General features: G+C 45.2%; 3 protein-coding genes, 1 long non-coding RNA gene and 1 pseudogene across 6 annotated transcripts; 3 read left to right on the plus strand and 2 right to left on the minus strand.

Annotated features, from left to right (window-relative positions):
- Positions 1 to 11,681: 11,681 nt before the first annotated feature.
- Positions 11,682 to 33,239, minus strand: CFAP300 (cilia and flagella associated protein 300). The gene is given in 10 exon segments (XM_044257787.1): positions 11,682 to 12,430; positions 13,680 to 13,746; positions 18,457 to 18,629; positions 21,432 to 21,598; positions 22,137 to 22,178; positions 22,682 to 22,759; positions 22,762 to 22,980; positions 26,488 to 26,563; positions 32,364 to 32,445; positions 33,068 to 33,239. Coding segments are annotated over 10 exon segments (1,143 nt in total). The 5' UTR covers positions 33,178 to 33,239; the 3' UTR covers positions 11,682 to 12,301.
- A 1,094-nt stretch (positions 33,240 to 34,333) lies between these two features.
- Positions 34,334 to 44,543, plus strand: LOC122912262. Of its 3 annotated transcripts, none has more exons than XR_006385593.1 (5): positions 34,334 to 34,570; positions 41,228 to 41,345; positions 42,193 to 42,233; positions 43,932 to 44,109; positions 44,256 to 44,543. It is a non-coding gene; the product is annotated as an uncharacterized LOC122912262 (long non-coding RNA). The 3 variants fall into 3 exon arrangements; XR_006385595.1 differs by having other exon boundaries at positions 34,334 to 34,558; XR_006385594.1 differs by lacking the exon at positions 34,334 to 34,570 and adding an exon at positions 39,322 to 39,757.
- Positions 44,544 to 57,487: 12,944 nt separating this feature from the next.
- CEP126 (centrosomal protein 126) lies at positions 57,488 to 154,394 on the minus strand. The gene is made up of 11 exons (XM_044257789.1): positions 154,069 to 154,394; positions 149,311 to 149,430; positions 106,724 to 106,869; positions 94,354 to 94,465; positions 84,276 to 84,474; positions 78,903 to 80,907; positions 70,577 to 70,689; positions 67,593 to 67,668; positions 65,844 to 66,053; positions 61,675 to 61,739; positions 57,488 to 57,913 (listed from the first exon to the last, which is right to left on the minus strand). The coding sequence occupies exons 1-11, from the start codon at positions 154,194 to 154,196 to the stop codon at positions 57,851 to 57,853; spliced, it is 3,237 nt and encodes a 1,078-aa protein (XP_044113724.1). The 5' UTR covers positions 154,197 to 154,394; the 3' UTR covers positions 57,488 to 57,850.
- A 5,084-nt stretch (positions 154,395 to 159,478) lies between these two features.
- Positions 159,479 to 172,816, plus strand: ANGPTL5 (angiopoietin like 5). Its single transcript, XM_044260611.1, has 8 exons — positions 159,479 to 159,612; positions 161,190 to 161,334; positions 162,954 to 163,057; positions 163,522 to 163,615; positions 165,954 to 166,054; positions 167,692 to 167,812; positions 169,966 to 170,151; positions 172,497 to 172,816. The coding sequence occupies exons 1-8, from the start codon at positions 159,517 to 159,519 to the stop codon at positions 172,814 to 172,816; spliced, it is 1,167 nt and encodes a 388-aa protein (XP_044116546.1). The 5' UTR covers positions 159,479 to 159,516.
- A 93,150-nt stretch (positions 172,817 to 265,966) lies between these two features.
- Positions 265,967 to 268,602, plus strand: LOC122913433 (annotated as a pseudogene).
- The last annotated feature ends 19,756 nt before the right edge of the window (positions 268,603 to 288,358 follow it).

Here is a 288,358-nt window from a genome sequence, read left to right on the forward strand (position 1 = left end):
GGAAAGGGAAAACTTTCCCCCGCGGGCCCTGGAGCCCGCGGCCCGGTCCCGACCCCTCGGCGGCGGAAGGGCGGCTCTGCGGACCTCCTGCAGTCCTGCTCCTCCGCTCGCCTGACCCGGGCGGGGTGGGGGCTGCGAGCGCCTGCGCGGGGTCCCTGTCCCACCTGCAAGGAGGCCCCTGTCCGCGCGGCGGCCGCGGACGTTTGCTTTTATTCTCTTTGATTCCTCAAGATTTTGTTGGTTTGGGAGCGCGAGCGAGCAGGGGCCGGAGGAGCAGGGGCGGCGCCCACACGGGAGGCTCGGTCCCCCGGGATCATGACCTGGGCCAAAGGCAGGGGGCTTTACACACCGAGCCACCCTTGCTGCCCTGCGAGTTTTCTTACAAATTCATACAAGTTCATGCCTTCTGATCTCTTTTTAAAAGCGGCTTTACTGAGACGTAATTCGCAGACCGTCCAGCTCGGCCGCTGAGCGGTTGAGCGAGCTCAGGACCGTCGCGGGTTGCGCAACAGCACTCTTTGAAGCTCCTGGGTTAGCCCATGCTCGAGAAATCTAGCTTTTTAATGATTTTGTCTGTAATGCTAGTGAAGCAGATGTGTAAAGAGGATTGAGCAACTGAAGGGCTCCTGAGCAGAAAGATAATCTCTCCTTCCAGCCGGGACATGCCCAGGAGAATTCTGAACAGGGATCTGGGTCCCTCTGTGTGCAGGGCAGGGCCTGGAGGAGAGAGGCTCCAGAAATCTGGAGATTGTAAGGCAAGATTCTAACCAACTGGGGCGCCTGGGTGGCTCAGTGGGTTAAGACTCTGTCTTGGGCTCAGGTCATGATCTCAGGGTCCTGGGATCGAGCCCCGCATCCGGCTCTCTGCTCAGCGGGGAGCCTGCTTCTCTTCCTCTCTCTGCCTGCCTCTGCCTGCTTGTGATCTCTGTCAAATAAATAAAATGGGGGGGGGGAGGCTCTAGCCAACTGCTCTGGAACTTGCTTTCCCGGTGAAGGCTCTGCGGTTTTGTGAGCCCCTGTCTGCATCTCAGACTTCTACACAGCCCCAGCCCCAGATGGCAGGGCTGTTTAAGCACAAACTTGTAGATTCCAGAGTTGAGAGATGTGGGTTCAGATCCCATTTTGACCATTTAGTAGTTGTGAGACATTGGACTTATGACTGATTTGCTGTTCTCTAGTTTCTTTAACATTGGGGTCCGGGTAATGACACCTGCTTCATGTGTTAGGGTCTGAAATGAGTTGTTGGATGAAAAGTATGCCCTTAGCCCAGTTTGGGGGCATGCGGTGAGTTCTGTGTGGATATCAGTAGCTGTCATTGTCCCATGTTCACAGACTGCGCGTTGTGACATTGTCTCTCTGCAGAAACCCCCTGGGGGATCCTACTGGCGGTCCCTCTCACTTCCATGAGTCAGTCCACACAAACGAAGCCTGTGGGCAGAAACTGTGCATTAGAAACTTCAAATGGGGGGGAAAAAACTTTTTAAGAATGAACGTGCTTGAAAACCTAGGTCTTGCATGGAAACCTTCCCTCAGCTAGAGCACTTACTGCAGGGAACACTATAATTCAAGGGCGTAGGGCACAGCCGGCAGTGCTTTGTTCAGTATGGTTACACCTGCCATTACGTGGAGAACAAAATTACTTTGATAACTGGGTTGAAAGACTGGACTGACTTTACGTCCTGTAAGGACCTTTGCAGCACCACCCAAGATTTTGTAATTTACAACTTCTTATCTATAAAATTTCGGTCACAGGTTAGTAAGGGATAAAGACAACACGTCCCCTCTCCTCCTCAGCTTTGAAGCAATTACCACCTTAAGGCACCCAGAGTCCTCTTCATAAAAGACCCTGACTTTCACGTCCCTGTGGATCACCGTCTCAAAGTGCTAATGTTCCAGGGACGCGCACTTCCCGCTGCAGTGGGGACTCAGGCTCCTGTGTCCCTCTGCACTCTGTCCCACCCAGAAATGCCCCCACTGGGAGAGGAGTCTCTGGGTACTACTCCCTTACTAGCCCCTGGGTTTCCTGGTTTCCTTACTCACACCTCACAGGACATTCATCTCTTTTTTTTTTTTTTTTTTTTAAGATTTTTTCTTTATTTATCTGACAGAGATCACAAGTAGGCAGAGAGGCAGGCAGAGAGAGAGGAGGAAGCAGGCTCCCTGCAGAGCAGAGAGCCCGATGATGATGCGGGGCTCGATCCCAGGACCCTGGGATCATGACCTGAGCCGAAGGCAGAGGCTTAACCCACTGAGCCACCCAGGCGTCCCCATTCATCTATTTTCTACCAACCTCTCACTCCTTTTGGTTTCCACTTCTTTCCCGATTCAGCTGAGAAATCGTAGCTCAGGGCTCCTGGGGGCTCAGTGAGTGAAGCATCTGCCTTGATTCTGGCTCAGGTCATGATCTCGGGGTCACAGCTGGAGCTCTGGTGCAGCTCTGCTCTCAGCGGGGGTCCACTGGAGAGTCTCCCTCTCCCTCAGCCCCTCCCATGCTAACGCGGCACGCTCTCTCACAAATAAATAAAATCTTTAAAAAAATAGAAAGAAATCATAAGTCATGGCTTAAACCTGTCATAATTATCTCTGCCCTCCGTTCCATGCCATGTGTGTTTCCTGGAACTGGATCTGTCAAACCTGGTGAGCCTGGTCATCTCTCCATTCCAATACCAACGCTTACCAGAGGCCAGGCCCCACACTCATTAACCGTGTCACTCAAAGCTTTGACCTTGTGTGCAAGTGAGGTTATACCATCATCCCAGAGGTGTATGTACGCGATTACCAGAACGCTTTCTTTGTACGACTGTAAACCTTGTCCCATTACCAAGTGACGCTGCCTGCAGTGCTTTGTGAATTAATATTTTATATAAATTCCGTAAGCAGAATTTATACCCACGGGTATACTTGTGGGTGCAGCTGTATCAGACTGTAATCATTGCATGTTAAAAGTATTAGTTTGCTCAACGTAAACATTTGAGACGTGGCCTGCGTCTATCGTAACCCGTCTCTTGGGCAGTCCAGCATGTTTGAAGATACTGGGGGCTTAAAAAGAGGAAGTGTCCAGGCCTCTGGCAGCCTCTAGAGAGCCTGGCCACGCCCAGGTTCTCAGGGACAACTGGAGGGAATCTTGCTGGGGCGTGGACTGGTACCACCCCATGTTTATGGTCTCTAATCACATTTCCTTGTATCCGCGGGCAGCTTTTCTCTTTTTTTTAAATTCTGTGATCATGTGGCAACTTAACTTCCATTGCCACTTTAAGCTTCACAGATTTTTTTTTCTTTTTTTTTTTGAGCGAGGGAGAGACAGAGAGAGCACAAGCAGGGGGAGAGGCAGAAGGACCAGGAGAATCAGACTTCCCACGGAGCAGGGAGCCTGATGCGGGACTCTATCACAGGACCCTGGGATCATGCCCTGAGCTGAAGGCAGATGTTTCACCAATGGAGCCCCCCAGGCGCCCCTGTAACAGGCAGAGAGAAGTCAAATAACTTGCCGGAAGTTGCCGGGCTGGTGTTGATGGGGTCACCTGGGAGCCTACCTTTCGGAGTCCAGAGCTCAGACTCTCCTCCGGCAAGGTTATGCTGTTAGGCAGCCCGAAATGGTTATTGGCAAATGTATGCTCGCAGGATGATAAAGAGGTGTAGGAACCCTGTCACTTCAGGAAAATTTTATTTATTTCTATCGACCAATAAGTGGGGCGTAGGGCGATACGGTTTCAACATTAAATGTTAAGGACAAGCGTGCCTGGGTGGCTCTGTCGATGAGGCAGCTGACTTCGGCTCAGCTCACACCTGATCTTGGGGGTCCTGGGATCGAGTCCCCACACTGTGGAGTCTGCGCTCCGCGGGAGTCTGCGTGTCCCCGTGCCTCTGCCCCCACGCATACTCTCTCTCTCTCAGATAAATAAAATCTTTAAAAAATGTTAAAGACCAAGTTGGGTTGATCGTGGGGAAGTCAGAAGGAAAGTATGAAGACACAAATTCTCTCATGGCAAAAAGGGGTTGTTTAGGGAAAAATGGCCTGGTGCACTCACAGCTAGGGCTCCTTCTTTTCCATTTCTGGGTCTCGCTCCTGGTGCTTGTGGTGTGTCCGGCTTGGAGCAGGTGCAGCCCCGAGGACATGTTTGTGCATGTACTTACGGCCCCGATCTTGTGCCAGGACCAGGCGATAATCGGTATAATAAGGCCTATTTTGTGGGATGATAATGAAAAGTACCCAAAATAAGAAGAATGAATGAGGTTTATTACAGCGACATGAGGATTAAGAATCCAGAGAGGAGGGACTCCCAGCAAGCTCAGGCATGGAGCAGGTGACTCCTGATCTCAGAGTCATGAGTTTGAGCCGCACAGGGGATGCATGGAGCCTACATTAAACAAAGAAAATCATTTGAGTCAGATTTGTTTTATTCTAAAACCTAGCTGAAGTTATTCATATGGGAGAACTTAAAGTTAGTCCTGAGAGCTGGACGTGAAGAATTTTGCAGTCTAAAGCCCTCCAGGCTCAGGGCAGAACCCACGTGGGGCACATCCTGGAGGCCCTGGGGAGCCTGGGCAGGGCTGTGCCCTCTACAGAGTGCACTTTCCACATCCCGGCTTGAGGGGTGTTGAGAGCTCACCATTGCCTACACTTTACTAAACTATGCTATCAATAAAGGTGACTTCTGAAAATATGAATAATAATACATTTTCTGTCTCAACGGTTCTCAAGGTGTGACCCCCGTGAGCATCGCAGAGAATTTGATAAGACACGTATGTTCTCAGACCGTAACCAGACCTACAGACACCCCAGAGGGGACACAGCTGTCGGTCTTAACGAGCCCCTCTAGCTGGTTCTGATTCACACTAATGCTTGAGAACCACTACTTGATAGAATACTCCACATTCTGTTTTTGTTCTATAAATAATAAGTATTAAGCTTTGTACATACGCAAGGTAAAGATCTTCACAGTTTTGTAGATAATTGTCCCCTTAATCTTCTCATTTATTCTATAAATATCAGTATCTAGCATATAATATGTATTGGACAATTGAAAACTCGTGTTGTGAAGGACCTCAAACAGTGATGTCTAGAATCTTACCTGAAAGCCGATGACGACTCCGGTCTTAAAAGATCCGTTAAGTCCTGACTCCAATCTGTTTGTAGTTTTAACATTCCGTGGCTACTGTTTCAAGGTACACATATCTTCAATGTTTTAAAAATAAAATTAAAAAGTAGGGGCGCCTGGGTGGCTCAGTGGGTTAAGCCGCTGCCTTCGGCTCAGGTCATGATCTCAGGGTCCTGGGATCGAGTCCCACATTGGGCTCTCCACTCAGCAGGGAGCCTGCTTCCCTCTCTCTCTCTCTGCCTACTTGTGATCGTTCTCTGTCAAATAAATAAATAAAATATTTTTTAAAAATTAAAAAGTAAATTTCTTTTGAGGATTTAATATGCCAAACTCTCTGGAGGCGCCCCACACCCAGCCGACGTCCTTCTCGTGCTCTGTCCACGGGGCGGGGAACATCTGGACGCCGCCCCTGGGAACGGTTCCTGTGCCTGAACACAATTCGGACGTCTGCCCTCTGCCTCTTCCTCCAAATGACCCCAGCTCCTTCTGAGTACTCCGTGTCTTGTCTCTCATCAACTCAGTGACCACCGAACAGGCTTCTGTGTCCCTCCAAGGGCCCCGTGCCCTTCTGCAGGTGATGTCACAACATGACAAACATGGGGCGCTCCCCAGAACCTCACATTCGCGATTAACATTGGTGAACATCAGTATTTGCATGCTAATTTTTATACTGTTTACATATTTACATATTTATGCCTTTTCTAGGTGTAAAATTTAACATTCTTTAGAAGTGATATTTTGTTTTTGGAAGTCAAAATCTGAACTCTTAAAATGTGCACAGGATTTCTTTTGTTGGCTGGAATTACAGCATTTCCAAGTAGAAGCTAAGGGGGTCACCTAGCCCGGTCTCCCTGTTTGCAGCAGAGCCTGACATGTCGAGAGCTGCCTGCGTGGCGGGCCCGTGTGGCGGCTGTAGCCACACGGTCAAGGGAAACCCCAGTTCCGTGAGCACACGAGCCCGTTTCCTGTGCTCAGCCGCTGCAGCTGGGGTGAGTGGCTCTGGGACATAGTAGCACACATCTAGAACATCCCCCTTACCGCAGGAAGCTCTGCTGGGCAGCACCAGTTTAAACGGCCCAAAGCCACACAGGTCCTTGGTGGAAGAGCCGGACTTTCTGGTTCCGGGCCCAGACCCACCTTGCCAGACTGCTCTCTTTTACCAAAAAAGTAAAACATGGTCAGCTTACTTACCCTATCTACGACATTTATTAAGTTTTTGTACAAGCACTGTGCTAGGCATGGATCTTGACCCCAAGAAGGTTTTAAAGAAAACCACCCCAGGAGAGACTGCTGCCCATACAGGAAATGGCGGGTGCTGCGGTCGCCTGTCCTTTCGGGCTCCCGCTGCTGGATGCAGGCGCACATGCGGACGCACGCGGCTCCGAAGCGTCTGCGGCCGCTCCGACCTTCCCAGAGACGCCGCAGGCCGCTCCGCTCACACCTGCAGCCGGTTCTGGCCAGTCCCCAGGCCCCACCGGGCCCGTCTCACTCCGGCCCGTCCGTTTCCACACTCCTCCCCGCCCGCGCTCTTCTCCCCGATCCGAAGCGTCCCGCACACCACCGCCGACTTCTAGCAGCTTGACACTTGGACTTGCACGAGCGCTGTCCTGCTCCTTTCTTTCCCAGCGCGCCCTCCGGTGCGGCCCGTGCGCTCCCAGCACGAGACCGGAGGCCGCTCGGCGCTCTGCACAGCCTGGCGCCCCTACCCCATTTCGAGTAATTCCCACCTTGCTTTCCAGACTTCAGGACCTTCACTCAACTGCTGCCCTTTTATTTTGTAAGATATTTTCCTCACACATTTTTAAGTAGACGTGTTCTAAAAAGTTCTAACACCAGGACACCAAGACGCAGCCTTGACTTCTCCAATCTCCACTCCCCCCCTCCAGCTCAGTCCAACAAGTAACACTGTGGTCCAAAATCCCAAACACTGGGTCCAAAAATCCGCAGGAACACATCCACCTCCCTCATATGTTACTCGGTGACGCTTTTGCTAACTACGTATCACAGAGCGCGATAATGGAAATTAATTTTCCCACAGACTCGGGAGGCCAGAAGTCCAGCCTCCAGGTGTCAGCAAGGTTGGCTTCTCCTGAGGTTTCCCCTCAGCTTGGAGGCTGTGGCCTTCTGGTGTCCTTGCACGGCCGACCCTCGGGGCCTCTGTGTCCTAACCTCTTATCAGGACAGCAGTCCCACTGGATGAAGGCCCTCCAGGAGGACGTCACGTCACCGTGATTACCTCTTGGAAGGTCTCATCTCCTCAGACAGGCACACTCTGAGGTTCCACAACATGTGACTTTTGGGAGGACACAGTTGGGCCCATCATGCTCCACCTTCACCGAAGCCATCCGCGCCCAAACTGCCTTCACGCCTCACTAGACAGCGAGCGGTTCCCGGTCTTCTTGCTCCGTCTACCGGACAGTCGCCACAGCGCTCTCCGTATCTCTTAAAAATGTACACCACTCCCTTGCTTAAAACCTTACAGTGCTTCCCCATGGCACTACCATTAAATCCCAAACTCATTTCATTGGCTTTTAAGATGTGCGTGATTTGTCCCCCAGCTTCGACTCAGGCCACCGCTTCTCGCCCGCTATGCCCATCCACAGGGACGTCTGTCAGCGCCGGGGACACGCTAAACTCCTGTCTCGGGCCCACGCCTGTGCTGTTTTGCTGAGAACGTTCACACGCTGACATCTCAGTTCAGATGTTACCTCCTCGGAGGGGTCTTCTCAGACTAACCACTCTTTTTAAAGAAATTGTTTTTCTTTTTCTTCAAGGGAGCTCTGTGTCCAACGTGGGGTCAAACACGTAATCCCAGGATAAGAGTCCCGGGCCGCGTCCACCAAGCCAGGCTGGTGCCCCTCAGACTAATCACGTGCGATTTATTTTCTAGAAAAACTTGACTTATTTTTCTCACTAGCCTGTGTTTTCTTTAGAAGCGGCGATTTTGTGTCTTTTCGTGGTGTCCGCAGGACTAGCTGTGCCTGGCCTCCAGCAGACGTGAGCAGCCCTGCTCCACGCAAGGAAGCCCGTGATGCGCCCTCCACGCCCCAACCCTCGGAGCTTTGCTGCCCTGCCTGACCTTGTCTGATGAAGTACTTTGAAGCAGCACAACGGTTCTAGTCTATGTTAAGGGAACACAGGGTGACAGTTGATCAAGAATCTGGTTGAATAAAAGTTAACTTATGTTGTTCTAGCTGGCTTTCACTTTACCATTTCTCTCACACAGCTTTCTAGTCATGAAAAGGGCAAGAAAAATAATGTGCAGGTTCCTAGTCTTTGCTAAAGCCCAGGGATTTATTTTTTCCTCTTAAAACACACACACACACACACACACACACACACACACACACACACACAAACCCACAACAAACAAACCCAGCTCGCCGTTGCCTTGACCTTTACGCGTGGGCCAGGTCAGGAAGAGGAGGGTGTGGGGACGGCAGCGGCCGGGCTGCCGGTCCGATGCTGCTAACTGTGGTTTTTACTGTGCGACCGCAGACTTCCCCTTTGTTCTCTGCTCTTTTATCCATTCTCTCTCTCAACTGAAGACGTGGCGAGCAGAGCACGGCGGCGGCCACCAACATCCGTATCCGTGGCCAAGGAAATACACAGAGTAATGCTCCAGCTCATGGAGAGACCAAGTAAAATCATAAATATCATTTCACATCCATCAGACTGAAAAAACTGACAACTGTGAGTCATGACTCCAACAAAACTTGAGGTTTCTTGAGAGCAACTAGGTATTCTCTATAGGTATTTGTGTATCTCATTGCGCCTAACGCTGTTGTGGGCACCTGGACTGAAACTCTCCAGTGCGTGGAAGTTCTGTCCGATTTGTTCGCTGCTGTATCTGCTGCAAGTGCCTGGGAAGTGCCCAGCATGTAGCAGGCAATCCTCTGACACTTGGAGAAACACAGGTCCTGCCCGGTCCCCTGGATGAGACCCCTGCGAGCAGCTGTTAGGGCCGTCAGAGTCAGGTTTTCAAAGCTGCACTGACTGACCGAAGTTGGTCGAGCCTGAGGCCGGGACACGAATGGCCACAGGACAAGGGATTTCCCCTCCACGACCACAACTTCCTACCACAGTTCCTACTTTCCAGTCCTTGGTACCTCAAAGACTCAACATGTCACAATTCACCCCGTTGCTAACGTTTTGGGGGCCGTATTTGATTTTCTGCTGAGCAATCCATTGTCACATACTTCAGGATGCCCCGAAAGGTTTCCCTCACTAGTAGTTCAGACGGGGAGGCTCTGTGCTTTGACAACTATAATAATCTTTTTTTTTTTTTTTTTTAAGATTTTATGTATTTATTTGACAGACAGAGATCACAAGTAGGTAGAGAGGCAGGCAGAGAGAGAGAGAGAGGAGGAAGCAGGCTCCCTGCTGAGCAGAGAGCCCGATGCGGGACTCGATCCCAGGACCCTGAGATCATGACCTGAGCCGAAGGCAGCGGCTTAACCCACTGAGCCACCCAGGTGGCCCTGATAATCTTCTCTTTGATCTCTGGACTTTGGACTTTCTTCTCCCCAATTTGTCACTACCAGACTCATCTTTCCAGAAGAGCGTTTTCGTGACGCTACTGCCCTGCTCAGAAGTCTTTAACGACGGCTCTGCGTCGCCATCTCTTACTTTTGTCCTCACAGCCCCCAGTGACCGGGTCAAGCTGCCTCCTCTGGATCATTACACACAGTTCCTGCCCCCGCCTTCTCAGCCGCTGCCAGCCCCCAAACCACCTGTGATTCATACCTCTGCATGGTCTTTGCTCACGGGACCCCAGCGTCCCAAGTTCTCTGGTCTTCAGCCTAAGACACCTTAGACTGGTCCAGATTATACTCCGGTGAGCCTTTTCCCCTTGAGTAACGTCCGGAATTTCCGGAGAATGCTCTTGAGTCTCAGGAAACCGCTCTGTTGTCGCCAGGTCCCAGCTTCCTTTTCCACCTGGTGACAGCGGGTTCCGGGGCTGCTGCTGTCCCATCCTGGGCTGGGGGTCTAGTTGCGGCCAGGCTGGGGGTCTAGTCCCACCTAGTGTGGCTCTGTCAGGGTCAGAACAGTGTGTGGGATGGCCTGAGTGTGAGGATGCTCTGGGAACTTCCACCCCCACCCCTCCGCCCTCCCCAAACCTGCAGTCACCCCTCCACAGCCACCTTCTCCCTGTCCCCTGAAGAACAGACACCGAGTGTGCATTGAGCATGAGACACCGTACCAGGCACAGGGCGCCTGGGGGGCTCGGCATGAGCCACAGACAACCAAGTCCTGTTTTCATGACCCTTTTAAACAACTACAAACAGGTGAGGCGGGCAAATCATTCTGTGTGTGCAAAGTGCTGCCACAGAGGTTCTCGGACACACAAGCACGTCCTCTGCGTCCCCATGAGCTAGAGCAGGGGACTCGCCCCCCGCCCCCCACTTCCTGACCTCCCATACCCACTCGGCTCAAACCTGTAATGACAGAACCTGTGAAAAAGCAACTCTGACCTTAAGGAAAACAGTTTCGTACCTTTGTATGCAGGCAGTTTCGCTCCCGATTTTTCGTATTTCTTCCCTCGCGAGTGAAAAGAGCCCAAACGCACAGAGAGGCCACGGGGCTTGGCGCCATCCTGAGCCCAGCGAGACGACTCACGTACGTGATTCTCACAGGGACCTGTGAAGGAACTCACTTCTGTCCCCATTCTACAGATGAGGCAAGTCAGGCTCGCACGACCCGGCCCCGCCAGCCGAGACTGCGGGTTTCCCCAGAGGAAGTGGGACGCGGCCTCGCACCGCACTGATCGGCCGACTGCGCGCCTCGGAGAGGGCCCCCGGGTGCAGGGTCTGTGCGGGTCGCAGCGGGGCTGGCATGTTTAGTTCTTCACTTTATTTCTCATATGGTTTAAAAATACCTACAGATATTAGGCGCGTGTCTGGAAACCAACACTTAATGTGCCAAGCACTGCGTGGGAAGTGAGACCAGCTGTCCTGAGCGCCTACCCCAGCTGCCAACAGCTCTCCAGATCCATCCACAGGGACGAACCCCAGGTCACAACACAGGGACAGGTTCCAGACGTGCCTCCCCCAGAGACTCCGCATGGCTGGCCGCTCTTTGTCACCTCAGATGCGCACCAGTCACGTCTCTCTTCCTCCCTCACTCCCTCTCTTTCTTTCAAGATTCTATTTTTAAGGATTCTCTACCCGCAACGTGGGGCTCGAACCTGTAGCCCCGAGATCAAGAGCCTGCTCCAAGGACTGAGGCAGCCAGAACCCCTCGTCGTTCTTTCCATCCACATGCTCCTCCTACAAACCTAAGAGCGCCCAGGAGAATGCAACGTGAGGCACCTGCTCTCTACCCGCCTGCGACCCGATACCATCAGGACGCCTCTCCCCGCGCGGGCGGCTCCTCTCCGAGCCATGCGGGAGTGGTGGGGGCGGCCGAATGCAGCTTTGTTTTTTTTTTTTTTTAAAGATTTTTATTTATTTATCAGAGAGAGAGAGGGGGAGAGAGCGAGCACAGGCAGACAGAATGGCAGGCAGAGGCAGAGGGAGAAGCAGGCTCCCTGCTGAGCAAGGAACCCGATGTGGGACTCGATCCCAGGACGCTGGGATCATGACCTGAGCCGAAGGCAGCTGCTTAACCAACTGAGCCACCCAGGCGTCCCCGGATGCAGCTTTGTTATGTGGTGGCAGAGTTGGCGATGACTTTCACAACATTACTTTTTTATTGAGGATCTTAAGTGGGACAAATGAAGCAAAGGAATTGTGAGGCACTTCACAGCCCTAGAGATGTAAATCTTTATGCAATAAAGACGTGTAAGGAAATGAAACTCAGATTTAAAAAGCGAACCGTTCATATTAATGATCAATAGAGCGATCTCAGGTTTCCCGCCACAACTAACTGGCTTCTAAAACAAAACACATGGAAAATTGAGGCCTTACATGAATCTTAATGCAACAAATATGAACTAGATTTTTAGTTTTTTTTAACTTTCTGTAAAAATTCCACGATTGTACTAGCGTCGACTGTGTTCAGGACGGAATTCAGTCCTTACGTTACAGCTCCAGATACACATACAGGAAAGTACCTTGGTATTCGTTCCCTTCTGCTCCAAGCAGGTTCTCTGTATTTTACTGGAATTAACTTGCAAAGTAAATGTTTACCTATAAATGGGCATTAAAATTAAAAATTGGTTTATAAAACAGTATCAAAATAGAGACTCTGAAAGAACAGTGCTAGGACATGTCCCCCACACCGTAAGAGTGGTATAAAACATGAACATGACGCTTGATCGGATCCACAATAAAGTAAGAGAAGGTCTGCTCATGACTCTTGGTCGAAGGGTAGCACACGCCAGCGGAGTCCTGAAAGAGATAAAGCTACATTATAGATGACTTAGTCTGTGATGACATTTAAGTAACAGCCAACATATTTGACTATTCTATATTTTCTGTTAAAATGTCATGAAATATATATATCAAATCTTTGACAGTAATTTATTAAATAATTGCTATTTTAGGGGTGCCTGGGCAGCTCTGTCTGTTAAGCATCTGCCTTCTGTTTGGGTCATATGAGATCCCAAGGTCCTGGGATCAAGCCCCGCATCAGGCTCCCTGCTCAGTGGGGAGCCTGCTTCTCCCTCTCCCTGCTGCTCCCCATGCTTGTACTCTCTCTGTCAAATAAATAAAAAAAATCTTTAAAAAAAATTGGTATTTTGGGGTGCCTGGGTGGCTCAGTGGGTTAAAGCCTCTGCCTTCGGCTCAGGCCATGATCCCAGGGTCCTGGGATTGAGCCCCGCGTCAGGCTCTCTGCTCCGCAGAGAACCTACTTCCTCCTCTTTCTCTACCTGCCTCTCTGCCTACTTGTGATCTCTGTCTGTGAAATAAATAAATAAAATCTTTTTAAAAAATTGCTATTTTTAAATATCTGTTGACAGAACAGTTTACTGTACATACTTACTGTACCACACACACAATTCTTGACCTTAAGGATTTTATAGCCCAAAAGGAAATCTTATCTTTTGTAAGAGTGATTTTAAAGTGTCACTATTGCAAAAATTTCTATTTTGCAATGTTCTTCTATCTTTGCTTTCCTTCAGAATATGGTCCTTCCCTACTATGAGGGAAGCAATTACATTTCTCTTGTTTATCAACAAAAAGTGCCCTAGCCCAACACGGTAGCTGATACCCAATAGATGGTCAGTAATATTTGTTAAGTGATTGAATAAAGGAACGGAACTTAGAAACTGCTTCAAAGATGCAAATAATCTTTGTAGGGCCCTGGAGTTCAAGCACTGAGGGCCTGCTTACTTGCTTGCCGTCTGCACTGCGGCTTGGAGCCTCGAGAACGGAGTTCTACTGCATCCCACTCGCAGACACGGGTGGTGAATGCGGGAGGCAGTTATCAGCCGCAGACAACGGAAAGTGGGGGAGCAGTCCGGGTGACTCTCCGCAGAAAGCATACCTCATCAACCTTCACTTTTAACAAAGCACTAACGACCCTCATCTTCTCTCCCAGGGTAACCCTGAATGGGCTGTGCTCTTGGCAGCTGAAACAGCCCTTTGAATAACAAGCACTAAACCAATCGCCTGCGAGTTCCCCACACACACTTACATATGCCGTGACTTTAAAGACGGAAGAAGTAATTTGTATTTTCTTGGTCTGAGGATTCTTCCGAACACTGAAACAGGGGGAAAAGGGTACATTTTAAAAACAGCAAGCACTGGCACGAGACACTTAAAATACTGGTCTGCGTTAGTACTCGGGTGCTCTTATTCATACATAACAAACAGATAATGTCCACGGGGTTTGAAACAGACGGCGTCTGCGGCTTCATCCAAGGACGTGGCAAGGTCACCCAGCCGAATGGCAGCAAATGGACCTGGACGGTTGGAAGCGTTGCGCTCTGATGACGAAAGGTCTCCCAGGCCAGAGAGAGTTTCTAGAAAACGAGGAGCTGGTAGGAGCGGGATTGGAGTGTAGACAGCTGCATGGGGCAGGTGCACTCTGGCTCTAACCACCTCGGTGCACGTGGCAGTTCGGCCCCCGAGTGACCGTTGCACACTGGGCGGCACCAGCTCCTGGACATCACTGTTCTCCCATGTGGCGTTCCCGGGAGGATTCCCCAAGAACTGAGTGGGATGGAGACACTGTCAGATATGGATTATGCACCATCACGTGACAATCGTTTTCTCTCGGTCTCCCCATGAAAGACCGCCGGTGGCATGCGTGGTGGGGGCCACGCTGGGACACGGGGGATAAGCCACAGAGAGAGACTCAGACGCGTGATCTTTGTGACACTTCACAATCTGCCGAACGCCCTTCCGTGCTGGACTTCGTGGGAAGGTCACGCAGCTCGGGGGGCTGGGTTGGCTCTATTCTACCAAGTTTACAGACGACAGAACCAGAGAAGTTAAGCAAGGTATTTAAGGCATTAATTTCCGGAAGCACAGTCAGGTGACACGGCATGCGGTCTCTTCCCTGCACTCGCTGACACATGGCCTCACGTGGGTCACGTGCAGGTGACACTTAACAGAAGACATCTGTCTTTTTCACTTTAGAGGCCAAGTAAGGCTTCTCCTTCCCTACACATGAAGAGTAACGGGGGGGAGGGAGAGGTGAGGAGAAGGAAGGGGCGCGGTGTGGAGCGTGAGTGTGCATGTGAGTGTGTGTCAGCTTGTGCCCCTACTGGTGGCCAGACTCCACTCATTTCTGGGTTCAGAGTTCTTAGGCAGTTTTTATCTTGAAAACATTCCATTCCAATTTAAACCCAGGAATCACGGAATGGATTTCCTTGTGTCTCTAGGACATGGACTGAAGTCACTCTCTTTTTTAAATCAGGCTCCATGCCCAGCGCAGAGCCCGACATGGGGCTTCAACTCGTGACTGAGCCGGACACTTGAGTTGAGATGCAGAGTTCTACGCTCAAGAGACTGAGCCGTCCCAGCGCCCCAACGTCATTTTCTTTTATTTCTCAAATGCTTAACACAGACTGCTTAAAAACCGAAGATTACACTCCGGATTCTGTGCTTACACAGGGACGGCTGTAACCAGTACGTACAAAACACCGACAGTGCACACAGCTACGTAACACTTGAATCAAAATACAACACAGCTACGGTCATAACTGATTTTAAGTCTTGACCTGCAGGTGGTTATAGGGGCAGAGACATATAAAAATTCACTACACTGTAGGTACACTAGGGTTTGTCCACTTTACTGTATGTAAATCAGCCCAGTTTAAAACTATTACCCCAAAAGCCCCGAACAATCCCTTATAAAAGTTCATGCTTATCAAATAAACTTAGAAGAAAATTTAGTATTTAACAATCACTCAAACATACCAACACACACCATAACTGTGTTACTTACAAAAAAGAATCCACGATTTGAACGTTATTAGAAGTTGGTTCCTAACAGAAATAAACGGTATTATTCCATTTTATTACCTCTGATCCTGTATTACTCTTTCTTTAAAGTAGCACTAAAATAATTTCTTATTTTTTACAGCTCAAGTAGGGCATCACCTGCTGATATCGCCCTGCCAACTAGAAGAGGAAGGGGCGACACCCACCCGGGCTCCAGCACCGCCCCCACAGGCCCGCAGCAGCCCCTCCCCCGCTGTGGGCCTCAGCCCCTCCCCCGAGGCCAGCAAGCTTTCAAGGGTGCGAGAACATTATTTCCCTAGAGTTCTGTTTAAAAGTGTGTTTATACTAATGGTTTAGAAATAAAATAATGAGCGGTTTCTTAAAATCAGCGACGCTCATTTCCGAGGCGGGATCCCATGCTGACCGCACATGTTGTAGACCCGGCTCCGAGCCGCTCAGTTGGGGGAACAAGAGCTCCTCTGCGTCGTCACTGTGGGAAGCCACCGTCCAAGCCCCTCAGTTCAAACCCTGCAATGTCCCCTCTGGGGCAGATCCGCAGTTTAGAAAGCCTCTCCGAAAGCTCTGACTAGAGCATGTACTTAATACTGGAAGCCGAACAGGGAAAAGCAGCGCCAGTAACCACGCAAGTCCTTCTGCGTCGACCTTTCGGAAATGGAAGGAAACAACCGGTCATCCGCTCTCTAACGAAATGGTTCTTAGGTGCCACCCTACTATTTAGAAGAACCATAATCCTTGAAGAGAAGGCATTTCCCAGGACATTTAACAAGTGTTATTTTATAGGCCGTGTAATAACGGAGAAGGGAAAAACTATCTTGAGAATGTTTCGAGCCTCTGGGGTGAGCCAGAGACCGCTAGCGCCCAGCCCTGTGGTGCACCTGCGGCGCTACAGACGCGAGGCTGGACGGGCTTTTCCGGAGGGAACGGGTGGTGGCGTTTCTCTGCCGGGACAGGGGAGATGAGGTACAGCCACTACTGTGCCTACAGTCAGAAAGACAGCAGATAGTCTCTAAAAAATGTGAAAACCCCCAAAAGTCAAGGGAAGGAACAGGAGAAAATGAGTCTGTCTTTGGTACAAACAACCTGTTTGTACATGCGGCTCAGGATTCTGAAATTACCGGCAGCACCTGGAGTTGCCACGTCCCTCGGTACGACTGGTAGTGACCCATGTCCTTAACCAAATAACAAGGCACCTGACCCGAGTCAGCACAACGCAAGTGAGACAGGCCACAGGCGGTGTGAGGGGTAAGCCAGCTCGCAGAGCTTGGAAGGGGCTGTGACGGCCTAGTCCATCCAGCTGCCTGGCGTTGGCACTTCCACCATCTTCAGCCAATATTTATTCTAACCTAAACTTTCTACCAAAGTTTCTTTGAGAAGACAATTCCACATCTCCTCCTCATTCAGCAGCAAAACTCGTAAGCATGTTCAAACTCGGATCAAGAGAAATAGTTACAGGTTCTCTAGTAAGAGCAATGCTGTGAATGTGACTCGGGACACGATGCCCGGGAAGCCAGGGTGGGGATAGGTTGTCCTTCTCTGCACCAGCCTCGGGGGCTCCATCCCGTCCAGACTCCCCAGCTGCTCACGGCCCCCCTGACAGTCTCCCCTTTCGCACTTCTGGGGCATTTATTGCAGTATCAAGAGCTTCAAAGATCTGCCTACACAAAACTGAACACTTGATCTCATAACATTTTTACCTATAAAATATTTTAAACAATTCCTTTATGATATGTTAGTTTCTAATAATCTCCTTAAGGCCAAGGACGGTCTGATGCTCCTCGTGTCTCTCTGGAGCCTGGCTCCGTGCACAAAATTAACACCTGCCCATTGCCTGCTAAAATGATTCTGTGGACTCGATTCCTCTTCTCTCCATAAGATGCTCTGAGTTTCGACTCCTAATTTGACAAGTGCTGTCCCCCCCAGAGCCTTACGTGTTCTTAGCACCAAGGAGCGTAGGAGTGAGTCATGGGTGAGAATCCAAGGGAGGGGATGCTGGGGAAAATGTCACTTTCTCAAGGCCGTAGGTCTGCAGTTACTTCTATTTCAAACACCCCCAGCAGAATCCCCTCCACCACGGCGCAGGGCGGTGAGGAATTCCTCAGTTCGTGTGGCCAGTAAGAGCCGAGCTCGCTGCGGAGGCAGCAGGGTGCGTGCGGGAGTGTGTGCGTGGGCGTGTGTGCGCGGGCGTGTGAGCACGTGTGTAGCACGAGGCATGCTACAAGGCGGTGCCAGAAGCCAGCTTGGACGTCTTCATGAGCTGCAAATGACAAGGACAATATATTCTGGATGGAAGTATGTATGTTTTTCTGAATTCTGTTTCAAACAGCTTTTTTCGCCATCTTTATGTATGAATACAGTCACTTTTTCACAAAAATCAGAGACAAATTAAAGAAAAAAATTTTCTGCTTTTAAAATCGTATCAAAACCATGAAGCAAGACAACGAAATCATGCAGTTTGCCCCACAGTCATCAGGCACGCGGAGTACAAGTGAGAACCGGGGTGATTATAAGCAACAGTCAAGAGTCTGATGAGAAGCTAATTTTGCTGATTTCCTAGGAAAATACAATTTCGTAACTAAACCCGGGACACTTTGCGTTCACTGTTCCTATTGCTTTAGCCAGGGTCTGCATCACTGAAAACCCAACCCAATGAAAGTATAAGCAAATGATTTATAAAGTTTTTACCCCAGTCTGATCTTCAAAAAGAAAAAAGCTCCCCAGCAGGATACCTCAAACGGACTGGGATTTGGAATGACACTGTGGCCAGATGGGAATCCTCCCCCCTCCTGGGAACCACGGCAGCCCGGCCGCTGCTGAGGGAGCCCCGCACAGGCCCGGGGGCAGGCGCCATGCGGTGGCCGGTCTGCCGGGGATGCAGGGACAGGTGGGTGGGCGTGGGAGGGCCCCGAGGTGCCGCGCTCACACAATGAGGAGCTAATGGGACCCCAGCAGACGCAGGCGAGCCCGCCACCCACGATGTGCCCGCTGTGCTCTGGCCACGTTACCTCACAAGATCTTTGTAGAGGAGCTTGGTGGTCTGCAGATACGGGGGAAGCACGTCCTCATACTGGCAAAGGGCTCCGCCCAGGCAGAGATGTTTGAAAAGACAGAACAGAAACTCCTCTCTGTCGGGTTGGCTGAATATGCCATACTTCTCAGAGTCTTCCACGAGCAGCACCTACGGATGATGATAAAATTCATCTTCATGAAACATCATCTGAGGTTCTAAGTCTGGTTTTCAGAAGTCCCAATTTGCTCATTTACAGATAATCTTAGGCCTATTTTAAGCCGTGACCGGAACCACTGAAAGGAGTGACCCGTGAGACCGGCTCCCGCCCTCCCTCCGTCTCGCCGACGTCCTGAGGCTCAGTGGAAGGAGGAAAACGAGATCTGAGCGTTCTCCTCCCCCTGCAGCTTCGTACTCACTTCTGTCCCCAGTCCCTATGCTACTGCGCTGCTAGCGTGGACATGCCAGGAACTTCTGGGCAGTCAGGGAGCCTAAGCAAGCGGACAAGCCTCTCCGTCCCGTAAGCCAACAGCCTTCACTTCAATCTGGAGGCCACCCCAGTGGTGGCATCCTAATCCCCCCGGAGCGTGTGCCTGGCCTCCCGGCCCACTCACGCTTCTGCTTCCTGCAACCACCGTCTACACCCACTCCTGCTCTCTGGAGACCCTGCCAGCTCCTTCAGCAAACAGTGGGACTGGGTGAGATGGGGGTGAAGTCCTTGTACCGTGGGGTGTGACACAACTGACTCGTTTGTTGACCTCGCAGCTACAAACGAGGGATGAGTGCGCAACACACCATACGTTTCTTCGTTTCTTCCATCGAATCATCTACACCCGGGTCTCTGATGAATACGCATCACAAGGCCGCCAGGCAAGAGGCGTTTAAAAAAACAATCAAGACTGTGGTGCTGTCCATGCACAGGTGACTTACCATGAGTTTGCGGAAGCCCATCTCCACCGCGAGAAGACAGGTCCCCGCGTGGGCTCCCGGGGACCCCCACTCTCAGCTACCCAAACATCTGGCTTAACCCGAGTGACAGAGCTCTCAGGAATGACGAAGCCACACACTCCTTAGGGAGCGCTCTCCTCACTGAACCAACGGGGCCGCGCAATATGAAGATACAGGAGCGTGAGGACTCTGGGGACACAGGGGACAGCAGTGCCCGTGCTGGCTGCTCTCCCCCTCCCCATGTGCACAGCCGGCAGCTGTAGGGCCCTCAGAGGGTAGGCGGGCGGTGCTGAACGAGTCAGGCTGTGCCCCCCCAGCCCCCCCGCAGGGAAGCACGTGGTTGTCTGGCGAGGGGACACGGGCGCTGTGGCTGTCAGGCTCAGCCTAAGCTGGAAGCCTGCGTTTGGGTTCTTCAGCCAGGGCACAGCCGGGTCACACCCTCGCCCGTGGCCGCCGAGCAGCAAGGAACTGGGCAGCCGCAGAGAGAGGCGACGCGCAGGAGAGCAAAGTCTGGCGTGGCCTGCGGACGGGGCAGCTCCCGGAGAGGCCAAAAACAGATGCGTGGTGCAGGGAGAGGCTGTGGCCTCAAGGCTCCCCAGAGCCAGGGGGCAGGCGCCTGGACTCCGAGGGGCACGTGCTCTGGCAGAGCCCCAGGAGCAGACACCCGTGGGGCCCCAAGGAAGCAGAGCCAGACCAGACACGCGACCCCACCAAGAGGCAAGTCCCAGGCTGTGGTAGGAAGAGGAGAAACCAGCAGCAGAGGCTGGTTTATTAAACAAACAAACAAACAAACGAAAAAACCCTGGGGGCCTGAGGGGCTCAGTGTGTTAAGCCTCTGCCTTCAGCTCAGGTCATGATCTCGGGTTCCTGGGATCCAGCCCTGCATGGGGCTCTCTGCTCAGTGGGGAGCCTGCTCCCCGCCCCGCTGCCCCCCCCCCACCGCCTGCCTCTCTGCCTACTTCTGATCTCTGTCAAATAAACAAAATCTTAAAAAAAAAAAGAAACCCTAATTTTTAACCACTTTGTAGTCTTTCTTCAAATTAAAACAATGATGATAATAATACGTTTCATCTTAACATTTCACTTTAAAAAAGTGCATTTAAATGCTCTCTCAACTCATTATCTCAATAATTTCAGAAAGAAGATAGAATGGGCAGTTTGTTTTTTTTTTAAATTTAAGTACTCTCTATGCCCAACGTGGGGCTCAAACTCACGAGCTTGAGATCAAGAGTCACAGGCTCTTCTCACTGAGCCAGCCAGGCGCTCCAAATGGGCATTTTTTAAAAAGACTTATTCATTGAGGGGGGGAGGCAGAGGGAGAGTCTTGAGATTGCACTGAGCATGAGGCGTGACGTGGGACTCGATCTCACAGCCCTGGGACCACCACCTGAGTGGTACCAAGAGTCAGACTAACCCACTAGCCTAATCCACTGCACCGCCCAGAAGCCCTATCTCCCCTGCCTAGGCATTTTAATCACTGTGCGGTGCAGATAAGATCTTCCTGCTCTAGATACTGACTGATTTGCCTAATGTTACTACTATCTGATGAATAATAACTCAGGAATTAGGTAAGTAATCTAGGTCTTCTAATTCAAGTTCAGTACACCTCTCACTAAAACAGAAATGAGTTAGTCAAATGGCTTTTTGATCTCACCAGTGAGATCAAAGGATTTGTACTACAGGGATGTTTTTATACATTCACGTGATAGGTTAGGAGCCCCATATTGAGCAGGGGATCTCTTGACCTCAGCACCACTGACATGTCGGGTCTGAGAAGTCACCGTGGGGGCCGTCCTGCACCCTGTATGGTGTCCAGCAGCATCTCTGGCCTGTACACATAAAGGTCAGTAGTGTCTGGTTGAAACTGAAATATACAAATAATTAAGTCGATAGGAAAAGTCCCATGAATGACTTACTGATCATTATTGTTAAGAGATTATGTATTTCAGGCAGGCAAAAGTTTCTGACATTAAGCATTTCCTGAAATAAAATTCCATTACTGAAATTTTAAAAATCTATACTTACTTTTCGTAACTCATCAGAAACAGGAAAGGGATCACAAAAAGAATCCAAACATTTAACAATATGTCCATTGTCTCGTACAATATTTTCATTATACAACCGGTTAAAAAATGACATGGAAAGCTGTGTACAAGGAACATTTATAGCTTCAATTTTTTTCACTTCAGTTCCTGAAAAATATTATTTTATAGAGATATAAAAATTAGTTTAGTATTTGCAATTCTTCCCAAAATCAGTACCACCATGCAGAAATTCTAAGTAGCCAAATATGACATATATCCTGATATATTTAAAAGTTTAGGATTTTATTAAGTTCTAATTTTGCAGTTTGTTCATTTTGATTAATCATTAAAAGTCTGTAACAAAATTTCAATATTTCAGGTCTACATGTGGATATGTAAATTAGAAAACACTTGAACATGAGATACATGTTTTGAGTAGGTGTTCTTACATCACTTTTAACCCATATGTCAGAAGTGCCTATAAAAGCATAGGAACCACTTTGTGAAATGATTTTGCATTTGTATTAAGTTCAATGCCTTATAATTCACATTACAAAAACTTTAATTAATTTAAGTAATGGGTGTTTCTAAAGTCCTGAGGAGGTCTGGAAATTTTTTCTCTTCATTTAAAAATTTCTCCCTTGTGATCTCATTTCCAGCGTTTATTATGAAAAGTAGCTTTTCCCCATCAAGGTAAGCTTCAGACCAGGTCCTGATGGAGTCGCTGCAAGGCTGGAACTAGAGGAATCTGCAACCACAGTGTTGTGACTATTTTCCTCCTGTAGCTGTAGTTCTCCCCACTCCACACCTTCCCCACCCCAAGCCGATTTCCTGAATGTGTCCTTTAGGAACGAATTTTCCATTACTAGAGGTTCTTCTATATTACAGAAAGACACAGAGATTAAAATTAATATTTTTATTATCGTCTCAGTGAATCAATTTTTTTTTTGAAGATTTTATTTATTTATTTGACAGACAGAGATCGCGGGCAGAGAGGCAGGAAGGGAAGCCAGCCCCCTGCTGAGCAGAGAGCCTGATGTGGGGCTCCATCCCAGGACCTTGGGATCTTGACCCGAGCTGAAGGCAGAGGCTTTAACCCACTGAGCCACCCAGGCGCCCCAATTTTTCTGTCCTTCATGTGCGAGTGCACACTCCCTCAGCTGTAAAGGGGTGGTGGTGTTCTTTGCAGGTGCTCCCTAGAACAGCATACCCTGGTAGGGGAGCCCTCCGTCCTTCCTTTCCCTGACTCACGCGCTTCATCTCCGACGCAAGCAGGAGCCTGAGCTTGAGAAGAGTAGGGCTGCCGCGTAACCCACGTCCTCCTCGGCTGCCCCCAGGAGTCCGGCCAAGACCTGCTGCCTCGCTCCGGTCCTGAGCCGGGCTTACAGGAGGCACGATGGGAGTCTGGAGACAGGAACTGTGTCTGAGCAGGAGCGCGTGGATCCAGTCTTCAGAGACGGGCTGGTGGCCAGCGGAGGAGAGGCTGACACTGGGCAACAGGCCATGTTCATAAACATGCCCTAGCTCTGATGGGGCAAGTGGCAGGAGGGCTTGGACAGCAAGAAATGTCATTAAATTCAAACCACTTGATCAGAAGCATAGAAACAGCATTTGCTATGGACTGAATTATATCCCTCCAAAAACATATTGTAGTCCTAACCCCCGAGCGCAACAGTATTTTGAGATGGGGGCTTTGGGTGGGGTCCGAGCTTCATCAACTGAATTTTGAAGGGATACAATTCAGTCCACAGCATTCTGCCTCTCCGCCCCCCCCGCCACTCATGTGTTTCTCACATGCAAAACACACTTATCCTAACAGCCCCCAAACTCTCACCTCATCCTAGCACCAAGCCTAAACTCCAAAGTCCAAAGTCTCCCCTACAGATCCCTTCAGTCAGATATGGGCGAGACTGGACGGTCGGTCATCCCAGAGCAAAATTCCTCTGCAGCTAGGAACCTGCGAAACCAGACAAGTTACATGCTTCCAAAATATGATGGGGAGACAAGGAACAGACACGTCCATTCCATAGAAGAGAAGCAGAAAAAAAGGGGGTGATGGTCCCAAGCAAGCCTGAAACCTGGCAAGGGAAATTTCCTGACGTTTTTAAGCCCCAAGAATACTCCCCTTTGGTTCAATGCTCTGCCCTCCCAACTGCTGGGGACAGTGGCTCAGCCTCTGAGGTGTCCCCCTCCGCGTGTTCCTGACACTGGGGCTGGCCCTGAGGACCTAAGCTGTCTTTCAGTGCTCCTGTGCTCCTGAAGAACAGCCGTGTCTGCAGCCAAGTGGCTCCCTGGTCTGGTCCTGTAGGATCTATGGTCTGTCCCGTCCCTCACACTGGCAGCGTCTTTGCGGGCACCACCCCAGCCCGATCCCAGGCTTCTGCTGGAGTGGCTGGGTGAGCCCCAGTTACGTGCACTCTCTCCGCGTCACACAGTCATCCAGGTGCCTCTTTCCAGACGAAACCCTCTCTCTCGCTCTCTTTTTTAACACTATGAAAAGGCTGAGGATATTCCAAATCTTCAAGCTCTGGTTACTCCTTAACAACTCCTTCTTCAACCCATCTTTTTCCTTTCTTGCTTTATTATAAACATCCAGGAAGAACCAGGCAGCTCCCACACCACCTGGTTTAGAGATCTCAGCTAAACACACAATTTTATCACTTCCAAGTTCTACCTTCTGCAAAACACTACATCATCATCCAGCCAAGGTCTCTGCCGTTCCATGGGCTGTCTTTCCCCTGTTTCTGATGCGAGGTCCTCATTCCTGCTCGATACCTCACTGGGATCAAGCTTCCCGTCATAGATCTGGGCTGGGAGGCATTCGAAGCAGCCCAACCAATCACCACTGCACACTTTTCAAATAATCATCTTCCAAAGGCCTCATCTCCAAATACTGTAACACTGGGGGTTAGAGCTTAACACAAGAATTTGGAGGGGACGTAATTCAGTCCATAGCACATGCTATTGTCACGCAGGAATACAGTAGACTTCCGTCTGCAGCGTTTGCAAGATACGTACTGCACTGCTAGGATCACACACGAAGTGAAGAACGTATTTCCCCCTTGACACCAGCATTAACATACACACGGGGTTTCCTACTTAGTTTTTGCTTTTCGGACAGTGCTTGTCTCGAACCCGAAATGGCAGAGTCAGGAGAGCGCAGAGGTCAGGGTCTGGAAGTCTGGGACCTGGATCTGACTCTCAGCTCTGCTGAGCCCAGCCAGCTTTAAGACGGTGCCAATGACTGAGCTCCCGAATCTGACCCTTTGTTTGTGAAACAGGGATTTATAATAACAATAAGGCCTCTCGGGCTTGTTTTGGGAATTAAAGGAGGGAAGGACTGCAATGCCCTTCACTGAGCACAGAGGACGCATCCACTGTGCGTCAGCCAGCAAAGGGCTCAGTGTGTCCATGAGCAGAGGGCCAGGGCCGTGGCCGCTGGTGGAGGGGACGCAGCGGCCTCAGCAGCGGCAGGCCAGGCACCAGAGCCGGCAGGGACACTCTCCAAAGCGGTTTGCCCGCTAGAAGAATGTCTGCTGTCTCATGTTGAAAAGGTGTTTATTTTGCTTCTAAAGGCCCGCAGAGGAAAAAGAGGGAAGACAGTCAATAATTCAGACAAAGAGAAGCTGGCAGAAGGTCCAGAAGATCCCTTGCAAACGCCTGAAGACTTCTGCCTCGGACTCGGAACGCTGCGTCCCCGGCCACTTGCCGGAGGCCCTCTAATTGGTTCTGCCGTGCGCATGTGGAATTTCAGAAGCGCTCTGTCGCAGGGCCTTTGCTAAACCCCAGGACCAAAGTCGGTACTGTCTCACTGCTCTGTGAAGGGTCTACCAACACAGGGGAAGGTTGACTTTTTTCTAAACGAAGCTTATTTTATAAAGGAATTGACTGAAGTTACGCCAAACACGTTTTATAAGCACGGTGACATGTGCCTCTGATGATTTCCTTCTGAAGATTCTGAACTGGTGGGTACATCTGCTCGGATAGTTTAACTGTGTAATACTCTTAAGATCACACTGTACCAGCTTTTTCCTTTATAAATTTTGCAGTGGTCTTTAGCCAAAAGCAGTAAAATGTGACCCACGAATTCTAACATCATGAACTATTGGTCATCTTGGCCTTGACTAATACTGTAAGTAATTTTTGTGTAATACTAGAATTCCATGAACACGCAATATATGAATTTACCAAAACAACCCATCTCATTTAAAATCCACTTACATTTTTCTTGAGCACAGAGCGACATTACTAACCAGACTTTCCTCCTAAAAGGAGAACAATTTGTTCTATTGTTAAAATACCTCAATCTAAAATTGGAAATATACTGTTCATGTTTTTGTTTTTAGAACAGCCTTTTCTATTAACTCTGGTGAATTCCTTGGCCCGAGAGCTATTTAAGAGATTTGAATGTCACTAAGTGTTTGGGTAATCCGACGATGACGATGACGCAGGGCTCGATCCCTGGACCCGGAGATTGTGACCTGAGCCCAAATCTCGAGTTGGACGTTCAACCGACTCAGCCACGCAGGCACCCCTGGGTGATTTTCTTTAAAGATCTCTAGCTACGTTTCAAGGTACTATGAAATTCTTACGTATATAAAGGTCTCTTTGTGAGAATGTAAGACTCTCTTCTGTGGCTTTATGTGTTACTTTAGGAATGCTTCGTGGCAGCTGCTTCCTGGTCCCCAAAGACAGGGAGGCCCCTCCCATCAGTAGAGTCTCCCGCGACGCCCTTGTCCTCTTGCTGGTGAGCTACAGCACCGGTCTGTCCAGGTTGGCCAGTTTCCGGAGTTCCCCTTACTGTCCCCTGCATCTCTCAGAGTCCACAGAAGGCGCAAGAACTACTTCCCCAGCGAATGCAAGAGAGAATGAGACTTGTGTGTCGGGCCAGGACAGGAGCAAGGGCTCCCTGGAGACCCTGATGTGAGCAAACCAGCCGGTCATTACTTGCAGTGTGGATGCAGATAATGAAATGCAAAACTGAGCAAATGCAAAAATGAGCAAAACTGTGTCACGATAATAAGTCATCTGAAAAGATGACGGTAACTTTTATTTACCTAATGTGATCCACTGTCCAGAAGAATCTGAAAGTAACTTCAAATTGGGTATAACATCTGGGTCTTTGAAGAAAGCCTGAAAGACAAATTTGAGGGAAGCCAGTTAGAGAATTTATTATAAACAGTAGCAAGAATTAACTTCTAAAATAACTATAATAAAATCTCATTTAAGTCAAATTGGGGAGGACAATTTTAAATGGGTAAAATGTCTAATAAATCTTTTATAAAGAAATGAAGTTTTGTTAACTTCAGGTTGTTATCTTCAAGTATGAACACCACTGTATGTCCAACTACGGGTATCTTTGGGACTTAATAAATAGAAACTAACGATTTCCAGTGAAAAGCAGGAGGTTATATATATTTCTTCAATCTTCAATTTTGTTTTCCCAGGTAATTTAGGAATTACCACCCCCCCCCCCCCACTACAGCTAAATCTAAAAGTCATCAGCAACTGAATCCTACCCAAGGGACACACAGAAGCTTTGACCTTCTAACCTCATCAGACCATCCCGGCTTCTGACTCCTGGTCACAGTGAGCCTCTCTACTTTCCTCGAATGGGATGTCCCTTCCTTTCTCACAGACTTTAAACTTGCTAATTTCTCCCCTTTAAGAAAGAGTCTTTTTAGTGTCATGCTGGAACCAAGGCAGGACACCTGAGTGCTCAACTTTTAGGAGTCTTGTTTGCTGGTTTTTAAACCATTGACCTTGTAGGTCTAGTCACAAATTTCAATATTAATGTAATGCAGATTTAAATGGGTGAGTATTTTGATTTAATGCAGCAGGAAGACACTACAGAGATTTAAGCAAGGACAGCTTGATTCGTCCTGTTTTTCACAGCTCATTCTAGCAGCAGCGTGGAGAATGACCCGAAGGGCTACGAGGACAATAGTGCAGAGGGAAGGTACTGCTGAGACCCACGAAGGTCTGATGCTCCGTGAGTCAAGAGGACAGAAGGGGATAGGGAGGTGGAGAAGGGAGTGGACTCAGTGACTGTACAGGAGGGCGGGCAAAGAAAGAGAGGAGGAGGAACCACAGATGACCTGGCAATTTTTTCATGAATGTCCTTTCCAGGCAGAATGAATGTTAGTTAACGAGAAAGGGAACAGTGAAGAGGACCAAGTGTGCGGCGTGAAGATGAATGCCATCAGTGTGAACGCCGACATCGCACAAGGCAGAAATTCCTCTTTCAACGGCGTGGGCATTGCAGCGGTGGAGGGATAAAGGTAAACACTTCACAGGTATCATATATGGCTGCTTACAAAATAATAACTTTTCCCAAAACTACTTCTCAGCAAAAAAAAGCAAAATGTCTTATAACTTTATAAAACCTTACAAGCTAAAGAGCATTTGTGCAATTAACTTAATTTGTGTAATATACATTTTGAAAAGAAACATAACCTGGAATTAAGAATTAATACTGGTTTTGAATGTTTTTTAGACGTCTTCTGGAAAAATCAGTAAAAGGGAAATTTAATTCAGATTTAGTAATTATTCCTAGGGGGAAGAATATCAACTCCATCTTTTTAGTATCAACTTAAAACTGAATTTTACAGGCCATTGTAATGGAAGCAGTCTAAGGGAGCTGTAGTGAAATGACCCAAAGCAAGGCAGGTGAGTCTTTCTAAAGGCCCCTCAAATAAAGCAACATGATAGCTGTTATGTTGTTGGGGCTAATTATGCACTTAAAGAATAAAACAAAAAACACCAAAAAGCCCTGCCCTAATATATGTAAATGACATCTTGGGTTTGTTACAGAATTTCCAGGGAGGCATTAGATGGGACTACCTCAACTTTAGGGAAGCTGCTGTGCTCTGGAAATACAGTAGATGATGCCCAAACAAGTCACACTGGTAATAAAGACACTGACGGCCAAGTGCATGTAGAGATTAGAACAAACTTGTTTCGTAAGATGTGACAGTGGGAAAAGGATTTCTAAATTAATATATTCTTTCATATAACATAGATTTTTCAGTGTACATCTATCATATGCCACCCGTACAAGATGGAAGTAGAATCTTGACTCTGTTATCTGTCCCGCAGATTGCTGGCTGCTCATTCTCCAATTCTCAGTATCCATTCTGTTTGTCCTTAAGGAATCCAGTTTTATTTGGGACAGCACTGCACTCAGCTCGAAGCCTGCCCTCCTAGCCCCTGTGGCACAAGGCCATTAAGTGTGAGCAGACCTTGAGAAAGCTGTCTAACTCGCTTCCCTGCTTTATGTGGAAGAGTCCCCTCCCCACCCTTCGTCCCACGGGGAGAACACCACACCGTATACCGAGCCTGGACCTCGCTCTCGAGACTCAAAGCAGGATCTTGGATCCAACAATCCAGGGTATTGCCGCTTCCGTGCATTTCAAGATAAGAATGCCTGAAACTGAACTCAGTTTGTTTCTTCTTTTGCGTTTTCTGCGGCTTTAATGAAACGTGTTCATCCTCTGCAACCGTCCCTCCCCCACCTTATCCTCAATATCCTGAGTCCTTGAATACTGTCTTCCTCCCAAGCCTCTCTCCAGGCCATCCGCGTGCTGCTGTCATGCTCTACTTCATGTAAGTAAGCGGGAGAAGTTGCCAGGCTGGCCTCATGCTGCCAGACTCCGTCCTAACAAGCTACCCTCCACAGCTCTGCCTAGGTGACGGCAGGATGGAGTGTGACCGGCTTCCGGAAAACCTCGCGGCAACCCCGTGCCACACCCCTCCGCGCCGCATAGGTCATCTAGCATGCCCTCCTGCCCATCTCCTGTTATCCCCCACATCGTCCACCTAACAAACTCCTACCTGTCTTTCAGGGCCCAACTCGAGGAGATTGTCTTTTGTAAACCCTCCTCTGAGTGCCTCCGTGGAAACCAAACCAAACCAAAACCAAGACGGCCTTCTCTTTTGTGCCACCAGAGAGTCCGCATCCTGGCCTGGGCCACGGGCCACCTGCCTTCTCGCTGCCAGCGCCAGCCCGGACCGCTTCCCTCTCTTGCATGGGGTCTTTTTCCTCCGTAGAGCTCCAGAGACCAAGGAAATGCAAGTGGAGGGAATGATTCCTTCCTTCCAGCTCTTTACTCTCTCACAAATGAACTTTGGGAACCTAAATTTGTTTTTTTAAAGATTTTATTCATTTATTTGACAGAGATCTCAAGTAGGCAGAGAGGCAGGCAGAGGGGGAGGGGGAAGCAGGCTCCCTGCTGAGCAGAGAGCCCGATGCAGGCCTCCATCCCAGGACCCTGAGATCATGACCTGAGCCGAAGGCAGAGGCTTAACCCACTGAGCCACCCAGGTGCCCTAATAAATTTGTTTTTAAAATTGAAAGGGAACACTTTAAATCTGGAACTCTAGGTTTAAGCGATACCCTTTTTTCAGTTACGAGCGTCTGTAGTAGAAATGACGCGGAAGCTTGTGTCGCGAGGCCCCTGGGTCTTACCACTTGCCGGGCATTCCTGCACCGATTATTCAACCTCCGTTTTGAGCCTCCGTTTTCTAAGCTGAAAAATGGGGGTCAAAACCCCAAATTTACTAGACTGTTGTAAAGAGTAGTGACAAAAGTCTAAGAAGCGCTGAAACTCAACCTGGCACCCACGAGTCACTACTGCTAGTGAAACACTTTGTGGGGCAGCTGGGGGGCTCTATCGGTTAGATGTCTGCCTTCGGCTCAGGTCACGATCCTGTGGTCCTGCGATATGGTCCTGGGATGGAGTCCAGTGCTGTGGGCTCCCTGTTCAGCGGGGAGTCTGCCTCGGTTTCTCCTTCTGCCCCTCCCCTCTGCTGTGCTTATGCACTCACCCTCTCTCTCAAATAAAAGCTTAAAAAAAAAAAAGTAAAAACACTTTGTAAGGTAGTAAACAAATATTATTACTTATTATGAGCCAAGCATTTTGCTGAATATATTACTTCCTTTAATCTTTTTTTTTTTTTTTTCAGATTTGATTTTTTAAGTCCTTTCTACGCCCAGCATGGGGCTTGAACTCACAACCCTGATATCAAGCACGTCCTACCGCCTGACCCAGCCAGGTGCCCCAATCTCCTTTAATCTTCTTTATAAGCCATCAGATACTCAGCATTATTTTCATACTCAAAAGTATTTATGTGCCAAGCACTGGGATCATTTTTCAGAACAGCAAACGGAAGATCAGGAGGTGAAGGGACGTGCCTGGTGTCACAGAGCTAGGCTGTGGCAGTGGTGGGATCTGAACAGCCAGCCAGAGGCCAAATCAGGGGAGGATCTGGGTTTCCTCTGGCCCTAAGCTTTTTATACAGCTTTAGGAATTCTCAGAAAACAAAGGTGTCTATCTTAGAAAATGTTCAGAAACACAGGACTACGGGACATACTGCTAGATCCCTCTGAGTTCCTTGGAAAGGCCTTCCTGGCCAGCAAGGAGGCCCGAGGGTTCACGAGCTTCAGGGCGGATTCCGTCCTGGGCCACACAGTCTGAGCCACTATGCTCCCCCACCGCCAATTCAGTGATGTGAGTAAAAATAATGTTTCTCTAGGTACATTTCTTTGAACTGAAATATGGGGATATTTATAAATAAATGTGAAGATTTTGAAATTTAGAAAAAAATAGCCTGGTATTATGAAAATCTGTTGTACTTTACGGATAAATTTTGAATCTGTTGAAGAATTCTGTGTCTGTTGAACAACTCTAATTTATTTTATGCCTTCCTCCATGAAGTTTTTCCTGATGCCAATGCCCCTCCATTAGGTGATGCTTCTGTGTGGAAGGCACCTTGTATCCTCCACTGTAGCAAGTATTTTACTGTGTTGCAGAGAATTTTTCACATTTCCAGCTTCAGTGCCTTGCAAGTTGGGACCAGGTCTCTGTCTTCTCAACATCCTCCGGCAGGGAACTAGTTAAGCATTCGACAAACGTTTATTGAATAGATGATTCATAGGGAAATTTCTGTAGCACTTGAACTCAGTGAATTACAGTCCTGATTTTAAAAATCTCTTATCAATTTGAAAGCCAGTGCTGGTATGAATGAAAAACCTAACGATGATAACCTGAGAAATGTCACGTGGTCACAACAAAATTATGTTATCTTACTGTTAAAATAGTATCTTCAGGAAAGGGAAAGACGTTTGACCACCTTACCTTGTATCAAGGGTTGAGAAGCACCCGTCCCCAACCCCCATCTCTGCCCTTGCTGGAGCCTCAGAACAAGAATGTACTTTTTTTTTTTTTTAATTCATTTATTTGACAGACATAGCACAAGTAGGCAGAAAGGCAGGCAGAGAGAGAGTGCGCGCCGAGCAGGGAGCCCGATGTGGGCCTCGATCCCAGGACCCTGAGATCATGACCTGAGCCAAAGGTAGAGGCTTAACCCACTGAGCCACCCAGGCATCCACGAGGCTGCCCTTATTTGGAAAGAGATTACACTGGGCAGGGTGGTCCTTCCGCCCCGTGACCAATCCTGCGCAAAGAGCAGAGGGGCCCGGACACCTGGAGGGACCCCAGGGAGCAGCAGCCCCTGCCGCGGGTGGGAGGAGGACCGCCCCCACGGACACCTGGATCCCGCACCTGCCGGACAAGCACCCCGGCTTGCTCTGCGGCCCTCACCCGGCCAAGGTGGACGGCAGGCGCCCCCCCTCCTCCCCACGCGCACGCGCGAGGGAGACTACCTGCTGTCGGTGTCCGGCTGTGCGCGCACCCGCAGCCTCCCCACCGCGCACCGCAGCCCCCGCAGCCCCCAGTGCAGCGCGGACGGAGCACCCTGTCCCGTGTGCCTGCGGGTCTAACGACGGCCCCCAAACTCCTGCGGTCGGGCAGCTCCCCTTTCCCACGCGGTCGCCTCTGCCGGCCTGCCTGGGGGGCGGGGAGTACCCCCGCGGTGAGCTCCCCCGTGTCCAGCCGGGGTCCGGCCGCCCAGGGCCCCCTACCCTCACACCAACCATGACGAAGTCATCCTTGCGGTACGCCTGGAACGTCTGGTCGAAGCCGAACGCCTGCGCCGCCACTCTGCCCAGCATGGACCTGCGGGGGAGGGGGCGGTCAGCGCGGCACGGGCGGTGGGAGGGGCCAGATCGGGGCGTGGTCATAGGGGGCCGGGGACTACCAACGTGGGGCGGGGTCGGCCTGGGGGAGGGGCCAGCAAGGGCTTGGGGCAGGTCAGCGTGGGCGCGGAGCTGGAGGAGGCGGGAGGATGCGGGGGGCCAGCACGCGGCCGGGCCGGAGCCTGAGCTCAGGGATGGGGGTGGGAGGGGGTGGGGTGGGAGGGGTCAGCGCGGAGCGAGAGGGGCGGGATCCGCGTGTGGCGGTGCGAAGGGAAAGGCCGGAGCGGGAAGGGGCGGGATCAGCCTGGGGGGGTGGCCAGCGCGGACGCGGGCGCGGGGCGGGAGGGGGCGGGAGGGGGCGGGAACAGGCCGGGGCCAGCGCGCGGCCGGACCCCGAGCGGGAGCGGAGGGATGGAGGTGGAGGGGTGTCGGGGTGCAGGAGGGGTCAGAGCGGGGAGAGGAGACAGGTCAGCGCAGGCCGTGGGCGAGGCGCGCTCCCGGCACGACCCCCTGCCCCCCATCCCCGCAGAGACGGCGCTGCGCGCGGTTCGGACCCCGCCGCCGGGCACAGGGCTCGCCCAGCCCTGCCCTCGGCCTCTCACCACTGGCGGAGCCGGCTGGTGGTCTCCGGGGTGCTCAGACACTGGAAGGTTTTCTGAGGCAGGAATCTGAAGTAGTAGCCGCCCAAGTCCCCCGGCTCCCCGGCCGCCATCGCCCCCCTCGCTAGCGGAAGTGGGGCCCGTTTCCAAGGAGACGCGGAGGCCAGGCGTCCCTCGTGCGGCAGGGGGCGGGGCCACGCGGATCCTCTGGGCTGGGATGTCGAGCTCGCGGCTGGGAGTGCGTGGGGGAGGGACGGGGTGGAGGAGTGGGGGAGTGGGGGCGGGGTCACGGGACTCTTCCGGCGCAGGAGGCCAGGTTCATGGTGGGGGCGGGGCCGCACGGAGGAGGCCGGGAACGTGGTGCGGGCGGGGGGCGGGGGGCGGGGGGCGGGGAGGGAGATGGAGGTGGGGCCAGGCTGAGGAGCCGAGCCTCACGGCTGGCGCGACGCCGGGGGGGGGGGGGCACGCGGAAGAGGTACTGCTGACGGCAGGGGCGGGGCTACGCGGCGGAGGCCGGGCTCGCCGGGGGGGCGGGGCCAGGCGGAGAAGGGTTCACCCCCGCTCCCGGTTTCTCGGGGCATCCTGCACCCCCGCGCTCAGGCTCTTGCTGCTGCTCGGGGCGCAGCGGCCCTGGGAGAGAGAGGGGTGCAGGTGCCTTCTTGCTGAAATGGACTCGTAGTCGGAATTACTCAGCATAGGTTGATCTCCTAACCCGAAGCCTGCGATCCCAGTTTTCTGGTTCAGCGGCATGACTCAGACATTTCTGAAGACATTATTTTAAGTTAATTAGGTTTACTTTGGAAGACTAAGCCTGTATGACTAGTTGGAAAACTATTCTCTTTTACCATTTGGCTTTTGTTCTTTTCGAGTTACATCTGAAGGCTAGAAGACTTTTCCATATACACTCCCGTAGGGAGTGCTGGTTGAGAAAAGTACACGCTTATTTATGTTTATTTTTTAAAAAGCATTTTATTTTTAAGTAATCGTTACAGCCAGCCTACAGCTTGAACTCAGAACCGTGAGACTTTACCAGGGGAGCCACAGGCGCCTGGAACACATAACTAGTAGTTTCTACTGAAAATTAACTGTTCTCTCCGTGGGTTTTGTTGCTCGTCTAACAGCGGTGTATCTGGCCGCGACGGTTCGCCTGAACCGTTTCTCCACGTTGGGAGGGTGTGAAGGCAACACGGGCTCAGTAGGAGCTCGGCGGGTGGAATTTTCAGTGCTGGTCTATCCGGGCTAGGGCCGCCCCGTCAGCTCGGTCAGCCGCGCGATCACGAGGGCGAAGAGCCCCTAAGCTCACCGCGTGTCCGCGTGTCCTGCGCTCCGCCCTGTCGCTGTCCCGACGGTGTGTGTCCGCGCGAGATGCTCGGCGGCGCGGCGTGGACCGCAGGGCCCTGAGCTGTGACGTTCAGTAGGCCGCGTGCAGCAAATGGCGTTTCTGACTCCGGATATTTCCAGTTGCTAACGGGCTTGTTGAGACGGAATCCTGCTGTAAGTTAAGATGTGCGTTGTTTTCTGTTACTGATTACTGCCCATTGCATGACGATGCCCACCGATGACACGTTTGGGTTTACAGTGTGAAACTATTTTGAAAGCAGATATGAACATTTTGGGGCCTGGTTTTTTTTTTTTTTTTCAATGAACTCACCCTTATTCCTTTGGGAAATATATACAACATTGGAAGAGCTCGGTCATAGGGTCTAAGTAGGTCTCGCTGTACTGTATGCTGCCAAAACATTTTCTAAAGGAGATGAATTTACACTCCAAACAGCTGACATCAAATTTCCAGTTGTTCTACATTCTTGCTAACACATAGCATTAGTTTTTAAAAAATTTAGGCTCTTTGCTGAGGTTATATTTCTCATTGTGATTTTGAATTTGGGTTTCCTTGATAGTTCTTGTCGAGCAATTTTTTTAATAGACATATTGGCCGTTTGAATATTTTCTTTAATGATATACTTATTTAAGTGTTTTGTCCATGAAGCATTGTCCATATTTTTAAAATTTATCTTTAGAAAATGTTTCGTCTGGATGTAAGTCCATTGCCAACTAGATGCATTGCAAATTTTTTTTTAAAGATTTTATTTATTTATTTGACAGAGAGAGATTACAAGTAGGCAGAGAGGTAGGCAGAGAGAGAGAGGAGGAAGCAGGCTCCCTGCCGAGCAGAGAGCCCGATGCGGGACTCGATCCCAGGACCCTGAGATCATGACCTGAGCCGAAGGCAGCGGCTTAACCCACTGAGCCACCCAGGCGCCCGCAAATTTTTTTTTTTAAGCAAGCTCTAAGCCCAGTGTGGGGCTTGCATGACCTCAAGATCGAGAGTGCCATGCTCCACCAACTGAACCAGCAGGCACTCCTCACATATTTCCACTTTTGTCTATAGCTTGCTTATCACTTTGATACTCACAAATTCAAATTTTAATGAAGTACAAATAATTCTTCTTTTCGTACAATTTTTTTTTTGCCTACACAGAATTATGGCAATAGTTTCACATTTATGTCTATGATCCATCTCAAAATATTTTTTAAAGCTCATTTTTCCCCCATATGGCTACCCAGTTGACCTAGCTCTACATATATTTTTGTAAGTTTCCTTCTGTTTTTATGACTGAGTAATATTCTATTGTACATAGGTCCCAAATCTGTTGTTTCCCCCAGGATTAGGGTTCCGATTAGGACCAGAGCATGGGTTAGGGTTAGAGTTAGGGCAGGGTGAGGGTAGAGGGCTTTTGGCCTGCACTACAGAGACCTCTCCAGAGGGTAAGTTTAAGGTTAGGGTTGGGGGTTACTGGTTACGTGAGGGGTTAGTGGTACGTGAAGTTTTAGGGTCAGGGTTGAGGTTAGGGTTAGGATTAGGGTTGGCATCCTTGGCATCCTGCCCTCAGAGACGTCTCTAGAGAGTAAAGCATCAGGCTTCTCCGGGTGAGAATAAACATGGCAAGGGCCCACCGTACTTTACCACCGTGCTTGGTAAAGAGGGGCTTTGGCGCTGTGAACACTTCTTAAGTGGATCTTCAGTTGGTCCTTCTGTTCCGATCTCTTACCTTTTACATCCATTTTCGGAATTACTACAAATTCTCTTTAAAGTTTTTCTTTAAATTCTGATTAGTTAACATACGGTGTAATGTTAGTTTCACGTCCATAGATCACTCAGCACAGGTGCCCTCCTCATCCCCCACGCCCTTCCATCTGTCACCAGCAGCGTGTTCTCTGTAGTTCAGAGTCTGTTTCTTGGTTTGCCTTGCTATCTCTTCTCCCTTTGCTCATTTGTTTTGTTTCTTAAATTCCACATATGCGGGGCACCTGGGTGGCTCAGTCAGTTACATGTCCTTCGGCTCAGGTCATGATCTCAGGGTCCTGGGATTGAGCCCAGAGTCTGGCTCCCTGCTGGGCAGGAGCCTGCTTCTCCCTCTGCCCCTCCCCCTGCTCATGCTCGCTCGCTCTCTCTCAAATGAAATCTTTAAAAATCTTTAAAAAAATAAGATGGCATTCATATGCTTTCTAGACCTAGCTTTGCCCTTATTCCAGATTTGGGCCGAAACACTCCCACTTCATGGTGCCATGATCTCGCTCAACCACCTGGGAGCTGACCAGTATCCGGAGGATCGGCAGGTCGCAGGATAATAACCCTGGGATGATGTGATGACCACGGTGGTGATACTGTAGTAATAAAACGCAGCCGGCCTTTGAACAGAAGGAGGCTTAGGGGCGCCAACAGCCTGCGCCCAAAATGCATGCCACTACTAAGAGCGCACTGTTACCCAGGAGCCCTACCCGTGACGTGGTCACTGAGCACAGTGTCTGCTCTCTCTTGAGTCCTATTCTTACAGGAAAGTCAGCTAGGGAAAACAGTTATTAAGAAGAGCAAAAGGAAGAGAAATACATTCAGAGCACTTACCGTACGCTATTTATGGAGAACTATCACGTATGAGCGGACCCACACCGTTCAAATCAGAGTTGTCCAAAGGTCAGCCGTAACGCCTAGTATTTTTGAACATGTCCCGTTTCACCACGCATCGTTCTAGACATTTTCCATGGGCTGTTCATTCTGTTAGGGGAGTTAGTACTGCTGAGCCTTCTTCCAGCGCATTTGCGACGCTTTCCCAGAAACCAGCAGAGGCTGCAACAGCCGGTCTTTCCTGGCAGCCTGCCCCAGTGCCACTGCCTCCTGGAGTCAAGGGGGCCGGTGACCCTGCCCTCTGCCGCACATCACGTGCCGAGTGGAAAAGCACGAAGATTGCCTTCGATGCTGACTCAGCTCAAGGATTTGGTATATGCTCAACGGTGCTTAGAAGCTGAAAGAGGTCATGTGAGCCCCATTCACTTCCCACTCACTGGGTTAACCAGGAAAATGCTGATTCTGTCCTGCCTTGGAGGGAATTGTGTCTATCCCTACCCTGGACCTTTATGCTTGCCTGTCAGCCCAGGCTCCGCACGTTGGCCGTGTATGTAAGTGAAACCAAGAACAGCATTTGACCCAGACTTCTCTTTGGGACCCCTGGACCAGTTAACACCTGTCCCCCAGGTTTTGCAATCTTGGCTCCTTACACAGGTTTGAGTATGTTTTCAGATTATTTAATTTGTAGTTCACTCTGCCTTCTTGAAATTTAGTTTCCTGTTCTAATTTTGGCATCACGACCTTGTGGTCTGGGGAGCCATCCGTTTCTGCAGCCTGGGGAGCAGGGCGGGAATTCATACTACTGGAAAATTAACTCCATGCTAGGTGAGCTTTGGGGTTTCTTATATTAAGACGAAGTTTTGAGTCCTTGGAGTTCTTCCAAAAAGATTTCTATGGACAATATTCCGTGTTTTGACACATGTCTTCCTGAGCTGCCTGCTGTTCACGCGCTCTTGGACTATGTCTGGCCAGGCTCTGCCTTTGGCCCCCGTTAGTGTCCTGGGCATGTCGTCGAGGACTTTGAGCTACCGATGAAAGCTGCTGGGCGCAGCAGGACCGCGCGCAGAGCCATCAGGCAGAGACAGGAAGATGTATTATTGCTTACCCATAGTGTATGGGTTCTAGTTACCTCCTTTGTCGACAAGAACATTAGACATTTTGTTTGGTGATTTTCGGAGAATAAGATCTGTCAGGTCTATGGCAATCTGTCGACCTCAGTGATTCCCAGGCTGTCCTCCATGGACCCCTGAAATTTTGGGACGAGTCTGGGGTCTGTTGGGGAGGAAGGCGAGTATGGCTTTGCCTTTCCTGCTTTTGTGGAAGGGGCACCACTCTTCCCTGTTTGGGAAATCGAAGCACAGTCACACTTGCAAAAACGAGTCTTTGACTTTACAATGTTTGAAATCCTTTCTCTCCCCACGAAGAAATGACCATTGCTAAAAAGAGAGTTAAAATACTCGTTTAGTGGCCAACTCCTCTGTGTCCTTACAGTCCGGCTCCGGATGTGTCTAGTATGTGGTCTGGACACATTTCTAGGCCTTTATGGACTGGTCACAGTCACAATATGGGCTGGAAGAAATTCGCTCGGAGTTCTAAGAGGTGGAATTGCTAGCGGTTCAGAGTGTAAGTTCTGGGGCCCCATGTCTGGGCCTGCGGTTCCAGCTTTACTTACTCTGTGTGCCTTTGGGCAGCTCTAACTTCCTGGCGGTCCCTGTTCCTGGGGGGTAAAGGGAGGGTCTCTGCACCTGCACGGTAAGGCCTTGAGAACACCAAGTGAGGTTCTCATGCTGTGTGCGCATGCCCGGCACGCGGCAAGTGCTCCATAAATTATCATTACATTATCATAGCGTCAATTGATATCACTTATGAAGGTCAAGAAATTGTCATTACTGCAATTTGTTCAAAAGCTGCCCAGACGGCATGTCACTGTTTGCTTCTGGAGGATTACCCAAGTACCCTCACTGATGAAGGCTTGGGGCAAGGGTCCTCACAGAAGCTCTGGGTACTTGAATCTGTCGTCAAGTCACAGACGTTAACTTACGCTGACTGCTTTAATCCTAAAAAAGATGTATCAAAATATTTCACTAACAGGAAGTTTGAATTTTGCCTTAAAACTAAATGTATTTTGGAGATTGTGGGACATGAAAATGATCGCTCTTCTTGAAAGTGGGAAGTCCTCAAAGTAGTACAGCCAAACAAGACTACGGTGAGGTTATTTCGCAAGATGCAGACTTGAACGAGGGGCCAGCATTTCTAACGGCTGCGGGTGCAGCAGGCCGGCCGGCCGGGTGCGGTGCCCACCCCACCTTCCAAACGGCCAGAGCGAGGAGCAGAACGCCCTGCCCCTTCCTGTGGTTCTTGTTTTGTTCTGATGTTCTTTAAAAACTTGTAAAAAGTGTGTTTCATCTGCTGTTCTTGAGTTATCAAAGCCGAGAACTGAAGCGCCGGGAGCTCTTTAGGAGCCGGTGTGAGCCAGCGCATGTGCCTGAGGGGCTCAGCAGGGCTTTCAGGGGAGGGATTTCCTTTTGTTCCCATCTGACTTACAAATCTCCAACGATTAAAAGCAAACCCTGCCAGTTAAACCCCACGTCATTTCCAGCTTGTCATGGAAATAAACTGGAAGGTGAGGAGAGAGTTTTATGTAACAGGCTGATTTCATTTCCCCCATTTAACAGGCGGCTTCATGACTCATGATTCGTTTGGATGAAAGGTCCCCTTGGCTTCCTGGCCACACACACCTTCCAAGCCCCGTCTTGTAATGCTCGGATAGCCTCTCTGGGCCTTTGACGGTATTTTTGCCTCCAGATCCATTTTGTAAAATGCCATTTGAAAACCTTATTCGCTTGGGGTAGTAGTGCACATTTGGAAAGAAACCTAAATAAGTACACGGATATTTTGCAGTGAGGTACATCACCTGGATTCTCCTAGAAGCACAGTATGGGCATATTAAGCCTATATCTTTAATAGCTTTTTTTTTTTTTTAAGTTTATTTGAGAGAGAGAGAAAGGGAGTGAGCAGGAGGGAGAGGGAGAGAGAGTCTCCAGCAGCCTCTCGGTGAGCACGGAGTCCAACGTGGGGCTCGATCTCAGGACTGCGAGATTCTGATCTGAGCTGGAATCAAGAGTCAGACACTCAAATGACTGAGCCACCCGGGCGCCCCAATAGTTGTTTTTTTAAAAAATCCCATTTATTCTTTTTTTTTTTTCCTCCCTCAAACTAAAGAGAAAACAATTCTACTTCTCTATGTTGATACAATAGATTCCATGGCAGGTCTTTATTCTAATCCCTAGACCTTAAAAATGTTATCTTCAGCTATTTGAACTTTCCTCTGTGTGTTGGGGGGGTGGAGGGTAACTGGTATGTTAAACACCACATTGAGAGAAATGTGACTCAGGGCGTCTGGCGGCTCAGTTAGGAGCGCTTGTGACTCTTGATCTCGGGTTATGGGTTCGAGCCGCATGTTTGGTGTAGAGATTACTTAAAAATCTTTAAACAAAAAAGGAACGTGACTCATACTTCCTGTGTCCAAGTTCAAGACGAACTTCAGTCTGCGACACCATGAGTGAGGATGTCTGTGATGTGTCACTCGTACATTCAACCACGAAACACAGTTGTGGTTTTTGGTTTTCTTATATTTCTCTTAAGATTTTATTCATTCATTTGACAGACAGAGGTCACCAGCAGGCAGAGAGAGGAGGAAGCAGGCTCCCTGCTGAGCAGAGAGCCCGATGTGGGGCTCGATCCCAGGACCCTGGGATCATGACTTGAGCTGAAGGCAGAGGCTTTAACCCACTGAGCCACCCAGGTGCCCCTGTATTTCTTTCTCTTAATCTTACTATTTTCCTCTGCTCTACCGTTCTCATTTTTAAAAATATTTTAAATGGTTTTTTTGGTGTGGTTTTATTTTTGACAAGTTTTATTGAGATGTAGTTCACATACCATAATATAAAGTATACAATTGAGTGGTTTTTAATACAGTCACAGAATTGTGCAATCAGGGACGCCTGAGTGGCTCAGTCAGTTGAGCATCTGCCAGGAGTCCCGGGACTGAGTCCCCTCGGGATCCCTGCTCAGCGGGAAGCCTGCTTCTCCCTCTCTCTCTACCCCTCCCACAAGTTGTGCTCTCTCTCTAATAAAATCTTTAAAAAAAAAAAAGAATTGTGCAATCATCCCCACTATCTAATTTTAGAATATTTTCAGAACTGCATAAAATAACTCCACACCCACTAGCAGCAACTCCGTATTTTTCCCTCCACCAGCCTCTGGCAACTCATTCTAGCCGGCACTAAGCTCTCCTCTGCTCTTGTGGACATTTCATACAAGTGGAATCATACAATACGGGGCATTGCGTGACTGGCTTCTTTCCCTCGGCACGAGGTGGGTGTTCGAGATTCTTCTACTCCGTCATGTGTCAGAACATCATTCTTCTTTGTTGCTGAATAATATTCCATTATGGGCATGTACCACCTTTTATTCATCCATTCTTCAGTTGCCGGAGAAAGCTATTACGGAAAGCGCTGATAACGTTTGGGTACAGGTTTTTGTGTGGACATGTTTGGATTCTCCGGGAGCTAGATCTAGAAGCACTTTCGTTGCTTTTTCTATTTTAACTTTCATTTAATTAATTCTGAAATGAAATGTCTTTATATTCTTATTCACATTTTTAGTTCTCTTATGAATCACCTCTTTATTTACATGGTAGTGTTTGCTTTTGGTTGATTTGTCAAATTATGATTGCCACATATGTTTGTCATATTTTGCAATCTCATGTTTAATAATTATTTTTCATTTAAACTGTACCAAAGTTACAGGTAAAAATCTACAAGTATTATCATGAGACAGTCAGTGGCCCCAATCTCCACTCCCTCTCAGCAGACACACTTTTAATTCCTTCAGCTTTTGTATTTAATCCTGTATTTCCAACCAAAGTGCCTCTACTGTCATCCTTTTTTTCTTGACTGCTGTGTCATATGTGTATGTTGAACTCCTCCTTGACATTTCTCATCCCACTCCCCATGCTTCTCCTGCATTTCCCCTCCTCTCAGCCTATAAAATACTCACCAGTATAGTATAATTTTTATGTTAATGTTTAATAATTGCAGTCTTAGGACTAGGCAAATACATATTTTTGCTGTTGTCACGTAGTATACTATGAATATGTTTTTGTCTTGTCCAACTTCTTGTCTTGGTTACTAAAAAGTCATCCCTCTTCCATTCTTGCTAGCTCTTCCTCAGCCAGAGTACAAGGGAGAGCGCTCGAGCACGGTAGGTTTCCTCTCATTTTCATCTTCTTACAGCCGGCCCTTCCACGCTGGCCCTGACCAGTGCTTCCGAGGCCTGGTGCTCAGCTGCAGTCCTTATCAGCACCCTGGGGATTTCATCCTGACTTGGCACTGGGTCCTCTTAGAGCCAGACAAGTCAGGGTTCCATGAGCGAAGATTCTATTAGGGAAACGCCTGTGAACAAAATATGGAGTGAGAAGCCGAGGGGCCTATCAGCCCACAAGGCAAGGCTGGCTGTGAGGGAGGGACAGTGGGATGGAAGGGCCTCCAAGTGGCCCATTGGAGGCGCGTCTCTTCAGCGGGCGGCGCGCTGTGGGAACAATGGCCTGTACTGGACCCGTGCAGGGCAGGCATGGGCTCGGCGGCTGACAGAGCAGAGCGCCAAGGGCCGGGGGTCAGTCCGGCTCCTACAGTGGAGGGCAGTGGGCAGCAGGCTCGTGGCCCCCGGAGCGGCCTTGTTTCCTAGATTTCTTTCTTCATGTACATTTTTGGAGATGCTTGTCAAACCCCACAAAGAGCTTGCTAATGTTTTGGTTGGAATCGCTTCGAATAATTAAGGTCAATGAGAAGAAGTGACCTCTTTATGAGGTGGAGTGTTCACGCCCAGGGATGCCGCATGTCTTACAGAGTGCTGGATCTGCAAGACTCTTTGTTCAGAGGTCTTTCAGCACGTTATGTATATATATACATGTGTATGTATATATGTATATACACATGTATATATATAAATATATATATAATATTTTTTTTCCAGAAAAGGCTTGCATTATCTTTCAAAAGACTCATCATCGGTACTTAAAATTTTTGTCATTGATGTAACTGGTATAGTTTGTTTGTTTGTGGACCCCCATGCAGGGCATGAACTCATGACCCTGTGATCAAGACCTGGGCCGGGATCAAGAGCTTAATGGACTGAGCCACCCAGGCACCCCTTTGATATCTTTTATTTAAAAAACGGACATTTTCTGTTTCTTGCCTGTGTATGGTCATGCTTTTCAGACTTGTCCTGTCTTGAAGCAAAGGGGTCTGTCTTTTTGTTGAAGTTGTTGAAGACTGTATTTATTTACTTGAGAGAGAGAGCAAGCAAGAACAGGAGCCGGGGGAGCGGCAGGCCGATGTGGGGGGAGAAGCAGGCTCCCCGCTGAGCAGAGAACCCCAATGTGGGACTCGATCCCAGGACCCTGAGATCACGACCTGAGCCGAGGGCAGACACTTCACTGACCGAGCCGCCGGGGTGAAAGGGGCCCGTCTTTTACCTCCATGTCGACCAGACAAGGGGTGAGGCTGCCCTAAGGGACTGAGCGTGATCCCATGTGTGAGGGGGCCTGGGCCTGAGCGCAGGGTTCTCTCAGCTGCTGACGCTCCAGCCAGATGACCCACGAGCTCCCCGGCCCTGTCCTGAAGGGGCTTCTGTTAGGCGCACAGCGATCACTGAGTGCGCTTTAAAAGGTTAAAAAAAGGTTCTTTTATTCTTAGTTTTGTTAAATGTTTCTGCTTTGGTAAAAGAAGGGGCCACCCAGCTGTACGGCGGGGGACGTGGATCTGGGGTCTACTTGCTTCTTAAATAGATTTTCAGCTAATCCTGTTCTGACCTAACTTTACTGACCAGCCCCAAGCCCGCCATTTCCAGGGTTCCCTATTGTCCTTTAAACCCGAGCTTCTCTGTGGTTGTGCAAGCCAGACCAGCGTGCTTCTAGGCTTCTCCTGCGGCCGGCCTCGGTCACCTGGGTCACTGAGCACCTGACCACCTGCTCTCCAGCCTTCGCAGACTTGGTGCGGTCTTCTCTCCTGTCTGTCTGGGGACCCGATCCTTCGCATCCTTTAGTTGTCACTGAAGTTGGGTTCAGGACGGAGCAGAGGTAAAAAGTGAATGTTCCATTGCTTGCCTTGCCTGGAAGCCTGCTCTCTGGTCTGACTGGGGGATTTGTGGGGCAAAGTCGAGCAGGTGTGGCCTGAGATCCCCCTTTCTCCTTCCTAACCTTGGCTGGTGTGACCCATCCATCAGGTCTCGCTGCTGCAGCCCCGGGCTCCAGGGTGCCTGCCTACCCCCACTCCGCCCCCCGCCCAGCCTCGGTTAGAGCTGCGACCCCCTTACCATCTGGGTTACTCCTGCTGTACCGCTGACCATACTCTGCTGCAACTGCTTGTGGACGAGCCCTTGAGAGCTCAAAGGCTCTACATGTACCGACAGCTGGCCTGGATGGGGTCTTTGCTGGTCTGAAGCCCCAGGCACAGTGATGACTTAAGAGGTGTTCAGGATGGTCATGTTGCTTGAATGCACACGTCAGTCCCGCAGCTTTGAGTTGATTTCCAATAAATACAGTAACTTGCAAAGCTTTTACTTTTCTGTAATTATTTTTTTCTTCTCTTTCTATGATGCAATTTAGAAAGCAAAGAGGCAAAATACTGTTTAATTCTCATAAACATTGGAATCATAGACGTCAGTGTTTTAACCATGGTCATTTGGGAGGTGCTTGGGTCGTCTCCATGACTCCATGAGGAGTCTGGAAGAGATGATGTGTCATTTTCCTTTGTGCTTTCGAATTCTCTGCAAGTTATAGGCAGTGGCGTCCCTGCGTTGCGTGGGGACAAGTGGGGGCTCAGAGCACCGTACACACACCTGGCGCAGGTGCGACACCATGTGTCAGCTGCGCTGATGGCAAGCTCTCAGAGAGTTTACTGCACAAACTTCTCTTACTATTTGGACAGTATGGGGCACCTGGGTGCCTCAGTGGGTTAAAGCCTCTGCCTTAGGCTCAGGTCATGATCCCAGGGTCCTGGGATTGAGCCCCGCATCGGGCTCTCTGCTCAGCAGGGAGCCTGCTTCCCCCTCTCTCTGCCTGCCTCTCTGCCTACTTGTGATTTCTCTCTGTCAAATAAATGAAATCTTAAAAATATATATATCTGGACATTATAGTAATCTCAAGAGAAAGACATTAGGACGATGACCACATAAGCAATACAATGAGGGTAAAATACCACAGACGGAGACTTAGAACCATTTGAGGTGTTTCATAAATACTTGGCGGTCATAACCCGAATTTTGGACCTAAAAGTGACAGCAGCCATGAGGCCACCCTTGACTGACCCAGTCTGCCCTCCCGCGGCGCCTCCTCTGCTGAGAGCTTGGTCTGAGTTACGGGAGGAAGGAAAGCAGGGGTATGCGTTAATCACTCGTCTTCCATTCTGGAGGTGCAGGAGCCCTTTCAAAAATAGTGGTGGAAATGCCTCAGAAGGTACTCCTGTGGCGTGTGGACTCAAGCTCCTCGTGGGGCTTCTGCTCTGCGGGCTGGGCTTCGGCCTCACGGGAAACCTGCAGCCCCAGGACCTGGCTGGGCCTGCTCTCCTCTACTGCACACTTTGACCAAAGGGGACAATCTCAGACACTTTTACGGGTTGGACCTTACCTGATAAAAAATGATAATAAATGCATGAAATACACAGTGTGAAAACATATCAGGACCTGAGCTGAAGGCAGACGCTTTACCCACTGAGCCCCCAGGTGTCCCCGTTAAGTATTCTTTAAAAACGTGATTTTAATGATTATATAATGTATATAATGTATGATTGTATAAAGGCATATATGAATGTATGCAATTTAACAATGTCCTTATTGTCATGTAGAGTGTTTTATTAAATTTTCCTATTATAACCATAAGGTTTACTACATATTGTAGTATCTTGTTATCCTTACATGATGAAATTCAGTCTTTAACTCTGAAGACTAAAAGTAGAGAGGTTTGTAGGAGAGACTTGTGTAACATTATACATGTGAAATGCGTTTAAATTAGGAAATATATTTACTTGGCGTAATTATCAGTTATAGGGTACAGGGAATTTTATTTGTATTTGCAAACTTACTGTTTGAGAAAAAGTTAGATCATCTCTACTTTCAGAATGAATGATATCATGAACCATACTCTATAATGATACATTAAAATAAAAAAAATGTTTTCAGAGGCCACTGATTTTCAAACTGGGTGGCAGGCTATTAGTAAGGGAAGATACCTTATTGGCTGTAATTAGCATTTAAAAAAATTGAGATATAAGTAGAATATAACATTGTATTGTTTTAGGTGTATGACATAATGATGTCATGTATCTATGTATTATAAAATGAAGGTCACAGTAAGTTTAGTTAACATTCAATTCCCCCCAAATTAAAAACAAACTACCATGAGTTTCTGGCAATTCCACGTCCAGGAACTCATCTGAAGTAGACAGAACGAGCACTGCACGTGTGTTCACGGTAGCTTTACCTACAAAAGCCAAGACAAGAAAACAACAAGCATTGTGGGTTTTTTTTTTAAGTTTTTAAATTTTTTTTTTAAGTTTTAAAATTTTAATTCCAGTAAGTTAACATACCGTACAGTATTAGTTCTGTTGTACAATACAGTGATTCAACACTTCCCTTCCCCGCCTGGTGCGCCTCACGACAGGTGCCTTTCTCCCCCACCCCCCGGTTCCCCCTCCCAGATTCCCTCCCCGCTGGTAACCATAAGTTTGTTCTCTAGAGGGAAGAGTTTGGTGTTTTGCTTATCCCTCTTTTTTCTTTGTTTCTTTCCCTTAAGTTCCACACACGCATATCTTTCTCTGACTTATTTTGCTTAGCATAATACCCTCTAACTCTGTCTATGTCTTTGCAAATTGCGAGATTTCATTGATTTTGTTTATCTGAGAGAGAGACAGAGAACATGAGTGGGGGTAGATGGGGGCAAAGAGATGGAAAAAACATTCCATGCTCATGGATGGGACGAATATTGTTAAAATGTCCGACCTAGAGCAATCTAGACTTTCACTGCAATCCTTATCAAAATGCCATCAACATTTTTCATGGGGTTGGAACAAACAATCCTAAAATTTTTATGGAACCAGAAGACATCCTGAATACAAGGTAATGTTGAAAAAGAAAACCAAAATTGGGGGGCTGACTTCAAGCTCTATTACAAAGCAGTGATGATCAAGACAGTATGGTACTGGCACAAAAACAGACACATAGATCAATGGAACAGAATAGGGATCCCAGAAATAGACCCTTAGCTCTATGGTCAACAAATCTTTGACAAAGCAGGAAAGAATGTCCAATGGAAAAAAGACAGACTCTTCATTAAATGGTGTTGGGAAAACTGGACAGGCCACATGCAGAAGAATGAAACTGGACCATTTCCTCACACCACACACAAACATAGACTCAAAATGGATGAAATGTGAGACAGGAATTCATCAAAATCCTAAAGGAGAACACAGGCAGAAACTCCTTTGAGCTCAGCTGCAGCAACTTCTTGCTAGACATGTCACCAAAGGCAAAGGAAACAAAGGCAAAAATGAACTACTAAAAGTTCAAAACAAAGGGGAAAAAAAAAAACACTTCATCAAGATAAAATCTTCTGCACAGCAAAGGAGACAGTCAACAAAACAAAGAGGCAATCCGTGGAATGGGAGAAGATATTTGCAAGTGACACTACAGACAAAGGGCTGATATCCAAGATCTATGAAGAACTCCTCACACTCAACACGATAATCACATCAAAAAATGGCCAGAAGACATGAACAGACACTTCTCCAAATGAGATAATACAAATGGCCAACAGACACATGAATAATGCTCCATACCACTTGGCATCAGGGAAATACAAATCAAAACCACAATGAGATCCCACCTCACACCAGTCAGAATGGCTAAAATTAACAAGTCAGGAAACGACAGATGCTGGAGAAAGGGGAACCTCCTACACTGTTGGTGGGAATGCAAGCTGGTGCAGCCACTCTGGAAAACAGCATGGAGGTTCCTCAAAATGTTGAACATAGAACTGCCCTACGACCCAGCAATCGCACTACTGGGCATTTACCCCAAAGATACAGATGGAGGGAAAAGAAGGGGCACACACACTCCAGTGTTGATAGCAGCAATGGCCACAACTGCCACACTGGAAGGAGCCGAAATGCTCTTCGACAGACGAACAGGTAAAGAAGATGTGGTCCATATACACAAGGGACTATTCCTCGGCCATCAGAAAGGACGAACACCCAGCTTTTGCAGCAACGTGGATGGGACTGGACGGGATCGTGCGGAGTGAAGTCAGGCAGGCAGAGAACAAGCATCCTACGGTGCCACTCACAGGTGGAACAGAAGGAATAGAGCAGAGACTGCAGGGGAAGGAGGGAAGAGTGAAGGGGGAGAAATCAGGGAGGGAGACAACCCGTGAGAGACTCTGGACTCCGGGAACCAAACTGAGGGTCACCGAAGGGAGGGGGTGAGGGCTGGGGTCACCGGGTGACGGGCGGAAGGAGCCGCGTGAAGTGACGAGCACTGGGCGTTGCACGCGGCTGCTGTGGGGCTGCACACTCCGTCGGAAAGCAGCCATGTCCTACAGGTCGGCTAGCGGAGTTTCGGTCAAAAACATAAGCCCCACAAATGAGTGAATGAGTGTGGAGCATAACCAATAGCATGGAGGACAAGGGGCGTTAGAGAGGAGTAGGGAATTTGGGTAAATTGGAAGGGGAGGTGAACCATGAGAGACTATGGACTCTGAAAAACCGTCTGAGGGGTTTGAAGTGGCGGGGGGGTGGGAGGTTGGGGTACCAGGTGGTGGGTATTATAGAGGGCACGGCTTGCATGGAGCACTGGGTGTGGTGAAAAAATAATGAATACTGTTTTTCTGAAAATAAATAAATTGGGAAAAAAAAACAAAAAAAACCCATAAGCCCACGTTTTGTTTTTTTAATAAACATATCATGTATTTTTATCCCCAGGGTACAGGTCTGTGAATCACCAGGTTTACACACTTCCCAGCACTAAACCTGCGTTTTCATTGTAGCCGCTACTGGCTCGGCGAGGGGGCGAAGGCCGTTGATCTGGAGCCACTAGAGGGCGGCACGTCACCCAGTGACCCCAGCCCTCGGTTTCACAGAAATCGCAGAGCCAAGGGTTCAACAGTAACGACCTGGTTTTACCACGGATTAGGGCAGATAGGAAATTGCAGTTAAAGCGATTCTCTGACTGTGGATTTCCCGTTATTTAAGGGCCTGCTGGGTGGCCCAGGATGACGGAGTCGCGTGCTGAGACAGTGCAGTTAGTCCCCGCGGAGCCCCAGCGGCAGTCCCTCGGCGCTCCCTCAGGCCTCGCGGCCTCTCCCCTCTGCCCGCAGAGCAGAATCTCCTGATTCTCCCAGCAGAGCAGAGTCCACAGCCAGTCCCTTTACAGCGAGTCCCTAGGAGGCCAAGCTCCATTTTCTTCCTCCAGCCGTGGCCTGTCCCACGGACAGGGCCTCAAAGGGCACGTGTCACACCTGAGCACATGTGCATTCGGGGAAGGTGCTGGAGTGGGATCCCTTCCGACGCGGTCTCTGCGCTCACGGACACCCTGGGCTTGGCAGGGGCCGCAGGAAAACAGCCGCCCGGCCCCCAGAGCAAACCCCACACAGACTGCTGGGAGCAGCCGGGGCGAGGGACACTCATGGCCTGCCACACAGGAAAAGGCGAGGGGATTTCCAAGGGTAACCTTCGGAGAAGGTCTCCAGATCTTTCCTCTGGGAAAGCTGGGGGGATGCAGAGAACTTGAGAAACGCAGGCCGAGACCAGCTCATCCTTGTTCTTACCGAACTCGCCCAAGAGTTCAAGGAGTTTGTTTGGAATCCAGTTAGCAGGTAAGCAGCGTGACACCATTAGCACGAAGGACACAGGTTGTCTAGAACATTCCACCTGGGGTCTATGAAGCTAACTCAAGTTTCAACCTGCCCTACCCACTCATGCGGTTAATTAAACAGTTCTCCATCCAAATGGCATATGTGCTTTCTTGTAAAAGTTTTTGATCTTGTAGATAAGCCCCAAAACCATCTAGAGACTTCTGCTCTGCCACGAGGCCGGCTGCCCATGACAAGGGGTAAGTGAACACTAAGGTCAAACAGACTTTGGTTCACTCCCAGAGATGTCCTTTCCTGTGTCCTTGACCTTGGGCACATGACTCAGCTCTTCCGTGCGGAGTGTGCCCACAACTTGGTTCTGGGCTCACTGGGTTGCCGGGAGGAGAGGAGATCCTGCTCATACACAGCACTGCACAACCTCTGACAGAAGCTTCCAGAAACTACTAGCTCTCATGCCAGGGGAGGCGTCTTCATTGCAAGACAAAGTCATTTTTCCTGGCATGTAGGCTTTCCTTTCAATCCATCAGTGCACAATGGATTTTCTCCTCCTGCGAAACGGGTTGTGTTTACTTTTTGATGAGACATCTGCCAGAAGCCAATGAGTGCTAGTGACCACAGGAACCCTGTGGAGGGGAAGAGAAGCCCCCTGTGCAGAAGGCTACAGCCCAGGGGCCTCCAGGAGCCCTGAGGATCCCTTCCCAGGGCCTCCCGTCCCCGGCACTCACCTCTGCTGCCCCAGGAGAATGCACTGGCCCATCGGGCCTCTACAGGAAGCACCTGTCGCTTTTCTTTTTCTTTTTTTTAAATTTTATTTATTTGACACAGAGAGAGATCACAAGTAGGCAGAGAGGCAGGCAGAGAGGGAGGAGGAAGCAGGCTCCCTGCAGAGCAGAGAGCCCGATGTGGGGCTTGATCTCAGGACCCCGAGATCATGACCTGAGCCGAAGGCAGAAGCTTAACCCACTGAGCCACCCAGGCACCCCACCTGTCGCTTTTCTGCAATATCCCTCACCTTGACTTGGAATTTGGCTTTCAAATAGGTGACCTCAATGGTTAATTCTATATAATGCATATTAAACTGGCATATATGTACATAAGTGCTTAATACATTATTAAGAAATTATGAAGTGTATGTTTTAAGGTTTTATAGAATTATAGAGGTATTTGTTCTGAACCCCAAACTGGGACATCCAGTACAATAAAAGATTTTAAATATTTTGAAAGTTTTTAAAAACTTTTTTTTTTGAGAGACAGGGGAGAAGGAGAAAGAAAGAATTATAAGCAGACTCCACGCCTAGTGCGAAGCCTGGCTTGGGGCTCCAGCCCATGAGCCTGAGATCATGACCTGAGCCAGAATCTAGAGTTGGACACTCAATGGACTGAGCCACACAGGCGCCCCGTCACTGTTTCTTCCGAAGTGATCTGAGACCTGCGGAAGCCTCGTCGTCATCTGCAGAGGCTGTATTTCTGTCCCAGCTTTCCCTGCCGTTAACATCTCACACAACCACGGGTAGCGGCATCCAAACTAGGAAACAAACATTTTTGGAAGACTATTAACTAAAAAAGTAGCAGTTCTGTCCTTACTCTGTCATATTGTATTTGACGTCCTCTGGTCTCTTCTCATTCGCAACAGTTCTTCTCTTATTCTTTTTCTTTCATGGCCTTGACGCTTCTAGAAGGTACCGGTGGGGCATTCTGTGGAATGTCCCTTGAGTTTGTGTGATGCTTTTCCCCCGACTGAAGTGAAGTCATACCCGCTTCACTGCATGATATCAAAGGTCACAGTAGGATTTCAAAATGTTTTCTTATGGTAATCATGACCTAGACTGTTTACTTACGGGTGAGATCTGCCAGGTCCCCTTAGTGTAAAAGGACTTTTTCTCCTTGTCATTAAATATTTTGGGGGACATACTTTGAGGTGATGTAGATGTCCTGTTTCTCCTCCAAGCTAATTTTGACATCCGCTTGCAGGTCTTGTTTGCAACAACGGTCTGGCCAACAGTGATTCTTCCGTGTCCTCATCCCTTCCATATGTACTGGGTCCCTTGTGTAAAGAAGTCATTCCTTCCTCCCCTTCTACTTATGGGATCATTTATTTGTACCAGTATGGACTTCTTTCTGGTTTATTCTTTGGCCTGTAATCTGATATCACACCTGATTTTGTTTCTGCTGGGATCACTGTTGGATTGTCCCTGCAGACAGGTGGGACATCTGAAATGTCCTGCTTCTATTGATTTCATTTAGTGCATCCTTACTCCAAGCCCATGTTGTATTCTCTCTGCACAGTCCTGGAATCAGTCACTTCCCCCACAACCCGGGTTCTTTTCATTAGGGAACAAGGGCTGAGTGCCCGGTCCTCTCAGGGCACAGAATGAGGAGGCCCCTGTGTGCACAAGGTCTGTGTGTGTGTTTGGACCCGTCCCCATGCTCATGTTCATGCTGGTGGCTTAGTCCTAGCAGTGCCCCTTTCTGGAAAGGGCAGAACCGGCAGGAGACGCAGGGCGCAGGCTGCTGGGGCGGTGGACACGCAAGGCTCCAGGCCTCGACCAGGCCCACACCACGTGCACCACCGAGAGGAAATTCATCTCCCTGCAAATTTGAGAAAACTTACCACCTCAATTGGAAAGAGGTCCCTTTATCCTAATATGTATAAGTCAGCGTGGAAGGCATTTTTCTTCCTTGTTTCTATGTGAATCACATTGTCACTAGTTTTCGCTTCTATAGATATTCTCTTCCGCTTTAATTCCCAACAATTTCTGCGTACCTTTGTCATTGTCAGTGGCCCCTCCCGGCTCCGCTAAGGTCCCAGTGCCCCTCTCTGGAGGTGTTATGGCCAGTGCTGCACCGGGATTTGGGTCACCCCACAGGTTTACGAAATGATGGTGTCCTAATGTTCAAGTACTAGAAAAATAAAGACTTGTTCTGCTTTTTAAGCTCACCAGAGAGGTGTGTTTCCTCAGACTCGACCAGAGTTCAACTATTTTAAATGAAGCTTTACTTATAGAGACATTCTCGGGGACACAGATAAAAGGTAAGAGGGACTATCAGCTGTGGCGTGGGCTTGGCATGTGGTCTGATGCCGAGTACAGTGACGGTAACACCTAAGTACAAATCCTTGCTTTAAAAAAAAAAAAAGCTGAGTTGTAATCCAAGGTGCTTGGAAGGCTCCACAGAAATCATGGCATAGCCCTTTGGCCTGCTTTGCCCACTGGAATGTCATTTTATAAATAATATCCCAATTCACAAAACTGTATCTTGATGCATAAAAAATGCCCCGAATATTTACTAGTAGAGGTGCACAGCTTTCTGTTTTTTTTTTTAAAGATTTTATTTATTTATTTGACAGAGAGAAATCACAAGTAGGCAGAGAGGCAGGCAGAGAGAGAGGGAAGCAGGCTCCCTGCTGAGCAGAGAGCCCACTGCGGGACTCAATCCCAGGACCCTGAGATCATGACCTGAGCCAAAGGCAGCAGCTTAACCCACTGAGCCACCCAGGCGCCCCAGCTTTCTGTTTTTAAAAACCTGAGCTTTAACTTTTCTGTTAGCTTTAACTTTTCCTAAGTCCTATGCTTCTCCTCCCCAAATAGGAAAGTACAAAATGTTTCCTGTTGCCGTCCTTTTTTCATTTCCTTTTCCCTTCTCCCTAACTGGTCCCGTAGTTCCCAGTTCCCCCAGAGAGCATGGCAGAAAGAACACAGGGGCTGCAGCCAGACAGACCTGGGTGTGCACCGCGAGGCCGCAACTGACCGGCTACGTGACCCTGGGGGCGGGCTCATCTCTGAGCCTCTGCACTCCTCTGGCGACGACGAACACATGGCTCTTGGGCTGTCCGTTGGGGTGAAGTAACAGCACGTGCCTTATGTGGCAGGGTGTGGTCCCTCACCTCCCAGGCCAGGCTCTGCAAACCAGAAGTGAGCAGGGTCATTAAAAGGCCACAAGAATTGGCTCCCTCAAATCTTGCAATTTCTTTTTTTTTTTTTTCCCAATTTATTTATTTTCAGAAAAACAGTATTCATTATTTTTTCACCACACCCAGTGCTCCATGCAAGCTGTGCCCTCTATAATACCCACCACCTGGTACCCCAACCTCCCACCCCCCCGCCACTTCAAACCCCTCAGACGGTTTTTCAGAGTCCATAGTCTCTCATGGTTCATCTCCCCTTCCAATTTACCCAAAAGCACATACCCTCCCCAATGTCCATAACCTTCCCCCCTTCTCCCAACCCCCCTCCCCCCAGCAACCCACAGTTTGTTTCGTGAGATTAAGAGTCACTTATGGTTTGTCTCCCTCCCTATCCCATCAAATCTTGCAATTTCTAATTTTGATTCATTACCTTCTAATGTAAAAAAAAATTTTTTTTGTAGTCCCAAAGTGCCAACCGTTCGATTTGAAAGACAGTATGATCCCAGGGTCACAGGAGGGCCTCCCTCTGCCACACAGAAAGCTAACCTCGGCTCTGATGCTGCCACCAAGGGCCCTTTTGGGGGCTGTGGTAACTTTGGGACTATATATTATACCAAAATGGATAATTAAAAAAAACCCAAATACCATTTTTTTTTGTAAAATGCCCTCACAAGTTACTGTAAGAGGTTTCATAAACAGACATTTGTAGTTCACGTCTATTTCCATCACTGCAGCTGCTCCCGGCACTGGGGCTCTGGGAGGGACGAGGGTGTGCTCTACCCCTAGGGAGCCGCGCCGGGTCTCCCGCCCCTGAGCGCGGAGCTGGCTCTCCCCGGAGCCCTGCCCGGACCTCGCTGCTCTCCAAACCCAGGTTGGGACACCACTTCAGGAGCAGTCCGGTGGCTCGCTTGCTTTCCTGGGAATGGTGCTGGCAAACAGGTGCGTCCAGTCCTAGAGGGAGAGAGAGAAGTCACTTAGTCCCTGCGGCTGCTAGTCCTGTCCCCGTTCTCCTCCTGGAAATGTGAAGCAGCAGCGGACACACAGCTGCCCAAACCTTGCAGCTACACACTGGGCTGGCATGTCAGAAAATGACCTAATTTGGCGAGGCCTGCCTGAGTTCTCCCGAACCACTGGCCTCAATCCTCGTGTCACTTTCCTCAGTAGCATTCTACTCAAAAAGGTAAAATTCCCATTTTGGAAATGCCCATTTTATAATTTCATTAAAAATTCAGATGTGAGAGCGTAGTTATAAGTCCTAATTTTTTAGCATCTGTATTTCAAGTTCCTTATTTGAAATTCCTTTCTAGATAAATGGGGCACTTACCAGGACGGTGTTTCGCACCCCGCTTCCTCCCTGTCTCCTGGTTCTGTCTCATCTAGACCTGGGAGGCTCTTCTCTCCTTTTCGTTCTCTAGAGCGATATCCATTTTGCTAACTCAGAAGCTTTTTTTCCAAAATTCAGAATTGCATTCATCTCCCACGTGAGTCTCCTCCATCAGACTGTATCAGTCAGGACAACACAGCCGCTGTTAAGAATCGTAGGACTAGGGGATACAAGAATGACATCTTATCCCCTATGGGAGGAGCTGTAGAAGGAGGGTCTGGGAGGGGACAACAGAGGTGCAGACTCCAGAGCCTGCATCAGTGAGGAGGAGGGGGCTTGGGTGACAAAGTCCCCGTGGGTATCAGCCGATGCCTGCGGTGGCCGGGCAGTGGGGGTGCTGCTGAGGTCAGTGGGCTGTGGCTAGAAGATGCTGTGGAGCGAAGAAGCTGGGTGCCCTGTGTCAGTCTGTCCCCTCCTCCGTGGGCTTTTCGGTACTCAGGGCGGACTCTCAGAGTGCAGCAACCTCCCCCCACGGGATCAGTCCTGAACCCCAAACCCAGGAAGCAGGGAATGGGAAGAGCCTGCATCTGTTGCTGGTGAGGAGGGAAGCCAGAGCTGCTCCTGGAGGAGCCCCACGGAGCTCTTCCTGCACTCCTGGCCACCAGTACTGGTCAGTCACGTGTACGGCCACCTCTGCGGTGGACGGGGTTGAGGCGGGTCCAGAAAGACACTGTCCGCAGCATGGTCGCTGCCCTTGGGTCGTCCCCAAGTCCGCTGGCCGGAGAGGGCGCCCAGACTGGATTCGATCCCCGACCCCATTACTTGTTTGCATTACTGCTTCTAGACCATGTTTCTTACCCTTGGCTTCTCATTATAATTTGTCTGGGGAGCTTTAAAAAATCTCAATGCTCAAATCGCCCCCCGGGGTAACCCAGACGTCAAGATTTTTTTAAAGTTCCTCATGTGATTTCAATATGCGGCCAAGGTTATGTTCCAGACCCTTGTGGTTCCACATGGGGAACCCTGGTATGGTCTCGGTCCCAACCTGGACCTCTCAGAGTAGGAAATGCATTTTGCCACCATCCACGGGTGACAGGAAGCCCTGTTCCAATCCTCTGCTCGCTTTCTTTTCTTCCCAACACCCCTGCCAGCTCCCCAGTCCTCACTAAGAGAACAGCCTACTTTCCTGCCCTCTGGCCGCTCTGTTCCCCTGCGGCTGCCAGGGCTGGCTCCCCGCCCTTCAGTCGTCAGACACTGTCTCTGCCCACCCCAGCGGGCTCACGTCTGCCCTGGTCCTCCGCCCCGCCCACACTCTGCTTTCTGTTCACCGCGCCTTCTAACCTTCCGGTGGCTGCGGCTTATGTTGGAAATCTGTACTCCCGACTAAAATGTAAGTCCATGATAGAAGAAAATAATTACTTTTGTTTTTACTGTCTCCCTAATACACGGAGCAGCACCTAGCACATAGTTGGGGCTTGATAAATCGCACAGTTGAATATTTTCCTTTCCTTCGTTATTTTGGTCTGCCGCTGTGTCCCCCACTTTACTTCCTCATGGGACAGACACCAGTGACAACCGTTAGCTGCTAGGAGCACTTTATCTAGAAGAGGGATACATACACAGAAATAAGTGTGGTTCAGAATGCAAAGGACACAATTTATACAAAGGTGGCAGATAATTATTAGGAAACATTAGAGGACGTTCGACCTGAGTAGAATTTAAAAGAACGAGTAAACGTGATTCAGGCAGATGTCAGTGGAGGTTGATGAAGGCATTCCGAGCTAGGAGGAGAGTGTGCAGTTGGGCAGAGAGGCATGGGACAGCAGGCTGGGGGCCTTCAAGGGGTCTGGGCATTAGTGCAAGCAGGGAGGACTCAGGATACAGAGAGCCTTATACGCACGGTCCCTCTAGCAGCCAAAGGGAGAGAGCTGAAAACTTTTAAAACAGGAGCCCAATGCGGGGCATGAACTCACGACCCTGAGATCCAGACTTGAGCTGAGACCAAGAGTCAGCCACTCAGCTGACTGAGCCCCCCGGGCGCCCCTAAATGGGATTGATACGACAGATTTTACTCTGCCAGTCCACCACACTTAGAAATGCCATCTGTCAGCTTTCGCGGACTGTCTAGATGAGAGCTTGAAGTAGAAATGGGTGAGGGGAAGTAAAAAGATATATGAGATTAACATAATTCCACAAAAAAACTTCCAAAATCATAGAAGGAGTTTCATGATTATACAAGGAGTTTCTTTTGGTCTTCGTAACAGCCTTTGGTAACACCTCCAAGTACAGAGATCCTTCCAAGTCTTAGACAGATGGCTTTACTGTTTATATGGGGTATTATTAATCATGAACTTTTTACACCACTGTACCAAAATTTAATAGAATTTATTAGGAATTTCAGAAAAACAAAACTTCACAACTATAGCTAATACATAATTTGAATAACAAAATACCATTTTATTTTCAAATATAATGAATGTGTTTTCAGTAGCAGGCTCACTAAAAACAATGAAACATTTCCCTTCACTAAAAACGTATTATCAATAAAATACATAATAACCTTGTAGCATAAATGTAAACTAGTCAATTTATCTCCATTACTCATGTGATGATTTACCTTTATCTTATGGTTGTATTATTTAAATCCTTAACAAATGCGGAAATCTATGCTCTATTTACAGGCCATTGTTAATGGCCGCGAGAACAGTCATACTCGCCGCTGCGGTCCGTCAGTACTTCCTCTGCAGCCTGGATCCGACCCCCAGGGACGGGCTGCCTCTCGGCCGGCTGTTCTGCAATACAAGGGCACGGGGTCACTGCACGCCAGCACTTACAGGCTTTCCCGCGGGCCTCTCTTCACAGCTCACAGACTGTGGCCTGACACGGAAGGGTACTTCGGTCCCTGTAAGGCTCCCACGAGTCCCAGCGGTGGAAGGCAGCATCCTCACTGCAAGAACTCATGATCTCCACTCTTTCTGTCAGTGGAAATGTGCTTCGGAGCTGCCCTTGTCATCATCTGCCATGTAAGCGGTCAGAAGGGGCAGTCTTCTGTGCTAGGAGAGGCGGCGGCGGCTCACAGAACACCCCAGGATGCTGCGGGGCTAACACCGGGAACCCCGAAGCGGGACTAAGACACGCACCGCAGGAGGGAAGAGTCCTGGGTGCGACCGAGGCTCACTCAGTGGCCTTAGGGCGGTCTACTGTCGGGGATGGGGGACCACGCAAAGCCAGGATGAGACACACACTCTGACTGGGAAATCTGGAGGACGGTGGTGGCATCAACTGGAGTAAGAATTACAAAAGGGAGAAGAGATGTGGGGGGGAACAGGGGAAAGGGCCAATCCTGGCTCTGCCCTTGAACATTTCTCAGACTCGAAAGAATTACTTGATGTCCCTCACTCAGAAGATTACATAAGAGCGTGTGTGTGAAACCATTTGGCAACAATAAGGTCCACTTGCCACCAAAGAGTATTAATTAATGTGCATTAATGTACATTAACGTGTAAACTTTGCCCAGGTTGTGCACTTTCCAGAGAGATGTATGATCTTTGAGAATTAAACATAAATTCTCAAATCTTAAACCAACAACATTTGAGTTTTCTATATTGGGGCATCTGGTAGATTCTCATAATTAGTGTTGCTGAGTAATTCAGTTCCTGAGTTAACTACATAATGCTTGTAAATTATAAAGCTGGACACATATGACATACATTATCATTTGAAAAGAAATTCTTTTAAGTTCATAGGGGTATGAAAACATTGGAGTGGAAATAAAAAACAAAATAAGAAACATTAATAAAAACCTTACCTGCAACATCTCCAAACCAACAAATATTCCTGAACTGATATTTCTGCCATTATATGGGGAGAACTGGGCTATGGCACTAGTGTCCTGGTAAAAACAAGTAGCTTTGGTGGTCTCTTGCGTCATGCACACAAAGTACTGGAACATGATTACATAGTGCCTTTCTAGAACATACATATTAAATAATTTTACTTATTTGAAATTGTGACGGAGAGACAGGAACACATTTTGAAAGCTTTCCAGAGGCCAGGGGATTGGGACTAAAGACTACACTTATCGTGATGAAAACAAAAGACTGAAGACCAGCTAAGCCCATTCACTTTATTCCTGGGGGAGGCACGAAGCACATATTATACGTGTTTCACACGTAACTCTAAACACTTATGACATACATTATCATTTGAAAAGAAATTGTCTTCTGTCTTGGACATCTGTCTTCTGGACTCAAAATAAATTAAAAGAAGCTAAACAGAACACCTGAAGCCGAGATAGAGATAGAATCAAGCAGGTGATAAAAATAGCTCTGAGAACACAAACTTGGAAACTCTGCGTCCACCATAAACGTGAAGCCGCATCTACTGGGAAAACCATCGGGAGCCTCCGCGTCATGGGGCAGCCAGCGAGGCCCCGGGCTCAGCCTCTGGAGAGGCGTCCGTGCACAGGGAAGGCTGGAGAGGGAGGACAGCAGACACCCCCCACGGCCTCTAGCCCGGGCTGTGTCCAGCACTGGAGGAGTAAAGCAGCCACAGAAGACACTTTCTCTTCCGGCTGGAGAATCTGAGTCTGAGTGTGTGTCAGTGTCCGCCCCGTGGGAAGTGCTGCTGTGGTCATGCGGGAGCATCTGTTCTTAGGGGAACACGGATGCTTAAGGGTTAGTGGGGAAATAGCGTCATGTCTGCAACTGACTTCCGAACAGCTCACGGAGGGCGTGTGTGTGTGTGTGTGTGTGTGTGAGTGTGTGTGAGTCTCTCTCCTGTCCTTTCCTCTTCTATTTATTCTACTCTTCCATCCATCCATCCACCCGTCCTTCCATCTGTCGGATAAGCAAGTATGACAAAATGTCAACAATCAGCGAATCCAACTGAAAAGTAAAAATTAAAAACAGTAGAAAAAGGGCAAATAAATGTTGTGATCCCCCTGCAGAACACGCAAATGAAGCAATTCTGATGGGGGAGGGGTGGATGCTTTTCACAGCAGCTGTTCAAACAAGCAGTTAACGTCTGTGATTATAGACCATTTCTCCTGAAAAAACGGAAGGCCTCTGACCTAGGTCAGTGATGACGAAGTAAGAAGAGGGACACGTCTGGAGACTGGGACTGAAAGAAGCTCACGGTCACCAACCGTCCTAGCCTGTGTGAGAGAGCGGGAGGAACGAGTCTGGCCTGGCAGTGGTCGTCTACACTAGGAGCCCTCCAGGCACGAGCCGAGGCTTCTGGGCAACACCGCGGCGCACCGGCGCACCCGCGGATGCTCTGGGGACTCCGAGACCTCCCTCTCCTCACTCGGCAGTGTCCACGGCCGGCCGCCAGCTGTCTGGGGTCACACACCGTCTGCAGGTTGAGCGGCCGTGGAGAGAAGTGATCTCCCTCACCGCGGGCGTTCTCTCGCTCGGGTGAGGTGACAACCACTTATGCTATGAACGACAAAACTGTCACACATTCAGACACACAAAAATTGTCGCTGCAAGAATTACTGAAGTGGCTGAATCGACAGAGGTGAGAAATTGAGCAAAAAGTCAGCTGGCGTGTGAAGAGCAACCGTGTCCACAACCGTCAGGGGTCGAAGTGACAGATGCACAGGCGCTGTGTGTACCACTCAGGGCAGCAGAAGGGCCGCTTCCGAGAACCATTTGCCCAGAGGGAAAGAAAAAGTGTCAGAAGGCAGGGGCAATCTCCTTCTTATTACTTACAGCCGTATCTAGGACATAAGCAAAAATCTAAAATGTGGGAAGAAATGTATCCCTTTGTTATGTGACAGAAAATAACAGGGAAGGAAGCAGACTTGCATAATCTCACTTTTCCCTCCAGATTTCAGAACTGAGCGAGTACCCAGTTAATCCCCTAACCAACGTCTCCTTGTTGAACACCTACCTTGAGGACCCTGACATTACAGAAAGCATCGTAGTCTCAGATGCCCTTTCCAGAGACCTGTCTCTGGTCACCTCTGGCCACTACAATCTCTTCCTTCTGTGGTTTCCTGAGGCCGTGCTGCCCACACATGGTCTCAAGTCACATTACAGTGACCAGTGTACACTCTCCACGGGTTCTTTCTCCCTGTTAGCCTGAAAATTCCTTAATGCAATAAATTGCCATTTATATGTGTATGTTTACCAGAATTCAGTTGTTAAGGCAAAAAATAAACTTCCAAATAGCAATGTCTAGTTTTGAACTTCGAAGACATGAAAGGGATGGAAGCAAGGGTGGAAACCTTACCAAGGTAGAATTCTTAGTAATTTTCCAGCGAGGCTACACAACCAAAATTATCTGGAGAGTAGTACACTGATCCCTGTTGCTGTTCCCATGAGTGATGGAATATTCCAGATGTAAAAAAAAATTTGTATTTTGATCTTTGTAAATGAGAAGATATTTGCTGATTCTAACAAAACATGTCATAATTGAAAGTTAACTGAGGTGGAAAACTTGCTAAAAGCCAATCTCGAGAAAAATTAATTTCAATACAGGATGCTTACACAAGAAATCATGACATTTCCTAAAATGAGGGAAAAAAAAAGCTTCTTCAAATGCTTACCAGAAGTGGTATTATTTGTAAGGTATTTCTGATGGATGGATTCTTGCAAATGGCTTCTTGTACATCTGAAAGAATTATGCCATGACACAAAAGTAATTTAGTTATATATATTGACCAAGAAGAACCACTAAAGAATCAGATATTAAATTCTGGTATAACAAAATACTAAAACTGAATTAAGAGTCTTTTTTATTGTGTCCAGAAATGGTGTTTACACTATATTAGGTAGGAAACAGAAGTAGTTTTGTTAAAAACAAGGACATAAAACTTAAGTTGATAAAAAGGAATTCCTAGGGACGCCTGGGTGGCTCAGTGGGTTAAAGCCTCTGCCTTTGGCTCAGGTCATGAACTCAGGGTCCTGGGATGGAGCCCCACATTGGGCTCTCTGCTCAGCGGGGAGTCTGCTTCCTCCTCTCTCTGCCTACTTGTGATCTCTGTCAAATAAATAAATAAGATCTTAAAAAAAAAAAGGAATTCCTAATATTTTGACCATTCTATAACAATCTTTATACAAATACTGGGTTTTCTTTTCTTTTCCATTTGTCTTTCTTCTTCTTTTTCTTTAAACCAAAAGGAAATTCCCTTCTTAGAGCTGCCAGGAAAGCTATCTGTTCTCATCCTTGTCACATCTGTCTTATATCTCTGACAAGTTTTATGCAAGAGACTTTTGTGCCCCGACCTTCAACAGACAGTGGGAGATTTCTGAGGCTCTGGGCCCAGCCTGTTCTGCCTCCCGCCCACAGAGTAGAAGCTTTTTTCCTCCCCCTTCCCCTCCCCCCAGCAGTCTCACTGCCTCTGTCCCAGGACCCCCCAGCCTCCGTTCCGTAGAAGGTTCTGCAGCCGGCTTTAGGGCCTTCCCATGGCGGTGGCTGTTCTCTGCTCCCACACTGCTGAGCCATTTCTCTGGTCTCCTGCTCTGCGCTCTAGTTCTCTCATGAAAAACAAGGACGGTCAGAAGAATCTGTGAGTACGTATGAATTCATCTTGTCTGTGGCTCCCATTCTCAGAGCAGTTCACATTTATACTTCAACACTTCGTTAAAAATTTAAGCAGAATTCCCAATATCAGCTTGTATGGAACGTGGCATTTCTTTCTTCCATATTCTGCCACAGGTGAGCTAACGGTTGTGTCCTTTTTCTAAAATAAGTGAATGTTTTGTAATTTTCATTATGATATTTTCTCTGAACCACAGTTTATTTAGAAATATGGGGCCTGGGTGGCTCAGTGGGTTAAAGCCTCTGCCTTCAGCTCGGGTCATGATCTCAGGGTCCTGGGATCAAGCCCTGAGTCGGGCTCTCTGCTTGGCGGGGAGCCTGCTTCTCCCTCCCCCTCTGCCTGCCTCTCAGCCTACTTGTGATCTCTGTTAGATAAATAAATAAAATCTTTAAAAAGAAAAAAAAGAAATATGTTTCTTTTTTTTAAAAAAGATTTTGAGAGAGAGAGCACAAGCGGAGAGGAGGAGGAGAGGGACACACAGATTCTATGCTGAACAGAGAGCTGGACGTGGGGCTCGATTCCATGATCCTGAGATCACGACCTAAGACAAAATCAAGAGTTGGGCCCCTAACCAACTGAGACACCCAGGCACCCCTAGAAATGTGCTTCTTAATGGTTATCTTTTTGTTATTCATTTTTAGCTAAATTGCATTGTGGTCAGAGTCTGTGCGTAACTCCAATCCTTTGTAATGCTTCAGGCTTGTTTTATGATATAATATGTGGCTCATTTTAATAAATCATCCATGTATACTTGCAAAGAATGTGTCCCTTTAATCATGTTCGGAACCCTGGTTGATTCCTATATATCTATTGATTTACTTTGTCTGTTTGTTCCATCAGTTTCTAGCAGTGCAGAAAAAGGAATCTCCCACCATGGCCAAAACACATTTTATATATTTTGAGGCATGTTCCTAAATGCATATAAATGAAAATGTTTTATATATTTCTCCTAAATTAAAGTTTCAATCATCATGATCTTTTTTATGTCTACTAATGTTTTCTGTGTCATAGTCAATTTCGTCTGATAATAATACATTAAAATAAGTTTTCTTTTGGTTAGAATTTGCTTGGTACATATTTTTCAACTTTTTATTTTCGGCTCTTCTATACCTGTATGTTTTAAATACATAGTTTATAAACAAAATATGGTTGTGTCATAAAAGCATAGATTTTAAAAAGATCTTTTAGCATACAATCCACACATTCCTTGTAAGTACATTTGTACTTGGCATTTTATAGCACTGCATTTGTATCCGTTTGTGTCTTCTGTGTTCATTTTTCTCTCCATTTTTGTCTTATTTTGAATCAATTTGAGATATATATGTGTGTGTGTGTGTGTGTGTGTGTGTGTGTGTATTTGTATGCCACTTTTCTTCTTTACCAGTTTGGAAATTGTATACTTTATTCTGGTCCTTTCATTGTGACCCTTGTAACTACCAGAAGCAGACTTCCTTTACCAATATCTGAAGTTAATCTGACCCAGAGAGTATAACGCTATGTGAAACAAGTCAGTGAGAGAAGGACAAAGGGTGTACAATTTCACTCATATGAAGAATTTAAGAAACAAAGCAAATGAGCAAAGAAAAAAAAAGGCAAACCAAGAAACAGACTGAACCGTGGAAGACAAGCTGACGGTCATGGGAGGGGCGGAGGGTGGAGGGAGACGGGAACGGGGAACGTACTTCTAGTGATGAGCACTGAGCTATGCACACAGTGTGGCATCACTGTGTTGTACGCCTGCGACAAATGCAACACTGTATGTTAGTTACACCTGAATAAAAAAAGTTAAACTGTACCGAATTCCTTAAGAAGAAGCCTACTACACTCTGACACCGTTTATGTCCTCCCAGCTTACACACTACTTTTAACAGGTATTTTAAAGCTAACATTATTGTCTTTGAAACACACACTACTTTATTAATTTTTGTTTTATATAATGTTGGTTCAAATTTCCCCCCTTGAACTGTCCATCTGAGATTACTCTTGGTTTTCTGAAACGCAGTCTTTAGAATTTCCTTTGGTTAAGAATGTGGTATTAACAAAATCTCACAGAGAAAGAGCTACATCCTGCACAGACACACAGACGGAGTTGAGAAAAGCCTGTGCGTCTTCCTCCCTCGTCTGCTCAGTCCTGGAACTCAAGACGCGCAAGCCTCTTCCAGCCCTCCCTGTCCTGGTGCGCGTGTCTGTCCGCAGGCTCCAGGTCTTCGGGAGGCCCGGCTCATGTGGGCGTGAGGGGCGGATCTCCTGCGAGACCACCGGCTTGAGCAGGCCCTGGACTTTGTCACCTGTTCCTTCTTCTGTGAAGAAAGTGAAGGCCCTTTCTTTCACTGTGTGGGTTAAAGAAATCTCAAGGAACCAGCTAGATACAGGATTCTCAGCTTTCTGGGCTTTATCTATACTCAGTTCCTAGTCTTAAGTATTCCTTACATTCAGGCACCTGGGGGGCTCAGTCAGTTAAGTGTCTGACTCTTGATTTCCACTCGAGTCATGATCTCAGGGTCATGAGCTCAAGCCCCACAGCTGGCTCCATGCTAAGCGTACAGTCTACTTAAGATTATCTCTCTCCCTCTTCCTCTGTCCTTCTCCAAAAGGAATTCCTTATATTCTTAGCAGTTTATTGTTATACGTAAGATTTTTAAAAATACTTAATCTGGAATTTATGGTTGTTTTTGAAGGATGTCAGTAAAGATACCTAGCCTGTCACAATGCTGAAATAGAAGAGAATTCATACATTCCTAGAAGACAGACAAGCCTGTCAAAGAAATTAACATCATCATAAATGACCTGAGTATGGTACACTTGAGATAGTAGGGTATACCCAAATACACACACACACACACACATATGTACAGATATATTTTAGAGAGAGGGAGAGGGTGGGGAGAGGGGGAGAGACCGGGATCTCAAGCCGACTCCATGCTGAGCGTGGAGCCTGATGACGCGCTCGACTTCAGGACCCTGAGATCATAGTCTGAGCTGAAATCAAGACTTAACTGACTGAGCCACCCAGGCACCCCTGCTCAAAAATATTTTTTAACTGTTACGTATTTGATTTAAGTACCTAATAATCTGGATACATTTTGTGTTTTATTTCCAATTTTTAAATTAAATTAAAATTGTCTAAGTACAAAATATAACATTTCTTAGGAAAGATGGTATTCCGTACTCACAGTGGAACCTCTCATTGTGGTGACTGAGGGACTGGAGAAGCTTCTGTTCTGCAGCCGGGAGTGCACAGACGTTGAACGGCTGGGTCTTATTTACAGCCAGATGTGGTTTCTGTAGTTGCCTGCTGTTCATGACAGCGAGAATTTCATCCTCAGGCACTGAAGCTTTCACTAGGTTTTCAGCCATCAAAAACTGAGAAGTACTATCTGAAACTACAGAAACTTTACATTAAGTATTCTTTGATCCCTTTTTGCCTTTGCAATCTTCCCACATCCTTACTTAACTGACATGAGTCTGTGTGTATTCACTTCACAAATAGAAACCCAGTAAATCTTCTGTTACTTTGCATTTTATTTATTGGGATTATCTGAAGCTAGCATTTTCTCATCCCTGATTAAAAAAACAGAAATTCAAGATGATCACAGGGAGGCCGTGAACCCCCCTCGCATGTCATCTGAGCTAAAGGAAAAACATATCACCTTTAGATTATGTTTGTGTTGTGTTTTTGTTATCCACTGGTAATTCAAAGAGAAGTTGAAGTAGATTGTCTTTAGAGTAACAATTAAGATAAGTTATGAATAAAAGAGTAAAATAAAAGGAAAGCAAAGAAAAGTTAGAAAATGAGAGGATGGGCTGAACAGAACTGACTGCCTAGGAACAGACCCATGAATACAGGAGAATTTGGCGTATGACCCGAGAAGAATCCAAGTCTTGAGGAAAGGGAAAGATGACTTAGTAAATTAGTTTGCTGCTTATAAAAGAGTCAATTTGCAGTTTTGCTGTACATCATCGATTTAAACAAATTCAAAGGAAAGTAAAGACCTTAAGGACTGAAACCATTAGAGCAATCTAGAGGAGAAAGAAACACTTCTGAACTTCTGTATTGGGAAGGTTCTTCGATCTTAAAAGTAATGGGGAAATCACTAAGTAAAGACTAGAGAACGTGTTTATTTAAAGGGTGGTCTTCCCTAATAGATTTGAAGTTTCTGAAAGGCAAGATTTTGTGTGTTTTGTGCATTATTCTATATCCAATATGTAGCTATCGGCAGGAAATTAACTCTCAATCATTTGTTGAATAAGACAATAAAAAGGAAGTCTTCTAATTATAAACACGTAAATAGAATAAAATGCAAACAATAAAGTAATAAAAACATTTGCAACTAATATGAATAATAGAACCCTTAATATAAAGAATTTGCAAAAATCAGTAAGGAAATAACAAAACTCCAACATCTATAGAGAAAACCATATGAAGGAGTAATTCACCAAAAGTAAAGATACATGCAAAATTTCTTTGTAAGCAAATCACAGAAATAATTCTATGTCAAGTTGGCATATATCCCAGAAAAGTTTTAAATGTTATTTCTCAGAAAATACTTTTGAATCTGCATAAGGACCTGTAACAATGCTTATTTCCTCTGATCCAGTATTCATTTAATACAGAGATTCATTCAACAAATAGTTATCAGGTGCCAATGACATGTCAAATACTGTAATTGTGATCCCTGGGATCTCTGTCTTATGGAAATGACTGAAAAGTCAGGGAAAAGCTTCATGTAGAAAGATGTTCAATACATTATCACTTAGAATGCACACACCTGGCAACAGTCCACATGTGCAGGATAAGGGGCTCGAAACCCACATGGTGGCTTACCTGTCACATGGTGTGTGTGTATTTGGGAAAACACACATAACAAAAAATGAAATCATTAGGAACAAAGCTCAGACAACACCTTTAAACTGAAACATACCTTCTTCAACATCAGAAGTACACCTTGTAGTATGTTTTGGCTCACTTGAATTTGGCTGGGCACTTTGCTCCAAATTCTACAAAATGTAATATTACATCAGAATAGGTTTCCATATTTAAATACTCATGATATACATTTATTAAAAGAAACATGTGCGCTCTATATAGTTTCAGTTATCACTGCTCATGGAACCTGTGTATTTCCTTTTTCATGGAGCAGAAATCAAAAATTACTGGGATAAGGCCTTTCTAGGAGACCTGAATGTTTAAGAAAATGTTTCCTGTCAATTTTGGAAAAGTTTCAGGTTGCCCTGTTATCTTGGGTCTTTGGAAGAGGGGAAGTACGGTGCTATTTAAAGGAACAGCAACAGTTAACGTAAGGTTTATGACTGAATCGGTGTTTCATTGTAAGGGCAGAGGCTCTGACTGGGACTAGTGTCAAGGACAAGGCTTGCACAGAGCTGCGAGTGGGGAACCTCGCAGGCCAAGCCACGGGCACACTCCTCAGTGCTGGATGCGGCCGGCTGGGCTGCCGCACGCCTGTGCTCGGCTGGTGGCCTGGCTACCCCTGTCCCTGGCCTGTCCTTGGCCGGCCGGTCCGAGTCGCTGGTGCAGCTGTCTGTGAGAGCCCTGTCCTCGCACACTCGGGCACGCCTGGCCTCCCCTGGAGGCTGGAGGTCCCCCGTGTGGACACAGTCCTGGCACAAGTGGGACTTGCTTCTCCCACTTTCACCGATCGCTCTCAGATTCCCTTCCCCGTGGAAGTTTGATTTGTTTCATTTCCTGCTACAAGGCGAGGGGCCGTCGCTTCGGTAACTGCACTCCGGCAGCAGCTTTTCAGTTAAAAAGCAAAACACCAAGAATCAAAACAGAATAAGAGAGCTGAAACAAATTAAACTTCAAATCTCGATTTTGATTCAGGGACACTGACCTACTCTGAAGCTAACGAGGCTGTGGAAGATGTAGGCAGGTGTGTGAGAGGAAGGTGGACGTGGGGCTTCTGGAAAGAACACACAGGGGCTCAAAAGCAGGCCGCCAGCATGCAAAGGGGCACACATGGACAGAGTAAGACCCAGAAAGGTAAAGATGAATTTAGGGAGCGCATTCATCGGAGCACTTCAAATTTAGTCTGTTTTTTATTGTTGCTATAACAACTATATATTGCTTTAGCATTTAAAATCCATTTACACAAATAGCCCTTGTTCACTTGACAGGTTCTGAGACGTTTGATGTGAACAACACGGTGGCTAAAGGAAGATGTGGTATGTATACATACAATGGAATACTATGCAGCCATCCGAGGAAATGAAATCTTGCCATTTGCAATGATATGGATGGAACTAGAGGGTATTATGCTGAGCGAAATAAGTCAATCAGAGAGAGACAATTATCATATGATCTGATATGAGGAATTTGAGAGGCAAAGTGGGGGATCTGGGGGGTAAGGAAGGCAAAAATGAAACAAGAGGGATTGGGAGGGAGACAAACCAAGCGAGACTCTTAATCTCAGGAAACCAGTGGAGGGTTGCTGGGGGGAGGTAGGGAGAGGGCGGCGGGTGATGGACACTGGCGGGGGGGCATGTGCTACGGTGAGTGCTGTGACGTGTGTAAGCCTGAGGAATCACAGATCTGTACCCCTGGGCAAATAATACATTATATGTTAATAAAAATAATTAATAAAAAAAAAAGAACATGTCACGGTTGATTTTCCTCCATAGTAAACATCTTATTTATATATAAAACAATAGTTCCTATAATATACAAATAATCAAATCCTGAACTTGTAAGTCAGAGATAAATTCTTCCTCAGGCACTCTATTACAGGGCTATCAAACGTCAGAAGTGCTATTTAGAGTAGAAATTCTAGTGAAATGCTATTTACTTATCCATCTAGATGTTTTAATAGCTTATTTATTTACTTAAGATTTTATTTATTTGGGGGCACCTGGATGGCTCAGTAGGTTAAGCGTCTGCCTTCAGCTCAGGTCATGATCTCAGGGTCCTGGGATCGAGCCCCGCATCGGGCCCCCTGCTCAGCGTGGAGCCTGCTTCTCCCTCTCCCTCTGCCTGCTGCTCCCCCTGCTGTGTTCCCGCTCTCTCTCTGTCAAATAAATAAATAAAATCTGAAAAGATTTTAAGAGCGCAGGGACGGGGAACAAGAGAGGGGGCGGCAGTCTCGACCCCAGGATCACGACCCCAGCCGAAGGCAGACACTCAACCGACTGAGTCACCCAGGCGCCCCTGTTTTAATATTTTAAATTCAATCCTCGGTGGGGTTACATGTCCAGAAAATGTCATATTTAGGTCACATTTACTTAGCTCTCAAAGGATGACATCCACTAATTTTAAAATGACTTCTATTAAGCGTCTGCCTTTGACTGAGCCTCGGTCTCAAACAGCCCCATGAAGCTCCTGCTTCGTCCACTGCTGACCGTGAAGAGGCGTCTCCGCGGCGCCCGCAGCAGGGCCTCAGGGGCAGTGTGTCTTCCTAACAGCGCCCCAAATAGCATCGCGATCAGGGGCCCCTGAGAAGCGAACTCCCTGCCTTGCTGACCTCAGCCGCCTCAGGCAGGAAGCTCCGGTCCACAGAGCTTATTTAACACACGAACTAGTCTTCGTGATTCACACTTAACCTCCTCTGTCCGGGGCTCTCATTTGCTTTTCTGTTTTTCTTCTTTCATGTACACTTAAAAACTTGGTTGCGAATAACATGTATCAATAATGAATAAAAGAATAATGCTGGTTTGTTACGGTTGGTTGAACGACTTCGTTAGTAACTGATTGCACAGAGAGAGGAGGGCAAGCAAGTGCAGTATGCTAAGTCCCTAGGGTAGAGATCCCTGGGCTGCTTCCTACTGACCCTGGCCATAGTTACATTTATATTGTGGTCCACACTTCACAGCAAAATCACAGTCCTTCGAGAACATTGTGTTTCCAGGTGATTTTCCGCTACTGAATGGACAGCGTGGCTAACACCACACTTACATGCGTGCACTCGTCACACTTCTTTCCTGCAGATCCAGGGTTTTGTCTTTTCTGTTCCAAAAGGCTTCTCTGCTTATCTTCAACAATTCGCTTTCTTCTTACAACAGGAAAGCCTTAAACAATGCCACAAAAACTCAAAATTAACCACGTACGTTACAGGCACGAACTTACGAATCACCCTCCATTCGTTCACTCGTTTGGTCATAAAATGCTCCCTGAGTTCCCGTTACACGTGCCACACTCGGCACAGTTACAGTAATGAGTCACACAGAATCTCTGCTTCTGAAGGGTCCCTACTCTCCACCGGTGGCCTCCCACGTGTGCTGCCGCAGGGCCAGGACGGCCGAACGCGTGCTGTGGGGAAGAACAGACTACGGTCCCACTTTCTCTTCAATCTCGACCTCCCTGTGCTACTGTGGGCCTGACCCTGGTGCCTTGCACGGCCGCAAGGTCCACGGCGGTGGGCGGCATCCAGCGAGCAGCGCTGTCCCGGAGAAGAGCAGGGGCTCTCCGGGACAGAAGGGCGCTGCTACCGGTCGCCGGTGCTCCCTGCCTGCTGCACTGTGAGGGACGTGTGCCCACTGAGTGGACGCGGTCATCCCATCTGGATGAATCTTCACTAAATGCAAGAGCCTGAAGAAGACTTTCGTGGGACCTCCACTGTTTGTGCAACATTTTATTATTTAAGGTGAGTAGTGCACATATGGATATTTATTATTTTTTCTATGCTTTTTGTGTGACTAATCAGAAACCTATTCTAAGAGAGAGAGAAGCAAATCAAGAACCAGACTCTCAGCTACAGAGAACACACTGCAGGTGACCAGAGGGGAGGAGGCCGGGAGATGGGCTAGAGGGGGGATGGGCTTGGAGGAGGACGACACAGGTAGTGGTGATGAGCACTGGGGGTTGGACGCAACTGTTGAATCAATGTATTTTACACCTGAAACCAACATTACACTGCATGTTAACTGGAATTTGAATAAAAACTTAAAGAGTGAAAACTGACAATATGTATACGAATGACTGTGGCTTTGTGCCAATAAAACTTGATTTATAAAAATAGGTGATTTTTTTTCTTGCATTTTATTTTATTTTATTCTTTATTTATTTTCAGCATAACAGTATTCATTATTTTTTCACCACACCCAGTGCTCCATGCAATCCGTGCCCTCTATAATACCCACCACCTGGTACCCCAACCTCCCACCCCCCCCACCCCTTCAAACCCCTCAGATTGTTTTTCAGAGTCCGTAGTCTCTCATGGTTCACCTCCCCTTCCAATTTCCCCCAACTCCCTTCTTCTCTCTAACTCCCCTTGTCCTCCATTCTCTTTGTTATGCTCCACAAGTAAGTGAAACCATATGATAACTGACTCTCTCTGCTTGACTTATTTCACTCAGCATAAAAATAGGTGATTTATAAAAATAGGTGGATTTGGCCCAGAGACTGTAGTTTGCAGATCCCTAGACTAGATGATGTAGAAGTTTCTTCGACTGTTAATATTTTATGCTTTAACTTGTTTTAATAGCAATGCTATTTCTTTAGGAAGTTAAATTGATTATTCAATCATCTGTCAAACATGGGGGTTTGTGGGGTATGTAAGTATTTTCCTGCTCTTTGTTATTAATAATAGTTAAGATACGGAACATCCTAAATGTCCATCAGTGGATGCATGACTAAAGAAGACATGGTTTATACAAAGAGAATGTTACTCAGCCTTGAGAAGGAAGGAGGTCCTGCATTTGTGACAACATGGATGGGACCTTGAGGGCATTACGTTAAGTGAAATAAGGCACATAAAGGCAAACACTGTCCGGTATCACCACTCAGCCAGCTGAACTTCGGGCACATGACTGGCTCAGCGGTAGAACACGCAACTCTGAATCTCAGGGTGCCGAGTGCAAGCCCCACGTTGTGCACGGTGCCTACTTTAAACCAAGAAATGTAAAAAGCTGAACCAGCAGAAACCGTTGAAGAGTGGTTAGAGAGGCTAGGGAGTGTGGGAATCGAGACGCTGGTCCAAGCACAGACTTGCAGTTAGAAGATGAACGAGCTCCGGAGCCCCGACCCACGCACCGCGCTCACAGTCCGCAGCACACACTTCGGAGTCGCTGAGAGACCAGCCCTTCCATGTCCTCACCACAACGGGGAAACGACAATTATGTGACCCACCGAGGTGCTAGCGAGCTACGGCAGTAATCATATTGTGATACATAAACGTATCAAATCAATCCATAGTGCACCTTAAACTTACACACAATGTCATGTCAATGATCTCACAATAAAAACAAGTATTTTTCTGCAAAAAAACATATTCTTGCAAAACCAGAGATCAAAGATAAAATAACACAACACAGTGAATAAGACAAAAAGCTGACTTCTCTCTTATTCTCCTTATAAACTCTTTGCCACATAATGACAATGACAGTATAATTATATTTCTAACAAAGTTAGAGTCACAAATTGAAAAATTATTAAATTATAAAAATAAACGTAACCTAAATGCATGTTGTACTTTGAGATATTAGCTAATAATGGTATATGAAATGAAGTCATCATAATTGGTAACACACTGGAAACTAAACATTCAGAGCATTATTTATAATACATTAGAGAAAAAGTATTTTAGAGAATACATATAATTACTTTAAAAATTATTTAAAAATGTATTACTTATAAAATATAAAATTTTAATTATTTTAAAAGTTTATATTTCATTTTTATCTCATTCTTTAAATATTTCTATTCTGAATGAGGTTATGTATCCGTACAGTAATACATGTGAATGGTATGTATGTGTGTGCTCAAAAGTTTTACTAATAGTGGTGTACGTTCTATGTCTGACTGTACACATATATACAGTTAAATGCAGACACTGGAAGTATGCATATCTGTATGTATAGGTATGTGTCTGTATACTTACACATACATATACATACACTGTAAGAATCCATATAAAACCACAGTTGCACATCATATAAAAACACAGCTGCAACTTTCTTGGAAGTTGCCTAGTAACTGAACACCTGACCTTTGAGAGTAAGAAATAATGGCGTAATTCCAGCTAAGGTCAGTTCAACATTTGTAACTGCCCAGGCATTGTTTTAAAAGTTGTAGGCACTATTATCATCACTATTTTTACAGGTAAAGAAATTAGGCATGAGGAAGGAAGAGTAACTTTCCTGAAGTCACAGAGTCGATAAAGGGCAAAGCTGGAATTTACCTCCAACTGGCTGATCTTGAACTCTGAAATTCTAGCTCTTTCCCTCTCTGCCAGTAACTTTCCTTCGGATATGACTGTGTCTCACAGAAAGAAATCCATTTTGCACCGTGATCCAGGAAGGATGCCAGTTCTGTGGAACACGCACACCTTTACAATATATGATGCCCACTGCTAGTTTCTATCTTAGAACGTTCTGATGCTAAAATTGTATTTTATTTAAAAAATTCTGATCATCACCCATGAAGTCTATTTCATAATCCACTAAATGAGACACAACCTACAGCTTAAGAAGCTCTGCATTATTTTTTCCCACCCACGTGGGTAAGGTAGATGCTAACTATGCTAGGCTATGTATGCTAAATATTGCAGTTTTTAGCGAGATCGTTTGGGCATCAAAAGAGTCTCTACACTGTTTTCTATGCATAAGAAGATCTTGGAAAGTCCCTATCTTTCCATTTCTGAAGAGCTTTAAAAATACTTTAAGTGAACATTTTCTTGGCCACATGACTGCTGTGTCAAGAATTTTTCCCTTCCCTCAGCCTGTTTGTAAATCTTTTGGAGTCAAGAGCTGCCAACACTTTTGTACTTTCTTGATTTGTAGCATAATTATTTGTTTTTGAGCTTTATTGCTCTTTGTGTAGATTTCAGCTCTGTGGATTGTAAATTACTGATTCTGGGAACACATACAGTATATGCTTAAAACTGTGTATTGTTCCATTCGTATACATGCAGTTAAATACTATCTAATAATTAATATAGTAGCTGAGAACTTTGGTATATTTGCAAAATATAAATATATAGTTTACACTAGCATCTTTGGCCAAATTTCTCATGTAAAAATTCTACACATAATAGTTTTTCTACCAAAACTCAAAATAAAGCTATTACTCATTAATTATTACATATTTAAAATGTATTCTTAATTATAAACATCAGGACAAATTCTGGAGATGTTCCGAGAATGATAGCTTTGGAAGAGACCCTGGAAGTCGACAGGTCCCCCTTTCCCTGGAGATCCATCTTCCTCACCCACAGACATTCAGCTGCTGCTCAAACAGCTCAGCGATGGGGAGGCCCAGCCTCTCACATGGTTGGTGGTCTTAGCACAAACCCTCCCATACACTGGGCTGAAAACATCCTTGTGAGTTTTACTCTTCATGTAGTTCTGTTTTCTCTTTCTTTCATACAGTAAACCTTCAAATATTTGTACACAGCTATCACATCTCACAGGCTTGTGCTCCTTCATTGGACGTGACCTCAGTTTCCAGAGCTCTGTGTCACTCCAGTTTGTCAAATAACCACTGAAATACACAGACAATGTAAGAAATCATGTAGACTATAGCAGTACTTCCAAAGATCTGTTCATTATTGTCTAAAATTATATTAAATTTTTAAAAGCTATGGCTAACTCTTTTTTGGGGTTTAGTTTTGCATGGATTCTCTCTCTTTCTCTCTCTCTTTTAAATAAACATTGTCAAGACAGTTATCTTTTTTCTTTCCAAAATGTAAGCAAACTGAATCCAACAATACATTAAAAAAATCATTCACTTAGATGCAGTGGGATTTATTCCTAGGCTGTAAGGTGGTTCAATATTTACAAATCAATCACTGTGATATACCACATTAATAAAGGGTAAGACCCATATAAGTGTTTCAATAGATGCAGAAAAATTACATTTGACAAAGTACAAGATCCATTCAAGATAAAAACCCTCAACAAAGTAGGTTTAGAGGGACTGAACCTCAACATAATAAAGGCCTGATATGAAAAACCCACAGCTAACATCATACTCAGTGGGGAAAAACAGAGGTTTCCCCTAGGGTCAGAAATAAGACAAGGGTGTCTGTTTTCACCACTTTCATTCAACACAGTACTAAAAGTCCTTGCTGCAGCAATTAGACAACAAAAAGAAATAAAAGGCATCCAAATCAGTAAGAAAGGAGTAAAATTTCCAGTAGTTGCAGGTGACATAATACTACATAGAGAAAACTCTAAAGACCCCCCCCCCCAAGAAAACTGCTAGAACTGATAAATGAAGTCACCAAGGTTGCAGGATATAAAATCAACAGACAGAAATCCGTTACATTTCTACATACTGATAATGAAGTAGCACAAAGAGAGATGAAGAGAACACACTTACAACTGCAGGGAAGAGAATAAAATATCTAGGAATAAACTTAATAAAGGAGGTGAAAGCCCTGTACTCTGAAAACTATAAAACACTGATAGAAGAAACTGAAGATGACAGAAATGAATGGAAAGGTATTCTGTGTTCATGTGCTGGAAGAACAAATGTTACTACAATGTCCATACTCCCTAAAGCAATCTACAGATTTAATGCAATTGCTATCAAAATAAGAACAGCATTTTTCACAGAGCTAGAACAATCCCAAAATGTGCAGGGAACCACAAAAGACCCCCAATAGCCAAAGCAATCTTGAAAAAGAAAAGTAAAGCTCGAGGTATCACAATCCCAGATTTCAAGATATACTAGGAAGTCACAGTAATCAATACAGTGAGGTACGGGCACAAAACCAGCTCATTGGAACAGAACAGAAAACCCAGAAGTAAACCCACAACTATACGGTCAATGAATCTTAAACAAAATAGACAAGAATATGCAATAGAAAAAAAGTCTCATCAACAAATGGTGCTGGGAACACTGGACAGCCACATGCACAACAATGAAACTGGACCAGCTTCTCACACTGCACACAAAAATAAACTTGATATGGACTAAGGACCTAAATAAGAAACCTGAAACCACAAAAATCCTAGAAAAGAGCACAGGCACTACTTTCTTTAATACTGGCTGCAGCAACAGTTTTCTAGATATGTCTCCTGAGGTGCGGGAAACAAGAGCAAAAAGTAACTGTTGGGACAACATTAAAATAGAAAGGTTCTGCGGAGAAAGGAAAACAATCAATAAAACTAAAAGACAACAACAACAGTTATTGTCTCATAGAAGATATGAGCAAATGACATTTCCAAGAAAGGGTTAGTATCCGAAATATATAAAGAACTGATACAACTCAACACCCAAAAAACAAATAACCCAATTAAAAATGGGCAGGAGGGGGCGCCTGGCTGGCTCAGTGGGTTAAGCCTCTGCCTTCCGGCTCAGGTCATGATCCCAGGGTCCTGGGATCGAGCCCCACATGGGGCTCTCTGCTCAGCAGGGAGCCTGCTTCCTCCTCCCTCTCTCTGCCTGCCTCTCTGCCCACTTGTGATCTCTGTCTGTCAAATAAATAAATAATTTTTAAAAAATGGGCAGGAGACATGAAGAGACATTTTTCCAGAGAAGACATCCAGATGGCAACAGACACATGAAAAGACGATCATCGTCATTCATCATCAGGGAGATGCCAATCAAAACCACAACGAGATCCCACCTCACGCCTAATGGAATGACTAAACTAAACACAAGGGACAAGTGCCAGCGAGGATGTGGAGAAAAAGGCGCCCAGGTGCACCGCTGGGTGGACTGCAAACTGCTGCAGCCCCGGTGGAAAACGGTGTGGAGATGCCTCAAAAATTAAAAACAGAGTTACCATGTGATCCAATAAATTATGGAAGCAGTCCAAGTGTCCACTGATAGATGAAGGGATAAAGAGGATGTCACACACACACACACACACACACACAGAAATATTACTCTGCCATATAAAGAATGAAATCTTGCCATTTGCAACCACGGGGTGGATCTGGAGAGTTTAATGCTAAACAAAATAAGTCAGTCAGAGGAAGACAAATACCATGTGATCTCACTCGTATGTAGAATTTAAGAATCACAGCAAACAAAAAAAGGTGACAAACCAAAAAACAGACTCTTCTCCTCCAGAGAACAAACTGGTGGGACATGGGGTATATACAGACATACATACAGGTACACAAGGGTTTTTACTCAATCTATATGGTTTCTTTCTTTCTTTCTTTCTTTCTTTCTTTCTTTTTTTGGGATGTAGTGTGAAAACCAAAGTTACATTGTAAAAGTTACATTAAAAGATGATGAATTCCTTAGTGAGAAAAATAATTTTTAAAATTATTTAATTAATTATTTAAATAATTTAAAAAAATCTTGGTTTTTGCCAAGAAACAGATTCTTAACTATAAAGAATACAACTGAGGGTCCTCAGAGGGCAGGTGGGTGGGGGATGGGTGAAACAGGTGATGGGGAGAAGGAGGGCACTTGTGATGAAAAACGGGGGGGGGGGGAGAAAGGGGGGCAGTGCCTGGGTGGCTCAGTCACTTAGTGTCTGCCTTCGGCTCAGGTCATGATCCCAGGGTCCTGGGGTAGAGTCCTGCATGGGGCTCCCTGCTGGGCGGAAAGCCTGCTTCTCCCTCTCCCACTCCCCCTGCTTGTGTTCCCTCTCTCGCTGTCTTTCTTTGTCAAATAAATAAAATCTTTTAAAAAAATGAAAAAAATATTTTTGCAGACAAGTACTGTAAATTTTTAGTCTTTGCATTTAGCTTCCCATCTGCTAATATGACTTCCGTGCCCTCAATTTAAGAAAAGTGTGGGTGACTACCAACTGCCAGGACCTGGGCAGACAGCGACGAATGACAAGGAAAGCCCCCGTCCTTAAAACCTGTTTAATTAAAGAAGACTCTGAATATTAAATTTTAAACTAATTCCCTCTTCACATCACCTATTTACTCATAGCTTTGGGAAAAGAATTGCTTTTCTGTTTTTTCCCCAAGTCCTATCTGTTTTTCAAGAGGCAGGGGATTCCTCCTGGCAGGAAAACTCAGGGGCATCTAGTTCACTCCCCAGAGGACAAGGGCTTGGGGAGGAGTCTGGCAGCGACGAACGGTACCGGCGTGGACGGGGAGCTCCTCACCTGCGCGCAGGCAGACCCGCACACAAGGGCTGGGCGGAGCGCGGCCGGGGCTCGGGGCAGGAGCGGGAGGGCCGGCGCGCGGCTCACTGGCGTGTAACGAGGCAGCTGACCCCGTGTTTCCCGGAAAATGAAAGGCCCCGGCAGAGACAAGGACAGACGGTGCGGAGGCCTGTTTCTGCGCGGCCGGGTCCCCGTTCCGCGTGGGGTCCGCGGGGAGCACCGCGCCGCAGCTGCGCGCTCGGTACGGACACGCGCGCTTACCAGCATCCGGTTCCCTGCGGCCGCGCGCGTCACTCGGCGCCTTCCGTCGGGGAACGGACTCCTCCGGGACGGCCCTGAGGGGCGGCGGGCGGCGGCCGTCTCCGCAGGCAGGACGGGCCCCGGTGCCGCCCGAGCCGGCTGCTTCGGCGCGCGTCCGGCGCCGCGAACCACGGGGTGGAGAAGGCATCGCAGGCCCGGGCCCCGAAGGCATGTGTGCGAGCGGCCCGCCACCTTCCGGACCCCACGCGCCCAGCCCGCCGCGCTCCGGGGGAAGCACGGGGCTGGCGCGGAGGCAGCCTGGCGCCATCACCGGCTGCGGGTCTCCATGCGGCGTTGCGGGGCCGCCAAACGCCCACGGGCTCCTGCAGCTCGTGCTGCGGGGCGGAGGCGGAGGCACGGGCGGTGCGCCCTGAGCTGCCCAGGGGCCGTGGGCTCTGCTAGCCGAGCGCGGCCGGGGCGCGGCGTCCCTTCCAAGCGCGCACGACAGCGCGCCCTGCGCGGGGGCCGATCTCGTTCTCCTGCGGGCCCCGGCACCGCGCGGCCTAGCCGTCCCAGCTTTAGAATCCCCCCGGGGCCGCGGGGGTGGCCGTCCCCCCGTCCCTGAGGTCGGCCAGGCTTGTCCGGCCGCGTCGCAGCCGGAAGGCACGAAACAGGTGAGAGGCACCGGGGCTGCGGCAGGTGCTCCGGGGGCGGCGGCCGTCTCCGAGACGCCGTCCTCCTGCGGCCGCGCTGCCCCCCGGCCCGCAGCTCCCCTGCGCGGCTGAGGGCGGAAAGGCGGACCCCGCTGTGGACACGGCTCCGTCCTGCTCTTCAGCGCCTGGCCCGCGGGGTCTCCCGGTTCGTCAAACCACCTCAGTTTCTTAACGGTCTTTGCGGTTTCCGTAGCCTTCTCTTGCGCGAATTCAGCGCTGTCTCGGAGAGCCGCCCTCGGACCTCCGCACCTGCCGCTGTGGTTTACCACCAGCGCCTTAAAACGGCCGCGCTCGCACTTAGATTCTTTTTTCAAGATGCTCTTGAGGAAGCCCCCGCCGCCTCTCTCGTGCGCGCTGTGCTTCCCCGTCCTGTGCGTCCCTACCGAGTCACACTTAGCGGCGACGGAACCCTCCCAGGCTGGTGTTTGGGCTCTTGCGTGTGTCCCACCGTCCGAGGCAGAGCGGGGAGGGACACAGGCAACGGGGACGCCGGCTGAAAACAAGGGCGGGTCCGCCTTATCCCGGGGAACGTCCTGTAACGTGTCCTCTCTGACCTCGGGCAAGCCTCCCAACTTGTCCGAACGCTGCGCCGGGCCCAGCGGTCTTCGCGGGCTGCTCTCCGGCGAGGGCCTCGCGGCCGGCCCGCCGCAAGGCAGAGCCGTGCGGGTCGCCACCGGCACACACGAAGCGGCTGCGCTCTCTGCAGCTAACGCAGAAGCGCCGCGGCGGTCTGCAAACGTCGCCGGCTCCCGTGTGAGACGGTCCGCAGCGGTCCCCACTCTGCTGAATTTAAACGTTGGGCTCTCAGTAACGAAGGGTCTCTCCCTTTTGAATGTGCCGGAGCAGGAGTCGGCCGCTCTCCCAGCGCTCGTTTCGGAGACCTTTGTGCGTTTCCCATCGCTTCGGGATGCGGGGCGGCTGTGCCCCGAGGCTACTGAATGGTCAGCACGCTCTGTCACCCTGTCCGCGGGCGCACTTTGGTCCTCGCCGTTCAGACATTCACAAGAAGGCAGCACATTCGCTTTGCTTAAAATATCCGAGACAGATGTGACAGTCTCAGTCTTTGGGTCATTTACGTTTATGAGCCAGTTGTTTATACGCTGAGTTTTAGAGAATGACAGTTCGTCTTCACCACCGCCGCTCAGATTAGCTGCCTGCAGATTGACTGCTTTGGGAGAAATGGGGCTCTTCTGGCTCGATGTGCAGAGCTCCTCAAGTGTTAAGTATATTTCTTCATGTTCCCCAGCCTCAAGACTGTCTATACTCGAGAGGGTTTCAGAATTTGTTAGTTGATTAACTTCATCACAAAATATCTGAAAGAAGAAGAAGAAAAAAAAGAACATTGTTCTCTAGCTTAGAACTTTTTAAACAACCAAAATTAATGAGTTGATACACCACTGTACTGAGCCCTACTGCCCTTGGCATAAAACAATAAAATACTATGACTATCAACAGCGTAAGTGTCTAAATGATCTGTATTCCTGGCGTAGTCCTCAGAGGGAAAAAGAGGGAGCCAATGAAGACTTAGGATAAATTGTGTTTGCTCTAGTTTCTGTGCCTAAAGTAACTACCTCTTTATTCTAACCATGTTTATGGTTTAGAAAATAATTTTACTATTGCTAGTCCATTGGGAGTACTGAATTTCTTGAAGGTTTTATAACATCATGTGAAAAATAGTTATTTACAAAGGGTATTTTTTTCCCCTGAAAGCTTCACTGGACTTGTATGAGGCTTCTGAAAACTGTGACCCCGGTGTGAGGTTCCCGCTGATAAGGACACATCTTCTGAGAGCAGGGACTCTCGTGGCCTAAACTGTGGGGTTCTAGACTCTGACTGCAGGTTACAGTCACGGGAAGAGCTTTGTAAAAATAACTACGCTGGGTCCTAATGATTTATTACCTGGATGGGATCCATGTATTTGTATTTTTAAGTACTCCAGGCAATTCTAATTAGGATGTAGAATTGACGATTATTGACTTTAACCCACTGAGCCACCCAGGTGCCCCAACGATTATTGACTTTAAAGAGTCCTTTTTAGAGACTTAGTGCCTGGGTGGCTCAGTGGGTTAAGCTGCTGCCTTCGGCTCGGGTCATGATCTCAGGGTCCTGGGATCGAGTCCCGCATCGGGTTCTCTGCTCAGCAGGGAGCCTGCTTCCTCCTCTCTCTCTCTGCCTGCCTCTCTGCCTACTTGTGATCTCTCTCTGTCAAATAAATAAATAAAATCTTTAAAAAAAAATTAAAAAAAAATTTCTATGAATTTCATAGACATTCTCATCACTATTTCAATGAAATTTCATGGAACTTATCAATCTTTAATAAAATTTCATCATCACTTCAAAGTATGGTATGTGTTTAAAGATATTTCTAATTTCTCACATATACCTAGAATGCATTGATTAGTATCACATATAAATAAATATATTCAAGAGGATTTCCGATTGTAAATCTTGTCAAAGAGTTAAATGGACTCAAAAGAAAGGAAATGACTGTCCTTTTTATTTATTTATTTTTTTTACAAATTTTAGAATATTTAAATATTCTGATATTGAACAAAAATATCTTATTTTTCTAGCCCATTAAATAAATGAAGAAGCCCAGTAAATCAATTCCAGAATAAAACACTTTAGTCTCTATAGTTAATGCTTATTGACATATTAACACGAAATAAGTTTTGAAATGAGAGTTTGACATTACCAGCATCTATTACCTACTTATTAGCACATCCTTGGTGCTTTGGTATCTTTTGAAAGTGAAGGGCACTCAGCCTCATCGGAACAAAATAGAGCACACTCCGTGCACACCTGTTTCTGAGGCTGAGCTGCTTTAATAGACAGTCACAAGCAAATCCTCGAGAGCTTCCTTTGAGATGACATCTAATGAGATGTAGTACTCTGGGTCTGAGGGTCTTTCTAGATGTCTGTGTGATATACATGGCTGTAAGATTTTTGTTGTTATAGGTCTGTGATGGCCTCATATCCCAAAGCACCTGAGAAGAAGTTTAGCAACTTCTGATTTCACTATACTTTTCCCCCCAGATTTTGTCTCCTCACTAAGAAATGAAACATTATCAGCTTCAACATTTGCTTGTAAGTTACAGATATGTGAACTATACTGGTTTACACTTTTAGTTTGCCTTGTTTCAATTTTAAAATCAACGCCCTTGAGGTAGACTTATCTACCAAATGCACCCATTTTAAATGTATAGTTTGATGGATTTTGACAGATCAGTCACCCATACCCACCTTATCAAACAATCCAGAACCATCTGCCGGAAGTCCACACCTACCCACCACTAACCACCACTAACCTGCTATCACGACAGATCTGAGTTTTCATCTGATACCATTTTTCTTCTGCCTGAAAAACCTCCAGGGACATTTCCTATAGTGCAGATGCTGGGCGATTGCTGGGGAGTGCGGGCTGGTCGGCTCTGTTTGTTGGAAGATGCCCATTTTGCCTTCGTTCCAGAAGGATATTGTCAGCTGGATATAGAATTTTAGGCCGGGAGTTTTCGGATCTCAGAACTTCAAAAATACTTCACTGTATTCTAGCCCAACCTTAATGTGGTCTGTCTTATCTTTGTTTACTCACGTGCTATGGATCTTTCTTTTCCCCTCTAGATAAATTTTCAAATTTTTCAATTTTTTAGACTTGAGATCGGCTGACACACAATGTTCCCTGAGTTTCGGGTGTGCGACACAGGGACTTGACAAGCCCACACACCACGCTCTGCTCACCCCAAGTGTGGCTGTGTCTGTCCCTGCACCAGACCACTGACCAATCACACTCCCTGTGCTGCGTGGCTTAATTTAATGTTCATGTGCCTCTGCAGGGGGTGTGGATTTTTTTCTGAGGCTTGGCCAAAGGCTATGTCCAGGTAGAAAGCCTATGAGATTATAGGGCTTATCTCATTGGTTTTCCTTTTTTCAAGATCCTGTCCTATATTGTCTATTGCCTAATGTCTAAAACAGCTGTTTCGTATGTTTTATTCAGAATTACCGTTGTTTATGACAGGAAGGCATTTCATCGTAGCCAGAAGCAGCCTCCTGCTTTCCTTTTTTTAAAAGCCTTTTCATTATTATTTAGTTACTGGATCAATCAGTCCAAGGTTTTGAGTTTAATCTTGATATCAGCCTACTAAGAATCTCATAAATGTGTGTAATTACTCATGAAAAATAAAGTACATGAACATTTCAGGAAAATCAGGTGAAATCCAGACTTTGTGGGAAAAAAACCTAAGTGAAGGTATGAACAGAGATAGAACAGAAATGCCATTTCTAGCTAATTGTGATATATTTTCATTAAGAACCTAATGTCCACAAGTATTACAATTTTCAGGATGCTTTTTATAATCCAGTCTCATTTATTTTATAAATGATATTTATATTACATTGTAGTTTTAAATAGCTTTCATGTTTCATCAGAAAATAACATTCATAGAGCATATATTTCCAAGTATAAGAGATGGAAAAAGAATAGAGAAAGCAGAGTGAGAAAGGATCGAACAGGTAGGGAAATCTAAACAATTATTTCTGTAGTATCTATGATGAATTTGTGCTGATTCATCCACATCCTATCCTTGGTTAATGGCATACTTTTCTTTAGTGTAAATCACTGCAGAGATGGGACAGATTTATTACTAGATACTAAAATAATATTAACATATTTATAGTTTCATACTTGCAAACTGCTTAGATGCTGATCTTCTAGGAGTTTCTGAGTTTCTTCCAGTTTAAGCTGGAACGCATCTCTGTTAGTAGCCAAGTTTGCCCTGTTGTTTTCCTTCAATTCTTTACCACAATTGATTTTGGATAAGAGATGTTTCTGATGCTTGTGATCATTTTTTGACAATGATGAAGGCAAGGCATTATCTATAGCTCTGTGAACCATACATAAAAAATATTTAGTACATTTAAATAAAGTTAACCTCTCCCTATCTATACAAATGACACATTTATGTTGTATGGGTGTGGGAGGGCTCTGTGTTCAGATAATGACATCTAAGGATATTGGAAAGGGAATTTAAGGCAGTCACTAGTAGAATAAAAATGGTTGTGGGGTTATAGTGCCAGTAAAGCACCCCACCTTCATGTAAGAGTACCCAATTATTCATGGCTTCGATTACGAAGTCCTGTTTCTCTTACTGTTTGGGCCAGATGTAGAAGGAACTCCTGTAGATACGGAGAGTGGTTCCTTCGTTCTGCAAGAGCACTCCTATCTGGATAAAAATGTGCTGCGCTACCCTTAGTTCTGAGCTGACGTTATCGCTGGTAGGTATTCCCGTAACCTAAATAAAGTTGGTTGAAGAGTCAAGCAGATAGAAAATATGAAAACTGCCTGTTTGGGGCAGACAGGAATTTCCATCCTACTTTACTAGGTTCGGAAGCCTGGACCTTCCTTGCCGGAGGAGGATAATCACACTTGTTTTCAGCTGTGTCACAGAGACAAGCTGGTTTTCAGGCCACGCAAGGTGTATCTTGAGCGCAGGCTCTGCCTATAGTGTGCTGAAGGGCCACCCACTGGACATCAGTGGGCAACGCCACCTTCTATTAGAACTCTGCGTCTTCTGGAAAGGTCTAGCAAGTTCTACTTCAGCACAGGTACAGAGTGAGAGGAAAAGAGCAGAGCAGCACTGTTTTGGGGGGTGGGAAGGACGGGTGCCCGACAGCCGGCTCCTGCCGCACTGCACGGGCAGCGGGATTCCCAGGAGCACTCAGCCCCAGCTCACCTCAGGGACTCCCGTTTTAGTGAGGATAAGATGCTTGGAGGATACAGAGCCACATGTAACATATACCTATCTCCAATACACATATATATCTTTATTTGGACAAACTGGAATAGTCAAGGTCAATGGTTACTGGATTCCAGCCTATCTTTTTATGTGACCGCAGGGAGGTCATGGAGAGCAAGAAGGTATTTAACACAACTTCCTGAACGCTGAGAGTATGTTTCTCTCTCGGCCTTTCAGGTTTTCCTATTCTCACAGAGTCCTTCCCCTTCAGTCACCTTTCCCAAACAAAATATTGCTAGATCTACAAAATATCTAATCAACCCGATTTATTTACCTTTAAAGTTGACGTCTCTCAACTTTTTCTTCTCTATTTCTTTCTTCTCTACTCCACTTGCTTCTCTTCTCTTCTCTACTTTCTTCCCCCAGTGAGGAAGGTTGAGGGGATGACCAGGAATAAAAGATGGGGAAGCAGGAAGAGAGGGAGAGTAGAGCGTGGGGGGGAAGGAGGAAGACACGGGATGGGCCGGAGAGGGAGCTGAACGCAGAGGAGAAGAAAACAGACGGTCAGACGGAGGAGGTGAGGCTGAAGAGGAGGGAGAGGAAGAGGAAAGGATGGAGGAAGAGGACTGCACAGGGGACGAAGCAGCTGTGGAAGCAGAAGGTGATGAAGACAAGGAAGAGCCTGGGGAGCGGCAGGGAGGTGGGCGGCCGTGAACTGAGGCGAGACGATGGTCTACAAAGGCCTGCGGCAGGTCTGACACTGGGGGGGTTCGCGGAACAGACCGCTGGACGGACCAAAGAGGATCCATGGTGCCGGGGTGTTCAGGCACCGGGCCGAGATCAGAAAGAGTGGGGACTGGTTGAGGAGGGGTATGAGCGGAGAAGCGGGCAGGCTTCAGAACGGGGAGAGCTTCCAAAGGGGTTGGGGAAACCAGTCGAGCTGGAAGGGAACGACGAATGAGGGAAGGCATTAGAGTGGCTGGAGGAGAACGCTGTGGAGGGAAATGTTTGGGTCTGAAAGTTGTGTAAAATAACTTGCTCTGTGAGTCAGGATGAGGGGTGATTGTGGAACTTCGGGGTGGGCGGGGTAGACGGTCAGGTGGGCCGGAAGGAAACGGGGCTGGTAGATGTGGGAAACTGCTGGGGAAGCTGGGGGTCCCTGGCGCTGGAGGGTGAGGAAGATATTTGACTGAGTAGGACAGTACTGAGGCCGGTAAAGAGGTCTTTGGGAGAGCAGAGGGGACAGATGGACAGACAGGCAAGGTTTGGGGCTGGTGAGGGGCAGAGACAGTCGGACAGCTAGGAAGAACCTGGGAATGGTGAGATAGCAACAGGGCCCGTGGCGGAGAGAGCTGTTCAGTTAAGTAGGGGTAAGGTGCGGAGACAGCCGGGCAGGCAGGAATGGATCTGCACAGGTCGAAAAGCATTTGGACAGGCAGGTAGAGAGAAAGCCTTATTAAGATGTTCTTTTTGTTGTTGACACTTTTTAGGCTGCCTCTAGGCTTTTGATTCCTAGTATATTTTTGTCCTGAGGGTCCATGCATGTGTTCTTCTGATCAACCAGTGTCCTCTCACATGTCAGGGTCCTCTCACATGTGCTGAACCGTGTGTGCAGCTTACCCACGCTCCCTTTTTCTGACTCCTCTCAAGAGTATTTTCACCTTTTAGAAGTCTGGTAGTCCTATAGGTAGTGAATGTGGGCTAGAAAATCTGGTTTAAATTACTGGTACAAAGGAAAAACAGAGGTCAAATAGATCACTGCTCAGAACTCTGGCCAGATGTCTCAGGGTTGCCAGTGGCTCCGATCAGCTGTGTCGCCGCACATACATGGGTATTGGAGATAGATATCTGACAGCATCATTTCAAAGTATAAAAACTTAATATGGGGGAAAATACAGCTTCTTCTCCCTTGCATCTGTCAGAAGGGTGAAGTACATTACACAAATGTGATAAGGATTTGGCTGTGATGGAAGCTGATGACTTGCAATTTTAATGTTAGTTCTTTATTAACTAATAAATTAATCTTTATTAACATTCTTACATCTCATTATTTCCTGAGGCAGGTTCCGCCTTCATATGGATCTATTCTCTTGAGGCTTTAGCATTAAATGCCTTCTAGTTTTTCATACAATTTTTTGCCTTTAGATGATCGTATTACTGATATCTTAAATTATGTTTATCTGCCACTAGTATTTTCCATATTGGAGCAATTGTTTATGAGTACTGATAGCATCAACTACTTGGATGCTCCCTGTTTCCTGCCATTTCTTTGTTCCTTAACACATTTTAGGTTTATATTCCACATATAGTGGATTTTTAATGTGACAATAGCTTATCAATATTGTACCTTAATCGTATTTTCAATAAATAAAAAATGTATTCCTATTAACCTAACACCTGATCCTTAATATTCTAATATTTCATATTTGTATAGCATTTTATAATTTACAAGCATTTTTGTACATGTTACTGAACACTCTTAGTTATCTGTGGAGAGAAATTCAATGTTTTAATAAGTTAGTCATAGTGTTCTCTCTGTAAATTCTATACATTTGTTGTTTTCCAAATATATAACATTCATATGCGTGTGTATACATACAGAGAGGTGTAGACTGTCACAGTCAAAATAGCGCATATAATAATAAGTGAAAACTATGTACAAAACGATGAAACAAAACGATGTTATGTTACTCAGTGGCCCCAGCATAGATTTGGATAATGCTAACTGTATGTTTGGGTGCTACAGGGGAATCAGAGATGTTCTGACACTTCATCTCTTCTAAGACTTTAAGGAAGTGTACAGTGTCGAGCAAAAAATGTCTATACCTTCATTCCTAGCACTATAGAGCCTTTTTTAAAATTGAAAATATCTGGGGGCACCTGGGTAGCTCAGTGGGTTGAGCCTCTGCCTACGGCTCAGGTTATGATATCAGGGTTCTGGGATCGAGCCCCGCACTGGGCTCCCTGCTCAGTGGGGAATCTGCTTCCTCCTCTCTCTTTGCCTACTTGTGATCTCTGTCTGTCAAATAAATAAATAAAATCTTAAAGAAAGAAAATATCTGACAACACGAAGGCTGACAACTGACGCGCAGAAAAAGAAGCCTGTGAGCAAGGAAAACCCGTACACAACAATGCACAATGCTTTTATATGAAGTGATTTGGAATTTTTAATACTCTGAACTCCCCCTCTCAATGTCTGTCATCTTGCCTTCCCCACGGAGTACTCTAGAGCTAAGCGGCCTTCACCCCCAGCTTCCTCAGCCACTGCTGCCAGGCTTCTTCCCCTGCCCCGAGGTACTGCTTTTGCTGGAGATTAACTAAAAACAGACACTTCTGCAAGGCTGCTGTCTTTCTGGCTTTAATCCCCTTGGTTTGCATGTCCCCATGCTTTCCTGGTTATTTTCCTACTTTTCTAGTTGTTCCTTCTCAGGTTCTTTCTTGAGCTCCTTTCTTTGCATGTCCTTTATATGCTGGAATTTCTTTCTTTCTTTCTTTTTTTTTAAAAGATTTTATTTATTCATTTAACAGAGAGGTAGAGTACCGGCAGGGAGAGCAGCAGGCAGAGTGGGAGGGAGAAGCAGGCTTCCTGCTAAATCAGGAGCCGGATGTGGGACTAGATCACACGGGTTGATCCCTGGGATCATGACCTGAGCAGAAGGCAGCTGCTTAATGAACTAAGCCACCCAGGCATCCCTGGAATTTCTTTTTTATAGTATTTCTTTGAATGGGGGATATATACATTATTCACCAATAAATGCCTAATGCTTTAAATTTATAACTACCCTATATGGAGAAACCTGAAAATTATTCCAATTAAATAAAAAAAAACAAAAAATTTCTTTTGTTCTTACAATTCAAAATGTATTTTAAAATGACATTTTTATAGCAGCCAAAACCTTTAACCCCAAATTGAGAACTGTAGTCTCATAAGCGTGACAAAACGGCCACATTCTAACTTATTTATCTTGGTTATTGAGGGCGGGGTGGGGGGTGGAAATGCTGCAGGTCCTCTGAAAGACAAAGCGGACTGACGGGCTTTCAGAGCTCCATCACTGATTGTTACTTTTATCATAACAGATAATCGCTGCAACTTAAAAAAAAGTTTAAATGGACTCTTGGTATTTATTATTGGTGATGCGTGCTAAGATTGAAGAATCCCAAAAATGAGAATCAGAAAATGACCCACAATTGAAAAAAAAAAAAACAAAAAACCCGAAGGGACTTGACAGCTACACAGTATAATCCGGTGTTGCACATCAATAGTGTTTTTGAATAAGTGGTGTTTTTTCCCAAACAGAGCACCTCGTTAAACACCTGGTGAATATTGTGCAATATAGTAAGTGCTGGGGGACTAAGTTCCAAAGAAAATTAATGTGATTTGCTTGACCTAACATAGCAGGACAAATCTCAAGCATCATCAAGATTAGGAACTCAATCCATTGGTCCCCGCCCTTAGGGGAAGCTCATCCACATGGGCACCATCTCATGAAGACTTGGTGCTTTGTTCCCGAAATCCAGAGAGCAGCCAAACATCGAACTGGAGGCTTGCTGTATAAATGATCTATTAAATATGCTTGTAAAAAAACAAAACAAAACAAAAAAACTTCCAAAAGGTCAAAAGTTACATAATTATTTTATCTCCTTACTCCAGGTAATTCTGTTAAGAAGATACTGACTGAACTGCAGTTTAATTCTGTGAAGTTTTGGTGTCAAAGCAAATGTACTGGGGCGCCTGGTGGCTCAGTTGGTGAAGCACCTGCCTTCGGCTCATGTCGTAATCCTGGAGTCCTGGGATCGAGCCCCGCGTGGGTCTTCCTGCTCAGGTGGGAGTCTGCTTCTCTCTCCCTCTCCCTCTGCCCGTCCCACTGCTTATTCTCTCTCTCGCAAATAAACAAATAAAAAATTTTTTAAAAGCGCTAATGTATTGAAATCCAGTAAAGTTCTGAACTTTCATCTAACTTAACAAAACTACTATGCACTTTGGTGAGTTTTTACAAGGTGCACTCGATCTGTAGAATCACTTCTAATTATTATGCTGAAATTTGTGAGGGTTATGGGACCCTCCTCTTTGCTTATCCCCCTACACTCTGTGTAACCCAGAGGACTGCATCGACCACAGAGAGCTGATGTGAAGCTACAGCTTTGGTTCTCCCCAAGTGTGGGAATTCTTACGACTGGACATGTCTCTCCCGTGGACCTAGACATTATCCACATGGAGCCATCACCAGGAATACTGGTTCCTGTTTGGAACATAGGGTTTCTAGTGAAGGTGGCTACACACCCACGCCCGTGATCTTGTTGCTCGTAGTTGAGCTGTCCTGTGTGGGGAGAGGGGCACAGCAAGGACTGACTTCTCTGTGGTCTGCCGCAGGGAGTTCCTGCTTGTGTACCATTTAGCCACTGTTCCCTAGAATATCACAGTCGGGCTGGGGGGACATAACTACGTATAAAAATGAAGCAACAACACAAACAATTCATGACTTTCAACTGTATTTACATAGTCTGGGTCTCTCACTTCATTTTAGGTCCAATTGTTTTTATACATTTGTACTTGGATATGTATCCCCTCAATTCAGACACCTGCAAGGAAATTTAGCAATATCTTGCCAACTTGTACCATTTCATTTCTTTTTATTCTTAAAGTCAACAAATTCTCTCAATCATCAAGACTTAAAATTTCAGCTTCTTTGGATCATTTTTGCTTTTTTTTCATTTTCTTTATCCTATCATACACCAAACTCATCATTTAACTTCCATAATCAATTTCTTTCTTTTTTTTTTTAAGATTTTATTTATTTATTTGACAGACGAAGATCACAAGTAGGCAGAGAGGCAGGCAGAGAGAGGAGGAAGCAGGCTCCCTGCTGAACAGAGAGCCTGATGTGGGGCTCGATCCCAGGACCCTGGGATAATGACCTGAGCCGAAGGCAGAGGCTTAACCCACTGAGCCACCCAGGTGCCCCTCCATAATCTATTTCTATGAAATGTATTTTCCTTCTATCTTTCTTTCCAACTTCACTACTACTATCCTTTTAACCTAAGTCCTTTTAAATTCATGGCTGGATACCTCCTGATTTCCCTGCCATTAATCACTCCATGTTCCACACTGTATCCTTCTATCTGGTCAACATTCTTAAATCCTCTTTCTTACATCACTTCTCTGTGCTGTGAAAAGGTGTATCATTCCTTCTCTCATCCTTTCCTTCTACCCACTCATATTTTTATTCCTTTACAGACCTATCATTTTGCTGCTATATAAAATAGTACTATTCCAGTTTAAGCAGTAATGATCTCTCCTTTGGATTATCCCATTAATCTTCTCTTGTCCCCTTCGGTTTCTTTCCATCCTTTCATTTTCCAACATTCACACCAATATCTTTCTACAATGACAAAGAGGATTTTATCAGTCCCTGATTGGGGATCCTGGGGGGCTCAGTCAGTGAAGTGTCAGCCTTTGGCTCGGATCATGATCCCAGGATCCTGGGACGGAGCCTGAGTCAGACTCCCTGTTCAGCGGAGAATCTGCTTCTCCTTCTCCCTCTGCTCCTCCCCTACACTCCTCTCCTGCTCTCTCTCTCTCAAATAAATAAGTTTTAAAAAAATCAGTCCTTGATTAAAAACCTTCACTGCTTCTCTACCAGTTACAGAACAAACTTCGAACTTCCCAGCTAGCCATAAAAACATTTCACATTATATCTCAATCTCCATTTCTAGATTATCTCCTCCTACTAGCAACATACCCTAGAATCCTGCCACTCCAGACAAGCTCTACGTCCTTCAGGGTCCGTGTCTTCTACCACACTGTGGGCCTGCAGGTGCTCAACCCAACCTACGCCCCCTCATTAGACACCTGGTGCTCGTCCTTCAAGCTTCTTCCCAACTTTACACTTCATACTTGATCACTTTGCTAATATTTCTGTAACAGACCCCGTACATGTATTACATGTGTATTATACCATAGCTGCGACCTGTCCTGGGAGGAGAACCGCATCTCACTCACAGGGTCAACCATGCCGATCACTGTGACGCTCAAAAGAGGAATGTAAGACACTCAACAAGCTTTCCTCCTCTATCTTTCTGGCCTCAGTTCTGGGACTCACCAGTTTGATGTCATCCTTTCAGGCTATGGTTCTATCACTCCTTTCCTTTCATAGACAAACTTTTATCTTTACTTGCTCACTCTCCGTTTCTTTTCCACCCATGGCACTCTCTTTTCTGTCCTCATCCCCTCCCTGGCACTACTCTGACAGCAGTCCCAGGCTGACTGCTTCCTGCAACAGAGGGGACACAGTGCCTCTGCACTAGATACCCTCTCTTTTCCAGATTCACTTTCCATGCTTCTCCACTTGTCTCTGCTTGGCAGAGATGAAATGATCCTTTGTCTTTTGGTTTATGGCTTGGTTTGGCCAATGGAAGGTACTAGAAAGAGCCAGGGTGACAGGAGAAAGATGTTTTTGATCATTGGTCTTCTAGCTTCCACTGTGCTGGGCTCCTCCACCGAGGACACCAGGGTCTGTCTGGCAGCCCTCTTCTGTGGCTACACACGTCTCCAGGTCAGGTCTGTGGGGGTAATACTGATTCTGGGGCGCCTGGGTGGCTCAGTGGGTTATTCCGCTGCCTTAGGCTCAGGTCATGATCTCAAGGTTCTGGGATCAAGTCCCGCATCGGGCTCTCTGCTCAGCAGGAGCCTGCTTCCTCCTCTCTCTCTCTGCCTGTCTCTCTGCCTACTTGTGATCTCTCTCTGTCAAATAAATAAATAAAATCTTAAAAAAAAATACTGATTCTGTGGTGGCCAGTTCTTGGGGGGCTCCTCCAATCTGTTCTGGCTTTCCAGTTCCTTCATTAACCCCTCTCCCATCACCCCTCTTAAATGTGCCACCTGTTCCGGGGCAGGATAACAACTGTGTTACTGACCATCTGATCTGATCTCAAGAAACTGCTTTTTTCCCCCAAGTAGCCCTACCCTTCCTCGGTTTCCGTGATACAACCCTCTCCTAGTCCTGCATCAACCTTTCTGCTCCTATCTGGAGGCCTCTGCCTTCTGCTTCCTTAATTGTGGCTGTTCTCGGTGCTCCGTCCTAGATCTGTCGTCACAGTACACACCCTCATGGCTGTGTCCCATCCACTGTGCGGTGTTCTGTGACCAGAAGCCCACCTCTTTCTCTAGCGCTCTGAGCTCACGTAATTTCAATGACATATATTGAAATAGCCTCCTGTTTTGTCCTCTTTCAATCCATTATTCACATTTGTTTGCAGTAGACTGGAATGACATATTAAAAAAGAAAAGCTGATCTAGACTCGACCCCAGGACCCCGAGATCATGACCTGAGCTGAAGGCAGAAGCTTAACCCACTGAGCCCCCCAGGTGCCCCCGTACTCTTCTATACTTTCTGAAGCACTTCCGCTTCTTTCCTAGATTGTATACTAGGAATTGCATTTTACAGGGTTATACTCGCCACATCCCCTTTACAATGCCTGATCTAGTGCTATGCATGTTGTAGCTTCAATAAACATTTATAATAAATAAATGGAAAATATAAAATGGTCCAGAGTACTCTGGTTTGATCCATCCTACTGCTCCTTGATGATTCATTTAAGCTACTCCGGAGAGGAACCAGGAGATATTAGCTTTTTCTAGACATCCAAGAAATATTTTTCCATGAGGAATAACCCATTTCTATCATAAATTACTCCTTTTATCTAAACTTATATTACTACAATTCAACACATTTTTTCCTCTCAGTAAAGATAAATAATGAACATCAGTATTTTAAAATGGTTTTAGTGATGGCTTCCATAAAAAAATATTGAATATAGGCAGCACTATAATACCAAAGATGAGTTAGAATTTTGCCTTATTCTTGGGCAATTTATATTCTTCTCTCCCTCAAATTAATCTATGAAAATAAAATAGTAAACTCTACAACAAAGGTGAGAAGTAACTGATGAAAAGGCCTACAAACTCAGCAGTAAGCTGTATAATTGTTACATATTAATAATTATACATTGTGATAATAAATTACTTACCTCCAATTTATTGTTGGTCTGTAGGAAGGGAGGAGGTTTACTTCTGATTTTAAATTGGATTCTTGAATTTGCTTGAGGGCTTCTTCCAACAGAGGAACTCGTTTTTGAAAAACTAAAAGGATAATAGAGAAAAATCAAATAGTACAGAATCACTTCATTTTCAATGATCTCTTTCTTATATAAGATTGGTCAATAATAAAATAGTACTTTAAAGCTTTTGTAAAAAGAAAGTATCTTTTAAAATAGTGTAAATATTTTAAATTTAGGTATCTAATTCCTCACATAGAAACTGCTACATTGCCAATTTTGAGAATATTTAACTGGAAAAGACTTTGAGAAATGTCCAGGCTCTTTCATTCTGGCACGTAAATCCCACTGTATTTGATCTAGATTGAGTCTGACAAAATTTACAGATATTCTTTTTTATTTTTTAAAGATTTATTTATTGGGGCGAGGGGAGAGAACAAGAGTGCACCAGCAGAGGGAGGGGGAGGGAGAGGGAGAGACTCTCAAGTAGACTTCCTGCAGACGTCGGAGCCAGAGGCGGGCTCCATCCCTCAACCCTGAGGCCATGACCTGAGCCGAAATCAAGAGTCCGGCCACTCAACCAACTGAGCCACCCACGTGCCCCAAAGTTTATTAATATTTTTAAGAAGAAAACGGGAAGTGTAAAAAACACCAACTACTGTTCACAGAGCGCTTACTGTTACAGACATTATTTTCAAGTGTGCTGTATTAACTAATTTAACCCTCATTACGGCCCATGAAGCTGATGCTATTTCAATGTCCATTTTGCAACGTAGGAGACTGGGCCCCAGTTCAGGGTCACAGATTCTGGGACGTTTGTCTACATACATGCAGCGCATTCTCCAACCAGCCCTGCTTCCCATGAGTGCCCGCTTCCCCAAAGCCTTGGGCGGTGCACTGCACTCAGAGAGCCCTTCTTGTCCTATGTCGCCCAGTGCTCTTCCCGCCCTGCTCCAGGGGAAGCACAGCCATCTGCCAGGGGCGCCGCTTTTCCCGCCGTCTGCTTAAGCGGAGGATCCGTTTCCCTGCGGTCAGGTACCGCAGAAAACTCAAGGCATGGAGGCGGGGTAGCTGACTCTCGAGCTCTCCACTGGCACCTCCAACTGTCTCGGTTAACCTTCGCATTTGGGAGTAAACTAAACGAATAAGACAATTACGTAATAGTTGTCTTTCATAGCTGTTTCTGCTCCTCATTCACTGCACTGAATTTTCTTAAAATATTAATTTGGTATTTTGCATAATATATCCATATTAGAAGCTAAAAATATACATAATACACATTTGAAAGTCTTATTCTTGATCACTTGTACATACTATAACTGTTTCTTTATGCAAATATAAATATATATTCTAATTTCCCCCTTTCTCACCGGAAGGCAGAATATTATATCTTGTGATCTGAACTCTTTTTTATGACTAACAATATGTCCTGAAAATCAGGGATAGACACAAGTTTTATATGAGCATACGGCTTATGCAACTTGGGGGACTTCGTTAAGAAAAAATAATGCAGGGGCGCCTGGGTGGCTCAGTGGGTTAAAGCCTCTGCCTTCGGCTCAGGTCATGATCTCAGGGTCCTGGGATCCAGCCCCACATTGGGCTCTCTGCTCCTTGGGGAGCCTGCTTCCTCCTCTCTTTCTCTGCCTGCCTCTCTGCCTACTTGTGACCTCTGTCTGCCAAATAAATAAATAAAATCTTAAAAAAAAAGGAAAAAAATAATGCAAAAGTACTCATATAAAATGAGGTGTAGGGGCTGTGACAGTGAGGGCTCATGAAACTCAAGCCTCAGTAACTTCACAGTAAACCTCCTTCTGCTGGAAAACTTTCCACATCAGTCCACAAAGTTTCTCCATCACTTCTAATAACTGTATATTATTCCATTGTGTGAGTGTGTCATTTGTTTTTGCTAAAACTCCTGACTCTTTGTACCCAGACCTTTTGGTAGTTGGCGCTCTCTTTGGGGCAAGTAATTCCCATAAGTGGTAAGTAATTTTCTCAGGCATTTACAGTAACTGACCACATCCTCTTTCTTCAAAACCTTCTCCTATGCCTTCTTATACATTATTTTCTTTGTTTGCTTTTGCTATTGTGCATTCTTGAGAAGGACTTCTCAAAACCTCTTTTAGTTTCTCTCGTCTATCTCCAGTAAATAGTAGTGTACGTTAAGACTCTATTTTAGGGGGAAAAAAAAGATTCTACCCTCAATCTGTGGTCTATATCCTGTGATTTAGCGTCTCTCGCCCATGCCTTCATTTATCAAGTATATATCACTCATTAATGACTCTTTTTTTTTATTTTATTTACTTGAAAGAGAGAGAGAATGAGAGAGAGAGCGAGAAAGCGAGAGAGAGAGCATTAGAAAGGGGAGGGTCAGAAGGAGAAGCAAATTCCCCGCCAAGCAGAGAGCCTGATACAGGACTTGATCCCCGAACTCCAGGATCATGACCTGAGCCGAAGGCTTAACCAACTGGCCACCCAGGCGCCCCTCTTAGTGACTCTTAAATATACATCTCTATTCCATCTTTTTCTTAAATTTCAGACCCATATTTCTTTTTTTTTTTTTTTAAATAAGACTTTATTTACCTGACACAGAGAGAAAAGAGAGTGTGAGCGAGCACAAGCAGGAGGAGCGGCAGGCAGAGGGATGGGGAGAAGCAGGTTCCCTGCTGAGCAAGGAGCCCAATGAGGGATTTGATCCGAGGACCCTGGAATCATGACCTGAGCTGAAGGCAGATGCCCAACCGACTGAGTCCCCTAGGTTCCCCCACAGACCCATATTTCTAGTTGTTGATTTGATTTCCCCATTTAGATGAGCCACAGAAGGCTCAAAATCAATGCATTTAAAACTTAATGATCGTTCACACCTCTAATCTGATTCTCCTTTTTTATCCATAATCTTGATGAATATTATCATCATCTATCAAGATAATTAATTCCTTAAAAAAGTATAAAAATATGTGAGACTCTCCGCTAAGGGAGGGCAATGCTCTCCCTCTAGACTTTCCCCACTCTCCATCAATTAGTAACTGAAATCTACTGATTCTCTCTGGTGAATATACTACCACTTTTCCCCACGTGCAGGACAGCTTGGCTCCTGCCATAAGTACTGGAACAGTCTCGTGCTAGTCTATCTACTTCAGTATGTTTTCACTTCAGTTTACCTCTATGTTGTCACAGTGACTATCTTTCTCATAAACAGATCTAATTGTAGTAGAGACCCTCAAGTTTCCCACCTACCACTATCCGTCTTCCCTTTCTTCCTTGGCAACAGCCCGCACACTCACAGTCAGGGCAGCAACGCAGAATTACTAAACACTGTGTTCTGTCAGTCTTCCCTGCACATGGCGTTGCTGACTACACATAAGTAGACAGATGGACACTGTTCGGAAAATGATTTAAAAGGAGCTCAGAAGTACAACCTTTTGTTCTTTACAATTCTCCCTTCTTCCTGCCTACAACATTGGTATAATGCTGGAGCTTCAGCAGCTAATATGTGAGCAGGAGGGCGAAGATAAAAATCACAAACTAAGAATAGTTGAGCCGAGAGACAGAAGGCATCTGCTCTCCCAGTGACACCGCATATCCTCAAACCAGCCGTGACTGCCTACCTCAGGACTTCACATTATACAAGAGAAAAATAAACCCATATCATATTTAAGCCATTGTTATTTTTAGGGGTATTATTAGCTGTTTCATATCGTCCTAATTTAATGTTATCAGACTGCTTTTCAATTAAAGTAGGGACTCTTACTGACACAGTAATAGGTCGCTTTTTTTTTTTTAAAGATTTTATTTATTTATTTGACAGAGATCACAAGTAGGCAGAGAGGCAGGCAGAGAGAGAGGAAGACAGGCTCCCTGCTGAGCAGAGAGCCCGATGTGGGGCTTGATCACAGGACCCTGAGATCCTGACCTGGCCGAAGGTAGAGGCTTTAACCCACCGAGCCACCAGGCGCCCCAGTAATGGTTGCTTTTAAAAAAACTTTAGGTGGATTATATTTTGGATACAAGTGAAATTTCTAGCATGATATGCCAAGCGCTTTGAGCATTGGTTCTAGCTTATTTTCTAGTCTCACATTCATTCTTCTTCACCTTCTCCCATCCTATGCTTCAGGATGCATTAAAATACATAATTTATTTGTAAAAGTTTTTCCTTCTGTTGGGGATTTTATTTTATTTTTTTAAAATATTTTATTTATTTATTTGACAGAGATCACAAGTAGGCGGAGAGGCAGGCAGAGGGAGAGGAGGAAGCAGGCTCCCTGAGGAGCAGAGAGCCCGATGCCCGATGCCCGGCTGGATCCCAGGACCCTGACTGAGATCGTGACCTGAGACGGGGGCAGAGGCTTAACCCACTGAGTCACCCAGGCGCCCCCTGTTGGGGATTTTATTTTATTTTTCTCTTTGCTTGGCAAAATGCTCATTCTTCAAGATGCAAATTAAGTCATTTTTCCAGGGATGGTGTCCTTGATGTCCCTGTATAGGTTTAGTGTTCTTCCTTCTGTGTTCACACAGAAATTTACACATTCTGTTACCACAGAGATTCTCAATACATTTATTGATATTGTTTACATTACTTTCATCTCCAATATAAGCTGTGAGATCTTTACTGGTAGAGAATGATTATCTTTCTATCTCAGCCCAGGGCTAAGTATAGTATAGTACAACATACGTTTGCTGAACATAAAGGTTCTGCTTGTCCCTCTTTCCTTCCTTCCTTCTTTCCTTTCTCCTAGAGAGAGCACATGTGTGTAAGGAGGGGTTAGGAAAGGGGCAGACAGAGAGAAGAGAATCTTAGTGTGCAGAGCCCAAGATGGGTCTCAATCTCATGACCCTTAGATCATGACCTGAGCTGAAATCAAGAGTCAGATACTAAACAACTGAGCCACTCAGGTGCCCCTGTCCTTTTCTTTTTGAAGCTTTGACATTTTATACTTAATTCCATGTTACTATTTAAGGTATAAAAAATGTAGATATGGTACCAAAGAATCAACTATAATCGTATTTAAATTCTTAATTGATTCCTGGTCTTAGATTGTTAGATTATAATACTCCATACAATTTCTTTTTATTTTGTCAGTCTCCTAGGTAAGAATTTGAACCAAATGTGAATAAAAAGACAGAATGAATGTGAGCTAATTTGCCAAACCTAAACGTTAAATTTTCTGTTTACTATATCAGTTTTAAAAAAGACAAAACACTGTAAGCCGGTATGAAGTAGAATCACACTTGTGAACTTTCAAAATTTACTAATAGAGCCAACAATATATTCTCCAAATTAAACCTAAATCAAATTAAAATTTTTCATTTGGTTAAAGTCTTATTGCTCAAAAGGTATGCTTTTTAGTTTGAATTTATACTTATTTTTCTTTTTTTTTTCAATTTATTTATTTTCAGAAAAACAGTATTCATTATTTTTTCACCACACCCAGTGCTCCATGCAAGCTGTGCCCTCTATAATACCCACCACCTGGTACCCCAACCTCCCACCCCCCCGCCACTTCAAACCCCTCAGATTGTTTTTCAGAGTCCATAGTCTCTCATGGTTCTTCTCCCTTTCCAATTTACCCAAAAGCACATACCCTCCCCAATGTCCATAACCCTACCCCCCTTCTCCCAACCCCCTTCCCCCAGCAACCCACAGTTTGTTTCGTGAGATTAAGAGTCACTTATGGTTTGTCTCCCTCCCTATCCCATCTTGTTTCATGGATTCTTCTCCTACCCACTTAAGCCCCCATGTTGCATCACCACTCCCTCATATCAGGGAGATCATATGATAGTTGTCTTTCTCCGCTTGACTTATTTCGCTAAGCATGATACGCTCTAGTTCCATCCATGTTGTCGAAAATGGCAAGATTTCGTTTCTTTTGATGGCTGCATAGTATTCCATTGTGTATATATACCACATCTTCTTGATCCATTCATCTGTTGATGGACATCTAGGTTCTTTCCATAGTTTGGCTATTGTGGACATTGCTGCTATAAACATTCGGGTGCACGTGCCCCTTTGGATCACTACGTTTGTATCTTTAGGGTAAATACCCAGTAGTGCAATTGCTGGGTCATAGGGCAGTTCTATGTTCAACATTTTGAGGAACCTCCATGCTGTTTTCCAGAGTGGTTGCACCAGCTTGCATTCCCACCAACAGTGTAGGAGGGTTCCCCTTTCTCCGCATCCTCTCCAGCATCTGTCATTTCCTGACTTGTTGATTTTAGCCATTCTGACTGGTGTGAGGTGATAGCTCATTGTGGTTTTGATTTGTATTTCCCTGATGCCGAGTGATATGGAGCACTTTTTCATGTGTCTGTTGGCCATCTGGATGTCTTCTTTGCAGAAACGTCTGTTCATGTCCTCTGCCCATTTCTTGATTGGATTATTTGTTCTTTGGGTGTTGAGTTTGTTAAGTTCTTTATAGATTTTGGACACTAGTCCTTTATCTGATATGTCGTTTGCAAATATCTTCTCCCATTCTGTCAGTTGTCTTTTGGTTTTGTTAACTGTTTCCTTTGCTGTGCAAAAGCTTTTGATTTTGATGAAATCCCAAAAGTTCATTTTTGCCCTTGCTTCCCTTGCCTTTGGCGATGTTCCTAGGAAGATGTTGCTGCGGCTGAGGTCGAAGAGGTTGCTGCCTGTGTTCTCCTCAAGGATTTTGATGGATTCCTTTCTCACATTGAGGTCCTTAATCCATTTTGAATCTATTTTTGTGTGTGGTGTAAGGAAATGGTCCAATTTCATTTTTCTGCGTGTGGCTGTCCAATTTTCCCAACACCATTTATTGAAGAGGCTGTCTTTTTTCCATTGGACATTCTTTCCTGCTTTGTCGAAGATTAGTTGATCATAGAGTTGAGGGTCTATTTCTGGGCTCTCTATTCTGTTCCATTGGTCTATGTGTCTGTTTTTTGCCAGTACCATGCTGTCTTGATGATGACAGCTTTGTAATAAAGCTTGAAGTCCGGAATTGTGATGCCACCAACTTTGGCTTTGTTTTTCAATATCCCTTTGGCTATTCGAGGTCTTTTCTGGTTCCATATAAATTTTAAAATTATTTGTTCCATTTCTTTGAAAAAGATGGATGGTACTTTTATAGGAATTGCATTAAATGTGTAGATTGCTTTAGGTAGCATAGACATTTTCACAATATTTATTCTTCCAATCCAGGAGCATGGAACATTTTTCCATTTCTTTGTGTCTTCCTCAATTTCTTTCATGAGTACTTTATAGTTTTCTGAGTATAGATTCTTAGCCTCTTTGGTTAGGTTTATTCCTAGGTATCTTATGGTTTGGGGTGCAATTGTAAATGGGATGGACTCCTTAATTTCTCTTTCTTCTGTCTTGTTGTTGGTGTAGAGAAATGCAACTGATTTCTGTGCATTTATCTTATATCCTGACACTTTACTGAATTCCTGTATAAGTTCTAGCAGTTTTGGAGTGGAGTCTTTGGGTTTTCCACATAGAGTATCATATCATCTGCGAAGAGTGATACTTTGACTTCTTCTTTGCCGATTTGGATGCCTTTAATTTCCTTTTGTTGTCTGATTGCTGAGGCTAGGACTTCTAGTACTATGTTGAATAGCAGTGGTGATAATGGACATCCCTGCCGTGTTCCTGACCTTAGTGGAAAAACTTTCAGTTTTTCTCCATTGAGAACGATATTTGCAGTGGGTTTTTCATAGATGGCTTTGATGATATTGAGGTATGTGCCCTCTATCCCTACACTTTGAAGGGTTTTGATCAGGAAGGGATGCTGTACTTTGTCAAATGCTTTTTCAGCATCTATTGAGAGTATCATATGGTTCTTGTTCTTTCTTTTATTGATGTGTTGTATCACATTGACTGATTTGCGGATGTTGAACCAACCTTGCAGCCCTGGGATAAATCCCACTTGGTCGTGGTGAATAATCCTTTTAATGTACTGTTGAATCCTATTGGCTAGTATTTTGGTGAGAATTTTCGCATCTGTGTTCATCAAGGATATTGGTCTATAGCTCTCTTTTTTGATGGGATCCTTGTCTGGTTTTGGGATCAAGGTGATGCTGGCCTCATAAAATGAGTTTGGGAGTTTTCCTTCCATTTCTATTTTTTGGAACAGTTTCAGGAGAACAGGAATTAGTTCTTCTTTAAATGTTTGGTAGAATTCCCCTGGGAAGCCGTCTGGCCCTGGGCTTTTGTTTGTTTGGAGATTTTTAATGACTGTTTCAATCTCCTTACTGGTTATGGGTCTGTTCAGGCTTTCTATTTCTTCCTGGTTCAATTTTGGTAGTTTATATGTTTCTAGGAATGCATCCATTTCTTCCAGATTGTCAAATTTGTTGGCGTAGAGTTGCTCATAGTATGTTCATATAATAGTTTGTATTTCTTTGGTGTTAGTTGTGATCTCTCCTCTTTCATTCATGATTTTATTTATTTGGGTCCTTTCTCTTTTCTTTTTGATAAGTCTGGCCAAGGGTTTATCAATTTTATTAATTCTTTCAAAGAACCAGCTCCTAGTTTGGTTGATTTGTTCTATTGTTTTTTTGGTTTCTATTTCATTGATTTCTGCTCTGATCTTTATGTTTTCTCTTCTCCTGCTGGGCTTAGGGTTTCTTTCTTGTTCTTTCTCCAGCTCCTTTAGGTGTAGGGTGAGGTTGTGTACCTGAGACCTTTCTTGTTTCTTGAGAAAAGCTTGTACCGCTATATATTTTCCTCTCAGGACTGCCTTTGTTATGTCCCACAGATTTTGAACCGTTGTATTTTCATTATCATTTGTTTCCATGATTTTTTTCAATTCTTCTTTAATTTCCCGGTTGACCCATTCATTCTTTAGAAGGATGCTGTTTAGTCTCCATGTATTTGGGTTCTTTCCAAACTTCCTCTTGTGGTTGAGTTCTAGCTTCAGAGCATTGTGGTCTGAAAATATGCAGGGAATGATCCCAATCTTTTGATACCGGTTGAGTCCTGATTTAGGACCGAGGATGTGATCTATTCTGGAGAATGTTCCATGTGCACTAGAGAAGAATGTGTATTCTGTTGCTTTGGGATGAAATGTTCTGAATATATCTGTGATGTCCATCTCATCCAGTGTATCATTTAAGGCCTTTATTTCCCTGTTGATCTTTTGCTTGGATGATCTGTCCATTTCAGTGAGGGGAGTGTTAAAGTCCCCTACTATTATTGTATTATTGTTGATGTGTTTCTTTGATTTTGTTATTAATTGGTTTATATAGTTTGCTGCGCCCACGTTGGGGGCATAGATATTTAAAATTGTTAGATCTTCTTGTTGGACAGACCCTTTGAGTATGATATAGTGTCCTTCCTCATCTCTTATTATAGTCTTTGGCTTAAAATCTAATTGATCTGATATAAGGACTGCCACTCCTGCTTTTTTCTGATGTCCATTAGCATGGTAAATTCTTTTCCACCCCCTCACTTTAAGTCTGGAGGTGTCTTCGGGTTTAAAATGAGTTTCTTGGAGGCAACATATAGATGGGTTTTGTTTTTTTATCCATTCTGATACCCTGTGTCTTTTGATTGGGGCATTTAGCCCATTAACATTCAGGGTAACTATTGAGAGATATGATTTTAGTGCCATTGTATTGCCTGTAAGGTGACTGTTACTGTATATTGTTCTGTTCCTTTCTGATCTACCACTTGTAGGCTCTCTTTGCTTAGAGGACCCCTTTCAGTATGTCCTGTAGAGCTGGTTTGGTGTTTGCAAATTCTTTCAGTTTTTGTTTGTCCTGGAAGCTTTTAATCTCTCCTTCTATTTTCAATGATAGCCTAGCTGGATATAGTATTCTTGGCTGCATGTTTTTCTCGTTTAGTGCTCTGAAAATGTCATGCCAGCTCTTTCTGGCCTGCCAGGTCTCTGTGGATAAGTCAGCTGCCAATCTAATACTTTTACCATTGTATGTTACAGACTTCTTTTCCCGGGCTGCTTTCAGGATTTTCTCTTTGTCACTAAGGCTTGTAAATTTTACTATTAGGTGACGGGGTGTGGGCCTATTCTTATTGATTTTGAGGGGCGTTCTCTGAACCTCCTGAATTTTGATGCTCGTTCCCTTTGCCATATTGGGGAAATTCTCCCCAATAATTCTCTCCAGTATACTTTCTGCTCCCCTCTCTCTTTCTTCTTCTTCTGGAATGCCAATTATTCTAATGTTGTTTCGTCTTATGGTGTCACTTATCTCTCGAATTCTCCCCTCATGGTCCAGTAGCTGTTTGTCCCTCTTTTGCTCAGCTTCTTTATTCTCTGTCATTTGGTCTTCTATATTGCTAATTCTTTCTTCTGCCTCATTTATCCTAGCAGTGAGAGCCTCCATTTTTGATTGCACCTCATTAATAGCTTTTTTGATTTCAACTTGGTTAGATTTTAGTTCTTTTATTTCTCCAGAAAAGGCTTTTATATCTCTGGAGAGGGTTTCTCTAATATCTTCCATGCCTTTTTCAAGCCCGGCTATAACCTTGAGAATTGTCATTTTGAACTCTAGATCTGACATATTACCAATGTCTGTATTGATCAGGTCCCTCGCCTTCGGTACTGCCTCTTGTTCTTTTTTTTTGTGGTGAATTTTTCCGCCTTGTCATTTTGTCCAGCTAAGAGTATATGAAGGAGCTAGTAAAATACTAAAAGGGTGGCAACAATCCCAGGAAAATATGCTTTAACCAAATCAGAAGAGATCCCAAATCATGAGGGGGGATTTCTCCCCCCTCACGATTGAGTGAGGGATCTCCTCTGATTGGGATCTCCTTTGATTGGGATCTCCCAATCTCTTCTGATTGGGATCTCTTCTGATTTGGGGATAAAAAGAGGTTCAAAAAGAAAGAAAGAAAAAAAAGAAAAAAAGAATTTAAAAAAAAGAGATTGAATTAAAAATTCAATCAAGAATTTTAAAAAGAATTAAGAAAAAAAAAGATTGAAGAGATTAGGATCTCTTCTGATTTGGGGATAAAAAGAGGTTCAAAAAGAAAGAAAGAAAAAAAAAGAATTAAAAAAAAGGAAATGAATAAAGAAAGTTATAAAAAAGCAAAATATATATATATTAGATAATCTAGTTAAAAAACGTTAAAAAAGAAAAGGGTAAAAGTTATAAAAAATTTTAGCAGAAGAAGAGAAAAAAAAATGAAAAAGAAAAAAAAATAAATTAACTGCAAGACTAAAAAATCACAGGCAGAAAGCCATGAGTTCCGTGGTTTGTTTTCTCCTCCTCTGGAATTCTGCTGCTCTCTCCTTGGTATTGAAACTGCACTCCTTGGTAGGTGAACTTGGTCTTGCCTGGATTTCTTGTTGATCTTCTGGGGGAGGGGCCTGGTGTAGTGATTCTCAAGTGTCTTTGCCCCAGGCGGAATTACACCGCCCTTACCAGGGGCCGGGCTGAGTGATCTGCTCGGCTTTGCTTTCAGGAGCTTTTGTTCCCTGAGCGCTTTGCGTAGAGTTCCGGAGGACGGGAATACAAATGGCGGCCTCCTGGTCTCCGCCCGGAGGAGCCGAGAGCCCGGGGCCCCGCTCCCCTGTGCGACCTCAGCGAACAGCTCCTAGTAACTCGCGTCTGCCTAACCTCCAGCCGCGCTCCGAGCTCACCGAGCCCGCGACTGGCTCAAGGCAACACTGAGCTGCGAGCTTACTGTCGGCTCTGTCTCTGCAGCTGGCTTTCCTGTTCCAATATCTGTAAGCTCTGCGACACTCAGACACCCCCGATCCTTCTGTGACCCCGCGGGACCTGAGGTCACGCCGACCCCGTGTGGGCTTCGCCCCGGTTTAGCGTCCGGAGCGATGTCCCTCAGCGGAACAGACTTTTAAAAGTCCTGATTTTGTGCTCCGTTGCTCCGCCGCTTGCCAGGAGCCGGCCCCTCCCCCCGGGGTCTATCTTCCCGTCGCTTTGGATTCACTTCTCCGCCAGTCCTACCTTTCAGAAAGTGGTTGTTTTTCTGTTTCTAGAATTGCTGTTCTTCTTCTCTTCGATCTGCCGATGGATTTGCAGGTGTTTGCAATCTTTAGATAAGCTCTCTAGCTGATCTCCTGCTAGCTTAAGTAGTCTCAGCCTGCTACTTCTCCGCCATCTTGACTCCTCCCCTCTATACTTATTTTTCTTAATTTACCATTTTATAGTCTACTCGTTAAATATGATAACATTTTCATTTTTTTAAGATTTTTTTTTAAAAAATTTGACAGAGAGAGAGTACAAACAGGCAGACAGAGGGAGAAGGAGAAGCAGATTCCCCACTGAGCAGGGAGCCCAATGTGGGGCTTGAGCCCAGGACCCTGTTATCATGACCTGAGCTGAAAGCATATGCTAAACCAACTGAGCCACCCAGGAGCCCTTCATTTTCACTTTTATCCTCATATTGTTCTAGAAGTTCAGATACCTGCTCTCCTCCGTTGTGAAAGAGGAATATGAGCACGCTGGAATTTTTCAGTGACTTCTTCAAACTTCTCTTTTCTTTGTTGAAGTATTTGTTCTCTGATTTGTTGTTCTTTTTCTTCTTGTTCTTTTCGTTTTTCTTCAAAAGCTCTATATGTGAAACACAAAGTAGATAACTGAATGAGGGGATAAGTCTTAAAAATCTGAACACAGAAAATAGTTTCAAACTAATGATTTATTCTGTTTTCATATTTCAAAAGTCTACTTACTTAGAAACAACACATTTTAAATTAAAAAAAAAAAAGGGGGTCTCTTCACTAACAATCTTAGTATCTTTATATGTAGCAATTCCAGAACTTTATCCAGGCCTTTTGCAGCTAAGGGAAGGCTCTTATTTCTAATTTCTGGCAGGCCTGCATCCATGTTCTCACCTCTGAAAGCCTGTTGTGAAAGAATTCTTTACTAAAAAGCTACACTATTGTCTAGAATGGGAAAAATAAATTCATTGGTGAAAGAAGAAGCCTTGCAAATCATAGGGCAATTAAGATAATACAATAGATCTTTCTTCTTCTTTTAGACCAAAAGTTTAAAATTGACTGTCATATTAAGTCTGAACTATGCTAGAAATCCATACAACTTACATAAAAATCTTGACTCCACCTTCTCTTGAAAATCTGCATGATTTGTCAACCCTGAACTCCTATCCAGACATGACAACAAATACCTGCCCATAACCTTTATCAGTGCCTATTTTTCTTAACTTTCTTATTTCATTTATTTCTGATTGCCTGGGCACTTGAGTTCATGTTCTCTAGATTGAACTGTTTCAAAAAATTAATTTTGTTGGGAAACGTGTGTATGTGTGTTTCAGTAATTATTTACTGGACAATGAGAAAAATGAAGAAGGAAGCTGGTGACTCACTGGTTAAGAAACTGCCGAGTGGTTCTGCTCTTTGGAATGTATGGGATTGAGTGGCAGATGAGAACTCTCCCAAGATTTTTAGTGTCATGGGTTACCAGTAACCATCCTTCCAAAGACCTTCCCTGGCCTGAGCATTATTTTTTTTTTATTTTTTAATTAACTTTTTTTTTTATTTTTTAAAGATTTTATTTATTTATTTCTGAGAGAGAGACAGTGAGAGAGAGCATGAGTGAGGAGAAGGTCAGAGAGCGAAGCAGACTCCCCATGGAACTGGGAGCCCGATGCGGGACTCGATCCTGGTACTCCGGGATCATGACCTGAGCCGAAGGCAGTCGTGCAACCAACTGAGCCACCCAGGCGTCCCCTGAGCATTATTTTTGTCCAAGTAACTGAGATTTAGGGAACTACAATTCTGGGAAGTAGGGCTGCAAATCTTCAAACAGTCCTACCCCTGTGGCAGGTAGGAGATAGTGGAGGAATGCCACAGGTACGCACTCGCACGTAATCTCCTTCAAGAGCCTCCTCAAGGGGCGCCTGGGTGGCTCAGTGGGTTGGGCTGCTGCCTTGGGCTCAGGTCGTGATCTCAGGGTCCTGGGATCGAGTCCCTCATCGGGCTCTCTGCTCAGCAGGGAGCCTGCTTCCCTCTCTCTACCTGCCTCTCCATCTACTTGTGATTTCTCTCTGTCAAATAAATAAATAAAATCTTTAAAAAAAAAAAAAAAAGAGCCTCCTCAAGTCAAGACAAGGAAGCCTGCTTTCAAGCACTTGATTCAACATCATACTGGAAGTCCTAGTCAGAGAAAGAGGAGTAAATAAAAGGCATCCAAAATGGAGAGAAAAAGGCAAAATTATCTCTGTTCCCAAGTGGCATATTATATGCAGAAAACTTTAAAGGTTCCACAAAAACACTGTTATGATTAGTAAATAAATTCAGCAAAGTTGCAGGATATAAAATCAACACACAAGAATCAGTTGCATTTTTATATACTAACAATTAATAATCTAGATAGGAAATTAAGAAAGCAATTCCATTTACAGTAGCATCAAAAAGAATAAAATGCTTGGGAATAAACTTAGCCAAGAAAGTAAAAGACTTGGACACCAAAAATACAAAACATTGCTGAAATTTAAAAAAAAAATACACATAAATGGAAAGATATCCTATGTTCATGGATTAGTAGACTTAATTAAAAAATTCACCTTAAAATTTATATGAAATCTCAAGGGACCTCCTAATAGCCACAACATTCTGATTTAAAAACTTACTACAAATTTATGGTAATCAAGGTAGTACAGCCACAGCATAAAGACAGATATATCAGTGGAAGAGATTAGAGAGCCTAGAAATAAACCCTTGTGTGGTAAAATAATTTTCCACAAGGGTGCCAAAACCATTCAATGAAGAAGAAGCGGTCTTTTTCAACAAATGATGGTGGGAAAACTGGATATCCATATGCCAAAGAATGAAAATGGACCCTTATCTTACAGCATATGCAAAAATTAACTCAAAATAGATAAAAGACCTAAACATAAGAGCTAAAACTATGAACTCTTAGAGAAAAACATAGGGAGAAAGCTTCATTGGATTTGGAAATTAAATGAAAATTAAATTAAAAAAATTAAAATTAAAAGGTTTTATGCATCAAAGAATACTATCAAAAGTGAAAAGGCAACTGAGAGAACGGAAAAACATATTTACAAATCATATATCTGTTAAACAACTGATTTCAGGAATATATTTAAAAACTCCCACATTTGGACAACAACAAAAATAATCTGCTTTAACAACAGGCAAAGGACTGGAACACATATTTCTCCAAAGAAGATATACAAATATCAACAAGAACATGAAAAGATGCTCAACTTCACTAATCATTAGGAAAATGCAAATCAAAATTGCAATGAGATACCACTTTATGCCCATTAGGATGGCCACTGTTAAAAACAGAACAAAACAAAACCCAGAATGTTTTAAGTACTTATGAGGATGTGAAGAAAGTGGAATCCTTGTAAGCTGGTGGGAATGCAAAACAGGCAGTTGTTGTAAAAAGGGTATGGTGAGTCCTCAAAAAATTACTGAGAATTACAGTATGATCTGGCAATTCCACTCCTGGAAACATACCCCAAGGCAGTGAGAGCAGAGGCTCAAACAAATGTTTGTATACTTATGCTCATAACAGCAGTGTTCACAATACCAGAAGGTGGAAACAACTGAAGTGTCCCTTGACAGATGCATAAACAAAACGTGGCGTACACATACAACAGACTGAGAGATGAAGGAAACCCTGACATGTGCCACAACATGGCAAGGGTGAAACCTGCCATGGAACATGGAATGGATGAACCCTGAATACATTCCAATAAGTAAAATAAGCCAACTGCAGAAGGACAAATATTCTCTTACTCCACCATCATATTACCTAGACTAGTCAAATTCAAAGACAGAAAGCATTAAGGTGGCTCCCAGGGGCTGGGTGAAAGGGTATGGGGAGTTAAGTGTCTAATGGGTATATTCATTTGGGAAGATGATGGGGACAGCTGTACAGCAATGTGAATGTACTCAGTGGTACTCAGTACCACTTATGTGGCTTACTTAAAAATGGTAAATGTTGTGTTTTGTGTGTTTCATCAGAGTAAAAAATAAGAATCCCCCAGGTCTTTCAGACTGACTGTGCTTCCTCAAACTTATATAATGTACAGTGCAAGTGCAGCTTTAAGTTCCTTTATCCAACCAGACTGAACCCCTGGGCCCCACAGGAGACATAATTTATCAGCACTGCCCACTGGAAACAGCACATAAGCCAGGGGCGCCTGGGTGGCTTAGTAAGTTAAGCATCTGCCTTTGGCTCATGTCATGACCCCAGGTCGCTGCTCAGTGGGGAGCCTTCTTCTCCCTCTTCCTCTGCTGCTCCCCTTGCTTGGGCTCTCTCTGTCAAATAAATAAATAAAACCTTAAAAACAAACAAACAAACCTGTAAGCTACATAGGTAATTTAAAATTTCCTGGTAGTCACATTAAAAAATCTGGTAGAAATTAATTTCAACATTCTATTTACCTTGTATCAAAAATATTTCAAAATGTATCAATATAAAAATTATTAGAATATTTTATCTTTTTTTTTCCATAGGACAACTTTTATTTTTAATTTGTTCCCACTATATGGTCACTTTTTAAAATATAGATAATTTTTTAACCTATTTACCAGTACATCAAATTCCATAATAACCTTCTAACCTGAAATTCTTTTTTTTTTAAAATTTTTTATAAACATGTATTTTTATCCCCAGGGGTACAGGTCTGTGAATCGCCAGGTTTACACACTTCACAGCACTCACCAAAGCACATACCCTCCCCAATGTCCATAACCCCACCCTCCTTCTCCCAAGCCCCCTCCCCCCAGCAACCCTCAGTTTGTTTTGTGAGATTAAGAGTCACTTATGGTTTGTCTCCCTCCCAATCCCATCTTGTTTCATGGATTCTTCTCCTACCCACTTAAGCCCCCATGTTGCATCACCACTTCCTCATATCAGGGAGATCATATGATAGTTGTCTTTTTCCGCTTGACTTATTTCGCTGAGCATGATACGCTCTAGGTCCATCCATGTTGTTGCAAATGGCAAGATTTCATTTCTTTTGATGACTGCATAGTATTGAATTGTGTATATATACCACATCTTCTTTATCCATTCATCTGTTGATGGGGACAGCTGTACAGCAATGTGAATTGGTTCTTTCCATAGTTTGGCTATTGTGGACATTGCTGCTATAAACATTCGGGTGCACGTGCCCCTTTGGATCACTACGTTTGTATCTTTAGGGTAAATACCGAGTAGTGCAATTGCTGGGTCATAGGGCAGTTCTATGTTCAACATTTTGAGGAACCTCCATGCTGTTTTCCAGAGTGGTTGCACCAGCTTGCATTCCCACCAACAGTGTAGGAGGGTTCCCCTTTCTCCGCATCCTCGCCAGCATCTATCATTTCCTGACTTGTTGATTTTAGCCATTCTGACTGGTGTGAGGTGATATCTCATTGTGGTTTTGATTTGTATTTCCCTGATGCCGAGTGATATGGAGCACTTTTTCATGTGTCTGTTGGCCATCTGGATGTCTTCTTTGCAGAAATGTCTGTTCATGTCCTCTGCCCATTTCTTGATTGGATTATTTGTTCTTTGGGTGTTGAGTTTGTTAAGTTCTTTATAGATTTTGGACACTAGTCCTTTATCTGATATGTCGTTTGCAAATATCTTCTCCCATTCTGTCAGTTGTCTTTTGATTTTGTTAACTGTTTCCTTTGCTGTGCAAAAGCTTTTGATCTTGATGAAATCCCAATAGTTCATTTTTGCCCTTGTTTCCCTTGCCTTTGGCAATGTTCCTATGAAGATGTTGCTGCGGCTGAGGTCGAAGAGGTTGCTGCCTGTGTTCTCCTCAAGGATTTTGATGGATTCCTTTCTCACATTGAGGTCCTTCATCCATTTTGAGTCTATTTTTGTGTGTGGTGTAAGGAAATGGTCCAATTTCATTTTTCTGCACGTGGCTGTCCAATTTTCCCAACACCATTTATTGAAGAGGCTGTCTTTTTTCCATTGGACATTCTTTCCTGCTTTGTCGAAGATTAGTAGACCATAGAGTTGAGGGTCTATTTCTGGGCTCTCTATTCTGTTCCATTGATCTATGTGTCTGTTTTTGTGCCAGTACCATGCTGTCTTGATGACAGCTTTCTAATAGAGCTTGAAGTCCGGAATTGTGATGCCACCAACTTTGGCTTTCTTTTTCAATATTCCTTTGGCTATTCAAGGTCTTTTCTGGTTCCATATAAATTTTAAAATTATTTGTTCCATTTCTTTGAAAAAGATGGATGGTACTTTGATAGGAATTGCATTAAATGTGTAGATTGCTTTAGGTAGCATAGACATTTTCACAATATTTATTCTTCCAATCCAGGAGCATGGAACATTTTTCCATTTCTTTGTGTCTTCCTCAATTTCTTTCATGAGTACTTTATAGTTTTCTGAGTATAGATTCTTAGCCTCTTTGGTTAGGTTTATTCCTAGGTATCTTATGGTTTGGGGTGCAATTGTAAATGGGATTGACTCCTTAATTTCTCTTTCTTCTGTCTTGTTGTTGGTGTAGAGAAATGCAACTGATTTCTGTGCATTGATTTTATATCCTGACACTTTACTGAATTCCTGTACAAGTTCTAGAGGTTTTGGAGTGGAGTCTTTTGGGTTTTCCACATAGAGTATCATATCATCTGCGAAGAGTGATAGTTTGACTTCTTCTTTGCCGATTTGGATGCCTTTAATTTCCTTTTGTTGTCTGATTGCTGAGGCTAGGACTTCTAGTACTATGTTGAATAGCAGTGGGGATAATGGACACCCTGCTGTGTTCCTGACCTTAGCGGAAAAGCGTTCAGTTTTTCTCCATTGAGAATGATATTTGCGGTGGGTTTTTCATAGATGGTTTTGATGATATTGAGGTATGTGCCCTCTATCCCTACACTTGAGTTTTGATCAGGAAGGGATGCTGTACTTTGTCAAATGCTTTTTCAGCATCTATTGAGAGTATCATATGGTTCTTGTTCTTTCTTTTATTGATGTGTTGTATCACATTGACTGATTTGCGGATGTCGAACCAACCTTGCAGCCCTGGAATAAATCCCACTTGGTCGTGGTGAATAATCCTTTTAATGTATTGTTGAATCCTATTGGCTAGTATTCTGGTGAGAATTTTCGCATCTGTGTTCATCAAGGATATTGGTCTATAGCTCTCTTTTTTGATGGGATCCTTGTCTGGTTTTGGGATCAAGGTGATGCTGGCCTCATAAAATGAGTTTGGGAGTTTTCCTTCCATTTCTATTTTTTGGAACAGTTTCAGGAGAACAGGAATTAGTTCTTCTTTAAATGTTTGGTAGAATTCCCCCGGGAAGCCGTCTGGCCCTGGGCTTTTGTTTGTTTGGAGATTTTTAATGACTGTTTCAATCTCCTTACTGGTTATGGGTCTGTTCAGGCTTTCTATTTCTTCCTGGTTCAGTTGTGGTAGTTTATATGTTTCTAGGAATGCATCCATTTCTTCCAGATTGTCAAATTTGTTGGCGTAGAGTTGCTCATAGTATGTTCATATAATTGTTTGTATTTCTTTGGTGTTAGTTGTGATCTCTCCTCCTTCATTCATGATTTTATTTATTTGGGTCCTTTCTCTTTTCTTTTTGATAAGTCTGGCCAAGGGTTTATCAATTTTATTAATTCTTTCAAAGAGCCAGCTCCTAGTTTCGTTGATTTGTTCTATTGTTTTTTTGGTTTCTATTTCATTGATTTCTGCTCTGATCTTTATGATTTCTCTTCTCCTGCTGGGCTTAGGGTTTCTTTCTTGTTCTTTCTCCAGCTCCTTTAGGCGTAGGGCCTGAGACCTTTCTTGTTTCTTGAGAAAAGCTTGTACCGCTATATATTTTCCTCTCAGGACTGCCTTTGTTGTGTCCCACAGATTTTGAACCGTTGTGTTTTCATTATCATTTGTTTCCATGATTTTTTTCAATTCTTCTTTAATTTCCCGGTTGACCCATTCATTCTTTAGAAGGATGCTGTTTAGTCTCCATGTATTTGGGTTCTTTCCAAACTTCCTCTTGTGGTTGAGTTCTAGCTTCAGAGCATTGTGGTCTGAAAATATGCAGGGAATGATCCCAATCTTTTGATACCAGTTGAGTTCTGATTTAGGACCGAGGATGTGATCTATTCTGGAGAATGTTCCATGTGCACTAGAGAATAATGTATATTCTGTTGCTTTGGGATGAAATGTTCTGAATATATCTGTGATGTCCATCTGGTCCAGTGTGTCGTTTAAGGCCTTTATTTCCCTGTTGATCTTTTGCTTGGATGATCTGTCCATTTCAGTGAGGGGAGTGTTAAAGTCCCCTACTATTATTGTATTATTGTTGATGTGTTTCTTTGATTTTGTTATTAATTGGTTTATATAGTTGGCTGCTCCCACGTTGGGGGCATAGATATTTAAAATTGTTAGATCTTCTTGTTGGACAGACCCTTTGAGTATGATATAGTGTCCTTCCTCATCTCTTATTATAGTCTTTGGCTTAAAATCTAATTGATCTGATATAAGGATTGTCACTCCTGCTTTCTTCTGCTGTCCATTAGCATGGTAAATTCTTTTCCACCCCCTCACTTTAAGTCTGGAGGTGTCTTCGGGTTTAAAATGAGTTTCTTGGAGGCAACATATAGATGGGTTTTGTTTTTTTATCCATTCTGATACCCTGTGTCTTTTGATTGGGGCATTTAGCCCATTAACATTCTGGGTAACTATTGAGAGATATGAATTTAGTGCCATTGTATTGCCTGTAAGGTGACTGTTACTGTATATTGTTTCTGTTCCTTTCTGATCTACCACTTGTATGCTCTCTCTTTGCTTAGAGGACCCCTTTCAGTATGTCCTGTAGAGCTGGTTTGGTGTTTGCAAATTCTTTCAGTTTTTGTTTGTCCTGGAAGCTTTTAATCTCTCCTTCTATTTTCAATGATAGCCTAGCTGGATATAGTATTCTTGGCTGCATGTTTTTCTCATTTAGTGCTCTGAAAATATCATGCCAGCTCTTTCTGGCCTGCCAGGTCTCTGTGGATAAGTCAGCTGCCAATCTAATATTTTTACCATTGTATGTTACAGACTTCTTTTCCCGGGCTGCTTTCAGGATTTTCTCTTTGTCACTAAGGCTTGTAAATTTTACTATTAGGTGACGGGGTGTGGGCCTATTCTTATTGATTTTGAGGGGCATTTTCTGAACCTCCTGAATTTTGATGCTCATTCCCTTTGCCATATTGGGGAAATTCTCCCCAATAATTCTCTCCAGTATACCTTCTGCTCCCCTCTCTCTTTCTTCTTCTTCTGGAATGCCAATTATTCTAATGTTGTTTCGTCTTATGGTGTCACTTATCTCTCGAATTCTCCCCTCGTGGTCCAGTAGGTGTTTGTCCCTCTTTTGCTCAGCTTATTTATTCTCTGTCATTTGGTCTTCTATATCGCTAATTCTTTCTTCTGCCTCATTTATCCTAGCGGTGAGAGCCTCTATTTTTGATTGCACCTCATTAATAGCTTTTTTGATTTCAACTTGGTTAAATTTTAGTTCTTTTATTTCTCCAGAAAGGGCTTTTATATCTCCCGAGAGGGTTTCTCTAATATCTTCCATGCCTTTTTTGAGCCCGGCTAGAGCCTTGAGAATTGTCATTCTGAATTCTAGATCTGACATATTACCAACGTCCGTATTGATCAGGTCCGTAGCCTTCGGTACTGCCTCTTGTTCTTTTTTTTGTGGTGAATTTTTCCGCCTTGTCATTTTGTCCAGATAAGAGTATATGAAGGAGCAAGTAAAATACTAAAAGGGTGGCAACAACCCCAGGAAAATATGCTTTAACCAAATCAGAAGAGATCCCAAATCGTGAGGTGGGAGAAAGGGGATAAAAAGAGGTTCAAAAAAAAGAAAGGAAAAAAAAAGGAATTAAAAAAAAGAAAATGAATAAAGAAAAGTATTAAAAAGAAAAAATATATATATTAGATAAACTCGTTAAAAATGTTAAAAATGAAAAAGGTAAAAGTTAAAAAAAATTTTTTTTAAATTAAAAAAAAATAAAAAAATTTAGCAAAAGAAGAGAAAAAAATGAAAAAGAAAAAATTACTTTAACTGCAAGATTAAAAAATCACAGGGAGAAAGCCATGAGTTCCGTGGTTTGTTTTCTCCTCCTCTGGAATTCTGCTGCTCTCCTTGGTATTGAAACCGCACTTCTTGGTAGGTGAACTTGGTCTTGCCTGGATTTCTTGTTAATCTTCTGGGGGAGGGGCCTGTTGTAGTGATTCTCAAGTGTCTTTGCCCCAGGCGGAATTGCACCGCCCTTACCAGGGGCGGGGCTGAGTGATCCGCTAGGCTTTGCTTTCAGGAGCTTTTGTTCCCTGAGCGCTTTCCGTAGAGTTCTGGAGGACGGGAATACAAATGGCGGCCTCCTGGTCTCTGGCCCGGAGGAGCGGAGAGCCCGGGGCCCCACTCCTCAGTGCGCCCTCAGAGAACAGCACCCGGTAACTCCTGTCTGCCTGACCTCCGGCCGCGCTCCGAGCTCACCGAGCCTGCGACCGGTTCAAGGTAACCCCGAGCTGCGAGCTTACTGTCGGCTCTGTCTCCGCAGCCGGCTTTCCCGTTCCAATATCCACAAGCTCTGCAGCACTCAGACACCCCTGATCCTTCTGTCACCCTGCGGGACCTGAGGCCACGCTGAACCCGCGTGGGCTTCACCCCGGTTTAGCCTCTGGAGCGATGTCCCTCTGCGGAACAGACTTTTAAAAGTCCTGATTTTGTGCTACGTTGCTCCGCTGCTTGCCAGGAGCTGGCCCCTCCCCCCGGGGTCTATCTTCCCGTCGCTTTGGATTCACTTCTCCGCCAGTCCTACCTTTCAGAAAGTGGTTTTCTGTTTCTAGAATTGCCGTTCTTCTTCTCTTTGATCTGCCAATCGATTTGCAGGTGTTTGCACTCTTTAGATAAGCTCTCTAGCTGATCTCCTGCTAGCTTAAGTAGTCTCAGCCTGCTACTTCTCCGCCATCTTGACTCCTCCCTCTTTTTTGTACTAAGTGTATTTTCATATCTCATCAGTTTGGATTAGTCACATTTTAAGTGCTCAGCAGACACATGAGGTTAGTGGCTGTATTAACAGACTAGAATCTCTGCTGGTAGGCAGTGTGGTTTTGTGAAGAAGGAAAGGATTTTCGAGATTGGGAGAGACAAGGAAACCATGTTAAAAACTAAGAAGGCCTTTAAGGGATTCATGAAACTTCGTAAATAGTTTTCCCTTTGATTATAGGAAAACCTATAGTTGTCAATTTTATGAAATTTTTCTGTTTTTAAATAGAGTTTTCTTTAATGACTCTAATCTAGTAGTTTTAAATCTGGAACATTTGCCCTTCACCAGGCGTGCTTGGGAGCGTCTGGAAGAGTTGTGGCTATCACAATAATTAGGATGGGCTACCAGATTTCAGTTCCCCAGGACCAGGGATGCTGAATGTTATATAACACATGAGACATGTCCACCCAAGAAGGAATTATTCCACTCCAAAAACTAAAGCTTCATCCTTTCAACCCTTTCAATAAAGTGTAATATCCCCCTACAGCCTTATGGGAGGGGATCCTGGAACCAGTGGACCTGCCAGGCCCTGATACTTCTGCTGCCACACAGGCAGACTATCAAGGGAACCAATCCAAAAATTCTGGGCAATAACTAGCAGCAAGCCCCAACAACACCGGGGACAGCTAGGGTCAGCTAATGTTGGGAAATGATACCATATGAACAATTAGGGTGGGAGGTAAGACAAAAAGCTACTCCTGCCCTTGATTGCCTCTAGATTAGATGAAGGTAACCTTTGAGGGAAGAGAAAGGCAGAGGTTCAAGTTGCACATGAATCTTATGACATCTAAATTGGAAATAACTATAAAGAGAGAATTGGGAGTTGAGAAAAGAAAAATAAAATATATGGTAAACCATTCATTTGTTTTGATGCAGCCTTTGAAAGGAGATAAAAAAGAGGCAACTAAATGGAGGCATTAGCTAGTATTCTAGTTTCCTTTATGCAGAGGGGGCTAAACTGCGTTGGGCAGAAGCCAACAGAATGAACTCGGGGTGTTCTAAATTCACATGCTCTCCCTTGAGGCTAAGACGGCAGTGTCAAGGGCGCTCCAATGAGCGTGCACTCCGCTGGTAGCTCACCCCCCAAGACAGTCTTCAAAGAACCAAGATCATGCAGTCCTGTCTGCTCCAATCAGCCTGGTCCTGTGACTCTCTGCTCACCAACAGGCCTTTAGAGAAGTGATGCTAGCTTCGAAACTTTGCAGCTTCCAACTTGGTCTGTGGCATACTTGCTCTAGAAAAAGCCAGACCCTGTAAAAAATGTGGCGACCTTGACATCACCACGCTGGTAAGGCCCCTTAGCGAAAGGGAGAGGGAGCATGGAAAGAGAGGCCTGGCTATCCTCCAACTGTCCTTGGCACCCAAGCCCAGGAGCAAATGACCAGAAGCCATCTCCGGCGTGCAGCTCAGCAGGCCTTCGGGTAATATTGTTTACAGCAGGGATCTTGGGGCGGCAGCAGCAGACCTCCGAGTGAGCCACTGCACACACGACGGTAATGAAATGTCGCCGGAAGCCACTCCACTGCAGGGCATGTTGTTATACAGCAATAAATGACCAGAATAATAACTTTCAACCAATTACTTTCTTTAGTTAACATTTATTTAGTGAGGATGGGGACAAATCTTTATTAATAAAAATTATTTAATTTATTTATGCTAATTATAAAGGATTTATTAATCCACTTACTATATATGCTTTTCTGACTAAGAAAATTTAGAGGGCGTATAGGAAGTTAGTATTTTTATAGTAGAGTATTCTCAGTAGAGAGCACGAGGTCATGAATTCAGTTTCAGAGTGTCCATGAACTACCGTCACCGATTCACCAATGCAGACAGCTGTCATCTTTATGTCTCACCACTGAGAGTGCAGCAAGGAACTGTACAAAACTCCTTACACTTATCACATCTTTTTTTTTTTTTTTTTAACAGGGAAGTCTGTTTCAGGTTTCTTTTTATTTTTGTATTTTTCTTCTAAAGTACCATTTCACTGGTAATAAGAACAATTTACATTTATCTAGTTAGATAAGAAGGAAATCTTAGCTGGTATGTATTACTGATTTATTTTAGTGATGCCTCAGTGATCCTTTTAGATTCTCCCCCAACCTCAGGGAAAATGCTTTCTTTGAGAGCTGATATGAAGCTAACTCTAGAAAAAATTATATACCTGTGAGTTGTCTTGAGAAATCCAGGGCTGTCTAAATGCTTAAGGGAATTTGTTAAATAATGGTTATGTAAACTCTCCTCTATCTCAGGTATCTGAAGTAGTTCAGTTAGATCTTTTACCTGAGTCATCAAATTAAGACATTAAATATTTATGCGGAGTATCAGACACAGAAAAAAAGAAGCAAAAATTATTCATTGTTTAGTATTTCAAAACTGGAAAAATGAATGAATAACCATCCCACAGGTATTGTAAAGATAAGAGATCCTGAGAAGATTCCAGTGAGGAAGGAATAACAATAAAAAATTTGTTACACACTATCCATTATTACTAGAATATGAGAGATAAAATGTAATTGATATTCACAATGGTCTTATATTAGAAAATGTAAAACAGTAAATTGTGAGGACTTGTTACAGTTTGAGTACTGAAAAGACAAAAAACATAGATGAGAAATGAAAATTACTAAAAAAAAAAAAAAAAAAGAACCAAATGAAAATTTTGCAATTGAAATGATAAAATCTGAAATATAAATGTGCCTACTAGGTGAACAGCAGATTGGGGATATCAGAAGAAAATCCGTAAACTTGAGGACAGATTCACAAAAATTATCTAAACTGAGAACAGAACAAAAAAGATGAAGAAAAGAACATGTAGCAGGTTTAGTGACCTGTGAGTCACTAAATAATAAGTGGTCATTATTATGTGTAAAGTGTACAATATATGTGTAACTGGAGTCCCAGAAATTAAGGAAAAAGAGAGCGAGTGGGGTAGAAAACATTTGAAGACTCTGGCCTAAAATATCCCAAATCTGGTGAAAAAATGTATATCACAGATGAGAGATTCTCAGCGAACTACTAGATAATAACCAACAAATTAGTCCCAAGCAGATTTTAGTCAAACTCCTGGGAACAAAAGATAAAAATAGTATCTTCAGGGAGGAGGGGCAGGATGGCAGAGAAGTGGTGGAGGCTGTTTCAACAGGTCCCCTAAAGCGAGCTGGTCATCTACCAGAACACTCTGAACACCCATGAAATCAGCCTGAGATAAAGGATTATACACTTCTGGATCTCTACAGGGACAGAAGACCTCAGTGGAGAGGTAAAGCAGAGTGAGTTCTGGCTGATAAAGAGGATAAATAGAACGGGGAGGGACTCATTGGAAGGTAACACCCCAGTAGGAAAGTGCCCTGTGGTTGGGGACCTGCAATAACTTGGAGTCCGGTTAAAAGCACTCAAAAAGAGCACAAGATCTTAAAGGGCAGCTGGTGGAATTCGGCAGTCACAGGCATGGGCCTAAACCCATGGTTCTAGGATGGCCACCGCGGGGGACCACCTGTGCCAGAGAGAGTGCGGCGGCAGAGCCTCCAGCTCCTGGCCCAGGAGCCCCCAGGGTTGCGCAGCTCGCCCCACAGGCTGGGGCTTGGCTGGGTTGCACCCCACCCCCAATAAGGGAGTCTGGTGGGCGCTCTCCAGAACCGCAGCCTTTTGCACTCTGCGCTCACCGCGCTCCCCATCGGCGCCTGAGTGTGCTCTTTGTAGGCGCTAGCTGGGGGACCAGAGGGTCTGGACACTCCCAGGAACTCAGCAAAATCTCTGCGCAGCAACCTGTGAAGCCCTGAGGTCTGGACCCCACATAGCAGTCCCGGCAAAGGCAGCCACCAGAAGCGGGTTCCCTGGACCAATATCGCTCACAGTTTTAATAGCAGAGACAAGCAGGTACAGAGACAAGCAGGCACTTTGCGCGAGCCCTGAGACAGTGGCTGGGGATGTGCACTGCCTGTGGGAGGCTGCATGGCTCAGCAGAGTTTACAGACGGGGAGTCTGTGTGTTCTGGACCACCCAGAGGGGAGGAGACTGAGGCTTCTCTCTGAGATGGAGGTCTGAGTGCAGTTCGCTTTCCACTCAACCTTGGAAAAGCCACCGAAGAACAAAAACCTCCAGAGAACAAAAGCCTGAAAAACCGGATTCCAGAGCCCAGCCCCTTGATAGGGGGGCAGGAGGACTCAACCCAAGCAAGACTGACTGAAAAACAAGGCAGCCCTCCCCCCAAAGCCAGCCAAAAGAATGAGCGGACAACCACCATAGGGTCCCCATAAAGCTGTAAAACCCCAATATCAGGAAAAACAATATATTAAGCTCCCAGTATTGCCCTGAAACCTGTATATTTCATAGATACAGCTTTTATTTTAGTTTGTCCTCACTATTCTCGTTCTTTTTAATTTTTTAACCTACTTACCATTACAACTAGAGGTTTAATACAACATATTCCATAATAACCTTTTTGCATACATATACCTGTGTTTTTCTTTTTCTTTTCTATTTTTTTAAATACATATATAGATAGATAGATAGATATAAGCTTCAAGGTAATCCTCTTTCCCTAATCAATACTACCCCTGTATTTCATGTTTGTACACAGTTCAGATCCTCCAAATGAAGGCATTCACAGCCAAGTTCAAAGTGTTTGTATACACACTGAGGGTTTTGGAGGGGAGGGAGGGGGAAGGTGGGGTGAGCCTGGCGGTGGGTGCTAAGGAGGGCACGGATTGCATGGAGCACTGGGTGTGGTGCATGAATCTTGGAATCTTGGAACACTGAAAAAATAAAATTAAATTAAAAAAAAAAGTGTTTGTATAAAGAGACATTACAGGATAGTAAAGCTTAGAGAGCTCTCCCTTCCTGAAGACTGGGGAGTAAAGACATAAAAGATCTCTCCTTCCTGGCTCCAGAGAGTGCTTGTATTCCAGAGCAAAGATAAGGTTTCTTTCTCTCTGGATATATAAGATCAGAGTTTCCATATTTTACGGTTCCTATATTGTAATGCACTGATTCCTACTCTGTGTAGGAACCATCTGACCCACATGGCACTGCCCTTTGGGGACTGGAGTTTAGGAAACCATGCAAGAGAGCTTTGGCTGCTGCTTTTTCCATGACAATATATAGTCTTTGTCTCTGAAAGGGGGGATTTGCTTTCTATCAGCCTGACACCCACAGAGGAAATCTTGGTATCATTAGCTTGAATGTAGGTCAGTATCTCAGATCCTTTACAGTTCTTCAGTTTCTGATTCAGCTCTTGCTAGACTGAATATAAAGTAAGACCCAGGAAGACCTCCACAAATACAAGTAGTTTCTGAAAGCAAAAAGATCAAACAGTAGAAGACATTGGACTATATTAACATCAAAGCAGGCTTTAAGAAAAGGGCTGTTAGCAGAGATAAAACAACATTTGATAATGATAGAAGAGTCAATTCATCAGAAAGACATAAAAATCGTTAAGTATGTATACACCTAGTAAGAGACTTTCATAATACATGAAGCAAACACAGAACTAAAGGGAGAAACTGATGAATCTGCGATTATAGTTGCATATCATAACACCTCTCAGTAATTGACAGACCAATCAGATAAAAAGGATCATAATACAGAAGATTTGAACAAAACTATCAACTACCTTGACATTACTGATATTTACAGAACAACTATTTACACCCAACAATTGTAATACATATTCTTAAGTACAACATAAGAAATCTTATATTGGGCCATAAAACAAATGTCAATGAATTTCCTAAGACTTAAATCTTACAAAAGAATGTTCTCTGATCAAAACAGATTTGCATCAGAAATCAATTATAATATGGACTCTGAAAAACAATCTGAGGGGTTTGAAGTGGCGGGGGGGGGGGGCGGTGGGAGGTTGGGGTACCTGGTGGTGGGTATTATGGAGGGCACGGCTTGCATGGAGCACTGGGTGTGGTGAGAAAATAATGAATAATGTTTTTCTGAAAATAAATACATTGAAAAAAAAAGAAATCAATTATAATATCTAGAAAACTTCAATAAATGGAAAAATTTTTAAAAGTTTCTAAATAAGTTACAGTTCAAAAATGAAATCAAAAGGGAAGTAGCAAAGCTTTTTAAACTACACAAAAATGAAAATGCTGCATACCAAATTTATTAAGTGCAGTTATTCAGAGGGAAACTTATGACCTTAAGTGCCTACAGTGGAAAAGGAGAAGTTTAAAATCAATGATTTTAGTTCCCACCTTAAGAAGCTAGAAGATGTACAAATTTATCCTGACGTGAAAAGAACTTATAAAGAAACTAATGAAACAGTTAACTAAAAAATAGAGACTACACAGACTAAAGTTGTGTATGAAAATTTTAGTAAAATTGATAAGCTCCTACCAAGAATGATGAATGAAAAAAAATGAAGAAAAAACAGCAAACAAAAACTATCACTATCATGAATAAAAGACCGGATGGATATATCACTACAAATATGTATCATAGACATTAAAAGAATAATATGAACAACTTTATGCTAATAAATTTAACAACTTAGATAAAATGGACCAATTTCTTGAAAAAATCAATTTACCAAAACTGACAAAGAAAAATAAAATGTGAAAAACTCTGTACTTATTAATAAAATTAATTTACAATTAGTAAGTGTCCTACAAAGAAAACTCCAGGTTCAGATATTTTATTACCATCTCTGTCAAACATTTAAAGGAGAAATAACAATCATACAACCTTTTTCCAAATACAAAGTGGAGGAAACACTTCCCCAACGTATTTCATAAGGCCTGAATAACCCTGATTTCCAAACCTGACAAAGATATTATAAGGAATTTATAGGTCAACATCTCTCAAACTACACACAAAAATCATTCACAAAATACTAGCAAATAAAATCCATCAGTTTATTAAAAAACTCCCATATCATTACCAAATGAGAGCTACGCCTGGAAGGCAAGGGTGACTTGACACAGCAAAATTTATCAGTGAAATTAACCACACACAGTGTATAACACTGCATGTTCACAATAAGAACATTCCTAGCAAACTAGGAATGAAATGAAACTCTGTCTGATAAAGGGCATCTACCCAAATCCATAGCGAGCAGGGTGGTTAACAGTAAAATAGTTAATACTTCACTCCAAAGGGACAGATGGCAAAACATCTCACTCGGATTGCTTTGACTGCTCATTACATTGGAGTCCTAGAAAGTTCCGTAAGGCCAACAGAAACATAAAAGGTATCGACTGGAAAGGCAGATGTTAGATTCCTTTTATTTGCAGATGACATGATTATACAAATGGAATATGCTAAGGAATTTAGAATTAATGAGTGGATTTAACAAGTTCTCAGAATACAAGGTCAACATAGAAAAATCTATTGTATTTCTGCATAACAATGGGAAATGAAATTTAAATAAATCAATTTACAACAGAATCACAGAATATGAAGCACCTAAGTTACATAACAAAAGCCGTGTAAGAACTTTTCAATAATACCGAGAAAAAACAGCTGTGAGAAACTGCACACACATACACAGAGGAAAGAGGGAGAAATACAGTATGTTCATGAATTTCATGTATTACAATACTCAATATTGTTATACCAATTCTCCCTAAATTGATCTGTATGTTCATCACAATCCCACTCAAAACCGGGAAGGTTTATGTGTATGGAAAAGCAAAAATACTTACAATAGGCAAAACAATCTTGAATTAAAACAAAACAGGAGAGTGTGCACTACATTATTTCACTATATGATAGTGGTTCTCAACTGGGGGCAATTTTGTCCCTTTCCCTCTCAGTAAACATTGGGCAGTGTCTGGAAATGTTTTAATTGCTGCCACTGGGGTGCACTAGTGATATCTAGTAGGTAGAAGCCAGGATGCTGCTAACCATCTTGTAACAAGGAGGAAGTCCCCCTTAACAAAGCACAATCTTACCCCAAATGTCAACAGTACTGTTGACAATTTCTGACATAACGTTAACCACAGTAATCAAGGCAGTGCAGTATTGGTATAAGATAAACAGACCAATGGAATATAATATGGAATGCAGAAATACACCCTCACGTACACTCATTTTTAAAAAAAGGTGACAAAACCTCTAAATGTAGAATAGATTTTTTTTTTTTAAACAAATGTGTTTGGAACAACTAACTCAACTTAAAAAAGTGAAACTCAATCTTACGTAACACCACATGGAATAATTGAGACAGACAATAAACAAAAGATAAAAGTATGAACTTTCTAGAAGAATAACAAGAAAACTTCATAATCTTGGGATAGGCAAAACGTCTTAGGGAGTACAGAAAAAGCACTAGCTACAGAACAAAAAATTGACAAACTATACTTTATCAAAACTTAAAACTGCTTTTTGAAAGATTTCATTAAGAAAATAAAAAGGCAGGCCACAGATTGGAAGAAGATACTTGCAGTATGTGTCTCTGACAAAGGAACTCTATCCAGAGTACATAAAAAATCTTACAATGCAATAAGACAAACAGTCCAATTAAAAATGGACAAAACATTTGAATAGAGATGTCACAAAAATCACTAATAAGGAAAAAAAAAAAGCACTAATAAGGAAAGTGCAAATTAAAGCCACTACATACTTACTATACGGCTAAAATTAAAAAGATTCAGTGGGAAAGCTACGAAGCGACAGGAGCTCATGCACATGTACACTGCTGGTAGGTAAAATGGTCAGTCCTTTCGGAAAGCTTTTTGACAGGTTCATATATGGGACACATACATGTGCCCTAGGATCTAGCAATTCTACCTTTACTCAGGGGAAATGAAACATATGTCCATAAAAAGATCTCTTACTGATTCTTTCATGTCTTTACCATTTCACCTTTAATTATCTTTCAGTCAGCAGCTTTATTAATAGCCCCCAATTAGAGCAACTTACAGTCCACCAATAGGAGAATGGATGAACAAATTATGGTATATCCTTACAACGCAATACCCCTCAGTAATAAAAATATATGAACTACTGATGTAGGTAATGACATGAATAAATTTCAATATTAGTGAAAGAGACCATTAATTTAACAAAGTGCAGGAGCTGGCAAAACGAATTCTGATGATAGAAATTAGAACTTTGGTTGCTGAGGGGTAGAGACCAACTACAGGGGATTTGAAGGTATATGCAAGGAAACGACAACAGCAAACCACAGAGGAAGATGCTCAATTTGAACAGAAGTGAGAATATGAGAGAGCAGGACAACAAAGTTAAGATGATAAGAGAAATGGACTGGGATGGGGTCTTAGAATTGATAAACTTAGGTTACTAAAAGAAGTGACACAGATAGGAGGTACAGATCACAAACTGAGATTCCTGAAATTGAAATTTTGGAGGGGGAGGAATAATTGGTAGTAGATGAGGTGAGATATCACTGAATGGGGTAAGTTCAAGAAAATGATGGGTCACTGTGATGGATGGATGATCTATGAAGATACTGAAATTACCAAGAATGATCCCTGGAATGATGATAAGGAGGTAAGAAGAGCCAGGTGCTAAAACTTTCAAGCAATGACACAGAGGATCTATAGATCACTGTAATAATGAGAGACAGTAGTGAACAGTACAGTTAGATAGCATATGTTTTAAAAGATCCTGGGGAGCAGAAGCGTACCCTCTGCCCACTCTGGCCCACACCCATTTTAGCTCTGGCTATTCCACCAGGGTTGCCACAGCATAGGTTGTCCTGGGGTCCCCAGCCTATGTCAGCCATAATAGCTCTAGTCAGCCAGCCAAGTCACCAGGCACGCACAGTCTACACAAGGGACAATGCATGATACACAAGATGATTCCTTTACATTTAGGAAAATTAGATGTTCCATCTAATTCATAGAAACAAACACAGAAAGTCAAGCAAAATGAAGACAAAGGAATATGCTTCAAATAAAAAGACAAAATCCTCAGAAAAAGAACTAAATGAAATGGAGATAACCTGATAAAGAATTCAAAGTAATGGTCTTCAAGATGCTCACCACATTGGAGAAGAGAGTGGATGAACTCCGTGAAAACTTTAAAAACAGACAGAAAATATAAAAGTGAACCAATCAAGAATGAAAGCATACAATAACTGAAATGAAAAAATACACTAGAAGGAATCAACAGTAGATTAGAGGATGCAGGAGAATGGATCAGCAATCTGGAAGACAAGGTAAAGACACAAAACACTCAAGCTGAACAGCAAAATGAAAAGAAAAAAAAAGATAGGTTAAAGGAGCTCTTGGACGACATCAAGCAAACAAGTATTTCTATCATAGGGATCTCATAAGGAGAAGAGAGAGAGAGAAAAAGGGGTAGAAAGCTTATTTGAAGAAATAATAGCAGAAAACTTTTCTAACCTGGGGAAGGAAACAGAGATCCAGGTTCTGGAAGTTCAGAGAGTTCCAGACAGGATGAACCCACAGAGGTCTACACCATGATGCATAATAATTAAAATGTCAAAGATTAAAGAGCAAGAGAAAATTTTAAAAGCAGCATAAAAGAAACTAATTAGGTACAAGGGAAACCCTATAAGCTGAAATCTGTCATCTGATTTTTTCAACAGAAACTTTGTAGGCCAGAAGAGGGTGTCATGATATATTTGAAATGCTAAATGGAACAACCTTAGAACTAAGAATACTCTACTTGGCAAGGTTATCATTCAGAATTGAATGAGAGAGAGAGTTTCCCAGACACCCCCCCCCCAAAAAAAAATTAAAGGAGTTCATCACCACTAAACCAGCCTTACAAGAAATGTGAAAGGGACTTCTTTCGGGAGTGGGGGGAAGGGAAGGCCATAACTAGAAGAAAATTATAAAAAGAAAAAAATGAGTAAAAGGAAGCATACAGTAAAGGTAATAGAGCCATAGCTCACAAAGCTAGGATGACAGTTAAAAGACAAAAGAGGTAAAATTATTATGTCTTAAAAATTAAGGGAACTCAAAATAAAAAGGATGTAAAATATGACAACATTTACATAAAACATGGAGAAGGCAGTAAAAATAAAGTTCTTTTACAATGTGTTTGAACTTAAGTGACATCAACTTAATACAGACTTCTATATACTTAGGATGTTATATATGAATCTCACAGCAACCACAAGCCAAAAACCTATAACAGACAAAAAAAAAATAGAGAAAGCAAGCCAAGCATAACACTAAAGAAAGTCATCAATCACATGAAAAGAAAGCAAAAGAAGAAACAGAGAACTATAAAAACCAGAAAACAATGAACAAAATGGCAATCAGTACATCTCTTTCAATAATTAAATGTAAATGGTCTAAATGCTCCCATCAAAAGATACAGGGGGGTCTCCAAGAGAGAACAAGGATTGGGGAGTGAGGGGTTCAGTGCCTCCCCTTTGTGCCGTGGGAGCCAATTTTTCCACAGGGGAAGGCTTGATCCTGTGTGGAGAGCCATCTCCTCTCCCCACCAGTTCCAAGAGCATATGATCAGTGCTGAGCTGTGGGTGTGGCTCGAAGGACTTCAGACCTGGAGTTCTGGGGGATGACAGACGGACCTCACCATCTCCAGTTGAGGAAGACACATTTCCATTCAGACTAGTCCTTTTCCAGGGCTCAGAAGCAGGCCTTGGCCAGTGTGGTTGCAGCTGCCGGGGGAGGGGAGTGTGGTCAGACGCAGAAGAGACAGTTTGAGCCGTCCTGAGGCCACCCAGGACAAGCCTCAGAATAGAAGTCGAGGTGGGAGTCCGGGAAGAGGGCGGAGGGGGAGGATCTCCTAGGCTCACCTCATCCCACAGATACACCTTGGTAACAAGCCACCTCAGTCAGTCAACCCACCAAGAAACCTACCCCAAGACGGGCAGAACAGACTCTCCACAGTTGATGGTAGAGAGGAGGCCCCATCAGAGAGGGCAGCAAGGGTGGAGATGTGGTCAAGAGCCAGACTCCCAGGGAGATTAACCACAAATGGAAGGGACACCGCAAGCACCACAAAGAAGGGAGGAAAAAAGACCCCCCACCAGGTACCCAGACAAGGGGCGGGGGTTGTCCTGGGAAGACAAATCCCTGTAACATTTGGCCTTGAAAAACAGTGGGGCTTAACTTCTTGAGATTTTATAATCAGTGGGGCTTAACTCCCGGTACTTTAAAACCAGTGTGTTTAGCTCTGGGAGAGCCCGAAGGCAATAGGGCCCGGACTCCGCTGGAAGGAGGGAGTGGAACAGAGAACCCCACTGAGATGCACGCCCAAGCAGCAGTTTGGAAAGGGCCTAGGGCGGACAGGAAGGAGACCTGTGGACTAACCCCAGAAGTTTGCTGGAGAGGAGGGAACCTTCAGGAAACTTCTCCGAGAACAAAAGAGCTGGCAGAAAACTGAACAGCTACATGCAAAAGAATGAAACTGGACTACTTTCTTACATCACGCACAAAAATAAACTCAAAATGGCTTAAAGACCTAAATGTCAGACTTGAAACCATCAAACTCCTAAAAGAAAACAGAAGGAGTAATCTCCAGGATGTCAGCCATAGCAACATTTTTCAAGATATGTCTCCTTAGGCAAGAAAAAGAAAAGCAAAAATAAACTATTGGGACTCCATCTTTTGTAAAAATCCCTGGCATAGTGAAGGAAACCACTGACAGAATGAAAAGGCAATCTACTGAATGGGAGAAGATATTTGTAAAATGATATATCTGATAAGGGGTAAATATCCAAAATAAAGAAAGAACTTATACCACTCAACACCAAAAATATAAACAATCCCATTAAACATGATTGGAGGACCTGCATAGACATTTTCGCAAAGAGGACACACAGATGGCCAACAGGGACAGAAAAGGTGCTCCACATCACTCATCATCAGGGAAATGAAAACCAAAACCACAATGAGATATCACCTCACACCTGCCAGAATGGCCAAAATCCAAACCGTAAGAAATAAGTATTGGCGAGGATGTGGAGAAAAGGGAACCCTCACGCACTGTTGGGCATGCAAGCTGGTGCAGCCACTGTGGAAAACAGTATGGAGTTTCCTCAAAAAGTTAAAAATAGAAATATCCTATGATCCAGTAATTCCACTACTGGATATATACCTAAAGAAAAAAAACACGTGGGGTGCCTGAGTGGCTCAATTGATTAAGCATCTGCATTCAGCTCAGGGCATGATCTCGCGATCCTAGGATTGAGTCCCACATCCGGTGCCTCTTTCTCCATTTCTCTCTGTCCCTGTCCGCTGTCTCTCTCTAATAAATAAACAAAATCCTTAAAAAAAAAAGAAAATAAAACACTAATTCAAAAAGATATATGCACCCCTATGTTTACTGTAGCATTATTTACAATAGCCACAGTATGGAAGCAACCTCAGTTGCATCGATAAAGGAATGGATAAAGATGTGTTTGTTCTGTCTGTCTGTCTATCGACACACATGCACACACGCACACACATACACCATGGGATATTAACCATAAAAAGGAATGAGCTTGCCAAAGGCGACAACATGTGGAACTAGAAGGTGTTATGCTAAGTGAAATAAGTCCAACTGAGAAAGACAAATACCACATGAATTCACCCATATGTGGAATCTAAAAGACAAAAGAAACAAACAAAGCAGAAACATAAACATATTAAATAAAGAGAAAAAACTGGTAGATGCCAAAGGGGAGGGAGTGGGCAGATGGGCAGAATGGGCGGAGGGCGGGGGAGGCACAGCATTCTAGTTATGGAAGGAGTAAGGCAGGGGAGGGAAGGCACAGTATAGGAAGAGTCAATGACATTGTGACAGGGTCATATGGGGACAGATGGCGGCCAGAGTTGTGGTGAACACAAGGTATGGAGAAGGACAATCATGTTGCATGCCTAAAACTCATGTAACATTGTGTGTGTCGACTACACTTCAGTAAAAAGAATGTTAAAAAACAAAAGAGGCGATGGATTTTAAAGAAGAGCGAACCATGGTTAGAAGTGACAATGAGGAGCAGTAATGACTCCTCATGCTTCACCCTTCGTACCTATCAAATCCCTACCCGTCTTACCACACCTTCCACAATACCACCGTCTACTTCACTCTCACATTCTTTTTTTTTTTTTAAGATTTTATTTATTTGTTTGACACAAAGAGAGAGAGAGGGAGAGAGAGAATGAATGAGCCAGGTGAGCAGCAGAGGGAGAGGGAGAAGCAGACTTCCGTTGAGCAGGGAGCACGACACAGGGCTTGATCTCAGGACCCCAAGATCATGACCTGACCCCCAGGCAGACACTCAACCAACTGAGCCACGCAGGTACCCCACTCACATTCTTCATTACAGACAAAAATAGAAGCTGTAAGTGAAGAATCCGTTATACACCTAAAAATTACTTACATCCATATTTACCTCAATTTGAGTTCTAGTAAATTTCTGACACAAACACATGTCTTCAACTGCTTGGCCTTACTTTTCTTTTTTAGGGGGTGAACACTTCCCATGTCTGCTCTCTCTCCAAAGACACTATATTTATGGGTCACTGTTTATATAGCTGACTTCCATCTTCTGGACAGGGGATGCAATCAGGATTCTAGGCACCGATCTAGATGGAAAGTTGGGGAGAAAGAAGGCAGCTGACCAAGCGCCGATCCTCACAGCAGAGGGTGAGCCATGCGGCCGCAGTGAGAACAGGACTCATCTCTCACAAGAGCTCAGTTGTGGCTGGGCACTCTACAAAGAGTTTATGCTTACTACTTGATTTGGCCACAATAGTTCGGTGAGTTGAATGAAAGAAAAAGCAGTTAGAAAGGTTGGTTTTTCAGGGTCACATAATCACTAAACAGAAGAACGGACTCTGACTCCTCCTGGGTTTTAATGGCTTTACTACAGACTGCATAACCTGTCTCTTCTCTTTAGGGCATCTCTATCCCCAACATCCACACAGAACACAACTCTGCCTTCCTATGGGACCCTAATCTTACCTTTATCACAGTGTTTATCTCTCACAATTGTAACTATCTGTTTACTTTTCTGTATTGCTTATTAGACTCAAAGTATCATAAGGATAATGTCTGTGTCAGTATAAAACACAGTGTTTGAAACAAACATATCTGGAAATACACAGAATTGCTGCATAAAAGAAGTCATTCATTTTAGCTGTCTCTTCCATCTGACTATAAGTTTATTGAGTACAGGGACTAAAATTTTAAATTCTAGAATTTCTGTGCCTAACACCAAGCCTTGCACCTCAAAGATGTTTAATAACTGCCGAATGGACACTTGACCATATGTCAACTTCAAATATAACCAGAGCACTTTAACAGTGCTTATCTATTATTTTGACTTACTATTACCTGTTGGGGATATAACAGCAATGGTCTGTGCAGTTATTCATAATCTAATGAAGCAAGCTAACAAAACCAAGTAACAGCGAATTACTGATTGTCGTAAGTGCTGTGAAGTGAAAAACACTAGTCTAAGACAGAGAGCCAAGGGAACTCACTTTAAATAAGGTGAAACAGGGAATATTTCTGGAAACAATTTTAAAAGTTTAAAAATTCAGAATAAGGCCAGTCATGAAAAGAAGTCGGTAGGGAAAAGTGCTCTAGGTAGAAGAAACAGCATGTCGAGGTCCTGAGTTTGGGGTAGGTGATGGGAGGAGGAGAGAAACTAGCATTTTGAGAAAATGAAAATAATACCAGTTCAGCAAAGTTTGGTAATGAGGAATAATGAATCTTTAAAGCTAACATGTGATGTTTTCCTTGCTATAACCAGAGAGTGGTTTTGATAGTTATCACCACTATTATCTCATATTATTCTCTGAACTCCAATGTATATAGAGCTTAATAATACTTTCACACGGTACTTCCCAGGACCATAGGAAAGAAAGCATGTGCTAGACTGAATAAAATTAAACCAGGGATGGAACATGACCAAGAAGCAGATGTTTTTGCTCTGGAGCTCAATGACGGACCTAATAAAAAAGTTTTATTAAGCAGTTGTAGAGATGATGAATAGAGTTCTTTCCCTAGTTCCTGAGTTCCCTCCGGCACTACAGGAAGTGCTACAGGAATTAAAATACCTGGTGACAGAAACAAGAAAGACAGCTTCTCTGCCGTTGCAGGATTCAGAGCTGGAAGAGTATGCTGTTGCTTCCCATTAACCCTGGAATTAACCTTTCTCGCAGAAGAAAAATGGTCTGTCTTTGCAAATCATTTATTTTTGAAAAATAAAAACAACATATTTAAGTTGTCCAACATGTCTATATGTCATATGTGGATACATTGTGAAATGATTGCCACAATGAAGTTGTACACACATCTTTCTCTTCCCATAGTTGGTTTTTTTTTTGGTGGTGAGAAAACTTGCAAATTTGGGGCATAGAATACGTTATTAACTACAGCCATCACGCTGTACTGTACATCGTGCTGGTATATCATGCTGTAGATTTCCAGAACTTACTCATCTTATAGCTGAAAGTCTGTACCCTGTGATCATTACGTCTTCTTTCCCCCAGCCCCTCCTCCCAGCCTCCTGTAACCACCATTCCACTCAGCTACTATGAGTTCAACGTTTTTTTGGATTCCACATGTGAGTGAGATCCTGTGATATTTGTCTGTCTTTGGCTCATTTCACTTAGCATAATGTCCTTCAAGTTCATTCACGGTGATAGCCCTCTTTTCTCAAGGCTGAAGTCACATTACCTGGTGTGTAAACCTATCACATTTTCTTTGTATATTCACCTGTTGATGGACATTTCGACAGTCTTCCAAACTTGGGTACTATGCATAATGTTCCTTAGCAAATTGTGAAGGGTGTGTTTAACACATGCAACTGTGCCTCTTAAACTTGTACGCCCCTGGGCTCAAAGCGAGCCCCTGCATCAATGACAGCACATGTCAAATTGTTTGTTTTGGTTTCCCAGGAATTCACAGTTATGGGATATCATTTTCATCTGCTGGAAATACTGCTGAAAAGTGAAGAAATAGCTGTCAATGGCAACAACTTTAACAACAGAACTGATGTATACTATTAAGAGTTCCTGAGGCCACAGGAGACATAGGCAGAACTGGAAAGCTGGCCTTTTGTAACGTAATTTTTTTTTCCTAGATGGAACTATATTTCAGATTTAGGTAGTTTACAAATTCCTAGAGATATGATCTTTTTTTAAGATATGATCGTATTTAAGTTTAAAAACTATTTTGCGATAATTAGAAATTAAAGACCTTTAAAAATAGAGTATCACCCCAATTAAAAACATACAACTAGAGAAAAAGTAGTTTTCAGGAATAAAGCATAACATTTTAAATAAATAATAATGCCAACAGCCTACAAGAAATAAAATTAACCCCAAGAATATATTTTCACTTTTCACTGCTTGACAAAGAAACATGTATCACAGATTGTTAATCCTATACTTGCTAACACTTAAAATTATTTGAAATTCCAAAAACCTATATTGCAAATCATATTTCCAACTGATTATCTTTTCCTGGACTAGAAAGTGAGAATTTTAAAACAACCTTTAACACACTATGGGAGGAAAAAACACCCAAACAATAAACATCTATATTCCAATTTGCCACACAGAACTAGTAATGCACATACTATAAAGGGAAACTACTACAATAGTACCTCATCTCTTTTACAGATTTATATGTCAGCCAAAATAACATGCCAATACCAGTTAACTAAAGTTAATAACTTTTTTTAAGGATTTTTATTTATTTATTTATTTATTTATTTGACAGAGAGAGATCACAAGCAGGCAGAGAGGCAGGCAGAGAGAGAGAGAGGAGGAAGCAGGCTCCCTGCTGAGCAGAGAGCCCGATGCGGGACTCGATCCCAGGACCCTGAGATATGACCTGAGCCGAAGGCAGCAGTTAATAACTTTTTAAAAATGTTTATTTATTTATTTGACAGAAAGAGACACAGCAAGAGAGGCACAAGCAGAGGGAGTGGGAGAGGAAGAAGCAGGCTCCCCACTGAACAGGAGCCTGATGCAGGGCTCGACCCCAGGACCCTGGGACATGATTCTAGTCAAAAGCAGATGCTTAATGACTGAGCTATAACTTTTAATCATTAGAGAGTCTCTTAGGTTCTTATTCACATTTATTTTTTCTTTTTTTAAAGATTTATTTGTCAGAGAGAGAGAGAGAGATCACAAGTAGGCAGAGAGGCAGGCAGAGAGCGAGGGGGAAGCAGGCTCCCTGCTGAGCAAAGAGCTGATGCAGAGATCAATCCCAGGATGCTGTGACTATGACCTGAGCAGACGCTTAACCCACTGAGCCCCCCAGGAGCCCCCTTTTTAAAATTTAAATTCAACTAGCCAACATACAGTACACCATTAGTTTTTGATGCAATGTTCAGTGATTCCTCAGTTGTGTGTAACACCCAGTGCTCATCACATCACATGCCCTCCTTCATGCCCGTCACCCGGTTACCCCAGCCCTTGACTCTCCCCCACTCCAGCAAACAGTCTGTTTCCTGGAGTTCAGGGTCTCTCACGGTTTGTCTCCCTCTTTGATTTCTTCCCACGCAGTTTCCCCTCCCTTCCCCTATGGTCCTCTGTACTATCTCTTATGTTCCACATATTAGTATTCACATATATTCTTATCTCAGATTCAGTTCTAAGAAGATCCTCTATTTACTAGGTCACAGTGTATCAGAAATATAAAAGAGGAAAAGCGTAGGAGTTGGTTCTTCTTTTCTTATTTATTTATTTATAAATGCACCAGTGAGCAGGGGAGGGGCCAAGGAGCAGAAAGAGAGGGAGGAGCAGACTCCTTGCTAAGGGCTGGTCAGGACCTGAGCAGAAACCAAGAGTCCCTGCTCAACCCGCTAAGCTCCCCAGGCATCCGGCTAAGGAGCCAGTTCTCAAAGAGAAATAACTGACATTGAAAAGAAACAAATTCTGCTTCTGGTAAGACGAAGACCCTGGGATCATGATTCTAGTCGAAAGCAGATGCTTAATGACTGAGCTATAACTTTTAATCATTAGAGAGTCTCTTAGAGAGTAGCAGAACTACTTTGTGCTAGTTTTCCTGCTAAGTGCAAATGCAAATCCTAGACATGATTTAAGAAAAAAGAAAAGGACTGTAAACGGGGGAAAGTAGGAAGCAGACCAACTTGGGACTGTGGGGCCTGACCAAGGACTTCATATAACCCATCAGTGGAAGAAGCAGGCAGCGGATACATGTCAACAGGCGCAGCCCCCCAAACCAGCTGCAGCTGAAGCCTGCTCTTCGTGCCCCTGGACGGGACAAGGAGAAGCCAGGCCTACAGACGGCAGGTGAGTGCAGGGCTGGGACTTGCCCACTGCGACCTGCACCCCCAGAACTCTGGCTGGAGTGGTGGGCTCGCACCCCTCGCCCCCAGTCCCCTGCAGGGTCCTGATGCCGTGAGGCACCCAGCGCTCCCCAAGAACAGTCCTAAGGCCACTCGCACTGGGGAGTCCATGGGAACCACGGCAGGGGCCAGTGCAGCGCCCACTACTGCTGCAGTCAGGGGGGACCCTGCTGCAGCCGGGTGTCCACCTCCGTCTGTCAGCATAGACAACAGTGTCCGCCCCCACACTCCTCAATAGGACAACGCCCTGCTTTCAACAGAAAACTACTTATTCCAAGAACCAGGAAGATCTCAAACAGAGTGAAAAAATAGATGCCAACACCAAGATGACAGAGATGTTAGAATGATCTGACAAAGGCTATAAAGCAGCCACGTGAATGGTGCTCAATGAGAAATTATGAACATGTGCACAAATGGAAAAATACAAAGTCTCAAAAAGTAGAAGATACCAAGAATCAATATAAAGAAGAATCAACTGAAAAATTTTAGAACTGAAAAACACAATAACTGAAATAAAAAACTCAGTAAATTTATCAGGATACTCAACAAATAACATGTTAGGTCTCCACACACCAAGTAGATATAAAGGTAGAAGGCAATTTATAAAAATCTTTTACAGATACAGATAAGGGATGCTAAATATTACATATAAAGGCAAAGGAATTAGAATACCTAAAAGAATTCTAAAAAAGAATCAAGTGGGAGGAATCAGTCTATATGATTTGGAGACTGACCTTACAATCACAATTCCATGACTACAATTGAGACGGCGACACAATCACAATTCCATACCTACACACGATATGGTGGCACAATTACAATTCTGTAACTACACACGATACAGTTCCATAACTACACACGATACAGTTCCATAACTACACTCAATACAATTCCATAACTACACATGATATGGCGGCACAATCACAATTCCATAACTAGACATGATATGGCAGGACAATCACAATTCTGTAACTACATATTATATGGCTACACAATCACAATCAAAATTAAAGTATTGGTGGACACAACAATATATAGATAAACAGAAAAGAAAACCCAGAAATAGACCCACATGAATATGCTCAACTGAATTTTGAAGATGGGGTCCTAAGTCTTATACCTTATACAGAAATTAATTCACAATGAATCATGGACTTAACCATGAAATATAAAAATATAAACTTTTAGAAAAAAACAGGAGAAAATGTTCTAGATCTAGGGTTAAGCACAGAGTTCTTAGACTTGACATCAAAGCACAATGTATAAAAAGAAAAATGGATAAAACAAACTTTATAAAAATAGTCAGTGTTGCTCCAGGAAAGACCCAGTAAAGAAGAAGAAAAGAGAAGCTCCAGAGTAGATGTCTGTCAAAGTATCTAGAATGTATATAGTCCTCTCACACTTAACAGTGAAAAAGCAAGTAATCTGATTAGAAAACATACAAAAGACACTAACAGAAATGTCATTAAAGGGGATAAGCAGATAGCAAATATGTGCATGAAAAAATATGGTACATCACTAGCCATAAGGGAAATGAAAATTAAAAATACAGTGAGATATTACTACACACCCATAAAAGTGGCTAAAATAAAAAAACACTAACACCATCAATGCTGGTGAGGATGTGGAAAACTGGGATCACTCTGACAGTGTTAGTGGGCACCGTCACTGAAACCCAGTCTGGCGATTTCTTAACACAGTAACGTGCAGCCACCATATGATCCGGCAGCTGTACTTCCAGTCATTTAGCCAAAGAAATAAAAACTTATAATCACACAAAAACCGATACATGAATGTTTATAGCAGCTTTATTCATAGTAACCCAAGCTGGAAATCAGCCAGATGCCCTTCAGTGAAGGAATGGCTAAGCACACTTTGGTGCATCTGAATCATGGAAAACACACAGCAATAAAACAAGAGGAACTACCGACGCACACGACAACCTGGATGAATTCCAGAGTATTGTGCCGAGGGAAAAAAGTCAATTCCAAAAGGTTACATACAGTATGACGGCATTTATATAACACCCTCGAAATGAAAAAACCATAGAAATCAGGACAGATTAGTGATTTCCAGGGGTAGGAGTGGGAGGGAAGTGGGTGTCACTATGAAAGGGCAGCGCGGGAATCTTGACGATGACGCAGGTGTTCTGGGTCTTGACTGTGAAGATGGCTGGTTCGGGTTGTGAGACTGAACTATAATTTTTCAAGATTCTTTCACTGGGGGAAACTGAGTAAAGGGTACTATGGGGTCTCTATTAATTTTTTACAACTGCTTGTCAATCTACAATTATCTTAAAATAAAGACTTTAATTTAAAAAAGAGAAATTTCAGCTAATAGTGAAAGAGAAAATCTTTAACAGATAAATGCACCAAACTTACTGTCAGGCCACTATCTTGAACTAAATAAAGCTTAACAGCTCAAGGGAAAAACAGCAAGAAAACGAAGAATATTTGATGTTTGTAATAATCATCCTAGGGTGTAAAGGAAAACTCAATATTTATTATAACAATATTTATTATAATCTGTATAAAAGATCACAGAAATGTGCACTGTAATTTAGAAAGACTTATATGAAAAATATAAAAATATAACCTGTAAGTATTCCCTTTCTGACAATGCTCTCCATGTACCGCCCATACCTGACCTCGGACTCCTACAGACCCTACCCACGCAGTCACAACCCGCTTCTGCGCTCATGTTCTCCCCAGGTCAGTAAAACAACTTTCTGACTCGTTCTCTCTGCCACCAGTTGCTTTCATTTCATCCGCCAACCCTTTGCTGTGATGAGCTAAAATATAAATCTGATTATGACACTCTCTGATTTTCCTCCTTCAACAGCATCTCCCAAGTACTAAGGATAGGGTTTAATTTCTTTAGCTTGGCAAAGGAGTTATGTTATGAAATGTTTCCGACCAACTCTATAATTTCATCTCCTGATACTTTTTCACATTTTCTGTGTAAATGACATAAAATTTTTGTCTTGTATTTCACAACATTAAACTTTTTCACATATTGTCCCCTTTGTGTTAAACATGCTTACCCCTCAGAACCCTGGATAACTCCTGGTCATCCAATAAGACTTTATTCTTCCCGGAGTTGCTCTCTCGTCCTGCAGAGTTTGAGTGTGCTCCCACAGAAACACAGAGGAGACTGTCACAGTATTTAATACACAGCGTTGCCATCCTTTATTACTTCACTAGTAGCAATTTCAGGGCAAGAATCATGCATTTTATTTTTTATTCTTTAGTATACGAAATCTTTGTCTCCCAGCAAATATGAGTTTGAGTTTGGTGAGGAAATGGCTATCCCCTAGAACACTGTTAAATGGTCAAAGATTACTTGTAAATATCCTAAATTCCTTTCATTTTCTATTAATATATTATACATAATACACCCAAGGATATTTACACATACTGACAACTGACCTAATTTGAAGCATTGTATATTTTTTAGCTTACGATATATATTCAAGTGATAAATGTGATAAGTATGACTTATTGCTTAAAGTATAATTCCTTCTTATTTATTCTAAGGGTACATATTTCCTGCTTCATGGGAAACTTCAAACTCCATCATTTTCACAAGTAGATAATGCAGATATCCCACTATTTCATGATCAACAGGTATTCATTCCATGATTCTTTAGGAAATTTCCTTCTGCCTTTAGGGTATTGAAGGAATCTTTTTTTACCATAGGTTTTAGTGAGTCTTCCCAAGTCCTTGCCCCTCACTTATTACCTGGTAGTCTTTCTTCTCTTTACTTGGGGAATTTTCTGCGTTCTGTCCTTTTCTCTCTTATTCTGCTGGTTAGTTACACAGAAATTTTTTCTGGTCATCATCAACTTTTAAGTCTATATGTTTACTTTAATATTTCAAAACTGTCTGAAGGTTGAGTTGGGTTCAAGATAAATAACCCAGCAAGATCCTGAACCACCTTCTCCCATGGACACAACTACACAACTACATATGGAATAACTCCCTCTGAAAGGGACCTGAAAATGGAATGAATGGAGCCTCCACAACAAAAGATAAAAGGACAACATCAGTAAGGGAAAGAGGCAGAAACACAAATTTGCTAGGGGGAAAACGACACCCCAGTTGCTGTGAGTCATAATCAGAAGAGATATAAAAGGTATGGAATGTTTCCCTGAGGAGTAAAAGCTTCCAGCTTCGTACCAGGTGCCTCAAACCTTAGATCCTGCACAGGAGAGATGAGCCCCAAAACACCGGTCTTTGAAAATGGGATTATGTTCAGGAAAACTATAAAACTGTAGGGAAGAGAAAACTCACTCTAAAAGGCTTTTGTAAGGACTTAAACATCAATCTGAACTGCGCACAGACAACAGGTAAGAGTGACCCATTTATGAACCTTTACATGTCTGCCAGAGGGTTGGGAAATAGTAGGGACTCTCCCCAGGGACTGAGACAATGGCAGAAAGCCATTTTTGCTATCTCAGTTGACCTTACTAACTCCAGCACCAGGGAGCAGCCTTTTGGAATTCTCCCCCTACCCTGCTGCTAGCCACAGTGGGTGTGTCCCCAAGAGTCATGCCCACAGTTGTATGCATGGTCAGGAATGTGTCCAGCTGGGGTCAGAGGCTATCCCAGCCTGCTGAAACTTGGTAACAGTCTCAGATGCTTCCTGCAGCCAGACTGAGCTTCAGCCCTGCCCACGAGTGTGCACAGCAATGTCTTACCATGGTAAGAGTGCACACAGGCCACACAGAAGATAGTTCCTGGGTGTCTTGCGCTGGTGACCAGGGAGACTGTGCTTCTTGGCCTCACAGGATATCTCTTACATGAGGCCACCCCTTCACGACTGGGAGAGGTTGCTGCCTTATATAAATATATAGAAACAAACATAAAGCATTAGGAAAAATGAGGAGAAAGATGAATGTGTTCCAAAAGAAAGAACAAGATCATAGCTTAGAAAAAGTTAAATGAAATGGTAGTAAGAAATCTACCTGATAAAGAGTTCAAAGTAATGGTTATAAAGATGTTCACCACACTTGGGAGAAGAATGGATAAACATCATGTAGCAAACAGAAGTTGTAACTGAACTGCAAACTATGCCAGAAGGGCTCAACAGCAGCCTGAATGAAGCTGAACAAATCAATGAGCCAGAAGACAGAGCAGTGGAACCCACACAGACTGAGCAGTAAAAGTAAACAGGGATTAAGAACGGTGAAGACAGGGGTACCTGGGTGGCTCAGATGGTTAAGCGTCTGCCTTCGGCTCAGGTCATGATTTCCAGGTCCTGGGATCAAGCCCCATGTGTGGCTCCCAGCTCTGCAGGGAGTCTGCTTCTCCCTCTCCCTCGGCCTCTCCCCCTGCTTGTGCTCCCTCTGTCTGCCTCTGTATCTCTCACCAATGAATAAATAAAATCATTAAAAAAAATAATAACAGTGAAGACACTGTAAGGGACCTTTGGGACAAGAGCAGGCAGAACAACATTCATATTATAGAGAGCCTGGAAGATGACAACATATAGAAAGAGCCAGAAAAAATATCTGAGAAATAATGGCTGGAACCTTCCTCAACCTGGGGAAGGAATCAGACACCCAGACCCAGGAAGCCCAGAGAGTTCCAAATAAGATGAACACAAAGAAATCCATATAAGACATATTATAATTAAAATGGTAAAAGTTAAATATAAAGAGAGAATCCTAAAAGCAGCAAGGAAAAACAATTTGTTATATATAAGGGAAACCCCACAAACTCTCAGGAGATCTTCCAGCAGAAACGTGACAGGCCAGAAGAGAGTGGCATGACATAAACTGAAGGTGCTAAACAAACAAACAAAACAACACCTTTCAACTGAGTATTCTCTACAGAGCAAAGTTATCACTCAGACTTGAAGGACAGATTTAGAGTAAAAGGAGTTCATCACCACTAAACCAGTCCTATAAGAAATGTTAGAGAGATTTCTTTAAGCTGAAAAGAAATGGCACTAATTAAAAGGAAACACAGAAAAGTAAAAACCTCACTGGAAAAGGTAAAAATATAACAATGGTAGTAGATCAATCACTTATAAAGTCAGCATGAAGGTTAAAAGACAAAAGTAGTAAAATTAATTAAAAGTACAATAATTAGTTAAGGGAAACATGAGATGAAAAGACATAAAGTAGGTCATCAAAAATATAAAACATAGGGGGGTTATAAAAAGATAAAGCTTTGGAATGTGTTTAAAATTTAGTTGCTATCAACTAAAAAAAGATGCTATTTACATAGGATATTTTATACGCATCTCACAGTAATCACAAGGAAACAACTTATAGTAAATACCAAAAAAAAAAAAGAAAAGAAAAAAGGAATCTAAACATAACACTACGGGAAACCACACCACAAAAGACAAGAAAAGAGAAGAAAGGAACAAAGAGAAACAACAGAAATAGCCATAAAACAATTAACAAAATGCAATAAGTGCAATTTATCAATAATTATTTTAAATGTAAATGGCCTAAATTCACCAATCAAAAGAGTAACTGAATAGATTAAAAAAACCAAGACTTATCTGTATGCTGCCTATGAGAGACTAGCTTGAGAAATAAGCACACATGGACCTGAAAAGTAAAGGAATGGAAAAAGATATTTCATGTAAATGAAAATGAAAAGAAAGCTGGAGTAGTTATACTCATTATCAGACAAAATACACTTTAAAACTAAGACTGTAACTTGAGGCAAAGAGGGCATTGTATAACGATGAAGGGGTTAATCCAGCAAAAAATATAACATTTATAAATATATATGTACCCAGGATAGAAGTACCAAAATATAAAAAGCGAACACTAACAGACTTAAAGAGAGAAATTGAAAACAATACCCTAATAGTAGGAAACTTCAATACCCACATTTCATTAATGGATAGATCATTCAGACAAAATAATCAATAAGGGAACATCAGCCTTCGAAAAAACATTAGATGAGATGGACTTAATAAATACAGAACACTCCATCCCAAAGCAGCAAAATACAGATTCTTTTCAAGTGTACATAAAACATTCTCTAGGATAGATCACATGTTGGACTACAAAACAATCTCAGTAAATTCAAGAAGATTAAAAACATATCAAACATCTTTTCCAAACATAATTGTATAAAACTGTAAGTTAGTTATGAGAAGACAAATAGGAAACTACAGATATGTGGAGATTAAAGAGCATGTTACTGAGCAACTACTGGGCAATAGAAGAAATGAAAGAAGAAATTAGGAAAAATTAAAAAAAAAACACCTAGGGAGAAATAAAAACAAATATAACAAGCCAAAATCTATATATAGCAAAAACTATTCTAAGAGGGAAGTTCATAGCAAGACAGATCTTCCTCAAAATACAAAAAAAAGTCAAACAATCTAACTTTGTATCTAAAGGAACTAGAAGTAGAAGGAGGAAAATAGGTTCAGAGTGGAAAAAAATGCATAGAGATTAAAAAGATAGTAGAAAAGATCAATGAAACTATTAACAGCTGGTTCTTTGAAAAGATAAAATTAGCAAATTCTTAGCTAGACTAAAATTAGCAAACTCTTAGCTAGACTAACCAAGAACAGAAGAGAGAGAGAGAACCCAAATAAATACAATTAGAAATGAAAGAGGAGAAATTACAACTGACATTACAGATATACAAAGGATCATACCAGATTATTAGGAGCAATTATACTTCAATAAACTGGAAAATCTGGAAGAAACAGATAATTTCCTATGAACATACAATCTTCTAAGACTGAATCATAACGAAATAAAAAATTAGAACTGACAAATTATTAGTAAGGAGAATGAGTCAATAATCAAAAATCTCCCTCCAAAACAAAAGTCCAGGACCAAAAGACTTCACTGGCATACTCTACCAAATATTCAAAGAAGATTTATTATGTATACTTCTCAAACTCTTCCAAAAAAATTGAAGAGGAATGAAAGCCCAAACAATTCTACAAGGCCAGCATTGCCCTGATACGAGAACCAGACAAAGACATCACAAAAAAGGAAAACTACAGGCCAATATCCTTGATGAACATAGATGGAAGAATCATCAACATATTTTAGAAAACCAAATCCAACAATGCATTAAAAGGATTATATACCAGGATCAAACGCGATATATTCCTGGGATGTAAGGATGGTTCAATATCCACAATCAGTTAAACAGAGTCATTACATTAACAAAATGAAAGATAAAAATTATATGATCATCTCAATAGATGCAGAAAAAGCATTTGACAAAATTTAACATTTATAATAAAAACTCAAAGTGGGTAGAGAGGGAAAAGTACCTAAACATAATAAAAGCCACACACGATCCTCTAAGAACAGGGGCAAGATACAGATGCTCACTCTTGGCGCTAGAATCCAACAGAGTACTGGAAGTCCCAGCCAAGGCAATTAGGCAAGGAAAAAACAAGGCATTCAAATCACAAAGATAGAAACAATATTGTCAGATGACATGATACTATATACAGAAAACCCTAAAGAATCTACCAAAAAAGCTGTTAGAATAAATAAATTCAGTAAAGTTGAAGGTTACAAAATCAATATACAGAAATCCACTGCATTTCTATACACGAAGAATGATGTGTCAGAAAGATAAATCAAGAAAACAATCCCACTTACAACTGCATCAAAAAGAGTAAGATATCTGGCAATAAGTGCAACCAAGAGCATAAAGCCCTCTACACTGAAAGCTATAAGACACTGGTGAAAGAAACTGAAGCCACAAATAAATGTAAAGGTATTCTATGACCACAGATTAGAAGAATTAGAAGAATCCCATACTACACAGAGCATGGAGAATGTCCACACCACATCAAGCAACCTACAGATTCAAAGCAATCCCTATCAAAACACCAGTGGCATACTTTGCAGGACCAGAATCATTCTGTAATTTGTATGGAATCACAAAAGATGTCAAAGAGTTAAAACAATATTGAGGAAGAACAGAGCTGGAGGTATCACGCCCCCTGATACCGCACCATACTGCAAACCTACAGTAATCAAAACGGTCTGTTACTGGTATAAAAAGAGACACACAGATAATGGAACCGGATTGAGAAACCAGAAATACACCTACACAAATACAGATAATGTATGACAAAGAAGCCGAGAACATACAATGGAGAAAGGACAGTCTCTTCAATTAATGGTGCTGAGGAAACGGAAGAACTTGATGCAAAAGAATGGAATTAGACGACTGTCTTACACCATACACACAAATTAACTTAAAATGGATTAAATACTTGAATGTAAGACCTGAAGCCATAAAACTCCTAGAAGAAAACACAGGCAGGAAGCTCTGTCATATCAGTCACAGCTATTGGTTTTTGAAAGCAAAGGGAACAACTACAACAAAAAGCAAAGATGGACAAATGGAAGCACATCAAACCAAATGCTTCTGCACAGCAAAGGAAACTGTCAACAAAATTAAAAGGCAGCCTGCTGAATTGCACACCATATATCTGACTCTCAAACCGTATATCCAATAAGGGGTTAACGTCTAAAATATGTAAAGAATTCATGCAACTCAAGAACAAAAATATGAACAACTTGGTTAAAAATGGGCAGAGGATCTGAATAGAAATTTTTCCAAAGACATACAGATGGTCGACAGGCATCTAAATAACATGCTCGGCACCATTAATCACTAGAGCGATTCGAGTCAGAACCCCTGTAAGAAATCACCTCACAGTAAGAATGGCTGTTATGGAGGACAAATCACAGCCACTGGGGAGGATATGGAGAAAGGGAAACTCTTACCCACTACCGCTGAGATTGCAAACTGGTGCAAACACTATGGAAACTCATATGTAGATTCCGCAATAAAGGAAGAATAGAACTACATTATGACCCAGCTATTCTGTTTCTGGATATTTATCTGAATAACATTAAAACAATAATTTTAAAAATATATGCATTCTTATGTTCACTGCAGCAGTTAATTAAAATAGTCAACATATTGAGTGCCTACTAGTAGATGAATGAATAAAAAAGATATATTGATACATTGGAATACTACTCAGCCATAAAATGTAATGAAATCTTGCCACTGGTGACAACATGCATGAAACCTCAGAGTATTATGTTAAGTGAAATGAACCAAAAGGACAAAAACAAATGCCACATGATTTCACTCATATCTGAAATCGAAAAACATAAACTGAAGAAACAAAATTAAAACAAACTTAAAACTATCTGAAGCTCCTTTTGCACACTTCTTAAAATCTAGGGGCATCTGGGTGGCTCTGTCAGTTAAACAACTGACTTCGGCCCAGGTCATGATCCCAGGGTCCAAGGATCGAGCCCCCCATCGGGCTCCCTGCTCCACTGGGAGTCTGCTTCTCCCTCTCCCTCTGCTGCTTCCCCTGCTTGTGCTCTCCTGTTCTGTCAATTAAATAAGTAAAATCTTAGGAAAAAAAAATTGAAAAAACAAAATTATAACAAACTTTAAAAAAACTGAGACTCCTTTTGCATACTTCTTAAAATGTATTTCAATTTTTTTCCTTATGAAATCACATTAAATCATGTTGCCATTTCTGAAGTTTAACAATAATAGAATAAACAATTTTTTTCCCAGATGTAATGCTTAATCGGTGGTACTCAGCCAGTTATGCTCATTCAGTACATAAATGCCTGTTCAGTTACTGACCAAAGACAGTTCCAAAACTGAAAATTAAAAAAATGTAGGAAATAGTTCATTTCTTTACGTGATGTCTAAAGATCATTTGGTCTATACAACAGCATATTGGAGAACTCTGGGAGGACGTGATCCAGTGAACTAATGTTGTAAAACAAAACAAAAGGGATGCTGTGGAGGCAAGAGCAAGAAAGGGAAGTCCCAGAATGCCAGTTATGCATTAGGCCTAAAGATAACCAGTACAGACCGGGTCAGTGTCTACTGAAGGTAGGGGTGAAGGTAGAGGTCTTGGGAGTAAAACAAAGGGGACTCCCTTCTAAGATACTGAATAAGAGAATAGAAAACTTGAGAATGTAATAAAAACATATAAGAAAAATACTGGCAAATAGGAAGGCCAAGCAGTAGCAAATAACCAGAAAATTACAATGTGTGTAATTTTAAGCAATTGATGGCAATAAATAGAGAAGCTGATGTTGTGAACATTTTCCTTTGAAAACTACAGGGGACACAGCACTGTTAATGTCAAAACATAACTCACTAATAGTGGAAGGAGAACGTTTCTGCTTGTAAGAAAAATGGTTTTTTAAAGAAAAACAGTGTGACCATAATGTGAGTGGACAGCATAAGCTTAGATGATATAAAACATAAATGGATAGATACTGGCAAGGTCAAAAAGGCCATGATGAGAGACATATTCTGAAATTAGGAAGTGCACAAATATTTGGCCCCCTTTTAAAAAGGAAAACGATTAGCTTTAAAAAGAAATTTTAAAGTGTTTTTACACAGCACTGTAGGGTAACAGAAAAATAAAACATAAATTATATTGGAAAATGTTCTGCCTCTTAGAATTTTAAACCAAAATTTGTCTTCTTTCTACATTAGAATTTTGTTTTTTTAAAGAGACAAGTGTTTGATGAGAGAAGACAGGAAGGTACTTTGTGCTATTTTACAAAGTAGCTCAATTATTAGAAAACACACAATTGACATATAATTATTATTCAACAAAATAAACTAAGGAAGAAGCACTATTGGTCAGTGTGATAAATATTTTCCATGTTTTCAACTATTCCTAATACTACCTTTTTGCTCTACATAATAATCCCTTAAAATGGATGCTATGAATTCTAATCATAACTGAGAAACCGAGGCTCAAAGAGATTAAATTGCTCTAACTCATGGAATGGGGACTTAAACCTAGATTTCTGACTCCAGAGCCCATGACTGATTCACATATGACTACGTGTCTTTACTGAGCACCTGTCATGTGCCTTTTATATGCCCCCAGGGATAAGGGGTAGGAGAAAAACAGTAAGACACAAATACAAAACCCAAGCTTCATTAAGTAACTTCAACTATACCAGACAATGAAAGAGTTAACCTAAAGAGAAATACAATGCCAGAAAAAAGTTGCAGGTAAACAATTCTGTATTCCCCAAACGGGATTTGCAACATATGCCCAATGATGCAGTTTATACACTCTAGGGATGTGCTATTGATGTACTGACGAAATACAGACAAGGTAGCGAAAACATTATTAACAATTTGTCTAAAAAACAAAATCTAATTATTCAAAGAAATCTGGAAAAATGGTGAGCAGTGACTGGATGGTTCACACTTCTACTTTATTAGGCTTTCAGCTTAGAAAGCTTTCTTTCTTTTTTTTTTTTTTATGGTTGTCACGATATTCTTTGCAACCTATTTCCACCATTATTTACATTTTCCCCCATTTTCTGATGGGATGAATGAGCATAGCTATCTAGAAAAATTATATAGAAGTGCATAGTAAATTAAAATCAAATTACATTCCATTAGAGACTAAACACTAATCAGTCATCTTTTAATTTACCGTGAAAGGATACAGAAAACAAGGAAGACAGCACATTTTTCAGCCATGCTATGGCAGTGCGACAAGAGGCGCTGTGACAGGAAAGGCTGCTACGGCCCCCACAGTGCAATGAGCACACCACCCCCTTCGTGCTTTAGGCAGAGACACGGTAAGAAAATTCATGAAGGCACACAAATCTCGATCAGCGTTTTACAGATAAAGCAATGTCATGACTTAGGTTCATAAAATGCTACAAAGTAGAGAAACTATTAACTTAAAATGAACTTTGAATTTCTACACTTCTGAAGAAAATAAAATTACTTACTTTTTTCTCTGGTTTGATTCCACAAAATATTTACGTGCTCGAATTCGACATATTTTTTGTTGCTGCAGTAATATCTGACGCTCCTCTTCTAGATTTTTCTCCAGATGCATTTTCATATCTCTAATGATAGCACAAAGTTAAGGACAACGGCTTTACCTCCAGGGATGAGTGTCAGTGCTGCCCGATAAGTACGATTACAGCCTCACACTAAGGATGCGATGATTTTTTGTGCAACAACTAATCGATGTACACAGTAGTGTTAGTATGTGACCAGCAAATGTTCTGTGTAAAAAAAAAAAAAAAAGCTGATTCGGTATTAGAACCGAACATATATCTCACTTTCCCTGGGGGGGAAAAATTGTACTTTTGGACATCATGAGCTCCGATGAGGAGACTGCATACATATCTTCTCATTCATTATGAACCTCCACAAAACCTGCTAAATGCAAATCTGATTGGATTTCTCATTCTTTGTTGTTTTCTTAAAGCTCCCTGTCACAGTCACGATAAATTCCAAATCTCCTGACCTAGTACAGAAAGCATTATAATCTGGTCTGTATTTTCAACTTCAATTCTCAGCACTTCCCCACACGCGAAGATGCCAACAGAACCAGCCACAGCACATCATGCCATCGTCTCGCAGCACAAGCTTGGCCAACTCCACCCGTGGTTCAGGGCCACCTGGAGCAGTTCCCTCCCCTTTTCTAGGAGAAAACCCTCACTGGATGACCTGACACCGTCATGAGTACATCCTGTGAGTACATGTCTCCTCCATATTCCTGTAATTCCAATGCCTGGCACAGTGCTTAAAATAGAATAATGGCTTAATAAAATGTCACTGAGCAATTTCCTTGCAGAAAATTTGCAGTAGATACATAGGACAAAAGATATATGCATTTTTTTATAGTTTTGGTGCCTTATAGACAAAAATAGGTTTCTAAAAGGGTTATACAAACTTAGGTCATTAAAAATGCATATATGTTTCAAAACCTCATGAGCATAGGATATTATTTTTTTTCCCTAGAAAGACCATGTAGAAAACCATGTTTCATTATACATGTATCAGCACAATAGACTACTTTCCATGTATGATTACTATTTTTTATTTTCCTCTTTGGTGAGTTGTTAGCTCACAGTCATTGGCCATTCATCTATTGAGAACTTGATTTTTTAAAAAGTGAATTTAAATAAATTCAATATAGATAGTGTAGATATTAATCCTGTTATAGTATTATTTTTCCCAGATCATTATATTTATACAATTTCTCCTTCCACTAAAGTTTTAAACTAATGAGTCACCATTGAAACATTTTCCCTTAAAATTTCTCTCCTTTCAAAAGGTAAACTTACTATACCTTCAAACACATGAAAAATATGAAATTCTATTTTCTGATAGTATTCTTTTACAATTTCATATTTACATTTTATTAGCTTAATTTTGGAATGTGTACCGACTGTGACTCAAAGTAGAGATAGTGAATTTAGACTACTCTTTTTTTTCTGAATACAGAGACAGGAGATACTAAAATAAAGTTAAAAGGGTTCTTATGATCAAAGGGTTTGACTGTTAGTTTGGTTCATTTTAAGGATAGCCAAGACCTGAGTGTGTTTTTAGGCTGGCGGGAGAGAATGCCATTATAAGTTCAAAGTAAATTATAAGGTGGGACAGTTTATAATCTGGGGGTACAGAGGAAGGGGAAAAAAGGCTGTATTAATAAGACACAGGGGAATAGACTCATCTTCTATAGTAAAAGTGATAGCCCATCAGTGAGCTTAGGAAAAAAGATGGGGTTAGGGGCAGGGGGTGGTGGTTGGCAGTATGTGGATTTGTGTTGTTTGGGAGGAGGGACCTGAGAGCCTTCCTGGTATCCACTGTCTCGTGATGTAGTAAGACAGTCTACTGAGAGCTGCGGGAATTATAAAGATCTGGCACGAGCATTAAGAGGCACAGCAGAGATCCCTATTCCTGTTCAGGGAAAGCTGGAAACCATGCATCTGAGTGAAGCCAGTCTGTATTGTTTCGTGGTTTTTCTCTGACAGCATTTTTATTACTCGAGTGAAGGAGCAGAGAAGTAGGACTCTGTAGTTTTTGGGTGGTTGAGGAAGAGGAACAGGGGTGCAAAGGACCAAGGATGTGGGTGGGAGAACATGTGCAGGTCATCAAAAATGGGGAACAGGGGCGCCTGGGTGGCTCAGTGGGTTAAAGCCTCTGCCTTCAACTCAGGTCATGATCCCAGGGTCCTGGGATCGAGCCCCGCATCGGGCTCTCTGCTCTGCAGGAAGCCTGCTTCACCCTCTCTCTCTGCCTGCCTCTCTACCTACTTGTGATCTCTGTCTGTCAAATAAATAAATAAAATCTTAAAAAAAAATGAGGAACAAATGAGGTAGAGAAGTGACAGGCAAGGTGTGCGCTCAAATAAAAATGAAGGGGAGAAGAGGAGATATTTATGAGAAAGAAGAGGCCCAGTGTGAAGGGAACATGAGAGATCTTTCACATTTTGTTAAAGGAAAATTTATTCTATTTCTATTCTAGAGTGAAATGATGGAAATTTAGTTAATTTTAATTGGATGAACTTGATAGGGTTTTGTTCTTTCATAGTCTTTACCGTCAGGGGATTCTGACTCGAGAAAAGAAAACATCAACAGAAAGCTGGATGGTCTCTGAAAATTGGATTCATATTTAGAAATTACATGTAGAAATTTTACCAAGGCACTTGCTTATTTCATGACTAAAGTTTTTTCATTTTTCCTCTCCCCATTTAGTTATTTGTCCAATAAATCTGAGCTCCTACTCTCTAACAGGCATCCAGTGGAAAACATCACAGACACTAAGAACATTCAAATACTTCCAAAAGGTACTTAAGTGTTTTTCCAATTAGTAATATGATATTTTTTTAGTAATATGATATTCTTGATTTAGTGTCATAGCCCTTACTATGTTCAAAAAGAATTCCTCTATCCCAATTTAAACTTCCATATACAGATTTTATGTACAAACTAGCAGATAGGTATGTAGGTACATATTTACATATATTATATATACGAACGCGTATTAGCAGAACTTGTTGGATTTCATTAATGCCTCTTGGGCATCTATTGAAATAGTCGTTTACAACTTGCTTAATTTTAACCACAGATGTAGTATTTAGTTACATTTTTAGTAATGTATTTCTTTTTTTTTTTTTAAGATTTTATTTATTTATTTGAGAGAGAGAGACAGTGAGAGAGAGCATGAGCGAGGAGAAGGTCAGAGAGCGAAGCAGACTCCCCATGGAGCTGGGAGCCCGATGTGGGACTCGATCCCGGGACTCCAGGATCACGCCCTGAGCCGAAGGCAGTCGTCCAACCAACTGAGCCACCCAGGCGTCCCTAGTAATGTATTTCTTTACAAGAAACCATGATTACAATTCTGGAATTAATGTTTGGTTTTGTTCCTTTGAGATACTACTAATTCTATTCACAAATATTTTCTCTGATGTTGAACCAGTGTTCTATTTAAATTTAAAAAATGAAGTCTATGACCATTTCATTCCTGAAAATGATGGAAAGATACACTGTCAATGAGCCATTGACCCTGCTTCCCTCTTTTCCAATTCAGACTAAATCAGGGTCGGTGTAGCAGGGATTCAGTGTGCGTGAAAATACAATGTCAGGGGAACAAGATCAAATCCAAACGCAAGGATCCCATCTACTTCAGAACACACGTCTGAGCGCGCAGCTTTGGGGACCAGCAGGGGCCGGCACGGATGGTGGTGGCTTGGTGACAGCAGCCATCATCGGCAGCAGCCGCATGGCCAGGGGACGCTCCGACCACACCCGCCGTCCTCACTGTCCCGGGGTCTGCACCCCAGAGCCCCGCACAGCGCCGGCCGGAGCCCGCACGGGCTGTCAGAGCCTCTGCTCCCCGGCAGGGAAAGCGCAGCTTCTCAGAACCCGGGGCCGAGCGCGGGGGCGGGGCTGGGAGAAGGGGCTCGGTTAGGGGCTCGGTTAGTGGCACCCGCAGAGCCGAGACAGAAGTCACCGCATTCCGCCGCCCGAGTGAGCGCGGAGTCGCCGCCGGCCCCCGCCAGTCCCGGCCCGCAACAGCACCCACGCGACTTGTCACCGTCCTAGCGCCCTCAGAAGGGGGACACACGCTCCCGTGCAGCGCAACCGAACTCTTTCCTTCTGAGCTCTCCGCGGCGCAGCCACGGCCGCGCCGAAGGGGCTGCAGCTCGCGCTGGGGAAGGCGGCCCCGGGCAGCCGGACACCGACGCCGCGAACCCACCGGCTATGCCAGCTTAACCTGCTAACTGGGACTCTCCAAGGACAGGGAGACGCTGTCCCTGGGGGATTCTTCCCTCCCCGGGGCACGGCGAACCGGGGGTGCACGGCGAACCCGGGGTGCCATGCCGGTCGGTGCTCCGACGTTCCAGGACATCCAGCTGCGACGCTCGGCGCGGGGGAGGACACCGCAGTCGGGATGGAGGGACAGGGCTCACGGACCGGACGGTGGGGTGGGGTGGGGGGCGCGCACGGACCCGGCCGGGGTGGGTAGGGGGCACCGGGCTGGACGGACCCCGACGGCGGGATGGAGCGGGGGCCCCGCGCGCACCGACCGGACGGCGGCGGGGTGGGGGAGGGGGCGGACGGGCTGACGGACCCGGCCGGCGGAGGAACGGCGAACCCCCCGCCCGTCCTGCCCCACGTCCGGGCTCCCGGGGGGCGAGGCTCCGCCGCCCAGGCCACCACCCCGGCCACCACCCCCGGGAAGGATACAGGTCGGCGGCAGGCCGGCAGCGCCCGCGGCCCAAGTGGGGGCCAAGGGCGGCTCCGTCGCGGGCGTCCGACGACTCGGGGCCCCGTCCAGCGCCCACGCTCCGGGCTCCAGGCCTCCAGGCCAGCATCCTTCACCTCAGCGCCGCCTCCCTCATGGCAGCCCCGGCGTCCTTCGCTCCCCCCTCCACTCCGTCCCTCAGGCCTCGCGTCACGGGCGCGGAGGGGTTGGCCGCGCCAGTCCCGGCTCCCGTGCAGTGGCGGTGGTGGCTGTGGCGGCTGCGGCGACGACCCTGCCCGGCACGGGCGGAGGGGGCGGCAGCGACCCCGCGGAGGCCGCCGCCATCTTGGCAACCAACGGACGCCGCGTCCTTGGCGACGGAAACCCGGGCGCAGGGGCGGGGGGATGGGCGGGGCCAAGCGCAGGGCGGCCAATAGGCGGCGTGGGCGGGGCCCGGTCTCGCGGGCTCGAGTCTGCGCAGCAGCCCCGAGCGGCGTGGCGTGCGGGTCACCGGCTCCATCCTGACTCCCTTGGTCCCGAGGGTGTTGTCGTGCGGGTGTCGAGCGGCGTGAGGGTTGCCGCGGGGGTCTTTCAGGGTAGGAGGGTAGGGATTGTCGGTGGGACCACCGAAGCTTGTGGGGTTCGAGCTGGGGGTCTTGGGGGACGTCCGGATCCCCAGACCCCGCGCTCCCCCCGCGTGCTGGGCGGCTTCCCTCCCTCTGCGTGCGCGCGCCGGCCCCTCGCGGTCTCTTCCTCGCCCTGTCCCTGCCCCAGCTCGATAGCCGGCCTGCCGCGCTGCGGGATTCGGACGCAGCCTGTCGTCGCGTCTGCGGCCTGGAAGGAGCCCGTATTTAAGTCGGAGATCTCTGGGGGCGGGGGGTGCGCCCCCGCACAGCGCCGAGCTCCGCGGCTGCGGGAAGGGCGCAGACCCGGTGACTTCTGAGCCGTCCGCGTCATGGCTTTACAAGCGAAAATCTGGAAAAAGGCTGAAAACTGTGGTTGGACCTCAATAGGAAATTACATATAAATCCCGACCGTGTTTCAGCCAGGTGAGGGGGGGGCGGAGGGGGGAAACTCCCGGATTGGAAGCAGAACGCACAAACCCAATAAAAATCACTCGCCCAGCATTGAAATGTCTCTGCCTTTGTGAACTAATTTCATTTTTAGAGGTCAAATAAACTTTCCCGTTGAAACTATTTAAGACAGATTTTGCCAAGTTGGATGCAGTGACCCAGATTGAAATGTCATCTGGTGACAGATTTTAAAGTACCACAACATATCCAGTTTGGATTGAACGCACAATGCCCATACTCAGGACAATGCCAAGAATACACAATATATAATTTTGGCAAAGAAAGGCTAAATATGTATACACAGACCATTAGCTATCTTGGCAAATTTTAGACCGGCCTAGCCATGGCGTTGACCTTGATTCTGTTCCTACTGTTCTCTAGGGTGTCTTTTTTTTTTTTTTTAATATTTTATTCATTTATTTGACAGACAGAGATCACAAGTAGGCAGAGAGGCAGGCAGAGAGAGAGAGAGAGGAGGAAGCAGGCTCCCCGCCAAGCAGGGAGCCCGATGCGGGACTCGATCCCAGGACCCCGAGATCATGACCTGAGCTGAAGGCAGCGGCTCAACCCACTGAGCCACCCAGGCGCCCCTCTAGGGTGTCTTTCAAACAGAGTAAGAGAAGCTGGCACTGCCAAGTGCACGCAAAAGTGAGAAGACGGGATTTGCTGGTAAGAGTAGTCAGGCATGCCTAGACTTCCTCGAAGTCGAGCTTTCACTGTCGTCTTAGTTGGGCATTTTGTAATTACTAGGCACCTTCTTGCTTTGTTGCATGGACTGTTAGCATTAGGAAGTATGTCTTGGTTTCTCAAGTGCCTAGAAATGTTCATTAATATTAATTATCCTTCATTCAAATGTTGCCTTGCAATGATGACCAAGAAAAAGATAAATTTTAAACGCAGTGTTGTTAGTTTTTTAAAATCACAGTATGTTTTCTTTTAAACCTTTCAATTACTTCTTCAAAATATTAATCAAGTTTCCACATATATTTAAGTTGTATAGTCCTAGATTTAAAAAAAAAAGAGCATTTAAGATTAGATATTTGGACAATGGATAATTTGAGGCATTTGTAAACTTTATCTCTTGATAGGAAAGTCAAGTATGATTCAAGCAATAAAAAAAGAATGTTACACTAAATCTATTTTGTCAGAAGAAACCTCTGAATTGAGTATAATGCTTAATTCTTTTGTACTTTAAAACCACAGTATAACACTGTGAATATGTTAAATAATATTTTTATTTTGTAAATATTTTATTCATTCTTTTATAACATATATAATTCATTCTTCTATTAAGGAAATGTATATTGAGCATCTAGAATGTGCCAAAGACTTTCTAGCTGCTGGGGATACAGTGGTGAACAAAACTTCAAAATCCCTATGCTCCGACTTATTCATTTTTCTCTCCCCGCTCCTCCCAGAATATATGAAGTAGTGAAAAGTACTCTGAGGAAAAATGGAGAACTGTAGCGGGCTAGAGACTGACAGAGTTCTATTTTAGCGATGGTGCTCAGGGAAAGCCTCTGATTAAAGGAAATTAGGGCAGAGTCTAAATGAAGAAAGGAGGCTGCCACTCAGAGAGTTGGATGTAGGATATTACAGACAGAATGCTGTTGGCACAAAAGGCTCCGAGGGCATAATTATATTTGCTGTGTTCATAGAGCAGCAGGAAGACACCAGCTAGAACAGGGTGAGGGAAGGGAAGTATGCTAACACACGAGATTGGAGAACTGCTTTGGGGATGTACCTCAGGTTTAGTGGGGACTGATATGGTATTCAAGGAATCAGTGTAAAATCCAACCTCAGATGAAGAGGAAGCCATTGGAGAGCTGTGAGCTGGAGCATAATATGACCCAAGTTACTCTTTAGAAAGAATCTCTCCAGCTCCTGTAGGGAAGCTTAGACCATAGTTGATAAGACTCGACATGATGAGCCCAGTTTGAGTGTTGTTATAGTAGGTGAGAGATCATGGAGGCCAGGAGTAAGATGATGGTAACTGAGGTGAAAAGAAGTGTTCAGAATTTTATTTATTTTTAGAGATTTTATTTTTATTGGAAAGAGAGCAAGCATAAGTGGGGGAGGGGCAGAGGAAGAAGGAGAAGCAGGCTCCCCACTGAACCAGGAGCCCACGGGAGGCTCTATCCCAGGACCGTGGGATCATGACCCGAGCCCAAGGCAGTTGCATAACCGGCTGAGTCACCCAGGTGCCCCAGAAGTGTTCAGAATTTTAAGCCTGGGGCTGGTAAGAGGTGTTGATGAATGGTTGTGGCAAGCGGGTGAAATGGTTGTGTTTCATGTGAGTGAAAAAAGAATTAAATGCGACTCTGTGATTTGGGGCTGGACCAACTGGATGAAGGGTACTGCCACGTACTGAGATGGGGAGGAACAGGTTGAAAGTAGGAGTAAGATTTGGGCTTCAGACATGAGCTAGGGAGGAGATGCCTGGTAGACATCTAACGTCATTAACATGCCTCATAAATTGTTAACGATGTTCTGTTTACAAAAGAAACAATAATAACCCCTTTGTGGTTACAAAGCATGTCCATATAACTTACCTGTGATAACCTTGTGAGTTATGCAAAGCAGCCTGTGAGGGACCATTTTCTGAGCTTTCACTTTCATCTTGGCTGAGACCAATTTTTTTTCCATCTTCTGCTGAAGTATTTTCTTGCTCCAGTAAGAATTTCCTGGATTTGCTTCTGGGAAAGCTATGAAAGAACAAAGAATTTTAACATCTGGCTGATTTAAAATTACGAAATCCTGCCATATTCATTACAGTTTTGTAAGACTTCAACCACAGATTAAAGCTAAGTGCGCATCAGTACCTCATACAGATTATAAAAGTCATTGACATTGTCATTAATGTTAGAACCGCATTACAGATCAAGTCAAATAGTAGTAATAATGATCACCCCTGCTTTCTCCCAGGCACCGTGCTGAGTGCTTATGTAGATTAAATCACTGAATCCCCAGCATAAACCTCATTCTACAAAGGAAGTAGTTAAGCTAGAGTGACATTAGATCTTTGCTCAAGATCCCAGAGCGAAGGCTTGGCAGGAATAAGATTGGAACCCAGGTGGTTGGTCTCAGAGCTGGTCCTCCCGGCCACTTCATGCTGTCGCCTGGAGCAACTGTGAGAGGAAGAGGAAGAGCGTTTGGGTGTCATAGTGGGTGGTGAAGAAGGACCATCAGAGAATACATAATTGTTTGAAGATTTTATTTTATTTATTTTTATTTTTATTTTTTTTAGAGAGAGAGATCACAAGTAGGCAGAGAGGCAGGCAGAGAGAGAGAGAGAGAAGGAAGCAGGCTCCCCGCTGAGCAGAGAGCCCGACGAGGAACTAAATCTCAGGACCCTGAGATCATGACCTGAGCCGAAGGCAGAGACTTTAACCCACTGAGCCACCCAGGTGCCCTGTTTGAAGATTTTAATTCATTAATCAGCATGTGAGTGCCTACTGTGCCCGTCAGCATTATCAGCCCCAGAAACACTATGTGCCGTTGGTGCCCAGTAGTTCTCTGTCTGGGGAAGGGGGTGGAGAATGTAATATCTAGAACAGGAAGCAAGACTCAGGAAAGGTTTGGATCCTTTTATTTTATTTTAATATAGTGAATATTGAGGCATGTGTATATAGTGAAAAGAAGGAATCATGAAAGGGGGTTCTTGGGGACTCATTACCTTCATTGATCTATTAGCTCTCAGAGAGCGGGAATTTTCAATAATACTTCCCTGACATTCAGAGTTTCTGAAGTTTTAGTAACACTGACATAAAACATACAGATCAGAGTCCTAGATATTTGGCATTTATGTGATTAATATGACCATCACTGATAGCTAAATTCAGGGAGAAGCTTGCTTTATACTGAGTTAGGTGTCCTGGATGTCCACATTGATTAAATTTCTGCTTAGTGTTTTGTAAAAACAATTTCAATATAACATTCTTCCTACTCCATCATTCATGTCTACTTCCTTACTATTTTATGCAAACTGGTTTACAATTATTGAGGGATATTTTATCAAAGGTGTTTTTTTCCCCCAAAACTCCCCAAAACCCAACTCATAAACATTAGATGGTCTTATAAATTCATGCTTTATCTATTAGCTTATTTACCTAGTTATTGCCTGTATTCTAACAGCAGGCATGCAGTCATTAACAAAAAGGTTGGTATAACTTGAAAATGACAGGATCCCTACAGGCTGCCTTGTTTTTCATATGAAGGGTGTTGTTTCAAACGAGGGCATGGAAACCAGTAAGTATTGGCTTCTGTTTTTGTTGAACACCTTCCAGAAGGGTTTGACTGCAGACTCTATGCACTGCAGCTCTTTCCACAGAGAGCGGACTGATACTTGAAGAAGTTTTTCATTTCTCCAAGAAGAATATGATGTATCTTCCTCAAGCTTCACTTTTATTCTTAAATACATTTATTTTTATTTGTGGAGAAGTTACACAAGGTAACCGTGTACATCATTCTACGGTAAGAATTTCAGCAATATTGTTTTAGCTAGCAAGTATGATTATATTGTTTTCAAGATATACTAGAAGTTTGAATATAGTTGTGGAAAAACTAAAGAGTTTAATTAGAAATGCTGAGACGGCTTAAATGAGACTATTTTTAAACTTAAAAAACCATAAACTGAGGACTGACACTTAACACATGGCTAATGAAAAAAATTTTAAAGAAATTATAGGCTTAGGTTAAAAACTAGCCAGCAACTTTTGGGTTAACTTTGATAAGGAACTATCTAAAGGTAATAAAAAATTCACTTTGCTATTTTAAAAAATGAGTATTTTATAAACATTTGTATTTCAAATACAGCCTTGTGAACGGTTACCTAGGAAATTAGAAACTTATTTAAAACGATGTCACTGTGAGAACTAATAAGGTGTACGCAATACTCTGGTAGATGGGGATTTGAATCTGTACATATTCAAATATTGGTTTATAATTTTAAAATGTTATACAATGTATTTACCATAGTATAAATACGAAATCCCAAAGTTCCAAGGTTGAAGAAAGAATAAATTTTAGGAAAGCCACACAAATATTAATAACACTATTCTCTAAAATACTAAAAATTCAAAAACCTTATTTAGATCCGAAAAAATGTGGTTGTCACCCACGTGTTTGAAAACATCTATATGCCAGTTATTACAGGGGGAGAGGGGAAAGAGCAAGAAGTTAAAAATAGGTCAATGTAACAAAATGGCAGCGTCTTTTTGGGACAAATATCTTTTATAATATGATTAGCTCTTTACCTTTCTCTCAATATCCAGGTCAAAGGAAGGTAAAGCTTGTTACTATTTTCTTTTAATAGCAGTTATTTAAATCTGTGTGACTTCTACCAAAGAATTTTTTCATATTGGAAAACCACTATTTACCAACAGAAATAAATACGTTTGGAATGGTAGCTGTGGTTGACTTTCCAAGATGACATCTGTTGTTGATTTTGCAAAGCAAAATTCCGTGGTTGTTTTTTCTTTTTTTTTTTTTTTTACCGTTGTCATTGATATGTTTCAAATCAGTGAGAACTTGACCTTTCAAATCTGTAGCTAGCTAGCTTATTGCAACATGCCTTCCTCATATCCCCCCTTTCTGAGGCCCCAATTCTTAATAGCTGCTGGCAGAAAGTCCATTTGGCATAGACGTGTAGATATCTCAGGGAACCTTTTTAGTCTTGGTTAAGGAACTTCAGACTGCCAGATAGATGCCTGGAGGAGGGACTCCTGGGCGAGGGAACGCACCAAAATTCAAGGTCCAGGCCACGGAGCCACTACTGAAAGTAGACCCTGAACATATCCTTTAGGAATTAGAGAGGAAAAAGGCAGAGCAAAAATACTGAATTAACATATACTTTTTATTCTTGCCTAAAATTTATCCATAAGGCTTATTTGTGGAAGTTTAACGAACCCGTTCATTGTTGTTTTCTTTTCTAACAATCATCCTTGTGTACGTCCTGAAATGTCATCTTTTCCATGTGCTCTTCTTATTACTTTTGTCTATGGAACGTACTTCATATATTGTTTTCTTATTTCTATTTTTTTAATGTAAAGGATTCTCCAGCAGTGAACGTCGTAGAAGGTGTATCTGATGCAAAAGATGAGAGTAAAAGTGATGATACTCTTTATGCGGGAGACTGTGAGGAGTCATGTGATGATAAAATTAAAATCACGCGAGAAGAAAAACATTTTATGTGTAGTAAGTATTAAAAATGACAATTTTAAGGTATATGGTTTATTATTTCCAGGGTATACATAGAAGGAAATAGACCTTAGCTTTGTTTGGATCATTTTTAAAAAATTTAAATTCAATTAGTGTCCTTAGTTTCACATGTGGTGTCCAGTAATTCATCAGTTGCGTGTGACATCCAGCATGTCACGTGCCCTCCTTGATGTGTTTGGGTCATTTTATATATATCTTGATCACCCTAGGTCAGAGGTTTTCTGTGTTTGGCACATAGTAGGTGCTTAGTAAATATTTGGTGAGTGAACGAATGGATCCTTTTAGTACACAGTCTTGTGGCATCTGCTGCCCGCAGAGGGCACCGAGGGCGTGTTGTCAATCTGCCAATGGCTATTTTCAATCTTCCCTCTGAGCCACTAGGAAATTGCACCTTAGTTTTGAGGAGGAATAGCTGCTCCAATAGGTCTATTACAAATTTATGTAGCAAACCATAAAAACAGCCGTCCAAAGTCTTGATTTTTGTTTAAAACTATTCAGCAACAGTGCAGGAGTTTCCAGGGTCTATTACCTGTGAGATATAAGAAGGGGATTGGCGAGGGAGGGGGTGATGCTCCGGGTAGCTCCTCCAGGGGGCACGTCCTAGGCCAGACTATGGGCTGCAACACGAGCGTCTGTGGTTTCTCAAGTGGTGACTGAGTGGCCCGTGTGTCCCTTAGGACAGATGTCTACATCCAGGAAGAATCTACAGAAAGCGAGAGGCGGAAAGTACAAAAGAGGGATGAAGCTGGGGTATTAACGATTCTGCTGTGAGAGTGAAAATCAGGAACACAGAAATAAAGTCATCATTCAATACTATGTAGATGTTTTTGTTGTAAAGGACATTGTCACCGTGACTGGTCTGGGAAGTACGAGTCCTGGATGCATAGTTACCGATTTTGAGGGTTGTGTTGGAGAGAACATCTTTGTGGAGGAAGTACAGGTTGAATATGCAGGGACATCACGGCAGCCGCTCTCCAGTGATTCGGGTTATATGTACTGCTCTGGCAACCCTTCTAAGAATATGATTGCTTTAAAATAAAAATATTTTAAAAAAGAAAAATACATAAGAAATATACAGTAAAAGTTCAATCAGAAACCAACCAACTGAAACTTCAACTAAGACTTAATATTGGTGTATATTTGTGTTTGCTATTTGTTTATATGAAAATATATAGCATTAATAGAACAAATTAAGAGAAAGATTTATTTTGAAAATTAACTTGCTTGATATGGATTATTGCTTTTTACGTTCTTATGTGGTAAGAATTGAGAACTTCTAGACCTCCTGCTTTTCTATCTCTCATCTTATGAAGTGACAATTAATATTCAGAATGTTGTCCCTCTGTTACATGAGCTTAAATGATCTGGGGGTCATCTAAACTATTAGAACAGTTTCATTAAAATGTATTAAGACAGATGTTGTCTTTGTTAATCCCGAGTTAACTGAAAATTATACTAACTGGAGTCTTTAGATAGACTGAGATATTATTGTGTCTACATATTTATCCCAAATCACGTAAAATTCATGATCTTTCTTTCACTCTATTCTCTCTAACAATCTAATATTTAGCAAACACTTTTCATTATGATTTAAGGAAATTTGCAAAATTCTATTGTTGCCTACACCCGGAGTACCAAAAAGCTGCTAAGAAATATGATGGACGAGCAACAGAGTTCCTTGGATTATTTATCTAATCAGGTACGATCCGCGCGGCCGCCTTGTTGGGGCACCCGTCACCGACGCGGTCAGAGGCCCCGCGGCTCCTTCTGCAGTGCGCTCAGGTCCGGACATGCTCAGGACCTGCTCCGGGAGAGGCGTGGCAGGCGGACGAGGAGCCGGTGCTGGGAGGGAACAGGCAGACGCAGGCCCTAAGTGGCACCCCGCACCCCCGCCCGGAGCCCCGCAGGTGCGAGCAGGGAGCTGCAAGGGCCAGGCTGGGGGCCTGCAGGGCTGTTCACCGGACGGGGCGGGGCGGCCACACCTGCAGGGACCCTGTTGGCCTTGCTGCAGGGACGGGGCCGCGGTGGAGGGCCGGGGGCCGTGGGCATTATTACAGACCGCAGAGCTGGGGTTGTAAGAGGCTGGGGGAGACCCGCTGTAGGACTCAGCGGAAGCGGTTTTGTCTGAGTATAAAATGCTTAAAGGTGCGCGCATGTGTTCAGGTTAACGAGCTCACGAACCGGGTCCTCCTCCTGACCACAGAAGTCCTCCGAAGGCCGCTGGAGCCTTTTCCTCACAGGCCGGTGCAGTCGCATGGTGAGAACTTGGCTGTTTCAGACTTTTCCCAGTCGCCTTTAATTGCTTCGAGTTTCCCTGCGGGCTGGGGGCCTTTGGAGGACGTGTTTACAAACAGAGCTTGCTTTACCGGACAGCCGGGGGTGTCCTACTGGCGGGGCAGATCCAGCCCCAGCAATGAGCTGCCCCCATTGGGAAGGTGGGAAGGTTTTCCAGCGCCCGAAGGCCCGCGCTCAGCCAAATGTACCTCCCGGGCCTGTTGCAAACCCCACGGTTTCAGGGACGTCCTTCCTGGGCTGACCTACGTTTCATTCATGATTAATCTTTAGTTAGAAGAAGGTTTCAGGGGGCGCCTGGGTGGCTCAGTGGGTTAAGCCGCTGCCTTCGGCTCAGGTCATGATCCCAGATTCCTGGGATCGAGTCCCACATGGGGCTCTCTGCTGAGCGGAGAGCCTGCTTTCCTCTCTCTCTCTGTCTCTGCCTGCCTCTCTGCCTACTTGTGATCTCTCTCTGTCAAATAAATAAATAAAATCTTAAAAAAAAAATTAAAAAAAAAAGAAGAAGGTTTCAGGTTCTTTCCACGTGTACAGAGTATTTTTGATCTGTTCCAAGTCCTTCAGATTGGAGCATAAAATTTGAAAAGAAAAAGAAACTTAAAGACAGAAATGAAGTGGCATGTAGAGCTTTTTGTAGAAAAATATAGTATAGTAACTCCTAGAGGCCTGGGTTTCTAAGGAAAATACTGTATCATATCTTATAAATATGAATTTCTAACAGAGCTCCGAGTAAGTAATATGGTAAGTAATATGGTTGAGGGCTAGGGTACGGTCTTTCTTCCTCACCATGGGAGGGAAGAGACAATTGTGGAGAATCTCCTTAGTGTCAGGTGTAGGAGGGGCACGTCCACGTTATTTTATTTTAAATCGGTTTGTTATGTCTCATGTAGTTAGGAGCGTGGGCTCCGCAGGCCAAACCGCCCGCCTTCCACTGCCTCGTGCAGTTTCCGTACCAGCAAACCGGCGAGAGCACTTACCTCCTACAGTTGTTGCAAGGATTATACCAGCAAGTGCCCGAAAGCTCTTCAAATATTCCCTGGTGCACCGTAAGATGATGGAAGGCTTTGCTGTGAGGATGGCCATCATCAGAGGAGGAACCCGCAGCCCAGAAAAAGCTAAAGAATATGCTCACATTTATTTGGGTGGCGATGGGGAAGCATGTTCCCACAGACCAGTCCTCTGCTGTGGACACCTACCCTGTCTCTGAGTGTGAGCTTCTGTACGAACGTCTCTTTGCAGTTTAGAACAAAGGCGACAAATCCATGTCTTCTGGAAATAAAGAGGGAAGCAAACAATGGTTAACAGCTGATTTTTGCTACATAACATTTTCTGAAGAAGTACTGTTTGCCAGGCACTGTGCTAAGTGCTTTCTATTGTGCCCCGCTATGTAATCGCCAGAGTAACACTGTGAAGTAGATCGTACTGTTACAATGAGAGAAGAAGAAAGGGGGTTGCCTGACCTAGCTACGGGTTCTTGGGTTCTTGGCTGAGAAGGAGTAGGGCTCAGACTCTCACCCAGGCTTCTGGTTTTGGAGTCTCAGGCTCTCATGTGTTTGTTTCTCTGGGTAATTGCAGTGTAAGGGTTGCATTCTTTTATTACATTTATAAAAGATATTACAAAGTATCTTAGGAGAAAATGTAATATCCATATCTGCATAATATACTTACAGTCCCCTGGGAAGTGGGATCTTTGCAGGCAATGGTTATCAAGTGTTCCAGTCCCAACTGTTGGCTTCAGAGCAGGCTCTGGCCTCAAGCATAACTTCTTCTTGGTGGAGAGAGTGATTTCCCTGTCCTCTCGCTTTGGCCCTTGTAATGGCGGTTCCCCCATAGTGCCTCTGAAGTTTCCAGTGGTCAAGGATGTGTTACTTGCCGTTAATCTATGTATTCATTTGGGTTTCTCCTTTCCATTCATATAGATTTCCTTTACACATTATGCCCCCAAAAGAAGGCTAGATTCCGGAAAGAGCATTATTTATTGGGTGACAGTATATGTAACTATAAAGTATATTAAATAAACGTGGTTTTGAAATGATCACTAGAGCAGTATGGAGTGCTAATCACTGACAGCGATGTTATGAGGGAAGAATTATAGCAGAATGAATTCCTTGATCCCATTTCTTGCGTGTATTTTCTCCTGATTTCTAAAATCAAAATCATCTTTCATTTCTAAGAGGTTAAAATCATCATATCATTAGTGAAAATTATAATTTCAGATAGCACTGTCAGATCTCTCCAGTAAACTGATTAAGTCTTAAATGTGTCCTTGAAAATACCCTAACTCACTGATTTTACCTTTCTAGGTTTAGATTGTACGGATATTAAAGATACCATTGGTTCTGTCACCAAAACCCCAAGTGGTTTGTATATAATCTACCCGGAAGGATCTAGTTACCCGTTTGAGGTAAAATTTTTCCTTTATCATATGAAACAGGATAAGCAGCCAATCTGCTTACTTAGCATAAAGAATTCAATTGTTTCAATATTTTTTTCTTCCAAATTTTCATACAAATAGGTAGAAGTTCCAGTTGCAAAGTTTCGGTGTTCTGAAATTCTTGGCCGAAACCAGGAACCTGTGAAACCGCTTGAGAGTCTTTCCCTTTTCCGTTTGAAGTTTCATGTTTGTGCTCTTTGAAAGAAATCCATTTGATGTTAAGAGTTTATATTGTCTTCGCAGTAGGCAGAAGCATGCGCACGGATGCTTGCTTTAACTGCTGTGGGTATCAGAAAGTAGCACGCTCTGCCACGGAACTTGCTACAGGAACTTTGATTTCCCTTTCTACACCTGAAGGTGACAAACGATTTTAAGTGATTATATAAGACATTAATAATTATAAAAAAACCTTTCACTAAAGTGTGAGACAGATTGAGAAAATCTTTTTTTAAATCAAAACCATTTTTAAATTAAAACCAGCTAGATGAATTACCCTCCTCTCTACCTTTAGTAGTTCTATGTTATGCTTTCTGGAAGAGACTTTTATCAGAATTACTGCTACTGACAGGATATATATAATATCATAGTATAATATTAACCTAGTAGTACATATACAATAACATGGAAATTATATATAATTTTTCTCGATTACTCCTTTGTACATAAGGAAGTTTATGATGTCACTATCACACCTTACTGATAATCTCATCACACAATAAAGTGATTTTTCTCCTGAGTAGATACTATCACTTTCTCATCCCGAAATTACTAAATTATTTATTTTTTTTTTACTACCATTATTTCATCATCTATTGTCAACATGTCCAAAAATTGGGGTTTAGGTGGGAAATACTTTTAAAATTACCTAACCTGCTTCACCTACAGATTCAAAAATGAGCCTGAACATAGGTGGAGAGGGAAGGTTTCCAATTTTGTCAAGAGTGGGAAGCACAATCCCTTTCCGAGTCGCAGGAAGGTGTTATTCCCTTACTTTCTCCACACTGCCTTTCTGCGTGTGCAGGGAGTTTCAGATGAGGATGCTGGCTTGGATTTTCTTCCTAGGTCGCTTCTCTGGGTCTGTTCAGCTGTCCTCTCGGGGGCACTGACAGGTGCAGCCAGAAACACCTGGCGAGGTGGGGGCCCAGGTCACACCTTTCTGTGTGCAGCTTCCAGTCTGAACACGGGCCTCTGGGCTGTTGGAGAAGAGAGTAATCAAAGACAGGTGCACGGGCATATTTAATAGACACTTAAAAAAGCAGTGAAGGGAGGGGCTAATTTGCAGATACCTCGTTCTGCTATAGCAAAACTGGTAGCATTACCGCTCACCTGAAAAATACCCACAGCGTGGAGGATTACGAGAGTCCGACACTTCGCATGTGGGCGGATGGCTGCCCCAGGGACTGCAATCAGCTTAACCACATGTTTGCTTACGACAAACAGCGTTATTTCTAGAGATTTACATCTGAATATATGAGGCCCATACAACTACACTGAAACTTTCAGTGGGACACTCTTCCCATTCTCTAGGCTTAAGGGTGAAGCATGATTTCATGTCAACAAATGAAGATGATGGTATATAATTGTTGCCTTTTCTGGGTCTGTTTCAGGTAATGTGTGACATGGACTACCGAGGAGGTGGATGGACTGTGATACAGAAAAGGGTTGACGGGATCGTTGATTTCCAAAGGCTCTGGTGTGATTATCTGGATGGATTTGGTGATCTTTTAGGTCGAGTTTTCATTCTCCTCTTTTTTTTTCTTCTTTTCGGCATGACAACTGTGTACTGTACCTCTGTTGGTCACATCATTAGCAAAAACAGCATATCCTCTCTCTCAAATTACTTTCTCTTCATTTATACTACTTAGAACGAGTGGGTCTTCATCTGGGATCTGGAAATCCTTATCTTTAGATGGGCATTGAGGGAAAGTTCTAACCCGGGTATTTATTGAGTATATCCTCTGTCCCTAGCAGAATTCCAGTAGATGCTCAACAACTATTTGTAGAATGAAACACTGAATGGGCGGGCTGGGCTGTAGTGAACCTTGAAATGTTTGCCCTGAGTGGGACGTCTCTGCGAAGGGAGAATTGAGGTGCACAGTGGTACAAATTCAAATGACATGACCTGGGAGAAATACTTTATAAAAATGTCAGTAAAACTCCCTGTGCTCAGCGGTTGAAAACTGTACACCCCAAGCACATTGCGAAATCCGTTCACATGATGCCGTGTGACGGCATTACTTTCGCGGGCAGATGGGAACGCCAGGACGTCCGAACACTGCAGAATTTTAACTTGGTTGGAAGTTTTGCAGGTGATTTTGACCACTTTCATGCTGTTATCCTAAGTTACTGTTCTGATTTAAAAGCTGTAACATCCCGTAATAACATCATCCAAGGATTTAGTAAGCAGCGCTGTCAGGTCTCTTGCTACAGTCCCAGCTGCACGCTGATGATTTTAGGAAGGACGTCACACGTCATAAAGTGTTACAAAGGCGGCTGGTTAAGATACTGTATTTTCTCAGTGTCGCCTCTAGTTTTCTGGCAAGGGCTACCTCCTGATTTCAGTAGCCCTAGATCTACAAGATTTGAATTGTCATCCTTCTACTTGATGCTTATTTCTAAGGAGAAATTATCTGAGTTTTGAGACAAAGGTCTTCAGGCAGGTGGTTCTCATGCGAACAGGCTGTACCGGGTATAGTTTAAAAAATAAATCTGGGATTAAGGAAAATACATTGTAAACTCAAATTAGGGATTGGGTAGAGGGGCAAGATGGTGAGGACACGTATAATGGAGTGTCAGGGACCGGAGACACCAAGTGGTCCATCCCCTTTCCTTCCTGTCCTTCAGGGCCATTTTCACTTCCTGGAGGGTGTGCAGTTAGAGCGCCCCCGTCAGCCCTGCAGGGGAACTTGGCGTCTTACCTAGGGTTTCCTTGGTGTGAGTGCTGGTCATTCCCCCCGCCCCACCCCGCTCTCTGCGGTTGGCTTCCTCTAGACCTGTCCTTCCTCCGTCACCTCAGGATTCATTGGGGGGAAAAGTATGTCAGAGCAGAGGCCACGCCAGGGTGGGCAGGGGGAGGTCCAAAGCCCGAGCAAGGCTAGACCATGCAGGGAGCCTGCAGTCCCAGCCCTGAGTTTCCTCATTCCTCCTGGAATTTTCATTCATCACATGACATGACAGGATTATTCACGGAAGCCGACACACTGCATTCTAGCGAAGAGACGCTTATTCACAGAGCATCATTCTGCAGGACAGAAGGAAGAATTTCAGCTGAGCATGTTCAGGAAATGTTTCCTTAGGAGCTGTTGATTTGGAGGTTAAAACTCAACATTTAGGGGCACACATCATTTTGTTACCTGCCATAATATGTCAACAGCTTTTTCGTGGACATACCTCGAGGTAAATCTTGAAATTTTCATTAGTTGTTAAGTGGATTTTTGAATTTATTTTGGTGAGATAAAAATAAAAGTCTAGTTACCCCAGTCTGGTGAAGTATAAGCGGGAGGGCTATATGTGTGTGTGTGTGTGTGTACACACACACATAATACATACACTTACATATACACGCACACATTGTGCACTGCATGCGTAATGGATGCATTACAAATACATATACATCTATATGTACAATGGATGCATATACAAATATGCATATGTATACACATATATATGTATACGCATAAGTATGCATATACAAATACATATACATCTATGTATATTTTGTAAATTAGGCAAACACTGATAGCTTGAGTGAGGACCATCTGGTCTCTCAAATAATTTATGTGAGCCATTTCAGTGTTAAAAACTGAACAACAGCAAATACTCAATAATGAAGGTTATTCTAAGTTGTATTAAAATATGTAAAAAACCTTTTTTTTTAACAGGCGAATTTTGGCTAGGACTAAAAAAGATTTTTTATATAGTAAATCAGAAAAATACCAGTTTTATGCTGTTTATTACATTGGAATCGGAAGATGACACCATTGCATATGCATCATATGATAACTTTTGGCTAGAAGACGAAACAAGATTTTTTAAGATGCACTTAGGACGGTATTCAGGAAATGCTGGTAAGTTTTTTATTCCCCAAATCATGCAGGATATTTAAATACAGCTGACTCAGTAACAGGCGAAGACAGAGTAATGCGTTTCACTTGATCTAGGACACGTAACTGGTAATGAGCAGATTAGAAAGGAGAAAACACAGTTCTGAAGCCCTGCTGTGACCATTGAACGACTCCATGATTTTGAAGAGCTTCTATTCTTGAAAACTTACTTTCCGTGTGTGGCTGCAGTTGACTCTTTGGGAGAGTGAGTGGGCCAGGCTGGGAAGGAACTGCTGACGTTTTCGCGTTCTGACAGGCCGGCATTTGGAAACGGTGGAGTGTCAGAGCCGATCTCCGTTCTTCTCACTTTCCAGCTGAAGACCCTGAAAGGTTAAGGGACTTGCCCACGCGTCCCAGCTCGTCACAGCAGAGCCAGGGCAAGAAGCCAGGTCGATGGGACAACTCGAACAGTGGGTTATTTCCCCCCACTATACTTGGGTGCACGTACTCATTTCCAAATGAATGTAATTCTTCATGTCAGATTTATGACTCGGTGCTGAGATCGTACATCTGGGTTCATAGCCATTCAACTCTCCTAACTTATCGTGGCACTTGTTTATTGTGTATATTTGGAAGTGAGATACATTCCCAGGTCTTTAACCAAGTACGGTACAGTAGGAGGATAAAGAACACCAAAAACTTGGAATACTGAGTATCGACAGAGCTTCAGGGGTTCACAGAGGGAGGGGAGGATCCCCGCTGACTGCATCCAGGAGGGGTAGTTTCTAACAAGGAGTCAGGTGAAATTCAGCGTGGGGAGGTTTTTCAAAAGTAACACCACTGCAGAACCGATTCAGGAAGCTTGGGCCCTGGTGTTTGTATCCACAGACAGAGATGGTGGCATCCTTGTTCTTGATGCCACTGATCTGTACTCGGAAGAAGGGACGGGCCTTCTGGCCAACGGGTGTTGACAAAGACAGCCGCTTGAGCCAAGCACCGAGGGAGGAAAATGGCTGAGCGTGAGGAAGCACTGGGTGGGCTTGGGGTCCCTGACATCCAAAGGGGGCTTAGCCCTCGGATATTAGGTGACAGTCTGAAATTCCAATCTCGGTATAGAAGGAAAGGTTTCGAGAGTTACAGTATGTGGTTTTTCATGCTGCATCTGTAAAAGAGGAAAACTCAGTATGGACCCTGTTATATTAGGAGACGTTTCTGTGGGTTTCTCTATTGGATTAGGGTCTTGAGGATACGATTTATAACAGTGCAAGTTTTTTCGTCACAGAGCCCTCAGACTTGCTCTCAGAAAATACTCTGCATTTTCCCAATAGGGTGAAGGGACTTTCAACAGATGCTCACATAATCCAATCGAGGTAAAGAAAACGTGTTGGTAGAACATAAAGATAAAAACATAGATAAAACCGGGGGTTACTGTGATCAGGTGCATGGTGGAAGTCATTTGATTCTGACCTCAGAGCAAAGATAGAAATACGAAATTTGAACATTGGAGCAACTCACTTGTTCCAGGAGCACAAATATTCTGATTCTAAAACTTGAGAGAGCTTTATTTGGGTTCTCAGAGAAAACGGTGTCATGTTCTAAGTATTCTCTCAAAGGAAACATGGCAGTGAGTGTTCCTGGGCTGGTTCTTTTTTTTTTTTTTTTAAAGATTTATTTATTTATTTATTTGACAGGCAGAGATCACAAGTAGGCGAAGAAGCAGGCAGAGAGAGAGGAGGAAGCAGGCTCCCTGCTGAGCAGAGAGCCCCAATGCGGGGCTCGATCCCAGGACCCTGGGATCATGACCCGAGCCGAAGGCAGAGACTTCAACACACTGAGCCACCCAGGCGCCCCGCCTGGGCTGGTTCTTAAAAATGGACCTATGTATTATGTTATATTATATTATATTATATTATAGTATTTTTTAAGGATTTTATTTGTAAGTCATCTCTATACCCAATGTGGGATTGAAGGCACAGAAATTATAGAAATTATTCTTTTCCCTAAATTATTATTTCTTTTTCCTAAATTAACCAAGTACCATATGACCCTTTCCCAGAGAATGACAGGTTTCTATAGCATCATTTTTGGCCTCACTGATTTGACTCTGTCTCCAGAGCCAAAGTTCCGACTGGATTGTGATTTTATATAAAATATCCACTGACAGATGCCTGTCCTGCTGCAGAACTCATTTCCAGATTCTGCTATACTGCAGTCTGGAGGAGAGATTTTCATACCGATACGCAGTAGAAAATCACTGAAACCTTAGCTCTAGATGCGAAGCTCTGTAACAATAGGTTGGGTAAAGGTCAGTTAAAAGGACAAGAAGTGCATCTGAGTGTACTCATGCAAACAAAATCTGTTTTACCCAGGCGATGCCTTCCGGGGCTTCAGAAAAGAAGAAAACCAAAATGCCATGCCTTTCAGCACATCGGACGTGGATAATGATGGCTGTCGCCCCGTGTGCCTGGTCGGGGGTCAGTCCGTGGCAAGCTGTAGTCACCTGAGGAACAACACCGGCTGGTGGTTCAGCCAGTGTGGTCTAGCGAACCTAAACGGCATTCATCGCTTCCCCGGAAAACCGCTTGTGGCTGGAATCCAGTGGGGCACCTGGACCAAAAATGACGCACCCGTCAGGATCAAATCTGTTTCAATGAAGATCAGAAGAACTTACAATCCTTATCTTAAGTAATCTCCTTTCCAACTGTGTGCATTGCGTAGATATTTTTGATAATACAGAGGGAGTTTTACATGGTTTCTCTTTTTTACTGTTTCGAACATTTCAACCAAAATTTAACTATAGGTGACATCTAGGTGTTAAGGGTTTAATTAGAAATCTTTACTTTTGTAGAGTTTTATAAAACATGGCTCAATGTATGCTTTTACTACTAAGTGCATTAACAATCCGTAATAAAATTTGTTTTAAGGGAATTTCACCTTGTCCTCCTGGAGTCTGCTGTCCTTTCAAAGAATTGTCCCTTCTCTTCAAAGCACATGTACTATAGTAGATGGTTAGGAAAATAGAAGAAAGCATCACAGTTATTTCTGTATTCATTAGAAACACTTAACTTTATAATCCACAGGTAATTTCTACTGAAGGCTGTTATAAGGTATGACTGTGCAGACTAATATATATATCCGGTTTAAAGACTACTATTTCCAGGTGGTTCCACAATATCTTACAGGTAATAAGAGTTTACTGCACAAAGAAATTCCTTTTTTTTTCATTTCATTGTGGTTAATAATTTTACTCTAGTTTGCAGTAAACGTACTGCACGTGTAGACCCTTTATATCCTGTGTGAAGCCGGCGAGAACGGCAGGAACTTCACTAAGTGAAGAACAATGGAGAAAGCCAGGACTCAGAGGTCTAGAGGCAGCTCTGGGAACAAACTTGTCCGTCCACTTTTTCCACTGAGTTGGAAAGAGCTGGAGTGGTCAGTCTTCCACAGAACGACGGCAGGGAACATCCTGAGCCGAGGGCCCGTCATTGATGGAAAGACAAGCAAGACAGGAGTCAGCACTGGACAGAAACAAATGTGGTCCAGAGTTAGGGTGACTGGCCGCGGTGGGACGCGGACGGGGTTAGAAATACATGTGAGGATGTAGGCCAAGGGGAGACATCAGCCCACACAGGGCCGAGCTTGATCAGGACGGAGAATCCGATCTGAGCTCAGGGACGGGCAAAACTGGCAGGGTCACCATGCAAGATGGCTTTCGCTCCGATCGCCGATCAAGGCTGCGGCCAAGTCACACCTCAGATCTGCACGGATCAGGTCGCACCTGGGGAGCATGGTTCTCCGTGGCCTCCTGTGCATTTCCTGGAGGCACCTCTGAGGTTCTGTGCCTCGGCAGGGAAGGAAGACGTCTGCTGGGTTGGGGGAACACAGAGCTGAGGGTCCGCTGGTTTGGACATCTGCAGTGACATGAGGTCCGGGAACAAATCTACCTACAGATTCAGGAAATCGTTTTGTCACTTAGCTCGCCGTGTCTCATGTGGATGCTGGACCTTGGGGTGCTCATGGAGGCTCAGAGGCATCCTCTCCTTTACCCGCACGGCGAGGTCCGAGGGCTTCGCCTGCTCATCCACCGTAAAGGCCGGCAGATGGTGGGAACACTGTGGGTAAACGCAGAATGAAACACCTGGGCAGAGGTTAAGGGAACGACAGACCCAGAGAACACCAAGGGATTTTTTTTTTAATTGAGAAAGAGAAAGCCCGAGTGGGAGGCAGAGGGAGGGAGAATCTGAAGCAGACTGTGCCCTGAGCATGGAGCCCATTGTGTGGCTCGATCTCATTACCCTAAGATCACAATCTGAGCTGAAACCAAGGGTCGGACACTTAACCGACTGAGCCCCATCAAGAGTACCCTGCTCTGTGTTAACAAAGGAGGTCAGGCCCCCACCCATGTTTATCCAGGGCTGCAAATGGCAGGATTTCCTTCCGTTTTCAAGTGGCTGGATAACAGCCCATTGTGTACATATACAATATTTTCTTTGGCTACGCATCCGCTGATGGCCACTAACTTGCCGCAGTGAGCATGGGAGTACAGATACCTCTCTGAAGGTGATTTCATTTCCTGTAGATACATGCTCAGAAGTGGAATGGGTGGGTCACATGGCATTTCTATGTTTAATCTTCAGTGGAAACTCCACACCGTTTTCCATGACGGCTGCACGAAGTTACATTCCCGCCAGCAGTGCGTGAGGGCTCCCTTTTCCCTACATCTCTCCGGTGTCTGTCACTTTCTGTCTTTTTGATAATTGCTCTTCTTCACCACTGATTCCATTCCCAGGACTTCTAAGCCTGGGACTTGGAGACAAAGTCCCTCCTCTTCCATCCTGGGTGGCACATGTCTCATTTCCTCAATCCTACCTTTTTAAAGAACCAGGCCCTGCAGAACTGTGAGCTCTGGAACCGGCGCCTCACTGGACTGATACCGTTCAACACTTCTAGTGGGATGTGGGGGAGATGGTTCCACTTCCAAGCTCTTCCCAGGCTGCCTGGGTCCCTCTTCCTTTCGGTCTTTATTATTCTTTCTGGGAATCCATCCCACTGGCTGTGTACGAACTCTCTTCCTGGACTCTAGACGCACCTTCCCAGCAGCCCCTGGGAGGAGACTTCCTTCACCAGCTTTCATCACATCTGCTTCTTAACCCAAGAAAATGGTTTGTTCTGGGTGGTGGCTCGGCAGTCAATGACAGCTTTTCCGAGCCGCCGGATGCCCGGTTGCTCTAATCCTCTCCAGGACTGAAGCTTTGTAGACAAGCAGCTTCTCCAGCTGTGAGCAGGGATGGAGGCCTATGTGCTTCCTTTTACTTCAACAGGGAATCTGGAGAATATTTTTTAGAGAGACTTCTCCATCCTGTTTGCCGGACACTAGGCTAGCCTGAGAGTCTGGCCCGAGCAAGAGAGGTCCTGGCTGTGGTTGTGTGATGGACAAGCCGCTGAGGGAGCAGAGACGCGTCCTGAGTGGAACTTAAACAAACTGGGTGTTTGTAGGCTTAACCCCTCCCTGTCTGGCTTACAGTCTTCCTGACAGGGAGTGGTATGGTGGGAAACGGAAGAGTCTTCTGGTGGCTGCGGTTCGAGGTTTGGGTAGATGGTGTTCCCGTGGGCCCACAGGAGCTAATAACGGTGTTGACTCCTATCCAAGGAGAACTTGGAACTAGTCTTTTTTCAAATAAGAATTTTATCTTCCTGACTTTAAAAAGTTATTTTTTTGTGACTAGAGCAATGTTTCTGTTTGAAATGGAAAGAATCATTTGATTTCTTGCCAGAGAAGAGGCGCTCTAGACTTCCACTTGTCCCTCATTTGGTTGGTGCATTGACCGATGACTCCCCTTGGAGTATCCAATGACTACAACTTTAGGAATTTAAATCATTGGGGGATAAGCTGGAGCAGAGTGTTGGTGGTGAGGGGTATAAAATCTTTGGGCTTCCCAATGACCTCGTCTTTGACGTCAGGGAGAAGCCATGGGCTGAACCTCTGGTAAACCAGGCTGAGAGACACCCATGGGCACAGGCAAAAAATCACCTTATGCCGGTGATAGTCAACAGGGATCCTGACAACTGATCATAGCTGCAGAGCCTGGAACCTGCGGAAGGGAGGCTCTAAGCTTTGCAAACCTTGCTTGAACTGCCTAGTGAGCGCCTCCATCTTCAGAATGTACGCCTGGGAGACACTGATGTTAGAAATGTGAGATGTCAGGGTCCTGGCCAAGTTCTCAAAAGTCACGTCGAGTCACCAGCAGGAAGAACAGCAGAGTGGAAGGAACAGGACTGTCAGCCATGGGTAGAGTCTGGCCTGGGATAAGCGTCAGGCCACGTATAGTGGTCTTGCATTCTCTTCTGGGAATTGCTGTGCACTCTGCTTACGGGTTGATTCTCTTTTCTGAGAACCAAAGGATGGATTGCTCTAAATCTCCCTAAAGCCTACAACATCTGGCCCCAAATTCTGCATGGACTTTTTACTTGGAGGGCCCCAGCGGACCGGAACTGTCAGTGGAATTCTTATGAAATTCTCCTGCTGGTTTTGGGCTGCTGGCTGGCTTGCCAGGGAACAGCCCCACTGGGCGAGCCCGCTGCCTTTGTTCCCATTGGGCCCCCTCCTCCCCCGAGCTGTCAGAACATCAGAAGGCAGTTAGCACAAACATCTTTCCTGGGCTACAGGCACAACTCGTCTCGTGCCCCCCTCCCCCGGGGCCGTCATGGAACTGACAGTGAGAGTTTGCCGCAGAGCGGGTTTCTTGGTTCCTGTTCACGGAGGTGCTCTGGCCTGGGATTGCCCTTGCTTTCCTCCTCCAGCTTGTCTCGCGTCCCTCCTCGTGCCCATGTCCTCTCCAGGAGCTGGCTTGGTAATCACATGCCGCCTGAGCTTAGGGCATTAGAGAAAGAGTGTGAGATTAGTGAGATATTCTCCTCATGCTCGTAGGGCTGCTGCTGATGGCCGTCTAGGCTTGACGGGTCTTCGCTGGGGCTGAGAGGGCTGGTCCCCAGCCGGGGTCTATCCCACCAGGCTTTCACGCACAACAAGGGTAAAGGGAGTCCCCACTCGATTAAACTTAAATTTTTCTTTCTTATTTTCTAAGACGTATCTACAGTCATCAGTGGCCACCAAGAGGGGATGTAATTACGCTTCGTTACCCTGAGTTTCTCCAAGATGTTAGAGATGTTCATACGGTTGAGACATTGCTTTTGATTGATTTGTGATGTAACTGGGGGATAAAGGGGCTTCTGTTTGGATTTTTAAAAAAAGATATTATTTATTTATTTAATGAGCTGGTGAAGGGGCAAATGGAGAGAGAGAATCCCAAGAAGAGTCCCAGCTGAGCCAAGGCAGGGTTCCATCCCACAACCCGGGTATCATGACCTGAGCTGAAACCAAGGGTCTGATGCTTAACCCAGAAGTCCCCAGAAGCCCCTGGATTTTTTATATATTGTTGTGCAGATTCTGCCAGTGGCCAAAGATATCTACTCAATAGAAGTCTGAGGAACTGGGGGAATAATCACGAGGTGTCTTTGGGGCCCAGCAGGCTTATGATAGAGCACTCTTACTCAAGTATCTATTTACTTGAATCCTGCAAGTGTCCAAAATGATGAGAAGATCGCAGGAGCACCTCGTTTTTCCAGGATTAGCCACCAAGACTTCAAGCCAACAATCCCTGGAAGGTTTGGGTATTTTCCTTTCTCCAGGGTATGGTGAGCCTTGAACCTTTCAGCACGTTCCCCCGGAGAAAGCTAGGATGGGCTTCCATACCCACTGGATGCTAAAGCAAGATTCAGCCCCAGGCGGCCCCCTCTGCCAGGGCTGACTTTGGCCAGATTGGAAAACAGCCCCTGGTCCTCAACATACCTTGTTGTCTTATGCTGCTAAACCATTCCCTTAGTGACTGGTGTCCTCTAAAGTTGTGGCTATTCGTGTGACCTGGTCCTGATGGCCTCCCCTTACTAGGAGGGCTGGCCTGTGACCAGGCAGGGTTGCTGGAATTAGGTGAAGGCCCATGGCTTTCTGCACGCGGAGGGTTTGGGGGAGGGGGGCGGAGGTCAACGGAGACCCTTGTTTTCAGGACATAGGATTTCTGTTACACAGAACAAGTTGAACACTCCTGGGTTGCCCACGTGTTTTGATCTAAGTGGCCTCACGTTCAAATAACAACGAGCAAATCCCAAAACAGCATCATTTCTATAACACGCAGCAGAGCTTTTTAACACAAAAGGTTTCAACAAGAGGGGCCTACAGGGCCCGGTGGTGAGGGCTCCTACTCGACCTCCTGCTCTGGAGGCTTCTTGCCTCTGAAACGAGGGGAGCAGCCAACTCTCAGCATGTCCCCCCGCGGGTCTGCCTGTGGAGAGCCGGCCTGGGCCCCCCAGATGACGGCCTGTGCCCTCCGACAACACCGCGCAACAAGTGCCTTCCACATCCCCTAACGGGACGCGGCTGAGGGTCGGTGGTGATCATCTAGTTCATGTTGTGAAGCCACTGGAGACGTCCCTCCTGGGAAGTCCTCAGTTGACAGAAATTCTTTGTTCACAACCTAGAAGCCAGAACCTGGCTGGGGCCGCCTTTGAGTTTAAATTTCTGTCCATCGGTGGAGAAGCAAGAGGGCGACTCCTCGCCCCTCCTGCTTTTACGGTTTAATCCTAAATCTGGTTAACTCTAGCACCGCAGACAGCCCGCCCGAGTGTGGTGCTCACAGGGTTCCGCAGCTTGGACCGGCAGCCGCGCGTTCTTGGTCCCGCAGGTGCTCGTTCTCCGACCCGCAGGTGCGCATTCTAGGTCCCACAGGTGCCCGTTCTCAGACCCACAGGTGTGCGTTTTGAGTCCGGCAGGTGCACATTCTCGATTCCGCATGTGCGCGTTCTCGGTCTCGCAGGTGCGCGTTCTAGGTCCCCCAGGTGCTTGTTCTTAGTCCCTCAGATGCACGTTCTTGGACCCGCAGGTGCGTGTTCTGAGTCCGGCAGGTGCACGTTCTCGGTCCCGCAGGTGTGCGTTCTCGGTCCGGCAGGTGCGCGTTCTGGGTCCCTCAGCCGCGCGTTCTCGGATCCAGTCCCACGGGCCTTCCCCGGGTTCCGCCCGCTCCAGGCCGCCGCAACCCACAGTGCTTCTCCCTAACCTCAGCCCGGTTCCCCTACTGCCACTGCGTTGTAGACGTGGAGCCGACCTGCATCGCTCCGGTCAGCGTTCACAGCCCCCGCGCCGGAGGGCAGCGTGCAGCCGGCTGAAGGCTGCGGCCTCAGCGTCCCCTTGCTCAGCATGGGACACTCTCCGGTGTGATGCAACATGGTCGGGAGAGCTGGGACACTCGGCCGATGATTACGTTCGGGGGCCTGGCCAGGTGGTTATGTGCCTGGAAGGAAGAGGGGTGGGAAACGAGACAAGGACCTCCGGGTAGTCCTCTTTTTTTTTTTTTTTTTTTTTTATGAAAACAAAGCAAAACAACAGAATTCTGAGCTACGTGTATTTAGGCTTTGTTTTCATCTAACTTCTGTCGATACCTGTGAATGTTAGCTGTTGGTGTCGGTCAACATTTGCGAAATTCATCATTGAACAGACACCCGAGAACCTAAACACAGGGGCGCCTGGGGACCTCGGTCGGTGAAGCATCTTCCTTCGGCTCAGGTCAGGATCTCAGGGTCCCGGGATCGAGTCCCATGTCAGGGTCCCTGCTGGGCGGGGAGGCTGCTGCTCCCTCTGCCTCTGCCCCTCCCCCTGCTTGTTCTCTCTCTCTTTCTCTCTCAAATAAACGAATAAAATCCTTAAAAAAAAATCCTCAGCACTGACCATAACTCCAGCACATGGCCATGCTTCTTAAGAGAATAGTCAGTAGTTCCCGGAGCCCCCTGCTGGCATTCAGAACGCGAGGTCGTCCGCATCAGCGTCTGTGTCGGCGGCAAGGCTGTAAGGGCCCTGTCTGAGGGACCCCATAACTTTCCTGATTTTGTATATATTTTCTGTTTCTTTATGCTTTTCTTTATCTCTTGCCACTGGTTGCTTTCATGTGAGCATTGCTCTTGTACGATTCCCGGGAATCCTGGACTCGGCATCCGTGCCTTTGCTGGAGAATATTCTCCACCCCAGGCTTCTGGAATATTCTCCACCCAGGTGTGGACGGCCTTGGCTTTTGCGACACAACTGGGTGTCCTGTAGACTAGAGCTGAGGGGGCTGAGCCAGACCCATGTGTATGTGTTTCCCCAGAGCCTAGTTTGGAATACACCTTAACTGTGCTCCAGATTTACATGATGGTCCAATGGTGCTCTCGTATGAGTTTTCCAATTTTAATATGAAGTTTACATGCATTGAAAACCATAGCAAAAATGTTAAGCTTAATTTAAAACAAAATAAGCATTACATCATTATGGGGTAATCTTAAAATATTCACCAGCAGATGGCAATATAACCTTTACTATTACTGGTAATACGCGATTAAATAATTTGTTAAAATAATGAAGTTTAATTAACTAATTAATGAAAATAAAGATGTAGGATTTTCCTACACCAATATTTTTGTCTTTTTAAAATGTCTTTTTAAAAGCCACAAAAGTCATTGATTTTTTAAATTAAGTTTCAAAATTCCAGTTAACATACAGTGTTATACTAGTTTCAAGTGTACAGTATAGTGATTGAACAATTATATTATTATTGGACAATTGTTCAGTGCTCATCATGATAACTGTACTGTTCATCCCCATCACCTGTTTCCCCAACAGCCCCTCCCACCTCCCCTCTGCTGACAATGTTCTCTGTAGTTCAGAGTCTGTTTCGTTTGCCTTTCTCTCTTTTTTCCTTTGCTCATTTGTTTTATTTCATAAATTCATATGGTATTTGTCTTGCTCTGACTGAAAAAGTCACTAATTTTATGAGTTTAAAATATGTAGTATCATTACAATGCTCCTATAATTGTAAAATAAAATAAAAATTATCTACACTAGCTCTGAATTTATGATAATTCAAACATAGGTTATATGCAAGTATTATTGTTTTCTAAGGTTCAAAATACCTTCTTTTTATTTATTATTTATTTATTTTAAAAGATTTCTTTATTTTAGAGAGAGAGTGCATTTGCAGGTGGTGGGCAGGGGCAGAGAGCGAGGGAGAGAGTGAGAAGCTTAAGCAGACTTAAGGTAAGCGCAGAGCCTGATTTGGGGCTCGATCTCACGACCCTGAGCCAAAATCAGGAGTCAGAAACTTAACCAACTGAGCCACCCAGGTCCCCCCAAAATACCCTCTGTTAAATGTCAGGTCCTTACTTATTAGAATAAGCCTTCTAAAATTCACAGTTTTCCCCAGCCAACTAAGCAATTCTTAGACACTTTTGCAATCAGCAGCTGATAATGGTAGGATCTGGATACTTCTGTAACTTGAAGTGCTTACACAGGTGATACACTGTTAAATTTTACTGCTTTTTTCCATAGCACATTATAAACTAAACATGTACCTGAATACAAAATGAAGCAAGTTAGCAAGAAGTAAACTTATTCTAATAGTCTATAATTTACCTTGAATCTCTTCAATCAGATTTCTTTTTAATTCATAGGACAATTGGAAGTCCTATCCAGAGCAATTAAGCAAGCAAGCAAGCAAGAAAAAGCATTCAAACTGGAAAAGAAGCAGTAGATTTGTTTTCAGATGGCAAGATGTTATATATAGAAAACCCTAAAGACTCCATTAAAAAACTATTAAAAGTAATAAACTCAGTAAAGTTGGAGATACAAACTCCATAGGCAATAATGTGTTGCATTTCTTTACACTGATAATGAACTATCAGAAACAAAAGTTAGGAAACCAGTCCCATTTAGAGTTGCATTAAAAAAAGAACAAAATGCCCAAGAATAAATTTAACCAGGGAGGTGAAAGATCTCATTAATGAAAGAAATGAAAGATGACACAAATAAACGACAAGACATACCAGGCTCATGAACTGGAAGAATTAGTATTGCTAAAATGTCCATACTCCTGAATGCTATGTACAGACTCAATGCAATCCTCATTAAAATTCCAACGGTATTTTTCATGGTAATAGAACACATAATCCTATAATTTGTATGAAACCATAGAAGACCTCCGATAGTCCATGCAAACTTGAGAAAGAAGAACAAAATTAGAAGCATTGTGTTCCCTGATTTTAAACTATATCACAAAATGATAATTAAAACATTATGGCATTGGCATAAAAACAGACACTGGTCAGTAGAACAGAAAAAAGAGCCCAGAAGCAAACCCACAGAAATAGGGTTATTAATTTGTGACAAAGGAACCACAAATATACATTAGAGAAAGGACAGTCTCTTAAGCATACGGTGTTGAAGGAGCCAGGCAGCACCATGTGAAAGACTGAACCCGGGCCACTGTCTTACCCCACACACAGACACTGACCCAGCACGGGTCACACACCTGTGCAACTGGAGTTACAACCTGAAACCATGAAACTCCTAGAAGAAAACCTAAGACGTAAGCTCCCTGACCTGGCTTGGTGACGGTTTTTGGAAAGGGCCACTAAAAGCAAAAACAATAAAATTAAAAGTAAGTACTGGGTCCATATCAAATTGAAACCCTTCTGCATGAAAACAATAAAAATCAAAGTGAAAAGACAATACACTGAATGGGAGACAATTATTGTAAATCATGTATCCGACAAGGGGCTAAGATTCAAAATACAGAAAGAAGTCACACAACTCAACATTAAACAATACAAAACCCTCAATCTGATTAAAAGATGGGCAGAGTATCTGAACAGATATTTTCCCAAGGAAGACATACAGATAGCCAACATGTACATGAAAAGCGTTTAACATCACTAATAATCAAGGAAACACAAATAAAAACCATGAGATCACAATGCCATATTACCTCACACCTACTAAAGTTGCTATTAACCAAAAGACAGGAGATAAGAGATATTTGCAAATGTCTTATCAGATAAAGGGCTAGTATCTAAAATCTATAGAGAACTTATCAAACTCAACACCTGAGGAACAAATAATTCCATCAAGAAATGGGCAGAAGACATGAAGACACATTTCTCCAAAGACAACATCCAAATGGCCAACAGACACATGAAAAAATACTCCATATCACTTGATATAAGGGAAGTACAAATCAGAACCACAATGAGATCCCACCTCACACCAGTCAGAATGGCTGAAATCAACCAGTCAGGAAAGGACAGATGCTGGTGAGGATGCGGAGAAAGGGGAACCTCCTACACTGTTGGTGGGAATGCAAGCTGGTGCAGCCACTCTGGAAAACAGTGTGGGGTTTCTTCAAAAAATTAAGGTCAGGGTGTCAGGGTGGCCCAGGTCAGGTGGAGGGTTAGGCTTCCTGTCTGAGGCCCCCCCCAGTCACGGGCGACAGGCTGCCCCAGCAGGGACAGGGCCGTTTCAGGCCATCTCAGTTGCAGAGCGCTGAGGGACAGCAAGGCCCTTTCTTGAAGGCAAACCTGGGGCTTTCATCTCTATGGCCGCAGTGTGTGGAATTGTAAATGGCCACTTTTCTTTCTTTTTTTTAGTCAAAATCTGTTGTTTTATTGTATGTAAATTTTAAGTGTGCAGTTCGATGTGTTTTGATCAATGTAAGCATCCATGTTTCTTAGGACAGAGGACACGCTGGTCACCAGTCTAATATCCCCTCTTCTCTTCTTGGTCCGTCTTTTCTCTCTTGTGCATTGTTCCTCTAGTCTGAGCTGATGTTTTTGAAGTTCATACACTTGTGTGTTCTGGTATTTTGTTCATTATTATTTTGGGGCAGTTTTCCATTGAATGAATGCATCCAAATATGTCCATTTTACAGTTGGTACAATATGTGGGTTGTTTCCTTTCTTTGCTCTTACAAAGAAAGTAGTTACTAACAGATTTGAGACTTGTGTAAGTGCATTTGGCACAGGTATTTTCATTTCTCTTGGGTAAATGTGGTGTCTATACACACACGATGGAACAGTATTCAGCCATAAAAAGGGAAATGTTGCTATTTGGCAAAACCTGGATGGACCTTGCGGCCTTCGTGTTAAGTAAAATAAGTCAGACAGAGGAAGACGAATACAGTTACACGTGGAATGGACAACAGACACACATGCTCACAGACACCGAGCACAGACCGGTAGCTGCTGGAGATGGCGGGTGAAGGCGGCTGAAGGCACAGGAGGTGTAGTAGAAGGTCCTCCCTCTGGAGAAACTGCGGACGCAACGCTCAGTGGTTAGAAGCGGAGGGACACAAGGAGGAACCTGTTATGTTGCCACAATGCTCACCTCCCTCCCTGCATCCCCAACAAAAATGTATTTTACAAGAATATGAACAGATTATAGTTTGCTGAGCCCTGCTGCAGAGGACACAGAGATTTGATTAAGATTTTAAATCAAGGGGCACCTGGGTGGCTCAGTGGGTTAAGCCGCTGCCTTCGGCTCAGGTCGTGATCTCAGGGTCCTGGGATCGAGTCCCGCATCGGGCTCTCTGCTCGGCCCGGAGCCTGCTTCCTCCTCTCTCTCTCTGCCTGCCTCTCTGCCTACTTGTGATCTCTCTCTGTCAAATAAATAAATAAAATCTTAAAAAAAAAAAGATTTTAAATCAATCTCTAAGTTACTCTATGTTGGTTTTATTTTTCATCTTTGGACACTTTTAACTAACATAGAAAAAAGTGTAAACACCCACATACTAAACTTCCCTTAAATATCTCCCTCGCAGGGTCCGTGCTTAACCTCCGTGATGACTGCGGAGAAGGGCGGCTCAGCCTTCCTCCCACCTCACGTCCAGAATCTCAAAATCTCTCCAAATTCTCATGTGGCGAAGTCCAAGTGAATGGTTTGACTGAACGTGTCCCTGCATGGTCTTGTTGCTGTTTTCTCCCAGACAGCTGGGGCTCTTCCGATAGGAGCTCCTGGCACCTTTGAATGCCCGTTTCTGATGGGGGGGGTCTGGGCTCAGTGGGACTCCCTCCTCTGCTGGGTCTTCCGCCCTCTTCTCAACCAGCCACAAGCGATTTGACGGCGGGGTGTCTGGGCTGAGGGGGTTTCGGCAGACGCAGGGAGCAGAGGTGATTTCCTACTTTCTAATTTTTATAACACAGGAAGCTAAGACCTGGACGAGGTTAAGAGGTTTGCTCAGAGAAGATGAAGAGACCACGTGATCTCTCCCATTCCGTGTCAGGTTCCTATACCAAATGTATTCTATTCGGCTTCTGAATATATATATATATATATATATATATATATATATTTTTTTTTTTTTTTAAGATTTTATTTATTTATCAAAGAGAAAGAGGGAGAGATCACAAGTAGGCGGAGAGGCAGGCGGAGAGAGGGGGAAGCAGGCTCGATCCCAGGACACTTGAGACCATGACCTGAGCTGAAGGCAGAGGCTTAACCCACTGAGCCACCCAGATGCCCTTATATTGCTTTTTATTTATTTATTTAAAAAAGATTATTTATTTATTTATTTAATTTGTCAGAGAGAGGTCACAAGTATGCAGAGAGGCAGGCAGAGAGAGAGGAGGAAGCAGGCTCCCTGCTGAGCAGAGAGCCCGATGTGGGACTCGATCCCAGGACCCTGAGATCATGACCTGAGCGGAAGGCAGCGGCTCAAACCACTGAGCCACCCAGGCGCCCCTATATTGCTTTTTAAAATGGAGGTGACAGACTGGAGGAAGGATGCATCTGGAATGTTTGATGCACAGCCTGGGATACCTGCGGGCTTCACCGTGCTGTGATGTGATGCAAGTCACGGGGCCTCCCAGGACGGGAGCATTCGACCTTTGCCCTTCCCGCCCTCCGTTGTGATGTAAAATCCATTCACTGCCTCTGTTCCAAAATGCATGATCCCAAGGCAGAAAGCACAAAAACATTTATTTCAGTTTTGTCTTAAAAATAGAAGTTAATTTCATTCTTTTCTTGAAGCTTAAAGTAGTATGTAATTGCAGTCCAATCCATGCTAATTATGAAATATTTGACTGCAACAATGTAGCTATTTATAATTAGCAGGTTTAATAATAGAATTAGAGCATTTTAGAGCAGAAGAGACTCAAGAGTTATCATTCATATAAATCAGTGGTTCATATCCTTTTTAGGATTGCGGGTCATGCTGTGTACCTTAAAAGTTTGGGCCCTATTTCCCGGGAGACTGTGTTGGTGCACCTTTGTTTATTTTAGCAACTGTACAGAGAGCTGAACTGTAATCATAGGTCTCCCTTGGCTTCTAAGAATATCTGATATTTTTATGGTTTGGGAAAATAGAACTTGAAAGGTTTTTAAGAAGCAATTTATTGACGTATGGGCAAGAGTGTACCTAATCGTTTAACGAAGTTTGAGTTATAAATACACAGAACAGACTGGTGGGTGCCGGAGCAGAGGGGCTGGGCGGTGGGCTTCCAGTGGGAGACACCAGCTCCCAGTTACGGTACGAGTGCATCATGGGAATGAAAGACACAGCACAGGGAACCCAGTCAAGTGGTGTCGCCAGTGTGCTGTGTGTGGGGACAGGTGGGGACACGCAGTGAGCACGGCGGACAGAGAGACTCTCAGTCACCGTGCTGGACACCGTGACACCGCGTGTCAATGACACGCAAATAAAACAATTTTAAAAAACATGAAAAAGTCCCCAAATAACATTTATCCTTCTTTGCCGAGCTGCTATGGGAGAAAGAACGCAGTAATGAAAGAACCCACTGGTCCTTCAAATCACTGGCTCGTTTTGTTAGAGCTTATCCCTGACCCTGCCGGGCCCTGGGGTCATCATGTGGGAACACCATCCCAAATGCAAATCTTAATTCATGGATTTGTCAATGGCATTTATCAGTTTTAAAATGTCGACTCTATTTCTTTTTCTGGCTCCATACTGAACATTTTTATGACAAGGTACGAAACCACTGACGGGAGACACGGAAGAGCTGCTTTGTCGAACTAAAATTCACACTGGGGATGCTGCGGCGTGTGTCGGCATCTTAGAGAACATTACTTCAAATGCCAAGTTCAAAAGTGACACAGGACTGGCAAAGGTACGTTAAACATATAAATATTTGTATTTTCTTCTTTCTGTAGGCCCTAAGCAGCAGCTGGTCACATTCCTTAATATCTTTTTTTCAAGTTGCGTCACTTTTCCCGGAGTCCCCCCCACTGCTGAGCTCCCAGGAGGCGGGACTATCACAGCCCATGGCACAGACCCCGGCACAGGGAGGGAGCGTGGCTGAGCGGAAGGATGGACGGGCAAGTGAAGACAAGACACGCAGGCTGAGAAGGAAGAATTAACCTGTTTAGGAGAATTAGCTTTTGGAGAACCTAATTACATTAATGCGTTTGCAAATACATGTTGCTTTGGATATTGCAATTTCTCATGGGGCTGGAGTACGAGTCCTTCAACAACTGATTTAGGACTCCTGACTTCGCAAGGTACAGTGATATACTTGAATTACCTTGAGGAGAAGGACATATGTTCTCAGAACGTTAAAGGAAAAACTTCCAAATATTCAAAAAAAAGTTATATTACCTTTTAAACTGAAATTTAGAAATACCCAAATAAATGAAGTCATAAGCTATAGATGTTTTTATATATTTAACCAATTATTGCCCCGAACCCACTATTTTTGATTCTTCAGTTTTGAGTAACTTCTAAGGATTCTTGAGTTTCTGTTTTCTCATCTAGAGAATGTTTCTATATTCCGTCACTGCGAGGTCTAAATGAGAACTTTTATTAAAAAACAAACAAACAAACAAAGGGTTGCCTGGGTGGTTCAGTGGGTTAAAGCCTCTGCCTTCGGCTCAGGTCATGATCTCAGGGTCCTGGAATGGAGCCCCGCATCGGGCTCTCTGCTCAGCGGGGAGTCTGCTTACCCCTCTTTCTCTGCCTGCCTCTCAGCCTACCTGGGATCTGTCTGTCAAATGAATAAACAAAATTTTTAAAAACAAAAACAACCCCACGAGAACCAAAAACCAACTCAATGATTGTCTGTAAGTGCTAAACTGTAATATTAACTTATTTCTCCATTCCTTTACTTAAAAAAAAAAACACAATTATGTTTTGCCTGTGCAACATTATCTGAACTGAGGCTCACAACAATAAATTATGTGAACAGCTTGTGAAAATGGGAAAGTGCTTCACAAATAGTAACTTGGTACCGATACCAAAACCACTCAGGGGAAAAACTGGGTAAGACCCAGAAACTCTGGAAGTGATCTTCTTTTTTAAAAAAATTAAATCAAGGATATGAATTCGAGTGCTCCAAAATAAGGATTAAACTCAGATACATACAAACATAGAAATTAAACATAGTCGATAATGAAATACTTAAACCAAGTCCTTAATGAGCTTTAATTTTAAAATAGACAGGAAATGGCCATTTACAGTCACAGGCATTTCCTTAGGGTTCAATTTCTTAATAGGAAGTTGTCTTTCATTGCTCAGCTCAGAATGGAAAATTCCATCTCCAACAGGGAGTCCTTATAAATAGCCTGTAATTGTTTCCAGTTCGCATTTGGATAAAGTGCCCCTGCGACACGGTGAACTATGTGTGTGATTATGTCATGTCTTTGGTGCATTTGTAAAGTGATGAATATTTGTTCAGCGGTCAGCGGAGCCTGGAACAGAAATGTGGGAGCCACGAAGACCCTGTGCTTTATAGATGACCTTTTCTGAACGTCTTTCCAGTCATCTTCTTGAGACAATGACAGCGGAGGCGTCCGGGAATCCAGAATCCAGAACCCACAGAGCTGTTCGTGGAGACTCTGTCATAGATCCAGGAAGCAGGACCCAGGGCTGAGGCGTCTTGACTCACCAAGGAGTTGCTGTCGGTGTTTCAGGCTCCTGCCGAAGCCGGCGAGTGTGCGGGCCGCCGGCGAGCCCCGATGCTCGGCGTGAAGGGCGACCAGCCACCCTGTGGTTCCACCCGTGTCCCGAGGGTTCCTGGCCCGGGGACGTCCAGGCTGTGAACAGCCGGCTCGCTTACCTCCAGGAGAACTTGCAAGCGCTCGGTAGCCAGAGGAAACCATGTTCATGTTCGGTCATGAGTAGATACCAGAATAGTTGCCTTCTTGCGAGCAGAAGTATTCTCTTCTGGAAACCAAACCCAACCCAAGCCCCACACCCACTTCGCTCATTTATCTTGAGGAAGAAAGTACCGCATGGAGCAGAATCCTCAAAACTGCAGAGTTGCTCTCAGTGAAGTGATGGGAGCCTCCTGAAAGACTGGTCAGTCCTGGCCGCTTCCAGTCGGTGACGGGAGAAGAATTAGGCACAGACAAGTCAGCTGCAGAGACTGGGAGCAGGGGACAACAGTCGGAAAGGACTGCGGCCCCGAGCAACGCCACCGGCTCACTTTTATTGGATAGAAACAAGAGCCAACAGAAGGACTGACGAAGGTCAAACATGAATCCCGTCTTGCAGACAAGCAGGAAGGAGGATCAAGTTTACAGTTAACCAAGCACATTCAAAGGACTCATCTAACTAACGACGCGCGCTTCTGGGAAGAGAAAGGAGCGAGCACGGACAAGGGCAGCAGGTGGTTTCGTTCCACCCTGAGCTGACCCGCGTTCCCGGCTGCCTGGCTTCGGTGAAGGGGCGGCGTTCCGCCCTGGGCGGGCCGGGCATCCCCCGCTGCCCAGCTTCATGGTCATCCATCGTCCTTCTCCCCAAAGACCTGTTGCCAGTGTATGTATGTCTTAAAGCCGTCTCTAAATGTGCTTGGCAACTAGTAAAATCCTCCAGGGGTTACAGTTTAAGTAACAAATTGTTCCGAGGGGCAGCAGCAAGTCCTTACCCACCCGTGGGGATTTTCTTCGGGAAAAAGGGCTTTTGCTTGTGAAACAGAGTTAAATTGTCTTTTTGAATTTTTCCACCAATCAGCTCAGCTCGCTGTCTTCCTGCTGTGGGTGAGCAGAGTGAGATCTCACCGTCCTGACACCACCTGACATGAATCTGTTTACAGGTGCCAATAAAACGAACTTTTAAAAAAGGCTCAGTTGTCTTTCCTATCTTTTATGGACCAAAAGTTTATATTCATAACTATTATAGAATATTTAAGGAGTTCCTGGGTCGCTTAGTCGGTCAAGCGTCCGACTCTCGGTTTCAGCTCAGGTCATGGTCTCAGGGTGGTGAGATCGAGCCCCGCCGTGGGCTCCCTGCTCAGGGGGGATTCGGCTGGAGGGTTGTCTCTCTCCCTCTGCCCCTCACCCCTGCACTCTAAAATAAATAAGTAAGCCTTTAAAAAAATGAAATATTTAAATGATTCAAATTTTGTTTTTCTTACCGTAAAACTAATCAAATAAGTGTAAAAAATGTGAACACGTGAAAAAAAATTCGGAAGTTATTAGTCTCTAAAGAGTGAGATGGAGGCTAATATTTCGGTGTTTACTTATGGTCTTTCCCATGCTCCTATCACATTGTCCCAAAATTAATAACTTAGAACATACTGTTTAAATTTGTGTTTGAAAATGTAATACTGTATCTTAAATATCTTCCTATGCTAATTAAAAATTCATCTATAATATTTAAATGGCTTATAGGCAGAATTTTAGTGTTTTACAGTAAAGACTGCTCTGACTCATATCTATGTTGCTAAACATGTGAAGACACATTCACATTGATTTCCCTCAGAATAAATTCCAAGAAATGGCTTTGCTGGGTCAAAAAGCATATGCTTCTTGAGAGTGTTTGACTTACACAGCCAAATTGCCCCCCAGGACTGCTTAATAGCGTGAATCCCCTTTAAATCAAACCACACAGAACGTATCACTTTTAGGTGGCCCTACGGGTGGCATCGTGTAATTAAAACGTGAAGTTTGCTCTGCTGGGGAGTTGGGAAGAGAGGCCAAAAGCAGACCACGGTCACAGAACCAGGCCTGGAAAGGTTCTCCGCAGTGTAAGCCAGGAGTCACTTGGGCAGTCTGCAACAGACTCTCCTGTGCGGGTGGGCTGGGCTGTCCTGGCACAGGAGAGCCTGTGTTTTGCTTTCCAAGCCTCCCACCTGGACAAAGCCCGCCTCCCCCACGCTCCCGCTTGCTCCTCTCCAGATCTCCTTTCCTTCGTGAATGGCTTCAGGGACACACGCCTGCTGCTTGCCAGCTGTCTTTCCGATGTGAAGCTTGAGTCGCTGGAAGTTGACCTGCTACCGTGGGACAGCACCATGCACTCACCGTTGTGCCGGCAGCTGACCCCAGATAGGAATCCTGACATCACCTTGTTATTTTGAAAGAACCGTTTTTTAGATCATCCAACATAAATTTTTCTTACCATTAGCAGAACGTAGTAAGAGCAATTTCTCTTTTCCATTTCACTGTTAACTTCTCATCCCAAACAAATCATCAGTTTTAGACAGTGATGTCATAAACACGGTAGCCTATGATTTAAGCCTCCCGTTACTCCTGAAACGTGCTGCCTACATCCCAGCTGCAGCCTCCCCTGTGCACCTGCCGGGACGGTGGAGTCTCAGGCCCTCTCCTGCTCCCACCGAATCAGAAATTCAGGGCGTGGGGCTCCCGGCTCTGTTCCAACAAGCCACTTCTGATGCAGGGTGATGTTGTTAAGACAATACTCTGACCTGGGAGCTTTCCTTAGGTCAGGATGACTTTGGAAGAATGCCACTGAAGAGCAGGGAAGGCTTCTTCCCCATCTCTGAGCCGTTTGGAATGAGTTGGTACCCAAAGCCTCAGAGGTAACGAAAATATGTGTGGGATCAACCTCTCCTCCTTGGAAAATAATAGGAAAATAATGGCTTCTAAAATTATTGGCAAGTCATGTTTTTTTTGTGTGTGTGTGTGTGTTTTTCAATTTATTTATTTTCAGAAAAACAGTATTCATTATTTTTTCACCACACCCAGTGCTCCATGCAAGCCGTGCCCTCTATAATATCCACCACGTGGTACCCCAACCTCCCATCCCCCCGCCACTTCAAACCCCTCAGACTGTTTTTCAGAGTCCATAGTCTCTCATGGTTCACCTCCCCTTCCAATTTACCCAAATTCCCTACTCCTCTCTAACGCCCCTTGTCCTCCATGCTAGTCATGTTTCTTGGGAACATTTTGAAGTTGCATTCTCCATTTAGCTGAGCACAGCGGAAAGGATGTTTTCAATGAATCCTTTTCTTTCTCCCTGGGGGCTGGACATACCCTTTCCACCAGATTTCGGGTAGTTCTGAGCAAAAGCTCTGATGTCATCACGCAGGACAACACACACTGTCCCCATTAGTGTTTCCTCCGGTTGTACAGTTAAGTCAGTGGAACAAGTTTTTGATATGTGAGGGTGTCTTTGCTTGGGTTAAAAAACAAGGTTAAATCTCTTGGAAAAGGGAAGTCGCTGCTACACCCTTAAGGTGCTGCGTAGCTTCCGGGCTGACGGATGGAAAGTCAACCTATGAGAGACACAGAACGTTCGCCACCGCTGCCGCTGCTCTTGAACCGGGTGAAGGGGCCCTGGAAGAGTCAACCTCAGGGAGAACGGGGGTTTTTATCAGCTACGTCCCTAACTAGGGCTCTTCTAGGGACGACCACGGAGAAAACTGTGGGAAGGCACAAGCTTCCGGCACCAGGACGGTGGGTGGGGCGGGTCCAAGATGCACCTCCTTGCTGGAACGTCCCTCGGTGTGGTCAGAACTGCGCTGCCTACACCGGGGAACTGCGGCCGGGGACAGGGCAGGTGGCCTGCTGGGGCTGCCAGAGGGACAGAGAATGGGAGGAAGGAAAGCCGCGTGAGAGGAGCGGAGAGGACGATTCGGTGCTCACGCCTTCCTGTGGTGCTCTGTTTCCCCGCTGCCCACGAGTGGGGTGAAGAGCTCTCGAATGAAGTGAGTCAGAGCACACGATGGTTCTGTTCCGTCCATCACTGTCGCTTTGTCTTTCTCCTGAGTGGGCACACTGTGTCCTCATGAACGTGGGTAATACCATCGGGCTAAACTTGCCCACGGTCTATGCGCAAAGGTCAGAGCCTGGAGTCGGTCTGACCCCAGTCAAAGTGAACTAAACCGCCCCAAAGACATTCGAGCTCTGGGTCACGGCACTGTGTCCTCATGAACGTGGGTAATACCATCGGGCTAAACTTGCCCACGGTCTATGCGCAAAGGTCAGAGCCTGGAGTCGGTCTGACCCCAGTCAAAGTGAACTAAACCGCCCCAAAGACATTCGAGCTCTGGGTCACGGAGGGTCTGTTAGACCCACACGAGACGCAGGTGCAGAAAGGGAGCACAGGCTGAGCGCAGAGGGACACAAGACCCCTGCGTGTCGGCCCATCGTCGGAAACAAATGAGTAAATAAGACATGTATGTCTACTCTTTTAAAAAGCACTCCTAAAAATAATCTTTTGAAAAAGAACTTAAAATATAAAAAAAAGTTTGGACGATGTCTTGCACTTGCTTTGTCATCAAGCATGGGCTCCATGACGAGGGCGGATTTTTGTCTTTAGATTATAGTGCGAGGTCATGCCTCCGGCGAAAGCAGAGCGGTGTGGACGCACGAAGAAAAAAAAAGTGCGTTTAAAATGAAGAGTCCATGACCACACTTAATTGCTCTACAGAGTAAAGAGGAAGACTTCCTGTTTCCTTAAACTGTGATTCTCAAACGCGGAGTCGGTTTCACCGGCTGGGGAAGGACTGGCCCAGTGATGCCGGTCACTGCCCTGTGGAGAGCGCTGAGAGACGGCGGGTCCCTGGGAGGACTCTGCGCTTGTGGGCAGCACTGGATTTCATTTGACGCATAATCTACGTGGTGGAAACTGGTCGCTGTGATCTCCTAGCGCTCCTATGGTGACAAGGACACCTGGAGCATCACACTTAAGAGGACAGAAAACCACATTCGTAAATAACGTCAAGAGAAAATCGTATTTCTAGGAGCACATTAATGATGGCGTCCGAAAGAGATCTTGATACACGGATACTGGGGCTCACTGGGTGGGATCAAATTAGAAATTTCCCATTGGTTTATGGAAGAGCCTCGACTGGCTGAAAAATGGCTCACTCGTGTTTTTTAGTGTGAAAATATGAGGGTAGAGCTTGATCCATTCTATTATTCTTTCTGAGCAACTTTCTGTGACAGTTATTAAGAAAAAAAGAAAAAAGCCTCTAGGATTGGTTTGGGCAATCATTGTTTGGGATTTTGCTGACCTGCAGGAAGGGGTAAGAAAACCAGTGTTTATTGAAAAGAGCTTCCCTGTAAGGTTTCACCACATTCGGGTCTTCGAGCAGCATTCTGTCGGTGGGGATGTGTGGTGTGGGACATTGTGCACAGGAGGGGTTAACACCGTGAGGATGTCCCAGCGAGACGGGCATTGTCCTGTCCCCTGAGAGCCGAGCGCTAGGATGATCGTGTTCGTTCTCAGTGATTTCAACATGTAAGCTGTTCTATTAAGTAATTAGTAATTTGTGAATATTCAGCTTCAAAAACATGATTGGAGGAGAACGGAGCAGTCGCCTTTTGGAGTTGCCATGAGGGAAGAGAGAGAAGGCGTGCAGCACATCTAGAATGCTGTCTGGTACACCGCACGGCTCCAGGCGGGCTGCCTCACAGCTCTGCTTGGCGCTGGGGACAGAGACCCTCCTTCGTTTTCCCTGACGGCAGCTACCATTCCTCCTCGGACTGCTTTCAGACAACCGGGACATTCTATGAACACGTGTGTATTTGACTGATTCTCGAAAATATTTTTTCAGGATTTATCTCGTTATTTGAGATAGAGAGAGAGGGAGCGAGAGGCGGGAGGGGCAGAGGGAGAGACTCCGGCAGACCTGCCGAGCACAGAGCCCGACTCGGTCTGATCGCATGCCCCTGAGATCATGACTTGTGCCCTAACAACAGTTGGCCGCTCCACCGACGGGGCCACCCAGGCGCCCCTTGGAAATATTTTTTTAAAAAGTTTTTCAGTAGAAGTGGTTCGGGAGGAACGGGAGGAGCGTGACGTCGTGCAGAGCCTAAGTCACACGACCGCGCACGCGGCTTCGCCCCCCCGACGTGGTGTGGACGCCTGCAGAACCGCTCAGCATCTGAAGCTTTGGCCGTAAGCTGATGGGATTTGTGCCTCCGTATTCGTCATGTCGGGGCTTGTGGGAACGAACGCCTTCCCCAACTCCCCGCCTTCAACACAGCCTCATGGTCTTCTCGTCATATGTTCTACTGAGAAACTCCGTTAATCCACACGAAGACACACACACACACACACACACACACACACACACACCAACGTGTTCATGAGTCCCATATGGAAACCAGACGCATACAAAGTGTAACTATGCAGAATTACACGGATAAACTCCAGTAGAGCGAAGTAAGCCGAGGGACATCATCCCGGGAAGCCATCTAAATCAGTCCCCGAGTCCGCAGAGTCTCCCCACCTCCGGCGCAACTGTGTGCTGACAAGGCGCTAGGAAGCCTCTAGGTTTGCAGGTGAACAGAACAGTTTCTGCCACCGCCAGATACTACTTGACTTGGTGAAGTCGGTGACGAGGTGTGTGTGACGGGGCTTCCAGCCGACAGAGCGGAGCTCGAACGAAGAGGAAGGAGAGTTGAGGGAGAGCAGGTCCGTGTGCGGACAGAGTCCCCCGCCACAGGTGACCTGGACTTTTGTAAGGACCCGTGGTCCATGGGGAGGATGGCCCAGTGGTCGGCAGAGGTGGCCTGCTCTCGGGGAGGCTGTGGGCAGAGCCGGGTGGCCTCGGTGGGGAGGGCTGTGGCAGCAGGAGACGAACCTGAAGATGAACAGAAGCACCGCATCTCTACCGAGCTCAGGGGCTTTGGAACTTCATTCCAGAGGAATCAATGTGCTGGAGGAAATAGGAAGGATAGACGTTTGCTCTTCTTCTGGAGATTTAATTCGGAAATCGTAGAGATAGAAACAGGCAGATCTCATTCAAGTCAAGACAGAGGACGCAGCGAAGTCTAAACCATCGATTCTCCAGTGCCAGCGTGCGCCTGGCTGGGCTGGGATGCTGGCACCGTCCAAGCCTGATGAGAATGTGTGTGCGGTGGCCTGACCCTCTCCTGGTGATGTCCAGGCTGCGGGCGTGCGGGGGGCCACAGCCCGCCAGGTCTGTGGGGAGACGGGATGTTGGCCGGAGGGTCTGAGTGAGCTGCAGGCTCTCTGGCACGGCAGGTGGCGGGGGCGGCCAAGAGGCAGGCGCAGCATGTTAGAGGAAGAATTAACTTGGAAATGATCCGAATTTTGTGGTGGGAGCAGTTTCGCATACCCAGTGACTCACGATCATTCGCCTGCACTAAAATAACCCGGTGAAGATTTAATAAATGGACTTCCCGAAACACAGCGAGTTCCGTGGGACAGTGTCATGTTTCCATGCTGTGTTTCCCCAACGACACCCTCTTGCTGACCCTGCCCCTCAGGCCCTGCGTTCCCAGTGTCCTGCTTTGATCTGCCCTTGGCTGAGAGCGATTTCCTCATCCTCTGAATTCCCGAGTCTTCCCACGACCCGGCAAGCTTGGACGGCTCTCCGCCAGCCATCGCCCTCCTCTCCACCTGCCCCGATAATCCCCGAGTTCAGCACTTTGCATCTTACCCCGATGCGTCAGCCCCCACCTGGCATCGCAGACGTCCTGAGACGCCAGCCCTCCTCCGCCTCAGGCAAACCCACGGGTGCGTGGACTCCGTCTGTCTTCCCCTTCTCGGGCATTTTCCCGGTCCCCTTCTTTCGGCTCCAGTGTCTCCCTGCAGAGCACTGGTCACCCCCACTCGCACACACTCAAATGTCTGTGCGTCGCCGTGATCTCTTGCACCTTCCCTCCCAGCGGCCGCCCTCCCTTCCGGCTGCCACCGTGCTGACTACGTCCTCCCCCACCGAGGCATCCGATTCCTACCCCTGCCCAGACCGGCTGCACTCAAGGACTCCTCGTCACGATGAACCGAGAAACAAGACCCTTCCCAATCATACGTCCCTCGCTGTGCAGTTCACCGTCAGGACGGAGCCCCTTTGTCTCCCTGAGAGGCCCCCCTTCGCGGCCGTGAGGACACTTTCTCCTGGTCCTCTTCTGACTTCACGGAAGTCCCTTCCCAGCTGCTTTTACTTTCTACCTGGTCTCTAAGGACTTTTCTTTTTTGAAAATATTTATTCATTGATTTGAGAGAGAGCACAAGCAGAACAGTGGGAGAGGGAGAAGCAGACGCCCCACTGAGCAGGGAGCCCAATGCGGGACTCGATCCCAGGACCTGGAGGTCATGACCTGGGCTAAAGTCAGACGCCAAGCCATCTGAGCCACCCAGGCGCCCCTGTTTCCTACCTAGACTCTGAAATTTGCTCATTCTATGCAGCGCGTGTATTCGGAGTAATAGTGACGGCACAGCACCTGGACACAGTTTGGGTCAGGGAGGGGCAGCCAGGAGAGCAAGATCGCGGTCAGGATTCGGGGTCTGCATGCAGCCCGCCTGCGTTCACGTCCTGGCTGTGTCACTTCGCAGCTGCGTGACTTTGGGAGAATGTCACCTGTTTCTTCATCTCGCCTCTGTAAGACGGATGGTGCAGCCGCGCCTCCTTCCTAAAATCGTTAGGGGCCCAAGACGCAGCGTGTTTGAGGAACTCAGTACAGTGCCTGGTGCGTAGTAAGTTCTCAGTGATCATTGTCTATTCATAAAAAATCACATTATCCAATTTTGTCATAGAATGACCTGAAACCAGCTTTAACTTTCTATTTGTCATTCAATGACCCCAAGCCTTACCTGATAATTTGTTTTAATTTTATTTTTTTTCTTTGAGTAGCTGTAATTAATCTGTTAGAAAGGATTTAAAGGACCGGAACCCACTTTCTGCTAGTGGTCTCCAATTCACTTGCTCCTTCTACTACTTACTTCCACCAAGAAGCCTGATCGAGTCTCACTGTTGGAAGTTTCGAAACCCCTCAGTGTACATAAATGTAGGTGGTGAGAAGCCTCTGGGCTGTGGCCACCAGAAGCCGGAGACACGTCCTCGCTCCTGCACCAACTCATCACATGACTTTGCTCCAAACCGATGCCTCGGAACTTCAGTTTCTATTGCTGGAAAACGAACATATCTGCTTTATGGTGCGCACACGAAGACATCCAGTATTACGAATGCCAAGAAGGTGCCAAGTGCAGATTCACGAGGCACTCTGAGGACGTGAAATGTAGACAAACTGCTTTATTTACACACTCTTTAGGTCTCAATGATCTAAATTGTGGTTATTGTCTCGAAATAGTGCCTGTGCTTTCTGGCTCGTTCCCCTTTGCTCCTGGAGCCCGTCCTCACCTCTGGGCTGCCGTTTGCAAGTCCGTGATTGCCCCCACTTTATTCCGACGGCCTTGAGGTCTTTAATCTCAACGTCTCAAAACCCTTTGGATAAATGATTTTACCTTCTCTGTTAATAGCACATTGAAAGAAAAATCAAAACAACTACTAACTATCCTTAGAGACACGTGTAACCACAACCAAATGACAGAAAATATAGCTAACGGCCCCAAGGGTGGCCTCTTTAAGCAAGAACAACCCTGGGTCTCTCCTTGTTCCCAGTATAATACTTGAAACTTGGACGAGAAACTGACGTGAGAAACCAGACAGGCCACCGCTGACCGAGGGCAGTTTGGGGGAGTGCGGGCCGCGGGAGTCGGATGCTGGCTGGTGAGCCCCCTCCTGGGAGAGCCCGCTGTGACTGCGGGGCACTGAGGTGCGCAGGGCTGGCCCGGAGCGGGTGTGCGGGAGAGTCACTGTCAGAGCTGCGCACGGTCCGCGGAGAGAGTAGAAGAGCTTGGAATCCGGGGGCAGGAGGGGTCTCAGGCAGGGACCACAACACATCTCTGATGTGTATTCAATCCGTGGAAGGGGGGCGCTGGTAACTTTGACACAATTTAGACTCTTCTTCAATGAGAAGGAAGTTGGGGGATGGGCGGAGATCCCCTACCCACGTATGTCCCCTAAGCTGCCCGTAGGGAAACTGGTGCAGATGTATTTCATCTTCAAGCTTTTTCTGATGCATGAAGAAAGTCATGGACTGACTTTACAGGGGTCATAGTTTTCTTTTTTTCTCCCCCGTAGCCTGTGACTTACTAAAATAGTAGGATGCTTTGCAGAGATCATTAAGTAGATTTTTTTTGTTTGTTTTAGTCCATATTTCTAATGTTCTGTTTGCAGAAAATCCCACTTGCTCCTTCCCCAGCTGGAAGTGATGTGGTTCAGAGGCTTTTATTTTTGGATCTCTTTTATGACATATTTCACTTCCTGTTTTAGCTCATAGATACCTAAATGTGTTTCATTTTTCCTATTAGAATGTAAAACAGCCTTGAAAAAAGATGCTTTAAACACTGTTATTTCCAGTATTTTGAATAGGTACTTAAAAATAGAAAGTATAAACAAATTAATAAACACCTACTTTGAATAACAATAACAAAAAAAATCTGTAGTCCCTAAAAGTGGACAGAGATCCAGTGGAAAATGTTCCTGACTTGAGTAAAAATCCCAGCGCTGCTGTTTTCTGGCTTCCAAGGAGCCTATGAATTGGTGTGACTTTAGGCAACATGTTCCTTCTAAGTTTTTCCATCTGTAAAATCAAAACATGTCTGCCTTGCAGAACTGACGAGGATCTCCACGTTAGGAAACACCTGCGAAGGTGTTCTGTGAGCTCCGGGGTGCTACGAAATCCCCACGGGAAGGGGGCTGAGGAGATGTGCGCATTCTCACATTTAACTTAGGTTGCAGTCAACAGAGCTGTATGTTACGTACGCGGTACAGCGTGTGCCTCCTCGTAGCTGCTCAGTCCACGTTTGCTGAACTGAACGATGGTTAATGTCAATGAACCAAGCAGGTTCTCTGGGACGGTGAAAGGCAGAGGGCTCCGAGCTGCCCATGGGGACTGGAAACTGACCCCTAGCTCTGTGAGTCCGGGATGGCTACAGGATTTGTGCTCAGATCCCGACGCCACAGAGCTTTGGATCCATCCCATAAGACAGCGGTTGTTGGAAAGGGCTGTGTAGGATTTTACTGAGAGGGATCGGCAGGGACTCCTTCTTGAATTGCTCTATAGAAATAGTGCTCAGAAATTACCTTTGAGCTATCCAGTGGCTAGAAATCTAACAGCTGTCCAGAGAAAATCCCTAAGACTTAGAGTGGTTAAGGTGAGCAGATGCTGAAGGTAATTTTCGTTAGTGGTTGCTGCCCATGGAGCGCTAGCTCCTAAGATCTGCTCCTTTATTTAACGTATTCAAAACAATTTACTGAATGCCTGCTTGGTGACAGCTGCTATTTCCACCCAGGATTCAGGGGAAGGCAAGAAGGATGGAAATCCCTGCTGTCATAGATGAAGGTCCTTAAGAGTAGCTGTGGGAAGGTGCAGTCGGCAGTGTTGGCCTCAACAGATCCTCACCGGAGGGGGCAGCTCCGCCCCGGGACCCACAAAAGGCTGGTACCCACAGAGCACCTGGGCAGGGAAACCAGATATCTCCCCCTATCCCATATGAAACAGCCTAGCATTCAGGGGATGGAGGATGATCCCTGAGCTTTCAAAATATACTTCTATTTTCCAAAAGGGAAGCTATGGCTTGAGTCTCGTGTAGCTGGCACGGACTAATTCCCCGCACCTGTGTGCCACTCTTACCCCCGCAGCACTGTCTAGGTCCCACTGCAGCTGGCTTTCTGTCAAAGGAAGACAGGCTGGAATTAAGCATTCCTGGAAAACCTAGGTATAAAGATTCTCATGCTTTTTTTTTTTTAAGATTTTATTTATTTATTTGACAGACAGAGATCACAAGTAGGTGGAGAGGGAGGCAGAGAGAGAGAGAGAGAGGAAGCAGGCTCCCCGCTGAGCAGAGAGCCTGATGTGGGGCTCGATCCCAGGACCCTGAGATCATGACCTGAGCTGAAGGCAGCAGCTTAACCCACTGAGCCACCCAGGCACCCCAAAAGATTCTCATGCTTTAACAAGAAGTCTAAAATAGTCCCCCCAAAGTTGGATGACTCATTAACAACATTCTGCTCCCATGGCCTCCTGAAATAACCTGTTTGACCCACAGCGGCCTCCCTCATACTTTTAGACATCAGCATTTAGTATTTATTATGGTGCCTTGAAATGATGCCAAAAGAATCAGAGGGAGCATGGAAATATTTATGGGATGGGAATGCATTCTATAGACGCTTGAGTATCACTCCAAGAAGTTGAATGTGTTTGGGCAAAATAAGAGAATTGAGGTGAATTACACATAAAAGAAGTTTTCTTTTAAAATTTGTTATTCAGAGTAGTTTGCTTATGTTTTATGGGTTTATTGATTATAGCTTCAGATGAAGATCGGGGACTTTGAGGTCAGCCTGCTCGGGTTTCAGCATCCTTTTTGGTACTGGCCTCGTAAGTTGGTGCATTAGGAAAATCAAGTAGAATCATGCATGTAAAGCATTAGGAGAGGGTTGCGCCTACATCCTCATAATCGTGTGTAAACGCGCATTCATGGGGCTATTCTCACTCCCAGTCATTTACAACTAAGTATACGTTTGTTAATTCCACACCAGATGCGTCAGATTATCATGCAAGGTTACACCGCCTTGCCCAGGACACAATATTCTGCAAGTGATTAGCTGATAAAGGGGGCTTCAAGGCTTTTGGCCTCGTTTTAGGACAATTCTGAAGTCTTCCAGCTTCAGGACGACCTGCTGGATTAAGGTCTCGTCTGTGATTTCATCGTCAATGGGCCACCATGAACCCAACCCAGCAGGATGCCTCCAGCTCTTGCTATGCCGGGTGCAGCGTCTTTGCGGGAGAAGATGAACACTACCGTGCCCGCACTCGGGGGGCATTACTGATAGGGTAAATGCACTCATTTGCTTACTCGTCAAGAAGGAAGATTGGAAACAGATAAGGGAGGGTTAACAGTACACAAAGTGTTACCAAAGGCTGCATTAATTCTACAATTTGTCATAGTTTAGTCCAGAGAGACCTGGATTGTCTGGAAATTCTTCAGAAGACTATTGTTCCCCGTATTAATGATGTCATGTCCATGGGATCTGAAAAGCAAGAACTCGCAAGTATTCTAAACATGTTGGTAAACATTTGTGCTCTAGAAGTCAGGAAAAAACATAATTCTTCCTGGAAGAATTCAGGAGTGTGACACGTTACCCAAGTGTTCAGGGATGTAGTGGTCTGGGGTGTGGGGTCTACCTTGACACGCCGTCGAGAACGTGGGATGGTTACTGCATCTTGTGTTTCCTGCTCTAAGCAAGGAGCATAAAGCTTGGTAGGGCTTTTTGGCTCTCTGCTTGGGGTTACTTTAATACTCAGTTTATTTAGTGAAATGAAAGCCTTCTCACTGCAAGAGGGACTCAGATCAAGATTAAAAAACAAAAAAGACACTATAGCTGGTCTAGTTTGCACAGTGAGGAATCCTCTACAACTGAGCAGATCCCATAATTCCAGAGGTGTTTGCGGTAAAGAAAGATGCTATGTGGAGTTTCTGGAAGACCAAATAGAGAAACACAGCACAGCCCCATAAAGTTTTGGAGTAAACACAAGCCTTACATGGTTCGCAAGCACTACAGGCCATTCAAACAGCTCTGTGAGAAACCCAGCATCCCGGCGGGGCCGCAGTGACCACGACCCCAGCGCAGCCCGCCACGGCTTGGATGCAGCAAGTCCTGGGATGAGCTGAATGAGAAGCTCCCACGAGGGGCCTGCACACCTCGGGGCCAGGGCGGAAGGCACCGGCGGGCTTCCACGAATTAGTGGCCCAGACACTCAGCACTGAGCACTCCTGCTGAAGATTCCTATCAGCCTGAATGTGTTTCTGAAGGGTCGGCGAGGGTGCCCCAGGACCAGATGGTGAAGGGAGAGAACGGTCAACGAGATCACGGAGAGGCTGGAAGGGGACGCCTGACTCCGCCGAGTGCTGCTGAGTCAGGCTCTGAGCACCGGCGGCGAAATCGCCCCCGTGGGGGAGCTGTGCGTGGAGGGAATTGTGCAGGAGGCAAGAAGGGCCTGTGGGGTCGGAGGCCGTGGCCGACAGCTTGCCAGGGCCTGAAAGGAAGAAAACTGGAACGTGAAGGGTGAAGAGTATGTGCGAAGAGACACAACCATGACCCTGTGGGGTCTGGGTGCACCGTGTTGGGGTGAGTCCGTTGGGAGCAAACGGCCGCCGCAAGTGTCCACCTCAAGAAGGGACACTGCCTACCAGGACATGGAGTGACCAGGGCCCAACGGCGAGTCTCCGTCCTCGGCCACTGCGACACCTGTGCCCTGAGCGCAGGCATGGGGATGGTCGCAGTTACAGGGACACCCCAGCCCTGCCCCTGCCTGCACTGCCCCGGGCTGACCAAAACCAGAGCCTGACTGTCACAACGACAGAAGGGGGTACAGCCTCCTTCCACGGAGCCTGCGGTCGGGTGGGCCTTCCAGAGCCTTGTCGGGGATCGAATTCGAGCGAGCCTCGGGACCGGACCACGTTCGTGCCTGGCTGTTTCCTCCCGCTCCCCTGGCCCCCGGGCTCCCTTGAGAACACTCCTTCAGCGAACAACTCGAACGGGGACCCGGTCTCGGGCCGTTTGCAGGGCACCTGCCGGCCGTCAGCAGCCTCCCACGGCGTCTGGAGCCGGGCGAGCAAGCGAGATCACCGGAGGGCGCAGAGTGAGAGCAACGGGAGAGGCCAGCGGATCGTGGCGGCGACCCCGGGACCCTGCGGAGGAGGACGGCAGCCAGCCGTCACGGAAGCCGGGGAAGAGTTTCAAGGATGAAACGGCAACTGGTGTACAGCGGGAAGGAAGCTGTGGCAGGTGCCGTTGGTGCGCTCACCGGAGTCCCAAGTTCTCCGTGCGCTGGAGGTTTGCCCGGCGGCAGTGGGAGGGGTCTGGCAGGTGCCCCAGCGTCTGACCCCAGGGCCAAGGGCGCTGATCCTTTGTTGCCGGTGGAACAGACTCTGCAGCATCTGTTCCGGAGCCTCAGTGGGATCAGGGGAGGCCTGTTGTCACCTGAACCACCAGCTTGCCTCTGCGCCCTCGACCCCATCTGGAGCCCCCCCCCCCCCCGACTCCTCTGGAGAGCGCGGGCTCTGTAGAAACCAGCCTGGGATTTCGGCTCTGGGGATCCATGAAAGGATCGCTAAGACAAGGATTCAAGGAAAGCAAATCTCAAAGTGTGTTTTTAGGGTACGCGGACGAGGCCGTAACTAGTAGCGTGGGTGACCGTCAGAGCAGCGTGGACAAGAGACGCCCATCCGCTCAGACGCGCACCACGCAGTTTGCGGAAACCAAGCGGAGCCGTAAGGGTGATGGGTTCGGGAACAGGGTAAGGAGGGGTGTGTGTTCGCGTGCGCACACGCCTGTACGTGTGTGTGCACACGCCTGTACACACGTTCCAAGACGCCGAGTCTTGGGTGTTCTGTGTCTAAAGAAAATTGCCAATAAGAAGGGAGAGGCTGACAATCGAGGAAAAGAGATGGAGCCGAGGTCCTAGGACACCCGTGAGGTTCTCATAAAAGTGTATGTGATTAAAAACCACAAACTCAGGGGGCACTCGGGGGGCTCATCGGTTAAGCATCTGCCTTTGACTCAGCTCAGGATTTCGGAGTCCTGGGATCGAGCCCCACATCGGGCTCTGTGCTCAGCAGGCAGCTGGCTTCTCCCCCTGCTTGTGCTCTCTCAAATAAATAGATAAAATTAAAACAAAACAAAACAAAACAAAACACCGAAAACAAAACCACAAACTCAGAAAGAAGGATGACTGGCCACACATTTCATTTTTATATTTAATACAAATATGTGCAGTGTAGAGCCTCATATACTCTGATGCATCCAGACCACCTGAATAAGTAATAATGATAATTTTCTGTGAAATGGATGTAATGGATGTATTCTGTAAAAATAATAGCTTGCTGATTACCTGACTCGCACCATGTCCGATCCATTATCCAGGCGTGCTAAATATACGGTAAGTGATGTGTGCTATTTTAGGTGTTTGCCAATTATTTAAAAGCAGATAGATTTAAGCAAGAAAAATCTGAATATGAAAAATAAAGACTAAGAGAATTTTGATGTTTTAAATTCAATTAGTATCAACTCACGAGTAGTCTCCATGAAGAAGGGCTTCATACAGATTAGACCGTGACTCCTGTGTCCACATCACAGTTCTTGTACCATGACGTCCGTGACGTCATTCACCGCACGGCAGGCCGACCATGCATGTCTCCCTCTCGTTTCTACAAATGCCACCTGTCATCACGGCCGCTCGCCTTCCTTTCCTTCCTCTCCTTGCTGTTTTTCAAAGAGCTTGTCCTCTTAGCTCTGGGAGCTCTTACTTATTTTCCCCCTTTCTTCTGTTGGCTCGATTCAGGCAGTCTGCATGTTGGCGGTCCTTCCGCACACCCGGTTCCTCCCGTATGCTGCAATCCGTGCAAGGAGATACTGAAGACTTTACACAGAAGCCGAGCACGAGCGCCATCGCGTCGGTGCATGGCAAGAATTACTGACTTCCTGAGGGTCCTCCTGTAGTCTTCGTACTCCAGGATGTCAAGGCATTTCCGCTTTTCCCCTTGGACCCCCATTATTTTTTTTTCATGTTTCATGATGTTTTATTTAGAGAAGCAAGGGTGAGGAGTTAAAAGGCATCTGGTTCTCGAGCTTCTGCAAAGCCTTGAGCTGAAACGTAAGTTCTGCCCTGTGCTTGTGGGTCAGCGGACTCAGACGCTGCCAGGCCCTCGGGGGTTAGTCATTGCAAAGGCCACATGCATCTTTCGAGACTGCCTGTTCTCTGTCCAGCAGGACTGCCTTCCCCGCTTTCTTGCTCTTATCTCAACACCAAGGTCAGTCCGTGTGGCCCGGATCAGAAATGACCTTCCTATGAAAGTCAGGTCTGGCAATTGTACTCCTTACTCTTTGCAATAAAAATAATAAGTAGTGATTGTGAACCTTTGTCAAGATAATGCTTCTGTTGAAGGCTGAGCCCCAAATCTTTCATTGCTCAATGTTTTTACTCACTGTGTTATTACCAGGAGCTAACGCTCTGTTACTAACTGTCACTGCGGTCCCTTTTTAGGTCCCTTGGTTTCCAGAAGTCATCATGAGTTATCTTCAGAAAATTGTAGGGATAAAAATCTTCCATGTGTTAAAAAAAAACTCCTGGGAGGTGACACACACATGCAAAGTACAGTGTAAGGAATTCTAGATTTTCAGTTTGCCAGGAAGCCAGACACATCTTCAGAGTTACTCCAAACGTTGGTGAGCATGTGTTTTAAAACTCCAGGTTAACTAATCTAAGTAGATATGGTCACCAAATAGCCAAGCAAAGGATGTAATAATTCTGCAAAAGCTGCCTGTCTTTTGTACTCCTACATTTGCCCTATCCTTTCCTCTTTTCCTTATCAATTGTACTGAGAATGAGGATATCGAAGTAGAGAAATTAAACTCAGGTTATGAGAAAGCCAGGATAGCAACACTTATATCCGGTGAACTAGACTTTAAAACAAAGACTGTAATGAGAGACAAAGAAGGATATTATATGATAATAAAGGGGACAACCCAACAAGGAGCTCTAACAATTGTAAATATTTATGCTCCCAATATGAGAGCACCCAAATACACAAAATAGCTAATAATAAACATAAAGGAAATAATTGATAGTAATACAAGAATAGTAGAAGACTTTAACACCCCACTCACATGGATGGGCAGAGCATGCAAATGGAAAATCAATAAAGAAACAATGGCTTTGAATGACAACTGGACCAGCTGGATCTAACAGACCCAGTCAGAACATTCCATCATAATGCAGCAGGACACACATGCTTTCAAGTACACAAGGAACGCTCTCCAGAAAACATCACATATTAGGCCACAAAATAAACCTCAATAAATTAAAAAAGATCCAAATCATACTACACATATTTTCTGAACATAATGCAATAAAACTAGAAGTCAAGCACAAGAAAAAATCTGGAGGTTAAACAACATGCTACCAAATGATGGGTGAACCAGGACATCAAGGAAGATATAAAAAATTACATGGAAATAAATGAAAATCAAAACACTAGTCCTTTATCTGATATGTCATTTGCAAATATCTTCTCCCATTCTGTCAGTTGTCTTTTGATTTTGTTAACTGTTTCCTTTGCTGTGCAAAAGCTTTTGATCTTGATGAAATCCCAATAGTTCATTTTTGCCCTTGCTTCCTTTGCCTTTGGTGATGTTCCTAGGAAGATGTTGCTGCGGCTGAGGTCGAAGAGGTTGCTGCCTGTGTTCTCCTCAAGGATTTTGATGGATTCCTTTCTCACATTGAGGTCCTTAATCCATTTTGAGTCTATTTTTGTGTGTGGTGTAAGGAAATGGTCCAATTTCATTTTTCTGCACGTGGCTGTCCAATTTTCCCAACACCATTTATTGAAGAGGCTGTCTTTTTTCCATTGGACATTCTTTCCTGCTTTGTCAAAGATTAGTTGACCATAAAGTTGAGGGTCTATTTCTGGGCTCTCTATTCTGTTCCATTGATCTATGTGTCTGTTTTTGTGCCAGTACCATGCTGTCTTGATGATGACAGCTTTGTAATAGAGCTTGAAGTCCGGAATTGTGATGCCACCAACTTTGGCTTTCTTTTTCAATATCCCTTTGGCTATTCGAGGTCTTTTCTGGTTCCATATAAATTTTAGGATTATTTGTTCCATTTCTTTGAAAAAGATGGATGGTACTTTGATAGGAATTACATTAAATGTGTAGATTGCTTTAGGTAGCATAGACATTTTCACAATATTTATTCTTCCAATCCAGGAGCATGGAATATTTTTCCATTTCTTTGTGTCTTCCTCAATTTCTTTCATGAGTACTTTATAGTTTTCTGAGTATAGGTTCTTAGCCTCTTTGGTTAGGTTTATTCCTAGGTATCTTATGGTTTGGGGTGCAATTGTAAATGGGATGGACTCCTTAATTTCTCTTTCTTCTGTCTTGTTGTTGGTGTAGAGAAATGCAACTGATTTCTGTGCATTGATCTTATATCCTGACACTTTACTGAATTCCTGTACAAGTTCTAGCAGTTTTGGAGTGGAGTCTTTTGGGTTTTCCACATAGAGTATCATATCATCTGCGAAGAAACTCAACACCCAAAGAACAAATAATCCAATCAAGAAATGGGCAGAGGACATGAACAGACGTTTCTGCAAAGAAGACATCCAGATGGCCAACAGACACATGAAAAAGTGCTCCATATCACTCGGCATCAGGGAAATACAAATCAAACCCACAATGAGATATCACCTCACACCAGTCAGAATGGCTAAAATCAACAAGTCAGGAAATGACAGATGCTGGAGAGGATGCGGAGAAAGGGGAACCCTCCTACACTGTTGGTGGGAATACAAACTGGTGCAACCACTCTGGAAAACAGTATGGAGGTTCCTCAAAATGTTGAAAATAGAACTGCCCTATGACCCAGCAATTGCACTACTGGGTATTTACCCTAAAGATTCAAACTTAGTGATCCAAAGGGGCATGTGCACCTGAATGTTTATAGCAGCAATGTCCACAATAGCCAAACTATGGAAAGAACCTAGATGTCCATCAACAGATGAATGGATCAAGAAGATGTGGTATATATACACAATGGAATACTATGCAGCCATCAAAAGAAACGAAATCTTGCCATTTGCAACAACATGGATGGAACTAGAGCGTATCATGCTTAGCGAAATAAGTCAAGTGGAGAAAGACAACTACCATATGATCTCCCTGATATGAGGAAGTGGTGATGCAACATGGGGACTTAAGTGGGTAGGAGAAGAATCCATGAAACAAGATGGGATTGGGAGGGAGACAAACCATAAGTGACTCTTAATCTCACGATTAAGAGTTGCTTGGGGGAGGGGGGTTGGGAGAAGAGGGGTAGGGTTATGGACATTGGGGAGGGTATGTGCTTTTGGGTAAATTGGAAGGGGAGGTGAACCACGAGAGACTATGGACTCTGAAAAACAATCTGAGGGGTTTGAAGTGGCGGGGGGTGGGAGGTTGGGGTACCAGGTGGTGGGTATTATAGAGGGCACGGCTTGCATGGAGCACTGGGTGTGGTGAAAAAATAATGAATACTGTTTTTCTGAAAATAAATAAATTGGAAAAACAACAAACAAACAAACAAACAAAAAAACCATAATGGTCCAAAATCTTCAGGATGAAACAAAAATGGTTCTAGGAGGGAAGCTTATAGCAATACAGGTCTACCCCAAGAAGCAAGACAAACCTCAAATAAACAACCTAACTTTACACCTGAAGGAGCTAGAAAAAGAATAACAAATAAAACCTAAAACCAAGAAAGAGGAACCTCCTACACTGTTGGTGGGGATGCCAGCTGGTGCAGCCACTCTGGAAAACAGTATGGAGGTTCCTCAAAAAGTTGAAAATAGAGCTACCCTATGACCCAGCAATCACACTACTGGGTATTTACCCTAAAGATACAAACATAGTGATCTGAAGGGGCAGATGCACCCTAATGTTTATAGCAGCAATGTCCACAATAGCCAAACTATTAAAAGAACTTAGATCCATGAGCAGATGAATGGATAAAGAAGATGTGGTTCATATATACAATGGAATACTATGCAGCCATCAAAATAAATGAAATCTTGCCATTTGCGACGACGTGGATGGAACTAGAGGGTATTATGCTTAGTGAAATAAGTCAATCGGAGAAAGACAACTGTCACATGATCTCCCTGATATGAGGAATTTGAGAGGCAAAGTCGGGGGTTTAGGGGTTAGGGAAGGAAAACAAGAAACAAGATGGGATCAGGAGGGAGGCAAACCATAAGAGACTCTTAATCTCACAGAACAAACTGAGGGTTTCTGGGGTTTTGGGGAGTCATAGGTTGGCTGGGTGATGGACATTGGGGAGGGTATATGATATGGTGAGTGTTGTGAAATGTATAAGCCTGATGATTCACAGACCTATACCCCTGGGGCAAGTAATACGTAATATGTTAAAGAAAAATAAAAATAAAAATTAAAAAAACTAAACCCAGCAGAACAAAGGAGATAATAAAGATTAGAGCAGAAATAAGTGATATAGAAACTAAAAACAAACAAACAAAACACCAGTAGAACAGATCCATGAAACTAGGAGCTGGTTCTTTAAAAAGATCAAGAAACTGACAAACCTCTATACAGATAAACCTCTATATAAACAAGAGAGAGAACCCAAAATAAACAAAATCACAAATGACAGAAAAGAAACAACCACCTACACCACAGAAATACAAACAGCTTTGAGGGAATATTGTAAACCTAGAAGAAATGGAGAAATTCCTCAAAACATAAAACCCACTGAAACTGAGTCAGGAAGAAATAGAAAATCTGAACAGACTGATGACCAGTAATAAAATTGAGTCAGTAATCAGGAAACTCCCAACAAACAAAAGTCCAGGATCCCCCACAGAGCTTCACAGGAGACCTAACATTAAGATTTAATACCTATTCTTCTCAAACTAATCCAAAAATTGAAGTGGAGGGAAACTTCCAGATTCATTCTGAGGCCAGCATTACTCTGCTACCAAAGCCAGATAAAGACTCCACTAAAAAAGAGAACTACAGGTCAATATCCCTGACAAACATAGATGCAAATATCCTCAACAAGATATACTGAGTCCAACAATACATTAAAAGATGATTCACTGAGATCAAGTGGGATTTACTCCTGGGATGCAAGAGTGGTTCAATATCTGCAAATTAATAAACGTGACACATCACATCAACAAGAGAAAGAATAAAAGCCGTATGATGATCTCAGTAGATGCAGGAAAAGCATTTAACAAAGAATGACGTGCATGCATGATAAAACCCTCAACAAAGGAGATTCAGAAGGAGCACATCTCCGCATAATAAAGTCCTTAAATGAAAAACCCACAGCTAACATCAGTCTCAATGGTGAAAAACTGAGGGCTATCCCCCTGAGATCAGGAACAAAACAAGGATGTTGAAACAATCAACATCTCACCCATTATTTCAGCAGAGTCCTAGAGACCTAGCCATCAGACAACAAGAGAAATAAAAGGCATCCAAATTGGTAAGGAAGAAGCAAACTTCCACTGTTTGCAGAAGACATGGTACTATATATAGAAAACCCTGAAGACTGCCAAAAATATCTTCCAGAGTTAATCAATGAATTCAGTAAAGTCGCAGATACAAAATCAATGTACAGAAATCCTGCATTTCTATACACTAATAAAGAAGCAGCAGAAAGAGAAATGAAGAAAACAATCCCATTTATAATTGCACCAAAATAATAAATTTTCTAGAAATAAACTTAGACAAAGAAATGAAAAACCTATACTCAGGAAACTATAAGACACTGATGGAAGAAACTGAAGGTGACACAAAGAATCCATGCTCATGGATTGGAAGAACAAATATTGTTAAAATGTTTATAGTACCCAAAGCAATCTACACATTTAACACAATCCCAATCCAAGTACCAACAACACTTTTCACAGAAATGTGAACAAATAATTCCAAAATTTGTATGGAACCACAAAAGACCCTAAATAGCCAAAGCAACTTTGAAAAAGAAATGCAAAGCTGAAGGCATTACAGGTCTGGCCTTCAAGCTCTACTACAAAGCTGTACTCATCAAAACAGTATGGTACTGGCACAAAAACAGACACACTGTTGGGAACAACTGGACAGCTACATGCAAAACAATGGAACTGGACCATTTCCTTACACCATATGCAAAAATAAACTCAAAATGAATTAAAGACCTAAATGTGAGAACTAAAACCATAAAATCCTAGAAGGGAACATAGGTAATAAACTCACTGACATTGGCCATAAAACATCTTTCTTTTTTAAAATAAGATTTTATTTATTTATTTATTGAACAGAAAGAGAGAGAGCACTAGCAGGGTGGGGGAGGGAGAGGCAGAGGGAGAGAGAGAAGGAGAGGGAGACTCCCCAGTGAGCAGGGAGCCTGATGTGGGGCTGGATCCCAGGACCCTGAGATCATGACCTGAGCTGAAGGCAGATGCTTAACCCACTGAACCACCCAGGTGCCCCTAGAAACATCTTTCTAGGTCTATCTCCTGAAGCAAGGGAAACAAAAGGAAAATTGATCTATTGGGACTACATCAAAATAAAAAGCTTCTGCACAGTGAAGGAAGTGATCAACAAAACTGAAAAGCAACCTACAGAACACGAGATTTTCACAAATGACATATCCTATAAAGGGTTAGAACCCAAAATATATAAAGGTTTTGTATAACTCAATAGCCAAAACCTGAATAATCCAATTAAAAAATGGGCAAAAGCTTGAATAGACACTTTTCCAAAGAAGACAAACAAATGGCCAACAGACACATGAAAAGATGTACTGCATCACTCATCATCAGGGAGATGCAAATCAACACCATGATGAGATACCACCCCACACATGTCAGAACGGTGACAATTAACAAGTCAGGAAACAGATGTTGGCTAGAAGGCCAAAAAAGGGGGAACGTCTTCTATTGTTGGTGGGAATGCAGGCTGGTGCAGCCATTCTAGCAAACAATATGGAGGTTCCTCAAAAAGTTAAAAATAGAGCTACTCTTGATTCAGCAATTGCACCACTGGATATTTACAAAAGGTCCAATAATACTGATTCAAAAAAGGCACATGCTCCGTGATGTTTATAGCAGCATTAACAACAATAGCCAAACTATGGAAAGAGACCAATGTCCACTGACTGATGAGTGGATAAAGAAGATGGAATGTCACTCAGCCACCAGGAAGGATGAAATCTTTCCATTTGCAACGATGTGGATGGAGCCAGAGGGTATGATGCTAAGTGAAACAAGTCAGAGAAAGACAAGTACCATATGATTTCACTCAAATGTGGAATTTAAGAAAGAAAACAGAGGAACATGTGGGAAGGGGGAAGTAAAAAAAGGAGAGAGAGAAACGAAGCATAAGAGACTCTTAATTATAGGAAACAAACTGAGGATTGCTGGAGGGGAGATGGTGGGGGACCAGGGGATGGGGATGGGCATTAAGGAGGGCCCTTGTGATGAGCACGGGGTGTTGTGTGTAAGTGATGAATCACTGAATTCTCCTACAGAAACCAGTATCGTGCTGTATGTTAATCACCTAGAATTTAAATAAAAATTTAAGGGAAAAAATAAAAAATAAATAAAAATTACGTTTTTGCAGTAAAAAAATTATCTTTATACCTACCACCTCAACCACAACTGTTTTCAACTAGTCTCAGATAGCTCCTTCTAGAATTTTGTCCCTACAGCTAAAGATTCTTCTTGACACTTAACTCCCTCTGGAATGCAGGCAACAACATGGAAGGGGCAGATGGGAGGAGACTCCGCACAGCAGGAAGGATGCGGGAACAGAAGCACGTCAAGAGCTGGCAGAGAAGGTCCCTGGAGAAGTCAAGGGGAGGAAAGCAAACGGTCAGTACTGCCAGGACTGCTATTGCAAATGCCTTTGTTGGATGATTGGGAAGTCTTTGGTGACCTTAGGTAGAGCAGTTTTACATGAAAGGGCCTGCAGGGCTCCATTTAGAGTCCCTGAAATCTGCAGGCTACCCTCACTAAAGTGTACCTTCAAACAGGAACACCAAAAAAAGACCAAAGGCCCCCTGAGGAACCCATCAACAAAGGCAATAGAGAGGGTGAAAAAATTACAAATCTTTGTCAGAAAAAAACCCAAAAAACAAACACAGAAACACACTCCAAGTACTCTATAATCACACCTCGGCGTTTCACGCCCACCATTGACTGTTCTTCTGTTACGTTGAATTCTGTCTATGTCCTCACAGGGAGAACACCATTTTGTGGACATAGTGGTTCTGAAGGTGAATCTGGAGACCCTCCATTCGCCATGGGATTCACACTAAAACAGGACGAGTGGTTTTCATGGCAATTCAAACTGTCAGATTCACAAAAAAAAAACCAATGTGTAATTTTAAAGTACATTAACACATGAGAATTTCATTACAAAGCGAAGACTGATGGGGATTTTGATTCCATTCTTCAAAGTGTGGATAACTGTATTAGTGGTTAACATGTCCTCATCTCTTTGGACTGCAAAATCCTTGATAACAAACAAAGTAAGAACCTCAAATACAGCATTTCATTGCCTCCTTGAGTCATGCTTTGAAGATGTACCAATTGTTTCTTGTCTTTTCCTTGTAATAAAAAAAAATCAAGGAAGTTTTTAAAGTGAGCACATTTTGCTCATTTTAATCACATTCCACATTTTATTATCACGTGCATCATGCAGATTTATTCCTCCGGCCAGCACCTCCTTGACTCTAAGGAGCATTCCTACCTTCACACCACTACGACCCTAGCTTCTCTATCAGATGGAAAAAGAACAATTGGAAAGGTTATTAATTGTACATGACTCAGAAACAAAACAGAACCCAAAAGATGTTTGTGATGCTTGATAATTTTCCCTAAATAACATTTTCTTGGTACATATGTTTCTCTAACTATTTGTTTTGTTACATATTTTCAAAATATTTCAGCCTTCAAAATAGTTGAAGGAAAATTGGAAAACATGTTGTTTTCTTAGATCCAGGTGTGAGTCTAAGATGCCCGGAATTTTTAATTGGCTGGAATGAAGGTAAAACATAGATATGTAGTATGAACTTGCCTTTTTACGAAACTGATTCCTTTTTTTGCTTTGGTTATAAACTCGTCACTTTGTTATTAATTTTATTTTTAAAAAATAGTGGGAGTTAGAAAAATAGTAAGGATATGTATATTTATGACCAACATAGTGGTTTGTGGGTCTAACAGACAAGGAAAATGATATCATGGTGTTTTGGAGTATATCCCACTTGTCTAGCATTGATATAGGTATAAAAATAAAATGTTTAAATAGGGTTGGGTTTTATTTTTCCTTTAATAACTTTTAATCTTTAAGAAGTACTATTCCACTATCATTTAAGAGTTTGAGGTATTTATGTTATTTTATAAAAAACAAAAATAAATGTTAAAAATCTATTCTCTATGCGCTGAGGAAAGAAAGATCAGTACATGTGGGAACGCTTCTCAGACTTCATTAAGATGGCTGGTCTTGACTTGGATCTAGCTTCCAGAGGGATGAGCAGAAGGTGTTATTTGGTGAGAGGGGAGGGAGGGCGCACAGGCTAGAAACACAGATACTGCTGACTCCACTCCTCTCTCACTCATGGCCACCAACAATGGGCTGGTAGTAGATGTCCTGTCAGATTACAGTGGGGAAAGTGCTCTTCCACCAGCATCCTAAGTCTTGACTGTGGGGTTCTGTTCCAAGATAGTGGTGGGATTTTGCATGTGGAGTCCATGTAAGCCTATACATAAAGAGAATAGTGTAAAAGAAGTGGAAGCCCACTCCATTAAAGTTTCTTTTGCTCTCCAGGTATGTGCCACTTTCATAAATGATGCTGACATTTATTACAAACCTTTCAAAATATGTATTTAAATATATTTTATATAAATAAATATGGTCAAGAAATCATCATGGAAGTTATCATCTGGTGGGTGTTGATAATAATTCCTTTTTAGAATTTTTTAAAGAAGATTTAATTTATTTATTTGACACAGAGAGATCACAAGAAGGCAGACAGACAAGCAGAGAGAGAGGGGGAAGCAGGCTCCCCGCCAAGCAGAGACTCTCGTGTGGGGCTTGATCCCAGGACCCTGAGGTCATGAACTGAGCTGAAGGCAACAGCTTAACACACTAACCCACCCAGGCGCCCCTGTTGATAATAATTCTTAACAGTTTTTTCCCCTTTGAAAACTTCTAGACATCAAAGATGAAATTTTAAAAAACTTTCTGAAAAACTGATGTCAGCAAACAAGATGAAATGGGTAACTCCAGAGGCCCATCCCTCACAGAAATACCAAAAAATAAAGTAAAACCGGTTATAAGCAACTTTGTCAGAACTCTAGAAAATAGCCACAGGTTTACAGAATGCAAGCAAATGCTGTACAAGAAAGGGGTGCTGGTGGTGGCAATTTAACATAATAGGAAAGCTTTGTAGGATTTTGCTTGCTCTTGCCTCACTCCCCTTCTGGGCCTGGAGGTGGTCTTAGACGATAGCAGCCAGAGTTCCCCATGTGGACCATGGTCTCTGGTTCTGGAAGGAGCAGAAAGATCATATTCTCAAAGAATTATGTTTTGTCCGTTTTGAACTATCTGGAGATGACCTAAAGGACTATGTAAGGTGCTTGTTTTGGTTTCACCTAACCTGGAACTCACTTGGGGTCAAAGGGTGGCTATACAGAGGATATTCTTGAAAACCCTGTAAGACAAATGAACAATGTGCTACTCCCTGGGGTGAAAGATTGCATTTGAGGCAAATAAATAAATAAATAAAGAAATAAAAATAAATAATTGACACTCCAACAGTCTAGGAAGAGAAACTGGGGAGAGAGTTTCTTTGGATGATTAGGGCACTGAGAAGTGCCGGCATACATCCAGGAATCTAGAAAGTCATGTGCACACCCAGGGCAGAATGCACATTCAGAAAGACCAGAGAACACCCAGAGCTTCCATCTCTGGCCATTCTTCAGGCTTGGGAAAGCACAAAGTTCAGCCTAATGCAGAGTCGTAAACAGCCTGGCTAAGGACTGAGAGAGCCAGTCAGCAAATATTGAGAGAGGCTCTTTTCCCCTTTTCTTCTCTTCTCTTCCCTTTTCTTTTCTTTTCTTTTCTTTCTTTCTTTCTTTCTCTTTCTCTCTTTCTCCTTCCCTTCCTCCCTCCCTTCCTTCCTTCCTCCCTTCCTCCCTTTATTTCACCCAGGCATTCAAGATAATTTCTGTCAACACTAGCTGACTACAAGCCAAAGGGACAGAGACTTCAGAGACTATACCCAAAAAAGAATACATACTTTATAAAAACAGTTTAGAAAAGTAACAAAAGAAACATACCAGTACAACCTATACCAAGCAAAAATAAAATAAAACAAATTTATCCAAGAAGGGGGGAAGAATCTGATTTTCAGTTATCATATTATAATATTCAAATATCCAGTTTTCCACAAAAAATATGCAGTATGCAAAGAAAAAAGGAAAGTAGAGCCAATTCACAAAGGAAATGAACAGAAATTTTCCTTTAGGAACCACAGATATTGGACTTATGAGACAAAGATTTTAAGCCAACTGTCCTCTGGGCTCACAGACTTAAAGGAGACCATGGACAAAGATATAAAGGTTAGTAACATGATGTCTCAAAAAACAGAGAATATCAATAAAGATACAGAAATTATAAAAAGGACCCCAACAGAACTTCTGGACCTGAAAAGCACAAGAACAGAAATGAAAAATTCAGTAGTAGGTTTCAATAGCATATCTGAGCAGGTAGAAGAAAGAATCGGCAAACTTGAAGACAAATCAATTAAAATTACCCAGTCCTGGGAGAAGAAAGAAGAAGGAATGGAGAAATTGAGGTCTGTTGGACATGGTCAAGCAAAAGAACATATTCATCAGGGAAGTCCCAAGAGCGAAGACAGAGAGAAGGGGACAGAGAGAAAATTTGAAATAATAATGGCCCCCAAATTCCCCAATTTCAACATGAATCTACACATCTGAGAGGTTCAGCAAACTTTAAGGAGAATAAACACAAGGATAACCATGCTGACATATACTATAATCAAACTGTTGAAAACAAAACCAGAGAATTCTGAAACCAGTGAGATAAACAAGGCATTATATATGAACAATTCTCACTAAGATTAATGGACAATATCTCAGCCTAATCCATGGATTCAGAAGACATGGAGTGACATATTTCAAGTGTTGAAAGAAAAAAATCTGCCAACCCAAAATTGTATATCTGGCAAAACTATCCTTCAAAAATGAAGGAAAAACTAGGACATTTTTCCAATAAAGAAAAGCTGAGGTAGTTCATCACTAGCAGACCTGCTCTATGAAAATACCAAAATGAATCCTTCAGATGGAAATGCAAGAACACAGGATGGTGAACTGAAGCTACACAAAGAAGCAAGGAACATGAGAAAATTAATTACATGGGTAACTATAAGAGATAACAGCATTGTTTGACTGGATTTTTGGTTTGTAACTGATTCCCCGCCATGACTTAAAATGCAAAAACAGAAATTATCAATCCATGGTCATGGTTACAAAACAAATAAATATGTGATTTGTGATGACAGTGCCATAAGGGAGGTAGGACAGAACTGTGTAAGTGCAGAGAATAAGCAGTAAGAAAGGAATAAAAAAATCACAGAAAATAAAATCAAAGAATGAAGATGATAAACTGTTAAAAAAAAACTAACCACTAAAGAAGACAATAATGAAGGAATTGAGGAAAAAAGTTATAAAATATAGAAAACAAATAGAAATAGTCTTTCCTTGGTAGTAATCTAATCTAATTTAATTTAAATGTAAATGAATTAACTTTCCAATTAAAATTCAAAGAGAGGCAGACTAGATTTAAAACAAACAAACAAACAACTACATCCATTCTAAAAGAGGTTTGCTTTAATCCAGCATTAGTACCAAAGCCAGATAATGACATCACAAGAAAAGAAAACTAGAGACCAACATTCCTTATGAATATATATGTAAAAATCCTCAATATAATTCAATCAAGCAACATGCTAAAATCATAATACACCATGACCAAGTGAGATGTATTCACAGAATTCAAGTGAGGCCCAATATATGAAAATCAATATAACTTTGATGCAATCAAGAATAACCCCTCCCCACCAAACAAAACTCACATGGTCATCTCAATTCATGCAGGAAAACATTTGACAAAATTTGACACCATTTCATGATAAAAATAGCTTAACCAACTAGGATGAAGGAAACTTCCTCAATCTCACAAAAGGAATTTATGGAAAGCCCACAGCTAACATCATGCTCAATGGTTACAGACTGAAAGCCTTCCTGGTAAGATGAGGAACAAGACAAGGCTGCCCAGTTTTGCCACTTCTGTTCAACATTATACTGGACATTTCTAGCCAGAACAATTAGGCAAGAAAAAGAAACAAATACTTCCAAATTGGAAAAGAAAAAGTAAAACTATCTCTATCCATAGATGTTCTTATATGTAGAAAATCCTACAGAATCCACAAAAAATACTATTAGGGCTAATAAGCAAATTCTGAAAAATTGCAGGATACGAGATCAATACACAAAAATCAGTTTTATTTTTATATACCAGCAACGAATTGTCCACAAATAAAATTAAGAAAACTTTCACTTACAGTACATCCAAAATAATGAAACACCTATAAATAAACATAATCAAGGTTACATTTATGGATTATATATGTTAATGGATTGGAGGACTTAATATTCGTGTGACTTACAGATTTCAGTGTAGTCTCTATCAAAATTCCAATAGCCCTTTTTCCTCCCCAAAAATAGCCAATCCACAAATTCATATGGCATTAGAAGGAGTCAAAACAATTTTGAGAAGGAACATAGTTGGAGAACTCCCCCTTTCTAATATCAAAATTTAATAAAAAGGTACTGTAATCCAAAGAGTGTGGTGTTGACATAAAGATCTGTGGAAGAGCACAGAAAGCCCAGGGATAAGTCCTCACACATACGGTTGATTCTCAACAGGAGTGCCAAGACCCTCATATAGGGAATGTATGGTTTCCTCAGCAGGTGATGCTGGGGCAACTGGACAGGCACATGTTAAAGATAAAGTTGCACCTGTGTCTCATAGTATGTACAAAATTAACCCAAAAAGGATAAACAACCTAAATGTAGGAGCTAATGTTATAAAAACCTTAGAATAAGAAGTGAATCTTCATGACGGTAGACTTGGCAATGGATTGTTGGATAATTCAAAAGTATAAACAATAAAAAAAAGCATATAAACTAAGCATCATCAAAATTAAAACTTTTGTGCACTGAAGGACATTAACAAGGACATTAATGAAAAGATAACCTACAGAATGTGAGAAAATATTTGCAAATCATACATCTGATCAGGATCTATTATTCAGAATATATAAAGAGCTCCTACAATCCAACAACAAAAAGACAACCCGAATAAAAAAATGGACAAACGAGCTGAACATACATATATTTAAAGAAAATAAACAAGTGGCCAACAAGCCTATGACAAGATGCTTAACATCATTAGTCACGAGGTAAATGTAAATTTAAACCAAAATGAGATATCGCTTCACACCCATGAGGATGGCTATAATACCACAAAAATGTGTTGTCGAGGATATGGAAAAATTGGAACCCTTGCACACTGCTAGTAGGAATGTAAAATGGTGTAGCCACTGTGGAAAATCGTTTAGTGGCTCCTCAGAAAGTTAAAACATAGAATTACTATATGACCCAGCAACTGCACTCTTAGGCAAACTCACCATCCCCCAAGCTGAAAAAAGGTTCTCAAGGGATGCCTGGGTGGCTCAGTCAGTTAAGCGTCTGACTGCTGACCTCAGCTCAGATCATGATCTCAGGGTCATGAGATGGAGTTGGAGAGACAGAGCCCCGTGGTGGGCTCCATGCTGGAGAGTCTCTTTCCGCTCTGCTTCTCCACCCACCCCTGCTCACGCACATGCTCTCTCTCTCAGTCTCTCTCAAAAAAATTAAAAATTTTGAAAAAGAAAACAAGTACTCAAGTCCTTGTACAGGACTCTTCACTGCAGGACTTTCACAATAGACAAAAAGTAGAAAGACTCAGAATGTCCACTAGTGCACGAATGGCCAACCAATGTGGTTGGTACATACAGTGGGTTATTATTCAACAATAAAAAGAATGAAGTATCTGTATATGTCACACTGTGGGTGAATCCCAGAAACTGTGCTGAGTGAAAGAAGCCAGACACAGAAGGTCTGAAAATGTATGGCTCCACTTATACGAAATATCCAGAACAGATATATCCACGGGGACGGAACCAGACTGGTGCTCGCCAGGGGCTGGGAGGAGGAAGAACAGGGAGTGAGTGGCTGCTTACTGGGTTTGGGGATTTCTTTTCAGCTCATGAAATGTTCTGGAACTTGATATGGACAATCACACCGTGTAATGAATATACTAAATGTCATTCACTTTAAAGTGGTTAATTTTATGTTATGAAAATTTCCCTGCAGTAAAAAAGCACTGGACCCTGTGTTCCAGGCAAAATGAAAAGAGAAAGGAGAGAAACTGAATTCTTTTGATTAGCACTGTATTTAAAATTAAGCTCCCCACATAAAGGGCACTTATGGTCATTTTGTAATTTATTTCTTACAACTTCAGTGAATGTCTAATTATCTCGAAATCAAAAGTTGAAATAAAAAGACTATTGGAGTTTGTTGAAAGGCTGAGGGATGGTTTAAATGGGGAGATATAATCTGTAGATACTGAAGACTTAGTTCATTTATCTATTTTCTATTTGTTTAATAGGTGCATACTACTTACTATGCAGTGAGTACAGGGCTGAGTGTTTTGCAAATATTAACTCGGTAAGTGCTACATAGACAAAGCGTTGAAGGATTAGATGATACTGTTTCCGAGCTGCTCAATGCCTGTGTTTCAGTATCTAGATTTCTGCGGTCTAGATGACACTAGATCTTAACGTATGTGATATCTTTGGCTCCTTCTGAAAGCAGAGCCTGAGGTGGGAAGCCGGGAACAGGTGTGTGGACCTGGACAGCCGCCCAGGACGCAGGAGGGAGGGTGCACAGAGTCTGAGCGGGGGAGGGAGAAGGAGCCCACATCATGGGGGTCCTTGAAGTCGGGGCTGGCACAGCTTTGCAGGAGTCTCTGAGGAACGTACAGAACGGCGCCTGGGACAGTCCCCCTGAGGGGAGGAGCTTGCACACTTCCCTGCAGGTCCCATTTCTCCCTGCCTCAGTGCTGCCCCAGGCTCCCGGGCGTGCGTTGTGGGGCTGAGCAAGCTCTTGGGCTCTGGACAGGTCCTGACGGGGACTGAGGACAGCCGTGCTGCCGGTGGGCTGCTGTCGCCCCGTCGCCCCGCCGCAGCAGGGCTCCCAGCCACACCTGGGGATGAGAGGAAGGGCAGTGGGAGCATTTGCTACACCCGACGGGTATGTTTAACTTAGCGAACAATTTTTAAGTGAAGATTGAAGGAAATAACATAAATTAAATGCACGCATATAACCATTACAAACGGAGGGTCAGATACCTAAAAGCCAGCATCCATTTTCAGAAAAAGGATCGCTGCCTCAACGGGCCATAGAAATATTTATGGTGATAGACACAGTAAGTGCAAACTGTCCACCCTCGGGTCACGGAAACCTTCTGCTGTCGGCCATCCCTTCCCCCAACTCCCCTGCACTCAAGCTTTTTGGATTAAGTCTGACTCTTCTCCAGTGTCTGTGTTTACTGAACGGCACTTCAAACATTCCCATAAATGGTCTGTGCTTCTCTAGAAAAATGCCTGTCTTTCAGCATCATCCCTGGTGTGCCTTGGGACTGCGCAGAGTTTAATGGGAGGGTTACGACTGGTTTAGGCTCTGGTGTCGTCAGTGGGCCGTGGCCCACCTGGAGTTTGCAACACAGCATCTTCTCAGAAATCAGTCACACAACCCGGGGTTATTGGAAACGAAGGAGCACGCATCTTCTGCCAAGAGCAGATCCGTCCAGATGGGAGAGCTGGGCCTAGTTTTGAACATTAGCCTTTCTTCACTTACTTTTAATCACAGAGTACTTTTCCTCTGAATTTAACAATGAGAAAGTAGTTAATTCTCCTGTAGAAAGATCTCTGAAGGTCTCTGTCATCTCCCAAGTGACTGGGAATCCTGGAGGAAGACTGAATGGTTCTCCTCTGGGGGTAAAGACATCCTGGCTCGCGGCGTGGGTGGAGAGTTGTCAACATTGGGGACAACAGTCACGGGGGCAGCTTGAGGGTTGAGTAGGCTCGGCTCATCTTCGCAGAGGAAGTAACTTGGAAGATGACGCGCTCGTGGGACTGGGTGCTTCATCCTGCTGGGTGGGAAAGGCCATGCCGGCGTTCTGACTGCCGACAGTGCTGGGAGCCCCTGCAGACTACTCACCTCTAGACCGAAGCCTGGGGCACCAGCTTGACTTGAGGAGGAGCCTTTTCTCTAAGAGTGAGAATAATTCTGATGTGCAGTGTTTCAAGTGGAACCGACCCTCCAGGAGAGTTGCGAGAGCTGGAGGCCGATTAATGTTGTCCCAGTGACGTTTAGAACATTTTCTCGATTAATTACAAGAAAGTGTGGCTTGTTAGGGCCACATGGAGCCACAGGGACACAGAAGCAGCCTGGTCTGCCCTTGAAGGATTTAAAGAAAAAAAAAGACATGAGGGAGAGAATCAGTCACCAATGCCAGCTTTCTCAAACTGGGGTGGCAGGGTCAGATCCTGTTTTTTTTTTTTTTTTTAAACAACTTTGTGGAGATGATTGCACTTATGAGTGGGACCTAAAACAGTCAAACTCACGGAAGCCGGGAGTGGAATGGCGGTCGCTGGGGGTGCAGGTCGGGGCAGCAGGAGACCGTCCGATGGTACCAGATTTTGGCTGCGCGTGATGAGTGAGGTCTGTAGATGTCGCGCAGCGTGGTGACTGTAGTTAACAACACCGTGTACTTAAAATTTTCCGGGAGACAGATCATGCTTCTAAAACGTGACTTTCTGGTCTCAGCTGGTCCCAGACGGTGTCTGAGGCCAGTGAGACTCCGTCTTCCTCACTTCCATTTACAGCCGGCCCCTCCTGGCCCCTCTCTGGCCCCCTTTGCTTCTTGGCTTCTGTGAGGTTGATGGGTTCATCTGTTCCCTGAAGGTCAGAGATGAGGGCCCCACGCTACTGTGTGCCTGTGTAATAAAAGCAATGGCCCCCGGTGACTTCTAGTTTGGAAGTTCTTATCCTGACACCCACGTTTCCCTGCTTTCATGTCACATAAAGTCTCACATCCAAACACCAATGTGACCGCGGTGTGAGAATGCCTTTTTCTAGATACTGTTCAGGAGCTTAGATCGATTCCCACCCCTGCCGCCGGCTCCCGCCGTTCAGCCCTGCTCCGTTCTGAACGGGGTCTGGGCGGCTGCAGTCTTCAGAGACAGCTCGGGGACAGCCCTCCTCCTGCAGGGACCTCCTCCTCCTGGAGGGACCTCCTCCTCCTGGAGGGACCTCCTCCTCCTGCAGGGACCTCCTCCTCCTGCAGGGGAGCCGCACTGCCTGCTGCGCGGGGGGCATCTGCGCGTGTCTCCGGTAGCGGATCGTGGTGGTGAGACCCACAGAGCAGGAACGGTCCCAGGAAGCGTGTTAGCACATGGTGAAGAGAGACGCTCTTTTTTGAGAAATTTGGTCTTCTCTTAATTCACTTATAATTAAGATGCCAAAGCAAGCGCATGATGTATCCTAAGTTCTGGACCCCGCACGAGATCGCCAAACCTGCCTCACCTGTCCCCGCCATGTCACATCTTCTCTCCACCACGCTCGTGGCGCAGCAAGGACGGCATCAGCGTCGTGAACGTTGTCGGAGTGCCTGTGACTTGTGAGGCACGAAGCAGCGCGCTCTGTGTGCAGCCTCTCATGGAGTCATCAGACTCCTCCCGTGGGTCAGACACGCTTCCTTTCCCGTCTTACTGTCCCTCAGCCAGCAAGGTGGCAGAACTTGAAGTCGGTTCTGATCCCAAGGCCACAGTTACTGACATTCTAATTGGGAGGGCAGGAAGGTAGCTGGGGGATTAATTCCAGTCACGTGAGAAAACGTGCATCATGTGTCTGTGTGGGGGTCCTCCGGGCGGACGCTGTGAGCTACAAAGGCGGGAAGGCAGGTGTCGGTCTGCTGAGCTTGCTGTAGCCCAGAACCACAGCCCCGGAGGCTTAGCCATGGAAGTGTATTCCTCCTGGTTCTGGAGGCAGGAAATGTGAGATCCAGGAGCTGGCAGGGCTCCTCTTGGGCAGGCTCTGTCCCAGGCCCCTCTCCTGGCTTGCACGTGGCCATGTTCTCTTTTTCTCCACACTGTCCTCTCTCTGCACATGTCTGTCGAATTTCCTGCTCTTCTCAAGAGACCAGTCATGTTGACATAGGGGTACTGTGGTCCACGTGTGACCACGGCAGTGGGGAACGGGCCACATGGGGTCTTCTCAATGATGTGGATGATTCGGGCGTTTATCCGATGATCAAAACGCAGTCCCCACATGGCTTTCAGTGGGTCATGAAGTGGTCAGGCCCACAGATGCTTCTGCCCTGCGTGTGACAGGAACAGACGTGAACTTTGGAGAGGTGACCGACTCTGGTGTGATGAACTTGTTGAAGGGGAGCAGAACTGCCTGTGAGAAGAGCAGCTGGAGGTCACCGCAGCTGGGGGGGGGCACAGCGGCCATGGAGGGGGCCAGATACCTATGTGCCCACAGCTCCCAGCAACACGCACCTCCACGGCACAGGCCAGAGAGCTGACTGCTGTCCCTACTTACAGCCCTCGGGGTCCCTGGAGCAGTGCCTATTCCCAGGTTTGCAGAAAGGAAGGTAAAAGGTCCAGCCCCGGGTTGCCTGGGTGGCTCAGTGGGTTAAAGCCTCTGCCTTCGGCTCAGGTCATGATCTCAGGGTCCTGGGATCGAGCCCCGCATCGGGCTCTCTGCTCAGCAGGGAGCCTGCTTCCCCCTCTCTCTGCCTGCCTCTCTGCCAACTTGTAGTCTCTCTGTCAAGTAGATAAAGAAATCTTTAAAAAATTAAAAAAAAAAAAGAATTAAAAAAAGAAAAAGTCCAGCCCCATCAGGTTGAAAGCAAAGAAGTGTTCAAGAAATTACAGCCGTGCATTAAAGTGAGTCAGAAGTCAGGGAGTTCCTACTGCTTAGACATGGGCCAGTTTGAGCAACAAAATCCAGATTGTGGCCATGGATCATCACACAGAGGACGGAAACAGAATCTGTGAGCACAGAGATAAAGGTACGTGGTGGGGGGGGGTGTCCTCACAGCCAGTAAGTGTAGAAGGAGCAATCGAATGAGAAAATCAGTGTTTTGCAAAACTACGGAATAATGAGCTCAAGCAAGATGTGCCAACGGACACAGGGTTCACTGCACGGACAGAATGGTCAGTCTCAGACCCCACCCCACAGATCGCTTTTTACAAAGAGAAAACAGGGTCTTCCCAGGAGCAATGTGGTAACGCGACCTAACCAAGTTACCAGACTTAGCATCTTTAATATCAGAACACGACGGGGTGCCTGGGGGACTCAGTCGGGGAAGCGTCTGCCTTCAGCTCAGGTCATGATCCTGGGGTCCTGGGATCAAGTCCTGCATTGGGCTCTGTGCTCAGCAGGGAGCCTGCTTCTCCCTCTGCCTCCTCCATCACCCCCTGCTTATGCTCTCTCTCTCTCTCAAATAAATAAAATCTTAAAAAAAAATCAGAACAAAACTCACATTATATTCTCCCTCTGGTGGTGCACATATCCTCCGAGACACACATCTACCTTCAGCTCGGGTCATGATCCCAGGGTTCTGGGACTGAGCCTCGAGGCAGGTTCCCTGCTCAGCAGAGTCTGCTTGTCCCTCTGTCCTTCCCACCTCTTTGTGCTCTCGCTCTCTCTCATACACTCTCTCTCTTAAATAAATAAAATCTTAAAAAATTTTGAAGTTAATTTGAAGAATAAGCAAATAAGGATAGCTAATAAAATTTTGTAAATGTATTTAAATGTGGAAATATTTGATACATTAGATGGTTACTGAAACAATGCGATATTAACATGTAAGGATTTAGAGATGAATGGGACAATGAAATAACTGACAAAGGCATTCTCACGTGCATATATGTGACTTCATCAAGCAACGCCCCAACTGTGAGATGATAAGCAAAGCAGTGAGCTTGTGATGGACCCAGGGAGCCTGCAAAGTAAAAGTGCACTGAAGAGCTTAGACAAACTGAATTACAGACTTCTGTATGACTTTCTCTTGCAGAAAGTGTGACGTGCATACCAACATGAAATGTGGCGACTCCATGTGATACTCAAGTTTGGAACAAAATTACGCATCAGCAGCCGCTATCCAGATGTTTTCGCTTGTAAAGACATAATTTTAATGACTGAATACTTCAGTTTTCATCTGAATGTTTTTTGAATATGACACTTCATTTTCAGGGCTAAATAAATACTTGTTCCATTTTTAAAAGAGAACTCAATGAACTATTATCACAGCTTTCTGATCTCTAGTCATTGTGTAACCTTGGGGTTTTAGTCATAAAACGACCAGCTGACACGGTGAACAACAGCTCTATGTGGTGCGCTCCCATGGGGGGCTGGATGACACTCAGCTATGAAGTGCATAAAGTCAGCCCCCCCAATTTTTTTTTGTTGAAAAAGAAAAAATATTAGCCACAAGGCTCAACAAGTTCAAAAGCATAACCCAAAAAGAGGTGGCATTGTTTCAGTGAAAGTGGTTCGAGGGATCTTGGTAGAGAGCAGTAAAGTAGGCAGGGTTTCGGAAGATGAAGAAGACGTGAACATCGAGACTGACATACAAAGAACCTTCTGGTTCTCCATGAATATTTGCCAGTCCTCGTGAAAATAGGCACCTGCACAGCCTTCATTCAGTCCGCCCCAGAGGCTGTGAGAGGCAACACACGGGCAGCGGACTGGGTCAGTAACCAGGGGTTCCTACTGAGGAAGAATGCCTTTTCACCACGTAAGGGGTCCCAGCCATACGCTGGCGTCTCAGGTTTGGGTCCTGGAAGGTTCCACTCCAGATTCCCCTTCTGCACAGTCATTGGCCCAGGCTGATTTGCCCTGATGGTTTTCAGGTTTCACCTGACTGTGTTGCTTTTCTCTCTTGTCCTTGGAGCTGTCACTTACTTTGCTCTGATCTCAGCAGTGCATCCCAAAGCATGACCGTGGGGGTCCATCCATGACAGGAACCTGTTGCAATGAGCAGAGGGCCTGTCTGAGCATCTCGTCCATCCGGCCGGAGGCTGGCCTGACACCTTCTCCGGGAGAGGAGGGATGAGCAGGGAGCGCATGTCTGATGGCAACACGTACATGGTCTGCTGATTCCTCTGCATTTGCCTCGGCTTTTTCTCCAGGATCTTCTAGCATCTTCCTCCCCAGACTCCTCATGTCCGTGTGGGGTGGGTCCCTGCTGACACCAGGTGTGACGTTGCCCATGTCCAGGGACCGCCGGACCACAAGATGCTCCTTGCATTAACTTGGTGGGGTGGTTTCTTCTCACAAAGAAACAAACTTCACAAAGATGAAACAAACGCAACGCAAGGCTGCTCAGTTGGAGATAACACGTCTCCAAAAGCTCTCAGGTTTAGAGTAATTTCTGAGGTGGGATATGACGGTGCCTTCTAAACGGTATGTTTTGGATTTTAGACAATGTGTAATTCAAAATAGATGACAAATTTGTTTAAGAAAATATAGTGAGAACTTAAGACAGTTACAGCTGTTGGAGCAGAAAGCTTTGCCCTTACACATTCTGTATGGGTCTGGGGTGAGTAAACTCGGTACTGATGTGGGCTCAGAATAACCCAGGGAGCGCGACCATGTCTGCCAGTCTGATGTGCGATGGCGAAGGCCTCTTGAGATAATGGGAAATATTTAAAAAATTGTGTCAACTACATAAAATCAAACATTTCTGCCTATAAGGACAAATTATAACAAAAACTAAGGCAGACAGGTAATGTAGTCTTCTAGGTAAAGAAAAATATCTTTGAGTACTTCACTATAAGAATATTAAAAAATAGAATTCTAATTCACCAATAATTGAAGTAATATTTAAAACGATGTTACCAGATTTTTCTTTCTGAATTTGGTATAAAGCTTAAAAAAATTATAAAGCCCAGTGCTGAGAAGATGACGTGAGGCTGGTCTGGTGAGCTGTGTGGGTCAGCAGGTGTTACACCAACATGGTGACAGCCGCAGGAGTCACAGAGACAGTCATGCCTTTGACCCAGTAACTCCATTTCCTCCATTTTTAGGAAGATGCAATTGAGATATGTGCATGATTTCGTGAAGACGGTGTTTACTTCAGTATCACTTGTGATACAAGATCACTTAAGTAACCTGGAGTCCAACAAGAGGTAATGATCAAATGAATTACGATCTGTCTATATGATGGAATATTATGCCATGTATTTAAGTTAGTGGATTAAAATGTTCACGGCATATCTCTAAAGAATAGAAAGTTTATTTATTTTTAAGGATTTTGTTTATTTGACAGAGAGAGAGAGAGATTGGGCATGAGAGGGGGAGGGAAAGGGAAACAGACTCCCCATGGAGCTGGGAGCCCGATGCGGGGCTCGATCCCAGGACTCTGAGATCATGACCTGAGCCGAAGGCAGACGCTTAACCGACTGAGCCACCCAGGCACCATAAAGAATAGAAAGTTGAAAAAGATACATGCAGTACCCTTCCATTTTATATGTGTGAATTATACGAAAGAGGAGGGAGATATCTCAAACTACAAATAGCAATACTTTTGGGTACTGAGATTATGGGTAAGCTGATTTTATATTTTTTCTATAACACAATGTCTGTGATGCTGCACTGAACACATTCATTTCTAAACTGACCAGTTCTTGTAATAATCTAGTAATGTATGAATTTTAGAAAGAATGCTTCTCAATTGCATCAGGCAGATTTGAACTTACTTAACCAACGGGGAGGAGGAGACACGTGCCGCAGGAGTAGACGAGAAAAGACACAAAAGAAACTTTGCCTTTGCTCTGTAGTTGTCCAAAGAGTCTTGCCTCCTGTTTTAGAGGCAGGAGATGTCCGTGAGAAGAACACAGAAAGTCAGTCACTCATCGTGCGGATTTGATGACCCCCTTGAAGGTACCACTGAGATCCGTCATGATTCACTGCATGACCCACACGTGCACGGAACGGGCTTGTCAGTTCCATAATGGGGCGCCTGGCTGACTCCATCCGGTGAGTGTCCGGTTCTCGTCTGGGCTCAGATCTTGATCTCAGGGGGTCGTGAGTATAGGCCCTGCGCTGGGCTTAACCTGAAAAACGATGCGAAGAGCATTGTGTCTTTGCTGTACGTCTGTCCCGAAGGGCAATGCTGACAAAATGTCAGCGGGCAGAACAACGGGAGAAGGGAAGCACGTGGGTCTGGGACGGGCTGACAAAACACTGGATCCAAATTTCAGTCACTGTGTTTTCCTGCTCCAGAGGAGCTAGCTAACCCTTTCTACAACCTGTCCCCTCACTTTTCACGTCTGACTGCTTTCAGTTACTTTCAAGATTAAAATAAACATACATGGTTTCACAGAAATGATAATTTCAGTGAACTAAGTCTTCGTGAGTCTGAATCATGGTTCGTTCTCTTGCCTGTGGGTGACCTCGGACGTCTGATTACCCGAGTTTAAGGATTCAGCGTCCTCGTCTTACTCGGGCTGCAAATCTGGGAACAGGTGAGTTCTTCCTCTGAGGGTCCCAATGGGAAGAGTGGCCAGAGGTGACCCTCGGGCTTCCTGACAGGTGGGCACAGGCTCTGCCTTAGTTGCCTCGTTCTAAGACGCCACTCAAACCCACTGCTCTGCGCACTGAAAGGAGGGAGTTCCATGGCAGGTGAATCGGACCTCACTGAAGCCGCGAAGAGAAGAAACTGGCGGTGGTTCCTGAAGAAGGGGAGGGACCTCCCGCTAGGCTAACGGGGGATGAGAAAGCAGAGGGAGCTCGTACCCCACTGCCCGCTAGGTTCTCAGGAGGGCGACCACCTCACGGGCAGCCCCTCGGCCAACGTGGAGGGGACGCGACACTGGAGAAATGACGACCTGGCATGTCTGCGTAGAGGACGTAGAGATCGCCTCCCCGTCTTATAAGCCGCCGCGGCTGGGCGATGTGGGGCGGCTCAGAGAGTGGGGGGCGAGAAGCCAGGCCTCCGGCTCGGGAGCTGCTCCTTCAGAGCGCCCGCACTCCTGGGCACTTCTCACGCCCCTCGCTGCCCCATCCCGGCCACCCGCAGCTCTGAAAACAGGCGGGGCCGTGGAGACTTAACCTTCCAGGAGCTTCCCTGTTCCCCTGGTGGAAAACCCTGTCATTTTCGGGACTGCGTCCAACACCAACTCCCTGCTCTCGTCTGGGCTCACCGTACCAGGGAGCGCTCCCCTTACCGTCCGGCACAAACACCAGTGTCCCCTAACGTGCAACACTCACTTTCTCTCCTGCTTGGCTTGACGGTCTCTCTTTCACTCCTTTTCTGATGTATCATATTTTATTTGTAAGTTTGTTTTCTGTCTCCTTCTGCTGGAAGGCAAGCTCCATGTGGGTAGTCTTATATAAGAATGAATACGTGAATGAGAAAGCACGTAATAATGGCATGAACTTATATGTTGAAAAGTCATCTGATATGATCAAGATTTCTCTAGGTTGGTGGGAAAAAGGGTATCCTCTGTGGTTTTATTTTCTAGCTTGTTTGTCTTCCCTAGCTTTTAAAATAATGGAATGCAGTTGTCTGTTAGGTTTGCAAAATAAAAACTTTAAACAACAAAAAGGAAAGGTTATCTGAATATATTAGCAATAGAAACAACGAGGTAATTTTAACATGCAAGTTTATGCTGTACATTTCAAAGCTGCAGCATATTTTCTAACTGAATTAACTCTATATTCTGTGAAGCTGGATTGTGTCAGAGAGGGTCTCTACACCTTGGACAGTGTGCCAACAGTTTCGGTGAGTGCGTTGTCATTTGGTGAGTGTGCAGTGGTCCTGGGACTTCTGTTTGCAGTTTGGCCGGACGCTGCTGTTAGAACTGCTGAAATCCACCATTAGTAGCGTTGCCGAGTTAGCAGACAAAATAGTGGATGTCCAGTTAAACTGGAATTTCCGATAAGCAACAATAAATAGCTTAATATGAGTATATCCCAAATATCGCACGGGCCATACTGCTACTAAACAGCATTCGCTATTTCGGGTTTGACCGGACGTCTGTATTTACCTGCTGACCCCGCTCAGGGGCGCGACCGTCTTGCCTGTCTGCCTCACCGTTCTGCGTGTTTTCTGCCATTTTCAGCCAACATCGGGCGGCTCTCGAGGGGCCGCCGTAGCCCGTGTTTTGCTGTTGATACATGTGAGCACCAGAGGGATCATTTCCCTGTTGGTTTCGGCTGTGTGTAGAGAGAAGAGAAGAGGAGGGAGAATGAATGAGGGCCCTCCGGTCCCCCGAGTCCGGCGAGAGGACAGAGCCCTTGTGGCGGGGCCAGAGCAGAGGTCCGCAGGGAGACAGACCCCGCTGCTGTCCCCCGCGGGCTCGGCCGCTCGTCTGACTGGCCACCAGCGCGCCGGGAGGACCTGTGCCCCCAGAGCTGTTGACGGAGCACATGCTGCCACGGCCCTGTTTGCTTCTCTTCTTAAATTCCTCCTTTGGTGGAGATCTTTTCGTACTTTGTGGTGACAAGCGTGGCTAAGTTGTAGATCTGACGTGAAACCCGTGTGGCTTGCGTGGGCCTCTCACCTCGAAACTCTTGGTTTTATATGGTCCCAGGCTTTTGCTATTGTCGCCCACGAAGACCTGAAGATAACTGTGACCGTGAGAGACTTTCCCGTCCTTGGACGCGTGATGATGGTTCTGCTGACGGATGGACAAAAACGTGTGACTTTCTCTCGGAAGTTCAGCTGCTGCTCTCGCTCAGACTCTTCACGCAGCCGACTGGGTCTGTACTCGCAGTTCCGATCCCAGATGAAACTCCGCCAGCGGACGTGTGCGCGGGTCCCTTCACCTGACGGGGCCCCGCCACCCCAGGGCTCCGGGGGAGGCCACTGGGTGTCCAAGCCGCGTGACTCCGAGGCCGACGTGAGCGTCTCCAGCATGATGTGTTGTTTCTGTTCTCCACTGTGGCCCAGAAGCTATTTCTGGTTTTGCTTTCCTAAGATAAGTAGAACCCTGTGAGGAAATTGCATTCTTAGAATGATCAGACCAACACGAAGGGCAAACATTTATAAAGAGAGTAAATATTAAAAGAACAGGCGGTGTGGTGTAGAGCTTAGATTAAATGGTATTTGGTTTGCTTTGTTCTCTTACCTTCCAGGTTCTGCTTACCCAGAGGCGCCATGTGAACAGAGACACCCATTCTTATATACACACAGGGGTAGGAAGAGAGAACAGGTACTTTTTTTTTCCCCCCAAAGATTTTATTTATTTATTTATTTGACAGACAGAGATCACAAGTAGACAGAGAGGCAGGCAGAGAGAGAGAGGAGGAAGCAAGCTCCCCGCTGAGCAGAGAGCCCGATGTGGGGGTCAATCCCAGGACCCTGGGATCATGACCTGAGCCGAAGGCAGAGGCTTTAACCCACTGAGCCACCCAGGCGCCCCAAGAACATATACTTCTTGAAGAGTATCAAGTCCTCAGTCCCTGTGTCCTCAACGCTATGGCTTCCTGGCTCAAATAGCAACAATAATGGTAATAATAAGAATTAGAGTTAATAGTTTCAAGCACCTACTATGTTCTGAGCACTTTTTTAAAAATAGATTTTGTTTATTTGAGCGAGAGAGACAGCAGGAGCAGGGGCAGGGGCAGAGAGAGAGACCAGCAGACTCCTCGCTGAGCAGGGAGCCCAACGCGGGGCTTGATCCCAGGACTCTGAGCTGAAGGCGACTCTTAACGACTGAGCCACCCAGGTGCCTGTATTCTAAGCATTTTTGGCTACTTTTTATTTATTTTTCTTATTGATGGAGAACTGCAATCATGTTGTCGAACTTCTTTCACCAGACGATGAGCTATTCAAGGACACTGACTGTCTTTGAAACCCTAATACTTAGCATGGTGCCTGACTCATTGCATTTCACAGTAAGTGGAGAATAAATAAAGAAGTGAATGAAAAGACTATTTCTTTACTTCTAAATGACTAGAGGACAATAATATTTACTGGATGATCCACAGTATTTAGTCAAATTTTTATCATACTTTAAAATTATGTGTATTTATTTTTTCTTTCTTTTTAATACAGGATTTGATACATATTAAAGGATAAATATGCATGAGAGAACTAATCACAGGCCACAGCGTGAACCAGGTCCTGGATCCCTGCTAATACTGACCTGCTCACGTGACCCCCTCATCTGACCTCTTGTGTCCTCTGCTGTGGGGATGCCTTCTGAAATTCAGTTCATCATTCCATCACTTTTATTCTTTATATTTTTATTATGCACATATATGTGCTTAAATAATGTTCTGTTTAGCTTTGTGTTTGAGCTTTATAAAATATGGTCTCATACTATATGAAGCCTGCAGAAACGTGTTTTTCACTCAATACCATCTTTCTAAGATGCATCTATGTTGTTATATGCAACTGTAGTTCATTAATTTTTGCTATTATACAGTATTTCATTGTGCAAATAAACCACAGCTCATTTATTTCTTCTTCTGTCGATAGACTTTTGGGCTTGGTTTTTCATCATTTTCCTGATAAGAAAGTGATGCTATCAACATTCTTGGAAACATCTTCTTGCATATGTGATAGAATTTCCTTTGGACATAGACCTATTACTAGAATTACTAGGATGAAATGTAAGTGATTTTCCAACAGATAATGCCAACCAGATAATGCCAAATGACATAAGAAGGTGATCACCTCATTTCCTGGGGTGAAAAAGAACTAAGAATTCAAAATTAATCTAATTCAAAGTACTTACCTTATTTTCTATTCTGAGTTACATTCCAGAAACTATCTATCTTGTTAGAGAGAAAACTCTTTTTAAGAAATCTGTTGTGGGCACCTGGGTGGCTCAGTTGGTTGAGCAACTGCCTTTGGCTTGAGTCATGATCCTGGAGTCCCGGGATCGAGTCCTGCATCGGGCTCCCTGCTCAGCGGGGAGTGTAATTCTCCCTCTGATCCTCCCCCTTCTCATGCTTCTCATGTTCTCTCTTTCTCATTCCCTCTCTCTCAAATAAGTAAATAAAATCTTTTTTAAAAAAGAAATCTGTTGTGTTCCTATATGCTAATAATGAAGCAGTAGAAAGTGAAGTTAAGAAATAATCACATTTATGTTTGCACCAAAAACAATAAGATAACTAAGAATAAATCTAACCAAAGAGATGAAAACCCTATACTCTGAAAACCATAACACTGATGAAAGAAATTGAAGATGACACAAAGAAGTGGGACAGCACTGCTCATGGACTGGAAGAACAGATACTGCTAGTGTCTCTACCAAAGCAACACTACCCGAAGCAGTCTACACATTTAATGCAATCCCTATCAAAATATCAACAGCATTTTTTCACAGAACTAGAAAAAATAACCCTAAAATTTGTATGGAAGCACAAAAGACCTCAAATAGCCAAAAAGACCTTGAAAAAGAAAAACAAAACTGGAGGCATCACAATTCCAGACTTCAAGCTAAATTACAAATTAAATGACTACCACTTTGTAATTTATCCCAGTAGCATAAAAAGACACAAAGATCAATGGACTAGAACAGAAACCCAGAAGTAAACCCACAATTGTATGTATGGTCAATTACTCTTTGGTAGAGCAGGAAAGACTTTTTTTTTTTCTGTTAGCAAAAAGACAGTCTCTTTAACAAATGGTTTTGGGAAAACTGGACAGCCACATGCAGAAGAATGAGACTGAGAAGAATGAAATGCTCACTTACATGAGACACACACAAAAAAGCCTCAAAATGGGTTAAAGACCTAAATGTGAGACTCGAAACCATAAAAATCTTAGAAGAGAACACAAGTAATAAACTCTCTGAAATCAGCTATAGCATCCTCCCCTCCCCAGGTATATTGCCTGAGGTGAAAGAAATAAAAGCAAAACAAATTATTGGGATTAATATCAAAATTAAAAGCTTCTGCAGAGCAAATGAAACCATCAACAAAACTAAAAGGCAACCTACTGAATGGGAGAAGATATTTGCAAGTGATATATCTGATAAAGGGTTAGTATCCAAAATATATAAAGGTCTTATATAACTCCACACCAAAAAACAAACAAACAACAAAACAAACAAAACCCCCCAAAAAACCCAACCCAAATAATCCAATAAAAAATGCAAGGAAGACATCAACAGACATTTCTCCAAAGAAGACTACAGCATGGCCAACAGGCTCATGAAAAGATGGTTGGCACCACTCATCATCAGGGAAATGAGAATCAAAGCCACAGTGACGTATCTGAATGGCTAAAATCAACAACACAAGGAAGAGCAGATGTTGGTAAGTATGTGGAAAAGGGGAATCTTTTTACACTGTTGGTGGGAATGCATACTGGTGCAGCCACTCTGGAAAACAGTACAGAGTCTCCTCAAAAAATTAAAAATAGAGCTACCTACAACCCAGTAATTACACTACCAGTATTTACCAAAAAAATACAAGAACACCAATTCAGAGGGATACATGTACCCCAATGTTTCTAGCAGCATTATTTGCAATACTGAAAATAGGGAAACAGCCCAAGTATGTATTAATAGATGAATGGATAAAGAATATGTGGTCTAGATACACAATGGAATTTAACTCAACCATGAATAGAATGAAATCTTGCCATTTGCAATGACGTGGATGGAGTTAGAGAGTATGATGCTGAATGAAATAAGTCAGGCAGAGAAAGACAAATGCCATATGATCTCATTCATTTGTGGCATTTAAAGGACACACGAAAAAAAAAATAAAGGACACACGAGCAAAAGGAAAAAGAGAGAGAGAGATACAAACCAAGGAATGGATTCTTAGCTGTGGAGAACACACTAATGGTCACCAGTGGTGAGGAGGGTGGGGGAGAGAGGATGAAGATTAAAGAATACACGTCTCATGATGAAAAAAACCCTGAATTTTAAAAAAGGGGAGATTTTACAAATCTTAATGGAACATTCCTCCGTCCGAATGACAGTATATGGTCTACAATAGAAACTTACCTGGTAAGGTCACTGAGTGGTATCTTTGCGAACTAAAAGTCTAAACTTTGCAGTGGTTGCAAAAATATAGAATGTATTAGACTAGCCCTGAAGATTTGCAATTCCCAAGAGCTACTCATCATCTAAATCCCCTGAGAGTAGAGGCATTATTCTGAGAAAATAAAATAGCTACAGTGTTTCCTGTACAGTGTTCCTGCTATAAAATAGCTACAGTGTTTTATGTACAGTGTTCCTGCTATTAATGTGAAGAGCTCCTGGATACAAAATAAACAGAGTGTGCCTCCTTTGTTGTTTCTAGAGCTCCCAGAATGTATCCTTCTCAGGGCTGTAGGCTAGTCTGTAGTTACATTGTAAGAACTGGAGAAGAAATCTCAGTCTAGTGAAACTGACTGCTAAAAGAGTATCCACGTAAGCTCTCAGAAGAAGCCATTCATAAAGTTATTCATACACATATGGTCATATCTTTATCAGGCAACGTGTTACATCGGATACATAATGGCAATTTCTGAGGAGAGGAGCAACTGTGTATTTTTTTAAAAAAAGATTTTGTTTATTTATTTGACAGACAGAGATCACAAGCAGGCAGAGAGGCAGGCAGAGAGAAACAGGGGAAAGCAGGCTCGCTGCTGAGCAGAGAGCCTGATGTGGGGCTCGATCCCAGGACCCTGAGATCATGACCTGAGCCGAAGACAGAGGCTTAACCCACTGAGCCACCCAGGCGTCCCACATCTGTGTATTTTAAGTACGATTTCATCTGACCTTAAAGTACTATGATCCATCGGGTAGATTACTTGCCAGTGGATCCTAACTGTCACCCAGATTCTTTAAATTGACTCTACGGTTTCGATTCAGACAGAGAACAATGACGCGGTGTACATGCTACCAGGAAAGAGAGCCACCCTGTAAGAAACCATTCCTGAGTCCTTGAATGCAGAGATCGCTCCCTCAAGGGCTGTGTCTGTGATGAAATTTCAGTTCTCATCATTTGGAAATGGCAGGAGGGTCAAGTAAATGACAACAGACTTATTCTACAAAAAGATGCTGCCGAGAACAGACCAGGGCTACGCGCTCTGTCACACACGCAGACAAGAGGGGAGCAAGCTGGGGGGACACAGCTGAGAGCGACATTCCTATCGTAAAAAACAATGCCAAGTGAAAACTGTAATAATCTGGGGGAGAGAGCCACCTGCTGAACAATTTATTTCTGTCTGTATTCATAAACTTAAGTAGAAGCTCCAGAGTTTCCTTGCATTTTGTCGTCTCTGGTTTTGAATAGCTTAGATTTGCTAAAATTAAGTCTATTCAGATATAGATTTGTTATTCATAGAAACTTTTTTTGTTTGTTTGTTTGGCTCATGCCCTATCCTTACTGTTTATAGAAGTGTTTAGGATGTCATAACTGCCCAATTAGCATTAATTCTATGAACTGTCACCATTCAAAATAACAACTAGAAAAATGAATGTAAAATATACTAACCCAGTACCATGGTGTTCAGTATCTCAGGGTCTAGTGCACAGAACAAATGGGAAAAACTCAACCAATGTCTAAAACATTGCTTAATAACCAAAGCATATATCTAGCAGAATCTAATTTCCCCAGTAATATAGTCACCAGAGCCACACCCAAGATATTTTATCATAAACTATGGTTTCTAAGATAATACTGGAAATGAGAATTTATTGACATGAAGATTATGAGACACTGGATTGTTTCATTTGAGTAGTCACCGGGTTTTCCTTAAAACAGTTTGCTATTTTTCCTATATATTTGGTATATTATAATCACATATATATGATTAAACTTTGGCCCAGATTTGAAATTGATATTTTTCTGGGGAAATCATTATGCCAAAGATGAAACAGTCACTCACTCACAACATACAAATACAATAATCAGTGGAGACCACAACTCATGGTGAATCATAAAAATTGTTTAACATTTATGAAGATCTTTGTAATTTGTAAAATGGTTTTATTTATATTATCTGACTCACCTCTTGTTTTGTGACTATGTAACTATAAACTCATACAGATAACAGTATAAAGATACAGATAAAGGATAACAGATAAAAGAAGCAGATAAAGGAAACTGAGCCTCGTTTTAGTGGTGACTTCTCCGAATTTCATGATGAATAACTTGGCTCATCCTTAAACAGGGAAGCTTACATTAACACTGTTTCTTTCATTATTTGTGTGTGTTTGTACATACATAATTTACTTAGTTTCACCTCAATATACAAAGAAGCTGATAAAAGTTTATATTCTGTTTACTTATTACAAGACAGATTCATGTTGCTTTTTAGGTTTTTCAACTATTATCTTTTTTTTTTTTTTAAGATTTTATTTTATTTATTTGAGAGAGAGAGACAGTGAGAGAGAGCATGAGCGAGGAGAAGGTCAGAGGGAGAAGCAGACTCCCCATGGAGCTGGGAGCCTGATGTGGGACTCGATCCCGGGACTCCAGGATCACGCCCTGAGCCGGAGGCAGTCGTTTAACCAACTGCGCCACCCAGGCGTCCCTCAACTATTATCTTTTAAGTATCTGTATATTAGTTTATTGAAGAGATGTGAACCATGTACTCCCTTCATTCAAAAATATTTATTAAGTCCTCACAATGTCTTGGGTGCTAGGTACCGCAGATGTAGGACTGTAATGGCAGTTTGTTACTGTCATAGTGTGTAAAGAGACTTTTAGATATTATTTTCTAATATGTGATAGATATGAAGAAACACAGTGAGTGCCTTATTCATAACAATCAGCCTGCTGCCCAAGATAATTTGTAAGGGAGTTCATTTCTAAGTGACTCCTCGACATGTAAATTGTTTACAAATGGTCTGTACAGTTTGCTGCCACTGAATCTATAATAATGCTTGGTTTCTCTGTTCTTTGCAGTGCGCATGCACACGGTCACGCATGTACAGTGTTACGTGTTTGTGGTTTTGCTAAACTCACAGGTGATTAACGGTCAGTGGAATCTTCCTATTAATGAAAAGTGTTGATAGCTACTGAGAATACTTCACTGTATACTTTTTGATACATTTACTTTTTCTCTTGTGTGAAATATCTGTTCACATCTCAAACCCATTTGGACCCTCAGACATAAAGTTCTAAACAGAAAGACCCCACAACATTTAAGGAGAATCTAGTTTTACTCTACTAATTTTACCACCTTTTTCAAATTTTTAACTCATGTGCATACTTGGGGGTGCTTCTGTCTTAGTTCAATAACTAAATGCATGAAATATTAAATGTGGCTAGAGATATCTGTTTAACTCTCTTTACATTCAAATACATTTTAACATCTAGACCATTAGCCTCTTTTTATTCCTCCTATGCAGAAGTTTATTAGCTTTCTTAGTCATTTCCTATTTTACTTCTTCTAGTGCAGCATTTTAATTTTCTTCATAAAGAATCTGTATCTTGCTGAGATTTATTTCTAATCATTACATACATATGCAGATACATGTATGTTTTTCCTTGTTGTTCCGGTGTTATTAATGAACTTAGTTCCTTTATGGTTTCTGAGGAGCTACGACAAACTGCCAGACTCAGAGTTTCCTGTCTCTTTACTAACTGTCCAGCTTACTGAGCACTCTTGTTATTTCTTATTATTTCTAATTATTTTTCAGTTAAATTCATTGATTTCTTCAAAACCACATTGAGATACCACCTTGCACCAATCAGAATGGCCAACATCAACAAGACAGGAAACAAGTGTTGGAGTGGAATAAGTCAAGCAGAGAGAGTCAACTATCATATGGTTTCACCTACTTGTGGAGCATAAGGAGCGCACAGAGAACATGGGGAGATGGAGAGGAGAAGTGAGTTTGGAACATGCAGAAGAATGAAACTGAATCACTTTCTTACACCACACACAAAAATAGACTCAAAATGTATTTAAGACCTAAAGGAGAGACCTGAAACCATAAAATCCTAGAGAGAACAGAGGCAGTAACTCTTGACATGACCATAGCAACTTCTTCCTGTACGTGTCTCCTGATGCAGGGAAATAAAAGCAAAAATAAACAATTGGGGCATCATTGAAATTAGAAGCTTCTGCACAGAGAAGCAAACAGTCAACAAAGCTGAAAGGCAGCCTACGGATGGGAGCAGATATTTGCAAATGACGTCTGATAAAGAAAGGGTCAGTATCCAAAGTATGAGAGGAACTTCTAACTCTCAACACCCCAAAACCAAATAATCCAATTAACAAATAGAAGGTAGGTATGAATAGACATTTCTCCAAAGAAGACACCCAGATGGCAACAGACACATGAAAAGATGCTCAGCATCACTCAAGATCAGGGAAATGCAAATCAAAACTACAATGAGATACCCCTCACACCTGCCAGAATGGCTAAAATCAACAACACAAGAAACAACAGATGTTGGAGAGGATGCGGAGAAAGGGGAGACTCCTGCACTGTTGGTGGGAATGCAAGCTGGTGCAGCCACTCTGGAAAAATGTATGGAGGTTCCTCAAAAAGTTGAAAATAGAGCTGCCCTATGACCCAACCATTGTACTACTAGGTATTTACCCAGAGAATACAAAAACACTAATTCAGAGGGTTACATGGATCCCAATGTCTACAGCAGCATTATCTGGAATAACCAAATCATGGAAACTGCCCAAGTGTCCGCGGACTGAAAAATGGATAAAGACGTGGTGTACACACACACACACACACACACACACACACACACACACTGGAATATTACTCAGTCATGAAAAGAATGAGATCTTGCCATTTTCAGTGATGTGGATGGAACTAGAGGGGGTTATTCTAGTGAAATAAATCAGTCAGAGAAAGACAGGTACCATATGATTTCACTTATATGTGGAATTTAAGGAACAAAACAAATGAATAAAGAGAAGAAACAGAGAGGCAAACTAAGAAACAGAGCTTAACTACAGAGAATACATTCAGGATGACCAGAGGGGAAAAGGGTGGCTGGGGATGGGGAAAACAGGGGACAGGGATTAAGGAGGGCACTAGTCAGTATGAGGACCAGATGTTGTATGAGAGACTGAATCACTATATTGTACGCTACAAACTAATTTTACGCTGCCTATAAACGAAATAAAATTAAGATAGAAATTTAAAAAAGAAATTGTATTATTATTGAAAATGGGTGTGAAGATAGACCTCAAACAGAAACACCAAAAGAATATCTGTTTCAAGAGTACTGAGAGCCCAAAGCCCTCCTTGACTCGGCTCAGTAGATGCTGCTACACCTGTTCCCACCACAAAAGGGTCTGAGGTTTTAATCTCTAGAGAGGGTGTCAAGCTGGAGGTTGACAAGCACAAGCCATAACCTTAACACCAGCCTAGATCTCAAGCCTACCCCTGATCTATTAACCCATCAACTCCACCCATACCCTAACTGTGTCCAAACCCTAACCCTAACCTCTAACCACTAATGACTAACCTCTAATGCTAATCATAACCTCACCCCTAACTCTAGCTTATCCCTATAAGAGAGGTTTCTGAACTGCAGAGTAATAGGCACATACCCTCGCCCTGTTCCTAACCCTAATCTTAAACCTTACTCTGGCCCTAACTCTAACCCTAACCATAATCCTAAATCTGAGGGGAAAAAAAGACTCGGTACTCTGTCGTAATAAAGAATGAAATCTTGCCATTTGCTATGACTTGGAGGGAGCTAGAGTATGAGGCTGAGTGAAATAAGTCAGTCGGAGAAATACCAACACCATATGATGTCACTTACTGAGGGAATTTAAGAACCAAAACTAATGAGCAAAGGGAAAAAAAGAGATTGAACCAAGAAATGGACTCTGAACTACAGGAAAAAAAGAGAGGGGGGTGGGGGACAGAGGTGTTGGGGATGAAGGAGGGCACCTGTTGTGATGGGCACTGGTGACGTCTGCACGTGCCGAACCGCTGTATTGTACATCTGAAACTGATATTACACGGTGTGTCAGCCAACTGGAATTTAAATAAAATCTAAAAATACAATTTTGGGGATATATGCAAAAATAAATATGCAAAAATAAATTGCACTTCTATATACTAGCAATGAACAATCCATAAATGAAATTAAGAAAACAATTTCATGCACAGTATCATCAAAAAGAATAAATTATTTAGGATAAATTAACAAAAGATGTGGAAAACCTATATATTAAAAACAACAAAGTAAGGTAGAAAGAAACTAGGGCATACCTAAAGAAATAGGATTTTAAAAATTAAATTCAGAATGTGATTTTAAAAGTTACACAGAAGTTCAGAGAACCCATATAAGCCAAAACAATACAGAAAATTAAAAAGTTGGAAGACTTACTCTTATACAAGTTGTCGAGACTTAGAGTATTGACATTAGGATACACATTTATGTCAACAGAATGGAATAGAAAGTCCAGAAATAGCATTTGTCTTTATGGTTATTTGCTTTTCAGTGAAGTTCCCAAGGAGATTCAATGGAAAGAGGCTTGACTTTCAACAAACATTACTTGAAAAACTGGGTATCTTATGTTTAAAAAGAAAAAAGCTAGCTTTGATTTTTTACCTGATGCCATATACAGAAATTAACTCAACATTGGTCATCACCCAGGGGTGCCTGGGTGGCTCAGTTGGTTGAGCGTCTGACTCTTGATTTTGGCTCAGGTGAAGACCTCAGGGTCATGAGATTGAGCTCGGTGCTGGGCTCCGTGCTGGGTGTGGAGCCTGCTTAGGATTCTCTCTCTCCCTCTGCTCCTCTGGCGACTTGCACTCTTTACCTCCTCTCTCTCTAAATAAGTAAAATCTTTTTTTAAAAAATTGATCGGCATCCAAATGTAAACATTAAAGCAATAAAACTTTCACAAGAAAGCGTAGGAGAGGCCAAGGAGACCTTGAGATCAGCAGAGATTTCTTAGGCATCACACTAATAGTATGATCCAGAAAAGCCAACAACTAATAAATTGGATGTTATCAAAATGAAAACCTTGTTCTCTTTAAGAGAGACCATTAAGAAAATGACAAGATGAGCTAAAAATTTGGAGACTATGTTTGCAAATGATATGATTGATAAAGGGTTTGTATCGATAATACATGTAGAATGCTTGAACTGAGTACCACCAACAACCCAATTAAAGCAATTAGAAATTTCTACTAACTGGCAAAAGATTTGAAAGACATTTTAGAAAGAAGCCACACAAATAACTAGTAAGCTCATTAGAAGATATTCAACATCACAGTCATTGGGAAAATGCAAATGAAGACACAAAGTGCTGCAATGTCACATTCACAGGAATGGCTACAATCAGATGCACAAAAGAGACAATGGACAACAGGAACCTTCATGCCATTGTGGGGAACATTGTCGTCATACCTGCTTTTGAAAACAGTATGCATTTCTTCAAAAAGTAAACAAAACTTTACCATATGAGTTAGCAGTTCAACTCCTAGGTATCTGCACAAAACAAAGGAAAATACATGTCCTCTGAAATACTTCTTTGCCAATATTTACGGCAGTATTGTTTAGCATAGTCCCAAACTGGAAACACCCAGATGTCCGTCCGCCGGGGAAGGGAATGTGGGGTACCTGTGAACGACATACTACTTATCAGGAAAAAGGAACAAATTACCGAGAACACACCCATACAGGGAAGCACCTCAAAAACACTGCACTAGCTGAAGAGCCAGATGCAAAAGACTCTTTGTGTGTGATTCCACTTATGTCCGATTTCCAGAAAAGCCACATCTTTAAGAGACAGAAAGCAAATCCGCGGTCACCAGGAGTGGAGTGGTGACTGACCGCTGATGGGGACAGAGGAACTCTGGTCCCGGGGGGGGGCAATGAAATGAAATGGTCTGAACCCATTGGTTGTGCAGGGTGCACAGTCTGGTGAACTCCAACTGCGACAGATACATGAATGATACGCACACAGCTCACTGAAGGTGTTCAAACAACCTCTACCACCGCAACCAATTAGACTCTGAAAGACAGATACACTTTTATAATAAAAAAACGGCGAATGTGAAGCATGAATCTCGCGAGTGCACTGGTCAGCATCACGTCACTCCACCCGCTGGGAGCTCAGAGGACATGTGGTTCAACCTGCTTATAAACGAAGACCCTGAATTCTAGTTTCACATAAATCTGATGAAAACTCTCTGTTCCATCCTGTTGGTCAACTTCTCTGTCCCTGCGCTGTCTTAATGATCATAACTTCAGATGAAGTCCTACAGGTTTTTGAGCAAATTCTAGCACATTCCATACAGCAGGATATACTGTTAAAAGAGTAACAGCAGCTGGGCATCTGGCTGGCTCCGATGGTTAAGTGTTAAGTGTCTGACTCCAGATTTCAGCTGAAGTCATGATCCAGGGTTTTGTGATCGAGCCCTGAGTGGGGCTCTGTGCTGAACACGGAGTCTGCTTGGGATTCTCTCTCTCCATCTGCCCCCAACCCCTGATTTACACTTGTGTGCACTCTCTTTCTCAAAAAAAAAAAAAAATTAAAAAGCTAAAACAACATACTTCTAAGAAATATGTGCGCAATAAAATGCTATTAAGAACAAAGAGAAAGAATGAGGATCAGCAGCTTCAGGAACGTGTTAAGCCTGAGTGTGGAGGAGGGAGCGGGAGTAATGGCTTATGCTTCAGTTCTCCTACTGCTTGGTGGGTTCATGGTATGCATGACCTTGAGCACATAAACGAGCACACGAATACACAAATAAAAAGAAACTAAGTTTCTTCTCTGAAAGATAGCAAGATGTGTAAGGTGTCCTGCAGGTTACAATTTGTATTGGGAATAAGCAATAGACACAAATTATTCAGGGCTGAATACTTATTAATACTGAATACTCAAAGTATGGAAAACAAAGTGTACAATTTAGAGTTTACAAAGCAGCTTCACATATATTATCCCTTTGATTCCTCCGATCATGCAAGGATGCAGACAAAACACATACTAAAATCTCAATTTTCCTAATAAGCAATTGAGATTCTAATCGATCAAGTGACTTATCCAAAGTAACACAACAAAAAATAAGGAACGTGACTCAAACCCTCCGCATAGGTTCTTCCCACTGTGGCTGCCGGCTCTTGAAATACAGAGCGCGAAAGTTCACCAAGCAGACAGACGTTCCATGAGAACCAAACGGTGAAATGCTCGCGTGACGCACCCACCGCTCTGTTCCTGCTCGCACACAACACTTACACTGGGTCACACGTTAGGGATTTGGAACTGACTTCAAAGCACCGTGTTTTTTGGGCTCTTCAGTTTCAAGTAGGAGCTCAGCTGTCGACAGATGGCCTTCTGATTGGCTTCTTCCATAAGGCATGACTCGGTGACAAGGATATTTGGGACGTGTTTTCCCAGGACATTTGAACTGCTTCGGGGTGGACGTTTTTCATCCTCTGTTGTTGTGACGATGCCATCCGGCAGCACGCAGCATCCCAGCTGCGGCCCTTGGGGCCCCTTGTGGTCAGCGGGCCCGTGGACAGAGGTCACTTGGCTTCCTTGCCAAGTTTATAGTTATTAATTGCTACTTTACGGAACATGTTCCCACAAACTCTTCAGTATTCATACAGCCTAGGGTAGGGCTCGGCGGGGGTAAATGACAAAATAGATATTCTCTTCGCCAGTTACCACTGAGAGACTTTTCTGGGCACCAAAGCAATTCAGAAGCAGATCTGCGTGGAGTTCAGTTGTGTTGAGTTATTTAACAATAAAATAGCTTAGGGGCATCTGGGTAGCTCAGTCGGTTAATCGTCTGCCTTCCGCTCAGGTCAGGGTCCTGGGATGAAGCCCCACACCAGGCTCCCTGCACAGCAAAGAGCCTGCTTCTGCCTCTGTCTGCTGATCTCCTGGCGTGTTCTCACTCTCTTGTTCTTCTCTCTGATGAATTAAATAAAAACCTCAAAAAAAATCAATAAATAAGATAGCTTTACACCAGACTTAACTTAGAGAAAGAGATGCATTTCCCAAATCCAAACAATGGCTATAAATACTGGATATACAAATTTATTGTATTTATTTAAGTCTATAAATGTGATTTTCTCCTTCCCTCCTTTGCCAGAAAGCTGTGATATAAACTTATACCTGGTTTTCTCATGTCTCACCTCCAAACCTAGTTTTAATTGGATACTGCATACCATAAATCATTGAAATAGATTGCTTTTCTACTTGTAAGCTTAGTGGTTACTTTATACATTTTGTAAAGTTTTTATGTAAATCCCAGTTAGTTAAAATACAGAGTAACATTGGTTTCAGGGGTAGAATTCAGGGATTCATCATTTACACACAACACCCAGTGCCCATCCCAAGTGTCCTCCTTAATGTCCGTCCCCATGTAGCCCATCCCCCACTCATGGTCCTCGAGTAACTTCAGTGCAAATGGCTTTTGAATTCCTTTTCAACCCCAAAGTTCTCATTTATGAATTAGGAAATTAAGGTCATGGGGTTATGAGATGTGCTCAATGCTCAAAAATCCACAGCTACTTGGGAAGAGAATTAGGATTAGAGCCAAGATCCCAAAACCTCACCCTGTGATCTCCGCACTCCAGCATATCCAGACCACAGCTAAAATGTTCACAGCACGACTCGGCTGCCGTCCTGGTATTCTGTCAGTATTCATCCCGGGACGGGGATTCACAGGCAAAAACACACACAGAAGTTTAACATTTTCTTTTAAATTAAAACCCTAAATGTACATTTTTCACCGATCTGGTACAGAGCCTGGGTCCTAGTCCTTGGGGAGGCCGGCTGGGTCACTCACGGTTTTTCCTGAGTAACTCACACCAACAGCACAACATTTACACTTTCTCGTGTCATTTCTTTAGGTTATTGGAGAACTTAAACACACTTACAAAGGAGTCCGAGAGCGGAGTCTTTCCAGAGTTTTACCCTTCTCCCACCCTATTCCCGTACAGTGTTATTCCCACATATTAAGCCAAATCCTCCCTCCTCCACCCCCCTTCCTGCCTTCCTTTCTTCCTCCTAAATGACTGGACTTGATGGAGTCTTTTCAAAAACCTCCAAGTCGGTTCTTAGAACCAGCAGCTTCTTTGTTTCCCTGCTCCTATTTTAACGACTTACATGCTCTTTAATTAAGCTACAGCGTAGCAGTAATGAGTGCGGCTGGCCTGCGCGAGCTTGGCAAACAACGGGACCCTGGCAAACAGTCCTCAGCCGCTGGAGCGCTCCTGCCGCCTCCTGCAGAGCACCCGCTCCCTGCAGAGTTCAGCAAGTGCGGCAACCAGGAGAACATGGAGGGGGGCGGGGGCCTTCGAGAGGGCGCCGGCTGAACGCCATGTACGGGCGAGAAGGCTTCTTTGTTGTTCTCTGAAGGCGACGTATCCCAGTGCTACAAGAAAGGGAGCACCGCCACTCTGAGCTTGTATCATCGTTAATAACTTGCTGTAGGTCCCTGCGTCTTTCTGGGGTCACATCTGTTTTATTTACAGACTTGGGATCATACTGGACACATAGTTTCATTCCTATTTTTTTAATCAGTGGTTTATACCACAGGTATCTCCTACCTTAAATATTTTTCAAGATGAAGATTTTTAATGATTTCACAGGATTACATCTGGGTTTCACTGAAACTCTCTGATTGTATCTTATAGTATGTTTGATTATTTCTAAGCCCTTCCTTCAGTAACTTTAAAGAGGAAGTAATACCACAGTGAATAAAAACATGAACATTATAATTGGACCCACTAGTTATAGAACATGACATAGAGTGTAAATGCCTATAAGTATAAGTGATACAGAATTTAACTGAATTCTGCCACTATCTACGTGGAGATAGTGTCAGATCCCACAGGGAAGGGCTCAGGCACAAGGCCCTGCTCCCTACTGCAGAGGCCAGGTGCAAACAGGGGGTCCCCAGGTGACCTGAGTGCCTGTATGACGTAGTACAGAATGGAGGTTGCCATGAACACTCCTCCGTGGGTTTGGTTATTTCCCAGAACATCCCACAGAACTACTTATGTACATTTGCCGGTTTATTACACAAGAAATGCTACGGCAAAGGATACAGATGAGCATCCAGATGAAGAGAGACAGAGGGTGAGGCCTGAAGGGCCCCAACCGTGGGCGCTTCTGTCCACGGGGAGCGGGACCCACCAGCCTCCTGGCACACCAGTCTCTCCTTGCAGGAATTCTGTCTTTGCAGCAATTTTACGGAGGCTTCATTATATGGGATGATCGATCATTAACTCAGTGTCCAGCCCCTCTCCCCTGCCCGGAGATTGAGCGTAGGAGCAGAGGTTCCAAGCTCCTAATCAGGGCTTGGTCCTTCCGGTACTCAGCCTTCACGCTGAAATGATCAGGTCGCCCAATGAGAGTCGCCTTATTAGAAGGAAATGAGTCCCATCACTCCTGAAATTTCAAAGGCTTGAGGGCTCTGTGTCAGCCACCGCGGGGGTGGGGGGAAACGGATGCTATCTTCTCTCCTTTCAGAACTGCTAAGTCAACAAGTATGATTATGATGAGGGAGCAGGAGGCTGACTGAGGACAGAGCAAAAGCTGGCACCTTGCACCCCCTCTCCACCTGCTCCCCTCGGTAATGTGTGTGACATTCCTCAGGCACCCCTGACCACCATGAAGGAGAAACAAATAGTTAACCTGCAGAAATCACATCCTGCAAGACAGGAGTCTCCCAACTATCTTGATGTTAATGGCGTGAAAGACAACATGGATCAAGCAGCAAGGCCTCAGGTATTCCAGCACTTTGTGGGCCCTCTATAGCATATGAAAGCTCCATTGAAACCTCCCTTCCCCTCACCTTCCCCCAACCACAAGGTACATGGCCTGCCATCCCTCACAACCCAGGGCAGCTGCTCTTCCTGCCCAGGGGTCCTGTCCCCGTGCTTTCATAAACCACCACTTTGCACCACAGATGTCTCAAGAATTCTTTCTTGGTCATCGGCTCTGGACCTCAGCCCACCGAACCTCACGTAGGTTCTAGAACTTCATCAGTTACACTGACTGTGGAGAGAGCTGCCGGGACCCTTGGGTTTCCTGGTGCCAGTGTGGACTACACACCCCACTGGTGGCGACTTGTCAACGCACCAGCAATGCTGTAGGAAAGCATTCATTCACTGCATGTATCTCTCAGTCTGAATGTCCCATCGACCTGTGTGTCCTGGCGGGGACCCGCAGAGGACACCGTCCCTTCACGAGGTCCCAGGAGCAAAGCCATGATCCATAAAACAGCATCTAAATGAGAACAGTCTATTGGCAAACATGTTTCTTTGAGCAAATTCTTTGTTGTTGTTGCTGGCTTCCCAGTTACTTGAACAGCATCACTGGTCCCCCCCCCCCAACTTACTTTCTTTGGGCTTATTCTCGTCTAACTGCTGCACAGATAAACCTTGAAAAGTCTGTGACTGAATTAATCAATAAGTTATGTCTGTGGTTAAACTCCCAAACGATCGAGGTGGATTTCGTTTCCTCCATCTAAGGAAGCGTCCCGTGAACCTTCTGAACACACACAAAGGCAGTGTGTCACGCTGTACACAATTTTTAGTATCGACCTTCTCGTTGTTTGAATGGAAGTATGGTCAAATAGAAAACAAAAACTTTTAGACACCGTCCTTCAGACAGCCACCTTCCTTCCACATCTCGGAGGTCCGAGCCCTACTCTCCTCTCTCCCCACCACCAGAGCCGCTGTCCGTCCTCTGAACTCCGACTGCTGAAGCCTCCCGTGACGGTCTTGGTGACTCGCTGCACTGAAGGAACAACGCAGCGGATCCCCAGAATGCGTCTCAGGGGTCCACTCTGCTTTCACATTGCTAAATATTGCTGGAGCTGCATCTGCTTCTCTAATGCAACGGCATTCAAAAAATTCTCTTCTACGAAGTACGCATAAAGATTTCAGACATCTCATTTGGTGATTCCTTTGCATTCATTTCTGGTTATTCTGAAAATTAACATTAACTTGCAAACACTTTATGCTTCAGAAAAGCTAATAAATGAGGGGCGTCTGGGGGGTTCAGATGGTTAAGCATCTGCTTTCAGTTCGGGTCATGATCTCAGGGTCCTGGGATCGAGTCTCACGTCAGGTTCCCTGCTCTACGGGGAGCCTGCTTCCACTCTCCCTCTGCTGCTCCCCCTGCTTGTGTTCTCTCAAAAAAAAAAAAAATATATATATATATATATATATATATATATATATATATTTTAAAAAGCTAATATATGTGAGTAATAAAACGTTATGTGAGTCCCAGTCTGAGTTCAAAGTCCCAAGAAGTGGGAACGGCAGCTTCCGAGGACAGGGGAGATGGGCGTCTCAGCCTAAGCCCAGAGAGCACGTTGGCCTTTCCGTTCTGTCTGGGCACTCAAGCGATGGGCTGACAGCTGCCCACGGTGCTGACGGCAGAGCTGCCCACGGTGCTGACGGCAGAGCTGCCCACGCTCGCCTCATCGGGAAGGACCCTCCCCGCTACGCCGGAGGGAATATGCTAGCAGTTACCTGCCCCTGCGTGAGCCGCCTGACGTGCAGTTAATGACCCACCGCAGGGTGCCTTCCCAGACCTCCCTGAGAAAGGATTTCCTCCCTGGAAGCAATTCCTCCAGGGGCCCCGGCTCACTACCTTTGCCGGCAGTCAGCTCAGTGCCTCCAAAGTTCACCTCTGCAAAGTCCTTGAAAGACTGAACTCAAGCCTGTGTGTTTGCAGCACCCGCAGGGGCTGGACAAAGTGAGCGAACTGAGTTTGTGCAGAGGCTTGTGTGTGCGTGTGTGTGTATGTGTGTGTGTTTGTGTGGTCTCTCTGGAAGGTGGCGTGTTCTGGGGACTCCATGGGGTGTTGGGTTATGCTACAGAGAGTCAGAGAAAGAACCGTCTCATCGGTAGAGCATCTTCCGATCCGGACTCCCTCTTCTTGAAGCAGGTTCACATCTTCGTTTCTACGCCTCCCACGCGTGAGGGGCCGCAGGACTGGTCTCCGACTGAGTAGGTATTCATCTTTCCAGGGCAAGAGTCCAAAGAGGAGCCTTTCAAGCTGTCTTTCTTCTCTTCCGTCTAAATGCCACGTTCCCAATCCTCCGTCCTGACTCACCATCCACACGCGTGGTCTCCCCAGTCACCCACACACGATGACTCCTGCAACTGCGTCTCCAGCTCAGAGGCCTGTCTCGAGCTCAGAACCTGTTCCTGCGACATCCACCTGTGTGACGGAGGGGCAGGCAGGCGGGGTGTCTTCAGGCTCGCTCTCTCTCTGCGGGTGGACCCCCGCCCAACTGACCCCTGTGGGCTGCGTGGATCTCCTGAAACTCAGCCTCTGTTCACTCAGGGAGCTCTCCCCTCGCTGCCCTGTGCCCCCAACCTCGCCGGCATCCCAGGCCCTTAGTGATAACCGTACTCCGCCGATGAGAACGATGGTTTGCCAGAAACTGCTGGACTTTGTGCACGTTTTCCCATTCAATCCCTCGAAGGCCCTGAAGGAGAGAGATGGTGTTCTCACCATCGAAGACCTCTGCCCTGTCCTCCGTTCTCCACGGTGGCCGTGCCCATTACACTCCTCTCAACAGCGTTCGGGCGTCCCGTCCTCTGCGTCCTCGCCGGGCACCGGCTGCCTCTTGTCCTCTGGATCCCGGCCCTTCTGAGCGGGGTCAGGTGATACCTCACTGTGGTTTTGGTGTGCAGCTCCCCGAGAAGGAGCAATGTCCTGGGCCTTTTTAAGTACGTGCCGGCCGTTTAGATGCCTCCTTGGAGAATGTCTACACACTGCTCGGCCAGCATTGAATCAGACTTGTTGATGTTGTTATGGGGCTGTTCGCTACATATGGTTGGATATTAGTCCCTTTTCAGATCTCTGATGACGAATATTCTCTCCCATGACAGAGGCAGCCTCTTCCTTGGTGGGCCGCATCCTTGCTCTGCAGAGTCCTTCAGTCTGATGCCATCTCGCTGTGGATCTGTGCTTCCTGCCTTGTGCTCCTGCTCTTATGTTAAAAAACCATGGCCAAAGCCACTTTTTCCTCCATGTTTCCTAGGAGCTTTTTTGCTGCTTTCTTCTAGAAGTTTTGTGGCTTTGGGTCTTACATTTAAGTGTTTAATCTACTTCGACTTAATTGTGAGTGGTATAGGCAGGGATTCTGCCCCGGTTATCCACTCCCCCCAGCTGAAGAGACAGTCCTACCCCCGCTGAGTACTCCTGGCCCCCTTGCCCAATACTAGTTGACAGTACACACGAGCATCTGTTTCTGGGCTACCAACTTGTTCTTTTGCTCTGTGGGTCTTTTTTTAATTATCTATACCATACTGTTTTGATTGCTATGATAGTTTTGAGATCAGGAAGTTCGATGCCCTAAGCTTTGTTCTTTTTTCTTATAGTTGTTCTGCAATTTGGAATCTTTCATGGTTCCATTCAAGTCTGGAATCCTGTATTCTATTTTTGTGAAAAACATCTTTGGGATTTTCATAGGGATGGTGCTGAATCCATAGATGGCTTTGGCTAGTGTGGAAATTTTAACAAGATTAACTCTTCTGATCTGTGAACGTGAGGTATCTTTCCATATTTCATGTCTTCCTCAGTTTCTTCCATCAAAGTCTTGTGGTTTTTACTGTAGGCATCTTTCCCTTCCGAGGTTAAATTTATCCCCACACATTTTAGTTTTTGTTACTATCAAGAATGGGATGGTTTTCTTTCTTTCTTTTCCAGGCACTGTATTGTTAGAGTAATTTCTTGAACAGAAAGGCAACTGACTTCTGTGATGCTGGTTTTGTATCCCGCGACCCCTGAATTCATGGATTCATTCCCACAGTCTCTGGGTGGGGCTGAGGATTTTCTCTTTTGTAAGATCGCGTCACCTCGAACAAAGACCGTTTTATTTCTTCGTTTCTGATGTGGCTGCCTTTTCTTTTTCTTGCCTGACTGGTCCGGTTCTGGAATTCAGGGCTGTGGGTCAGCAGCTGGTTTTCTCAGCGGCAAGAGCTGCCGGGCTCGTCCGCAGGGCATCTCCCGCTGCTCCTGGGAGCCAGGACCTGCTCTGCCTCGCCCCTCCTCTCCCTGCACCCTGCGGCTGTCCAGCCTGAGGAGCTGAAGCAAGGCCTTTGTGCCCTGCCCCCAATAGCTGGGGACGGTGGCCACTCTCCGGGCTTGTTGGTTCCCTTCCCTGGCAAGAGAATTTCTTCTACATGGGGAGTTCCCTCCTGCTGCTCGGGGGATGGGACAACGCATCTTCCTCTGCTGCTTCTGTGATTATTTTCAGGTTTATCCCCCCCCCCACCTTGTTTTGCTCAAGTTCCTTAGTGGACTTCAGTGCTCTCCCCGAGCTGTTTTTTTTAATGGATAGCTTTTTATTTGGTTTTACTTTTTATGAGAGAGAGATAGAAAGCACTTGGTAGACGGGGTAGTGGGGAGGGACAGAAGGAGAGAGAAAATCTCAAGCTGACTCTCGGTGAGCGCAGAGCTCCAGACGGGGCAGGGCTCGGTCTCACGACCTTGAGATCATGACCTGAGCTGAAATGAAGAGTCAGACACCCCTGGCGTGCCTGGGGGGCTCCGTTGTTAAGCGACGGACCTTCGACTCAAGTCATGATCTCTGGGTCCTGGGATGGAATCCCACACAGGCCTCCCTGCTCAGCGGGGAGCCTGCGTCTCTCTCCCCCACTCCCCCTGCTTATGTTTCCCCTCTTGCTGTCTCTCTGACTCTCTCCCCCTCTCTCTCACTCTCAAATTTAAAAAAAAAATCTAAAATAAGAAAAGTCAGACACCCCAGCGACTCAGCCAGGCAGGCGCCCCCGTGGTCGGCTTTCTCACTGTGGAGGGCGGGGCTGGGGGTTCCTGCATCGCCCCTCGGATGACGCACATTCCGCTACTGACTGGTTCGCCCTCGACTGCTCCAATTGAGGAGGATTCAAGATCCTGATGAGAGAGTCGTGCCAGGCGCGTGCCGAGAGCTGAGCCACGTGGTCAGCATCCGTGGGGACGGCAGGATTGTGTCCGTGGAGCGGGCGGCAGACAGGTGGGAGATGACGCAAGCCCAGGATGCTATGACGGCGGATGCCCCTCAGCGTGCGGCACAGCGGCCGTTCGTACCCGTGAAGGCGACCTTCCTTCTGACCTTGACGGTGTCATTTCCGAAAACCCCTCTGTCAGAGCTCACACCCAGCCAGTACGAACACCGGAAGGGATTTGGGGAAACGCTGGCGCGTCGGATGCCGACTCCCCTTCACCCTGGTGGAGCCCCGCTGAGAAAATACACAAAGGTGTGAGAGGTCTAAGTATTTGTTTAAATTTTGGGGAAACACTGGATTAGAGATTCTGTCTTCAGAGCCCCCGTTAGCCTTCCTAAAACCTTCTCCCCACAGGTCCTGGTTTCGGGACGCCCAGTTTGACGGGGAGCTGGGTCCATGCAGCAGACACACTTCCCAGAGACAGACGAGCCCTTGAACCTGCCTCGGACAACCTGGCCGGGCTCTCGTCGGTTTGTCACACAAGGTAAGACGGAGCTCCCGCTCCTGACAGGAAGCAGATATGGCAACAGAGAGAGGCTAAGCCCTGAGCTTGCCCTGTGCACTTGCTTCCCTCAAGGTCGCTCATCAGACAAGCGTCTCTTCCTCTCTTAAGTGAAAGAACAAAGTCACAGAAGAGCTGCTCGGCGAGAAAGCTACTCTTGGCGATCCGAGGACAGAAGACTGTTTGCCTCGAGCTCTTCCTGGCATCCAGCTGTTTCTTCCTTCTGTGTCTTTGCCCACGGTGCGATTTTCTCGCCTTCCTCCCTGGAACATCTACCACTTCCGCTCATTGGACGCCTCATTGCGCACTCTGTGTCTGCCCGACTCAGGGACCTCGGGACCCCATCTACACACGCCGTTGTTACCAGGGCCTGTTCTCCCGTCTGTGTCCTTACTACTTGTCCACACTTTCCATTCAGTGAAAGTTTAACCAGGCTTACAGCGTTTAGCATTGCATGACTAGTACCTACCGTGCGGTGCAGCGGGCAGTCAGGGAACGTTTATTGACATGGAACCTGAGAATGGGATGCTGTGCAGTGACTGTCCTGTAGCAGTGCCTTCGATCAGTTTTCCTTACGGTAAATGTTTTCTCGGACGGTGTTTGAGTGTTCTGAGTTTGAGCTCTTGATCCGCCCTGGAAGGAAACATATAGCTCACGTGTAACCACGTTAGAACAGAGGAGACTGTCAGGCGAGTGACCGAAGGTCCTTCTCACTCCAAACACCCCTGTACTTCCAAACCTGCAGGCGTGCCAAGCAGGAACACGGTGAACACCAGCTCCCCTGCATCCTTTATGTCTCTACAGACGGCATTAAAGATGCCATCCCTTACGTCCTGGGTGGCTTATTATCTTGGCTAGGGAGACAGCCATTTTTAAAAGCTTCTCATTGGTGCTTCTCCCCCCAAAGTTCAAGAAACCAACAAGAGGTTTATACCAATTGCCAAGAATGACTGTTTCAGTTATAGGTTTGGTGACCAGGAAAGTGACCACTGTGCGGGTCCACAGGCCCGGGAGACGGACTGGAAGCCTGGCTGGGGCTGTTTTATTATCGGTTTCCACACTCGGCCGCTCTAACTTTGGGTCTGTGACGACGCTTTGGGTTTCCAGGTATGGGTGTGAATCTGAGCCCTGGATCGACCAGTTTGGAAGTACAGTGACCCAAGGAAATGGCTGTAGAGGCTCTGGGGGAAAGCCGTCCGAAACAGAACTCTATCCGTGGCGTGCATGGACGTGTCCTTCCTCCTCTGTTCCAAAGAAAATGGGTCTGAAAGCTGGCTCAGGTCTAGAAGCTGCGGAAAGCACTGTGCATTCCTATCGCGACGTGTTCCTCCGGCCTGCTCATCGATTCTGCTCTGGGTTTCTCTCGCTTCTAACTTTGCCACGCATTTCCATGACTGCATCCCCCTGTCCCGGGACTCTGACGGGTCACCACCTGCCCATTGCTGCCTCCGTGCGCAGCCTCCCCGTCGCGGTCGTTGACCTCAACCCCCGGGGGCCCCTCCTGCAATCAGCCTTGCTGGAGAAGAGCCACTGCCCAGCGTGCAGTGCTGCTCTGGGAGACCGTGAGCTCTCTGGGTCGACAGATCCAGACATGCTGGGTCTGGGGGAGCCCATGCGGACAGTGGGGTCTGCAGCAGTGAGCCGGCCCGTCAGAGCCGCAGCACGCCTGCTCCCCGCCCCACACCACCCCCGGAGCTTAGAGCAGCAGCAGCTCGAGCCCTTCCAAGTGTCGTATGGACTGTTCTTGCAGCCAGCCCTGACCCGGAGCCTCGCAGAGAACGGAATTCTGGGCGACGGGGTCCCACTGGACACCCCGAATTCACAACAGCTTCCACCACCTCTGAGTTAAAGGGTCTTATGCAAAGGAACTATAACTTTCAGTAAAACAACACCCCATGCCACGGTCGGTGTGACCACTGGATGCCCATCCTTACAGCCCCCGGTCAGCCCTGCTGCTCCTCTGTTTACTGGAAACATGTTCTCTCTTCCGCTGTTTTCCTTGTAACCAGGAATTCAATTCCTGATTTCATCAGAGGTTACTAGAAAACCCTGTCTTGCTCAGCTTTCTTTTTTAAGTTTAATTATTTTTTGTCAGAGAAAGAGAGCACAAGCAGGGGGAGGCAGAGGGAGAGAGAGAAGCAGACTCCCCGCTGAGCAGGGACTCAATCCTGGGACCCCAAATCACGACCTGAGCCGAAAGCAGGTGCTTGACCATCTGAGCCCCCCAGGGACCCGGCCCTTGTTCTCCTTACCTTCACCATCAGATCGGAACCCTGACTATGTCTGCAGTTTCCATCAACTAATGAAATGGAATGTTTAAGTAGAATATGCTTAATTGGGAGCCTTTCCATTTCTCTAAAAACTATAGGGGACTGCATCTGGTCTGATAACTTTCTTAAGTCAGGGCACAACGTCTCCCCGTTTCCTGGAGGCCGGTGAAGGTGAAGTTGGCCCGTTTTCATGGTCAACCGCACCGCTGAGAAGACAGGACTGGCGGGAGAGCAGGGCACCATGCTGGTGGTGGGTTTGAAGGATTCGGCTCGTACCTGGTGAGCACCCAGCCTCCCAGGGAAGGTCTTCCAGGGCTTCGATACAGGGCTTTTCTAGCAAATACGGTCCAGCCAGTCAGAAGGTGCTAGAGCCTGTCTTTATCTTGCATATGAAGAGAGAACAAGGAACGTGACTATGACAAGAACGGACCAGAACTGACCGAGGAAACAGAATGTCTCAGATCTTCTCTCTCCCCACATCTCTCTAATAACATGAACATTGTGATAAGAACTGAAATAGCTTAGAATTTTCACAGAGATATCGGACGTCGTAAAGCTGCTCCTAATTCATTACTTTAACATATTAAATTAACATCCCTAAGCCAATGAATAGAGAGTGGCTGTGGGAGTAAACAGTTTCCAAAATTTTCTTTTACATAAAAAAGTAAGGGGCGCATAGGTGGTTTGGTCATCGAGCTTCTGCCTTCGGTTCAGGTCATGATCCCAGGGTCATGGGATGGAGCCCCGCATCGGGCTCCCTGCTCAGCGGGAATCCTGCTTCTCCCTCTCCCACTCCCCCTGCTTGTGGTCCTGCTCCTGCTGTCTGTCAAATATATAAACAAAATCTTTAAAAGGAAGAGCTGTCTAGAAGAAATCCTTAGGAGATGAATTTAATCAGCCCGGCTGATGCCAGGCAATTCCTCTCGACTTCCCTCGTAAGCAGCCCAGCCTGGGGGGACCGGACCACCTGTTCTGTGTGTCTGTCACAAGCCAGCGTCAGCGTATTAAACCAGTCAGGTTGTGCCGGGATGAGTCGCACGTTTCCTTCCCACAAATGTTCCTGCCTCTGTACCAGCTGGCCCGATTTCAGGAACCTTCTGCCTTAGAAGACCTAGTGACAAGTCCTGGTCCCACTGATCCCTTCATCTGCCCTGTTTGGATGAATTTACTTCAGTCTGGGACCTTCCGTTCCATTTGCCTTAAACCCACAAAGAGCACGCCGGCCCAGTCTCCCTGCGTGTGGTCCTGGCGTCGAGCGAGACCATCAGGATGTTCAGGCTCTGATAAACAGAAACCAGAATTCAAACTGGGGTAAATACAAGCATGTGTTGGCTCACAGAGGGAAGTCTGGGGGGCGCACTCGGTGGGTGTCCGAGACGCGTGCTCCTCGGATCTGCCCGCTGCCCCAGAGGTCTGCGCACCGGCCGCTCTCAGCGGTGGACGGCAGCTCCAGGCACCATGTCCAGACTCACGCGTGTCCCAAAGGTGAAGACCACGGTGCCTTATTTGTTCTAAAGAAAGAGGAAGCTTCTTTCCCGAAGCACTTCCCGCCAGCCAACTTCCTGTGATGTGTCACCGGCCAGAGCTGAGCTGCGTTCCCACCCCACGCGGGTCACTGCAAGGGCAGTGGCAATGACGGCTCACCAGGAGCCCCCTGAGTGACAGATGAGGATCTCCTCGCAGCTGCGTGCTGACGTGTGGGAGGGTGGAGCCCTCACCGACCCCGGCTTCTATTAAGAAGGAAGAAGAGAGGACGGATGCTGGGGAGGCCAGCCGTGGTGTCTGCCACGTCCCTGTGCACCGTTCTGTCCTCACAGAACCTGGCTGTGGAGTCAGGCAGCTCGAGAGTCACGCCTGGAATAGGCCGTGGTCCTTCCAGGTGGCCTGCATCACATGGCTTAATCTTTATGTGGCTTGGGGATTTTTTTTTTTGTTTCCATCTTTAAAGTCAATTATCATATGGTTTCACTTATTTGTGGAGCATAACAAATAGCATGGAGGACAAGGAACGTTAGAGAGGAGTAGGGAATTTGGGTAAATCGGAAGGGGAGGTGAACCATGAGAGACTATGGACTCTGAAAAACAATCTGAGGGGTTTGAAGTGGTGGGGGGGGTGGGAGGTTGGGGTACCAGGTGGTGGGTATTATAGAGGGCACGGCTTGCATGGAGCACTGGGTGTGGTGAAAAAATAATGAATACTGTTTTTCTGAAAATAAATAAATTGAAAAAAAAAATTAAATTAAAAAAAATAAAGTGGTTATAATTGTATTTTAGGGTTATTGAAATTATTGAAGAGGGGCAGCTGGGTGGCTCAGATGCTAAGCCTTGGGCTCAGGTCATGATCCCAGGGTCCTGGGATCGAGCCCCACATCGGGCTCTCTGCTCAGTGGGGAGCCTGCCTCTCCGTCTCCCACTCCCCCTGCTTGTGTTCCCTCTCTCGCTGTGTCTGTCTGTCAAATAAACATAAAAAAAAGAATCTTTAAAAAATTATTAAAGAAGAATGGCAACAATAACAATAAAACAGAAAACATTTCTGGAATTCTGGCCTTTGTCAGTCGTCACTTCAGCTTTTATTCCTCAGCCCCTCCGACCGGTCAGCTCCCCGTCCCCGGCAGAGTCACTTCCAGTTGTGCCCGTGTCATTCACTGCTTTGCGGGCAGAGGTTTTACTTGAGAAACCCAATATCCAAACTCTTCCAATCCCACTGTAGAGAACCCTGTTCATTTCCATCCTACTGAGTACGGAAGGGTTTACTGAGCTGGCATGTGAGCAACATTTTTATTTATAAAGAAAAACATCGATGGTTACATAACGTGCCTTGCACAAAGACGGTGCCATGTGGTTCTGACTGAGGAGACTGTAAATTATGCAGAAGGGTGACAGCCAGATACCCTAGACACAAAACACTTGCCGGCTTGTCGCAGAACCGAGACAGACAAGCAGACACCAACCCCATGACCCCAGCGTCTCCTGTGACCTAGTTTCAAACAATGTTTTGCACTGAAGCTGGTCTCGGGCCAGTCAGACCCAAATGGTCACGGAGTGTGGCCGTCCGTGAGTTCCATTCTGAGGCACAGGGCGAGGGAAGCCATGTGATGGTCCCGCCAACAGGACCTGAATCCATCCTGTGTGCTTCAAGTCTAAGAGGTGGAGGAGTATCGCATGTGGTGAATCACGCGGGTAGGTTCCGGGCGGGAAATGGACCCAAGATGAAGGCCTGCCTCACGGTGTCAGGGAGCTCACTACCTTGCACTTAAGATGTCCTAGTAAACACATGTTGAGAGAATTTCTTTCTGTCCTGTTTAGGTTGGATTTTTACCTTTGCACTCAAGGGCAGCCAAACATGGGAAAGAACTCTGACTTTCCAGTTTGTCTGCTTCGGGGGGGGGAGGGTCTCTAAACCATGAGGAGGAACATTTCCTCCCTATGTATCCTGCGTGGGGGCATCCCAGCCGAGGGGAGCGGCTTCTCTGAGGGTTAGCGGGTCCCAGGGACCCGAGTCCACACTGAGCTGGGGGGGAATGGGGGTCGTGCCTGACGCCAAGCTTTGGGCTTCCCCTCCAGCCTTGTGTCTCCAGCCCTGGCTCTGCAGCTTCCCTCTGCGCTTCCAGACCAGAAAGTCGGCTGGATCTTCTGGCTTCCTTTCTGAATGATGGTCTAAGAATTCAACCCCAGCTCCCAGCTGCTGCCTGAATGGTGGAGGCAGTGCAGAGACCCCTGCCAGTGGGCCCACCAGGCTCCCCCGAGGGCAGGCTGATGGCCGACCCTGCTCTGGTGTCCCTGCTGTCTTGATGGGAGCTTGGACAGAGCTCAAATGCAGTAACCCCCGGGAGTGGTAGGAGATCTAGGTCCGAGTTCAAATTCTGCTATTTTCTCGTGATCCTGGATAGGTCACACCCCTTCTGGAGGGCTAGACAGCCTCATCTGTAAAATGACAGTGAACTGATTTCCCTCACCAAGTCATCTAGATAGAGCCTGGGAAACATTCTCTCATTTCATCTTCAACACGAGGAAGGAATGTTATGAAGCTAGAATGTATAATATTTCTTGACTTGGAATGACGTCTTCAGCAATTCCCTGTTATCATCAGAGTATGGCGATGAATGCTGGAAAAGGCGGGTGTTCAAGTGCACAGAGCTCGGAGGATGAGGACCCTTACTTGAACCAGCTGTGGTTTTTTCTGCGTCAACACTCAGCCCAGGCAACCCTTCCATGTGAATGGACAGCAGGCAGAGGGAACGCGCTCTTCAACGTGTACTGTGTTTTGTTACTGAATCAGCAATCCAAGGTCAGAAGCCAAGATGGGTAAAGGGAAGAGCCTTCCCTGTATTTGCGTCATAAAAGTCTCCTTTGCAACCTGCAGGAGAACAGTCGCCCCCAGGAGAGGACGGTGACACAGGCTCAGCTAGCAGTCCATTTGCAGTGGATGCTAGCGTTTCTGACTCCGGAAAGAATACACTTCAGAGCCGCAGATCTGATTCTTTGTGCTCGGGGAAGGCGGAGGGAAGGTACTTCGGTGTGGGCCGTGGTGCCAGCTCTGATGCGCGCTGGCGACACCCATCCCAGGCACGGCAGAGACGGGAAGAGCCCGGTGGGGGCCAGGAGCCAAGAAGAGCAAGGCAGGAGCTAGGAAAACAGGGGTGCAGAATGGGGAGCTCAGAGGGCAAAGTGTCTGCTTTCTGCTCGGGTTCTGATCCTAGAGTCCTGGGATCAAGGTCCGCATCGGGCTCCCTGCTTGGAGGGAAGCGTGCTTCTCCCTCTCCCACTCCCCCTGCTTGTGCTCCCTCTCTTAGGGTCTCTCTCTGTTAAATAAACAAATAAAATATTAAAAAAAAAAAAAAAGGCGGGAGCTTGAAAAAAAAAAGAAAGAGGCCGCAGGAGAGGGGCCAGGCCCAAATGAGGACCGCCGCCCTCCCCAGGGCAGGAAACACCACTAGGGGTAAATCGGACGCACTCCAGATGTGCTCCCGGAACGTCAGGCTTCGGCCTGCATCCAGAAGCAAGGCCGAGAGCGGGTAAAGGGAGAGACCGCAGATACCCGGTGCCTGAGACGCCTCGTTCCAGGACGGCTGACTCGGGCAGTCCCCGGGATCACAGCCAGTCAGCGGCTGCACACGGGGCGGGCGCCGTGGCTGTCCTGTGGCAGCGGCGCGGGGAGCAGGTGCGGCAGGGCCGGTGCGCCCGACCCGAGGCCGAGGTCCAGTGCGCCTGCAGCCCGGGAGCGCTGCGCTGGAGTGCGGGGGGCCTGGCTTCCCACAAGCCGCTGCGCTGTGCGGGGCCTAGTGTGGCTCAGGGAGAAACCCGCCGTCGCCCGCCCGCGGGAAGCAAAAGCCAACGCTGGCCTCCGCACCCGGGGAGCTGCAGGCCGCGGGGGTCCGCACCCGCTCCCCGCATGGCCTCCTGCCGGACGCTCCGCCCGAACTGCTGGTTACTTCTGTCGCCCGGCTCTCCGCCACCTTCCGGGGCGTCACCCTGCCCCACACTGGGACACTGCCCCCAAATTAGGCCGAGCCTGGGAATGAGCCCTCCCAAAGCGAACTTTAAAATGGACCCCCACCGCAAACTCCTTCAAAGACTGCTCTCCGCCAAAATCTGCATTTTTCTTCCAAAGAGACGAGGCTTCGACCCGGCTCCTATGACACTTCCCTTTAAACCCAAATATGTTTCCTTCGTTGCACAAAACAAACGCTACTGCTGACTTGTTTGAACTGTGCGCACAGTGTCGGGAGCCGCGGTCTCCGTCCGCGGTGGGTCTGCAGTCCGGGCGCCGCTCCGGAGCCAGGGCACCCGCCCCACAGCTAGAGCCGCGGGGGCGGGCCGGGCACCGGGGGTGAGCGCACCTTGTCACGCGGCGTGGCACGGAGCCCGCGTCCAGGCACACACGTGGGAGGAGGGGTGACCCGGGAGCCCGCGACGCACCCGCAGTCCCGCGCTGGGCAGGAGCGAGCTCTTCCTTCGCAGGCAGGGACACTCCGCGCGACGTCCCCCCAACTCCACGGACATGCAGGTGTGCAGTCTCGGGGCGTCCCCGGGCCTCAGCTCCGGCCGGGCCCTCCGCTCTGTCTGAGCTCTTCTGGTCCCTCCAGCCCGTCCCTCCAGCCGCCCGCACGGTGAGGGCCCCGCGCGCCGCGCCCCGCAGGACCCGCTCTGCCCAGAGGCTGCAAGTGCCCGCTGTGTGCACGCGGTCACGTTCTCGCACGCATCACCGTCACCCGTGTCTACGCCGGCTGCGGCCCCGGGTGTCGGCCGCCGCTGCCGTGAACACCGGCTGGACGGGTCCTCCCCACGCTGATGGCAGTTCCTTGGTGTGAACGTCCAGGAGGAGCCTTCTGGGTGGCCCGGTGCTTCTAGTCCTACAGTCTTGAGGCCAAGAAGGGCTTATCCTTTGGCTGGACAAAAGACAAGCTTGTGACCCCGGAATTCAAAAGCCATTTCTACTTTGTATAGTGCTTCCTAATGCTGGCGTTCATTTCGGGGCTTTCTAGGAGGTTTCTTCAGTCCGTTGAGATCCAGGAGGAAGACAGGGTAGCTCCGTGGTGAAGGGCATGATCCTGGGAGCCAGACCTCCTGATGTCAGTCCGGCTTCTGTCTTCAGGACTTGTGTGAGCAGAGCAAGCAACTCAGCTTCCCTGTGCCTGTTTTCTTATCATAAACATACAGAGACATTAATGGTAGTAGGGATTTCCTGCCAGAGCTGTGAGGACTAAGTGAATGACCCTATGTAAAGCATTCATGTAACTACACAAACATTGTACCCTGAACATCGGGCACTAAGTGGTGCTACTATTATTTCCCTAGCTTTCTGCTAATACTACATTCTTTAAGTTGCTGTATCTTTTTTCCTAAAGATTTTATTTATTTATTTGACAGATAAAGATCATAAGTAGGCGGGGGTGGGCAGGCAGGCTCCCCACTGAGCAGAGAGCCTGATGCGGGGCTCGATCCCAGGACCCTGAGCTCATGACCTGAGCCGAAGGCAGAGGCTTAACCCACTGAGCCACCCAGGCGCCCCAAGAAAGCTAGACATGTAGTAAAGCCAGGTGCCCATTCTTTTTTTTTCCAATTTGTTTATTTTCAGAAAAACAGTATTCATTATTTTTTCACCACACCCAGTGCTCCATGCAAGCCGTGCCCTCTATAATACCCACCACCTGGTACCCCAACCTCCCACCCCCCCGCCACTTCAAACCCCTCAGACTGTTTTTCAGAGTCCATAGTCTCTCATGGTTCACCTCCCCTTCCGATTTACCCAAATTCCCTACTCCTCTCTAACGCCCCTTGTCCTCCATGCTATTTGGTATGCCCATTCTTTTCTTACAAAATTGACATAGACACAGATTTCTGCTTCTAGTCATGATGGAGTAACTGGGATTGGCTACTCTCTCCTGCCTTAAACAACTGAAATATATGAAACAATGTTTTTTAAATTAAAAAATTTTTTTTTCTTATTTGAGAGAGTGAGAGAGAACATGTTCAAGCTGGGGGAGGAGCAGAGGGAGAGAGAGACTCTCCAGCAGATTCCGTGCTGAGCGTGGAGCCCAATGCAGGGCTCAATCCCATGACCCCTGAGATCATGACATGGGGCAAAATCGAGTCAGACGCTTAACCAACTAAGACACACAGATGCTCCTTAGAAAATTTAAAATATAATATAAAAATATATACAATATAATACAATTAATTGTAGTCTCCACACTGTATGTCACACCCCCAGAACTGATTTATGTTATAACTGGAATTTTGTACCTTTGGACGACCTTTGTCCCTTTCCCTCAACCCCTCCCCCACCAAATCTGTCCTCTGTTTCTGTGAGTTTGGATTTTTAGATCCTACATATACGTGAGTTCATACAGCATCTGTTTGACTTACTTCACTCAAATCTCCCTCAAGGGCCACCCTTGTTTCACAATTGGAAGAATCTCCTCCCATTTTAATGGATGAATAACATTCCATTGTATGTGTGTGTGTGTGTTTCACGTATACACCCCATCTTCTTTACCCACTCACCCATCAGTGGACACAGATTGTTTCCACGTCCTGACTACCGTAAATAATGCTGCAATGAACACAGGAGTGCAGATATCTCTTTGAGAAAGCGATTTCATGTCCTTTGCATATGTTCCCCGACCTGGGATTGCTGGATCGTGTTAGTTCTATTTCTAATTATTGAGGAGCCTCCGTGTGTTTTCCAGAGCGGCTGCACCAGTTTGCGTTCCCACCAACAGTGCACAAGGTCCCCCTTTCTCCGCATCCTCGCCAGCACTTATCCCTTGTCTTCCTGGTTCTAGCCGTTCTCGCACACGAAGTGGTGTCTCATCACGGATCTGCATCTGCATTTCGATAGCTGGTATTTTAAAACCTTGAAACTGACTATTTTAAAGCCACGTGGGGATGGGTATAAACAGAGAAGGCGAGAGGTCCCAGGGATGAGCCGGGACAGGCCAGTGTATGACCACTGGACTGACGAGCTATTACAGATGCAATGAATCCTCACAAATTTAGTGGCTTAAAACAACATCAGTTTCTCCTCTCATGGTGATGGAGGGCAGAGGTGCGGAATGAAGAACCTGGTAAAGACAGTGCGACAAGAAGGGAGTCATCGCTCTGCCGAAGTCCACGGACTGGTCCACGAAGCTGAGGATGAGAACTATCAGGTGAAGCAAATGGAGACCATGGAAACCACCGGTGACACTGACAAGACTTTGTTCGTGGAACTGGTGGCAGATGAGAGCCTGGTCGGAGCGGGATGTTAGACCCGGGTGGATGGCCCAGGCAGTCACACAACGTCCCCTTTTACAAGAGCCTCATGTTGGACGAAGGCTCTGCTATCACTGTCTTGAAATTCTTAATAATTTTGAACACAAGGCCTCACAGTTTGATTTTGTTCTGGCCCCAGCAACTCGTGTAGTTGGTCCTGAAACAGAAGAAGACGACTTGCAGACAAAGGTTATGCACAACTCTCTCAAGGAATTTTATATAAATAAGATCAGAAAATTGGAGCCGGAGGAGGAAGAGGGGTCACGGGAGAGTTTTTAAACTTAGGATGGTTGCTTTTGATGGTCTGGGTGCTGTCTCTGTGGCCCCAGAGAGCAGGGTTGATGGGGGCGCTTTCTCCCTGCCGCCAGCATGTGGGTTCACGGGATCCCTGCCCTGGAGGGCACACCTGTTTCCCCGGCTCACCTCCATCATTTTTCCAGTGGCCTGGTGGTGGTGTGTAGGAAGGATCAAAACCTTATAGACTTGAACTACAACATATCTTCTTAATCGACCAAACTCATGTCACTCTGAACCCCAGCATCTGAGAGTAATTTTCCATTTTTGTTTTTTACAGATCTGTGTTCTTTTGGAAGCATTTGCAAGTTGATTTCATCATGATTTGTTCTAGCATTTTCCCAGGAACGCCAGTTAACTGGAATCAGAGCCAGAGTCATGGATTGCTGTCCTCAGGAAAGACACACTGTTGGCATCTGTCCACGCTGCAGGCATCTCCCCTCGGATCAAAGTCTCTGGAAACGAATTTCACTGTGAAGGGCTGCTACGTACACTTGACACATAACCATGCAAAGAGCCGGACATACCCACTACCACCCCCCACCAGGTATGCACAATGTAATGTCCACACCTCCCTGGCCTGGGGAAGTCATCCAACCGTGACGGTGATCGATGAGAGACGTCCAGAAATCCCTGACACGGATGCTGCTGAAACTATGAACGGGAAGAGAAAAAATACAGTCTCCTAAAACATCTCTAATACTTATCTACAATCATTCGACTTGTTGGAGCAAATTATTCTGAGTCACAGCCTCAGTTTTGCACAAGGGATAACCATTTCCCAACATACCCATGTTAGTAATTTCTGTAAAATTTAGGTGTAAAATTTCTGTAAAATCTTTGAATTTCCATTTATATTAGATGCCCTTTCCATCCCCTTCACTGATGGCACTCACTGCAGTGTTTGCTCTTAGTATTTTCTCTGTCAGTGCTTGAAGGTGGAAAGGGGACGAGGGAAGAAGGATGAGACCACGGACAGACGGGCGGAAGGACAGTCTCAGGAAAACGGAAACAGACTTTTCACTGACTTCCTCGGTTTCTCCGCACTGACAACACACAGAAACACAAGGTCCAGAAACCCAACTCTTGTGGGCAAGGTGCTTCCATTGCAGTTAGGGAGACAGACGTGAACAGGAAGTTACAATGCATCACGGGAGACGGATACAATCAAAGCCTGAGTCTTTGGGACCCATCCTTTCCTTCCCAGGTCTTTGAAAAAAATCTTAAGTTTTCTTGTGGTACTCAGACTTCTCGTGTTAGTTTAATCTCACCCACCGTAACCCACTGTCCATTCTTCCCACTCTTCCATCAATACTCACCTAATTCCATTTTGTTTTTCCAGAGTCTGTTCTTTATTCTGAGTTAATTAAAAAAAAAAACACTCCTAATATGTTAGCAAGCAGATAGGTTGTTGTCTCTTCCTAGACAACTCTGCTAAAAATTTTAAGTTTAGCTTTCAGTCTTAAAAGGTATTCATTTAAAAGTAAACTTTCACTGCGTTGGTGAGCACACAGAGATTCAGGGGAAGACCCTTGCCTGGGGAGGGCAGGGAAGCTCTGTGCCCCAGAGCTATGCAGCTACTGGCTGTTCCTGAGTCACACCCTCATCACAGTAAACCAGTGACCTAAAACACGGTGACACACACACCTTTCTGCAGGAGACTTCTTCATGATGGAAAGAAGAACCCAAATTCACAGTACGGTGAACTCACTGAAAAGAACATTAAAGTCGGAAAGACGGAGCCAGCTGAGATGACCATCAGTTTGTTAAAGAGGGAAACGGGTCAGAGACAGTGGCTGCCAATGCTCAGAAGAAACATTTCTCGATTGATGGGTTCCAAGAAATCAAGACAACCTTCAAGGTTGGAGCAAGACCATGGATGGGAAGGCATGGGTGTCTTTGGTTCTGTTTTTTGACTGTAATAATGAGATCTTATTGAACGATGTCTTAGAAGGGGAAAGAGTACTTGGTAGAAGTGATGACAACAGAGAGCTTGGAAAAGAGAATTCGGACCTATCTTCAGTCGATAAGGCCAGTTATTGACTTCTATGGAGCGATGAGGAAAGCCAAGAAAATAGCTGTGTCTAAGTGTACTGATGAAGTTTTTGATGAAGTTGTGAAGACCTCGGACAAAGAAGGCTAACTCCGCATCTGAAAGCATCCTTGAAATCATGCTTGAATATTGCTCTGGTGGCCGCTATTACCACCCCCCTTTTAAGGCGATTTTAATCTTTCATATTTACATCTCAATTAATGGCTGAAAAGTATGCAGTAAAACAAATTACATTTTTTGTCTTTAATGTTTTTTGGTTACAGGAATAGACCGTGATTTTGGGTCTAACTCCATCTTAGCTCTGGGGCTCATGAAACAAAGAAGGGTATCAGCCAGTTCTTTGTCTCGACTCTAACAACATATTCCTCTATAGTTTGTGCCTTCTGTGAGCAGACTTTTTAGTGGGTATGTATATCCCTTCAACAACCACATGTTAAGATTAGGGATTCCCCACTTCCTTGTTTTCTGGAAGGTTTTAAATTTCCAACCTGTTAAGTGAATCTGTGGACCAAATTCCAAAAGAACTCTTCTGGTAGTCAGTTCCTCCAAAATGTGTTTGGTAAACAAACTCATGAAATGAATTCCTAGAAGCGTTTTAGTATTTATCAAATAACTGACCATTTCCTATAGAAAGGTAAGAAAACTTGGGCTTTGTTTTACAACAACTTATACAAAGTTGTGTGACAGGATGTCTTCTGGGCTTCCTGGGGTTGGGACAGAATCTCTGGGGGTTCAGAATCAGTTCCCTTCTGACGTAAAGCTGAGGGTAAGAGGCAAGGACCCCATCAAATGACATGTGCTCCTGCGGTCTATGCTACAGTGTTACTGATGAGTAAACCGATCATGACGACGTTCCTAGCACTAGAACCTGAAATGCATGTACTAGATTTATGGTAAAATGATTTGGTTAACATTCATTCCAAGTTTTTTTGTTTGTTTTTTAGAGTAAAGTTAGGGTTGGTATGAAGTAAAAACATCGAATGGTTAAAAACAATAATAAAAAGATAGAAGTAAACTTCGGAGTAACAACGGCAGGCCTTTCGCTAGGCAAATGTGGCATCCTGAAAAGCAGCTCGGTCGTTGTCTAAGACTTCGAAGTTTCAAAAGTGCTTTCAGGTGTATTTCGTCACTTGATATTCTCACTGAGCTTATAGAATTCTCTGATTATTTTCATTTTACAGATGAGGAAGCAGAGGACCAGGCCAGAGTCGGACAGCCAGTAAGTAACAGGATCTCAAATGTAAACTACTCGTGATTTTCAAACCCAGGGCTGTTCTAAAGACGCTTCTGCGGCCTTTCCAAGTGCCTGAAAGCCAAGTGCCTGAAAGTGCTCGTCTGTGTGTTTGATTTTTGAGAAAAAGAGGAATTGAGGAGGGAAGGACAGAGGGGAGGGAGGAGAGAAAGGAGGAAGGGAACAGACTGTAGGAGTCGGGATGACGGTGCCGGTACCGGCAGGAGCCCAGCAAGGGACCCGGGATGCGCCACACTGAGCGGAGGGGCACCCCGGAGCTGTAAGTCCCTTCCGTAGACTCTCTCTTTATTGTTCTTCCCAGCGGCAAGTCCAAAGTAAGAGAATCCACGAAATTAAAAGGGATGGTTCAGTACAGAATCTCCTTTGTCCTCCCGAAGCCTGAGGTAACAACTGAGACAAGTCACAGCTGGAGACGTGTCCCTGGTTTCACGAACCCGTGGCCTCCTGAGCTCGCCCAGGCCACCCACCGGGTGACCGACCCCCCGTGTCCACAGGGCAGGTGCACTCCATGCTGGGATGGCCTTGATGTGGGCAGAATGGCATTAGCTCTGGAAGACAAATTTAACTTAATGTAGGTTCAATATATTACTCATACCTACAAAAAGGGCAGATCAGAAGTAGAATAACTCAGTGATTTAGGTACTACTCCATAAGAAAGCTCTTTCTTTCTTTTTTTTTTTTAAATATTTTTATTTTATTTATTTGACAGAGATCACAAGGAGGCAGAGAGGCAGGCAGAGAGAGAGGAAGGGAAGCAGACTCCCTGCTGAGCAGAGAGCCCGATGCGGGGCTTGATCCCAGGACCCTGGGATCATGACCTGAGCCGAAGGCAGAGGCTTTAACCCACTGAGCCACCCAGGCGCCCCAAGAAAGCTCTTTCTGATCAAACCAGCTGGCACGTATCCCTTTCCTGTCTTCCATGTTAATTATTGAATCTATGTTATGGATTTCAGCATCTTGCTTGTAGTTTCTTGTGTTAATCTTATCTATCCTTTTTAGGTATTTATCTTCCTTTTTAGATATTAATCTTGATACCGATGATATATCAAATGCTGTTTTAATGAATACTTGATAAGGTCCAACCAAGTATCACAAAAAGTAATTCAGAAGGACCCATTTTAATTAAAATGGATTGTAAATTTTACCAAAAGGGTAACTTCCTTTAAGAAAAAAAACCTAATAAAATCTCATATTTTGTCCTTTTTCTTATTTAAGGGGTTAATTTCAAGTAAAGCTGTTCAAAAGAGTCATCTTCAACCGTAAGATCTTATTAGTAAGCCACTGTATACAGTGAAATCTCTTCAAACTAATATTATTATTCCAAATAATTTAAAAAGTAGAAAAGGTTCTACTCTTTGTTGATTTTCCTTATTATTCTTTAATAAAAATATTGATAATTTAAATCTACTTGTCCATTTTTCATTTTCTTGAATTTCCGTCAGTATATTTTGTTGAAACATGTTTTTGTAGAGTCAGCATTGCTGTCGAACCAAGAAACTTAAGCAAAATGGTCTTTTCCCCAAAATGGTATATTCTTTCCCAAATAAGTTATAGCCTGTAGCACAGTTATTTGTAACTTGAACAGTCCTATTTCCTCTTAAAATGAGGGAACCTGACTGGTAATATTTAATCATGTTGCTGGTACCTTGAAGGGAAAGGGAAAGTCCATTTAGGGAGGTAACACTCCTTTCTTTGAGCATTTATGTTTTTCATATATCTGTATGAAAATAGAGGCTTAATACAAAATTTACCAACTTAGATTCAAGTCTACATGGAAGTCGATAAAAACGTACATATCAAGTAGCAATTTGGAGTCACTGAAGGGAGCAGTTGGGTTGGTCCCAAAGACGTCTGGAATCACTGACACAGTTACTCATTGTTTCACTGTTGTCTTGTTGAATCACTATCACTTCTTTGTTTTCAAGTGTGCTTTGTTTTGACATCCTACTGAGAAAGGAAAGAGCCTCTCGGCACACCACACCTCATAGATCACAGACACGCAGCATGTAAACAGCCCGGCGTCTGTCCGTTTTAGGTGGTGCGTCTTTGTCGGGCTAATTTATCTTGTGAGTGGAAGGGCATATTCACTTTAAACCAGGAAGACTTCCACAGTAAGTAGAAAAACTAGGTCATAAATTTAAAAATTATTAGCCACTAAAACACTTTTTAAAATCAAACTTCTGATTAGTGTTTGCTCCATGGACCAAGAAGTAGGAGCTGTGGGCATCCACCCAAGGTATCCGTGACACGGCCTGGCTCCCCGATTTCATGAAGACGGGAAGCCCCTTCCTGGGCCAATGACCATGACATCACAGTCCACCCTTCATCCCTTGTCTTGTGCTTGCTCTGAGTGATCCAACATGCTTGCTTGCTTTTTCTGAAAGGCAGACAGCTACATGCCATGCCTCATTTGGATGTGTCTAGAGTCTTGGAAGCTTGCTTGACTCCCATAAGTCCTCTACAAAAGGCCCTTGAGAGCTTGTCTGGACGTTCTAACAGAGGAGAACAGCTACTCATATACTTGACCAAAGAACGGTTTCCTCTATCGGGGTGGTCCTCTTCGAGAGGGACGCACAGGGAGGAAGGAGACACCTGTCTAGCCAGCCAAATCAGCCAGATCAACCCTGGTGATCAACGGGGTGACAGATGTGTCAGCCCGATGGCCCTCACATCCTCCAATATGCGAAAACCACTGAGACTACATGAAGATATCCTAAACAAACGAGACTTGGAGGTTATAGCAAAGACACAGTCTCACTTGTGTCTCACTAGTTAATCTGTTGAATAAACAGCAGGGTGAAGTGTGTGTCCTCATGTCTGGCTCAGATCTTGGTCTCAGGTAGACCCAATACTGTTCTGGAACCTCGAGGTGGTGTCAGGAACCCTGGTGAGTTCAGGGGTCAGGAAACTGCACGTTGGGCTCTGGAACCTCACTTGGGTGTGTGGCTTCTATTGCACCAGGTGTCCTGCTGGAAACCTTGATGTCAAACCTGCAGGAAACTGCTTTCCCGCGGCTGTCAGGATTGCTGACCAATATGGCAGGTGGGTACCGACACCAGAGTCTCAGATTCAGGTCCTCGTGAACCTGGTTTGATGCAGAGTGCCCTCTGTTCTTTTGAGTCTGCCTTGAACCCCACCTCTTCCAAGTCCAGATTCCCTGAACACCATCCTACTTCTCCCTGTGAAGCAGGATAGATACCAGCTGTGTTCTCTGGATTCCCAAAACAATCAGCTCAAGTATTACTCCAGTCTTTCATGTAAAAATTGTTTACTTTAATGATCATATTCTCTATATTCTTTTCCTTTTTTTAAATTTAAATTCAACTAGCCAACATACAGTACACCATTAGTTTTTGATGCAATGTTCAGTGATTCCTCAGTTGTGTGTAACGCCCAGTGCTCATCACATCACATGCCCTCCTTCATGCCCGTCACCCGGTTACCCCAGCCCTTGACTCTCCCCCGCTCCAGCAACCAGTCTGTTTCCTGGAGTCCAGGGTCTCTCACGGTTTGTCTCCCTCTTTGATTTCTTCCCACGCAGTTTCCCCTCCCTTCCCCTGTGGTCCTCCGCACTGTTTCCTACATTCCACATATGAGAGAAACCATAGGATAATCGTCTTTCTCTCCTTGACATATTTCACTCAGCATAATCCCGTCCAGTCCCATCCATGTCGATGTAAATAATGGTGGGTATCATCCTTTCTGATGGCTGAGGAATATTCCACTGTGGATATGGACCACATCCACTTTATCTGTTCGTCTGTTGACGGACACGCCATATACCGTATGTTGTCAGCGTTTAAGAAATCAAAGGCTCACATGACACAAACTATGACTTCAGATTCCTACAACATAGCTCATTTATTCAACAGAACTTTATCCCATGCTTTGTTGAAGACTGATGTATTTACATGTGAGAAAATAGAAAAAATAATGACTCAAGATATGACACATGTAAGAGACAGAATATCGATGCAAATGACAGCCGCTACAGGGAGGAGAGAGAAGAGACGTGTCACGGAAGAGCTCCGCCTCGGGTCGAAAGTGCCGTCTGCACGGAACCAGCACTCGGCACCGCCTGGGCGCTTGCTAGAAGACGAGGACTCTCGGGACCCAACCCCCCAACTGCGGTTCTGTATTCGAGCAGATCTTCGATGAAGCTCGTGGAAACACTGCTCGAGAACACTCCGATTAGGATATGCTACTCGTTTATGACTTACATATTTAGCGCACAAGACTTTGTCTCCCAAACTGTGAAGCTCTGAGCTCTCCAAGCCCTTCCTCTATTTCTTACGACGTTAGAGGATGATCACGGGCGTGGACGTGGTAAGGACGCTGGGAGAGATGCAGGGGCGCCTCTCCTGACCTCTGTTTGAACTCTACTTTGCCCTCCCCCGGATGTTATTTATGTGCGTGTGTATGAGGGCACACACACACACAGATGTGCCGGGGCCCTTCGGCCCACTGCTAAAAGCAGTCACACAGACTTCCGACCGCGTGCCATGTTTGTGTTAGAGGCAATGACGGATGACTCCGCCTCTTCCTTCAGCGTCTCCGTGGGATACATGTGCAGAAAAGATGACCAGAATATAAATAAGCAAATGAATAATGCCGTGTTAGAGGGCACTCTCAAAACGATAAGCAAGGAGACATAAAAATACTCCACGATCTTGCATTTTAAAGTCACTCTATTGGAATATCTTATTTATGATAAAATGCACGCGTTAAAAACAAAACACTCGAAGGACCCACTTATGAGTGTTTGACCATGAACACCCTTGATGGAACGATTCATGTCCACTGCATAGGGTCATAATGAGTTGTGAACTTGAGATAATGGATGAGAAACTCCTCTACAAATGACCAAGTCACGTACAGATCAGTTACGTGTATTTTCAGAAGTTTTCATGGAAAGTATGCAACTTTCCGGAGAGCCTGTGGAATAAGCATGCAACCCAGCTCCGTCTTCCCTCCCCAGCTGCCCCGGAGCTAGCGGACCTCTCCCTGGCGTAAGCGCGCTGTCCTTCACCCACAAAGCTGAACTCTTTTTCGGAGGCGTTTTCATGTTTGTTTGTTTTTCCAGTTTAGGATTCTTTCGCCATTCTACTTCTCGTGGAAGACTCAGCATCATCTTTTAAAAAACTCTTTATAAATTATGACTTAACAATAAAAATTATCTTTTTTAATGTCGTATTTATTTACTTGGAAGAGTGAATGAGAGAGCGCACAAGCAGGGGGAGCTGCAGAAGGAGAGGAGAAGCAGGCTCCCCGCTGGCAGGGGAGCCCCATGTGGGACTGGATCCCAGGACCCCGAGAGCATGACTTGAGCCCAAGGCAGACGCTGACTGAGCCACCCGGGTGCCCCAACAATGAACTATGATCATGAATATTGATAATTATTTAATATGAATCATCATACCGAAGAGGGATCAGATTCCTGAGCTCATGTCTTTGGGGAGATGTGAATCTGTGATATTTTTCCTTTTTTTTTAAGTATAAAAAGTGCATTAATTCAAAATGCCCACTTTTTGTCCAGCATTGCTTTTCAGCAAAGGAAAGGAGGGCCTCACTCCTCTGTTCTCCAGACGTCGCGGCCCTCCTGACTTTCTGCCTGCGCTTGCTGAAGGCCTTAGTGGGTGTGCAAAAACACTGCACAGACGTCATGGGGACAGAGATCACTCCTTCACTTCTTAATGTTTCCTTAATATTTGTCATGTTCTAGGTGACACTAAGTAACTGAACCCCACACACATCCTCCTCTAAGGTAATGAAACGACTAAGGCAAACTACCGCCATGGGAACTTTTGCGACCCCCAGATTAATTAAGTCGAGACGGCTTGCACTCGCGGTTCGTGGCTGAGCTCACACACACTCGTTCATACTCTTGCAGTCTTGGGGGTCTGAAGCCAGGCCACAGCCTGCCCAGGGTCTCTGCTCAGGCTCTCTAAGTTAAGCGCATGGTGGGCGGAATGCTGATAAGTCTGGGGGCTCCCTGGGGAGGAACTCCCTTCCAAGCTGACTCGGGCTGGCGACAGGATCTGTGTCCCTTTGGCTGCAGGACTGAGGACCTGGTTTGCTGCTGGCTATTGGCTGCAGACCACGCTCGGATCCCAGACAATGCCCTGAGCTCCTTGCCAGCTGGGCCTTCCCCCTCGGCCATTTCTGCAAGGGTAGCTAGCGGGACGGTGTCCACGGTGCCTCGGCTAATAAGACGCAGCCTTCCCAGTGCAGCATGAACACAGATGCACATCCCATCACCTTGGCCGTTCTTGGCTTTGGAGTCAAGGGAAGACGACTGCTTGCGGCCCTGAGCCCTAGGAGGTGGGGCTGATAGGTCCATCCTTACCATCTGTATCGACTGAGATTAGGGAAGGATGCATACCATGGAAAAACCAGGTTAACAGTGACTGAACCAAAACAGACATTACTTCTTTCTTGCGTAAAGCGAGAGAGTAAATCCAGCAGCTCCTGCTCATCGGCCATGCTCTCTCTGCTCCCCGCGATTCCCCGTACGCCTCCCCGCTACAGCTTCTTGTCTTAGGGTCTCTTCACGGTCCAAGATAGCTGTTGACACTTACAGCCTTTACCAACATAAAGAAGGAAAGGCAGAAGAAAAGTTCAGCCCCACGGCCTCCCTGGCTCTCCCACAGAACAGGGCTCCGACCGGATGCGTCTTCCGAATGGCTGAGAGCGTTGCTCCACGCGGCTGAGCGACCGCTGAGAAGGCTCGGTCTTCCCCGGAGCTACCGTTGCCCACAGGAGACGGCGGTTCTCTTACTAGGGAAGGAAGACGCGCCACCAGGTGGTGACTTGCTGGTTCTGGCCAGCGGCGATGGGGCGCTCCTCACGGTCTGCAGACGAGGAAGGCTGAAACTCACCGTCGGCTCCGGCCTCCTGTGGAAACCATGCGCAGAGCCTGCCTCCAGCCGGCCCGAGACAGACAGAACGCCCTGATTCGCCCATGCCGGCCGGGGCAGCTGCACCGTGGAAAGTTCCCTGGGCTGCCTTTCTCATCTCTGCCCGAGTCCCTGCGCTAGTAACGTGCACTGAATCAAACAGCCGTACTCGGGCCTTGTTTTGACGGATTCCACCTTTCATGGCACCCGTCTGTTCCCAAAGCTCCCGGGTCAGACTCCTGGCCCCGCGCCGGTCTCCCTTCTGCTCAGTGATTTATTGCCTGTGCTGGAATGCTCCATTTCTGGACACGGAGCCCTCCCTTCTGCATCGCTGGTGCCAGGTCCTTGTCTGGGCAGAGCCTGCTCTCTGTCCCTGTGCTCCTGGTCACCTCAGCGGGGACGGACCCCGAGGCCTGCCGCATCTCTCCGGGATCTAGTGCCCATTCTGTCTCCCGTACACGCAGCCTGGCGCTCCTGCAGCGACTCCCCGGGCCGTGCAGAAGGCGAACAGTGGCTTGCTGGTTGGTACAGGCGCGTGAGAGGCACTTGGGCAACATGTGGGTTGGGTGGGAGGGGCTCTGTGTTTCAGGGTAAGATCCTTGGATCTGACTGATGCCAGCCTCCCTCATGGACTCCCATCATGCGCTTGTCTTCTCAGAGAATATTCTAGTACAAGTCTAAGACCTGTTAGGTCGCAGGCAATGTCTTGGGACCTAACGTTGTCAATGCCAAATATAGCTCTGGTGGAAGTCTTCACCAGCGGTGAAATATCGAGGGGGTTATTTAGGGCTTTGAGCCCCCAGGGGCATGGCTGCCAAGGTTGGGACTGTCGCGGGAGGGGAAGGGAGACCGGAGCTCCGCTGCTGCCATGTTTTGTTTGTGGCGTTGCCTGGCACACTTCCTCCTCACATTTGCACCACTGTTGTGGGAGGTCGCAGAAAGGTTTGCATCCCTGAAACAACACTTCTCTGTTAGAGGACTGCCTTGGCTCCTTCCGACCTCCAAGTCAACTCTCTGCCTTAATGTCTGACCTACGTCGACCGCACAGTTTCCTACTATGAAGTTACAGGTGTCCTGGCCCGTGCTCTTAACCCTCTCTGCTCAAAACACTTAGGACATCACAGTCTCAGTTTCCATCCACACTACCAATGTTTACGAAACCTTTGTGTATGCAAGACGGTGCTCTCGGTATTTGGGATACAGGGATGAACAAAAGAATGTCGTTAATGTCACGTCATTTATAATCCATTAAAAAAAACACAGACAACGAGCAAGTAAATGAACGAGCGAACATAAAAACAGAAAGTAATGATAAATGCACTGTGCAGAATTAAGATCTTGTTTTAATGAGTAACTTGGGTATAAGTAATTAAGAAAGGCCTATGAAGAATTAAAATACATGCTGAGAATGAGTTCCTATAGATAAGACACAGAAGCAGCATTACGTGTCCATGGACAGATGGACGGATAAAGAAAATACGGTACCTGCACATGGAATGATCTTCAACATGAGGCTTCAACAGAAGAGCAGAAGAAAATCCTGCCCGTTGTGACAACGTGGACGCAGCTGGAGAGCGTCACACCCAGTGAGACATGCCAGTCGGGCAGGACCCCCCACCCCAACAACAAGTCAAAGACACACATACACAGAAACAGAACGGCGGTTACTAGGGGCTAGTGCAGGGGTAGAAATAGCAGAGACCGGTCGAAGCGCACAACCATTCAGTTACAAGGAGCGCATCCACAGCAGGATGACCCTCGCTAACAATACTGTGTGGTGTACTGTTGTTTGCCGAGAGAGTAAGGCTCGGCATTCTTACGGCATGCTGGAGGGACACCTGCGCCGGGGCACGGGCGTGTGAACTAGCAACACTGTGGGTGTGTGTTGCACACTTCAAACATCCTTTAAATAGATTACAATTTTGTCAACTAGATCTCAATAAAAATTAAAAATGAATAAAATAAAAAGTTTTTAAATACGTAGGCTGGGATCTTAAAAAATACGTATCCCTAGAGGATTGATAAGATGTGGTCAAGGGACCCGTTTAGTGTGCGTCACAGACACTGGGGATGGGGCACATTTGGGTGCGGTGGAAACTGCATGTGCGTGTGAGTGCACACCGGCCTGCACTGCAGATGGTGTGTGATGATGCTCTCTGGACGGTGAGGGCAAGGGCTGTCTTCAAAAATTGGCTCTTTATGTCGTTTTCTGATTTTCTCTCTCTCTCTTTTTTTTCTGCAGCATGTAAGAATTTATTTTCTAGTGAAGTAAGAAAAACAGTGGAAGTACTTGATACATAGAGACAAAGGAGCCCAGACAGGCTGCCTCCAAGCACTTCCTTCCTGTGCACAGAAGGCGATGACCTCCACGCTCACGCGATGGCCTCCACGCTGACGCAGACGAGCTGCTCTCCGGACTCACCCTCTCTTGGACAGCCGGACTCAGTACCACCTGTGACCAGACCTAACCAAGGTCTGTCTGAGCCTGGAGGGACACTGTGCTGCTCACCGCCCTGGGGAAATGATGCTTCAGACCAGCGAATGGGAGAAGACGGAAACATGCCGCTGAAGACGTCTGCTGGTCACTGAGACACAAGTCCTCCCCGCTGCCAGCTGTGCCGTGTGACCCGGCGTCAGGTCACCTCTGCTCAGGGCACGTAGTGCAGCAACACTCTTGTTCCTTATTGTCCCAACAGGGAGGATGGGGCGCGTTTCAGAACGACAGAATCCCTACACTGTGCTCCTCTCTTTCCGATGCACATACACGTACTTGCAAGTATGCTCAGCTGACGAAACACTGACCACGGAGACAGAAGGCCCCAGACCGACTCTGAACGAGGGAGTCAGACTCATTATTAAAGGGGTACAACTATGCTATTTTTCCATTTCATTACCCTCCTGGGTAATACTCTGTCCAGATCCGCAGTCGGTGTGCACTGATCTACAACACATACTGCACTAAAATTGCAGTTTACGACTCTTCAGTGGACACAGAGGTTTGTCTCTATACAGTTACACTCTATTCACTGCTCGAAATTGAACCCAAAGTCCCGAGTGACAATGTCCCTTAGAAATCGTCTCGTCTGATTTCTGTTCCCAGCAGCAGCACAGAGAAGCTTATCTGTGGGACTTGAGAGTGACAAAGAGCGGGACAGAGGCTGTGACTCACATCCCGCTTAAAGAGAAAAACCTCACTGGACGGAGGCCCTTCAACATGGCTTTTTGTCTGGGGTGACTCCCCGTCTAGTCCGAAAGGCACACGGCGGCCGGGAATAAGCAGAAGGCTGTTTTATTATAGACTTGAAGTACCCGAGGACAGAGCAGAGCTGGAAATCGAATTGAGAAATTCTGGCAAGAAGGAAGCCATGTAAAGAAGAGTCTCAAAACCTGCGTATAAATTCCTCCCAAACGCTTGGCCAACCCCCGATGTGCCCTGACGAAATCAACAGCAGAGAACTCGAGAGAAACTTCCATTTCTGCTCCTCCTAAGGGAGACAGCATTTCGCATTTGAGTCTGGCCATGTCGGGGGGCTTGGTAAACTCAAGCTATTCACGGAAACCCCACAAGGTTCCTGCCATGGGAGCAAAGACCGTGTCCCAGATTTAAAGCGCTCTAGCTCTAACCATAAACCATGAGACCTACTCCAAAAGGTATAAAGCCAAGCCACTATGAGCTCAATGTGACCAGCTAAGAATTTAACTGCCTGCTGGAACACAACCCCACCCCACCCAAGGATGCTAACAGAATCCTGAGTCGGCAATACAGCCCCCACCCAGGGTCTAGTACATGTTGAGTCAAAAGAACGCACCCGAAGATGACGCAGCTGTGCGAGCTAGCGGAAGAGTCTGAAGCAGCCGGCGTAGCCGTGTGCAGATCGGGCGTCCTCGGTGCCCTGGTTCTCAGCTCCGACTTTCCCTTTCTTTGACTGCTCTGTGACCTCAGAACAAGAGTCTATGAACATTTCTCTTTTGCCGGCTGGTACGATATTAAGCTTTGTTAATAGAAGGTACCCAATGGGGGCACTGTAGGAGGAAGGAGCCTCTCTTCCTTGTTCTGTGGTGCTTTCAATGGAAATAAACTCTGGCTCCTGCAGCAGGAGGCTGTCAGCAGAACGTGTGGTGCCTGGAAGGTGTCTTTCCGAGGAGCGTCAACAGCATCTCGGCACGCTTCCCGAGGGCCTTTCCCCCGGGCTGCGGCCAGCAGGTGACTTCCAGCTTGCCCTCCGGAGCGGACCCAGCCTCACCGTACCTGCCGTCCAGTGCGCCCAGGCTGCGCCCCCTCTGATGATGCAGCCGTGGGGGCGGGAGTGGTGGATTCTGGTCTGTTCACGCCTCTTCGCTAGAGGCAGGGCTGCTCCGAATACCCGCTATTTCTGTCGTCTTCAGCGTCCTCTTGATCCTATAGCAGTTGACCCTCTGGGGTAATTCATAATTATTTCTATTACATTTTTCCTACTCAAACTATTGGTGTGTTTTCTACCTCCTACCTGGACCCTGAGCTACAAAATATATGTAGAACGAACATAAATTGTTATAAAATATGTCCAAAATGAATAGGAAATTTCAGTACACATTCTAAGCTGAAAAATAAAGTGACTGAAGTATAAATAATATAAATAACATCTCAAATATCTAAAATAAAATTCACGGCATGGACTTAACATTAAACACATTGACAGCATGAGAAAAGAGCGCGTCTGAGCTTAGAACTGGATGAAGACCATTTACTTCTCTGAAGAACTGAAGGGCCAGAAATTGAAAAAATCCGTGCAGGACGCCTCTAGGACGAGAGGGTCACTGTTGTAAAAACATTCCATGTACAGGCATTGTAGTCTCAGAGGGAGAGGGGAAAGGGAAAATGGGACAGAAAAAATATTTTTAAGGAATAATGGCTGAAAACTCCCCAAATCCATAGACAGGAAAAGTTCAGCGACTCTCAAGAAGCTAAGGAGAGAGAGTGTCTTCCTCAGGCACCGCAGAGTCACCTGCTGGACATCGGCGGTGGAGAATCTCGAAAGCAGATAAGGGAAGTGACAGTCGTGGAGATGGGGACAGGAGCAGGAGCGGCTGCCCAGCCCCCGCCAGACCCAAAGGGACCAGAACATGGAGCAGCTTCCTGGAAGTATTCACAGAGGGAAATGTCAGTCCTGAAATCTTGCAATAAAATATCCCTCCAAACAAAAGAAGTAAGAATTTTCTGAGAGGCGCCTGGGGAGCTCAGTCGGTGAAGTGTCTGCCTCTGGCTCAGGTCATGACCCTGGGGTCCTGGGATCGAGTCCCACTTCGGGCTCTGGCTCAGCGAGGAGTCTGCTTCTCCCTCTGGCTCTGCTGCTCTCCCCGCTGGAGCATTCTGTCTTTCACGTGTGCTCTCAAGTGAATACACAAAATATTTTTTTAAAAGAATCTTCTCAGATAAGTAAAAACAGAAAATTTCTCAGCAGCAGTCCCTGAATTGTAAGAAATAGTGAAGGGACATCTTTGGAGGAAAGAAAATCTCCCTACATGAACCATCATATCTGCGATGGGAAACAAAGACACTAGAAACTTTAGGCAGGTTAATATAATGGAAATGGATTCGTCTCCTGATTTTTTTTTAAAGATTTTATTTATTGATTTGACAGACACAGCGAGAGAGGGAACACAAGCAGGGGGAGTGGGAGAGGGAGAAGCAGGCTTCCCACTGAGGAGGGAGCCCGAGGCGGGGCTCGATCCCAGGACCCTGGGATCATGACCCAAGCTGAAAGCAGATGTTTAATGACTGAGCCACCCAGATGCCCTTCTCCTGATTTTTGTAAAATACATGTAATCAAGAAAAATAAAATACAACAAAATTTATAACATAGGCAGATACAAAACATATGAAACTGTAACACAAAAGAGGGACCGAGTGGAATTATAATGTTGCAAAGTCTTCCATTTCATAAAAGGCAGTAGGATTTTAATTCTGTGCCAGATGTGACAAGTTAAAGGTACATGGTGGGATTCCTAGAGCTGCAATTTAAAAAGGAGAGGTATACACAAATAGAAGGAATTAAAATGCATAATACAGTTGCTAAATTAATGCTAAATAAAGACGGTGGGGGAGAAATCAGAGAGACAAACAGAAATCAAATTCTGAAATGACAGACTTAAGCACAACCACATAATTAATTATATGTAAATGATCTAAGCACTCCAATTAAAAGCTATAGATTATCAGGCTGCTTTTTATATAAAAAAGTAATATGTAACCTGTAGTGTACAAGAAATACACTACTAATATAAAGACATGGGTTTGTAGAAAGCAAAAGGGGGGACAAAATGTACCCTTCACAAAGCAAGTCTGTAAGAGCTGGTGGAGCTACCTGCCGGCCGAACAGGCAAGACCAGGCGTGTCAACAAGTGCTTCTCGGGAAGAGGAAGGGGAACGCCCACCAGCGAGACGTACCCTTGTACCTATATATGCATGTACATGTGAACGCTTCAGGATACACGACCTGAAACGGACAGACCCAAAGCAGACGCAGCAATTCCAAGATCGGAGGGAGGGAGTCGGCCGTCCCTCTCTCTTCAATCCCCAGCAGAACTGGATCATGACACGGTAGGAATGTACCGTGTGTTTAAAGACATAATCAGCCTTTTCTGTCAACTGACATTTGCAGGCCCGTGACCAGCTCCTTTGCACGCACATGGAACATGCACGTCACCATCCGTGACATGCTGCACCATAAAAACTCCAGTGAGTGAAAAAAAAAAAAAAAGACTGACTTGCAGAGCATGATCCCTGACAAAAATCAAACTAAATTAGACATCAATAAAAATTAAATATCTAAAAAAGCACAGTAAGGAGAAACTAAGCAACACATTTTTAAATATCCCATGGATCAAAGGGAAAAATTAGGAAAATTTGAATATGTTTACAATTTAAAGATGATAAAGATAATATATGTGTTGGGTGCAACTAAAATAGAGCTGGAAAAAGATTATGACCCAAGTGCTTATGTTGTATTTTTAATTTTAAACCTGCTTTTTTAAACTTCTAACTTAAAAATCTTCAAAAAAATGTGTAAATGAAAGCCAAATCCACAGGAAACAGACACACACAATACATAAAATTAACAAAACCAAAAGTCCATTTTTAAAAAGATTAATAAAAGGAATTTTTAAAAATCTGATCAGGTAAATGAAGAAAGCAAAACCCCTCACATATCTCTTCTTTTAATTCCTGATATTAGCAATATCACTGTCAATATCACTGACTAACAAGGTACAGAAGAAACTAATACAAATAGAACTTCGACAATGAACTGTTCAACTTATTGAATTGGAAAAATTCCTTGAAAAATGCTTTTTTTAAAAATTATTTATTTATTTATTTATTTATTTTCAGAAAAACAGTATTCATTATTTTTTCACCACACCCAGTGCTCCATGCAAGCCGTGCCCTCTATAATACCCACCACCTGGTACCCCAACCTCCCACTCCCCGGCCACTTCAAACCCCTCAGATTGTTTTTCAGAGTCCATAGTCTCTCATGGTTCACCTCCCCTTCCAATTTAAGAATAGACACAAGATGAATTTTGAAAATATGAATAACGTTACATTTATCGGACATTGGATGTTTTTTAACTGGAATTCCAAATGAAGAGGCAAAGGACAGACCCCCATGTTTCAGGTGTGTCAGACACGCAAGGAAGACCTAATACTGATTTTATACAAATGATCCCCGACCATAAAATGGGGCCCCACCGTCAGCTGTTCGAGGAGGCCAGCTCAGCCCTGACAAAAGGAACTTGCCAGACACGTTAGAGCCACAGAAAGTCACAGAACCGCCTGTGTCATGGACACTGGATGCAGTGCAGAAACCCCAGGACATTAGCACGGCAGCCCAGCCGGCAGCTGACAGCTGGTGTGGGCATTCTCTAGGAATGCAGATTTGGCCTGAGAGTGAAAACTCCGTGTTACAAACCACATTGGACATAATAAAGGGGAAGTGCATGATCTCGCCGAGAGACGGAAGAAGAGACTTTGGCAGAAGTCACCCTGCCCACGCCCGGCTGCCGCGAGCCTGCTGCGGGCCTGGCCGGCGGGGCTCCTCCATGCTTCCCCCACTGGAGACCGCTCCCCTGTCACCTCTCCCTGCTCTGGCCGGCGTCCGTCTTCGCCACCTTCTCCTGCCTCCCCCTCCCGAGGGACGTCCTTGTCCCCGAGCGACGTCCTTGTCCCTGAGCGACGTCCCTGCCCCACGGCTTCGCTTCCAGCTCTTGGCCCACCTCCGCCTGCGTCCAGGGGCCACATGGGCGTCTCACACCCGCGATCCACGCCGAGCTCCTCACCCACAGCAGACTCCTGCTCCCGCCATCTGTCTGTCCTCGGGTCTCTTCCTTCCGCGCGATGGCCCTCCCCGCGGCCGGCTGTCCTGTCGTGTCCTCCATCTTACCGCCCGGTTCGCCCGAAGGCCCCGTGCTTTCCATCCCACAGCCCGCCAGCCTCCCCATCTCTGCTCCCCTCCCCGACCGCGCCGCTCCCCCTGCTCCTGCGTCCGCGTCTCGTCCCCTCCGGACGTGCCACTTGCTGTCCTGTGCGGTTCCTACGGGGCATCCGGCGTGTCCCATCACTCCTCAGGATAAGGCTCGAGCGTCTTCCTTTGCGCCGTAGAGGGAGACCGAACTTGTGATGCTGAGCTTTCCCGCCGCTGCACCTCCAACCCCCCCACCATCGCGTGTGCGCGTCACCCCACACCTGGCCTGCGCCGGCCGTGCCCCTCAGGTAGGCTGGTTGCTTCGCGAGGTCAGGAGCCCAGGAGCAGATGCGGGCAGAAGGCCGGACCGGCCCTGCTGTGCTCCGGGAGCCACAGGATCATCTCATCAACACTCTGGGAACGTTCTGGAATCCATGGCACACGCCAGCGTGCCGTGTTTGTGTGTGCGTGTGTGATGCTCCCTCCTTCGTTTTCCTGTGTTGAGATGCACCGGACTTAGTCCAGGTGAGGCCCTGTCTGGAGAGAGAGCCAGGAAGCAAGGGACTGATGCCTATTTGAGTCCTGTGGGAGGGGGAAGCCAGAGGAGTGTAGGGTGAGCCCTTCCAGCGAGGGAGGAAGGCGAGAGAACGGAATAGGAAGGCCGGGCGTCGGGGTAAGGGCACGTGCCTGGAAGTAGAGTTTGGAATGAAGCGCAGGTGAATTCCCAGAAAGCCCCCGCGGTCTTGAGGACGCAGCTTCTGGAACTGGGGCTGGTACGACGTAAGGTAAGGGCACGTGCCTGGAAGTAGAGTTTGAAATGAAGCGCAGGTGAATTCCCAGAAAGCCCCCGCGGTCTTGAGGACGCAGCTTCTGGAACGGGGGCTGGTCAGGAGAAGAGCTGATCCTGTGTCACTGGGAGCCGAGAGCCCAACCGCCGGCCGTTCCTCGGGAACAGACGCGGGGAGGGGACGAGAGGAAGTCCGGCCAGGCCAGGCCAGCGCGGTTTCCACGGAAACACACAACGGCGGGTGTCTCGGCCGGTCCGTGGGATCCGCCACAAACACTGGCTGGCCGTCAGCGGGTCTCGGGTGGAAGGCACGTCAGTCCTGGCCACCCGGAGAGGGGATCCGACCGAGCAGCAAACTTCAGCACATCCCCGCTGAGAGGGCAGCACCAGGGCCCGACCCCAGGGAGGCCAGGGAGCAGCAGGGCAGGCCGAGTGGGGAAGCGCCCGCGGGACGAGGCCCCCCCCCCCACCCCCCGGCCTGGGAGCAGGGGCGGAGCGAGGAGCCGGTCCAGGAACACCCCAGCGCGAGGACGGCGATCCCTTGCAGGTCGCCGGAACGAAGCCGTCTCGCCTTAACTGTCCGGGCCTGACACCGGGTCTGAGCCTTCACGCGGATCTCGCTGCGACACTCGCACGTTAGCGGATGCCCCCGAGAATACAGTGCGTTCAGGCCCGCCGGGCCAGGTCACTGAAGCCTGCCGCAGGGGCTCGCGCCCAGGACCCAGACGGCAGCAATCACGTTCCGAGGGGGAGACGTGCACCGCCAGGTGGGAAAGAAACTGTGTGCCCTGGACGGCGTGACCCCTGGTGCGAGGCTGGCCCACGCGCATGCAGGCAGTGAGCGGACCGTGTCCTCTGCTCCTGGTCTGCTGAAGTCCTGAGAGCTTCAACGCAGGCACCGTCAGCTGACGACGGGTGTCCCCTGCTCCGTCCCTGCTCAGAGGTCGTGACGCAGAATCTCTGGGACTGCGGGCCCTGCCAGGGGTCTGCTCACGAAACACCGTGAACAGACTTGGACTCCAGCGTCCGAGCGCGTGACTGTCCCCCGGGCTAGCTAAGCTCTTCCCGCTGCTGAAGACCGCAGTGTTCTGGAAGCCGACAGTGCTTAGGGAGAAGGTGCTCCGTCGTCGTCGGGTTAGTTACCTGGAGATGCGCAACTGAGTGTCCCCCAGGACCCCGAACTTCAGCTTCCCGCCATGAAGGTTCAGTAGCTCAGTGTCTGCGGCCAGGGATGCCCGTGGGCCCCGCCTGTGTCCGTCCTGAGTTCTCCGCTCAAGTCACAGCTGAAACGCTGCCCACGACGGCAGTCGCGTTGAGACTTGACGGAGCTGAAAGGTTCGCCCCCAAATTACGTCTGCGGTGGCCGGCACCGCGACACACGAACCTCTGCTCCGGCTGCCCGCCTGTCCCCAGCGAGGGCAGCCAGCTTTCGCGGGGCGAGCAGTCCGAGAGGGGACCGGAGAGGGCTCACAAACAGGTCGCAAGACAATGTCGCGGATTTCTCATGACAATCTGGAACCGACCCACCGTCCCCTCTGCTGCGTTCTGTCCCTCCGAAGCTGGACGCCAAGTCCCAGGAACTCAAGGGGAGGGGATGGCACGGGCGTGAGTGCGGGGGGCAGGCCCAGTCGGAGGCCACGCTGGAGGCTGTCACCGTCGCCATCGCTAACTCAGGAACGGGCCCTGTGCCCAGGGGACAGTTTGCCCCGCATCGTGCGGGTGATTAAGAAGTACACGCTGTGTGGCTGGTAATGGGTCAGTGCCTCCTCCAAAAGGAGTCCTACAAAACGCACCCACCCAGCCACTGCGGCGCAGATGTTACCGAGAACCTAGAGACGCGATGAAATTGTGGGCATCATCGACTGGGAGCCAGAACATGTACAATCTAAATAATTATACCAACACAGATCTTCAGAGGTTTTGGAATGTAACAAATTACTTCTAAAAATTGCCATGACTGTGTGTTTATAAACAGAACCTGTAAAAATACTTTGGAATATAAACAGCTTAGAGCAGGGTATTTTGAATACATACATAGCACACATGCCTTATCCTAACATTAACTATTAGTAAAGAAAGTGCTAATTAAAATGTTTTTATTAAAGAAATCAACCCTCGGGGCGCTTGGGTGGCTCACTGGGTTAAGCCTCTGCCTTTGACTCAGGTCATGATCTCAGGGTCCTGGGATCGAGCCCCGCATCGGGCTCTCTGCTCAGCAGGGAGCCTGCTTCCTCCTCTCTCTCTGCCTGCCTCTCTGCCTGCTTGTGATCTCTATCCAGTAAATAAAAATAAAATCTTAAAAAAAAAAAAAAAGAAATCAACCTTCTAAGCCAGGAATCAGCTTAAGAGGTACGTTCTCAGTGTCACTACCTCAGGCCCCAAATAAAACCTCTAAGGTAAATACTCATGCCCTGCTAGTGTTATATTCCGTAGCTGGGATCCCATCGCATGAATGCCGAGACCTGCTGGG

This window comes from Neovison vison, chromosome 7, assembly GCF_020171115.1.
Source record: "Neovison vison isolate M4711 chromosome 7, ASM_NN_V1, whole genome shotgun sequence".
Lineage (NCBI taxonomy): Eukaryota > Metazoa > Chordata > Mammalia > Carnivora > Mustelidae > Neogale > Neogale vison.

Coding starts and splice junctions, on each gene's coding strand:
- CEP126 (XM_044257789.1), bottom strand. CDS start 154,196: ATGCTGGCCTGGAGGCCTGGAGCCCGGAGCGTGGGCGCTGGACGGGGC. Junction 84,475..94,353: donor AGACCAACAATAAATTGGAG/GTAAGTAATTTA, acceptor TATGGTTCACAG/AGCTATAGATAATGCCTTGC. Junction 57,914..61,674: donor TACAAATAATACCACTTCTG/GTAAGCATTTGA, acceptor CTTGTATTGCAG/AACAGCCGGCCGAGAGGCAG.
- ANGPTL5 (XM_044260611.1), top strand. CDS start 159,517: ATGATGTATCTTCCTCAAGCTTCACTTTTATTCTTAAATACATTTATT. Junction 161,335..162,953: donor AGAAAAACATTTTATGTGTA/GTAAGTATTAAA, acceptor TTATGATTTAAG/GAAATTTGCAAAATTCTATT. Junction 163,616..165,953: donor CAGGCCGGTGCAGTCGCATG/GTGAGAACTTGG, acceptor TTACCTTTCTAG/GTTTAGATTGTACGGATATT.